The following is a 288,358-nucleotide window of genomic DNA, read 5'->3' as shown; positions in this document are numbered from 1 at the left end:
CAGCCCCTAACGCTGAGAGAACCTGGGGCTCCCTTTCCCCAAAGGGGAATTTTGGAGGTAACACCACCTCCTGCTCCCACCAGCTCCCACCCTGAGCCTCAGAACTAACAACCAGGAAAAGTCCATCAGTATGATGCCAATAAGAGGATATCAATGTGGTTTTGAAGATGTTCAAGTCCTACCTCATGAGGATGCTAATAGAACACTGCAGGTTGGAATGGAAGTCAGTAGAAAGTGTGGTAGACAGAGCGTGGACTTGGACTCTGGAGCAGTGGCTCTAAGTACCCCTCTTGCCCCTGGGCTCTTGGATCTAACTTTGCCTCTTTCCTTTCTGTTATATATAGAGGCTAGACTGGGTGATCTCTGAGGCTACTCCCACCAGCACCAGAAGTAGGATGTTAGCTCCCCAGTCCCTCCTTTCCATCAGTCGTAATCCATCCTTCCCCTCTCCAAACCACCTCATGTAGTGATGAATCTAGCACGTACTAAGCGTCTGCTATGCCACTACTCAAAGCGCTTTATAGATACAAACTCACTTCATCCTCCTACAATCCTGTGTGGGTAAATACTATTGTTTTTGTCTTACTGATGAAGAAACCGAGAGAAATTAACTAGCTCTGGGTCATGCAGCTAAGAAGTGCCCAAGCCAGGACGGAAGCATCATACTGCCTCAAAAGTGTAGGGTCATTCAAAAGTGGGTGAAAGACTTGAATAGACATTTATCTAAAGAAAATACAAATGGCCAATAAACACAAAAAAAGATGTCCAATAATAACTAATCATTAGGGAAATGCAAATCAAAACCATAATGACATACCACTTTATCCATTAGGATGGCTATTATTAAAAAAAAAGCTCCAAAAAACCTGGAAAATTACAAGTGTTGGGTGAGGATGTAGAAAAATTGATATCTTTGCTTCGCTTGTGGAAATGTAAACTGGTGCAGCTGCTGTGGGAAATAATTTGTTCTTCAAGAACTTAAATATAGAATTACCACATTGATCCAGTAACTCCACTCCTAGATATATACCCAAGAGAACTGAAAGTAAGAACCTAAAAAGATATTTGTACACCAATGTTCATAGAGCTTTATTCACAATAGCCAGAAAGTGGAGACAACCCAAAAGTCTACAGGATGAATGAGTAAGCAAAATGTCAGATAGCCACACAATGGAATATTATTCAGCCTTAGAAAGGAATGAAGTTCTGACTCATGCAACGACATGGATGAACCCTGAGGACATTATGCTCCATAAAATAAACCAGTCACAAAAGGACACCTACTGCATGATTTCATTTACATGGGGGTACATAAAAGAGGCAAATTCATAGCAACAGAAAATAAAACAAAGGTTACTAGGGGCTGGAAGGAGAGGGGAATGGGCCATTGCTTAATGGGTGCAGAGTTTCTTTTTGAGATGAGGAAGAGGTTCTGGAGATGGAGAGTGGGGACAGTTGCCCGAGAATGTGGATCTACTCAATGCCACCAAATTGCATACTTAAAAAGGACTACAGTGTACTTAAAAAAGTACTTAAAAAGGACTACAGCTATGATGTTATGTATATTTTACCACCACAGTGAAAGTGCGCAGATTCGCCCCGCAGCATACCCGTCATGTTCCCCTGTTCCCACACTGTGGGTGGTTGGTGCCTCCCATCTTCCCCTCCAACTCAGAAGCCGCACCTGGCTGCAGGTGGGCGGTCCCCTCACCAAAGCCAGGCTCCTGTCTGCTTCCCTACCCCAGATGCTCCCAGCCCCAGTTCAGCACTCCCCATCCCCAAGAGGAGAGGCTAAGCCCTGGTCTTCACCAAGAAGCCCTTGCTTGTCTACACTGGTGCTCTGGGCTCTTTTAGGAATTTCCCTAAGACTTGGAGTCTGTGCCGTGATCTTAATGCTGCCTTATACATTGTCTTGTACGAGCGTCTGCATGGGTAATGACTCTGCGTCACCATCTAGAATCTACTTTGGATCCAGAGTAAAGGACACAGGCGGAAATGCAGCAAATGATAAGTAGGGGCTTCCTGACTTGCCTTCCAACGAAAGTACTGCTGACTTTTATGGCAAGTCTGGCCTCTGTCTTGCCTTTGTGTTGGCCTGGGTGGAAAGAATCGCAATTTCCAAAGTTAGGACTAAAGAAGGAACAGGTGAATGTCGTTAGGAGACGCAGGAAGGAATTGTGGGAGTCGGCCAGGCCAAGCTCCTGTTCATTCATAACGGTCTTCTATGTGGACCCTGCTCTTTTCAGTCCTCGCTTTAGAAATCTCCGCAGCGGGCCAGGCTGTCATGGCTTACAGTGTTATCGGCTCTGTTGTCTCGTAGTTTTATTTCTGAGCTGTTTTATATTCTGGGCACAGAACCAGCCTGGAGGGATAGGAACCTAGCCGTGTCCATGGTAGTAGCTCGCTGCAGGTATGGCCTGTATCGAAACCCTGGCTTTTATTCAAGTCGTTCTTATCATCCCTTCTTCAACTTGCTTGTGGGGTCACCGGGTGTTGAGGAGGGGAAGGCAGAGGAACAGGGGGAAGTGTTTACAAGGTCTCCAATCAGGCAGCACTTGTGAAAAATTCTAATTAATTGGAAGCACCTTTGGCGATAGCTCTCCCCTCCCCCTTTTATACTTCTGTCTGTGTAATGAAGGGCAAACGTCCCTGCAGTCGGATGCGTCCTGACATACCTGGCCCGGGCGTGAGCGAGCGGATTTTCCTGCTGCCCAGAGCCCGCAGGTTGCTCCCTCTGCGGTGAAGCCGGGAGGCGGGCGGGCGGGCGGACCCCACCGGAGACTAGGTTGGATTGTGATGAACAGCGACCTCTAGCGCGTGGCTTGGGATTTGCATGTGGCTAAAAGCCAGAATGAAAATCGCCGCAGAGATGGGAATTCTTACGAAATTCCCCACAAACAAAGGCGAGGTAAGACGTTTCCTCTTTGTTTTCCTGGTGGAGACGCTTGGGACCGACCGGCTGAAGATTTCGTTCGTTTCTGCCGTGCATTGCCAGCAAGGCCTGCGATGCTACTCAAAAGTTGCTGGGTTTGGTTTTGGTTTTTTTGTTGTTTTGTTTTGTTTTTCCCTCCAGCAGATTTTCTCCACAGAGATCACCAGGATTTGTTTTTTAAAGGCTTCTCAGGTGCTCTTAGGGCTGCACCCAGAGAGTTCACCCAGGAAAGGGTGTGCGCTGGGGAGAGGACTGAGGCCAAGGGCAGCGGAAGGGGCCCTCAGGAGGCGCCCTAGGCCATGTCCTCCAGGAGCTGTGGGGAAGGTCAGGCTTCTGCTCACCCTCCCTCAACGACAGTAGGTCTCAGAGGCCCTGCGCTCTCCATTCCTACTTAAGACGGCAGGCTGTTGGAAACCCCCACCCTGGTGCTTCCAAAGGCAGTAAGCAGCCGAGAAGGTTCTTACCCTCTGTTCTTCCCTTGTATTCTGCCCCTCCCACTCTTCTGAAGCCAGGTTCTGAGTCTCAAGGGCCAAGTTTAGGCCAAGCTAGCTCAGAGGCTGATGGTATTCATTCCCCCTGAATAATGGGGCCAGAGGGAGACCTCCCAGCTCTGTTAGCAGCCAGGAGGAGATTCTTCGGAGAAAGGCTAAAATCACAGTTCCTGGCCCGTGACTTTGTTGTTTTGTCAGGGGAATAGCGACTTGGGGGTTGGGGAGGGAATACATTTTCCTGTAACTAAAGCCTATCAAAGGTTGATAGATTCAAGAACATATTTGCCGAATAATGCGGTTTACCCTGCTGCTGCCTATTAACAAAGCTTCAGAGTCGAAATGCTGCATGTATGTATCTATGTATTTTTTTAAAAGTTTTATTTATTTATTTGACAGACAGAGATCACAAGCAGGCAGAGAGAGAGGAAGGGAAGCTGAGCAGAGAACCCGATGCGGGGCTCGATCCCAGGACCCTGAGATCATGACCGAGCTGAAGGCAGAGGCTTTAACGCACTGAGCCACCCAGGTGCCCCTCTATGTATGTATTGTGTGGTGGTTTTTAAGCTGCGAGCACATCACTGTGCTTGGGCTGTCCCAGTTTCATGAGTGCTCCCTCCTCCCTGCATTTTTAGATCAAGGATCTAAGCATTTGCTTAAAGCAGGAGCCATCCTCTGAGTTGACAAACTGAAGCCAGAGATTTACACTGTCCTTGGCCACATGTTCCCCTAATGTCACATTTATGTGCCAGGAGCGGGGAGTGACTGGTGAGGATGGGCACAGAGTCACAGGGATGAGATGAAGGGGCTGTGGTCATTATGTGACCAGCTAGAGCCAGGGAAGCCTGTGGCCGGTCGGTACTAGATCAGCCAGCAAGTTTGCCCAGATGGCCTGGCCAAGCCTGTGGTCCAGCTTGGGAACAGATTTGGGACAAGGGGAGGGACAAGTTCAGGCCAAGGGGAGGACCACTGTGAAGAGGCTAAGATAGGCAGAGCTCCCTGGTTCCTGATACAAGGGTTCAACAGCCTGGCTTCAATCTTCAGTGATGTTAGAATCCGAGACCAAGAAGGAAGAAAAGTAAAATAAAATTGATGGTTGGAAAAGGAAAAATGAACTTTAGGGACTTCATCAAGATAAAAAGCTTCTGCACAGCAAAGGAAACAGTCAACAAAACAAAGAGGCACCCCGCGGAATGGGAAAAGATATTTGCAAATGACACTATAGACAAAGGGCTGACATCCCAAGATCAATAAAGAACTCCTTAAACTCAACACATGCAAAACAGATAATAATGTCAAAAAATGGGCAGAAGACATGAACAGACACTTCTCCAAAGAAGACATACAAATGGCTAACAGACCCATGAAAAAATGTTTATCATCATTTGCCATCAGGGAGACTCAAATCAAAACCACACTGAGATACCACCTTACACCAGTTAGAATGGCCAAAATGAACAAGACAGTAAACAACAAATGTTGGAGAGGATGTGGAGAAAGGGCAACCCTCTTACACTGTTGGTGGGAATGCGAGTCGGTGCAGCCACTTTGGAAAATTGTGTGGAGATTCCTTAAGAAATTAAAAACAGAGCTACCATATGACCCTGCAATTGCACTACTGGGTATTTACCCCAAAGATACAGATGTAGTGAAAAGAAGGGCCATCTGTACTTCAATGTTCATAGCAGCAATGGCCACGGTTGCCAAACTGTGGAAAGAGCCAAGATGCTCTTCAACAGATGAATGGATAAAGAAGATGTAGTCCATATGCATAATGGAATATTATGCCTCCATCAGAAGGGATGAATACCCAGCTTTTGCATCAACAAGGATAGGACTGGAAGAGATTATTCTGAGTGGAATAAGTCAAGCAGAGAAAGTCAGTTATTATATGGTTTCACTTATTTGTGGAACATAAGGAATAGTACAGAGGATATTAGGAGAAGGAAGGGAAAAATAAAGGGGTGGGAATTGGAGTGGGGGACGAACCATGAGAGACTATGGACTCTGGGAAACAAACAGAGGGTTTTAGAATGGAAGGGCATGGGGGGATGTGTGAGCCTGATGATGCATATTAAGGAGGGCATGGATTGCATGGAGCACTGGGTGTTAAACACAAACAATGAATCTTGGAACACTGAATCAAAAACTAATGATGGGGGCGCCTGGGTGGCTCAGTGGGTTAAGCCTCTGCCTTCAGCTCAGGTCATGGTCTCAGGGTCCTGGGATCGAGCCCCACATCGGGCTCTCTGCTCAGCAGGAAGCTGCTTCCTCCTCCCTCTCTGCCTGCTACTCTGCTCACTTGTGATCTCGCTCTCTCTCTCTGTCAAAAACAACAACAACAAAACAACAACAAAACAAACAAAAAACTAATGATGACTAACATATGACATACATATGATGACATACATACATACCGTATGGTGACTAACATAACACAATAAAAAAATCAGTAAGATAAAAAAAATGATGGTTGGATAAAAGCAATACCAATAGAAGAAGGTGATTATGGCTGAAGTGGTGAGGCTCAGTGGGGAACGGTAGGCAGATTCAGAGCGAAGAGATCTGAGGAGGAAGACAGTTTCCCTGGGAAAGGATCAGTATCTGTTTTCAGGCTGTGACAATGCAAACAGAAAGACAGGTAGGAATGCTGAGCATCTAGAGAGGAAAGGACAGCAGGATTTGTTAACAAACTGGGTTAAAAACTGGTTAGGAAGGATTTAGAAAGACTCAAAGGGAAATGAAGATCTCTCAGAAGTTCTCTGTCAGGGAGTTGGCAAAGTGGTGGCATTGACCAATTGGGCGCTCCGGAAGGGCGGGCTTTTTCCAGAGGTAGAGGGTGAACCAGGTGAGTATGTCCTGGAAACAGAGTCCCTACTGGAGGAAGCCCGAGCTCATTCTTCATTCTCGCTGTCCCACTTCTACGGTACCTCTGCCTCTGCTTGGCACCATTTCCCTCATTTCCATTCATCGGGCACTCACAGCACCCCCCCAACCCCCACCCCACAGGACACGCCAGTGTCAGCCTCTTCCTCATCTCATGCTCTTCTTACCGGCCAGAGCGGGCTGAGACACCCAGAAGGAAGCTAGCACGCCCCCTGCTGTCTGGTTGTTTCCAGACACTTGCCCAGATATTTACATGGCTTGGTCCTTGGCTTCATTCAGCTTTCTGTTCAAATGTCACCTCCACGGTGAGAGGTTTCCTAGACCCTTTCTATCTAACATAACACCCCTGCCTTTCTCTTTCTCCTTACCCCGCTTTATCTTTTCTTTATGGCACTTCATTGCCACCTGCTGTATATTTATCTGTGCTTTTTCTTCTTCATTGGGCTGTAACTCTTCAGGGGCTCTATTATATTTAACACTGAATCTCTAGCACATCCAGCAGTCCAGGCATATAGAAGATGTTCAATAAACATTCATTCAGCGAGTGACTTATAGATATCTCTATATGTAACATTGTTGGCATCTCTTTCCTTCTGGACATGTTGTCCTCTTCATGATGTTAGTTCTTGTCCCTTATTCTTTGACTGCAACTTCTTTGTTTTCTATTCTCCTATTTTTCAAGGCTCCGTTTCTTCACCTATTTATTTCTCTTCTTCTACATTATTCACTGGCAACTGCATGTACTCTCAGGACTTTCTCTCTCAAGTCTATGCTCCTAAGTTGGCATCATCTGAGTTCCAGGCCTCTATTTCCAGCTTCCTGGTGGCCATTTCCATTTAGAAATCTTATTGTCACTTAAAGCCCCCAAATCCCTTTCCACTGTCAGAATTACTGTCCCCTCCCAATGTCACTACTTTCCTTCCATGCAGCTAAACCTGAGACTTTTCCATTTCATTTTATTCCTATCTTTAAACACTTTTTCTGATCCACACCAAGTCCCATAGTGTCTTCTTTCAGAATTTATTAAGGAAATACTTATTTATTGCCTAGTATATGCAAAACACTGTGTAGATGCTTTGGGTTTGGTGCTATAAAGATTCATTTTCTAGCGTCAGAGAATTTGTAGCCAAAGCTTAGAGGTAAAACATGTTCAGGAAGAGTAATTTAAGGAGGAAAATAATGAGTTACAGATTCAAGTTATGAGGATGCAGAAAAGGGGAAAATTACTTCCACTTGAGTTTAGAAAGGCTTGGAGAAAGAGGGACATTTGAGATGGGCTGTGAAAATTAGGTCATGTTTGGACATGACAACGCTGGGGTTGGCCTTTCAGCCAGAGGGAACAGCATGAACAGAACCGCAGAAGCAAGACAGCTGTGAGTGAGGAGGGAAGATGATCACTGAGCTGGGCAGGAGCCTAGAGTGGGGGAGGGGAAGAGTGGGAAGGAAGGTGAAGACCGGCAGGGAGCTGATTTCTGTTTGAAGCCTTGGCAAAAGATTTAAAAATAATGCACAGGTAAATAATACACTGGAGCTGTGTTTCAGGAAAATTCATCTAGGCACAGCCTCAAAAATGGGTTGGAGATGAGAATTGCAAGAGGGGGCATAATCATCTAGGCTGGAGGTTACGGCAGCTCCAACGTGGCTGGTAGAAGTAGGAGCAGAGTTGGAAATTCAGGCAGAGGAGGATGGTGGAGATGCTGGTGAGGTAGAATGAACAGAACTTTGCATCCAGTAGAGAACAACCAAGAGGGAACAGTAGCAAAAGCGATGCTGAGATGTTGAGCCCAAGTGTCTGATCCCCAAGTCGGAAACAGGGAGGACTAGAGGATCAAGTGTGAGGAGGCAAGCGGTGAGTTTAGTTGCAGTCACAGTGAGTGGGAGGTGCTGGGGGACATCCAAGTGGAGCTTTCTAGTAGGTAATTAACCCTGTGAGCCTGAAACACATGACAATGGACAGACCTAGAAATGGCAGTATGGAGGTCATTACCAAGGTGAGAGCTTAGGTCCCGAGATTGATCACAATTGTCAAGGTCTTGTTAAAAAGAGAGGACAAGATGGCCACCTACACTGATGAGCTAGGAGGAGGAAGGATCCAGAGTAGGAGTGTAGAGAGAGAAAGTGTCAAAGAAGATGAGGTGGCAGTTTCAGGAAGGAGCCCCAGACATAAAATGCTACTAAGTGGGAAGGGTGAAGGTTGAGAAGGCGCTGTTGGGTTTAGATGACCACATGACCTTCCATCATCCTCCTCCCACCCGTGCTCCCCTGCTGGAGACCCTCGGCTGCCACACTTGGGAGCCTCCCTTCTAAGGTCTCATCCACCAACTAGACGGTTTCTCTCTAAACTATTTCCATGATATCATTTCTCTATTCTATATGGAGGCAAAGAGGTGTGGTGGGAAAAAGGTTAGACAAAGTGTCAAGAAACCTGGTTCTCTGGTGCTGCCACTAACTAGCCGTGGGTGCTTGGGCATGGTCCTTGAATTTGTCAACCTATAACTTTTCTTTCTGTTGAAACTCTGGGATCTCTTTCTATAATATCAAGGCCTAAACAAGACCTTAATGAGGTCTCCCCCAATTCTGTCCCAGTTGTCCTCTACAACCTTGCTTTCCAGGTTCTCTAAACGCATCCTGCTCTGCTCAGACTGGTCTCCTCCTTATTCTGTAATCAGACTGCACAGATGCCTGCCTCTGGGCCTTCTACTTGGCTTTTCTTGCCTGAGTTCCTTCTGCTCTCTCCCATGCCTGTACCATTCCCTCAGTCCTCCCTGGGCCAGCCCAATGCTCCCTTCTTCCATGAAATGTTCCCTGATTCCCCGAGTTCCAACTGATGCTTCTTTCCGCTGAACTCCTGGGCATCTACACAGAACATTTAAATCCCATTATTATTATTATTATTATTATTATTATTTAAAAATTTGTCAATGTTTTAGGCACTGTTAGTCCTGGTTCTCCCATGAGCTATAAGCTCTTGGGAGAAATGGACCACGCCTTTTGGGTCCTTTGTATTTCTTACAGTATATTTCTCAGCATGTCACTAAACACATTCTTTATGTACATTTGTCAGTCAGGGTTCTTACAAGAAGTGTTAACACACACACACACACACACACACACACACACACACACAGACTTATTTTAAGGATTGGTGACTGTGAGGTTATGGAAAGTTCTGAATCTATAGGGCAGGCCTCAGCCTAGAAACTCAGACAGAAGTTCATGTTACAAAAAAAAAAAAAAAGAAGGTCATGTTACAATCTTGAGGCAATATTTCTTTAAATAACCTGTTTTAGCTTCGACTTATTAGCTTTAAGGCCTTCAACTGATTGGATGAGGCCCATCCACAATATTGAAAGTCATCTCCTTTACTTAAAGTCATCCATTGCAGATGTTAAACACATCTATTAATGCCTTCAGAGAAATGCCTAGATTAGTGTTTGATTGTTTGATTAAATAACTGGGTACTATAGTCTCTCCAACCTGACATAAAACTAACCATCACAGAACACTTGCTGATGGAATCATATTGAGGAGTCATTCGTTGTACAGGATTCAGCAAGGTGGAATCTTCAGAATAAGAATGGAGAAGGATCACTGGGACACATTATTGGGAAGCAGTGAGTCTCCAGGGTATTCAGAGAATGGAAGCCCTGTGGTGTTCCTGGGTGAGCTGGTTGGCAAGAAGTTTGTGAATTAGCAGGAAGCTGCAGATTCTGGGTATGTGAGTGTTAAAAGAGGGCGAGAGGGACACTGTTCTTAGAAGGTACTGGAAATATGCCTATGCAGAAAAAGGCGTAGTGTGGGGTTGGGTGAGCTATGAAGAGAGGGAAGGAGGAGGGCGAGAAAGGAAGAGAAATTAGGGAAGCGGGGGGGAGGGGGAAAGGAAAGTGATCACGTGAGAGAGAGATCCAGAGTTTTAAAATCCCAAGTCTTTGTTTGTTTGTTGTATATGGTTAAATGAAACTGAGGTAAATTTAAGTAGCTTCAAAATTAGGAAGAAATTTTGCTTTTGTCTCAGGTAATAGGCAGAAACTAATGGAAGATTGGAAATATGAGAATGAAGCCAATGGGAACCTATGGAAGGCAAAGCAGATGCCTCTAGTGAGGAGAGTTCTTGACAGATTTTCAGATGACATAAAGCCAATTTTTATCTGGAAAGGTTTATTTCAAATGAATTTCTGTAGATAAAATCTTGAGGGAGTAAAAAATAAAAAGAAAACACACACACACACACACACACACACACACACACACACACACAAGCAACCCAAACAAGTAGAAAAGCCAAACAAAACTGCTTACAGCAGAAATCCAGATATTTGTTGTAAAACAATTAGTAATAGCATTGCTGAAGCATTCCCAAAATAGATGAGCTTCACCATTAGCCTTCTGTGAATTCAAGGAAAGAGCATCATTGTACAAATGATACGCCTGGAGAAGGGGCTTCTGCACTGGGATGAACTTATAAAAAGAACATTTAAACCAAAGGCAATTTTGCCTATCTGTAATTTGCTGTATTCCCTTTGCTATCATCGAAGATATTTATGCTTGGGCAAATTTCTCACTCTCAATCTGATTTCTCCCTTTTCTTAATCCAGCCATGAAGTCATAAAATCCCCTGTTTGGGACAATATGATTTGCTGCCATGGAAACAATTACGATATCATAAATTCATCTTGCCCCATGAGATGAAAGAGGAAATGCAATAATATATGATTTTGCAGTTCAGTAGTGCCATCCACCCAGCAGTCACCGACTAGTCAATGTCATCGATGTGCAGATGGGGGAAGCTGGAGTCCCGAGCTCTCGTGCCTGGTCTCCGGCACTGGAATTTGAGACCGTGGCAAGAATGTCCAGATATTTGTAATTCCCATCCAGACATAGCAGCTAAGGAGCCAAACTCTTGGTCTTCATGACTCTTTCTGGATGAGGATGGAGTGTCGGCTCCCCTCCAAGCCCCTGTACTTCTCTAGCTGTTCCTAATTATGAGAGTGTTTGATGGAACCTAGTTTGATAAACAAACTAAAAGCCCTTGGTAATAGTCACAGTGGTAAAAATATTTACTGACACAGGAATAGAGAAGAAGTTTTGGAAAAGTGCACCAGAACTTCAGCACCCGCATCCAGCTCCACCTTGGCCTGATTGAAGGGGAACAGAACTTGTTGCTCATTGTTTTGGTTCCTAACCATTGTTGAATTTACCTGGAAGCTAATGGCATGTCAACTTCTGGGCCCTTCACTTGTACAGACCCCTGCCAAGGCTCTCGGAGGTGCCCTAGCAATCACCTGGACAGACTTTTGAAAACATCTACACTCTAACTTCCTCTTGGGTTGGGTGGTGTTGGAATAGCCTTTTGGGATTCTGGTAAGGGGAAGTGAGTTAGAAATGCCTTTGGATTAAGTGGTGTGTAGTCACTTCTGCTTAGATTTGAATTATTGCTAGCCATTTCTAAGTAGCAGTGGTTTCCAAGAAATGCTCTTATTGCCTAAATGCCCTGACCCCCATGCCTGGTGGGAGGTAGTCCTGTGTCTCAAGATCCTGTTACTGGAACCAGCCATCATTGGCCTTCATTCTTCATGGAGAGATGTGCAAGATGCAATAATTTATCCTTTATTTTGGAATGGGGGGCTGGCATTGCTCAGATCACTGGAGACCTAATTTTTTTTTACTGATGCAGTGTGTTTCTCAACCTGCATACTGTTTACTTCCTAGCCTCCTGAGTGCACATGGCTTAGTTAGGCTTACAATGTCCTAGCCATTTCCTGCTCACCCAATCCAATTAGCATAATGTCATTAGCATAATGGACCAGTGTGATATTCTGTGGGATGTTTAACCAGTCCGGGTTTTTATTTTGGACTGTTTTATGACAGAAGGAAAGAGAGTTAATATTGCCCTCAAACCAGACTGTAAATATACTGTGTTATAGCTTCTGATTCTCTCTTTTGATAGGGATGGAAAATAATACATTTGCCAGATCAGTGGCTTCATTCCACATACCCAAGGCTATGTTCATCTGCTCTAGCAAAAATGTCACATCTGGTAGAGCAGCTGCATTGGGGCTTGATGGAATGGCAGCCATCTAAACTGCCATTCTTCAGGATCTGTCTGCTTTTTGCAGGGGTCAGACTGATGACTTAAATGGAGGTAAGATGGGGTTTACCAACCCTATGCCCTTTAAGTGTTTTTTTTTTTTCTGCCATTCCTCCAGAAAGCTATCTTGCTTTTGATTTACTGTTTTGAACTGGGTTTTAGAGGAGTGTAGTTCCCACTTGACTTTCTGCCAGACCGATGTGGGTTTGTGTGCATCCAATTTTTCATTTGGGGGCTATGGAAATGACAGTTGATGGGTCCTTGGATTCAGTGAGCCCAGTGTAAGCTGGACCCGAGCCAGGCTACCTTCATTTATTCCTGGGACCCACGTGTCCTCATTCTCAAAGAAAGCCCGGATTGATGCTTGAGTCTCCAGTTAGCAATGTCAAGTCAGCTCTTATAGTCAGTAGACCTCAAAATGTTTGGTGTCTCCCTTTCCTTCGTGTACCCATGGCAAATGGCCACATAATCTCTTTGGGGAAGGACAGGAGGAATTGTTACTGGATACACTTGCCGTGATGTTTTGGGGTCCCTCCTCCCAGGATCCAGCCTCTGCTTAATAGGTTCCATGTTCACAAAACTTGTTCATTGTCTGGAAACTAGGGCAAGGGATTGTAGCTTTTGATTGGGATGACAGCCCTCAGCATCCTGACCATTCATCCTTGATTACTTTTAATTTCAGATTGAGTAGCATCCTTGCCGGGTGCCCATTAATTTTGTCCTAGGGATGTAAATCCTTAATAGAGAGCAACGGGTGCTTCTGAAGTCTGAGGATTCAGAACAATCTGTAAATGAAAGATGGTTGAGGACATTAGCCCAAATATCCCCCCTCCCATGTATCACTTGGACTAGATGGACTCTAAGGTCCATTTTGATCTTGAAATATCTTTCAAGAGTGACCTTTCTACCCATACCTTCCCTTCCATTAAGAGGCAGCTATGCACAGGCCGTCAGGGCAGACCATGAAGATTTGTGACAGACCATGAAGCTCTGCCACTTCCCAGCTGTGGACCTTGAACAGCTTAATTACTCTCTGAGCCTCAGTTTCTTTATCTGTGAAATGGTAACAACAGAATACCTCCCCCCAAAGGATGACATGAGTTAATATGTGTAAAGCATTTATAATGATGCATGGCACGTGTTAGGTACTTTTCGCTAAGTATTTGTCATCCTGGTTCCTTCATTCAACAAGCTCACACTCATTTTCAGAGATGGGTATTGACTTCATCTGCCTCTGTGCCCCTACGGTGTGCTGCATTTACCTTCATCACCACACTTAGCACATTCTTTGTGGGGATTTTGCCTGTGTGCATTTCCTGCTTTATTCTGAGCTCTTCAAGGGCACAGGCTTTGTAACCTGTCTCCTCCCGACACAGCGCAGTGGTTCCCTAGCCATCCTTGAGAATGAAGAAATGAGCTTGCAGGCCAGGTTCCTGGCCTGCCCTTGGCAGGCCCCAGAAGTGGTTTGGCCTTTTCTTCACCAGCTGTGGCTGGGTTCTCCATCTGATGCGCACACCTTGATCCCTTGGTGACCCTCCGCTGCCCAGTTCTTCTGGCAAACCAGTCATCCTCCGGCTGCTCCTGTATCAGGATCTTCGCTGCTCTTGTCCATTTCTCTTCCATGCCTGTGGGGTGCCCCCTGCTTCTTGCTTTTGTGCACTACTCATTCTTAGCACTTTTCTGGCTTTCAGACTATTAGTAAGCTTTTAAAAATCAACACCTCAGATGTACATCTCTGCTTTGACCTCCATGGTTCTGAAGTTTCTAGCTTGCTCTCCAGGTGGTACAAGCAAATCCCTTGTTTCTGTTCTGACTTCTTGTCCTGAGACTTTCACCTAGCTTCTGGCCTCTTGTAGCTGAAACACCGTTGACAGGTTCCCAACCCCGAGCTTGGGTGTTTGATTGGTACTGCCTGATCACCCCTCCTGGAGCAGGATGGCACAGTCACAACCATTCTGTGCCCAGAACAGACAGGGCTAATCAATCACAGAACTCTTCCCTTCAGTGTCCTGATGAGGTTGCAGAGTTTATACAAACTGATCCTCCCCACAGCCACTACCCATCAGAGTTGACCCAGGAGTGTCATCCTGCTTGACCACACTGAATTCAATGATGGCCCTTGTCCACGTAAATTCACTTTCCCCTTTCCCCTCTGCTTCTCTGCACTTGACTTTCCTCCTGCCCATTGGACAGAGGAAACCTGCCTACCATTCTTCCTTAGCTCCTGGACCCAGCTGCACAGCACTAGGGCCTGTCGGACTTTACCTACCAGGTCTTTATAGAATCTACCACAGTTATGCCTATTTTGGGTCAGTTATGACTCTTGACCTACAATTCCTTTACCACCACCATTACTGTACTGTACCTAGAAGCAGCTTCTCTGCCTGAGGTTTGAAGGAAGCCCATAGAAGTCACAGATCTTTTCTGAAATGTACCAGTTTCCTTTCTGTGCCTGTTTATAGGGTTATCTTTGGGGCAGAGCTAGGTCAGATTGATTCAGAGTGTTTTCCTGGGAATCACTCTTGTAGATAGGGGTCTATAAGAGGTAATCAAATTAAATGAGGTCATAGGATGGATACTGATCCAATATGACTGAGATACTTATAGAAAGAGGAGAAGATCATACAGACAGACACAGAAGAAAGTTGATGGGAGGATAGTGAAAAGGTGGCCATCCACATGGCAAAGAGGGAAGCATCAGAAGAAACCAAACAGGCCAACCTCTTGACCTTGTACTTCTAGAGTCCAGAACTGTGAGAAGATACATTTCTGTTGTTTAAGCCCCCTGAATCCATGGTACTTTGTTATGGCAGCCCTAAGACAGATGGGGATGTTCTCCCGTGGGCCACACTTTCCACCACTCCCCTGCTTGGACCACTTTAACCATTCCTATCACTTCTCTGACCTCTGAAGGTATGTTATTTTTGATCCAGGCCTCACGGGAACAGAGAGAATATTTTTTTCCTGGTTGAGGGGAAGGGACCTCCCTCTGCTTCCTTCACAATCTTATAGAGTGGCTGTATGAGAGATTCTGAATCTTGGCCAAGTGTCTATACATTTCATCCCAAATACTTAGGATTCATTTATATTCAGAGCAGCCTTGGGTAGCATGGTCAAGTTTATGCTTCTTGGACTGGCAGTTCTGGGACTTCTTTGACCAGGTGTGGGATTTAGGAGCCTGAGCTGGTGTGGGGAGTGGTGGGGCTGGCTCTCAGGAGGCAGAGCATGAAATCAAGAGAGAGCCAAAGGAAAGTTCTGAGGCCGTGTCTGAAATGAGGGCCATGCAGAGGCTACACATGGAGTTTATCTGAGGAGGAAGGAAGAGTCTTGGGGAATGACACCATAGCACATGAATGGAGATACAGGTTAGAATGGATATGCTCAGGGTCGGGGAGGAGGGCAGGAGAGCTGGTCTGAGCTGGAAAAAAGCCATCAGGTCATTTGTGGAGTACCTATGGCTTTGTCCCTGGGATGGATGGGAGCTGTTAAAGGTTCAGGAGAGAGCCATATCACCCTGCATTCAGGAAGGAAGAGCAAAGATTCTCCTCTTTGCTTCTCAGTATAACTTACATAGGTGGTAGGTCTATATTTGGGAGTCACAAACCAAATAAAAGTGTACAAAGGGGGTGCCTGGGTGACTTAGTGAGTTAAAGCCTTTGCCTTCAGCTCAGGTCATGGTCCCAGGGTCCTAGGATTGAGCCCCACATCAGGTTCTCTGCTCATCGGGGAGCCTGCTTCCTCCTCTCTCTCTCTCTGCCTGTCTCTCTACCTACTTGTGATCTCTGTCTGTCAAATAAATTTTTTAAAAAGTCTAAAAAAGTATTTAAACAATTGTACAAATTTCCTAGAAGACAGATATCTCCACTTACCCCAGCACACGGAGAACTCACCAATTCATACATGCGGGATTAACAGGGAACAGGTGTTGGTGGTAACAGCATATGGCCTCTCCCTCTACCACCCCATCATACTGTTTTTGTCCTAGAACACAATATTCTTATTTTGGTACCTTCTATGTGAGAGGATAGGGAATTCTTTCCTCCTTCTGAGGTTTCTGTGAGGAGAGTTTTGTTTGTGCTCGTGGAGGAAAAGCAGAGTTTTTGAGTAATGGGTTGAATAAAGGCCAGCCTTTGCCCAAGGTGGAACAGACCATGCCAATAATTGTCCTCATCGCCTGTTTTCTAGATTTATCAGTGCTCATGGAACAATGCTGGCACCATGCCTTTATTATTTCAACTATCCCCTGTGTGTGGAGAGAATAAATCATTTTTGTCCTCTCTGTACCCTAACTTTATACCCTTAAAGATTCGTGCCTTTCCTAAATCTCTTTCCTTACATACCAAACATAGTCCTTCTTATTTGTGTTTTCTTGCAAGGCTTATTTAAAACAAAATATTTCTTGTTCTCATTTTCCTCCGAAACTTCTTTGGTCTACGTTGATTTTGAAATTTGGAACTTGAAGAAGATTATAGTTCGTATCCCCACTGGGTTTGTTCTTACGGAGGCCAAATCAAGAGTTATAAACACACGCCTGCTTGACCTTGGAGTGAATCCCTGCATCCAGCCCGACACGCCATGGTCTCTTGTTGCAGTGGGACCCTCTGTGGACCTGCAAACTATTTATTACTCAGGCTCAGCCAGACCAACAGTCCCAATTCTCAACTTGCTCCATATTTTTTCATATGGGAATCACTTTGCTGTTTTAAAAAATTGAGTCTCATTTCGCTGATCTGAGCCCAATCTCTAATTTTGACAATGTACATGTTTTATTATCCTCTCTCACACAATAGGCCATTATTTTCAGTGCCTTGATTCTTTATCGTAAATGTTTTGGCCTGACAAGAGTCACATCTTTTGAAAATTCATATAATAGAATTCCAAACTACAAAATAAATGTACCAATGGTGTTTTAATCCCCTAGCCATATCTAGTTTATGAAAGGAAGCATTTGTTTCATTAAATAAATATTAGCTTGTATTTTAATGCCCCCTCCCAAATCACATCTTTTAGAGTATGTACTCAGTTGGGTGAGGGGAAATTTTCACTAATTTATTCATACTTTTGGTAATTATTGAGATTCCATTATGAACAAGGACGTGGGGGACATTGGGGAGATGAGACATGACTACTTCAGCCTTAAGGAGCAGCCTCCTGTTTTCAACCGGCTGTGAATGGTAACAGGGACTGACTCTATATTCTCTTTCCTCCTTAGACATAATTCAGATTCATAGTATTCAATAAAGGGTTATTCTGTAACTGAGAATAGTGGAGAAATACTTCCAATAAACTACACCCTTTCATCTTCTTCCCCAAACACACATTACCAGCATGTTTGCCTCGAGTCTAATGCATGGGAAAAGAAGGTAAGATAGACAGAGGACACTCTGTCCCCACCCAACCTAAGGAGCCAGTGAGTTCTCTGGTTGGGTTGGGAGGACACATGTCAGGAGCTGGTGGAATCATTCCGACTCTGAACAGAAGCACAGGTTACAAAGGATGGTCCCAAGTGGCCCCAGGGAGGGCTGCTCTCTTGGCCACATCAGGAATCTCATGTTGTCCTGGAGCTCTGAAGACTGGACTTGGGACCATTAGGAGATAATGCCCTTGACATGGGGCTTGAGGTTAAGTATGGCCGTTTGTAGTGTATGGGACAGGTTAATTATTGATCACTTTGTTCCCCTCCTGAGAATTCCTAACACGTGTAGGAAATGGGGGTGCGGCAGCTAGCTTAGAGACTTACTGGGTTGTGTTTTGGACAAGACAGGGAGGAGTGGGGAGTAGGAAAAAGGAAAAACCAATATTATCTTCAGTTTACATTACGTACCAGCATATTGGGTACTTAACATATTTTGTCTTACCTTATTCACACAATAGATTTCGTCATCCTTATTTTCAGATAAGTAAAGGGAAACAAAGAGAGGTTAAAAACCAGGATTTGATTATAAGTGTGCTTGACTCAACGCTTACAGGTTTCCATGATATCATTCGATTGTTGTTATGAACGGCATTCCCTCGTACACTCTTCTGTTGTCATGTCATATGACCTAAGCATGTAAATGTGGTCGACTTTGGGAGGGAGACCTCATGCTCATGACTGTAGAATGATAATATGACTCATCATCACTCTCCCCTTACAGAATACTTCCAAGGAAATGGTGAGAGAGTACACAGTGTGTCAACGTACTTCTCTTCTATAATAGAAAATGTGTCCCAAATCTGATCTGGGGCAAAACTTTTTTATGTGATAAAAATCTATAGCTTCCTTCTGGGGGGGGGAAGTGCTTATGCAATTTTCTGCTGAAATTTAATGGAATGAAGATTTGGTCTAGGAAATCAGTTACCTACCCACACAGTTGACTCTCAGCCGATTGTCAGAAAGGAGTTCAAGGAATTTAATCAGGCATTCTTTTTACTTTGTGTCTAACAGTGATATTTTCATTATTCTCTTTTCCTGTAAAACATTTCTGAAATGGTCTACTATAGGCCTTTCCTCCTCGCAAACATGATGTTAGCAGTATTTTCACATCTCTTCATAACTAAATTATCTGAAAATTTTCTTTAACATAAGTAATAATAAACATTAATAATGAACATTTATTGGAGTCCTACAACATGTTAGGCAAGGTTCTAAGGACATTACATGTGTTACTTTGTTTTGATAACAACCTGATAAAGTAGATACTGTTAGCATCCCCATTTCACAGATGAGAAGATCGAGACCCAGGAAAGTGAAATAATTTGCCCAGCATCTCACAGCTTGTTATATGGTGGAGCTGGGTTGTGAATGCAGACAGTTTGAGTCTTACTTTTTCCCCATAATGCTTGGTTGGAGTCTACTTACTTTTATCTTTTATTTTATTTTATTTTTTAAAGATTTTATTCATTTGTTTGACAGACAGAGATCACAAGTAGGCAGAGAGGCAGACAGAGAGAGAGAGGTAAAAGCAGGCTCCCTGCTGAGCAGAGAGCCCGATGTGGGGTTCTATCCCAGGACCCTGTGATCATGACCAGAGCCAAAGGCAGAGGATCAACCCACTGAGCCACCCAGGCGCCCCTACTCACTTTTGTTTTTAAAGTGAGTGGATTACTTTTGCCTTCATGGAACTTTGAATATTGATGTACTTATATTCTCTGCTGGCTTTTGCACTTGCTTTTTAGTAAGAAAGAAAAGAGGCAAAATGTTACTCTTTGCCTTCATTTCCTTATCTGGTTGAAATGTGTCATAGTCATTTCATCTTCTTTATTCTGACCAAATTCAAATTTTGGCTCTTGTTAGGGGAGATAGAGAGGTTTTGAACTGAGGAATGACATGGGTTGAGCTGTATTTTAAAAGGCTTCCTCTGTGGTCTACAGAAGAGATTATAGGAGGACACAGATGAAAGCAGGGAGACACTCACAGTACATGAGGGCTGATGGTGTCTAGGACCACAGTGAGAATGAACTAGAGAATCAAACTGAAGATGAACTTCAAATATGTATATTGAAGATAAAATAAAAGGGATTAGGTGTGTTGGCTATTGGAGAAGGAGTCAAAGAAAGCTTGATTAGAGGTTCTCTCTGTGGACAGGAAAGGGAAGGCAGCTCATTCTCTGAGCATGGTTTCTGGACCATCCACATGAGAAGAAGACCAGTCTGCGCCAGCTCCTCTCCACAGACTGGAACATCGGAAACCTTCACCTCTACTCTGCTGGAATATTCCTACAGCAAGTTTTTAATGGTTCAAGCTAGTCATGGTGTTTTCTTCTTGGCTTTCTTGTTCACCTGTTTCCAGCATTGCATATTCTCATAATGTTTTGATGTCTTTTGTTTTAATTTCCCTGTTTTAAGTTGTATTTTCCATATTGTATTAAACGTCTTTTGAGGTAGCCTCCTAGGCCATGATCCCCTTCTTCTGAAGTTGTTTCCCCTAATCTCAAGTGAGAGCCTTGTTTGCCCTGTAATTCTTTATAGATGTCCCATGTAATCCTTAACAAAAAAAGTACTCCTTAATTTTTAAAAATTTTTATTATTTAGTGTGGAGAGAGAGAGAGAGAGAGAAAACATATGGGTTGGCGGAGGGATAGAGCGACAAGCAGACTCCCTGCTGATCATCGTGGAGCCTGGAGTGGGATTTGATCCCAGGACCCTAAGATTAGGACCTGAACCCAAGTCTGCTGCATACCGACTGAGCCTCCCACATTCCCCTCTACTCCCTAATTTATCAATTGATAAACCCGGATTTTCTTATGGAGGTTTAACCTATTAGTAGGATAAAGCTTCTTACTAATACTCACAAGAGGATTGCCTTCATGTTGGTAATTAGATAGGCAGATATACATATATACTCATGTATCTGTGTAAATTCGTGTATATTACACATATTTGAATGGGACCCACCAGTCCATCTCACTGCTTGGCAGAGTGAGGGGAAACCCAGCTGAAACTGACATAAGCACAAACATGAATTCCTGGGCTTCTGTAACTGAAACATTAAGGGCAGCCTTAGCTTCAGGAATGGCTGAATCCAGGCACTCACAATACTTAACTAGGAATCTGTAGCTCAGCTGTTTTCCTCTGTGCTCTCAGGCAGGCTTTCCTGACCTAGCAAGTCCCAGCAGCCCCAGGCTTACATCCCACTGGCTGGAAACTTTGGTGAAAACAGAGCCAAAATGGATGGTAGGGTCTCACTGAGATGACTTGGTTCATTTTCCTAACTCTGCTCCCAACTACAATCCCCTTTGGCCCTATAGAATGGGAGTGGAAAGGGGATAGTTTTCTGCTAGAAAATTACCAGAAGAAGGGAGATGGATGCCAAGTTGCCCTCAGCAGGTGTCCACTCTAAGATTTCACTTCCCTTTCTGCTCCCTTGGGATCTCTCAGTAGTGGACAAGCATCTCCCGCTGGGGCCTGGGTTACCAAGTGCCCACTGAATTCCCAACTCAAGACTGAAAGTGCCTTTTGAAAGTGAAACAATGAGGTTGTTTCTTAAGGAGCTTTAAAAAAATACTTCCTCCTCCACTCCCCGCTTGAATTTAATCTTTTATATTTCCATCAGAAATAATTTCTAGTGTTCTTTCATCTGCAAATAAGAGCTGATGTTGTCTTTGTCTGCATGTATTATTTATCATTCAATTCATGGTGTGTCTTTGTGGATCAGCCTGTGGGTGTATGTGCCTGAATTTAAATGAAAATTTATCTGTGTGGTCAAAGAAATCGTTTAGGAAATCATCTCCCAGAAGAGGCTGGGAAGGCAGCAGCTTGGCCTTGTGCTGGGTCTGTTGGATCTCCAGGGGGCAGGGAGCACTTCTCAGCTCTAAGATCAGCAGGCAGTGGGGATCTAGAAGCAGTGAAGGCATTTTATGGATCAAACACAGCCTCAGTTCAGCACGATGAAGGGTTTCTCGATTACATGACGGCGATGATGGAGAGTGGATGGTTAGCTTGCATCTCACAACTGATGAGAACTCACTGTCCATTCTCTTGCTTCATGGTTTATAATTTCTCCAAAAGGAACAACTGCAAGGAGAAGGAGCTGAAATATAATTCACTAATTCTTTTCTACTTTTAAGTGGTTGTGGGTTTTTGTAGTTTGTTGGTAGGAATTGGAGGCACTGTTTGCACAAAAAAAAAAAAAAAAAAAAAAAGCTTGACAGCAAGTAGCCAGCTTCTGAAAATAATATTCTCCCAACCCTCATCAAAGGGCTTCTATCCCCATGGCAACAGGCAAACTCATGGATAGAAGCTGGAGTGACAAGCAGCTCAGAGACCTTTCGCTCACTCTGTGGACCCTTGGTTTGGTTTTATTTGTCCCGGCTGGAAACCATCCAGAGGGGCAGCCCTTAACAGCCCATGCCCTTGGCCCTGCAGGCTAAATGCAGAGGCGCCTAGACTTTACCTTGATAAATCCCTGAGTGCAGACCTTCTCTTTGGATGCACCTTTGAAGCAATTTTACTAAAAGGCCAGATGCTTTTTTAAAAGAATCACAAGTTGGACATTTTCCTTTACTCTGGTTGAAATGAAATTTTTAGGCAAAACTCCACAAAGCGGGTTCGGTTACTTTCCCCTCCTTCTTCCCTTCCCCAAATGTAAACGGAGTGAATGAAATACAAGCCGAGCTGCCGCCAAACCGGAGAGACCAGGGTCGGGCATGAATAGCGACAACACGTGAAGGCGTGGCCGGCATGCTCCCCACAGCCTGGTGGCACACACAACAATTCATACCGGGCATCGTGGCCTAATAAACTGGAAGGAATGTCAAACAACAAGAATTCCCTTTGTGACTCTCATTCAAGAACGCATTTCCACATCAAACAAGTCTGTAGAGTATTGTGCCTTGTGTGTGTTATTGGACAGGCTGTCCCTATAAATGCTCCCGGCACCTGTGCTGTATGTGAGTGACGACCCCACAAATAGGACTGCTTTTCCTTAGCCCCTTTGTTTCCTTTCTTCCTCCTGCCCGCCCCCCCGTCTTCCTTTTGCACTTTTTAGAGACTATCTTTTGTCCCTCACTCCATGGTGACTTATGTTCATTCTTGATGAAGAACACCCTCCGCTTAAATTTCACCACAGTTGCAGATTTCAGAACGACTCACTCCCGGCTCAGGGTGTGGAGTATGTTCCTGATGGGAACCCCCTTTCGGCGCTGGGAGTGCTTGTTACCTTTTCTCCTTCGGGGGACAGGGCTCACAGACAGCCTTTTCTTTGTTGCACGAACACACATTTCTTGGATGTCAGATGGGCTGTGCCTTAGAGCCCCCATCAGGTGCCATAGAGTTGGGTGGTTGTGGTCAAGAGTGTAGACAGAGTGTTCGGGCTACCAGGGTTCAAGCTATAGCTCTGCCATGGACACATGGTGGTACTTTGGCAAATCATTCCTCTGTGCCTTCATTTGCTCCTCTTTGGAACAGGGACAACGTACGCCATAGGGTCATTGTGAAAATTCCGCATAGACTTACATCAAGAATCCAGAACAGTGCTTGGCACTGGGTAAACTACACATTGGGGGGAACTATTATTAGAGAGGGTTAGTACGGTGGCTAACATCTTTTAAATGTCTATTAGGAACCAAGGATTGTGCTAAGTAAGGGTTTCATAGGAATTTTCACATCTAATCCACACAAAGCCCCGAGGGGTACATACTCTTACTACTGTGGTCTTGCAGAGGAAGAAACTCATTATCTGATGTCCGTTGGTGAACTAGTAGCAGAAACAAGGTATTCACCTGGTTCTGTGTGGTACTGAGGCACATACACTTAGTGATTGTAAGTGGGTCCTCCCCATGAATGTCGGTGTGTTCACACCTCTCAGGTTCCCAGCCTGGGGAAAGCTTGGCTAATTTCAGAGATGGATCCAAAGCCACATTAACGGAGTTGAGTTGGTAGTGTCTTGAAAGGGTCCTTCTCCTCCCTGAAAATCCAGCCCTCCGTTCTAGTAAAATCATTTGGTGGTCATCTGGGAGGACAACGAAAGTAAATGAGTCCAGAACACAAATTCTGATGAAAGCAAGAAGGGGCAGGAATAGGGGCTCTCCACAGGGGAGAGCCCGGGCAGGTGGGAGTACTTGAAGGTGGCAAACACCTGAGATTGTCTGGGAGCTCGTGCATGAAGAAGATGTCAAGCAACAGAACCATTGAGAGTCACTTTTGTTTTATAGCTTTGCTTAGTTCTGGCATTGGGTACCCCAGGAAAGTTCTGGGAGCCAATGTCTCTTGTCCTCATGCACCAAATCTCAGCCTCGCACGTGCCATCTATTCTTTGGGGGTATTTGGTACTGTTGTTGTGTTAAATTTCACCCTGTTAAAATACCTTCTGTACTAATTTTTAAAAATCCTCCTGGGCAGTTGGGCTGTCTAAAAATTGAAGCTGCCTTTTGTTCTTTCCGTCTTTAGCATGCATATTCTGGCTAACAGATAACCAAACCCCAGCCTCTCAATAAACACAGTAGACCGCTCTGTCTAGAAATGAGTATCTCCGTATTTATAGGGAGCCATCCCCTACCCCTCACCTTTTATGCCATTTGTAGGTCGGTCTCAATTCACAAAGGAAACATTGCATTCTCTTTTTCTAATGGACAATGGCAAAGGATACTGGCTATTGCCAAAGCATTTTCAGATGCCCAGCAATGAGGCAGGTTGGTTTTCTGGACACCAGACTTCTGTTCAAGGTCTTGGCCCCATCTTCCTTGGTGCCCTCCAGTCATGTTACCTCCACAGAAGAGGCTCCAACTGTCATGCTTCTACATTTATCTGCTATTCCCGTGAGCATGGCATGAAGCTGAGTCTCATTTTTCCCAACTGTAAAATGAGTCCAACAGCAGTAAACAGTGCACAGACCTTCCGTGAGGATTAAATAATAAAGCACAGAGCATCTCATCCAGGAGGAATGTCTCATCCCGGAGGAGCATCTATCCCAGAGGAGCATCTCATCCCTTAGGAGCATCTCGTCCGGGAGGAGCATCCATCCCAGAGGAGTATCTCATCCGGGAGGAGCATCTGTCCCAGAGGAGCACTCAGTGAACAACAGCTAGTATTCTCCCTCCAGTCTTGTTGGATCCTGGTCGTGTGTCTCTTAAGTGTCACAGTTATAAAAAGGTAAGTATATTACAGTATCTTCCAGAAACTCACAAGAGAACCTTATGATTTTCTTTAACTAACTAACTTCTTGCAGGCTGGTGCTAATTTACTTAGGCCTCTTTTCATTAACATTACAGCAATGCCTCCCACTTTCTCCAACCTAGAATTAAAATCAGGCTGCAGCTATTGCCCTCAGTTTTAGGAGGCATAAATAAATTTCTCTGAGAGACTTAGAAACTTGCCTAGTTCAAGGTTAATTAGCTCCGTATCTGCACAGTGTGTCGATAGCAGTGCGTTGTTCCTACCAACTTAGAAACCTTGTGATTGATAGATCTTTCCGTGTTCGGGAGGGGGCTGCATAGCCCATCTCTAAGGGTTAAGGCATCCCTGCTTGTGTTGGGGGAGAGTGTGGACCATCTGTCCACGGTGATCCGGGGTTTCAAATTCAGGGCCATGCCTTCTATGGGGCGCTTTCTGAATGCAGTCAGCCTTAGCAATAACAAGTACAGGACTCTCTTGGACAAAACAGTCAGGTAGAATCTTTCACATCCATCCTCTTTGGATTCTAGAATCCCAGGTAGGACACTTCCGGCGGCCAATCTCTCTGCTGTTCTTAAAGTCGGGGCATGTAAAGAGATTTTGGGGGGATAGGGGTAGGAGGGAGGATTCTTTCCAGGACTGCCTTTTAGGACAAAGCACCCTATAAAGTTGTCAGTGCAGGCTATCTCCAATTCCTTCTTCCCATTCTTCTGTAGGACCTCTCACATCCGATTTGGCCCCAGTCTCTACATCAGACTGTTCTTATTGAGACCAATGGTGATGTCCAGGCTGCCAAGCCTAGTGCTCTAAGATCTCTTTTTACTGGACCCATCGGTGCATTTGACATGGTTAGCCATTCTCTGCTGTTTCAGAAATGTTCTTTGCCTGCTTCTCAGAAGCCTCCCAATTGTCCTCTGGCCTCTCCAGCTGCTCCTCAGTTTCCTTTGCTGATTTCTCCCAATATCCCAGACTTTTGAGCACAGGCCCAGGTTTTTGACATCAATGTTATGTGACATCACCCTCTCTGGGTGGTCCAGTCTCATGACAATAATAACCCCAGGATGCTGATGACTCATTGACGCCTACCTTCAGAGTGTGCTTCTTCCCTGAGGTCGAGATTGTATCAGGAATTGCTTGTACAGTATCTCCCCAAGATATCTGTGATAGGCTGGATGATGGCCCTCCAGAATGTATCCATGTCCTCATTATTCCCTGCTGCCTGTTCTGTTATCTTCAGTGGTAAAGAGGACTTTGTAGATGTGATTATGTTAAGGATGGGGAGATGATATTGAGATAGGAAGATGATCCTGGTGAACTGGGTGGGCCCTACATGCAATCACATGTAACCTTACAAGACGGATGCACAGGGAGATTTGACACGCAGAAGAGGACATGGCAATGTGACCACGGAGGCAGAGATGAAAGTGATGCAGCCACAAACGGAGGAATGCCAGCAGCCTCCAGGAGCTGGGAGAGGAAGGGAACGGGTTCTCACCTAAAGGCCCTGGAGATGACATAGCTCTACTGACACCTTGATCTTGTCCAAGTAAAACTAACTCTGGCCTCTTGAACTATGAGAAAGTACGTTTTAATTCTTTTAAGTCGCTTAATTTCTGGCAGTTTGTTACGGCTGCCATAGAAACTAACACTGTATCTAGGGGACGTCTGGAAACCTGTACCTCAGGATCACACTCCTGGGATTCCCCACAAAGCTGCTCTCCTCATAGCTCTCCTTGTCTGAGAAGTGTACTTCTAGTTTCTCAGGCCAGAAACCCTGGAATCATCCATAATTTCTCTCTTCATTTCATAGTCCACATCCCACCTACGAGTCCTGCTTGCTTGATCTTCCAAATCTATCCAGAGTCACCATCACTGTCACTGGCATCCTGAGTCATCATCTCCTATTAGAATCATTGCAAAAGCCACTACCTTGTCTCCCTGTGCCCTCCCCTTGCCCCTGACACAGTCAAGAAAACCGAGCAGCAGCCAGAGATCCTTCCAGTGGCTCCCTTTCTGCACTGAAAGCAGAAGTCAATGTTCCTATGACTTCCAGGTCCCTGTCACCTTCTTCTTCATCCCATTTTCCTCTGCTCCTCTCATATCATTCCACCCATTCTGATTTCTTTCTGATCTGTAATATTCCTGCCTTGGGCCTTTGCACGTGCTGTTCCTTCTGCCTGGCATGTTCTTCTCCCAGCTAGATAGCTCACTCCTTCACCTCTGTCAGCTCTTTCAGATGTCACATTCTCAGTGAGGCCTCCCTGCTCATCCTGTGTAAAGTTGTTCCCCCAGTGTAAATCCTCTACCCCCCACGCCCCTGTTTTCATTTCCTCTTTAACATTTATAACTCTCTGACGTACTCTTGTCTATTTGGTCAATTGTCTTTTTCCCTCACCAGAATAGGAGTTCTACAAAGAAATGGATTTTTTTTTTTTTTCAGTTTTATCCTTTGCATTATCCCCATGCCTAAAACTGCATCTGACCCATAGTAAGTGCTCAATAAATACCTGTGGAATGACTGATTGAATGAATTACCTGGTGGTCATTTTGGCCAGGACAATAGAGAAATTCACAGTCCTTTCTCGAAGAACCTGTGGAATGCACACAGGCTTTAATGGATGTCCTCCAATGACCTACAGCTCAGAAGACTTGGTAAGCAAAGGGTCCTTTGTTTAAAGTGAAGAGAGTGATAATTCCTGAATTTTCTTTGGCCCCAGTCTCTCTTACATTTGCTGTTTCTGTCTTCATTCACAGATGCTTTATTTCTCTTAAAGTTCTCCTACTCTTCTGAACTTCTAGGGTTTCATCACTCATGAGAAAGCTAGAAACATCCAGCAGAAACTGATGAAAATCTAGGATCATTTTGCTTTAATGGCTCAGTATTAGAAACAACAAAATGCTATAAAACATTCTTCCCTGCAAGGTCACATGTGGCCATGTGAGATCCTTAGCTCTGTGCCTTGCATGGGGGAAGGGGCTCAGTTAAGTCTCTAGTGGATACAAGAGCACCCCAGCACCCATCCCTCTCTTAGTGAACTCTTGAATCCTTTTATGTATCCATGCTATACGCAGAAGTGAAAGTATGAAATGTCACAACCCAGCAATGAGTTGCAAATTAGGACTTGCTATGCCAGAATTTTTGACAGTGACTCCTGTCACTGCTGCGTGGAAAAGGCGAGAGTTTTGACCATTAGAAGAACCTCGTTGGTCTTCTGTGCCAGGTATCACCTCCAAGCACCCCTCCAAATATCAACTAATTTAATCCTCATCACAACTCCACGAGATAGGGACCATGACTAACCTCATTAAAAGAAAAAAATGGAACCGAGGCACAATAATTGATTTGTGAAGGTCACTGTATTAAGTTTTCCAGGGCTACTATGACAAAGTACTAGAAACTGGCGGCTCACCTAACAGAAACATATTGTCTCCTAGTTCCAGAGACCAGAAGTCTGAGTGCAAGATATCATCAGGGCCATGCTCACTCTCAATGCACTGTGGAAGGGTCCGTTCCAGAACTGTCTCCCAGCTTCTGGCAGTGTCTTGGCTTACAGCAGTGGAACACCGTTCTTCACAAGGAAGTCTCCCTGTGTGTGCACGTCTGTGTCCAAATTTCCCCTTTTTATAAGGACACCAGTCATACTAGGTAATGAGCCCACCCTACACTAGTGGGACCTTATTGTAACTTAACTAATTGCATCTGCCAACAGCCTTTTTTCCGAATAAGGTCCCATTCTGAAGTATAAGGGAATTAGGACTCCAACACAGAAATCTTGGAAGGACATCATAACGATCATCCACCAGTTAGTAAGTGGCAGAGCTGGGGCTTGAACCCTGTTCTGTGCTGTTGGCACCACAATGGGCTATGCCCTATGCATGGACGGAGTAGAATGAACATGGTGGGCCACCAGATACTTGACTCCGGTACTTGCATTTATTGCCATCACATGGTGCTTGGGGTATCTGCTCTCATTTTCTGCCTTCGTGGGAAAAAACATAGGACTGGACCAGACGTTTCATAATTTTAATGGATTTTATGTGCTATCGACTGTTCTATTGAACTTTTGACCATTTTGGTGGTTCCCCTCTGGGATTTTAGAATGTGAGAATGGGATGATATTGAGTAAAGGTTGGGGGTGAGTGGGCTGATTCCCCTTACCCTGGGACTAGCATGAAAGCTAATGATTTATTTTTGCATTAATTAATCAGTAAATAATTACTGAGCTCTCTGAATTTGTGGGGCCGTGTGCTGGGCACAGGAATAACCTGTGACTGTGTCAGACATAAGGCCCATCCTCTCAGAGCCCACAGTCTTGTAGCAGGTGGGCAGTTACGATGGGCGCTGTGAAGACGGGCGCTGCAGGCCATGGAGGTCCGAGATCAAAAACCATGCGAGGAAGGCAGTGGTGAAGAGGCAACTTTTATATTGATGAACACCAAATACAAGTATGGACAGTTCTTTATATATTTTCATATGTAAGACAAAAAACAATAGTGTGGAGACACATGTATAGGATTTAGATTGTTTTCCTATTAACCAGTGATGAGGAGAACTGAGAGGGGCTGGAGCAAGGAGAAACCCTACCTGACCGACATGATAGCTGGTGTTAAGATCAAGGTGGAAAACAAGCCACTGGACAGTTAATAGTAACAAGGGTAGTGTCAGGAGTCTCATTTCTGCTCAAGGTAGGACCCATTTTTATCTCAGTCCCCGAACACCAGAAATGGCTCTTTCCAACATTTTACTAAAATGTTGTAAAGAAATGGCTCTTCCTCCATTTTACTAAAGGGCGCAATGGTGCAGAGCACTGGTGGCCCTAGAGGACACACCCAGGACAGCTCTCAGGGCAGTGTGTGTGTGTGTGTGTGTGTGTGTGTGTGTGTGTGTGAGTGAAGCCAGTCCCCAAGGCACAGGGGAAGACCCAGCTGGCAGCCAGCCTGGTGCAGAGTGTGTGGGACAGAAGCAGCAGCAACTTGGCCTGGCAAGAAGCCAAATCAGGCACCAGCCCTCAGAGGAGCCGTAGTCTGGACAGGGTGACACTAGAAGGAGAGAAATCTGATCATGTCAGAACACAAATCAAGGGGCGCCTGGGTGGCCCAGTGGGTTAAGCCTCTGCTTTCGGCTCAGGTCATGATCTCAGGGTCCTGGGATCGAGCCCCACATCAGGCTCTCTGCTCAGCAGGGAGCCTGCTTTCTCCTCTCTCTCTGCCTGCCTCTCTGCCTACTTGTGATCTCTCTCTGTCAAATAAATAAATAAAATCTTTAAAAAAAAAAAAGAACACAAATCAACACACTGGTTTTCACTAGTTCTTGCATGAGAAAGAGGTGGAATGGTGTCTCAGGTCCCAAGGCATGTCATCATCTGGAGTTGCGTATTTAGTGATTTCTAAGTGAACTGTGTGGCCGTGTGCATCTAGTTCCCATTCCAGTGTATTGGTCAGTCTTTTCTCAGCAAACACTTTTGGTATGTTCCTAAAATCCTTGATTCAAGGGCCCTCTTGGGGGTCACTTTTGAGGGTTGTCTGGAGGGAGTAGACCCCACTTAATAAATCAAATCTATTCTATGGCCAGAGCAGGAAAACTCAAAAAGCTACATTCCCTCCAGAATGGAGCTTAAACAAGGCTCATTTCAGTCTGAGTCTGTTAAACCTTACACCCTGATTACACAGCAGGGACTGTGTCTTGATTTTTACTTCCCACAGTGCCAAATATTGTGCATAGTAGACATTAAATAAATACAAATATACAAAAGATATATGTTGAAATCTACTACACATTCTGATATTATCAGTAAATCCTGAACATTTTAGGCAGGGGTTTTCAGACACCCTGTTCCATCTAGCTTTCACTGGGTCACCAAGACCTATGAAGCTTTGAACCTCTAATCCTGTTGTGCATATGTACTTGGCCATTAATGTGCCAGCAGTTGACTCTACCAAAGTCTCCAGTGATGAATGATTACCCCCGATGATGTTGGATGATTGCCTCCAGAATAGCAGGAGCACTGCTGTTACTGTTGGTTTGTCGGGACTGAGCTGAGATAGTTCCTGCTGAATGTGGAAGAGGGCAGATTCCAAAAGAGCCTCTCATGGAAAAATCTCTACCTTCCAACAGGTTTTTGACCTCACCAAGGTGAGGTTCTCTCAGGTTCTCTATCTTGAGAGGCAAGATATTTGATATCAAGTGTACATAACCCCAGTTAAAGGACATAGCCATTGGGCAAGGTGTGGATTTTAATTCTTCCTGTAGAGGTCAGAGGACCACCTCCCTCCTCTTGGGAGTTTTTGGCGTCGTGAGTCTGGTTTGTGAATTGCCGGGAGGTAGGGTGATTATTGTCCTCCAAAAGGCAAAGTCAGAAGAGCCTGGCTTCAGTCTGCCTTTGCTGCTCCTCCCTCCTCCATTCCACTCAGCTCTCAGAACTCACATTAACAAAGTGTGGGCTTGTGAGGTCGATGACTCTGGGATGTCCACCTAGGTACTCAAGTCAATAAAACTTGGACAGAGTAATGGGTTTGGAGTTTAAACTCAGTAAATAGATCTAAGAGTTCTTACTGGAAACTCCTTCCTTTATATTGGCCAAAGGAATTAGAACCCAACTGATACAGCTAAGTGTGCGCTCCACAGAAGCCGCAGGCTTAGCCAGAGTTAAATGATGGTTCGATCAGGTAGCATGAAGAATACACAAAAGTGTAGGGTTTTCGTGGAAAGGCCCAGCTTGAATATCTCACTGTGAGAGGACTCCTGAAGGTATGCCTTGCTGTTTGTCTGCTCTGACTCCCCACGTCCCTCAGGGACGAATCCCCGAAGTACTCATGGCAGATTTCTTGTTCATGAAGATGATGACCTTGGCCCAATAGGTTTTCTTTTGTTATATGTTCCAAATATGAAAGATTGGGTCAGTACACAAAGTGGCAGTTGCCTTAGGATTGGTATGAGGGTGGGATGCGTGTGGGCCCATGGTTTGTGTACAGAGAGCGCAGGAGAAGGGATAGGGGAGGACTAGAAGATGCCCACAGTTGTTCCATCCCTGAAGCATTCCAACGGGATCTCTGCTGAAGGCTGTTTGGAAGCATCCTCTGTGAACTGGCACACTCTTCCTCTGGAAGACTTCCCAGCTCAAGATTCAGAAACCATCCAATTTACTCCTCACTGTGCAGATTGCTACACATTCTATGTCTCTGACACTGTCAAGATACACAAGATACCCTTGGGCGCCCAGGTGGCTCAGTCTGTTAAGCATCTGCCTTTGGTTTAGGTCATGATCTCAGAGTCCTGGGGTCGAGCCCCACATGGGGCTCCCTGCTCAGTGGGGAGCCTGGTTCTCCCTCTGCCTCTGCCCCTGCTGTACTCTCTCTCTCTCTGTCAAATAAATAAATAAATAAAATCTTAAAAAAGGGACACAAAATAGGGTTTTAGGGTTAGGAAGCCACAGGGAGCAGAGCACGTAAGACTCCGTGATCAGTACTGATTACCTTCTGTGGAGTGCCAGTGCAGGGTGCAGCATGTGTGACTGAACCTGCTCCCCCAGGCTTTCCGTTGTCTGTCCTTGCTCTTCCTGGGGCCCTGCTTGGGTGGCAGGAGAGTCTGGCCATAGACTTCTTTCCTCTCTCACTCATCATTTTTCGGCTATTCTGCTATTGTAGGGTGCGCCCATCCCGCACCAAGCACTGCTATCTTTCAGCTTCTCCTCTTCTATTTCCAAGTCATCAGATCCGTTCAGGGAGTCAAAAGTCACTGTCTTCAGGAAAAGAGTAGACTCCTACCCTTCTCTAATTTCAGAATAATTCTGCGAGGATATCAGTATGCTCATTTAAGATAATTTCTGCATGCATGCATTCCATGGATTTGGACACCTACCGTTCCACCAGACTGTAATGATATCTTCTGACTTAAACTCCTCCATCTTTAGGCTTCTTGTGATCTGACCCTGCCCTACCAATCTGATCTTACTTCCCACTCAGGTATAAACTCTGTCACCGTGGACACACAAGGAGATTATCACAAGCATGCTGCTGGAAACCAGCCTTGGCCACATCTGCTGTCTGTGATGTTGTTGGTGCTTACCACACCATACCTCTCTTCAGTGAGCACGCCGCACAGGCTCAGTCATCCACAGATGAATCAGTCTGTGCAGCCACAGTCTCTGAGCACCCACGAGATCGTCAGGAGGGAGTATCTGCAGCTGCCTCGTGCAACAGAAAAGGGAAATGTTGAGAAACAGGAATCTGGGGCAGTTTCTGCTTTGAATTTGGGCCTGAAGCTAATTTAAAAGGCTGCCAGAAATCTGGAACCACTTTGCTGGCTGGAAATTGTTGGTGAAAGTGCAGAAAAGAGTGTTTCCTTTTTCTCGAGGCCAGTTTGTAACATCCTGGAAACGGCCCTTGGATCCCAAAGTCTCTGCTCTCTGTGCGCTGATGTCTTCATTGGGGCCATGTCCTCTTTGTCGGGCTGTCTTCTCCCCCAGACTGAAGTTAACCTCAACCTCATTACCTTCCTTCAAGTCTTGCCTGTTATCCCACCACGCCATCCCCCAGTAACTGGAACAGTGTTGTCAATCTTCTCCTTCATTCTGGCTCCTGGAATTCATTACCAGCCTTTCCCCCTTCCCCAGAGATGACCTGAAGACTCACCAGCATCAAAATGATCTTCCTCCAAAGTGCTTATTAAATGACTCTTTACATGCAGTGCTGAGCTGGGCAAAGCACCAAGTCAGTTCAGGGAGCAAGGTCCATGCTCCTCGGGGTGTTGCCCTTCTGTAAACAACAACATGGATAGAATGCTCAAGACTTTTGGTTTAGGGGAGCTGGCTGGCTCAGTGGAGCGTGCAACTCTTGATCTCAGACTTTTGAATTCGAGTCCCATGTTGGATATGGAGATTATTTAAAAATAAAATTTAAAAAAGACTCTTGTTTAGTTAATACTTTCTTTTCCCTTTACTCTTTCTTGTGCATTATTTTCCCCTCCCCCCTTTTTTTGTCTGTAAAACGGGAATAGGATCACTTGTCTGTTAGAGCTATTTAGAAGAACAAATGAAATAATTTACCTGAAAGTGCTTTGACAACTATAAAGTCCCATGTGCATGTTTGTCATTATTTCCAGCATCCTGCATAATGCCTGGCATCTTGGTGTTTGGTCATTTTTTTGTTGAAAGAATCAGTGGATGCATGAGTGGAATTAAAAACATAGTCTCTGCACTCTGTTCAGAATCAGGAGGGGAAGAGGTTGTACACACATGAAATACCATGAGAACACTACATAGTGTTCTGAGATGCCTCTGCTGGGGTAGCAGCAATTATCTGGAACGTAGTTGAAGCCAACATCCCAGGTCAGCCAGAATCAATGTCTTTAAACAGATACACCAAAGTGTATGCACTTTATTCATTGAGGAGGTCTTCCAACACAATCTATTTACTTTTATGATTTTGTTCCTTCTTCTAACAAACATGTTTCTCTAGGCTCCTAAACTCCTGGCAACATTTTGGAGCAACCGGAATGTGGAAACCTCCTGCTAAAGGGACTTTATTGTGGGTCCCAGAGCTATCACTGTAATACAGCCTTGTGTCATAATTGATGTTTTAGGGTTGACCATTTGTGATTAAGTAAAATCTACAGTAGATTTAGTATCTTCTGCAATCCTTTAAGTTAAATAGTACATTTTGGAAATGTTAAAAAAGAAAGGAAGTTTACATACTTACATCATTAACTGCAGTGGTCGGAAAGAGGCAGGGTGAGTATGGCATGACCAAGTCAGGGCTGTGGAAGGACACTGTCTAGGTTGGGTGCCTAAGTGCTGAGAAGCAGAGGCTTCAAGCAGAGGCCAGTCACAGTGGCTATCTCTTCTCAGAGGAGAGGTTGGATCACTAACGGTTGTTTCAACAGGTGACTTACTCTGTGCTCTGCCATGTTCTGACTTTGTCTGTATAATACATGAAATTCTTGCAACAGCTCTCTGAGTCAGCCTTGCTATTGTCACCCTTTTACAGATGGTGGCACTGAGACCCAGAGAAGTTAACCTATACAAGGTCACACAGCGGTGGAGGTGAGTCGGGTTCCAGACTCCAGGCCACTCATTACTGTGCTAATTGCTTCCCCATGTTTTAAGAGAGGAGGGTACAGCTCATAGGTAAGGGAAAACAATAGCAGCAAGGCATTGAGCGGGAATAATGAAAGAAAAGGAAATACTGAAATGGTACGTTAACAATCAATGAGATCACGAAAGAGTTGCTGTGAAAAAAAAAATCCATGAAAAAAGTTGTGGCTTGGGGAATTATCTGAATGATGTACTAGGAGAGACCATCATTTGAAAATAGGGTACATCTTATATATCAGGGAAGACTATGATTTCATAAATCTTATTTTGCATGTGGTTGTGTGTGTGTTGGGATCCATCTCCCACCCCCGCCCCCCACACTGCCCTGTAGACTCTGTGATCTAACAACTCGATCCTCATTGCCTGCTCCTACTTCCAAAAGGAGGAACCCTATCAGACCAGCTGGCTTTGGTTCACGGGGGCTCCTCAGGCAGGCTGTTTCCTTAGGCCCACGGTGAAGTGCATGAAAGACCACTCAGGCAATAAACAGACATGGCCCGAGCACCTCTTGTGTGAAAGTCTTTGCGCTAGGCTTCTTGGGCTCTGGTCTTTTTGATTTAACAGAAACACGTCTGATGTAAATTTCAAAATGGCAGAGAGAAAATTTTGTTTTGAAATGGGAGAAAGAAAACAAAGTCCTTTCCCTGTGTGTCTCTGTAGCCTGACAAGCTTCAGTTTAAGGGTTGGCTTTAACTCTGTTTTCATTTCCAGTGGGTATGCTTTGAGTTGGCACACAAACTCAATGTGTGAATGGTGTGGGAGTTGAGAAAGTTGCACTGCTATTTCTCTTCTTAAAATTAACAGTGGAATCCTTCCGAGAGCAGTGTAGGCTCCGGAAGGCGCCGCACACGGCTCTCTAACGGCATCATGAGGGAGTTCTCCCTAATAATAATAAAATAATAAAGAGTAATAAAGTAGTCCTCATTCTTGACAAAATCGATACCCCGCCTCTGCGCCCTCCCTCGAGAGGCAACTGACTGACAGTTGCTCTTCAGATTTCTCCAAGGTCTAGAATTTCACACTGTCAGCGTCACAGCCACACCCTGGTCATTAGAGCTTCTCAGGTGAGCTTTACGGATGTGTCCGCCTGCTGCCATTAGCTTCCGGGCTGTAGCGAACTCGCTGTGGTCTCCTCACCGATCTACAGTACGCGCATGCGCCACGCACGCGCACTCCCAGGCAAGGTCAGCCTGCAGCGGCTCATGGCTACCTTCAGAGGGAAAAGCTCCCTGCACGAACGTGGTCGTCATGGAAGCTTGCTAAAAATGGACCCTCTCAGGCCCCACCCGTACCTCACTGGATCAGAGTCTGCACTTTAACGAGATCCCCCTCGTGATTCACAGGCACAGTAACTAAGAGAAGCCTCACGGTACACTCTTGAGAGCAGCTCAGAGGGCAGTGCTGATTTCTCTACTAAGTCTCAACCCACCAACCAACTAACCAACTAGTAACACCTCCATTTCTATGGCACACCCGTCATATTTACCATGATAACCAAGGTACGTGATTAGCAGGGCAGAAAGCAGAGTAATAACAAAGTGCTGTCCTTGGGTTTCCCAAGGAAGTCTCCCTCATCATGGTTATAGGGTTAAGGACAACAACTTAGCCCTGGAAAGTAGTAACATGGGAGGTATCCAGCAATTCTGCGGTCCCCATGAATGCAGAAGTTGGAACACAGCTTAGGTTCCTGCAGTTACTGTTGTGATGACTTGATTCTGGGCAGTCCGTGCTGACAGTAGGGAAAGTATCTGCTTTTGGTGTTTGACAAAGAAGCAATTGTCAGGGCAGCTGAGCAGGCGCAAAGGTAGGCACTGTGTCCTGTTGCAGCTTAGAACTTCTTCAAGAAATCCATCAACTAGAAGTTTGTAGTTCTATAATGGTTGGATGTAAGGGTGATCTGGCTGCAGCATAGGTCACTCCACTGATAGCCAGACCTGAGCCAGCTCATCTGGCTGCTTAGGTGTTTCTCCCTCTCACTGCTCCAGGTACATGTGTCCCTCCTGAAGCTGCAAGCTCTCTTGATTGAAGGGGATGAAGTTCCCTCAGAGAAGAGCACCGTTTCTTTAGTCAGGGGTATAGCAAGGAGCTGCGCTCCCCTTCTAGAACCCTCAAACAAGCTCCCAAGGTCCATCTGTTGAAGAATGGAGGGTAGTCAAACTTCCAAGACTCCAGAAACAACTCATTGTTAGATGGTGCCTATGACATTCTACTTTACTTTTAAAAAGACTTTTTAAAAAAATCGTTATCATGTTCATTTCTCAGGGATATTTCCACTACATATTTAAAGCCTTCTTTTCAAGCTCTTGAAGCCATGTTTGACCCTTCACTTCCTGCAATATCCAGCTTGCCTGCAAGGTTATTCATTCTTCATTATTTTTTAATGCTTTTCAGTTCACTTCGTCCCCCATCTCACACCCCACCCCTTCCTGTGCTATCACTGTAGTCCAAGCTATTCTAGCTTCTGTTTGTAACAGTTATTAGATGATTTTCTTGCTTCCAAAATATTTCCCCAAGTACATCCTGAAAATTTCTTTAGCTTTGCAGAGTTTCCTAAGATGATGTTTATTAGGTCACTTCCCTGCTCCATAGCCACATTGATATTCCATCCAAATTTTCCTCCCCCTAAATTCTCACAAAGCTTCTGTGACTTGACCTCATGTCACCTGGGCAAACTTACCATTTATGGTCAAAATATGAATTAAAATTCCCTTCCCAGTAGCATTCTCCCAGAAAAGAGAAAAGTCACTTTATATCGAAGTCTTCATGAAGTTTGTAAAGAGCATCTCTAATGTGGGTGTTTTCTCAACTACTTTATTTGCAACTAAAATCACTCACTGGAGGACACGTATTAGACTAATGTCTGTGCTAGTTTGAGAGGCTTATTGAGGTTACCTGTTAGAATCATTTAAAAAATGCAAGCAAAAAAATTTAGCATGGTTTAGTAACCACATCTGAGTATGACCTCACTCTTAAGATTTTTAAAGTGATAATTTTTTAAAGATTATTTAGAAAAATACAGCAGACAGGAAGAAGTTACTCTGTGGTGATCACAAGTGTGCAACTACAGAAAGAAAGTTAAAAACAACAACTGGCCTAAAGAGATGGAACTGGTAAATCACAGCTTGGCTAAGACATTCGGTAACAACTTGGCACATGGGTTTATGTCAAACCTTTATGTCCAGCACTTTCCATGACAGTAAAGATTATGTGCTCTGTAAATTGCAATGCACAACTTGAAATAGAATTGTTAAGTGGTGACAACGGCATATACAAAGATACATAAGAAGTGTTTCAAAACCTGGGTTATAAAAAGTGAAAATGGAGACAAGCATTTGTACACTGTGTGAGACAAGATTCTAGAACAGCACACACATCAGACACAGATGTGTTGCCCGGGTTTCCTTTAGGGAGTGAGTTGTATCCAAGCTGTCAGGGCTATTGGGCCTCTCCGTGAAGACAGCTTCCCACCCAAGGTCTCACTGTCAGGGAAGCCCACAGCCTGAGACTGATCAACATGGAAAGACAATGACCCGGCCACTTGGCTTTACCTGGGGTAACTGATAGGCAACATCCTCCTACCTGCCCCCCCAACTCCTTGAAGGTCGGCAGTATCTTTGTCAAGCCTGTCTCACAACTTAACATCTTCCTGCCCAATTCTGCTCCCCCCACCTTCCTTCCATGGGTGTTAATAAACATTTTGCACCCCAAGCTCCCTCTCAGCATCTGCTTCCAGAGAACTTGCCCTGTGACATTAATAAATATTGCACTAAGATGTTGATTACTTTGTCTCTATGCTTACAAATTTATACATTCAGGATGTTGATCATAATTTTTTAAAAAATCATGTCATTGGGAAGATGGAGTATCACCTTATGAGCAAGCTATTTGATTTGCATATACTCCGTATTTCCATCACTACCATATTCAGGCCACGCCACTCCCTGTGCTCACATCCCATGCCCTGCCCCTTGTATCCACCCCACTGCACTCATCCCTGCTCTGAGGTTCTGCCTCACGCTGTTCTCTCCACTGCAAATGCTCTTTCTTCCACTCTCTTGCACATCCAAATCCTACTCATTCTTTAAGGTCTTAAAGAAAGGGATTATATCGTCCGTGAAGATCTCCTTGCCTTAGTAGCCCTCTCTTACTATTCCTTTATTTTTTAATTAAGTTAGATTCTATTGTGTGTTAATAATATGACTCAGTTAAGTTCAGCTATTCTCTAATTGTTCCTGTGAATTAGATATTCAATTTATACTTCCCAGTACCTGATCTTGCACAGCACATATGGTGGTTACCTTTTTAAATGGCATCTGTTAGCATCCCTGTAGGATTCGTATTGTGTAGAAACATATTCTGGGAGCCACGCCCTGAGAGATAGTAGAGTTGGTGTCAGATCTGAGAGCGCAGCTATGCCTTGATGTCACAGTGATGGACTCTCCTGGGAGATGAGCTGATGACAGCTATTCCCACATCCAAGGTGGGGAACGTGGCCTCCCAGGCAGGTGGAGTAGAGCGTCATCGCAAGCACAGGATGCCAGGAGAAGGAGCAGGGAGAGGGAGAGCCGGCAGTTAATCGCAATGACTCATGGGTAAAGGTTTGCTTTGGGCAGCCAGTCTCAACTCTGGTTACATGTTAGAATCACCTGGGGAAGCTTTAAAATCTTGGCACCTGGATCTCACCTTGTAGATGCTAATGTCATTGGTCTGAGGTGGTCCTATGATATTCAAAAGTTCTCCCAGTAATTTCTTTTGGCCTTTTAAAAAAAAGTTTATTCTAAAAAATTTTTCTTTTTTTAAAAATTACCAAATGTAGTAGATATACCCATATCAAAAAGATATATCCACATCCTTTTTTTTTTTTTTTAAATTAACATATAATGTGTTATTTGCTTCAGGGGTACAGGTCTGTGATTCATCAGTCTTAACACAATTTACAGCACTCCCCACAGCACATGCCCTCCCAATGTTCATCCCTACCCCCCTCCACTCCTCCAGCAACCCTCACTTTGTTTCCCGAGATTAAGAGTCTCTTATGGTTTGTCTCCCTCTTTGGTTTCATCTTGTTTCATTGTTCCCTCCCTTCCCCTATAATCCTCTGTCTTGTTTCTCAAATTCCTTATATCAGTGAGATCACATAATAATTGTCTTTCTCTGATTAACTCACAGTGATTCTAATTGCAGCCCAAGTTGAGATTTCTCCAAAACCACAGCTTTAGGGAAATGGGAATGAGAACGTTTAAAATGCTTTTTTCTTCTATGCTCCGGGTTTCCTTTATTGAGTATATCTGCTGTACCTGAAATTGCTCTGGGAAACTGTCAGCCACTGCTCTGTAAACTTCTGTCTGTGTAGCTTGCTTTGGAGCCCAAGCCTCCTACTCCCACTGGGGTCTGAGGACCACCAGCACTGACGCCACCCCAGAGCTGGTAAGAAAAGGAATATTTCAGGCTCCATCCCGATTCTGAGTCATGATCCCCACACTACTTGTATTTGTTTGAGAAGCACTAGACTAGATAGAGTTATCCCGCGAAAAGCAGCTTCTCACCTGTGATCCAAACCAACCAGCCAAGCAAGCGAACAAACTGTATGACCCAGACTGTCAGACTGTGGCTATGTCTAGATTAATCTTCAGGTCAAAGCACATCTCTCCTGGTCAGCAGTCACCATGGCCTCCTATACCTCACTTCTGGGATCCTGGTGGATGGCTGCTATCTCTTGAGGGAAAGCCTTGGGTCCCTAGACTGAATCTTTCAAAGACCATTTGGTCCAAGTTTTAAGTTAGGCAACCTGGAATTCATGAAAACCTGTCTAGCTGTGTTCCCCTGTTGTGGTCAAAGCAGATAGAAAACAGAAATGTAATTTTATTTATATAGATAACAAATTATGTCAGGAACAGTTCTTTTCTTCCTCTGTTTTGGATGAAATAAAGAATGGGGGAAAAATCAGAAATGTAGTCCCCAAGAGATTAGCCAAATCATCCAAATGGATGTGAGCGGGCTACAGAACAGACTTACTCTGGGTGTTCCTGGAGAACTAAACTGGTTGAAGGAAGAGAGAGGAGTGAACTAGAACCCTCGAACGCCAGTGAGGAACTCTTCTTCCTGCACAGGCATGTTAGCACAGCCACCGCCATGTACGACCGCGACTTGGCCCAGCACTGAGTGCCTTACAGCTTGAGTCAAAGCCTCCCATTGCGTGTGCTCGTGACCTTAACAGAAGGACTTGATTGTAAATTTTCCTCACAAACAAACAGACCAAAAGAGCCTCATATTTTTGCAATGAGTAGATGTTCTGGATTATCAGCCCTGTTCTCTCTCTCTCCATTACCAAGCTCATGGAAGGTCTATCGTGCCAGGGCAAACGCAAGTAGCTGACTATTCACTTTCCTCTGGTAGACTGCTTGTGTGCGAGTTCATTAGCTCCCTTATTCATCTGTTCAACAAACATTTATTGGCTGCTTTTCTCTAGGAATCGTGCCGGGGAGTGGGGATACACGCCCCTGTCTACCTAAAGGTTGGAGAAGAACACATTGTGGATAAATTGTCAAACCAGACTTTTTCTGAAAGAACATTACATGGAAGGTGAAACTATCCTGCATCACCGATAGAGAATACTAATTTATTAATATAAATGATAAGATTGCTGTTAGAGATGTGCTGGCACATCTGCTTGAAATAGAAGATGAAAATTAGATATTTGTATAAATTCAGTCCTTCTGAAGACAGCTTATTTTCTTCTCTTCAGAATAAGACACCAGCCCCAAATCTGATACTGGTAACTTTGAAAGCAGTGTGGCATGCCTGGTACCTGCATGGTTCTTCTGCTTTCTTCCATCATGGTCTGAGCTACGGCATAATGATCGGGCCAGATGTGGCCAAGTGGCAGTCCGAGCACCACAGGATTGCACGAGAATCACTAGAAATGTGACCGCCTTGGGGATTGGAATAATAGTAATGTCAGTGGTGACGCAGCAAGGCCGAACGAGCAGGCTGTGTTCATTTTTGCTCAACTAATTATTCAAGGGGTTAAAAGGGAAAGACAGGGTTCCTGATTACACATCAAAGCCACTGGTCCCCCCACCTCGCCGGGCTAGTTTATGCAGAGAAAGAATTCAGTGGCAACATATTGAGTAGCTCACGGAATCCCCAGGAAGGCTGCAGAACTAGTTACGGAAAATGGGAGTCTGGGCAGGGGGAGCCTGTCTATGAGGGTCACATGGCAGGAGCGACCTGGTCAGCCCATTGCCATTGGTGCTGCCCTCTCCACAGAAGGGCTTTGGGCATCATTACAGCCATCACCATGGCAACCAGCAGTCGTACCTGCGCTCTTTCCAAAGTCCCAATCGGGAGCCTTCAGTCAGCCCAGCCCAGGTCACACATCCACGTGGTAGCTGCCAATGGATGAAGAAAAACATTGTTTGGCAACTTCTGGGCACCTGTAGTAAGAAGTGGGGCCCCTGTCTCCCACTGAGAGGCATATTCTGGAAGGTCTATTCCCAAATAAGAAAGGTGTGTGTGGGGTGCCTGGGTGGCTCAGTGGTTAGGCCGCTGCCTTCGGCTCAGGTCATGATCTCAGGGTCCTGGGATCGAGTCCCGCATCGGGCTCTCTGCTCAGCAGGGAGCCTGCTTCCTCCTCTCTCTCTCTCTCTGCCTGCCTCTCTGCCTACTTGTGATTTCTCTCTGTCGAATAAATAAATAAAATCTTTGAAAAAAAAAAAAAAAGAAAGGTGTGTGGGTTTTGGGCCACCAAAAGTATGGCGTATGTCGATTAAAGGTTGTGAGGTTGCGTCCATCTGAGCTCTCCTCTTCCATGTCCCTCCCCTGTGGTCAGAGTCTTTGAGAGGTTAGGTGCCCCTGGCTTGCTTCCGAGGGAAGAAAACAAGCTGGAATTCCAAGCAAATGACAGACGAGTCGCATCTGTGCTGGATACAGTTACCAGAAACCCAACCCAAATTAGCTGAAACCAAACAGAAACACTCTTTTAAGAATATGAGGGAGGAGTGTGTCTCATGGAGCGCAGGGGTGACAATTGCTAAGATTTTGGCAAATGCCACAGATCTGGCAATTTGAATGCTGGCAGTAATATTATTATAATTAATAGTAATATTAATCACTATTAATAATAGTAATTATTATTACTGCCACCAATATTATTATAATTAATAGTAATATTTGTGAAGCACTTATCATGGGGTCGCAGTTATTTTTTATAACAACTCTATGATATCTGAATGAAAATGACTCACATTTTACAGAGAAGGAGGCCTGGAGAAGTTAGGGCATGTGACCAATGCCACGTAGTTGTCACTGTGAGAACAGGTGCAGACCTGTGTCTGCGGTCCTCACCATGCTGTGTTCTCTGGCCTCTGAACCAACAGGAGTCTTCTGCCCTGCGCTCTGCAGACCCCAGGTTTCACACCTGCTGTCCATCAGCCCCAGAGAGATCACACCTTCCTATGTCCTACGGCCAGTCTCCCAAGAAAACAACTGTGATTGGCCAGCTTGATTAGTGTCGCCATAAGAGGCTTTGCCATAACTAAGTAAGTGGGGTGTGCAACGTGAGGGTGTGGGGCTCTAGGGGGAAGCCAAATGCCCCCCAGAAAATAGGGGTTGTTGGCAGCCAAATAATTGTTAATTACAAATTTCAATGTTGCCTTTTGTGGGACTTTTCATTTTGCCATAGTCTCTAGACATAAATTTCATTTTCAAAAGCAATGACTAACTCCTTCCATGTATCTGGGAACATCTATGTCTCTGCTTGCTTGTACAGAACTACTTTCCTCTTTTATTGTTTTCATTAGAAAACCCAAGTTTTCTTATTTCATGCTGTGCTTGATTTTTTGGTAAGTTACCTTAGAACCCTTATGGAAGTGGGTGAGGCATAAATCATACATTAAAAGAGAAACCAGACTATCTGGTTGTGCTGTCCAACAGGGTAGCCTTTAGCCACATCTGACAATTCAAATTTAAGTTAAACTAATTAAAATTAAATAAAATATTAAATTCTGTTTCTCTGTCGCATGAGCCATATTTTAAATCCTCATAGAAAGCACAATATAGCTCTATGGTATAGAATATTCCCTTATTGCAGAACGTTCTAGTGGACAGTGTTGCTGCAGAGGTTTCCAACAATGGCATGGATGGTCTTTTGAAAAAATGAGCTCCCTAATGAAAGGCGCTTGCTAACCTGGGGTGAGCCCCCCCTCCCCAGTTCCCAGGAGCTGTGAGTTCCAGTTCTCTTTCCCACTGCTATGCTTCCTCTTGATTAATTCCTGATTTGCTTCCATATTCATTTTCTCAGAGCTGACATCTGCGTCACATAAACTTGAGTTATTTCTTTTCTTTAGCAGAAAAGGTGTGCAACTGTAATAGAAAGTTCTTGGGCTGGAGGGATATTTGTTGCTGATACTGAAAATTTAATACACTTGCTTAATTACAGTTGGGACTGAAGGAATGTACGAGCTGGAAATGCTGGTTAACAAAATGAAATGTTTAGATGTGGAAATTCTTCAAGAGCCCAATAACAGAGTCCCCATGTTCTGCGTGGTGAGGAAGTTTCCATCCTCTTTTTAGAACTGTCCAGAAAAGATAAATTATTCTTGGTTGAAACGGCTCTCAATCTTTAACATTACTTTGTCCCCATTAGAACAAAATTTATGTCCATACAGTGCCCATCCACAAACTCTATTTCTACCACCTATTGGTTCCTTTAAATCCTGTCTGAAAAGGTTTACAGCTGGTACTCTTTATAGTAAATTCTGCCCTAGAGTGGGAAAGAGGCATGGCTTTGGAGGCAACTGGACTTTGAGGTAGAGACACCCCTCCAAGATGAGTCAGAGGTCTTGTGAGAGTGGGGGCTCTTCTCCACTCCTTGAATGTGTGCTGCAGAGGTGGTAGGAAGGACATCCCTAGGGATGACCCGAGCCAGAGAGAGTGGACCCCAGATGCAGGACCTTCCAGGTCACTGATGATTCTCATACCTTGAGAGTGGGACAGTAACAGAGGACTCCAGATCCAAAGGAACACAGAGGCTGGAACAGCGTGGTCTGTGGGTTGCAAGAAGTACTCTTACAAAAATCAGGACAGAGCGGGCACCGGATAATGATTATGATTCAGTTGTCCATTATCTCTGTGGAAAGAGGACTTGGAGTCATATTCGACTTGAGTTACAGGAGGCTGAAAATATATGCTATTGATCGTGCACCTGAATTTCAGAACTAAAACTCTTGCTTGCTGCAGTTGAATCTACTGAGTTTGGACATAAAATCTGAGGGTCCGGTACGGGCAGTGCCCGTGCAACTGACACAGGACCCAGATGGCTTTCCAGCAACCAGCAGCCAGGACTGGAGAGTTGCTTTCCCTACTCTGAAATACTGACATGAGACTCAGTGTTTTGTGGTTGAGTTTCATCTGCTGACAACCTCGCCGGGGCTAAGAGTGAGCTCAGTTTTGTTCTGCCAGATCTTAAGTTAGGATAGCATGTGATTTAGCAATTGATGCAATCATATTACATGTGGATCTGGCTAAGTGATAGGTTGGTATGTATATTTATTGGTCTTTGGAAAAATGATTATTATTTTTCTGAGCTCAAGTGGAAGCTCTCATAACTGACCTCCAGGTAACCGATTGGCCAGATTAACTAACTCCCCGTTTCCTTTGTGAAACAAACTGATGGTAATGGAACCAATGTTTGTATCCCCTCAAAATTCATATGTTGAAATCCTAACCCCCAGTACGAGGGTATAGGAAATGGGTCTTTGGGAAGTTACTAGGTCATGAGCCCTCATGAATAGTATGACTTCCTTGAAAAAAAGAGACCCCAGAGAGTGCTCCCCTCTATCGTGCGAGTACACAGTGAGAAGGCAGCTGTCTGTAAACCAGGAAAGTGTCCTCACCAAACACAACCATGCTGCCACCCCAAACTGGCGGTTCCCAGCCTCCACAACTGTGACAAAGAAATTTCTGTGGCTTAGTAGCCATTCAGCTTGGTATTCCGTGATAGCAGCCTAAGCTAAGACACTACTACTACCTGTAGCCCATGGAGGGCTAGAGGCTGCTGTGATAGGAGGATGCTCTTTCGTAGGTTCGCTGTGTGTGTTTGTTTCTTTCCTAACCATCTGACTGTGTTCCAATAATTACACACTTTGACTATGTATTATTAAAGCCTGTAATACAAGAGTACCTCAAGAGAGGGATGTGTTACCAACGAAAATTAAGCTACTGCTCTAGAAAGATTCAACGAAGGGAAGCTGTTTAAAAAGTGTTGTTGAATTATATTTGATGGCTCTCAGTACAGTATCTAGAAGGATTACTGATTCAAGATGCTTTGAACTGTCTTTGAACTCTCATTTCGCTAAGGTAACCCAAATGATAGAACATAGAGGATCCATTATGTGTGTGGTTCACAAAGAAAGGGGACAAGGCAGCCCTCTTACCAGCAAATCCATATTCAAAGGCAGGCGTTGGCCAAACAAAAGGATTGGTGAGTGAATACACATTTTAAGATTCCTATTGGAACACAGTGTTTGCTGTATATATGTGTCATTTGGGTGTGTGATCCCCTTTTCTGTGCGAATGCACTACCGCCCTCTACTGGTCAGAAGGGAGAGATGCCGCCCATGGCTTGCGTGGAAGCCCCACCCACTGTCTAGTTTCGGAGCATCTATTTTCATATAGAAGTGCAGGTTTCCGGTTAAAATGCCGGCTGACAATGTAGTCGTGGTTACATCAGTATAATGCTATTGTTTTACGTCGAAAGTATTTTCACCTATTTATATAAGAACGTTTTGTAACTGGGTGATGAACCCCTTCACCCCACCCCCACGCAATTTTATTGCCTTTTAATTACACTCGGTAATATTTTAAAATAGATATTGATTTCAGAAGCAGTGGCTTTCAGCAAGGTACAGCTGTGTTCTTTGGTGCCGCTAGGCACAATGACATTGCGAAATAGAAATGATTTTGACCAAAGAAAGGTCCGATCTTCCTATGCATGGAAACAATAACGTGTGCACTCGAGAACTCCCTCCTCACACAACATAGGACTTTCTGCAGGAAGGAAGAGCTTCTCGAAGGGAAGTTGGCGATGCCGCAGCCCTGGCGCGATGGCGGCGGGCTCCTCCCACCTCTGCCGCAGCGTCACCATCAATAATGCAGGGCTCTGCGGCAGAGCCGCGCCTTCTTTATCCCCGGCGCCCGCAGCGCCCGCGGGAGGCTGCTACGTTAGCCCGCTGCGCCATCTAGAGGCCATCCGTGCTCATCGCAGGCTGGCCCGGGAGAAGCAGAAACTGCCCTCTCTAGACCGTGCATGGAGCCGCACTTGGCCTCCAAGAGCGCACCTAATTTTATTATAAAGATGATTTATTTATTTGACAGAGAGAGACACAGTGAGAAAGGGTACACAAGTAGGGGGAGCAGGGCACAAGCGGGAGGGAGCAGGAGTGGGAAAAGCAGGCTCTCCGCTGAGCGGGCAGCCCGGTGTGGGGCTCGATCCTAAGACCTTGGGTTGATGACCTGAGCCAAAGGCAGCCGCCTCCCGACTGAGCCATCCAGGCACCCCAGTGGATCTAATTGTAAAAGGCATAGGAAAAGTAAATGTGGTGCTTATTCATTTGCTTGTAAGAAGAACCATTTTAAGGCTAAAAATGCCAAGTGCCAATCACGTAAACTAAATAAGGATTACCAAGCATCTGCCGGTCAGTTTGTGAGTACCAGGGCTATGCCGCCGAGTCCCATCAGTCTCCAGTGTCATCTGACATAGCCTAGGAGGGGAAATCCATATGAATCTGGAAGGACAAGCGAAGGCAGGAGGCTGGGGGGGGGGACCCCACAGCGCAGTAGTTCTATGCTGCTGGAGCACAGGGGTTGGGAGGGGAGAGCCCCTTTGGGAGCTTGCCGGTCACAGAGGGCCTCTACCGTGTTACCCAGGAGCTGGATTTCAACCTGTATGCATGGGGAGTGAAAGAAAGGGGTTGTTGTTGTTGTTGTTGCTTTTAAATATTTTATTCTTCAGTAACCTCCATGCCCATTGCAGGGCCTAAACCCTGAGATCAGGAGACCCATGCCCCACCGACTGAGCCAGCCAGGCACCCCAAAGAAAGGTTTTGAGTAGAAGTGTAACGTGGTCACGTTTGTGTTTAAGGAGGTAAATCTGGCAGCAACATGCGGGGGTGGGGGGGCAATGGGAGGGGCTAAGAAGGCCAAAGATGGGGCTGGGGGAACACTGTCAGAGGTCAGGGAGCTCCTAAGTAGCAGAGCTTGGATATGAACTGGGATCTTCCCGCTCCAAGTCTAGCCCGTCCATCAACCTGCTAAGGGGCGACCTTCTAACTGGATTACAGTGCACACACAGAGGCATTTTTCAGCTGAGGAATGACACACCACATTATGCATTTTGCTCCTTGTCTGAAAGATGAGCTCCACTCACATTCGGAAGTGCAGAAAGTGACCCGCGTCCCCGCCCTCTTTCCCTTCGTACTTCTCTGGTGGCTGGCGTGCTCAGTGCGTGCCTCTTGATGAACTCCGCTCTCTTTCCCACACAGCACCCCCCCCTTCCCGCCCCGCAAACAAGACTAAGGGGACCAAGAGATAAAGTGCATTACATCCCTCTGGGGTATTTGGCCTTGTGTTACCTGGGTCACAGCCTGACTTTTTGATGCTCTGGAAAAGAGGCGAGGGCACCTGCTGCTTTTCAAAAAGACGCTGCTGCGAGGCCCACGCAGAGGGCAGGGCCTGGGGCTTTTGTGGTTGTCAGGGGGCTGCTGGGTCTTGCATCTGGTTCACGAAAAGCAGATGGGAGGAGTCATCGGCCGCGCCTTAGCACGGGGTTAGCCCCTCGGAGAACACGCAGGTGTTGGTAGACCGGGCTCACGAGGGTGAGCAGAGGTAGCAGAGAGAATGCACCTGCTCGCTCAGGCCCTAGCACAAAAATCAAGGTGGGACCTTGAGGCAAGAGCTTTGCAAAAAGATTGAGTGGCGGTTAAGGTGAGGACATACAGGAAAAAGGTGAGAAGTGCAATAATTAGCAATAGAAAAAAAAACATTAAAAACGCAGTGGATAAATGCATGCGAAAGGGTAGTCGTGCTTAGCTATGGCAGAGTGTGATTTTTAAAAGAAGTCCTTTATATAACCAAAAAGTATTTATTGAACACCTGTCACATGTGTGTCCTTCGGCGTTATTATGCCTGCATTGTCAACCTGGCTGGAAAACTTGAATTACTAGAGATCTAGCTGCTGGCCCTGTCGGGAGAGAGCACAGAGCCAGAGGAGGTCCTACAGAAGTCCTGGCTTTGGTTTTGGTTCTGGAGCCTGTGAATCTTCAATGAAGAGAACACATCTAAGGAGAAAAGCAATTCTGTGAGACTTCGAGTATTTGTAGCAAGTATGAGTGACTCTGCAAATCAAGCAGTGGAGTGTAGGAACTGGCCGCTTTCTTCATTTTCTTCAAATTCAAATTAAAAATTTATTGAATTTAATTAGCTGTTTTAACTTTAATTAAAATTACAATTAAACCTGGCTCTGAAACCCTCTCCCATCTCCATATGGAGAGAAATTTGTTCTAAGCTCTCACCAGTGCGTTCCTCCCTGCCTCTGACAACAACCCGGACACAACCACCACCACCACCAGGAGGCTGGGCTGGGGCTCAGAAAAGAGGCCAGGCTTTCGGTCTTCACTTTCTGAGTTTCCTGCCCACACTCTGACGCTCTTTGCCGGTGAGGGTAATAGAGGCTTTGCATGTGCCCAGAAGTCTGCAGGGAGCTTGCCCATGCAGAGCCCTGACATAGGTAGGGTCAGTCTCCAGAAAGGACCGTGGAACACCAAGTCCCTCTGGGCTGTCATTAGATGGTCCGAGGATCCAGACCTCAATCACTCCATGGGCTTCACTTGCTTCCGTTTCTTCTCAGCAGCCTCATGTTCTCTCCCTTCTCTCCTCTCTCAGCCTCCTCTCTTCAGTGAGATCGAGCCTCCCCAAAAGACAAGAGAAAGGTGTGCCTGGGTGACTCAGTCAGTTAAGCACCTGCCTTCAGCTAAGGTCATGATCCCAGGGTCCTAGGATCCAGCTGCATCCAGCCCTGCATTGAGTGCCACCCTCTCACTGTGCCTCCAGTTGGGCTAGGGAGTCTGCTTTTCCCCCTCCTTCTGCCACTCCCCCTGCTTGTGCTCTTTCAACTTGTTAAATAAATAAAATCTTAAAAAAAAAAAAAAGATGAGATAAAGCATTCCAGTGGCTTCTATTTTCTGCTTGGAAGATGGATCAGAGAGAAATATAAAAGTCCTCACTAACTTCTTGAGGTTAAAAAATGTTGAGAAGTCAATGCAAAGTACTATCTCAATAAACCATCCTGCTACAGATGATCACGGAACGTATAGGCCAGGCAGAGAGGTCGCCGAGCGGAGGGAGTAAATGTCTGGAATCTCTGTTTTGCTTTGTGCTTCCTCGGTGGCCCTGTCTTGTGGTTTCCTCATAAGTGAAGATCCACCCAGTCTGCAGGGGGGCCTTGGGGATCCACCCGGTCAATATTTACACAGCACTGGGTACACTGGAAAGCCCCCTGGGCATGCCTAGTTAGCGGTTGGTAGTACATCTCTAGCTCCACCGATGCAAGCACAGGCCCTCCCTCAAAGCACACTTTCAGTGTGTTCTCCACCAGCAAGGTCTCCCTCCCACAGCCAGTAAAGAGGAGAAAAGAAGGTGTGGGTTTGGATCTTTGCCTGTCTAGGTGGCTGGTCCTCCCGGGAGAAGGGAATGTTCTAGCCGTGAAGATGTCCCCTATGACAGGATTCCAGGCACCTTACGGGAAGGGCAGTGGGCTGTGCTCCTGGCAGATGGAGCTTATTGCCATCAAAGGTGTGCATTTCGCCAGTGGAAAGAGCACGAGGGCAGCAGTCTTGCCCCCACTCTCCAGCTGGCTTCTGCTCTCAACTGGTTAAGTGCCATTTCCTCAGAGGTGTCCTGTCTGCCCCCCGAGCTCCATTAGCTTCTCCCTGTCATTCTGTCTTAGACTTTCTTGCTCTTCATTATTAGCCTTTTTTCAGTTTTTAGTGATGGATACTTTGTGTGTTTGGTTAGTGACTTCTCCCCCAGTAGATTATATGAAGCTCTAGAGGGCAGGGATTAAATGTGTTATATTGACCAAGTACAATCACTTAATTTCAAATTTTTAATGTGTTAAATGAGGATAGTTAATACTGCTTTTACCTACCTCACTGAGCTGTGAAATTAATAAAGATAATAATGTGAAACTTCCTTGTAAATCATAAAACATGATGCATATATTAACTATGTTCAATGCCATGTGTATTTGAATGCACATCAGGAGCTGAGCATTGGTGCAATGGGCTCCTAGCTAGAGGAGTGTTTTGTTAGTTTTTGGCTTAAAATCTAATTGATCTGATATAAGGATTGCCACTCCTGCTTTCTTCTGATGTCCATTAGCATGGTAAATTCTTTTCCACCCCCTCACTTTAAATCTGGAGGTGTCTTCGGGTTTAAAATGAGTTTCTTGGAGGCAACATATAGATGGGTTTTGTTTTTTTATCCATTCTGATACCCTGTGTCTTTTGACAGGGGCATTTAGCCCATTAACATTCAGGGTAACTATTGAGAGATATGAATTTAGTGCCATTGCATTGCCTGTAAGGTGACTGTTACTGTATATGGTCTCTGTTCCTTTCTGATCTACCACTTGTAGGCTCTCTCTTTGCTTAGAGGACCCCTTTCAAGATTTCCTGTAGAGCTGGTTTGGTGTTTGCAAATTCTTTCAGTTTTTGTTTGTCCTGGAAGCTTTTAATCTCTCCTTCTATTTTCAATGATAGCCTAGCTGGATATAGTATTCTTGGCTGCATGTTTTTCTCGTTTAGTGCTCTGAAAATATCATGCCAGCTCTTTCTGGCCTGCCAGGTCTCTGTGGATAAGTCAGCTGCCAATCTAATATTATTACCATTGTATGTTACAGACTTATTTTCCCGGGCTGCTTTCAGGATTTTCTCTTTGTCACTGAGACTTGTAAATTTTACTATTAGGTGATGGGCTGTGGGCCTATTCTTATTGATTTTGAGGGGCGTTCTCTGAACCTCCTGAATTTTGATGCTCGTTCCCTTTGCCATATTGGGGAAATTCTTCCCAATAATTCTCTCCAGTATACCTTCTGCTCCCCTCTCTCTTTCTTCTTCTGGAATCCCAATTATTCTAATGTTGTTTCGTATTATGGTGTCACTTATCTCTCAAATTCTCCCCTCGTGGTCCAGTAGCTGTTTGTCCCTCTTTTGCTCAGCTTCTTTATTCTCTGTCATTTGGTCTTCTATATCACTAATTCTTTCTTCTGCCTCATTTATCCTAGCAGTGAGAGCCTCCATTTTTGATTGCACCTCATTAATAGCTTTTTTGATTTCAACTTGGTTAGATTTTAGTTCTTTTATTTCTCCAGAAAGGGCTTTTATATCTCCCGAGAGGGTTTCTCTAATATCTTCCATGCCTTTTTCAAGCCCGGCTAGAACCTTGAGAATTGTCATTCTGAACTCTAGATCTGACATATTACCAATGTCTGTATTGATTAGGTCCCTAGCCTTCGGTACTGCCTCTTGTTCTTTTTTTTGTGGTGAATTTTTCCGTCTTGTCATTTTGTCCAGATAAGAGTATATGAAGGAGCAAGTAAAATACTAAAAGGGTGGCAACAACCCCAGGAAAATATGCTTTAACCAAATTAGAAGAGATCCCAAATCGTGAGGGGGGAGAAAGGGGATAAAAAGAGGTTCAAAAAGGAAGAAAGAGAAAAAAAAAAAGAAAAAGAAAAAAAGAAAAGAATTAAAAAAAAAGAAAATGAATAAAGAAAAATATAAAAAAGAAAAAATATATATATTAGATAAACTTTCAGAAAGTGGTTGTTTTTCTGTTTCTGGAATTGCTGTTCTTCTTCTCTTCGATCTGCCTATGGATTTGCAGATGTTTGCAATCTTTAGATAAGTTATCTAGCTGATCTCCTGCTAGCTGAAGTAGTCTCAGCCTGCTACTTCTCCGCCATCTTGACTCCTCCCCCCGAGGAGCGTTTTGTTAAATGAGACACTAAAGCACTAAAGTGCTTGGGACAGGATGTACCCCGTGACACATCTCGTGGTCGGAAGTCAAAGATGGCAGCCCCAGCCTCTAAAAATATCATATTCATATAGTCCATCCAATAGTGGGTGTGAAATAGTTTAGGGGTGTTCCTGGGGCTGGAGACGTGTAAACATGTGTGACAGTGAGTAACCTAGAGCCAATCAATTCTGTATACTTCGGTGGGGGAGGGGGTTCATGAGTTAGTGCTCAACCAAGATGTTCCTTTCCTCCCAAGAAACAAGGATGCTGAGTATGACACCTTCCCCTCCCCGGTACAGAGACATTACAGACAGAGCGAAGAACTTCTGGAAAAATGGCAGCTGCCACCAGCATTTCACGGAGTGAATGGGAGAAGCCTGAATCTCCTAAGTTCAAAGGCTCCACAGATGTAGGCAGCATCACATTCAGAATGAGGAGGCGCAGGAGGGATGGAGTTGACCAGTACTCTAGTCCTCAGCTGGGGTTCCTCTGCTTCGGATGGACGAGCCAGGAGATGAGAAACAATCCATCCTGATGGCCAGTGCACAACATGAGTCCCTGAGGTTGGGAACCCAAAGATCAAACAGTGTTACGCCAGAAAGGTTAAAGAAATAGATCAGAGTGGACCAGGACAAATACATTTTTCTTCACTGGGTGGTTCTGAGGTTTTGTCCTATTTCTTAGGAAGGAAGGGGTAAAAATTGGCCTACAACCGCACTGGATATTCCTTGGTGTTTTGGTGTGATTATAATTATGGTTTAATTGACTACTTAATAATCGGCATAGAGTTTGTTTGCACCTTATGGAATCCCTGGCTCTCCAAGAGCTTGGATTCCCCGTTGTTGGCAGAGAGCCTAGATTTTCCCCAGACTCTTGGCAGTAGGCTTTACTTACCATGTCTTCATATAGCTGGGACTGCTCCAACAAAACCCAGGAGAGGTGAGGTAACAGGAAGAGATGGGATGCATAAAGGGACAAAGAGAATAGAAATAGGCTCTAAGATGGGGGCAGGAAGGTAGACCAGACACAGGATCCACCAGGAGACAAAGCCCTAGTGCAGATGCATGTCAAGATGCATAAGCAAAGACCAAGGCTGAGAAAGTAGGAAGAAGGAAGGTCACACACATACACACGAATCCCGGAGGAGATGGTCTTATGGTCACACACACCAAAGAGGTGAGATTTAGGAGGAAAGGTACAGACCTATAATAAATGGTCTTCTTCCCCCAATCTTAATTTGTTAAATGACCTCCACTAGCACTCGTTTTGTCTTAGCTCAGAGAGACTGGGGTGAACTTTACTTCAGCTGTGCTGGGACTGTGGCCGCAGAGAGAACTTCTCTCAGGCCAGATACTCTAGGCATCCACCCCATTCTGCCTCCACTTCTTCCAGTCATGAGCCAGCTGGTGTGAGAGATGTGACTTGAGGGAGGTAAGTGCAGGGCACTGTGGGGGCCTCTGAAGGAGAATCCGGAGATGGGGCAAGTCAGGGGAGGCCTTTGGAACCCCATTATTGCTGTGGAGGGAGAACCCCAGACTTTGGGGCTGGGGACAGAGAGCAGGCCGGCATTCTGTGCTGTGGGGCTGGGAGGGCCTGGGGCAGGGCAAGCCTTGAATGAGTGGGGAGGCTGAGTCAGGTGAAGAAGGCTAATGGGGCCCGCGGCACCATTTTTTTACCGAAGGGCAGACTCTGATCTCTGGGAACTGGCAGAACAGTTGCTCAAAGACAAGTCGCCACGTGACCTATCCTCCTTAGTCGTGGAGGAGAGTGTTCACAGCCTCATGACACAGTCCACGCCCCTGTGAAGGTAAATATGAGGCGAGTCGCCGGAGAGAAAACAGGGTATTAAAGCAGATCCCTGAGAGCCAAAGCAGAGGCTGAGAGTGTGAGCCCAAAGTCAGTGGCCTGGGAGGTGGAGGCGTGTGTGTGTCCTGCTGAGGAGACACAGGGGCCCTTTGTGTGGGGCCTGAGCTGCCTCCTGTGTCCCGGTGCTGCCGGCTCCTGGGGAACATGCCGGGGCTCCTCCTTTCCATGCTGCTGGCCGCTGCTCTGGGGCAGGTAAGCTCCCTCTCCTTCTGCTTCCCCTTGGGAGGCTGCAGAGGTTCCTATTTCTTCAGGTCAGAAATGAAAAAAGAAGAATATGGAGGAATTGAGGGAGGGGGAGGTGGTGCAGGATAAATTCCTTGTGGAAAGACTTCCTGCCAAAAGGGGAGCCATTTTCCTCTCCAAGGAAAGTTGGGTTTTAGTTTATTAGCTTCAGGAAAGAAGTAGAAAACATTTCTCCCTCTCAGGTAATGGCACTAAATCCCACTTTCGATACACTTGAACAGCTCCCAAACTTGAATAAATGTGTATTTTAAGTGGAGTAGGACACACACCACGGATCTGGGAGAAGGCGGCCCCGCCTGGGGACAGTGGGGTGAATGGTGCCTCTTCATTTGGACCCCAGGCTGCGGCTCAGCTTTCCAGGGCTGTGTGCAGAAGGTGCAGAGAGCCACTGGAAAAAATGATCCTGACAACTTTCTTCAATTAAGTCTGTCCTTGTTGGAGAGGAGCACTTTGGAAACACGCTTATATTTTTCAAACATTCTGTTACTTCGTCTTTTTTCAACTCATGTGTTTCTCACTTTTCGTGAAAGGGAATCAGTCCATGAAGACTTTGAAATAGTTTAAGCCACAGACCAAAGGGAAGGTTAATTTAATAGGAGCAATTCATTGCCTTAGTATTTTTTACCAAGAAGATGAAAACAGGGTGATTTATTTATGGATTTATGTACACGGCAGAGGTTATTGCTTGCATAGAGGATAGAGCCTTTGAAACCTCCTGGTGATTTAGAAACCATGGGACATGTCTTTGAGTTAATGGTTGATTAGGGCAGTAAATTGTATTTTGGGAAATAAGAGGTTGAAATTTGTTATATTTTACACGGAGAGATCTAAGATTATAAAAGAATCCTAACAAGAATGCAGGTGGTACAATTTATTTCCAGTGTTAGGTGGAGCGTGCCTTTCCCCAGTGGGGCAGCCTATCTCCCACTCCACCCTTCTTGAGAAAAATCCTATCACTGTTGTGAATGGAGAGCCTATAAGGTATTCCTAAACAGTAAATATTCTATTATAGAGAGATGTGTCCAAAATTAAAAAACAAAACAAAACAAAACATAAAAAGGTGTTAAAATGCAGAAACGAGAAAGTATTATTTTGCTTACTTTTGCCATTATGAATTTTTAAGGAAGAATACCTACCATTTGTTGAACATCTGCCACGTGCCAAACACTGTGTTAGGTACTTTAGTTATTATCTTAATCCTCAAAATAACCTTATAAGGTGGATGTTATTAATCCCATTTTACAGAGGAGGATTGAGGCTCAAAGAAGATCACTCTCTATATAGAGAGAACTATACCAAAGTTCAGCTTTGGTGTCAAAACCCTTTCTTTCTGTTATGCCAAAAGAGCCTTTTTGGGTGTACCAAAAGAATTCTGTTCCATTTCTTTTCCATTCCACCAAAGGAGTCTACTGACTCTTGTTGTTTTGAGATTTTGATTTTGAAAACAGTCAAAATGTCTGAAAAAAATATGTAACTTTTAATTTTCCCACTATTAGCCATTTCTGGGACTCTTCATTTTTGTATTTTTGAATTATTATCTATTACAGTTTTCCTTGAGACAGATCTTCCTTTCACCTCTCTTGTGAAGCAGGTATGCTAGCAACAATTTTCTCAGTTTTTGTTTGACTGGAAATGCCTTTAATTTCACTTTCATTTTTGAAAGATAGTTTCACTGGAGATAGAATTCCAGGTTGACAGCCCCACACCCCCAACCCCCTTTTAGTACTGAGTCTTGTTCTCTTCCTCCTCCTTTTTAAAAAGACTTAATTTTTTTTTTTTTTAAGTAGCTTTAAGATCATGGCAAATTTGAGGGGCGCCTGGGTGGTGCAGTTGGTTAAGATTCCAACTCTTGGTTTCAAGATCTCAGGGTCTTTTCTCACTCTGTTTTCAAAACTTTCTCTTTACCTTTGGTTTTCCACAATGTTACCTTGTGGCCTCAGAGATTATATAGAAATACTTCAAGACTGGAAAGGAAAACATGTGTCCCCAGGTGGGCAGTTTTGAGAGTAGCCTTCTCCTTAAGAGGAAGCAATATGAGGAAAAGCATGGGGGGAGGAAACGACCTGGTGGGTCTAGCGAGTAGCAAGATGCAAAGGAGAGTGAATTGAGAGTGAAGGTTGAGAGGAAGAATAAACCAGCACAGGCTTTAGTCAGCATGCTTCTAATTTTGGACCACACAGTGTACCCAGTAGGGGACCACTCATGGGCTTTAAGGAGAGGAGCAGTAGAATCAGATATGTTTTTAAAAGAGATATCACCAGAAGCAATGTGATAGATTCATTTGGGAAGTCATTCTTGAGGAAGCAAAACCAGTTAAGAATGTACTGAGCTGTCATCCTCAGTAGCAGTCTCAATGGCGAAAGAGTGACTAGTTCTCAGGATATGAGGACACCAAGCATCAGTTACTGAATGTCTATGGTAAGTGAGGAAGAGGAAAATGACCTGGATGACTCCTGGCTTCTGAATGCCAAACTTTGGAGAAGCTGTCTAAAAGGCAGAGGTTTGTGAGAGATGATGAGTTTGGGGGAAATGAGTTTTTCCCATGGGACATTCTAGTGACAACATCAGTTGGTAGCCAGCCATATGGCTCTAGAGCTCAGGGAAAAATCCTGGATGGAAATTTAGTTTGAAGCTTCACGAGATGGAAATTGAAGGCAAGGGGGTGGACAAGATTGCTAAGAGACAGTGGGCAGAGTGAGAAAAGCAATACATTGAGGTCACAAAACACCAATTAGTCTAAATGTAAGAAATATTTGGGGAAGAGGAATCTGCAAAAGAGATTGAGAGCGTATGTTGAGAATAAGGGCAGAATTGGGATGGTCTGGTATCATGAAAGCCAGGGGAGCAGAAGAGATTAAGAGTCAAATGCCTCAGAGAAGGGGACAAGGGGCAGCCTAGAGACTCCATGAACACAAGCCTAGCTGAGCGGCCACTCAACTTTGCAGGGAGGCCTTGCTAACCATGGCTGAATCTTGGAAAAACTGAGAAGTAGACACTACTTCTACTCCCTTCTCCACTCTTGTATTTCCGTCCCCTTCTTCATTCTCCAGACTCTCAGCACTGTTTCCTCAAACTCCAACCTCATACTGTAGCTCCCACTTGAATTGTAGCTGAAAGTGTTTCTCTGTTTCATCTGGGATGGCAGGATTGCAAACTGATGTTTTTAAAGGTAGGATTTTTGAGTTGGAAGGAGGTTTAGACCTCTGGATCGGTGCAACGGCCTCCAGTCTATCAAATAAAAATTGCAAGTTAATTATATAACTTACTTGCCAGGCACTGTGCTAGGTGCCAACAGTATACCCACAAAAGAGCCCCAAGTTCTGGCTGGGTAACTGTCAGCCCGTGGAGAAGACAGGCTCTTACACAGATAATTTCAGTACGAGGGCATGTAAAAGGGAGGCAGGAGAGGTTGTAAAAAGTTTCCTGGAAAAGATGATGCCTAAACAGAGCCAGGTGAAGAGTGGGAGTAGGGGAGGTATGTTCAAGGCGAAAGGAACAGCATCAGATATGCAGGGAACTGCAAACCCTTGAACTTGCTAGAACCTGAGGCAGGCAAGCGATGAGGAGGGCCCTCAATGCTATGCTTAGGAGTTTGGACTTTCCTGTAAGTCAGTGACTTTCAGGTGTCAGGGATGAAGAAGAGGAGAAGGTGAAGTTGGTTTTCAGCTTCCTGGCTTGGGGAACTCAGTGATTGGCATCACCATTCACTAAAGTGGGGACTACTAGTTGAGGAGCGTTCTGTTGGGGGGAGGGAGAAAATGAGATGCTCACCAGCATCGAAGTGGATATACCCAGTGGAAACTCACAAGTTTAGGGAGAGAGGTCTAGGCTAGAAAGGGGAGACAGATGAAGAGATTAAGTGGCTTGTTCAGGATCAAAGCTGGTTTGTGGCAGGACCTGGACTAGGGAAGGAAGGAAGGTAAGGGTTGAGAGCTCAGGCTCTGAAATCTGTCTGCCTTGTTTAAATCCTTTCCCTACCGCTTGATGTGTATGATCTAGGACAGGTTACATAATCTGAGTTTCAGTGGCCTTATAGAATGGGGTGTGTAGTTTCTTATGGCTACTGTAACCAACCACCACAAACTCAGGGGTGGAAAACAACACATATTTATTATCTTATAGTTCTGGACGTCAGTAGTCTGAAAACGGATCTTAGGGGGCTCAATCAAGTATTGGGCAGGTCTGTGTTCCTTCTGGAGGGTCTAGGGGAGAATCTGTTCTTTGCCTTTTACAGCTTTTAAAGGTGCCTTCACTTCCGGCTCATGACTGCTTTTCAGCTGTGATGTCACTCCTGTCTCTGCTTCTATCATCCTATCTTCTCTAGCATTCCTGCCGCTCTCCTTTTTTTTTTTTTCTTTTTTGAGAGAATGAGAGAGAGAGAGAGAGAAAGCACGCAAGAGTAGGATGGAGTGGAGGGAGGATCCTGACCCGAGCAGAAATCAAGAGCTGGGTGCTTGAAAAAAGGCTCAATATCACTCAGCATCAGGGAAATACAAATCAAAACCACAGTGAGATACCGCATCACGCCGGTCAGAATGGCTAAAATTAATAAGTCAGGAAACGACAGAGATTGGCGAGGATGCGGAGAAAGGGGAACCCTCTTACACTGTTGGTGGGAATGCAATCTGGTGCGGCCACTCTGGAAAATAGCATGGAGGCTTCTCAAGAAGTTTAAAAAAGAGCTACCCTATGACCCAGCAAGCGCACTACTAGGTATTTATCCCGAAGACACAAATATAGTGATCTGAAGGAGCACGTGCACCCCAATATTTATAGCAGCAATGTCCACAATCGCCAAACTGTGGAAAGAGCCCAGATGTCCTTCGACAGATGAGTGGATAAAGATGTGGTCCATATATACAATGGAATATTACTCAGCCATCAAAAAAAAAAAAAAAGAAATCTTGCCATTTGCAATGACGTGGATGGAGCTAGAGGGTATTACGCTAAGTGAAATAAGTCAATCAGAGAATGACAATTAAATGACTTCACTCACATGTGGGATTTAAGAAACCAAACAAAGGAGGATGGGGAAGGGAGAAAAAAAATAAAATATGACGAAATCAGAGAGGGAGAAAAACCATAAGAGACTCTAAATCATAGAAACAAACTGAGGGTTGTGGGAGAGGAGGGGGTAACTGGGTGGTGGGCATGAAGGGCACGTGATGTAATGAACTGAGTGTTATATACAACTGATGAATCAGTGAACTCTACCTCTGAAACGAAATACTATATGTTAATTTCTTGAATTAAAAAAAAAGTCAGATGCTCAAATGACTAGGCCGCCCAGGTGCCCCCTGCCTGTTTCCCTTTTAAGGATGCTTGTGGTTACATAGGGCCTACCTGGTTAATCTAGGATAATCTCATCTGAAGATTCTTAACTACTTCTGTGAAATCCCCTTTGCTATGTAAGGTAACAGATGATACCACAGACCGCAGCAAAGTGCTTACCCCTCAAAAAGCCCACATTCTTGATGCATGCTTCAGAAAATAAACATACAGAACATGCAGGAATAAGATAGGTGGTAAGAAGGTCTATGGCAAAAAGGCCATGCAGGGTGGAGTTTTATAAAGGGTGGTTACTGATAAATGTGAGCCAAGACCCAAGCAGGTGGAAGAGTGAGAGATGAAGGTACCTGGGGGAGGAGCAGGCTTGGAGTGGTCAAAGAATGACGTGGGTGTGGAGTGGAATGGAGCAAGCCAGTGGGTGAGTGACAGCGGGCAAAAGAAGGTAACAGGTGGGGACCCAATGTTGCAGGGCTTTAGAGGGTAGTTTGACTTTTTTTTTTTAAGATTTTATTTATTTTTTTGAGAGAGAGAGAAAGCATGAGCAGGCAGTGGGGCAGAGGGAGAGGAAACACAATGCAGGACTCGATCCCAGGACCCTGGGATCATAACAAGAGTTGAAGCAGACGCTTAACTGACTGAGCCTGGTAGTTTGGCTTTTACATTGAAATGGGAAGCCATGAGGAAGTCACCTTTTCTGAGCGAGGAGTGGCATGAACTAAAGTATGATTGTAAAAGGATACACGTATTTATTGTATACCATTTGATAAGCTCTGGGATAAGTACATATTCATAAAACTATCACCACTCTCAAAGCCATAAACATCCATTGCCCCCCAAAGTTTCCTCTTTATTGTTCCCCTTTATTGTTCTTTGTGTGTGCTAAGAACATTTAACATAAGATCTAGTCTCTTAGCAAAATTTAAGTATATAACATGGTACTGTTAGCTATAGGTGCTGTAGCTTATTTTATTTTAACCACTCTGCCAAGTGGAGGACATCCAGGACAAAGAGGGAAGCGAAGAGAACATTTAGGAGACGATTATAATCCTCTAAAGTGAGAAATAACTGTGGCTTGGATCACCAGGACAGCAGTGGGGGTGTTCAGAAATGATTAGAGTGGGTACATTTTAAAGATGTCACCAACAGGATTTACTGAAGGGATGGGAAGTGGAATGTGAGAGGGGCAGTCAAGAGGGACCTGACCCCAAAGTATTCTGAAAAAATGAAATTGGCGCGTGCTCAAGCGAGGGTGTGCAGGAGAAGATCGGGAGGGAAACTCGGGAGTTTGCTTTGGTCGGGTTGAGCTTGCTAGGCCCATCCCATCTCCACGGGGAGGTCTGGCAGCCTGTGGCTGAGGCCGGAAGGGAGGTGTGGTGGGAGATAGGAGACAGAGCGAGGGAAGCCTTGAGAGGCCTCCACCACAGAGGGCTCCAATTAGGGATGAAGAAGGTGCGAAGAACCCAGCAAAGCACCCGGAGAAGGAGGCATCGGTGAGGAGGGAGGAGGAAGTGATGCGCTGGGAGCTCAGCGGAGAAAGGTTCAAGGAACGAGGGTCGGATCAGATAGATATTCTCACAGCTCACCACCCCGTATCCTACCCGTTTAGAGGAAGGCTTCTATTTCCAGAGCTCTCTGAACGCAGAGTGAGGAATCTAACGGCTCCTGTGTTACCCCCTGCAGTTCTGCTGCCAGGCGCAGGGGGGCGCGCCATTGGCCGCGGCGGCGCCGGAAGCCAGGCCCGGAGGAGAACTAGGAGAACCGGAAGTGCAGCCCCGCAGGCAGTTCTGTCACTGGCCCTGTAAATGCCCCCGTGCGCAGCCCAGCTGCCCTCGGGGAGTGAGCCTGCTGAGGGACGGCTGCGGGTGCTGTAAGATCTGTGCCAAGCAACCGGGGGACATCGGCAATGAAGCCGACCTCTGTGACCCCCACAAGGGGCTCTACTGTGACTACTCAGCCGACAGGCCTCGCTTCGAGACCGGAGTGTGCGCGCGTAAGTGTCTCCCGCTGGGACCTCGGGCGACGCTCGCGTCTGTTTGGGCGCCAGGTCTCCCCCCCCCCCCCCCCCCCCGTAATGGTTCCTGTGGGATAATCCGCGGAGTTCGGCCACGGGTGGGGCCGGTTTTGTCGTCGTGGGCCACACGTGACACCGGCGATGTTTACACGTGGTCCGAACCCCCTGCGGTTTTAGTGGCACCGTAGTGAACTAGTTATTCTCAGGTGATTGCTTTCAGGGAGAAAAAGAGCTAAGATGATGTAAGGAGGAGCAGACTTCTTCAGGCGCCACACAGTGACAGCTTTTGTCCCTGCGGTCGAACGCTGTCAATTTAGCCTTCTCTGGAGCTAAAAAGGAATCTCGCTTCAAGTGTAAGGACGGGTATGGAGTGTGCAGACGTACTGAATTCACCTCCAGATAACCAGCAAGTCACTGTTCTTTTCAGATGAAGCAGATGTGTAAAAAGGAAGGTAGGGGTACCCCAAATCACAGCCTGACCCTCGGCTTGAGGGGTTTTAGCTCTGGAGACGGATTGTGACCCTCTAAATTGACACCTCGAGGATAATTCAGGATCCTGATTTGCCTGGGATTAAAAATGAAGATTTCCAAGGGAAGAGAAATACCCGTGTCAGCTGGACATTTGAGTCAGTCCAGAGGAAAGATTGCCCACTGTGTGGGCAGGCAGATTACTCCTGAAGTCGGGGTGTGAGCATGGACTGAATGTGTAGAGCTGTTCAGGTCTGATAGCCTGATACCCCTGTTTCGTGCTGACTGAACTGTATTGATTAAGAATGTAGGCGCTGGGTTCCAGTTCTGGGCTTCATGTGCTGAGTGATCTTGAGGTCAAGTTGCTTAACCTCTCTGTGCCTCAGCTACGTCATATATATTTCCTACCTTACAGAAATTCCCGGAGGAGCAAATGAAATAGATACAAAACCCCAAACACCTAGCAGAATATCTGGTCGGCAGTAGACTCCTAAAAATGTAGGCTATTATTTATGGAAATTTAACAGGGGAAACATGTCCTATCAGACTCTGGCATCATGATACCCCTTTCTCCCAAACGGTGCTGGGCAAGTTATTTCATTAACCCAACAAGCACGTAGTGAGCAGCCACTACCATGCTAAGCATTGGGACCAGCAGCTGGGGACACAAGAAAGAAAGAAAGAAAGAAAAAAATATATATGTCCTGCCCTCACAGAGTCAAAGTTTATTGTGTCAGACAGATCTGTCCACACGTGATGTCACATACAATGTGGTAAGTATTTTAACAGAGTGTAGCCATGAGGATGGGGATGAGGATGACCTCTAACTGGAGTCACAAACCATGGCCCAGGGGCCAAATCAGGTCCAGAGCCTGTTTTTGGAAGTAACATTTTATTGGAGGAGATCCACACCATCCAATTACATGGGCTATGGCAGCTTAATGGTACAGAGCCCAGTAGCTGTGACAAAACCCCAATGGTCTATAAATGCTAAGATATTTACTGTTTGGCTCTTTATGGAACATTTGCTGATCCATGATATAGAACGATGATTTTTAAACTTTGGTCTGAGGACCCCTTTAGTCTTAGAAATTAATAAAGACCCCAAGAGCTTTTGTTAATGTGAGTTTTCTGTATTGGTACTTAAATGGATTAGGGATTTAAAAATACTTACTAATTCATTTAAAAATAAGAAACCCATTGCAACCTGATGGGAATAATGTATTTGTTAAAAATATTTTATTTTCTAAAACAAAAAATTAGAAGAATGCAACGGGTTTACAGTTTTGTACCTCTCTCTAATGTCTAGCTTAATGGAAGATAGCTCGATTTCCCCATCCACTGCTGCTTTCAATCTATTCCTGTGTGTTATTTTGGTTGACTTCTATGAAGGGAATCCAGCCTGACACAGGTCATTGGAAAAGGCAGGGGTATTTTAGCAGAATTTTCAGATAATTGTGAATATTTTCTTTGATATTCTTTTGAATATTGTCTTTGATAAACTTGAGGAGTGGTAGTTTCTTGGAAATTAGCTGCATCATTAGAATCTGAAACCATAACAATGAATTTGTCGAACTCTGTGACAATAAAATGTATTGGTCTATCCAAGATCTACTTGGATGTTTTACTTATATATAATTTTGTAATATCATGCATCGTTTATTTGGAAAATGCTACTTTGGAACAGTGGTTATATAGATATTCCAAAGATTGATATACTTAATTATACAATATTTTAAAATATCACATTAATGAATACTAATCTTATCAGAAAAGTCTGCATATTGGGTAGATATAAAGATCTCAGTGGTGGATACAGGTTTTCCAAAATTCTAATTTTTGCTTGAAAGCCTGAATTCTGTCATCGGCCAGAAAGTTGTTTTCCTTGAAGTGACAGGCTCACTGTTGATTTTGAAGGAAATGTCTGCCAAATACCTGAGTAATCCTGGTTTCTCTGTCAGTCATTTCTTTAGGTGAAATTCCTAATGAAAAAGTGGTTGTTTCAGCCCCAAACTCAGACAATAGATTAGTTGCTTCTCCTCAAGAAGAATATCTACAGAAATGCTCTGTGGATACTTCCTGTTTTGTCACACAGGATATTTAAAAGACATATATTTGATGGTTAAAATTTAATAAAGTTTGTAATTTTTACTGTGCTGTCAGGACATTATTAAGTAAAACTAGCTTTTTTTTCCCCCCCAAAAGTACATTTATGGATAAGTGCATCGACAAGGCAAATACAGTGACTACCCTGTATAATCGACTTCATGCTTAGGTTCCAGCTTTTGTACCTTAGTGCAAATATCCACACAGTGAAAACAGCCAGGCACCTCTTGGTATTCTGGAAAAGAGTTTTGGCCTCACGGATTCTCATGAAAGGACTTCAGTATTGCCAAGAGGTCCGAGGGGTCATACTTTTGAGAACTGTTGATCCAGGTCAAGAACGCCTCTCAGAGCAGTGAAAGTTTCCTCCAATTCTCTTAATGAAAAAAGAGTTACTGTGTGGCACTGTACTTAAACAAATTATGCTTGTACTTAAATTATGTATGTACTTAAACAAATTCTCTTCAACCATTCATGTAGCCTCATTTCCTACAAATATATCCCTGCCTATTGTGGGACATTTAGCAAAACCTCTCTTTTACCTTCCACCAATCCATCTCTCAGAGTCATCAACTCACTGCCATCCTCACAGTGATAGAACAGGGCCCGTGCTTGGTCGTAATTCTGAAAGTGACCAATTGGGGCTGATAGTCTACAATAAAATGAAAATGTCTAATTTTCACCTTTTACAGGTGTTTTGGAAAGGAGGTTCTAGATGGGGCCTAAGAAATTGAGAACGTGACCTCATGAAGGAGATGGCTGTTACCTCTGAGGTTTCTCATGGGAGGTCTGGCCTATCAGTTATGGCTTCTTTGGTGATTTTGCTTTTCTCTCTTTCAGACCTTATAGCTGTGGGGTGCGAGTTCAACAGGGTGCATTATCGTAATGGCCAAGTCTTTCAGCCCAGCCCCCTGTTTAGCTGCCTCTGTGTGAGTGGGGCCATTGGATGCACACCTCTGTTCATTCCAAAGCTGGATGACAGTCGCTGCTCTGGTGCTAAAGGTAGAAAGAAGTCTGATCAGTCCAACTGTGGCCTGGGACCCTTCCAAAAGCAGCTTTCAGCAAGCTACAAAGCAATGCCAGGTGCTTAGAGGCATATTTATTTTTCATGTATTGGCTTCTCGTGGTTTTCTTTCATGTTTCTTTGATGTACCATAGGTACTCAGTAAGCATCTAATGATCAGCGGTCAGTGTGAGATTTAGTTTGACTGCACCATTACTCAGTCTGCCTCAGAGAGGTATAGTCTAAGAATCTCAAAAGGAAACTTCATAATGTTTTAGATTTTTCCAGTCAAACATTCCAGCTTTTAAAAGCCTTGCTGGGTCAGAAAAACTCTTCTATGCCTCTGTTCATTCCCACTCAACCTCTTCTCAGAAGAGCTGACCAACTATTGTTCACGTGCACCCTGAGAAAAATTTTTGCTTGTATTGTTTATATTATGGGCAAGAAGTGCAAACTAACTCATCCCCCAAATTTTCAAAGGCAACTTTGCTATATGATGAAAGCAGAAATGGAAGCCTACTGATTAAAAATATTTAAGAATATGTTTAGAATTTGTAATTGTTTCTAAAAACAGAAAACAGCCCACATAAGATTATCTTTTCATTCGTTCTGGAAATGACGCTCTCCAGTCACTGACACACGTACAGGGGTTTTAAAGTAGGTTCCCTAGGCATGTGAGTAGTCAGAAACCTATAATGAGGTTCCGTATCACTCCTCTAGAGCACCTGTTCATTTGCAGTGAGTGTCCATATGTTCACAAAGGCTCTATTCTGGTCAGCTCTAAGTTACTACCTTACTTAAGTGCCGGGGCATTTTGGGGACAGGAGTTTCAAAAACATCAACCAATGAAGCACAGATGAGGAAGGACTCAAAAAGGTCAGCATTCATGCCTAGTTATTATTCACATCTCTGTGTTTTCACCCAGAAATCAAGAATGCCTCTTTTATCTAAAGTTAGAGCTTAGGAAATGATAGATGCGATGGAGATACAGAGGGGATATTCAACTACACTAAAAACTCCTTAAGTTCACTTCTAATATGTGGGTATTTAATAAAAGCCACAATCATCAGAGAAATGATATTTTAGATATTTAAAAACTAACTCTATGAAAAGAACTTTCTCAGAAACTTCCATTATCCCAACTGGTTTGAAAATAATTTAACAGGTTGTAGTGAATTTGCATTTACCATACCTAGTTTTTCAGCTAATAGCAAGACACTACGAATGCTCTAAAACTTCTAAAATTATAAGCCAAACTGTTCTTTCTTCAAAATGTACAGGAACGATTGATTTTCTGCATTGGATCTGAGGGACTCAGTGTGAGTTCTTGGGACCCATGCATGAACCTCGCTGGTGAGAAAATAACCTTAGCCCAGCAGTTTCCACAAGTAAAGCCCTTTGGATCAAGTTCAGTTGGTCTCCTTTGTGGAGGTAGAGCAGTTCCAGATGATTCACTTGGAACCTGGTTGGAGGGGATGTTAGACCATCATACTTGGTGGTTAGTGCTTTGCTACAAAAAACCAAAATCTGCCACTGTGCTCTAGGGAGCTGAGATCACAGGCCTAGACAGGTTTCAAAGGAAGTGTACGTTCAGTCTGAAGTCTCTCCTCTGCTTAACTTTGAAACTGTATTTATGGGCCTGAACAGAAGTTTGGTTTTTTAAATTAAGCACAATGACAAACATTCACTCTAAGGTGTATTTGTGGTAGTAATTTATATACTGACTTAATGCAGACAGCTCATGGTTGGAATCTAGCTTTTGTTTGCTCCATATGAAGCATGCAGTGAACGCCCCCATGCTTTCCTCACTGCTCACTGAGTACTAAATAAACTCTCTAAAAGCTCTTCTAGTTTTCTTGCTTTTTAATGAATGTTAAATTTCTGAACTGCAGCTCTTGGCTTAACTTTAGGGGGGTTATTGGTAATACGATAATCTAACCTACCTTTATTTATTGCAGATGCCTGCCGGGGCTTTTAATCTGCTTCCTGCATAGAGGTCTTTAAACTGCTGTCTACTTCCAGGTATCTTCATGTTTCTGCTTCCTCTCCCTCAGTTCCTTGTGCAATCGCGAGATCTTACTGTAGTAACACTGAAAGCAGTAAAGGATCATTTTATTTTTTTCAAAGATTTTATTTATTTATTTGACAGAGAGCACAGGGGGAGTGGCAGGCAGAGAGGGAGAAGCAAGCTCCCCTCTGAGCAGGGAGCCCGATGTGGGACTTGATCCCAGGACCCTGGGATCATGACCTGAGCCGAAGGCAGACATTTAACCAACTGAGCCATCCATGCACCCTAAAGGGTCATTTCATTTAAAGACAGCAGAAACTTCAAAGTGCCTACTACTTCCTATCAGGAAGGCAGTTTGCTGGGGGCAGGTGGGGCGTGAATTTTCAGAGTTTTAAATTGGCATTTTAAAGTAATGTAGCCAGAATTTTGCTATGCTCAGTTGCAGATTGAAATCAAAACCTTATTCCAAGCATCACTTTTAGGATGCATGATAACCTTAAGGAAATGCTTTGAGAAAATAAACCAGTTTGTAGTTTGTTTAAAATGAAGCAATGGCTTGATTCATTCACGAGCAGAACACGAAGCTCCCAGCGGGTTCATAAGAGAAGACTTCTTATGTACTCACTGTATTCTTATTATTTATCCCCTTGCCCTCCCTTTTGCTCCAGTGTCAGTAGAGTCAGTGGAGGGGGCTCCCTCTATCCACCAACTTATCCACCCACCCATAGCTCTGTCCATCTTTTCCTTTGCCATGTCTTTCTCTAGAAGTGATTTGAAATGACTAGCCAATGGAATGAATACTATGGGCCCAATTCCATAGGGAATGTAGCAGTTAAGCTGAGTGGATAAAATAGATTACATATTTGCCATGACTTAGTAGTATAGGATTTTGACTAGTTCAATGTCATGTAGAGAGTTTTCTAAAAGACTAGATTAAAACAGTGGAGGAAAGATAACTGGCTCAATAGATTATCCTCAAATATGACTTTTGTATTTTAGATTTTAACATAATAGGAAATTTAACATTAAGACACTGTTCTGATTAATAATATCTTGGCACTCTTAAATGTCTATTTCATTGTTGAAAATAATGTCCAGCAAGAGGCAAGAACCAGAGAAAGCACAGTAGTTTACTACTTAGATGAGCTGAGAAGAAGCAAATGGATACATCTTACTTAGATTTTCAAAAATGAAGTATTTCTATTCTTCCTAAGAAATTGGGACTGTCACATTTGGTTGAAAGGAAATTTGCAAAGTGGGGAAAAAGAAAATGATGAATTAGACCATAAGCTTATTTTATGCTGAGTTTCACTACATAAAAGTTTCTGATCTATTAATAATTAGCTGAAAAATAATGATTAAAAGTGGTCTGTTGACATGAGCACATATGTCTGTTGACATATGTGCATGAGTACATATATGTATACGTATGTACTTTCCCCTCTTTATTTTAGCTTATAGGAATCTCCCACTTGTTTGGAAGAGAAAATGTCTTGTGCAAGCAACAAAGTGGACCCCTTGCTCCAGAACATGTGGGATGGGAGTGTCCGATCGGGTCACCAATGAAAATAGCAACTGTGAAATGAGAAAAGAGAGAAGACTGTGTTATATTCAACCTTGTGACAGTAATATAGCAAAGAGCGTAAAGGTAACATTTAATTAGATTTAGCTTCGTTATAATTCAGTATTAAGAGACCAAAAAGTATTCTTGCATTTTAGAGGGATAGATGCTGTGTAATTCTTATAAAAATAAGATCACCTCATTGTAACTCTTAAACTAATCAGAGGAAAACAAAGATCAATCTATCTGCACTTCATGGGGGAGAATCTTAACTAGAGGAGAGGTAATGTTACCCTGCTGATTCTTGATATTTTAACAGCTTAACAGTGTGGGTCTTGATCAGCCTGATTTCTTCTGGTAGACCCAACATGTATTATGTTTTTTAAAAATAGATCCTTTTCAGAGTCTTTTAAAAAATATATTAATTTTATGCAGTGGAGTCAAGGCAATGGATAAAAGATTTTGGTTGCTACATCATAGTTATAAAAACAGACATTATGGACATCAGAGAAGTTCTAATCTTGGTTATGTATCACCAGGTTGGAGGGGGAAACCATGTCCAAAATACTCTGTGCTTAGACAGTAGACTTGCCAAAGGACTGTGACAAAATAGTTACTCTAGATTTGTTTGGTATAACTAGAGCTGGTCCTGCTTCTAGAACAAAGCAAGATAACCGTCTCAAGAGTAAGTATTAGGAACACTAAAAGTCTTTTCATCTCCAAGTTATTCCCTATCATGTTAAAAGGTGACAACTCAATTTTAAAGGGATTTAGATATGTCTTATTCATCCACTCAAAATTGTCTGACCGGTTAGGGAATTTGCTAAGTTTTAGGTAAATAAACATTTAGTAAGACATGGCCCTTGACATTAAATAAGACAGAGAAATTTTCATTCTGGAAACTGGAACTAAGTGGAGTGGATAGTCAAAAAGTCTGGGGAGCGGGTCCTATACTCTGACGGAACAAGAACAGGGAGGACAGACTTCCGGTGAGGGAATTTTGAAGGTAGAGAAGAGAGTGCTTTAAGCCACTAAATGGGAAATATTAATGCCCTGGAAATAATTTCTTTCTTTGTGTTTCTATATAGAGTATCACTTTTCTAAACTGTTTTAACTAAATTAAAGAATGACTTCTTAATGTCATGTACCTTTTCAGATCCCCAAAGGAAAAACGTGCCAACCTACTTTCCAACTGCTCAAAGCTGAAAAATTCGTCTTTTCTGGATGCTCAAGCACTCAGAGTTATAAACCCACTTTCTGTGGAGTATGCTTGGATAAGAGATGCTGTATCCCTAATAAGTCTAAAATGATAACCATTCAATTTGACTGCCCAAACGAAGGGTCATTTAAGTGGAAGATGCTGTGGATTACATCTTGCGTATGTCAAAGGAACTGCAGAGAGCCAGGAGATATATTTTCTGAGCTCAAGATCCTATAAAACCTAGTATATATGGGAAAAGTTAAGTTTAGGTAATCATGTCATTACATAAGGAAATTAGAGTGGTTTTAAAAGGGTGGCACATCTACTTTACTGATTTAAAAAAGGGAAGAATACTTACCCATTCTCAGATGACTCTATGTAAGGCATTAGAGGCTATTTAAAATGTTCTCTTAAAAATATATGTAAAACTTGGTTAGCTCTTTCTGCTCATAGGTCTTGTCCCTCTGCTTTAATAAAAGCTTTTTTGCACCAAAAATATCTATATATGTATATATATAGCTTAAAATTCTTGAAAGTGAACTCTTGTTTAAAATGTGTAATTATGAAATACACATAGTTGCTTCCATCTCCCTATTCCATACATACTGGAAAAATTATACAATTTACAAGAAAGCATTTTATTCTATAAAATAATCTAAAATACTTTGTTGAAGATGTGTAAAACGTTTAGAACTTTTTTAACTTTATTTTTTAAAACTTTATCTGTACTTTGACGGTGTAGCCTAGGATTCCATCAGATGATAATCATTACACAGTGAGCAAGATTCTGGGTTTACTTCTTAAATAGGAATAAGATTAAACTGCAAATATAATTTCCACTACCCTATCCTGAGTATTAGGATTTCTTTTAAAAGAAGAAAATAGAACTTCTTTGGCCATTATTGACAACTGTAAACTAAAAGTTTATATAAGAAATACTGTAAAAAATGAAATTTCCAAGATTAAGAACAGTACCCGTACTTTGAAAAGGAAAGAAACTTAAAGACCTGACACTAAAGAAAGCACAGATTATTATGGCTTGAAAATAAATTGTTCCCCAAAATTACTTTCTTAAATGATAAATCCACCTATGGATTTAAAATATAAATTGTATTTAAAGTTAATTTAATGTTAAAACTATAACTGGAGATTACAAATGGAACACGTTCCCTAGACTATTATAGCCATTTTCCTGTAAACTTTAGAAGATGTCAAGCTAAGTAATGTTTTATTTGCTTATATAAATGGTAATAAGCAAATCCAATAACAAGCAATACTGTTTAAAAATATAGACATTTATTATTATGAAATCAACTGTTTTAATAAAAAAGCATTATAGTTAAAGATAATTTAATACATATACATGTTAAAATAAATGTAAATTTGGATTCTTTAATATAAATTAAAATACTGAATAATTCTGTTTTCTCATATTAGAAAAGGGGAATTTTCTGAAGACAAATGTTTGAAGTTGAGGTAGTAGGACTTCACTAATTTCACAGACTGGTATCATCCACAAATTGTGATGAAATGAAAATCACTTTTTTTTTTTTAACGACAAAAGTGCTTTCTAATAGGAAAAGTGCAAATTGGATTTTCTGAATCACAAAAAATTCTGAAACAGAAAGAAAAGGTGACAAAATCAAAGTTGTATCTTGGGGTTTCTTTTTCACATAGCTACGCTTAGTCTGGGAAAATCTTCCACAGGCATGCTTTTCGTGGCATCCAGTTGGTTATATTCCTCTATGAGCCCCGATAAAGATGATAGAGCTTCCATGAAACAGCTTTCTTCCATCCCTTCAATTTGTAGATAGTGATGAAGATGAGCCTATAAATAAAAAACTGGATAATGCTGACCATTTTCAGAAAATTTAATACATATGTAATTATCCCAAAACATAAATAATTCTTTATTAAAATGATAGTTCACTCAGCTTTACAAGAGAAAGGGCAACTCAAATTCTGTAAACTCACAATATTTCTCCTTTACACAGTCTGAGAGTTCACTCAGCTTTACAAGAGAAAGGGCAACTCAAAGCCTGTAAACTCACAATATTTCTCCTTTACATAGTCTGAGCAAACTCTCCTCTTCAGTTATAATCTGTACAGTGAATAGAGCCATCAGGATTGCCCCTGATTTGATAGTGTAATTCGTGAGAAGACATCTCAAATAGCCAAAATAAACATGTAGTTATGAAGGTGTACTGATAATTACCTTTTTCTTGTACAGCCTCATGAATCTCTCTCTCAGTTCCATGAAGGTAGGCTTCACACATGTGTTATTTGCTAGAGCTAATAATGAATGGGAATGACCCACAGGAGGTACTGAACACAGGCTGGTCTTCCAGCCTTCTTGATTCCAGGAGACAAACTGTAGAGAAGGTTTTAATCTGAGATACAAAAACCGAAAGGTGAGAATGAAGGTACTGAAAGTATCTGCCATATATGGCAGCGGACATTACTGATGGTACCATTCTAATTGCTCAGTATATAATGTAAGTTACCTATTTTTCACTATTAGCGGTCTCGTGGTATAGTCTGACAGTGAGCTAAAGGGATATTTAGTTAGGGAGACATTAAATCTGAGATGAAAAAGAGATGAAAATATTGCAATATCCTTACTTTGTAATTCAAAAGAGTAGTTTTCCTAAAAATAGTCAAACAATAGTAAAACATACACTTAGAAGCAGTGTAGTGGTAGTAATAGAACAGCACTAGTTAAATTTTCTGAATACTTTCAGAAAATAAAATATCTCCCATATCATTCACTATTCATAAATAACAACTTTGAAGATTTTATTTATTTATTTGACAGAGAGAGAGATCACAAGCAGGCAGAGAGAGAGGGGGAAGCAGGCTCTCTGCTGAGCAGAGAGCCCGATGTGGGGATCTCAGGACCTTGAGATCATGACCTGAGTCGAAGGCAGAGGCTTAACCCACTGAGCCACCCAGGTGCCATCCATAAATAACAACTTTGTACCATTATTATTCTTATTTTACATTTGAGAAAAATAAGGCTAAGAGAGGCTAAGTAATTTGCTTAGGGTCACCCTTTAGTTAAATGGCAGCAGTAGAATTTTGAAGAGCGGCCATTTGAACTACTATGCTGCTACACTGTCACAGGTGGTACACACAAATTATCATGAAAATATAAAATCAAACCTTTCAATATTTCTGCGAAGATCTGAAACCTGTACATTTCCTCTAACCATAAGGGCACAGGCGAGGTACAGACTATGTTTGGGGTCAGCCCGAATTAGCTGGTGATCTTTACTAAAGGCATCTGAAAACATCTGATCCAACCTAGAACAATGAAAATCACTGTTTATACAAAATATTATTTCTTCTGTGTAGAACTACAAAGTGCAAAGATAGTTGCTTATATGTAAATAAACGTCACATACAAACACCTTCTCCATTTCAGTGATCATTTTCTCAAAACAATCTTGATAAGAAACAGAGGAGGACATCTTTTATCCTTTATTTAAAGAGAAGAAGAACAAGGTGCTAACATACTATATGTAATAATAGACAGGATCCTAGAGCCCCACCCAGCCTGGTTCTTCTATCCCACTTAACTCAATACAAATATCAGGTTCCCTAGATAACTCTAGATTCTGTGTGCTGAATCTGCAAACTGTCTGGGAAGAGCTGCAGAAATCACACTGTGTTACCTACTCATTCAACACATATTTACTGAATGCCTACTATGTGCCAGGCACTATTCTAAGTGCAAGAGACCCAGAAGTGAGCAACAAAAATTTTTACTCTACTGGGGATTACATTCGATCTTGGTTATGTGATAGCAAGAACAGAAGACTCCATTAGGGAATGAAGAGCTGTGGGAGGTTGGTAAATCCTCTGCTACTGTGTTCAAAATTTTGGTGTGTATGTGCTTTTGGGCATTTTTATGGAGTTAAGGAAACCCAAAAAAGGATACGAACCACTATCCAACAAGTGGGCAAACTCATTCTTGATTTATCCTCTGCCACAAAATGTAAAAACTAGTAAGGAGCTATTTGTAATTTTGGGATACTTATCTTCATTTACATTAGAAATATGGAATTTCAAGAAATCTAAAACACTCCTCATATGTGCTTATTTTATTTTTGTGTGACTAAAAATGAGAATAAGGTACAGGACTAACACTAATAAAAGGCACAACAAAAACCATTCTCACTACGAGAAACTGAAGAGCTTTAAAACTGACTTCTAATAGTACAATTTTAGAACAATTTATTATTTTACTCAAGGATAAATGTGCTCATATGCTGACATCCTCTGAAATATCTATACTACATCAGAAAGGGGTAAAAAGACACAAAGATAGAAAGAATATTGTGACAAGTTCTCTAAGAGTATAAAAATCTTTAAAGTCCCTTATATAGTATCACAAACACATTTTAAAAATAAACCTTTGTAACAAACTATGATTATATGAATACAAACAGAATAATTTTTATTAAAATATGTCAAAAAGCAGGGTTAAAAGAAGTTTAATTGGCTTTGAAATATTCAGGTTGAAAGACCAAGTCAAGCATTTTTTTCTTTATGCTGGACTTAATTAGAAGTTTCCCATCTTTATTTTTTAAGAATTAACTTTAAATGTCTGGACTATCATTATTGTACAGTAAATAGTTTAGCACCAATTTACATTCTATGTGTCCATACTGAAGATGCACCTTTAAATACACTAATTTTTAATATGTGGGGCTGATAATAATGTGATCATTTAGTGAATGATTCCCATGTTCCATATACAATGCAAGTCACTTAAGGTCATCGGCGTGCCATGCAGAAAGAGTCCTATCTACTAGTTGGCATAACTGGGTTATTTGTTAACAGCCTAAATAAAAGTTATTCAATAGCACTGTGATATCTATAGTATAGAATTATTACTTTGTCAAAATTTAAACTACAAAAAAGACCTTTCATCTGGTTTTTATCATTTACATACTTTCCTCTTAGAGTTTGACAGGACCTTTTCCTTCAGTCAACTGTGGATGCCAGTGGGACCTTTTCAAGCTTATCATCACTGTATGTGCTCAGAATATTTTTCAACTACATTTTTTGGTTAAGTAGACTGATTAAGTTTTATGCTTATAAATGACACGCAGTTACAAAACAAGGTGTTCTGGAAATTATATAGCAGCTACCATAAACAGTAACACTGGAAAGCCTTCTGTGGTGCTGGACTGTGGTAAGAGCTTTAAAGATTCTTATATTCTTATTTAAGATACCCAATAAGCATATGAGGTACGTGCACCTGCCCAAGGTCCTATAGCTAGTAACGAACTGGCATTCAGACTTATGTATGTCAGATTGCAAAGCCCTGAAATCTTTTTCAATAAAACCAAATCTTTAGGAATTTCATTAGCTCAAAAATTAAGATTTAATGTCAAATAGTTTAATACTGATTTTTTAAACAATGACTTGTAAATAAAGCATTCAAATAATGAAAATGACACAAAGAAAATGACATGAAAAGAATACCCAGAGTTAAAAGTTTTAAAAAAACTTTTGAAAAAAGGTAATTCAAATAATCAAGTCATTGGAATAAAGTTACTGTATCTTACCTTCGGGTAGGAATGTTAACATCTGCCAGTGTATAGAGAGGTGTTAGGCTTGACACAAGATAATGCAGTTGTGGAAAAGGAACTAAATTCATGCTGATTTCATTAAGGTCCATATTAAGGGACCCTTCAAATCTTGCAGAGCTAAAAAATTAACATTAAAGCAAGAGAAAAAAATTTAATGTTAAAATTTTTTATTTTGAATGTAGCTTTACTATTCAGCAGGCTTTCTTAAATCCTTTTGCACACCATTCTTCAGTAGAGAATATATGCTCCTTTTTTTGTATTAGTGAAACTCTGTATAATGAATAACATGTATAATTAAAGTATAACACACAACATCTATTATCAATTCTTATTTGTGGATTTTATGACGTGTAACCAAGACACTATTATGTTGCACATTACTCATACAAAAATATCTTACTTAAAACAGACTTTGAATTAAACACATACAGGTCAATAATTATTTAATTATTCTATAAACTTCATTAAATTCTTCAAGAGTTTGCCTGATGTGCTCTACAATTTGGAATATAATAATGCCAAAGCAGCCTTCCAGATCAAAGTCAAGGAAATGTTTTGGACCAACTAACAATAAGGAGATAAACATTAGCTGCTTTAGAAGATGAGACAATCTATAGCCAAAAAAAATATGCTTACTGTTATCTAACCAAGGTCTCATGTGTTAATCTGTGGCAAACTTTTTTCACTTAATACCTATTAATATTCTCCGGAATATACCTGGGAAAATAATGCTTTGGAGTGACAGAAATTAAAGTTCTAGTCTATCACTCCAAGATCTGAAAACACTAGACAGAATTAAATAAAATAAAAAAAACCCTCCTGTGACTTAGAAAACCTGAAAGATGCTATTACAAAAATGCTACTACAAGCACCATCATAGGACAAGTGAAGTTTTCAAACTATGTTAAGTTTTGCCATTAATAGGATTACCTTGTTAGGTTCAGCAGCAAATTGGCCACAATGTTGTTCATTGCATCAAAGGGCTTCTGGTGCCGTTTCTTAACAGCCCCAGCACTTGAAGTAACCAGACTCTTTGGCTTTATAGTTGTGCCCAACTTTCCAGAATTCACCATCAGGTCAATTTTGCTAATGATGTCAAATAAAGACTTTTAAAGGGAAAATATTGGGAGAGAAGCTATTAACGAGAGTGGACATAGATGACATTTTACCAGGAAGGAAAGAAGAGTAGGAAAAACAATTTAAACTTATTTTTCCTCTTAGATGGGAAGGCTGAAAAATGATGAAGAATGTTTACTATGCACATATAAGTGTAACACAAGACTGAACGTATATATATCCATAAATTACAGTGTCATTTCTTACTTGGTTGTCAATGGGCAACACACAGTCTGCATGCTCGTTGAGTTCCTTCATTGCCAAGATGCTATTGTAAGGCGAGGTTATGACATCATCCTCACCAGAAGGATAAACTGAAGTCACGAATCTGTATACATCTGGGAATTCATCCTTAAGCATCTTTAAAAGAAATGTGCCAAGTCCAGATCCTGTACCTGAGAATTAAAATTGCAAAACAAAAACAAAAACAAAACCCAGCATAAACTATTCAAAATAAAATTGTGAGGAACTTGGAATTTTATGGCTTCTTTTGATAGGAACATATTTTAAAAACCAGAGCATTATATAGAAGAGAGTTTTGATTCCATTAAAAATTAAAAAAAAAATATACATACATATATAAAACCTATAAACAAAATGAAAAAGGCAAACTAAGGAAAAAATCTCCAACACATATGAAGGGCTAAATTTCTTCAATAAAGAGGTTTCACAAATCAACAACGAAAAAAACATGAATAGTACAACAGAAAAATGGGTCAAGTATGTAAATATATAATTCATAATAAATCAAGTGGTGACTAGATGTGAGGATGGTCAACCCTTCTTCTAATCAAAGAAATTCAAGTCAAATTCAAGAAAACAATCTAATTTTGAGTATATTAATGTTTTATACTACTCAGTGTTAGTGACAATGTGGGGAAATAAATCCATATAGATTGTTTCTAATACGGATTGGTGAAATAAAGTAGGAAAGTACTTATTAATATCAATCAAAATTTAAAATGTATTCTTTGCTCCCACTTTCCTTTTGGGAATATTACCTACAGCTGTGGGGGCATAAATGGGCAGAAATGTATGTACCAGATAGTCCAGTTGGGCTTGTCTGTAATAACTAAATACCATGAACAACTGAACATCCACTAGTGGGAAATGGACTTCAAAAAGTATGTATTAACACAACTGAATTCTCCGAGACAGAGAAGATAATGAAAGACAATCAAGAAGGACATAAAGTGAAAAAATGTTGGAATAATATGCACCGCATGATCTTATGTTAAAACACACACACACACTTTTAAAGGCACAGAAAATATCTGCAAGGACAGACACAGGCAGACTTGATGACCTGTGAGGACAATCCAGGACTTAGATGTCGGAAAGGAGACCATTTCAACCTTCACTATTCTTTATTTTTGTCAGTGAATTATGAATAAAGTATAGTCTTCTGAGATTTTGAACAATAGAGGGATTAAAAAAGCACTATAATTAACTATAAATCAAATTGGCTTTTTGAAAACTTACTGAAACTTGCAGGTTATTTATACTAGTAGATAAAGAATTTGTTTCTTAATGATTGTGATGGTCCTCTAAAGGCATGGTTACATAGAAGTTATCACTTTAATTTTAAAATGTTATCATACTGAATAATATGTATAAAAATCAATTTATAGGGGAGCCTGGGTGGTTCAGTGGGTTGGGCCTCTGCCTTCGGCTGGCGTTATGGTCTCAGGGTCCTGGGATCCAGCCCTGCATCAGGCTCCTTGCTTGGCAGGGAGCCTACTTTCCCCTCTCTCTCTGCTTGCCTCTCTCTCTTTCAAATAAATAAATAAAATCTTTTAACAAAAATCAATTTATATAATCTGCTGAATATAAAATCTTAATCTGAGCTTGGAGAAAAATAGTATGGCAAACTTTTCTTTTAAAACTCACTAATCCTTTTGGAAATTGGCAAAATACAGTATGTGTCTAGTTCATAAAACAGGAGCAAAATACTTCATTTGCAAGGTACAGGCTTCCCTGGGGAAAGAAAGCAATGCAGATCATTTAATCTAGGTCAAGGCAATTACTATGTGAGGAATGGTTTAAAGGAGCTGACTAAAAGGATTTATCTATGTCTCTTATTGGACACAAGAAAGGTTGGGAAGCAGTTAAAGAGTATTGATATTTCTTAGCAAGGATACCTATGAACAAGCCAGAAATGCTTAGTTTCGAGGCGGTAGAGTCTACGCAAGCAAACTCCTAGGACAAAGGAGGATTCCCAGAAAGCTCACATACACTGAAATGTAGCTGGAAATTTTATGAAAGAACTAAAAGTAGAAGAAGAAAAAACTTCAGATTCAGTTGTCCTGACTTTTAAAAGGGCTTCAATTTATAAACAATGGTAATAGCAACAAAATTTGACAAAAATTTAATAAGAAGCAGTTATGTATGTACTCAAACACATACAGTGTTAAAAGTTGTACCTTTATTAAGCATAGGTCTGAAAACATGCTACTGTTCGCAAAATGAATTCCCACTTACGCTTTCACATTGCTATAGGGAAATGAGTGAGTAACTTTACCTCCTCCCATGGAATGTATTATAAAAAAACACTGCAAACAATCACAGTGCTCTGCTGACTTTCTGAGTTTCTCTAAAATCTGTTCTTGATAAAGACTGCCAAAAACTTTGTGCCCCACAGCCCTGAAAAAAAAAGGATATAAATTACAAAAATATCCTGACATTTATTGTTTCAAGATTTGATTACTTCTGAACTAAATGAAAAGATTACAGAAAAACTTAAAGAAGCATTTTTACTATACTAATTCTTGTTTCATATGAATAAATCATATTGTGACATTTCAAAGATACTAGATAGAAAATGTAACAAATATAAAGGTCTATAATCCTCAAATATCCTGATAAAATAGCTCATTATCAATAGATATTAAACTATGGTTTTCTAAATTTATCTTCTCTTTCTCCTTTTTTTTAAGGTATAAATATGACTTTAATTACATAATTTTTTCTCATTTCCATTTAACATAAACTCTGATTGCAGTAAGTTTTACACATTGAAGAGCAGAATTTCGTCAACTAGAAAGACATTAAAAAGAAAAAAATTTGAACTAACATATTGGTTTAATATAGGAGAAAACATTGGTCACATCCTGTTATCAGTAGTTGAAATGATACACAATAGAAAACTGAAATTCATAAGGCTCTGAAAGCCTTACTGATAATCAAATTTGCAAGGAGCACTTTGATGTATTAAGAAATGATTAAAAAAACAAATGAATGACTACCCGTGACACAGGTTGTGTAACTCAAAAATTATAGAAAAAGTTACACAATTAGTGAAAAGCCAGTTAAGTGGGCAGGTGAATTCATTTAGTGGCTGGTTCTCCCCATATGAAGTTTCTAAGAAGGCAAAATGTAAACTCATGTTTTAAAGTTTTATTTATTAGAGTCATCTCTTCCCCCGACATGGGGCTCAAACTAATGACCCCAAGATCAAGAGCTGCACGCTCTTCTGAGTCAGCCAGGCACCCAGCAAATTCATGCTTTAGTGAAATGATATCACTACACATTAGGAACCTGAGAGACACACTGCAAATAGAGAAAATAGTAAACATTAGATTTCCAAATAATAAGGAGTTACTTAATTTTTAAACAACAGCAAAAAGTCTCAATGTAAATTTTCAATGATCATTGTTGAAGCTTTTTACCCCATTAAAAAGAACAGACAGTTATATATTTATGAGAAACACAGCCTTTGGCTGAGCTTTAATGCTGGGACACAGGTCTAGCTTGCACTTCCTAGCAGTCCTGTCAAGTCTGACCAACTGGAGAACTTAACAAAATCAAATAGTGTAGGTAAGAGAACAGTTTATAAAAATAGTTAAAACTTTTGTCACTAGTATTATGTAAGAATCAATTACAAGGAATTTAGTAAATCTACTTTTCATGATTTTTCCTAAAAAATGGTAAGAAAAAACCGTAATAGGGTGACTTTTCAGCACTGAGAAACCCCATCATTTATCCAGGGAATGATGAAGGGCCAAAAAGCCGAGAGGCAGGTCTGGCAGGTAGATCTTGCTTTCCTGTCAGCAGGACCTATTAGAAAGAAGGAAAGATCATTTTTTTTGAGATGACATTCATTTTTTTACATACAGCATGTTCTCACCAGTTATTCCCCGAGCCAGAAATATCAGTGATGAGCTGCTTGCTATCAAACACATCTCTCAATGGTCCCTGCAGAATTTCATTTACTACCCCCTCCTCCATGTCAATCAAGACAGCCTGAGAAAGAGAAATAAAATCGAATTAGCTTATTTGTCTTTAGAGCTAGTAACTCTGTAAATGAATTTATGAACTAAAAGTTGCATTGTTCTTTTTATAGTTTAAGCTTAGTCAAATCTTTATTTGAATGTTTATTTGAATCTGTTGTAAGAATGAAAAAGTGATTTCACTCTGCTCAGGAGGTGGAATACAATTAAAAGGTTGGTTCTAAACTCTCAGTCTACTCCAAAATACCACCTGGGGTAGGGGAAGAACTGACTAATCCCCTCAACTGTTTTTCTAACAATTCTTTTACTCCTGTGCCTATGTGATTGTAAATGTTTTGAGAACAAGGTCTCAGAAACTTAGAAGGCACCCTAACCAGAAAAAAATTCTCAATAAATATACAGTATGTTAATGCACTTGCTCAGCAGGAACAACCACGCTGCTCTTCATGAATCACAGCCCAAAATGGTTCAATTCAGATCAGTAAACTTACTATTAGATGCAAACCAAGGCCCTGGATAGAAGTCAAAGGTGTTAACAAGGTCCCTACTCCCAAGAAAACCTAATTCATTACCACAAACACTATTGACATGGGCAATAACCTTTACTACTTAGAAGAAAATGAGAATATAAAACATAAAATTAAGTATGGAAAGAAAAATAGAAAAAGATTGGAGGGAAACACAGCAAAATGCAGGCAGGGTTAGCTTGGCAATAGGATTATATACCCTTTACCCTCACTGTTTTGTACTTCCATGTTTTCTACACCGAGGAAGATGAGTGAAAACGTAAAATAAATAGTTAAATAAATAAGCTGAAAAAATTCTGAAATAACTTTAGAATACACTACAAAGCTATTAACTCTTTGATTCAGTGTCAGAGAAAGTGCTTGGTTTACCGGCTTTTTTTAGTTCTTGTGACCCCGTGACTGTAAGCACTTACAGTGTCTCTATGTGCTTTGTACATAGTACCCCATTTGATCCTCAGAACCCTATGCATAGGTATATAATTACCCCTGCCTTACCCTTGAGAAAACTGAGGCCTAGGAAAGCTGTATCACTTAGCTGTGATCACCTGGCTCCATGAAGGAGTAGAAATTCACACTCAGTTAGCCTGGCTACAGAACCTTCAGTCTTCACCATCAAACGCCATGCTCGCCTATCAATTGAGATAGTCAAGTGTGACATTTATATGGAGTACTGACTACCATGGGGTTGCAACTTATGCCCATTTAAATTCTGTGAATTAAAGTGTTTGTGGAATTAACTATGCTACGGTAAGCAAGCAACTGAGATAGTCTTACCCAGTAGGTCAGAAATATATTTCTAATTGTACAATAGTATATCACAGTAGTATACTAGAAAGACTATAAAATTATGTATTATAAATGTGCTCTTTTATATACAGCAAGCAATATACATATACTTTATGTATACTGGACTACATAGGGTTATTTACTGGCAAGGTTTTTCTAAGATATTTTGATAATATGCAAGTTTTACCTAGATGTTGACTTTTAACACCTAATCAACCATAAGAGAGACTTCACTGTATGGGCAAACAGTAGTATACTACACGTTGTATAAGATTACAAAAAGAAAAAAAAAATTAGCTTATAACGGCCTTGTTCCAAAACAGATTTATTTAAGATAATTTGTGGAAGACTACCCTCAATTACCTTGCAATCTGGCAAAGGAAGCAAGAGGAAGAATACAAACTGACATTCAAGCCCCTCTTGAAGTCAGGTTTGATAGAATCATACTGTCAACATCACTGAACATGAAAACGCTGACATGGTATAGAACTTTTTCAATTCTAGTCATATCAAGACTTCGATTTGCTTTTCCCTTGGAAATTAATTAAATGAGGAATTATTCTGGGTTCCTCACACAACCATCCAAGGTCTAGAATCATAGCTGTTTCAGGATTTGATGTTTTTTGTTTTCTACCACAAGAACAACCAGGTGACAGCTTTCTGCGCTTGGAGCTTTCCCTTAATTGTAATATAGGATTTACAAAACTCTGAGTATTTACCCATTAGCCTAGGATACTGGATACAGAGGAGGGACCTGACCACCAAGTTACCTTGTGAAGACTTCAGTGATCACAGTCACTTAATACCAAGACTCCTAAGGAGAAATGGAAGAGTACCTTCTAGGACAAGTCAAAGGTGACAGAGACACACTGATTTATTCTCTCCCAATAGTGTTTTCTCCACCTCCTACTTGCTCACTGATAGGGTACTGGGAAAGAGCTCAAACTGGGAGTGCTCTAGGAAATGTCAATGTTACTTTTTCTGTAAGATTTGGATTGGGATGTTAGTGCTCTCCATAGCATGTAGGATACCAAGTTTTAATCATCTGAACAGCCTATAAGCACAGGGTCTCTGCCACTAAATTTTGTTTTCCAAGGACATCTGAGAATGCAGATACAAGGAGACAGTTCCCAGGTACCACAAGACAATTGCTATTTGCTCTTCCAGCCACGACTCCAGGTCTGGTCCTTACTGTCTCAATCCCTTCCATCCAAACTGCTTTTCTTTTTTGTTTCAAAGATTATTGATCAATAACTGGAAAAAGCAGGTTGTTGTAGAGAAACAATTGCAGAAGTGTTGTTGCTGGAATGAGATTAAGACTAAATATGGGCGACTGACTCAAATAATTTTTGTTCAAGAGGTCTTAACAGAGTTATGGTATTCACTATAACGAGGCTGGATCTGATCTGTGCTTTGGACTGGAAATAGTAACTGATGCAAAGAAATGTTCCATTATCTTCAAATGAAAAATTAACCTGCATTAGCATGTGTCTGAGGCTAGAATTAAGAGAGCTCCTTTTGTTATCATTTACCCAGATGTATATTTCCCCTGAAACATTTATTAAAAAAATGCTAAGATAGTGTTTTTCCTTTAAGCACAAAATTTCCCCCTAAAGTTCCAGGCAGATATAAATGTCTGCTTAACTATATTTATATTAAAATGTGGCTTAGTAAATACTTTTTTTTTATATATGAGAAGTTAAATTAAAATTTAATTCTGATCGTTAAAGAAATACAGTTATTTTTAAAAGACACACAATATATGAATCCAAGTATACAGATCTTACTCGTGCTTTCAAAGTACAAATTTTCCCCTCGGAAATACTGCCACCATCACCAACCACTCTGAAAGATAAAAAATGAGTAAAGGTCATAAGATCTCCCAAAGGCTAATACTGCTGTTAGGTAATTAACTCCCGTTTATATAAAGCTACTTACAGGCGTGGTGAGGCACACTCAAAAGGCCTTTCCTATTTTTCTCCCCTGTTTACCCTCCCCTTAGGCTGAAAAGTGAATACTTTTTTCCCTGGCTTTCTTTGTAGTTAAAGCTGGCCATGTAATCTAGTCCTTACTAATGAGATAAAAGGGAGATATTCTGGGAAGCTTTTCTGATAAAGAGGACCAGAAGTAGTCAGTGCCAACTCTTCCCTTTTCCTACCTTGAACATGAATAAAGATGTGATGCATGGAATGGAGGCTGCCACTTTATAGTTATGAAAAAACAAACAGGAGGACAAGAAGCCAACACAATAGAAGTAATGAAATGAAAGTACCTTGGTCTTTTAAGGAACTTCTCCAAGCCTAGATCACCTATTTCCAGATTTCTTTATATGGGATAACTGGATACTTTTATTGGAGAAGCCATCATTACTGAGGTTTCCTACTGTAGCTGAACACACATCAACTGATACAATGGTTATGTATCACCGAATATCTAAGCCTGTTCCTAGAATGCCATGTTGAATTAAAGTAACTACACCTATGACTAAACACAGAGTATAAGTCAATACAGTTCACAAGAAGACAATATAAGAAAGGAGATTGAATTGAACAGAGATGATGCTATAGGTTGGGTTAGTAAACTATGGTCCTTGGGCTGACTCCCACCAGCTGCTTATTTTCCTAAAGTTTTATTCAAACACAGCCATGCCCACTTGCTTAGGTACTAGTAAGCTATACCTGCATTCCCATTACAACAGCAGAATCAAACAGATGTGACACAGACCTTATGGTTTTCAAAACCTAAAATAGTTACCACCTGGTCCTTTGTAGGAAAGTTTTGTTAACCCCTAGTATAGGTAAATTCTTAGTATACTATTAAAAAGGTATGGTCATTTCCTCAAATAGACATAGAAGTGTACAAAAAATGTGCTCGTGTTTTTGAAAGTTTTTTTTTTCTTTTTTCTTTTGTACTAACATGGAACAGATGTTCCAGGTGTTGCTAGTACATAGAAAGAAGAGTAAAATGCCAAGACTCATCTCCCCTTTTTGGATAAACTTGGGATTGGGGAAATAAGAATGCCCTCACGTTAAATTATAAAACAGAGTCCAGGAGAGTATAGTTACGTAGTCACCTTATTAAGAAAGAATAGCTCCCTGGCTGAGTCTCAACTAAGTAATACTTAATGAAAGGACCGGCCATCAAGGGTAGAGGGGATGAGAGTGGGAATTCAGTTAGAAGGGAAGCACAGAAAAGGAAGTATGACAAAGGCAAATTTGCATCTCTTTAACAGTATTTAGGGGAGAGGATGTTCTAGTTCACAAGGGAGAGGGAATCCTACATAACAGGTATCTCCATATAATAAAGATAAATGACACCAATCATTAAGGTAATACATCTACCTCCTCTTGGTCTGATTCCATGATCACCAAGCAACCCTCTGTTATTACTTTTCAGGTAGATTCCCTAGAGAAGAGAAAGTGTTTTTGAAGGGAAAGGAAGATCTGATGCTCCTGAGTTATGGGACCTACTGTCAATTACTACATTGACTTTCTGCTTTTTAATTTCCCATTCTCTTTGAGTTTGGTTTATCTGCCTGTACTGGAAAGCAATGGACTCCTTAACAAGATGTTAACAAGTTTTTAGAGTTTGCAAATCTGAGGGTCCAATTCTGGGATTTATCAAGGAAGTAGAGCCTCTAATTAGCCTTCCCTAGGAGATAACTTAACTTAAATACCCAACCAACTAATTCAAACTAGAACTAGAATTTTTTTTCTTAAAAGAATTATTTATTTGACAGAGAAATCACAAGTAGGCAGAGAGAGAGACAGGGAAGCAGGCTCCCTGCTGGGCAAAGAGCCCCATGCAGGGCTAGATCCCAGGACCCTGAGATCATGACCTGAGCTGAAGGCAGAGGCTTAACCCACTAAACCACCCAGGTGCCCTTAGAACTAGAATTTTAATTATACGAAGGTGGATCTTCATGATATATTTTTTAGTTCATGTTCACTACAGTTTAGTTTTATTAATTATTTTGAAAATACACAAACTTAACAATTAAATATTAAAAGCTTACGGACGTATCTTGAATGTTAAAATTACTTTCAGATAAAAGATACATATGCTCTTTATTATATAAACAAAAGTAATCTTACAATTAGCACATTCTATTCCTACAACAAATATTCCTGACTACAAATAGTGTCACAGAAGTGTAAAGAATGTATTTTTCCTTCAAAGGTTAGTCATTCTTGAACGCATTAACAACATACCCTGAAGGAAACTTTCATCAGTCTTTCAGTAAAACTTTATTTCAAGGTCATGTTAAAAGAAGGCACAGGAGGGGCGCCTGGGTGGCTCAGCTGGTTAAGTGTCTGCTTTCTGCTCGGGTCATGATGCTGGGGTCCTGGGATGGAGCCCCACATGAGGTTCCCTGCTCATCAGGGAGTCTGCTTCTTCTTTCCCTCTGCCCCAGTTGTGCTAGTGTGCACTCTCTCTCCAATAAATAAAATCTTTAAAAAATAAAGAGAAGGCACATGGAAGTTTCTTTTCTTTCCTTCAAATGGCCTTAAAAGGAAACTTGCTGTCCTACTCTGCAGAATAATATGAGTAATATGAATGATATGGGAATGAGAAAAAAAATGCTTTTTTTAATGAGAAAAACAAAAAAGCCAGACAACTTCTTTATAGCTATCAACTGTTTCATTGTCCCTTGAAGAACTCTCAGCCAACCTGATGGCATGAAAAGAATCATTATGATATGTGATAGACTTTAAAGCCATCTTACCTGGTATCCACATTTCTAAAGAAGCTGCTTAATGCCTCATCATAAATTCCTTTCTAAAAAGAAAAAAGTATATTTATAACATTTGATTAGTTTGACCTCTTTCCCAAATGAAATCCTTTCGATTTAATAATCTCACAATACTGTAATGGTTGGTATTTGGCTATGAGAACAACAGCAAAAATGCAAGTTATCATAAAGTGCTTAGACTGATTCTTCCTATCTAAAGAATAAATGCCATAAAATCTGTGGATTAAGTTTAGCTGAGGATGCTGAAGAAAGGAGTCCCCACAGGGACTGTAGAACAGGCGCGTCAAACGAAAGCTTCGTCTGGATTCCCGGTGATCATTTTCAAGCTGATTAAATTCAGGAATATAACATATATAATATAACACGACACACGTTACCTAGTTTACGAGTACTTCCCCAATATTCTCTCATCGCTCTTCACAAGAATCCTGTTAACAGCGAGACCCTGACAATCAGGGAGCCTTAAGACTAAGATCTTTGGGGCGCCTGGGTGGCTCAGTGGGTTAAGCCGCTGCCTTCGGCTCAGGTCATGATCTCAGGGTCCTGGGATCGAGTCCCGCATGGGGCTCTCTGTTCAGCAGGGAGCCTGCTTCCCTTTCTCTCTCTCTGCCTGCCTCTCCGTCTACTTGTGATTTCTCTCCGTCAAATAAATAAATAAAATCTTAAAAAAAAAAAAAACACTAAGATCTTTGGCCATCGTTTGTTCTGTGTCTAACGCCCAAAAAACGTTTAAAAAACCAGGTTGTTCTTTCCTAAGGAGATCCCATTCGCCTTATTCTGGTCAAAGAAAAGATCAAATGGACTGATTCCTGCTTATTTGTTGGACGAGCCTCGATAAAAGGCGAGGGATGGTCTCCGGGCGGCGGGGCCGGTACCTGGTTGACCGCGGCATGCTCCCTCAGCGCCAGATCCCAGAAGCAGCAGCCGATCTGGTTTCCGCACTGGCCCACTGCGATGAGCGAGAAGAGCGAAAGAGAATAGCCATTAGGTGGCAAACAAGGCCACCCGTTTGTGCGGTGACCGACTGCCCCAGCCCGCCTCCCCCGGCCCCCGGCCCCCCCGCGCAGCTTACCCTGTACGACCACCGACTGGGTCATACTACGGCGCGTCCAGACGAAGGTACCAGGGAGCCCGCGCCCACTTTCGAACTCCCTTGCGAGCTCCGCCTCCCAGCGGCACGCCTACAGGCGCCCGACAGCCGTAAGTCACGCTGCCGCCGCAAGTCACTGCCGTCGCAACGCTCTCCTCTAGAATCAAGCGAAGTTTTTCCGTCAGAAGGCCGCGCAGGGGTACTTGCGTCCCGCCGTTACCATAGCGAATGGGCCTCCGGGCGGTAGATCCTGCTGCTTGCCAACATCTTTGAGCATCGGCAGCTCCGGAAGCTGGGGTAACTGGCGGGTAATTAGGCCGTGGAGTGGGATTTTAAAATGTGTGTCTTTAAAAGTGTTTATGGCCTACGAGAGCCCTAGTTTTTGTTCAGTCTCGACACCCTGGGAGTTGGGTCAAATTCCGTTTAGTCCGAGTCCTCGGGACGCTCAGCTTTCTGGCGTCTTTCCAACAAGCCCTTTCTTCTAAGAGAGAACAATGTCGACGAGCACAAAGAAATCCCAGACAAATAGGCGTGTCAAGCTACAACCGAAACTAGGCAGTTGATACACTTTGACAGAAAAGCGCTTCAGAGAGACAGTCAGTGTTCGTTGAAGCTGTATACTAGGCAGTTGATACACTTTGACAGAAAAGCGCTTCAGAGAGACAGTCAGTGTTCGTTGAAGCTGTATACTCCGACATGAACTTCTAGGCCTTCCAGAGTATTCAAAAGTAGTCAAGACATGCATCCAGCCCCGAGAAGCCTATAATCTTAGATACACAGGAAATACTAAAACAATTTTTGTCTTAACTCTGTTGTGTGGTGCTGATTGTAAGTTCTGTAGGGTTTAGTGGATGAGGATGTAGATCAGTAAACAGAAGTCTAGTGAAAGAGATGACGATAAAACTAGGCATTTGATTTATGTCAATTAGATGGAAGGAAGAAGACTAAGACTAAGACATTCCCGGAAATTACCAAGTACCAAAAGTTGTCAAGCATTGAAAAACACTCTAAACTGTTACTGATTAATTTAGACCAGACTTCAATTAAGAACTCCAGAACTTCTTTACTGAAATTAATAATTTCCACAAAATTGTGAGGAACTACAGAATCTTAGGATTTTGTAGGAAGCCAACTCCATTAAAAAAAAAAATAATAAAGTGTATGTGCAATTAGTGTGTGGTGATAGTAATCGTAATATTTGCTTGACTAGAACACTTTCTTTCCTCCACCAAGACAAATAATTTCTACATTCTCTGATAGCTGGTGAGTTTGAAGTTGCGATGGGTGGTTTATAGTGCTTAGGCTTTCCCACATTTCCATTTGGATGTTTTTAATTTTAGTATTTATATCCCTTGTGATTAATAGGTAACTTTTAATCCAGAGTGTTTTGCAATTGCTAGATTTTACTCTTAACTGCTTATTAGCGAGTGTAGAGTCAGTGGTGGAGGTATAGTTTGGAACCACCAATACCTCACTTCATGTCGTGATATTGAAGTCCCAAAGCCTAGGGCTTCCCAAATTTGCAAAGTTTGGTCTAGTTTGTAGGCAATGGTGTTAGTAGGTCTGTGCCAGTGAGTTATGGTGTCAGCTCATCTGGTGGTCTGGCTTCTGCAAGCTCCGTCTTTCATACAGTGGTGAGATCCAAGTCATTAGTCCATGAAGGTCATACATGGGAACAGGTTAAATTAAGAAAGTCCTAACAAGCCTCGTTAATAACTTCAGTTTGGGGAGCATCAGAATGAGAGGCAATTCTGCTTCAGAATCAAGGCAGAGCCTTGTATACTGGCCATTGCAGGACCTCAGTAGAAGCAGAAAAACTTTTTAGAGTTTATATTTTACAAGAACTCACATTGAAGTCATATATTTGAGCATAGCCTTGTGTTGAATACACTCCTCATTAGATGGGTTGATACCCCATTTAAGATATTCAGCAAACTCAGCAGGAAGAACCCAGGCCATCCTGGAGGTTTAAACACAGCTCTAGTGGAGTTATAATATACCTCCTCTGATACAAACAGTGAAAAAAAATATAACTTACCTTTCAAACTATAGCTATATGTAGGAGAATTGGATTTAGAAATACAGAATTAGAGAGGTAGATACAAATACAAAGAGGTAGATTAGAGAGCTGAAAATCAAATAACTGATGTTGATGAGAGGCTTGAGATAATCAGAGAATATTGAGGCAAAGAACAAAGGTATTAAAACTCTTAGAATGTATGTGAAAGAAACAAAGATGGTTTGACATGAGATTAATAAGTGCCCCTAAAATAGAGAACACAGCAAATGGAAGAAGAAATGTCCTTACTGATAAAGAAAATCTATAGATTAAAAGGATACAGGAGTAAGAATTATAGGAAGAGTATTAAGAGTATGCTTATCATGATGAATACTGAGTAATGTATAGAAATGTTGAATGTATTATGCATCTGAAGCTAATATAACACTGTATGTTAATTATACTTCAATTAAAAAGGGATATATCATGTTCCATAGAAAAATTTCTATAGAACAGTCAACACTAAGATATATCCTGGTTAAGTTACTCAGTTTTCAGAATTAAAGAATTCTCTGGGTACCCAAGCAAGAAACAAATGCAGCAGCCTGGGGTGGGGGGAATGTTGGAGAAAAAACAATGAGGGTTTCTTAGACTCATCTAGAGCACATTCAGTACTGGAAGACATTGAAAATATATTACAAAGCTCTGAGGGGAAATATAATGTGTTCCAGGAAAATTATACTCCTTTGACTTTCCAGGTTGTCACTTGAATATAATTAGAATTTGTGGGGGCTCTATCCATTTTTATTCCTGTTGGCACACTGCATTTCTGAGCCCATCTCTGTTTCATATAACTTGACAAACACAACCATAGCAACCAATGTTTTACCATCATTGTCTTCTAACTTCTTCCCCTTGAATTCAAGTTCATTAGTAAGTAATCCATCTTCTAGGTTATCACGAGAGTTTTGCAAAGGTTTTTTTCCAATACATTTGCCATTAATAACATAAATACTATCCTTTCAGCTTCCAGTAACAGTTTCCTTGTTACCTGCTGCCTGACCACTATGCTAGTGACTTATATTTTAGATTTTTGTTATGGCAGTTATTAAATCTGGACCTAAGTCTTTATAAGTCATGATAAACTTTGCTAAGTTGTGGTAACAACTAACCCCTAAGTGTCAGTGGTGTAAAACAATAAAGGTTTATATTTTTGCACAAAATCCATGTCTTTTGGGAGATCACTATGGTTGTGCTTTATGTTTACCTCACTCTGGCACCCAGATTGCTAAACTACCACTATTTGGTACATTCTTGTCTTTGTGGCAAAGGGAAAGACAACTCAAGAAGATCTTGCACTGCAGTTAATGGCTGTTGTTAACGCAGTGGCCAAAACTAGTCATATGAGCTCTGAGTAATCATAAGGGGGACAGGAATTGTAATTTCCAGAAAGCAGAAAGCAAGAAATATTTGATGAACAACATTTATAACATTACAAGCACTCTCAGGCGTGATATCAGAATACAGTATTCCCTCTCCTTGCGCATGGACTAGACCTATTAACTTCTTTCTGATGAATAGAGCTCAAACACAACACAACAGCCATTCTGAGTTGGGGAGACAGAACTGAAAATTCTGTGGGACCAAGGCAGGTAGAATTTTCAGAGCAGAGTGCCAGAGAGTAAGTGTATAGAGAAAGCTCTTGAGATCTTCAGGGAATTTCTCTCAGCCTTAAACTGACTACCGATCAGTATATGCATGTGGGGAAATTACCCAGGACTAAGGAATGAACCACTGGGAAGAAGCAGGCAGAACAAGTTAGGGGGTTCACACAAGGCTGGGACTAGTTTACATTCCCAGTATTTTTAGTGGAAGAACCCTGTAATATCTGGGGGTGTTGAGTACAGTAAGGACATTGCCTCAGTAGTGGAGAGACATTAGCTATAGATGAATGGCTGTTCTGATCTAGACTAGAAAAGCACAAAATCAAGCCTCCAAAGGGTCACGCTATATCCAAGTAACTGTGTCCCAGATCAAAACTTGAAAGTGCTTAGAGGACTAAAATAAAATCCAGCACTAAACATCGTAAAATTTACAATGTCTGCCATCAGATGAAAAATTGCAGGATAGGCGAAGATGTAGAAAACACTCCAAATGAGGTAAAAAAGAAATCGGTAAAAGCAAACCAAGAGATGGCACAAATGAAAGAATTAGTAGATGAGGACATTAAAATAGCATAATTATACTTAATGTGTTCAAGAAGGCAGAAGGAAGCATAGCATGGAAAGATTAAGAAGAGACAAATATAAAAGACCCAAGTCAGACATCTAGAGATAAAAAAGAATTCAGTGTCTAAAATGAAAAGTACACTGGGTGGAATTAAGAACAGATTAGACATTGCAAATGAAGAGAGTAGTGAACTTAAAGATTTAACAGTAGGAACTACCCAAAATAGAACCAAATGAGAACAAGAAAGGATCAGTGAACTATGGGACAACTTCAGACAGCTTTATATATCGTAATTGGAGTTCCAGAAGGAGGAAACAAAAACATACATGAAGAGATGATGTCTGAAAAGTTTTCACATTTGATAAAAACTATGACCCCACAGACTTAAGAAGCTCAATGAAACTTTAGACACAGGAAACAGGAATAAAGCCACACCAAGCACCTTCTAATCAAATTAATACCAGTGACTAAAAAAAATCTTAAAAGCACTCAGAGGAAAATAAAAAGAAGACACACTACATGTAAAGGAACAAAGTTAAGAATAAAAGAAGACTTAGAAACAATGCAAGTCAGAAAACTGGAGCAAAACCTTTAAGTACTTAAAAAAAGGCCCACAAAACAAAACTGTTGACAGGATTATATACTCAGCAAAAATATTGTTCAAAAATGGAGATGAAAGAAGTGGAGATGAAGTAAAAACATACAAAAATGGAATAAATTAATTGCTAGTAGACTAGAACTGTTAAATGAAAATCTTCATTCAGATAAAAGGAAAATGATGTTGGAGGGAAATCTGGACCTACTGTAGGGGTTCAAGAACACTGAAAATGATAAATATGTGGGTAAATAAAAGACCAGTCATTTTAAAAATTTTCTTTAAAATCTGTTGCTTAAAGAGAAGCTTATAATGTGTTGTGGGGTTTGCAATACATGTAGAAGTAAAATTTATGATAATACAAGATGGGATGGGAAATGGCTCTTTTAGTATGGGTTTGAGTGTAAGGTTCTTTTAGTGTGTGTGAGGTGGCATAATGTTATTTAGGGCAAACAGAAAAGTTAAACATGTAGTATAAACCCTAAAGTAATCAAAAAGAAAACAAAAAGTTGTAAAACAATAAGCCAGTAATGAAGATAGAATAGATTCATAAAATATACTCAGTTGTTTCAAAAGAACAGAGTAAGAAAAAAGGGAAAAGAGAACCGCACAAATAGAATACAAATAGCAAGAGGGCATACAAATTTAGTTATATCTATCGCATTAAGTATAGATAATTGAAACATGCTAATTAAAAGTTAGAGATCATCAGAGTAGATCAGAAAAAGCAAGACCCGACTATATATGGTTCATAAGAAAAGCACATTGAATATAAAGACCAAATAGGTTAAAAATGAAAAGTAGGCAAAGATAAATTACACTAACATTAATGAATAGAAAGTATCTATATAAATTTCAGACAAAGTAGATTTCAGGGCACCTAATATTACTATAGATAAAGAAGGATAGTTTTTAATAATAAAGTTGTCAGTTCGTCAGGAGGACATAGCACTACTAACTACTTATATACCTATTATCAGAGCTTCAAAATAATATCTTCAGTCTAACACTCTCCCAACTGAGCTATTTTGGCGCCTTTTAGAGCTTCAAAATAATATGAAGCAAAAACGGCAGTATAGAAAGGAGAGACCAATGCATTCATAATTATATTTGGAGATTTCAACATCCTTATTTCAGTAATTGATGAGGAAGTATACAGGAAATCAGTAAGAATGCAGAAGACTTGAACAACACTGTCAAACAGGTAATTATAATGGTAGAACAAACACTTCACTCAGTGACAGCAGAACACATTTTTTTTTTCAAAGGTAGGTGGAACACTTACCAGGATAGTCCATATTCTGACCATAAGCAAGTCTCAATAAATGTAAAATAATTATAATCATACAAAGAATGTTCTCTGCCAACAATGGATTCTAAGAAATCAGGAAAAGAGAACTAGCTACAATATTTCCATGTATTTGAAAACAAAATAACACAGTTCTAAATAACTCATAGGTCAAAGAAGAAGCCAAGAGGGAAATTTTTAACTGAAGGTAATGAAAATACATCATTTCAAAATTTGTGGAATAAATCTCAACTAGTGCTTTGATGGAAATTTATAGAATTAAATGCTTATATCAAGAAAGTAGTCTCAAAGATCTAGGCTTCCATTTTAAAATACTAGAAAAAGAGAAACAGATTAAGCCCAAAGTAAAGAAAAAAAAGGGAAATACTAAAGATTGGAGAAGAAATCAAGTAGAAAACAAAATTAACAGAGAAAAAATCAAGGAAAACCGAATACATTTCCTGAAAGATTAAAATCTTTTTGTGAGCTCCCTTGCTCGTGAAGTCTTTGACTTGGGTTCCTGTTCCTGCTTGGTTTAGCCTCTACTTATTTCTCTGACCTTATTTCTTTTTTATTTTCTCTATTATGTTTATGCTGGCCTTTCATATTTTCTGTTGTCTTCTGTACTGGCACATGATCTTTGCACATGCTGCTTCCTCTGTTTGCCCCATCCTCAACTGTCTCAGTGTTTCTAATTCCCACCCATTTTCATCTAGTTTATGTCTACTCATTCTTTAGACTTAGGTTTGATATCCTAGTCTAGGGCATACACTACCCTAACCTGTAAACTCTACTAGGATAGATGCTGTGTCTTGCTCAATATTTTATCTTCAGCACTTAACGTATGCCTGGCTCATGGTGGATTCTCAGAAAATATTTGCTATACACATGAATTCCTCGTGGTAGACCTGCTGTCTTAGGATATGACAAATTCAAACATTACTCCTTTCCTGCATTTCATGAATCAATATTCTGAGGGTTGAAAGATTATTATTACTGTCAGGCTTATGAGGATTAAGAGAGTATTTAGAGATTTCACCATCTTCAACACCACTCCCGCCTAAATATCTATACTTCACATAGTCACCCATTTCTTTGTGAAGATCTGCTGGAGAGTTAGGTACTTTTTGGTGATGTATTATTACTGTAGTGTTAGAAAGTTTCATCATTAAGGCTACTGTTTGGTTTATTTCATTGTGTCACCCATACCAAAAAAAGAAACTTGGTACAACTTGTGCCAAATAAATAGTTAAAAATCATAGTAAATTAGAGAGGAATTTATGAGTATTTCACATGCAGATACTTCACTTCATAGTTTAAAAATATATCAATGACTAGAAAGTGAAATCAATGCTTCAACACTCTGATTTCAAGAATTGTGCACGAAGAAAAGAATGTGTGCTGGTGAAATTTTTGTATCTCAGACATTGGCTTTATTCCATGCTAGATTTTTTTTTTACTCCTCAAAACAACTCTATGATGTAGAAATTCACACCACTTTTTCAGGCAAACTTTTATTTTTTTATTTTTATTTTTATTTTTTTAAAATATTTTATTTATTTATTTGACAGACAGAGATCACAAGTAGGCAGAGAGGCAGGCAGAGAGAGAGAGAGAGAGAGAGGGAAGCAGGCTTCCTGCGGAGCAGGGAGCCCGATGCGGGGCTCGATCCCAGGACCCTGAGATCATGACCCGAGCCGAAGGCAGCAGCCCAAACCACTGAGCCACCCAGGCGCCCCTCAGGCAAACTTTTAGTGATTTGCTCGAAGTCTCAGACTTAACATTGTGTTAAAATGCAAACCTAATTTTCCTGTCAAAACCTACCATTTTCCCACAGCCACCTCCACCAGAAAATGTAAACTATTAAAAATTTTTGCCGCCCTAAGGATCAAATGTTTAGGTCCTAATGATACATTAGCTAACAATGGCTAGCAATTATTTCAGTTTGTCTAACTATGACACAGTCAGTTAAATGGTTTCTCCAAGCTAAAATTGCAATCAACTATTCACACATGGCACCCTAGTAAGAAAAAGAAGGTAGAGGTAAGATTTTGTCTAACATCAACTTAAATATGTAAAATTCCAGCTTCCCATAGTGTAAATCATATGAAAACAGAACAGTGGGAAATTAGAAAATGTGGGTAGTAAAAAAAAAATGCTTAATATCATTTAAAAGTTTGTCATCTACTATGAAAACTGAAAAAAGAAAAAGAGTAGCTGAAGAGAAGTGTTCTGACTTAAGGGTTATACTTTAGTATTATATTCAGTGAGGTACACTATTGCTACAGAAGTTGGGAGAGGGAGGGCAGTCCAGAAGATAAGTTTCACCTTGTTGCTGGGGCTATGAGTTGAGACATTTTATTCTTTAGCAGATAGGAACCTATGTGAAAGAATTCTGATGTCATAATTTTTGGGTGTCACTGGGACATTTGATCATCATTCCTTTGGAAAAGTTGGTACAAACAGAGGAGAGCCTCAGGGTCCAGGGAACAGAACAGAGGACAGTACAAGGTGTATTCTTATTTTTCAATTGTCCTTATTTCTGTCACTGGGGAATTTCAAGGTTCTTGAGGAAATAGAAAAGAAGAGTTAGTCCAGACTTTAGGGAGAAGATGCAAAGAATCCCTTATAGAAAGAGCCATAGAGAAATTTGTAAGGTACAGTTTGAGGCCTTTGGTATGGGATGAGGATATAGTTACATTAGATTAGTTTGTATTAATTGTTGAGGGAAAAACTGGAAGCTAATGATAGTGAGGAATTTGGGATATAAAGTGAGAGGAGTCTCATGATTTTGTACAGACTGTAGGTTTAGAATAAAAATAAATTCATTCATAGATTAAAATATTTCATATTGTTGGAGAATAAGGCAGTGACAAGAATAAAACTGTCAAACTGCAGAGACAAATTTTTTGTTGAGTTTCAGCTTGGTGCTGGAGCTATGAAATGTGATATTTTATTCTTTACCAGGTAGGAAACTATGTGAAAGAATCTTCTGATGTAATAATTTCTGGGTGTCACTGGAACATTTGATCATCATTCCTTTGGCAATTCCAGCCTTCTATGGAAAGTCAGTAGAAGCAGTTGATTTATTCACCTCTACGGGAATCAGACTCAGCCTATTTTGGTAAGTCTATGTATCCTTGATTGAATTAGCTAACACTTAATACCTACATAAATAAGATAGTTACACTAAACCATAGATTTTACTGTAGTTTTACTAACTTATCAATGAGCCTTTCACTTTTTTTCCTTGATAAAGGAAACCCATAGTCTATAAAAATCAATATATATTATATTCAAATTCCTAAATTTAGTTTTATTATTACCACAACAAACACTTACTTATTAGGCATAGAATACTGTTCTAGGTATAAAAAACAGTTATAAGACATATTTCATTTTTCCCGTCTTTTGTTGAACACATACACGTTTATATAAAATAGTTATTAATGACTGTGTGCCACTGTTCTAGATATTAAGGATTCAGTCAGTGGTGACAAAGATAGGCATGAAATGGGGAGAGGATGCAATGATAAGAAAAACATTTACCCAAAATTAGTTCTCAACAGGGGATGATTTCTTCCCCTCTCCACCGGGGAACATATGGGAATGTCTGGAGACATTTTTGTTTGTCACAACTTTGGGGGAGGGGTGCTATTGGTGTGTAGTGGGTGGAGGACTTCATGGTATAGAACATCCTACAGAGCACAGGCCAGCTTCCTCTCTCCCCAACAAAAAGCTATGTGGCCCCAACTGTGCATCGTGTCACAGTAGAGAAATCCTGATTAGAGTGGTATCTGTTCCAAAGCCAAAACAGAGGGTGCTAGGAAAGCTTCTATAGTGGAGTGGTTATAGAAGGATTCTCTGACCAAGTGAAATGTAAATTCAGACTTAATGAATGAGTTGGTCCTAACAAGTAAGGAGTGGGGAGCAGTGGGGTGAGGGAAGAGTTCTAAGAAGAGGCTATAGTAGGCAGTAAAGAGCTTATTTTATATAGTTGTGTGTGTATGTGTATTATACTTATATCTCATATGTATGTTACATTGTGTGTGTATGTGTACATAGATTTAATAATGCCCAGCAGCATCTCCTGGGTACTAATAGTTAACATTTATTGAGCACGAACTATGTGTTAGGCACTGCATTTTACTTGTATTACCTTTTTTAATCCTCACTATTATCCTGGAAAGAGATACTATTATTCCCGCTTTATCCTTGGGAAACATACTTGGTTAAGTACCTTGCTTAGGATTTCATAGTCGAACTCTCCCACTTTCTTAACTAATATGCTGTAATTATGGGGGGGGGGCGCTGATGAATGATCATCAAGTACAGGGTTAAGGGAAGCTATCGTGGAGGATGTGGGGCTTGGCTCTACTAGAAAGGAAGAGAAGGGCTTGGCAGAGAGTTGGGGATTGGAAGTAGAGGCTCAGGCTTGTTGATTGTAACACCCACTTCAAACAAGCTAGTTTTTTTCCCAATAGAGCAGAAAGAGATTTCAGTAATGTTAGCCACAGAACACACTTTACTTCTTTTTTTTAAATTTATTTTTTATTTATTTTCAGGATAACAGTATTCATTATTTTTATACCACATCCAGTGCTCCATGCAATCCGTGCCCTCTCTAATACCTACCACCTGGTTCCCCCAACTTCCCCCCGCCCTGCCACTTCAAACCCCTCAGATTGTTTTTCAGAGTACCATAGTCTCTCATGGTTCACCTCCCCTTCCAATTTCCCCCAACTACCTTCTCCTCTCTAATTCCCCATGTCCTCCATGATATTTGTTATGCTCCACAAATAAGTGAAACCATATGATAATTGACTCTTTCTGCTTGACTTATTTCACTCAGCATAATCTCTTCCAGTCCCGTCCATGTTGCTACAAAAGTTGGGTATTCATCCTTTCTGATGGAGACATAATACTCCAAAGTGTATATGGACCACATCTTCCTTATCCATTCAGCATTCAAATTGTATGTGAGGGGGAGTTATATAATATAACATTCATATACTTTTATAGATAGTTTAAAATGTCAGTTTCAGAATGTTTTTATATACCTGTGACAAAATAATAACATTAAAGACGCCAAAGAACTTTTTGAAGACAACTCAGCCCCATGCCATTATTTTAACTTTCTGATCTAGGTTTTCAGTGAATTATGCCTTTTCGGTTTGGGACCCAGCCAAGGAGGTTTCCAGTAGAAGGTGGAGATTCTTCAATTGGGCTGGAATCTGGGCTGAGCTCCAGTGCTGCCTATAATGGGAAAGAGATGTCACCAACTAGGTAAGGTCTGCTTGTCCTGATGACTGAGGAAATGTGTAGTGACTATTATCAATGTAAGCTTGAGTTGATGATGTTCAATATTGGCAAGAACAAAGTCCAGGGCCATTAAGTTAACATTAACAAACATTGCTATTATGAAATTAGTATTAACAGATTCCAGGTTTTCTAAGCACTAGTCTGTTTTCGGTACCTCTGTAAGTCTCAGTGATAGACCAGTTCTCTTTTTGGGAAGGGGGGTACATTTTTAGTTAGATTGTTGTTATTGTTGTTTTTGATATTTACAAGAAAGATGACATTCATTTGAACAAGCAAATCTTTAAGACTACTATATGCCAGGCATAAGGCTACAAATATTAAGAAGTCCCCAACCTCAGATTTAGTGTCACTTTGGCTTTGATTTGACTTTCAGCAGAAAGACAGTAATACAGAGTATGAATGTTTTATAAAGCAAAATCATTTTCTACAAACTGGAGAAAAGTATAACAAAGCGGATTTGTTCCACTTTGCTGCTGCTTACCAGAGCAAACCGTCAAATACTACCCTGTTAGACTCCATTCTCACGGCTTGGAAATTTTTAGAACACAGATTTGAGCTTAATAAGTCAGGTACTTTAAAAATCAGAGTTATTCAAGGATGCAGTACTATTTTGGGAAGTACTAAACACTTGTCTTTAGAAACGTCTTAGGTTAGGTATTATCTGGTGGGAATGTTAGAACAGAAATTCAAGCACTAGATGTATTTTGGGACTAGAAGTCGTTTAAAGATTCTTTTAAACCTGAGATTCAATCAGCATTTGAATAGTATATGGAATAGTATGTTCAGTTGTATATTTTTCCACAAATATTCCAGTTTTTAGGTCACTCAGTTGAATGATTTTAAGGTGCATGTATGCATAAAGTGCCGTAGAATCATCACTATGTTTACAACTATGCACTCCCCCCACTCCTCTTTTTTGCCATTGAGCAATCACTGCATATCATTCAAGATGATCATCCAGAGGGTTATTTTATATTTATGAATTTCTGCGTCTAAATGTATGGCAACAACCAGAACTTCTTTGCAGCATAAGTCTAAAATGTCTGGCTCATCAGGTCCACTCTGTTTTAATTATATTGTGACATTCAAAGTTTTCAAAATGATTTAAAACAGTTGATGCGCAAGCTTTGCTGCTCTGAAAAAATTTCCTTTTTAGTATCTAACCACGTGTCATTTGCTCTTTTCTCCAGGCAACTCCGAAGATGCCCTGGAAGTCATTGCCTGACCATAACTGATGTTCCTATCACTGTCTACGCAACAATGCGAAAGCCACCTGCACAAAGCAGCAAGGAAATGCATCCTAAATAGCATCATTAAGCCTTTTGTAGAGGTTTGACTAGGTCAAGGGTAATGGGCCAGTATCATCTTATGATCTGATAAACAAATAAAAGTGGTGGCACCTTTGGATGATGACGGTGGTGGAAATATTTTCTTTCAGTAGGAAAACACACAAGGTCGTCTGTAAAATATGTAGTGATAAGCCATCAGTTATGTTTGATAGATAAGACAGAATAATATTTCACAATTAGAAAGTACTTTAGAGATCATTTTGCTCACAGTGGATCATTAATATCAGTAATTTAAGATGAAGGTTAATCCACCTTGGTTATCCATCACGAAGGGCCTGTTCTAAATACTTAATGTGTTTTAGGCTGGTTTCCTTTGTTTATATTTGGGTTGTCACTGAGCTGAATCCTTTCATTTGGATACCCTAAGCCAATTTCTGGCTTGATATTTTTTTTTTGAAGATTTTATTTATTTATTTGACAGAGAGAAAGAGAGAGAGAGAGAGAGAGGGAACACACATGTGAGAGAGCACAAGCAGGGAGAGGTAGAGGGAGAGGGAGAAGGAGAATCTGGCTTCTCAAAGAGCAAGGAGCCTAATGTGGGGCTCAATCCCAGGACACTGGGATCATGGCCTGAGCCAAAGGCAGATGCTTAACTGAACTGAATCCCAAATAAATTGCAAACTTTAGAGTTATGTCTAAAAACAAACGATAACAGAGAGCTAATACTAAATAGTGGAGATAAAATGGAATAAATATCACTCAATCCTGAAGAAGGCAGGAAAAGGGGAAAAGGGAACAAAGATAATGAATTTAAGCTAAGTTATATTGATATTTACATTAATTACAAAAGGTCTAAATATTTGAATGAATAGGCAGAGAGGTTCTCAGATTGGCTAGAAAAGAAGATACTATCTACTTGGACTTACTTTAAATACTAAGACACAGGGGCGCCTGGGTGGCTCAGTGGGTTAAAGCCTTTGCCTTTGGCTTGGGTCATGATCCCAGGGTCCTGGGATCGAGCCCCACATCAGGCTCTTTTCTCTGCAGGGACCCTGCTTCCTTCTCTCTCTCTGCCTATCTCTCTGCCTACTTGTGATCTCTGTCTGTCAAATAAATAAATAAAATCTTAAGAAAAAAAAAAAGAAACATTTAAAGAAAAATACTAAGACACAAATTTAAAATATGAAAGGTAAAAATAGTTATACCATGTAAACATTAATCAAAAGAAAGTTGGAATAGCCTATATTAATAATAGGCAAGACAATTTTAGAACGAAGACTACTACCAGGGATAAAGAGGCATTTCATAATGTTAACATTGTTTGTAACAATTTTAAGTGTTTATGCAGAGCTTCAAAGTATATGAATCAAAACTGATGAAATTGAAAAGAAACAACTCCATATTTTATAGTTGGAGATTTCAACATCTTTCAGCAACCGGTAGAAGAATGATAGTATGACGGAAATGGTACATCTTTTCAAGTACACATGGAAAACTCCATCAAGAATAGACCACATTGCAGCCAGCAAGTCTCAATAAACTGAAAAATAGGCCAAATATAACAGAGTATGCAAGCATATTCCACAGGAGAATTAAGAAAAGGATCCAGAGAATCTCAAATACTGGGATACTAAATGACACGTTTTCAAATAACCCATGAATAAAGAGGAAATGACAGGAGAAATTTGAAGAGTATTTTGAGCTGAATGAAAATGGAAACATCAAAATGGATGGCATACAGATGAATAGTGCTTAGAAAACATTAAATTTTTACATTAGAAGAAAAGAAACATCTCAAGCGAATGATCTAAATTTTCACCCTAAGAAAGCAGAAAAGATGGGCAAACAAAACCCAAAGCCAGCAGTAAGAAAGAAAGAAGACCAGAGATCAATAAAATAAAAATAAAAGAGAAAAATTAATGAAACCGAAAGCTGGTACTTTGAAAAGATAACAAAATTGATAAGCCTCTAAACAATTAATTTCCTCTAAACAAGAAAAAAAGAAGACACAAACTACTGACATCAGGAATGAAAGTAGAGATATTACTGTAGATCATAAAGACATATTGAAAGGATAAACCAGTAAGTTTTTTACCAGTATGAATTCTTTACTCTTCTAAGGCCTTTGCCTTGAGTAAATCCTTCCTACACTGCTTACAGTGCTATTTCTAGGCTTTCTGTAAGGGGATTTAAGCAGGTTTGGGGACATCATGCTTTCATAATCTTCCTCCAGTTTGACATCAGCTCATCTTTAGACGTGATCATTTTAAAGCATATTTTGTTGAGGTGGCCCATTTGGCTCACTGTAGAGGTACTACGGTCTGGCAAGGTTGGTGAAGCACTCAGTGCTGGGCAGCTGCCATTACTATACTTCAGCACCTCCTTGAGGGATTCAGTTGCTGCTTCTGGCTGGTTACACCATGCTACCTTCCTCTTATGTGTGCTTTTCTGTCTCGTGCTTTGGCAGATGATAACAGGCTTTCATTTCTCAATCTCTTCTAACCACCAGCCCTCCCAACCTGCCACCTGGGCCATTCTGCCCCTGAGTAGTGTCTTCTGGGGTTGATGTCCTCTGGTATTGTGAAGTTTAAAAACTGAGTGGCCTTATCCATGTAGCTAACCTTCTTCTCTACTTTTCAGGACTTGAAAGGTTACCAGAGATCTGAGGGAGTGCTTCTTGTGTCTCTGGTGGGTTGTATCATTTTTTTCCCTCCCTACATCCTCAGCAATCAGAGATCCCTGGGGCTCAGAGAATACCTAGTGGAGGGTCAATACCAGATTTTTTTCCCCCTCAAGACTCTTTGGTACTTTACAAGGGATTGCACTGGGAGATAAGGTGAGGGGTAACTTCTATGAAAATTCTGCTTTCCTGAAATTCACTCAACAAATACGTAGTGAGCATAAACCTAGGTATCAAGTGCTATTCCATTGCTCTTACAACACATCCGTGAATAACCCACACAGTTTCATGGAGTTTACATTCTGGGTGTCTAGTCTCTCTATATAGAGTCTATATACATAGACTGTGTGTGGGGGGAGCATGCTGGGGGTATTGTCATGTTGCATTGTTGATTCTGCTGAAATGGTTTCTCTGAGTCAGTCCTAGAGGAAAAGGGATTGACTCCACACTTCAAATATGATGTATTTACTGTTTTATGGCCCCAACTATGGGGCGTAGTCACAGATTTAAGGAAATAGAAAAGACTCTACTTGACACCCTATCCTACCCTGTTACAGACAAGGATGTAGGGGCCTGGAGAACAAATGGATCCGAGTATCTTCTGAAATACATTCCCCCCCTTACAAACTCTGGGCTGAAAATTGAGGGGGTGTGTACCAGACAACGGGCAGGTAGATGTATTATCCTCTATGTACAGAATGGGAGATGCTGCTAAGTGCTTGATTCTTTTCATGTTTTCCAATTCAGAATTTTAAGAGAAAACAATCTGATTGTTTGAATTCATCTTTACACACCACTAGATAATGGGATGTTGCTTTAGTACAGTCCTCTTGTCCAGTCAGCTGTAGTCATGACAGGAAGAGGTAGGACACGGGCCTAAATAGGGCTCCTCCTTCAAACTAGGGCTATGGGAAGCCTCTTCATTTCGAAAGGCTCCGAACTGGCAGGGAACAAAACAACAATTGGTCAAAATTACTATGAGCACCCAACCCGTATTTCTCTATATGAAATCCTGATACACTGTGTTTAACTAATAGAAAAAAAATATGACTTTTTTCTCCCTAGACTGAAGCTGGAGTCCCATCTGAGAGCCGAGTGAGGCTCTTAAGAATGACAAATTCAAAGTTTCAGGTCATTGTGTGGTGGTTAGTAGGTATATGGGTCAGTGGTTCAGTAGGTTCTCATTTGCCAAGTACAGGAATGTGAAATATGAACTCTGCAAAGTGGCTTTGTAAATTGTGGAGAAGGTAGAAGAATTTTTGTGTTTTCAGTCTATGTATGTGAGCCTCTGTGCATGCCTGCTGGAACCACGGCGTCGGTTCAGACAGGGTCAGCAGCTGGGCTGCTTTTGTTTATTTCGTGCTATTGCTGAGAATGAAGAACTAGGTGGTCCTCTAGGATGCTTCTGGAAAATCTTTTGGAAAAGAAAATGGTAGGGTGTTTCAGAACCACTTCTTCCTGTTTGGGTCTGACGGAGGGAATATTATGGGGTTGCAGTGTGTTTTGAGCACTGGGTCAGTCTACACTTGTTAAGGCTCTAGACTTCTGGGATTCAGAGTTGTTAGTTTCGATGTCACATACGACTCTTAGAAGGTTTTGTTTGGTCAGCCTGGTATTGTGGTTGCTGTTGCTTTAATTTAATTAGTTACCAATGGAAAACTCAGGCTATTCCAAACTCCCCAAATTTCACATTTCCAGCTTCTGTTGGAATTCTGGTCCTTTAAGACTCGTGTTCTTTCATGGTTGAGAGTCAGTTCAGTTGAACAACTGCGGGCTTTTTAGGTAGGTCTGGCAGGTGCCCTCTTAATTTTGTCAGTCAAACCCTACCACTTTACTCCTTTATGGTAACTCACCAGCTCTGTAGGCACTGGGGTTTGTGACTCCAGACTGAACAGCTGGTAGCTGGCAGATAGTTCTCTGGAGGCAGGAAGCAAGGGAATAATCACGCTGCCCTTTGTTTCGAAACCTGGCTCTTCAGCCTAGCTGAATGACAGCTGACAATATATCCTTAACTTTTCTAAGTCTCAGGTTTCTCATCTACAAATGCCACCTCATAGGATTAATGTAATAATCAAATCAACATGAACCTATCATGGAGTTCATTTAACTCCTTTTTTCTCCTCTAGAAACAGTTAAGTTATGCTTCCATTTTTCTAATAATGTGTTAGAAATTTACTTTATTAAACCTTGTAACTGCTATAAACCTAAAATATTCTTGTTACGCTGTTAGATCAAACCAAAGTACTAAAAGCAAAGCTACCATCTAATTCCAGATTTCATGTAAATTAGTAAATGTTTTCAGGATTAAGAAAATATACCTCAGATACTTTGGTGTAATTCAATTCAAAGTATCCCCGAAAGAAAGATGAATCTGAGAATCTAGCCATACTTGCAAAAGTGTGCCAGTGTTTATTTAGAATCCCTTCTATTTTATTAGAAACAGGAACAGTAATTTCACCAGCAGGAAATAATACAATGCAAGTAAGTGTGACACTCCTTTGATTGTTGTTCACGGCAGACACCTTGGATCCAAGGTAACAATCCAAATGAGAAATAATAAACCTCCATTCGCTGGCGATTCATTTATTAAGTCCTGCTCAACCAGATGAAGGCTCCCACTGGGAGGAAGAGTTGCTGTTCCTCGTGGCTGGCTTTGCGTTTCTTTCAGTGCTCTAAAGAACTTTGTACGGGGCAGCTTTGCTCTGCTGTGTCAGGCCGCGGGACAGGAGTTGATGCTCACGGCGCCGCTGACCAGGGCTGCTTTGCTGAAGCTCACGGGGCGCCCGTCAATCACGAAGTGACGGATGCAGCCTGTGAAGGGTCTGCCAGGGGCCAAGCGTGGTGTCAGCAGAGACTCTGGAAAAGGGAAGAAGTGAAAACAAAGATTGCAGGTGAGCCCTTCCAAGCCCAAATGTTACTCTGGCAAAAATATGCGCAACAACGCTCACATCATCAAGATGATTTACATGTCAAAATGGAATGTAGTGATAATTTACTCATTTTCTCAGGAACTTTATCTGCTTCTGAAGTAACGTGACCATGTGATAATTTTAAAGCTTTGCCATGTTTCCCATGATCAAAGTTCTGAGCGGATTTCAGCTATCTTCCAGGGCTAAAATTTCCTACTTACATATAAAATTTCAGTAGTAAATTTTCAGGACCTACCTATGCTGATGCTTTTTAGAGTTAACTTTGCCTGGTTCTCACTTAGTTGGGGTGATTCACTCAGAAAAGGGAAAGGGATTTCAGCTTCTCCACTATTTTTAGACTTGGTTAATGTTTCCGTTTAATTTGTATCATTACCCTTCACCCTTAAGCCGCCACACTTTTGCCAAGCTCATAAGATATAATGAGAAAATAATGAATTCACATAAGCTAAATTTTAATTTTTCTGAGCTCAGGATTTAAGAACTAGATAGGGGGTTCCTGGGTGGCTCAGAGGGTTAAGCTTCTACCTTCAGCTCAGGACATGGTCTCAGGGTCCTGGGATTGAACCCCACTTTGGGCTCTCTGCTCAGCAAGGAGCTTGCTTTCCCCCTCTGCCGCCTACCTCTCTGCCTACTTGTGATCTCTCTCTCTGTGTCAAATAAATAAGTAAAATCTTAAAAAAAAAAAGAACTTAAATAGGATAATGATAACTGGTCTAGTCTTTTCATGAGCAGGGGTGTCCTCTAGTATGCCAGGGGAACTTTCTCCCCCTTATCTTAGAGGTCTAGAAGAAACCTTACACTTATTAATTGTACAGATACAATTAAATGTGTTGGATGATAGAAGCAATATAATTTAAAGCAATTTAGAGAGCTTAGAAATATCATGGAATTAAAATCCACTTAGTCAAAGCTTATTATTATGTACAAACAGCTATGTGAGCAGTAGAAGATAAAAGATGGAAAACACTTAGAAATCACTAACTCAGGAAGGAACATAAAACAGGACAGCAAATTAAATATCATCAAGCAGCTGTAATAAGTTTTCTAAGCAGTGTAGATTAAGACTATGCAGAAGCTTGTACTGAAAATAAATCATGGAAATCGCATTTCATATTTAGAATGATAATTATGAAGTTTTAGATTTGGAAGGGGCTGAGAGATCACTTCCCTTTGTCTCTAGATTAGACTATACATATTCTTCAAGCTGCTCAGTGTACTTCGTCATCAGAATAAAAATGCGTGAACAGGAAAGAGTATAAGGGGCAGAAACATCTATTTCTTCTGCTCATTTTGGAAACTAGTTTTAGAACATGGATTTTGGTTCTGTTCAAGCTTACCACCCTGTGGTTCATGGGGAATATCATCTAGAGGAAATAATTCATATAGAAATTATGGTCTTCATAATTCACCACACAATTTATTGTAGATACTGACAATAAAGTGTCCCGGAACCCTAAGTAACTGATTAATAAAATCAACAGATGATTTTAAGAGCAAACATTCCTCAGGTCGAAAGCTTGACTATATACAGAATAATGCAAGGTTTTCAGTAGAGGAATGATCAGAACTGTGTGAATGTGTGAACTACATTATCTTAAATTATTTTTTGATTTCTAATTTTGATTTTTAAATTACACAGTAACATTGACTTTTGGGTAATATAGTTCATTAAATGCATTCAGTTTTTATTGATAGAAATAGTATCAGGATCGTATCATGAGGGGCCTATGTGATATAAGAGAACTGATTGAGATTCTGAGGGAATTCAGTGAGGCTTATTTATGACTAATTTCCTTTAGTTATTCTTTTTTATGCCTCAGTTTCTGATGTGATTTTAGTGGAATTAATGTTGAACAGCTCAAAATGATGTAATTAATGACATTTGGCTTACATTATAATTGCTTTTGATCTAGGCTCACTGGCATGGTTCCTAGATGGAATTAAAAGCTGTACAGGCGCAGTGGTTAGCTCCCCCAGCCCACTAGCTCCTGTGAGCTGGCTCATTAGCTACAATTTGCTGTTTGTTATATGTCTCAGGCAGGCTAAACTCGGCTTAAGGTACACCTTGCCCACCCAGTCTGTGGCACTTAGCTACTCTTACAGTGGGAGATGATGGCAGTGTGTAATGCTGGGACAAGACTCTGAAAACAAACAAAAATTGGAGACAGGGATGCCTGGGTGGCTCAGTTGGTTGGACGACTGCCTTCAGCCCAGGTCATGATCCCGGAGTCCCGGAATCGAGTCCCGCATCGGGCTCCCAGCTCCATGGGGAGTCTGCTTCTCCCTCTGACCTTCTCGCTCATGCTCTCTCTCACTGTCTCTCTCTCAAATAAATAAATAAAAATCTTTAAAAAAAAATTGGAGACAAACATCTGTTTGAATGACATAGTGCTTTGGTGCAAAGTAAAGAAGAAAGATGTTTAAGTACCATGAAGGAGAGCCATGCTTGGTTTGTCCCTCTCTCAGAGCCTAGCACAGTACGTAATAGACCATAAATGTTTGTTTCGTGTTGAATGAAGTCACGTTACCGGGGAGCAAGGAGTGGACTATTTAACTTCCATGAAATCCTGTGGTAAGTGTCACAAGAGGGCTAGGCAAACGTAGCACATTCTAGGGAGAGAGGGGCATGTGTGGGTCAGCAGAGGTCTGAGCTGTGTCCTAAAGATCAGTCAGGAGTTGGACTGGGAGAAGAGTGGGAGAAGCTATTCCTCAAAAAGGTATACCAGGGGAGGAAACCAAGAACATTTTCCCAGAAATTGAGGCTCCACATGCGATTGAAAGGCTGGGAGCAAGGAGGGCATCGGACATTCAGAGAACTGTAAGTCCCCAAAAGTGTGGGGAGACCCCAGAGGCAGGGGTGAGGAAGGGCCAGAAGATCAAGGACCTTGCTGAATTTGATCTTGTAAGCTCTTGGGAACCCGTGGAATACTTTAAATCGTGTTGTGGTTTCCAGGAAGAAAGCAGTGCACAGAAGTATAAGAACTGAGGTGACTCCTCTCCCCGACTGCCTGCAGAAAGTGCAGCGGTAGCCTTCACCGGAATCCCTTTCAGAACTGAGGCCAGGAGTGGGCGGAGAGGACTGGGCGTGGAGGTGGGTGTGGGCAGCAGAAGTAAAGAAGAGGATGGTCTCAAGTATTTCATCAGGGACTTACTGTTATTGTCAATACTAGTATTTGAAAAATTCATGGTAAGAGGAATGCTCAATCCCTACGATTTTGTGCGTACCCAAGGTCAGGTGCTTAATTTGATCTGTTCTCTCTCTCTCTTTCTTCTTGCTCTCTTAATTAATTTATTGCTTGCGTTTATTATTAAAATAATCTAGTTAGGACACGGAAAATCATGCCAGGTTTTTCCTTAAAATCACCGTCAAATTCCAGCTGTAAAAGCTTGGTTTTCTCCTTCTTATCTCTCTCTCTCTAGCTTTAACATTCCATTTTTCCAAGTTAGTAAAATGTGTGCAACAAACACTTTCAACATAGGTCATGGTTCCTGCTCCAGAGGGTTAAAACTATTGCAGGGGTCCGTAAGAGTCCTTCTGTCACCACCCTGGATTACACACCATTCTTGCCAGAGGACAGCAGGCATGTTACTGATGACGTTTGCAGGATGGCAGCTGGGAACCTCTCTTGGGGATTGTCACTACATCGGAACAAAACAACTTACGGTCTGCAGCTGTTTTCACAATTCAGACTAATCCTGGACAGGGAGAACTGTGGAGTCTCTTCTGTCTTAGTAAGGAAGGGGAGTAATTATCAGCAAACTTAGTCCTCCAAGATTCTCAGATCTGAGAGCAGTATTAGCAACTGAGTTTTCTTTGTGTTAGAGAAAAAAAGAGAGTATGTGTGTTCACTATGTGAACGTGAAGACATACAAAAGGAAGAGAGAGAGAAAAAATAAGCATATTTGGTAAAGGGAGAGTAGTATCTACCAGGCAGGAGACTGAAGTGTATCGATGTGTTACTTTGTTTTGATCCTTGGATAAGGAGTTGTAACCACCAGTATACTTTTTTCCTATGAAAGGACATTGTATATAAAACCCTTTGAGTTATTAGGTGAATTATGAAAACACAGGGCTCCATTCTTAGTACTATAATAACAATTATAAGAAATTACTGTTTTTTGGAATTGGAATCATGTCCCTTTTAAAGAACTCTTACCTGGAACTCCTCCAACGAATACAGGTTCCCTGTGATCTACTGGTTTCGGATTCAGGGGTCCAACCACATGGTTCACTTCAGAGTCTACATCCAACTGAACCACATTGGAATCTCTAATAACTGAAATACCGGGAAAAGACTGGTCATAAATGACACCGGAGTGGTTAATTTTCACATGAAAGAGACAAATTTATAACAGCGATGGCTGTTATTTATTCCAGAATAAACCTCACACTTTCTTCTGTATCATTGAAAATGTCAATGTCTAGTCAAGCAATCCCTGTAAAATTTTCCTTTGGAAGGGAGAATGTTTAGGATACTCTATTTTTTTCTTCATAAATTATACATTATGAAGAAAGCCCCCAAAGACAATTTTCAAATCACATGTGGCTTTGATATATATGGTAATGTTTGATTCTCTTTTCTTGGCCACTTGTAGACTGTCTTCCATCCCCTATTTTATCATGTAAGTTAGAGTCTGAGTTCTTCTGAGCCATCATTCCACACTTGGGATGCAGGCTAACTCTATAAATGGAGCCCAGGACACACTTTTTTCTCACCTGTAATTCTGTGCCATCTGCCATCACAGAGACTCTGCTTGGGTGTCACTGAGGTGGAAAAGTCCCTGATGCCATTGTTGACTTTCACTATGACCTGCAAAAGACAGGATACGTTATATAGTTTCACTTTCCTCGTAGAGCTAAAACTAGATTTCTTAAATTCACCCCAGAGGAACAATGCTTTAATATCTGCAATTGATTAGCTTTGCAGGGTGAACGCAAGGGGTCACTCTTTGGTAGGCTATAGACCGTAAATGGTTCCTAGGCGAGAGGACAGAATAGTAACAGGAGAAAAGCTGGGGGAGAGGAACAACAAGATAATAAAAGGCTTTCCTTTAATTCTTACAGACTGAATGTGTTCTACAAAGCTGGTTAAGGTAGCGGTGGAGGGTGCGGACTGTGCAGCCAGACTGCCTGGGTTCCTGTCCCAGTGCCCCATCACCTCGCTGCCTGTTTTCTCACTTGTGACACCTACCTGGGGTCACATTCGCTGGGGGGCTAACGGAGCTCATCCATAATTAGAATAGTACTTGACACACAGTAAGCAAGATATCGTTATATAGTTTAAGAGTACCAGAACTCAAATAAAAATCAGTTAGGGACAATAATGAAAATATGCTGTTTTCTCCTTAATATTTAGTTGAACACTTTCATGACTATTCCTTGGTCATACTTTTTCAGGATGAAAGTGCTGCTTAATTGTAACAATGTTTTGATTTCTAGCAATTGAAAGTAATATATATGTATATATGCACTTACGTACATATATACATATATACATATATATGCATCCACATATATATACCTGGTATGCAAATATATTATAAATAGAAAGATCAATGCTTTAGTGTTTGTTCATTCTGATAGCTGGATATATTTGCTGTTTTCATTTGTTGTAAAAATGTTTTCTCCCAATCCTTTTATTAAAACCTTTTAATTCCATTCTTATTGATTTTTTTTTTTTTAGCTTTGCCACATTTTCATGGCCCTTTGCTCTAATCAAATCAATTCCTAGCATATGAATCTGAATCTAAGTACTGCCTGCATTTAAATTTCATGTGTAGCTTCCCCATGATTCGCCACCCCCACCCCAGTTAGGAAAGACTGATGGACTAATTCTGTGAAATAAACAAGGTCAGAGAAGACAGACTGTTAAAACAGTTTTTAACCCATTACCTGCCCCTTCTTCATGTGAACATTTAGGTACTCTCCGTTGACACTGTGGCCATGAACAAGGGTTCCGGAACTGCTTCTGGGACGGACTTCAAAGGCAATCTCAAACTTCAGTCCAATATTAAAAGACTCATCTGGGGAGAGAAATATTAGCTCTTAAGAGCAGCAGCCTCAATTTTGTAACCATGGTGTGATTTTGTAATTATACATTTTTATATGTTTTTTGAAAGTTTGACACCTTTTTCAATAGATCAGTAGCAAGTGGCATTTCTCTTGTCAAACACACTGCAGAAAGCTCTGAGGGGGCCTGAGATAACTAGTATGCCACTCCTGTGGTGGGCCGTGGCGTGGGGACAGCATGGGGAAAAGACACCATGGTGTCTTTTCTCAGGGGAGGAGAAACTGATTCCAACCAGCAGGACCGTTTAATCTTTCACAAGCAAGGAGGAGAAAAGAGCAGCCTGGGCACAGGAAATAGTATGAACACGAGTGCAGAGGTCAGGACATTTGGAAAGCACCGTGGAGGCCAGTGTCCCCTGCCAGGGTAAAGCGAGGCCAGGCAAGGGAGGAAGGCCACAGGGGCAGGGCACTCATGCTCAAGTATGGAAGGTGGACTTTATTTTGCAGTCACTGAGCAAGGGAGCTGTATTTTAAGATAAGCCTTATTTTCAAATAAGACCTGTATTTTAAAATAAGTCTTAATAATAAAGATCACTGGTGCCAGTGCTGCAGAGCATTTCAGAGGAAAGAAAACGTGAGGGCAGCAGAAGCAGTTAGGAGCTGCTAGTGCCGTGATGTGAGAAAATGAATTCTTATTAAGGATAGCGGTGCTCACTCCAGGAGACGTGATGGAAACTTGGGCATCTTAATAATATTCACTCGACATGTCTCCTTATAAATCACTTTTTAATTTTTCCTGCTATTAGTTAATGCTAAGGGAGAATATCAATTGTGCAGGGTGCTGTGCATTTAAAGCTGTCTGAGCCTTTGAGTTCTTATCACTGAGATCCAATGAAAGGCTGAGAAATATGAGTGTTGGTGCTTTATTGTGGCTCAAGGAGGAGAAAGAGAAGTGCAATCATGAACAAGACAGAGAGAGGAGAGATGACCTCTGGTATTCTCTTGGACGTGGGGACGGTTTAGGAAGCTACACGTGGCTGCATTGTCACATCTTTATTCAGGGAATGTTCGGGGTACCGATCCCAGTGACCTCCTCATACCTAATAATTGCTCTGTAGAGTATTTGTTGGAACGGCTTGGATGGTGATTGTTTATAGACGGATAGGACTTTATGTACTTATTTTTAGAACTACTATGTTCCATCACTTGGCAAAGGGGCCTCACATGCCAGAGGCATACAATAAACATTTGGTTGACTGGATGAGAGAATAATAGCTATGGAGAATACAAACCCAGAAATAAAATTTCTGAAGGATGGGATTGCAGAGCAAAGGGAGGAAGTGGGACTTGCTTGGGTAGGGACAATGGGTCACGCTAAGAGGGGGCAGAGAAAGACGAGAGCCACCCTGCTCTGATTAGAGCCGCCCTGACACAGATTAGAGCACAGAGCAGCACGGGAAATCCTAAAAGGGTCAAGATGGGCTACATCTACATCAGAGGTGGGGCGGCTGTGGAGAAGCTCTGGACAGGGAAAGCGAACAGGGACAGGGGAACCTGTCTCGCTGGGTGTGGCAGGAGGCAACAAAGGGGATCCTGGAGGAAAGAAGCCATTTCCTAGGGCTGAGTGAGTTTGGTATTCTGAAGTTTTAACCCTGAGCCAAATCTCCCCAGCCACCTCCAGGAAAGAAGAATTTCGTGATCACTGTTACCTAGAACTACGTATCCTCCTTCTGTTGAAAAGTAGGTCCCTGTTTCCATAGGGCCTTCAAAACAAGGGGTCACGCTGAATGTCTGAGAAGCAGAGGCGATGGAGGCCCCATTGAGCTGAAGGTTGCCGAGGCAGCCACTGAAACTGTAGACCGAGTTGATCTGAGGGAAGAAGACATTTCTTAAAAGTCATTTTCTTAACATGCGCAGGTGTGCACCAAAGGGAAACAAAATGAAGGGATTCATGTCTAGAGAGAAAGGAAGTAGCCCCCTGTCTTAATTTATCTTGGCTGCCTGAAGGGTCAGTCATTTTCCAGGTAGTTGCTTCTTTAATGAGTTCTTTGAAGTTGGGATTTTGTATTTGATAATGTCAGCCTGCAGTCATTAGCTATGAACATTTCTACATACACTGTGACAAATAAGTTGCAGCTATAGTTTTGAAATTAAATATTAAAACTATCCTCCTCTGTTTTCCTTCAAGAATGACAGGTGGCCCCAAATCAGCTAATGTTGATGAGGGCTAGCAAAGTTCTTAATTGTTAAATCTACCATGGTTAACTAAACAGCAGAAAGCTTGCATTTCTGGATGCATTACCTGATCTTGCGGTCGAGAATTTATCATACCTCAAGACGTGAAACTTGGGCCTCTTTGGACAACTGATTTCACACTGCTTTGGAAACCTTTCTTTTAAAGGAGTTGTCATGAAATTGGGGCTACTTGCCTAAAATCTCAATATAACATGAGCCCCGCCTTTTTTCCTTTATCTACATATATTAGTGAATCTTAGAAATGCATCTATTTTTTCGTGCTGAAGTCAAATCTATATGTTAAGAAAGATACATTCCCTTTATTGCTAACTATTTTTGTAAAGATGCAATATTATTAACTTTTAAAGTAAAGAAATTGCTTTTTACTATAACCGCCTAACCCCCGCCCAGGGATAACCATACTTCCTTGCCCATTTACACATGTGTGTGTGTGTGTTTGTGTGTGTGTGTGTCTAGGAAACAAATAAGAAATCATAGTCTACAGAATGGCCCTAAAGTTTTTTGTCACTCAATAATACATAATGGAATGACATTTTTTACTTCTTTTTAAAAAAATTTTTTTACACTAATAGCATGTGTACTTGCTGAACAAATAAGCATCTCCTTGAGACATAACTTCTCATGACAGTTTAAACCTCTGAAATTGTTTCATCTCACTTCTCCGTCAGAGTCAAAAGACCACTCTTGACTTTGTAATGCCAGAGGGCAGACAGACATGTCCGGGGACAATACGTACTTTGGTAGCCTATATCCAGTGAAACTACAGTTCTCTTCTTGCCAGTTCGCTGGTGGTAAAATGAGGTCCTGGATTAAATAATCCATCGGCTCTAAAAGTCAGGGCTTTTCCTGGTCATGTCTGGCTTACCTGGACATTTTTCACAGCCCTTCCAGGAGCCACACCTCCCAAATAAATAGGACCCTTGATGTTCCAGGCAGCTCCTGTAGGAGGAAGACTCTCTTCTAGGACTCGAAGGCCATCAATGATCAGTCGGCCACTGCTCTTTTCCCGAATAAATATCACCTGGATGGAAAGAAGGACAATAGCACATGTCAAATGCATCCCAAGCTTTGGCAGAAGGCTCTGTTGCCTTTTCTCCAGACTCGGCTATTGTGGGACTGCGGGAGATCTGCAGAAGTTCTTTAAAAAGCTGACCCTTTCTCTGAAGGTCAAGAGTTTGTTTTTTCCTTTAAAGCTTGATTTAAAGTTACAGGCTTAATTTCTGAATTCAGCTTATATGTATTTAGCAGGGTTCTCAATGAAACTCTTCACAGCTGGTCAGCCCACTTGGTTTGTTCTTCTCCTAAATTTATGGTGATTAATACATCTTACATTTCTTACTCTTTCCATTATGTAACACTGATTTGTTTCAATATTTAAATAGTCTCCCTGTGGTATCCTAGCATCCTAACAGATTTTCTTTTCACTGTGTATCTTCCATGACTTAGCCTATAAAAGACACTCAGCATTTGCTGCTGAAATTTAGCAACTTACAGGCAGTGGGAAAACAAGTGAAAAATCATTAGAAATTAAACTTCAGGTTATGTTTGCTATTGGTCCTTTGGTGAAAATAATTACTCTAAAAATTACATGCAACCTGTGTCTCTTTTTAAATAATATGCTTCAAGATTTTTATAAGGAATTAAATTTTCTCAAAATTGAACTCTGAGCATATGGCAACAGAATTTTAAAATGGGTGTTTCTAGAAAGACCAATAGTGGGCATTAATGTCACCATCTATTTGCTGGTAATAATATTCTCTGCCTTCAACTCACATCATGCCACAATCCATCATTGTATTTCTCTTGGCTTCTAATCTTCAGTTTCTTATGGCCAACATTAAACATGAAAACCAAGCGGCCATGGGCTAAGAATAGAGTCATGAAGTCATTCTCTTCTTGATCTGAGACATAGAAAATCATCCCATGGGAGGAACGAGTCTTCAGACGAATGGAGAACTGAGATCTGGTAAATGAAAAGAAAGAGCTTACTATCTGTAAAATGAGACTGAGGGGGATCTCTAGTTTCCAACAGAAACACAGTGTAAGGAAGAATGAGTAGCCATTCTATCGAATCCCAAGCAGCATTACTTCTAATTATGTCTTAGCATTATTCATGAATATTGGGAAAGCATGACTAACTCAAAAATGTAAATCTTTTCCTACTTATTTATACAGCAGGGCTACATTCCACATTTGGAAGCATTGTTTCATGTAAGGATCATAATGCGTCTTGCTCTGAAAATATGGCCGCATTTGGTTTGTTCATGTGGACAAAATACTAGTCCGTAATTAATGTGCATATAGAAGTTTGCCTAGAAACAATACGATTTGTGTGCTATCTAAAATACAAGATTGATTTGTCTTTCCCGAGAAAAATTAATCAGTAGATATCATGGGCCCAAAACAGCCACCAGAAGGTGTAGGAATTAAACGAAACCTTCTAGACTTTTAGCTCTAGCCCGTATAGATAAGATACATTTATTAGGCTAATTTCTAGTTTGATTTAACTCTAAATTCTTCCCAATGAATACAAAATACTAATATTTGCCTAATAAGGCAAATAGCAAATAAGAAGGCATTAGAGGTTACTCATTGAATGCACTGCCTCTATGGACATTTGAAAGAGATATAAGACCTATGTAAGAATATCTGGGTGCTGACACTATAAAAAGAGATCTTCAAAAGTGCTAAGTAACCTGGAAATTTGCAGAATATTGGGAAGAGGGGCTGGGCTTTACAGATAACTTGAGGGCTAGCCGAGATACAAGTGGTTTTTGTGTCTTTGGTGTCTTTCCTTATTAACCTTCCAGTGGTTCAGAGGCACCCCCATTTTCAATCTGAAAGCAATTCGTATAGGGGAAGGAAGATAATATCAAGGTTAGATGATGAGTCATTGAAAATGTGCCACATGTTCCTTTCTTTGATTGCCTTTCTTTTTTTATAAAAATGCTACAAACTCCTAGGAGAATCCTGATTTATGCATCTTACTTTTGGGAAGAAAGTCTCAGAGAATGTTCATATATTGGAAAGTAAGAATTGTGTACTACTTAGGATTTATTTTGATGACAAAATAATAGGACTAAGTGCCACAGAAAGGAAAGATCATAGGAAAAGGATGGCATGTGGCAAATAAGTATGAAGTCCAGCAATGGCATAAAGTTTCTGGAAGGATAGTGTGTTACTTTACTTTTCACCAAAATCTCCTTTTAAGTGTTCAAACTCTTGGCGGCTGTTGGCTGTCCCTCCATACTGATAGGCGTGCTCTATTGCTCTAGGACTGTTGGAAAGGTGACAGTAAGAATCCCTTGGAACATTCCCCTCTGGGAACTTCAGGCCGGCAGGATCCCCTGAAGGTGCATCTTTACTTTTCTCCCCCTGTAAGAATAGGAAATAAATCATATTAAGGGATGAAACTGATGTGCTAGTAGCAAAAGTTCATTTGTGATTTCTTTATCATTAATAAAAATAAAAATAAAGTAATGATGAAAGTATATATTATTTGTGCATTTTCCATTCATGAAATATTAGGCCCCTCTCTTTCCTTGAGGAGATGACACTAGGTGCTGTAGCATTAAAAACAACAAATGATAACACAGTATGTTAAATCCAACATTCTAGTCTGTGATAATAAAGCAGAGCTAACCCAAAGCCTCAGAGATAACTGCTCTATCATTTAAATTAAATACACATCTCAGCCAATGGTGAAAAATGGAAATATTGACAATAAAATAACCCTGGGGAATCTGTCAATAAAACCCTCATGTCATAGACAACAACAATTCTTTAACACACATATTATTATTTATACAGCCTGTTACCAACATACTTAGTAACACCTTCAAAATATTTAAGAGTATTTTTGGTGATAAGTAATAAACGTTCATGTGACAGGATACAGAACAATGACCTTGTGCTCCTAAATTGCGCTGCTGATTTTAAAATTTAGAGCTGTGAGACGATAGGCTAATATTTCATGGTTATCTAGTCTAAATTTTGGGGGAAAAATTAAAGTTATTGCAAATAAACCTGATCATCCTGTCATTTATTCATGTATCCAAGCAATGTTTATTGAATACCTACGAGGTAGAAATGACGTAGAAGGACATGGGTATTTGTGCGTGCCCTCCGCAGGCACTGTGTGGTGGGGAAGAGAAAGGTGAGTGAGAAAGAGTTTCTTTTTTAAAAGGAACTGAAAACTGGTTTGGAAAAACAGGTAGTTAAATAGCAAACCGGAAGACAGGCTGTTGCCAGATAGAAAGGACCTTCGCTGACTTGCTGGAGGATGGGGTTTTGTTTTCCAGGAGGGCGCAGGTGAGAGATTAGTCAGGAGTTGGGGACTGTCCCCAACCCTGGTGGATCCTCCTCCTTCTCAGTCAGTGCATCCACTTTGCTATGGGAAGAGGGCATGTGTGAATCAACGGCAGGGGTCAGCAAAGTGGGGAGGCTACCAGACTACAAGGTCTCCATGACCAGCCCTGCCTTTCTCTGCTTCCATGTGGGAATCCATAGAGGACTAGTCTCTTCTCTGCTGCGGAAAGGAATAGACGCTGGGATATTTATATGTGGCAACCAAACACTCTAAATTCTCTGTAGATATATGCTCTGAATCATAATAATGATAATAAAAAGGTTATAATTTAATTACTTCCAACCATATAACACAGAGACTCTGTTTACTATCCTAGAATAGCTGTATATGTGGATTTTGAACCCCACTAGACTTTGATTTTATCAGTGTAATTTTTTTCTCTGAGGGTCTTTTTTTTTTTTAAAGATTTTATTTACTTATTTGAGAGAGAGAGATCATTAAAGACACGGCAGGAGAAGGGGTGAGGAGTAGAGGGAGATAGAGAGAGAGAAGCAGACTCCCCACTGAGCAGGGAGCTCAACATCGAACTTGATTGCACAACCGTGGGATCATGACCGGAGCCGAAGGCAGGTGCTTAACTGACTGAGCCACCCAGGTGCTCTCGGAGGTTCTGTTTTAATGCGGTAAGATTCTTTTGTGTCACATAACAGTCAAACTAGTTCAGCTACTTAAGCAAAAGAGAGCAGTGCATTATAAGGATATGGGAGTATCTTACACAATCCAAGGGGAGATAATACAGTATCAGGGGAAAGATAGTACACTACCAGGGTCAAGAATCAGGAATGGCAAAGCTAGAAGATTCAAGGAATTCCTTTTCCAAATGTTTCTGGTATCTTGGCTTTGTTTTTCTCAGCCTACGTTCATTTTTCTTTCTCTTCAGGGCAGCTGCCTTTTAAATTTCTACAAAGCAGCTTCCTTTCTATGTGTATGATTAACATAGAGCTCTTAAGCTTACATGTTTTCCATTCAACGACTAGCATAGGGTAGTGTCTCTTTCTAAGTTTATAAGGAAGGGGATCTGATAGCCCAGCTTAGTTCAGATGACCTACCCTAATCCAAACATCTGTATCCAGTTAGATGAAGTCACGTACTTAAAATACTGGGCTTGCCCTGTGTGTAGGGAATCAATTCTCAGAAAAGGGAATGGTTGGCTGGATACCTTAGAATGATGCCTCTTAAAATATATAAAATTTTCATTATCACATGAAATACCACATGAGAAACTATGTCCCCAATTAAATTTAAAAACAAAAATTATAAGAAATTTTCATGCTGGAACACAGGTGGTAAGATAGGTATTCTTATGTACTCATGGAGGACTAGAAATCAGTGTTCCTTTTTTGGAAAGTAATTTTCCCTGACCCAGTAAGTCCACCTCTAAGAATATTTTGTAAAGATATATTCAGCAATGTAATCAAAGACTAATACACAGTGATCTTCACCCATAAAGGGAGAAAATTAGAAAGCACTGAAAGTCTATTAATGGTTAAATAAAATATACACATAAGGTACAATATTAGGACGTTACTGTGAAAATAATTTATTATAGCCCAAATTGCTATGAATCGGCCTTGATAAAAATTTAAAACAGCAGCCACATGTTTTTCTGGATAGCTACTTAAGAAGCTATTGATACAAGGGTAAATATGAGAGAAGATTAGCAAACATTTGACATTCTGATTACCAAGAACTAGAAGGGAAATCTATAGTCATCCTGTATCTGTTATTATGAAGTTGAGTTTCTAAGGCTTTTTACAAGAAAGGCTAAGAGGTTCCCTATAATACTGAAAAGTGTATGTTAATAGTTCCAAGGTCTGTTGATTGCAAACTTGAGAGTATGAATATTTGTTAGGAAACTGCACTTGATAGACAGCTTCAAATAGAAAACTGTATTCGTTTAATGAGGTAAAGTGCGTGCCGTAGGCTGATCTTCCTCATCAGCCCATGATATTAACGTGTTGTGTCTGATCCACTGACCCGCGCTCAACTCCCAGCTGAAAAATTCCAGGATAAACCTTTTAGCATCAATATAAGAAGGGGACGGTAAGATCTCATCAGAATTTCATAGTCTCCTTTGAAAAATCCTTAAATTATCCTCTAGTGAAAGCCTTCATAAAAGTCATATGAAATTATCTTTCTCTCATGTGAAATTCAGGAGAGGATCCTGAAAAATTACTAATTTTGAGTTGTACAAAAATAAAATTAACCTTTTAACATTGACAAACCGTGTGTGAACAAAGGAGGAATTGCAAGGGGGTTCTCAAATGTGGTCCCCGTAAGCTGAAATACATAGGGAAGCGATCAAGATATAATGGCCGGTGAAAAACTATCAGAAGGCAGAAGCTGGTGGGGATGCTTTCCTCTTGCTGATGGTTCAGAAGCCAGCCGTGGAGGGAAATCAGTTCTTTAAAAGATGCTCAGCCACATTCGCATTCAAGGAAATGCAAATCAAAATCACAAAGAGATGCCCTATCTGTCCATTAGATGGGCAAAATTATAAAAATTTGATCATATCTAGTTCAGCAGTTGGGAGGGACAATAGGTTTTTTCAAATGCTGTTCATAGGAGTATAAATATTATCTCAATGTTGACAATGCATATTCCCTTAAGCCAAGCAATTCTACTTTAAGGAATTGATCCTCCAGAAACATTCACAAGCCTCTATAAAGAGATCTAACAGCTCATATTCATTGAATGTTTTGCTCTATGCCAGGCATTGTGCTAAGGCATTTCATGCATCAACTCACTTAATCTTTCTAACAATCCTGTGATGCAGATAGCTAAGTATGCATTGAACACCTATTATGTGCATTGTTCTAGGTTCTTAGGATACATCATTGAGCAGATTAAAAAAAGGAGATCGAATTCTAGCAGAAGAAACAGAGAGTAAATACCAAACACAATAAAAACAGGCTATAATAAAACGGGAAAAGTGCTATGGAAAAAAGAACAACTAGGAAAGGCAAAGGAGATGGGTAGTACTGGGGAAAGTCAGGAGACAGCTATGGTATTAATTAGCGGGTCTTAAGGGAGGCCTTACTGAATGCTTGAAGGCTGGGCCGGAAGGAAGAGCCGTTCATGCAGATGTTTGCAGGGAGAGTGGTCCAGGCAGAAAGAAAGACCTTAGGGCAGGAATGCACATGGCTCATGCTAGTGTGGGCAGAAGAGTGAGTGAGGGAAAGGAGCCTGGGTAACAGAGAGCGTCTTATGACATTGTAGGAACCGGAGTTTTTATTCTGAGTGTAGTGGGCGTCGGGGGCACTTTGAGCAGGGGAGTAACACGATGTGACATGTGTATAAGCATGTGGTTGTTGTGTGGAGGACAGTGGCAGAGAAGCTGGTGGAAGCCGGGACCCCTGGCAGGAGCCCCTGGCAGGGCTCAGGTGGGAGATAACGGTGGCTTGGACCAGGGTGGGAGGGGCGGCACCCGAGGGACTTGTTAAGGTTGGACCAGGAAGTGGGTGGGGAGACCAGCCTGAAAGAGTGGGAAGGAATTGGAAGCTTCATCTGTAATGAAAGCCACTGATGTATACGCTGGATGTAAATGAATGAGGAAAAAAACTGTCCTCAGGGGATGCAGTTTAAGAACTCAAGATTTTGTTAATGGAGCGTTTCTAGTTGATATCACGGATCAGCCAGCCATGCCTCTGAGTGGTTGATGTGAAGGTCAGGGGAGGAGGGGAGAACAGGAGATCAGAAACTTTAAGAATTTCCATGGCTGTGACAGAAGCCCGAGATCGTGACTCAAAAGCAAATGGTACTGAGAATGACAGTACTAAATAATATACATTATACATATGAATGGTTAAGTATGGGGCAGTTTTAATCATTATAATGAAAAATTCCGTATGGAATAAATTTGATTCAAAGTGTTTCTCTGGGAACAAAGACTGATACACCAAAGCTGGGAAACAACAGTATCAGGTACTAGAAGAATCCCAACTTTCATATGTACATACAGTTGCAAACTGGAGTGAATTTTATACAGCATCAGTGTCTAGAACCGTGTGTGTGGAATGCGAGGACGTTTGAGAATCTGACACAGCATTCTCTTTTACCTTTTTATTCTGGCTTGTTTTAGGCTTTGAGGAATTCTTTCCTTTTTTGTAGAGAAAGTGCAGTGGCGGAGACTCAATAGGGCACTCAGAAAGAGAAGTGTGGACCTTCTCCACGTATCGCTGGAAGTCTTCGACCTCCACGTCTTGATCCAACCTGTGTAGCAGAGCGGGGGAAACCCTTAAAATGTGGTTCAGACTTACAAGATGAAAACTACAGAAGTGAAAGAATTTGGTATTTAAAATGTGTGTGTGTGTGTGTGTGTGTGTGTGTGAGATGGGTCTGCGTCAACCACTGTCTTAATAAGAACCCTTTACACAACCATTTAACAGTTTATGGATAACTTTGCCTGGCACCGGCACATTCTGACAGACGGACATCTTTTCAGTCACCACGTTCTGGATGGTGGGTACCACCTCTGTGTTACTCCGTGTGTATTAATTTTCTCCCTTGCTTGCTCTTGTACTCAGGGAGCACTTCCAGTCTTTGTCAAGGACCTTGATTAATGGCTTTGTTTAAAGTGATGCATTAAGAAGACTTTCTTAAACCTCTAACAAGAATTTGGGTATGTTACTCTGTGCTACACCATTAATAATAAGCACAGATATAATTACATCTAATATTTATAGCTTGCTGTATGCCAGGTGCTTTCTGCACTTTATCACATTTAATTGTTCTAACAAGGAGGCAGACATTATTATTATCTGCATTTTGGCATAAAAGAAGTGAAGGCTGACTTAGCCAAGGGCATGCAGGAATTTAAAGGGAAGAAACCTACACACAAACCTAAGTATGTCAGTTGCTCGAGCCCATGCAAGCTTTTAATTACTCTCCTCTGTTGCTATAAACTATAGAGAGAACTATAAATTTTATATATAACTATAAATTTTATAGTTCTCAGTTTAAATAATGTAAATATTTTCATTATTGACCTGATTTTTTTAATGAATCATGCGGAATTATGAATAATAAAAATATCCTACCTGGTAAAGTAGGCGTTACTGATACAGCCAGTGAAATTAGCGTACTGGGGACTGAAGGGTGAGCCTCCGAAGTAAAACTTCTTGTCACCTGCTTGTGTCTGTTCCACTTTCCCTTTGGTAGGATTCTTACTCCCAAGCCTGCTCTTATCTACTATCAGTTCATATCTGCAAAGGAAAAAGTTTCTTTACGCACCACACTGGTACCCTTTTACCTGGAGTTTCATTCTAGGTTGCAGGTTTTCTCATGGAATTAACATAGAACATTCTGGCTAGTGAAAAGATAACAACTTGCCAGACTCTTCATGAGGTCTGGGATAAAATAGTTGAATATTTTTACATGCATAAAAGACTCTCCAAACCCCTAAAAACAAGAAGCTCAGGTGATTAGTTACCAACATTTTGGGGGGGGGCGGTGGAAAAAGCAGAACGTAACTCATGGTGATTATTTCATCACACTTGGGGAGACTGTTTTCATTGTAAGGCACATTGACTGGTTTTGAGTATAATTGGAAATGGAGCCTATAAAGGCCAGTTAATGTCTTTTTTTTGGTAATGGGAGGGCTCCACAGAAGTGGGCATAGAAGCGCAGCCGTCTACAATGGAAATGTATTTCTTACTCCAGAAAGTTTTCTTCTTAAGAAAAAGAAATTCAGTATTACATATTTGAAAAATAAAGCTAAAGCTTTCAATATGCGGTCATAAATATAGAGTTCTCAATTGCTTAATTAAAAATCTAAATGAAACCAATGTTTGCGGATCTCCTTCTACGTGCAAAACAGTGCCCTCCATTCAGTAAGCGCTATGTGTAGGCACTTCCCTCAAGAAGGGTGGTAGCCTGTGGCTTGACTGGAAAAAACCCTTTATCTTCCTGTTAAGTAATTATATAGTGATTTATTTGGCATCTCTTGGAAATTAATAGCAACTTCTTTTTAAAAGAATGTAAGTTGTTTGCCCTACCATATATATATATTTTTTAAAGCACCAGAAAAGCAATAGGATGGTCTATTATTTATAGTGGTCCTTGAGCAGAATCATGCCCTACAAATAAAGGCATCTTGGGGAAGAACATGAAGTCAGGACCCGTACCTTGCAGGTGAGACGGAGGTAATGACGAAGTGGGACAGCCCATCGTGGTACTGCTTCTCAGCCGACTGCACCTTGATTCCCTTGACATCCATAACCACGGTGCCATTAGCCAACGAAATGGAGAACACATCTGACTGAAATTCAAGCACACGGTTTTAAGTAGGGAGGCCCGGGATCCAAAAGATGGACAAGTGTTCAACATTCACTTAATGATATTGCTTAAGGGAACACCTGATGTCCGGAAGGTTGCTTGTGAAATAATTTCTATGAAAACAACAGTGACAGCATATTGCTTATATTGGTGTCACCGGCAAAATTAGACACATTTCAACCGAGAAAGGAGCCTCCTCTCTCCTGCACTGAAGATTTCTAGTGCTTTTTTCCCACTGAGAGTTGTTTCAAGGTTAGCGCCTTCCCTAACTGGGGCATCACTATTCTGTCTTCGGGCTCCCGGCTGGGAAAGGCAATACTTCTGTCTCCTTGGAGATGTAGCTAGATGACCAGGCAAGGGTTTGGCTTGACCAGTCAAACTTGCCAGTTTGGCTTTTTAAGTGTCTTTTGAAGTGTTTTACTTTTCATCTATAGAGGTGGAAGACAAATAGAAAAAGGGCTGAAGTTAACAGTTCTTTTTACTAATTATTGTATTATTGATTGTTTAAAATATTGGCAAATGGATAATCTTGCTTCTCTTCCCTTGGAGGGGCACTGACCTCTATGGGGGGGGAGGGTACAACCCTCAACATAACTACTTTTTTAAAATTTTTTTTGACAAAAACTGTTATTTAACTAACCATGGTAATCTGAGGCAGGTTTGGTGGTGGAGATCCTACAGAGTGCTTTGGGTAAATTCTCACCATTGCTACTGATTTAAATTAAATTCAGTATAAATGTGACAGATACAAGCTAATAAATATGAAAAGTAAGAGCAGTTTTTACATATTATATCATGACCTGCTCTATCAGTGTATGTGTTGATGATGACCTTTTCAGAGATAAATCAGTTGGGTCTTAGGGTCACCAAACCTCTGGGTATCTTATTTTATTTTTGGAATAATATATCTTTAGAAGGTGAGTTCAAGTGTTCTGTAGCCAGTCCAAGAGCAGAAAAGTATGTTCTTTTTATTATTTTACAAAAAAAATCACATATGTATTTGTATATATACACAGAGGTTCTTAACATTTTTTGTGCTATGCACTCCTTTGGCACTTTGGTGATACACACGGGCCCCTTCAAAAGTAACATTTTAAAATGCATCAAACAAATATCTAGAATAAAAAGGAAACCAATTATATTGAGATACGGTTTCAAAATATTAAAACAATAAATCTGTGATATAGTAATATATGTACTTCTTTATTAAAACGTTAAATTATAAAATCTCTCAGCAGACCTAATAACTACTGAAGTTTAAAAGTAGCAATGAGCAAAAATGATATTTTGAGTTATCTGTGGCAACTATTATGTGAGATGAAAAATAACTATGATTTCTATTAACAATAAAGTAACAGGTTCTGCAAATATTACTGTGGTTTGTTGCTGATATTTGTAGCTGAAGAAAATGCTAAATTTTAGTTTGAGAAAATAAAATTTTTAAAAAACCTTATTTTTTTCTGACTTGGGTCCACAGACACACTGAATTTTCTCCATGAACTCCTGAGAGGTAGGTCTATGCATCTCCTGATATGCGATAGACTTAATTACAAAGTGTCTGAAATGAGGCATTCTGTGTGTGTTCATGTGAGTCCAAATTAATCTGAATTGAAAATCACTTTTAACATGCTCAAACAGTATTTTCAATAGACAAAACAATTATCACAAAAAAACTTCCCATAGGGAAAAAGAAATACTTACTCCTGAAGCATAATAGAATAGTAACCCATTTGGCTGTAACGTTCGAAAATTAAAACCTCCTTCAAAGCCATCGAAGAAAGATATTTTCTGAACTGAAGCAATAAAACTCTGCCCATTGAAATATGCTCTGCGAGATATCTGTGTGGCAAAAAAATAAATAAATAAAATAAAGTGAATATAGTACAGTGTTTATGATAATTATCAAATGCTGAAAATGTCAATTTCTCACACGCCAGAGCCCTTGCCTACTGGTTTCTGTATTAATAGTTTATGTTTTAACTTCCGGTTTATACAGGCATTCAGGCATGTTGACCGTTCTGTGTGTCCCTGGCCGATGGGATTTTAGCTTCTCCAGTTCCTCCACCTGAGTGAATAAAGATGCCCGCACAGCCTCTCTGGGCTTTGGAAACCCCCTCCCACCAATGAAAAGTGAAGCAAACAGACAAGTCCCAGAGGAACCCCCACACGACTTTTTAGCTTAATGTTTCTCCTTTTTGCTGGTGGCAGAAAGGAGCCCAAGGTCCTTAGGCTCACAGAGAAACTCAAAAAACCTTTTCCAGCTTTTGAGAATGATACAGTATACGTCTATTTGTGTGTGTGTGTGTGTGTGTGTGTGTTTATTTATTTAAAAGATTTTGACTGACTGGTACTTACAAGAGTGTCTTCGGGGCATCCATAACCAACTCCCAGGGTTTCCGTTTGCTCTAATAAATTGAAATCTTTCTTTTGGAACTGGAAACCCTTCATGCATCCTCTGAAGTTGACATCTAGAGGAAGGTGTGCTCTGAGGGTCCTGAAAAAAAAAAATTAAGTCTTCACTGATAACATGATGATGATGACAATGGGGATGTTACCCTGCATATGTGGGATATGAAATTTGATTTTATTTATAGTCATTTTTAGTAGCTTTGTAACTATTCATATTCTCATGCTTTCTCTCATAAGCATAGCGTAATGTCTAATCTATGCCTGTAGAACAGCTTTATTCTGCATCAAGCCAATTTGTTTACTTCTTTATAGTTCTGAAGATCCTTTAGATTACATTAGCTCATTTTATGTTTATAAAAATTCTGTGATATAAAAGGAAAGGCTAGGGGCATCTGGGTGGCTCAGTGGTTAAGTGTCTTCCTTTGGCTGGGGTCAAGATCCCGGAGTACTGGCACTGAACCAGTCTTGCACAGAGTTCCCTGCTCAGCGAGGAACCTTCTTCTCCCTCTCCCACTCCCTCTGCTTGTTTTCTCTCTCATGCCATGTCTCTCTCTGTCTAATAAAATCTTCTTCTTCTTCTTCTTCTTTTTTTTTTTTTAAGATTTTGATTTATTTGACAGAGATCACAAGTACGCAGAGGCAGGCAGAAACAGAGGAGGAAGCAGGCTCCCTGCTGAGCAGAGAGCCCGATGTGGGGCTCGATCCCAGGACCCTGGGATCATGACCTGAGCTGAAGGCAGAGGCTGTAACCCACTGAGCCACCCAGGCGCCCCATTTTTTTTTTTTTTTAAAGGAAAGGCTATTATTTCCCTTTTACAGATGATTAATAGGTTGAGCCACACAGAACTGATGTATTTTAGGTCAAAAACAGTCAATAGTTGGCAACTTCAAAATGAAACTAAGAAACATCAAAATCTTTTTGTTTTTGTTTTTGTTTTTTTAATGTCACAAGTGGTAAGTTAAGATTTAAACCCAGGTCTTCAGTCTTCCACTAATCCATTCCCAAGTGGATTGTATTCAAGTCATGAACTCATCTTCTTGGCTATTTTTGCAACACACTTATGATCAACTAAGGCTAGAGAAATCTCCTAGTGGAATGTTGAGCTTTTGGAGTAATAAGAACGTAAGAAATCTTTTATCTTTGAGATCAGGGATGATAATTTGATTGATACTGTTATCTTAGTACCTATCATTATGCCTAGCATATAGGAGGTGCCCAAGAGCATATTATCAAATATTGAATGACTATGAAATTAGTTTTGATCAAATTATAATGTCTTCAGTGTATTTTATTTTATTTTATTTATTTTTTTTAATTTTTAATTTTTAATTTTTTATAAACATATATTTTTATCCCCAGGGGTATAGGTCTGTGAATCACCAGGTTTACACAGTTCACAGCACTCACCAAAGCACATACCCTCCCCAATGTCCATAACCCCACCCCCCTTCTCCCAACCCCCCTCCCCCCAGCAACCCTCAGTTTGTTTTGTGAGATTAAGAGTCACTTATGGTTTGTCTCCCTCCCAATCCCATCTTGTTTCATTGATTCTTCTCCTACCCACTTAAGCCCCCATGTTGCATCACCACTTCCTCATATCAGGGAGATCATATGATAGTTGTCTTTCTCTGCTTGACTTATTTCGCTAAGCATGATACGCTCTAGTTCCATCCATGTTGTCGCAAATGGCAAGATTTCATTTCTTTTGATGGCTGCATAATATTCCATTGTGTATATATACCACATCTTCTTGATCCATTCATCTGTTGATGGACATCTAGGTTCTTTCCATAGTTTGGCTATTGTGGACATTGCTGCTATAAACATTCGGGTGCATGTGCCCCTTTGGATCACTACGTTTGTATCTTTAGGGTAAATACCCAGTAGTGCAATTGCTGGGTCATAGGGCAGTTCTATTTTCAACTCTTCAGTGTATTTTAAATGAGCACTGGCCAAACTAAGGAGTAACAGTCCCACTATATTCTGTTCCATCAAGATCATACCTAGAGGACCATGCTAACTAAAGGTTTGGGAGTAGATAATGACAACCATAATGGTTGAAAGTCCCATGTGGTGGTGTTGAAGAAGCTAAGAGGGTATCTAATTTGGAAAAAAGTTTGAAGTTGGGGGTCTCATCCCAGACCAGTTAGAATTTCTGGAGAGTGGTTATGGGCAATGGTGTTTATAAAATTCCTCCAGGTTATTCTGGTGAGAACCAGGGTTGAGGATGACCAGATTGGACTATGCTCGTTGCCTCTCAATTTCAAGGGTGTCTGAAGCTATGGCTTGATTGTAATAAGAGATAGTTAAATTTTTAAATGCTTGAGAATAAAATTATAATGATACATAATTCACATCCCCTTGGATAAGCTTAAAATTATTTTATACCTTCAGATGCTATTTGAGAGTTCAAAGAAGTTCAAAGTAAGTCTGAAATAAAAGTAAAGGGACACAATGCTTCATGTTCATACAATACACAGGCTCCATCTTTGCTCTTGCCGGTAAGAAATATCGCATGAGACTGTGTTCAGAGATTAATACAATAATTAAAGAAACCTGTAGATCTCATCTAGAAGATGCTAATTTAAGGAGGTCATGTGGGTGCTTGAGTGTATGTTCATGTGTCTGTGCGGGTACCTAGAAGCAGCAAGTTGAAGTGCCTTCAAACCTTTACTAGACCTCTCTTGGATGTTGAATACTCAGCCCAGGACATCATCAGGAACAATAGCTACTTAACAAAAAGAGCTTACCTGGACTGTAAAATTTCTGGGGGAGCCCCTCCAATGTATATGTCTGTAAAAGGTATTTTCATCTTTTCATTGTCCATACTCTTGACATGTCGTCTGTCAACCACCAAAATCATTTTCTTATCGTTGTGGTAAATGATTGAGATCTGGGAGACATAATATATAGCCAAGTCTTGATCATTGTTTAATAATAAACTTTTTTTTTAAATGATTTTATTTATTTATTTGACAGAGAGAGATCACAAGCAGGCAGAGAGGGAGGCAGAGAGATGGAGAGAGGAGGAAGCAGGCTCCCTGCTGAGCAGAGAGCCCGATGCGGGACTCGATCCCAGGACCCTGAGATCATGACCTGAGCCAAAGGCAGAGGCTTAACCCACTGAGCCACCCAGGAGCCCTAATAATAAACTTTTTAAAGATGGTTATATATTTTAATTATGCTGGTTATAACAGCTGGGTCCCCATGTTTCTGTATTTGGTTGTTCACAAAATGGGGAACAGATTTTCCTTTCTTACAGACGAGGACACTCACACTTAACCAGAAGATCATATTTTCTGGAGAAGAATTTCCACATGGACAAGGAGATAGACCAAAAAATATTTTTGTCATGGCATCAATTGTTTTCTTTTGCCCCTTTGAGGAGATTCAGGATAAAAGACTATAAACAGGGACCTTGTGGACCCAGACTGCATGTTACCAGGTTTCATTGTTTTAGTGACACAGTGAAAAGCTTTAATGATTCTGCCAAAATTCTAGTCAGTGATATAGTTAAAATATTCTCCTATTGTATACCATCCTCATGGAGGTCATGGACTTTGAACTGAAAAGAGAAATAGAGCGTCCTACTCTCTGCATTTTGGTTCAGCTTAAAAGATAAACCTTTTATACATTTTACTCAATTGTAGATTCAAAGTAGTTGTTACTGAAGATAGATGAAATATATTATTAGTGAACTACACAACTGTTTCAAAGTTAAAAAGCATTCCCTGGGGGCTCGCTTTATAAGGAAATCTGTGTTAGTATTTTCTAAGTTCTGGATAAATGCTTTACAGGGAGATTCTCTGTTTGCTTACCTACTCTTTTTACATTTAGTAGTGCTCAAAGGATACTTTTAAAAATGGCTCTGTATCCACACTAGCATTTTCAACAGATGTATAAAAGTATTCTATGGAGTGCCATTGTAATCAAGCAATTAAAATGAATCTTTCAGTGACTCTTTTATTAGAAAACATCAATATGACAAAACATTCATTTTTTTAAAGCAAATGTCATTCTGGAGTTGAGTCAATGGGGTCTTGCTGTTGGTTTTTAGAAGTGAAGGTGCTCAGTTTAATTATTTTCCTACCTACGTCATTTGACCATCTGATTCAATCTACAGTTCTAAGTACAAGTGAAACAAAACAAAACACACCACACAAATCGCAATGGTTTATACCTCATGGTATTTAGCATCGTTAATCTGAGCTTTCTTCGATGTGTCCTCAAGATGCACAGGGCCATTGCTAAACCCAAAGTCATAGAACACATGTAGGTAACCATTGCGCATTTCCAAGCTGAAAAACATACTCTGTGGACAGAAAGAAGAAGTTATAAGATGTAAACATCTGCTATTAGGAAAGTGTAGATTTATCTGAATTTGAGAGCTTACACTGTAGTTTTTATTATTGAAACTGAAGACTAAAGAAGTCTCATGAAATTCTTATTATAAAATTAAAATTGCAACTCCATATCAGCAGTTAGGTCTCAGGTTAATATATCAAAATGTTAATATTTATACTCAATTTAAAGCAGCCATCTTCTGTTTCTTATTTACTTGATGAATTAATAAAATTTTAAGTTTACCTTGTTGGCCTTTTAAAAATCTTGAGAACATTTGAAAATTGTAACGGGCTTACAGGCATGAGTGCATTTCACTTTAAGAGGAAAATTGGCAATACTGAAAAATAATTCCAAGGTTGATGAGAAGAATCTGAAAAAATTATTAGCAAGCACGGAGATAAGGAAAAGGACATTTCTGTAATTATTTGGAAACACTGGATTTATGTAAATAAACATGAAATGATTATGCACTTGGGCCATATGGTGTTTGAGAACCAAAGTAATTCTGTAGCACTCAAGTAATTTACTGGTCCGACTTGCTTGTTTTGGAAGATAGTTTGCAATAGAAGAACTGAATGGATTTGAAAAACGAGGCATTATCGTAGTTCCTATTGATCAGAAAGTGATCTCTCAAGCGGAGTCTGTATACTCCAGAGATATGGAAAATAATCCATTAGGGGAAAGAAAGAAAATATTTCCACTTGATTTTTTTTTTAAAGATTTTATTTATTTATTTGACAGAGATCACAAGTAGGCAGACAGGCAGGCAGAGAGAGAGGAGGAAGCAGGCTCCCTGCTGAGCAGAGAGCCCGATATGGGGCTCGATCCCAGAACCCTGGGATCATGACCTGAGCCCAAGGCAGAGGCTTTAACCCACTGAGCCACCCAGGTGCCCATATATTGTATTTTCTAGCTCCATCCATGTCACTGCCAATGGCAAGATTTCATTTTTTTTTAAGGTTGAATAATATTCCATTGTATATATAAACCACATCTTCTATCAATGGATACATGGGCTGCTTCCATAATTTGGCTACTGTAGAAAATGCTGCTACAAACATAGGGATGCGTGTATCCCTTTGAATTAGTGTTTTTTGTGTAATTAGATATTTTTTGTGTAAATATCCAGTAGTGATCATAGGGTAGTTTTATTTTTCATTTTTAAAGGAAACTCTATACTGTTTTCCACAGTGCCTGCACTAGTTTGCATTCCCACCAACATAGCAAGAGGGTCCCTTTTTTTCCCACTTCTTTGCCGACACCTGTTTTTTGTTTTCAACTTTAGCCATTTTAGCAAGTGTGAGGTGATGCCTCACTGCAGTTTTTCTTTCTTCTCATTGTAGTTTTGATCTACATTTACCTGATGATGAATGAGATTGAGTATCTTGTCATGTGTCTGTTGGTCATCTGGATGTCTTCTTGGGAGAAATGTCATTTCATGTCTTCTGTCCATTTTTTATTTGGATTATTTGGTTTTTTGGGTGTTGAGTTGTACCAGTTCTTTATGTATTTGGATACTAACCCTTTATCAGATATTTCATTTGCAACTATTTTCTCCCATTCTGTGGGCTGCCTTTTAGTTTTGTTGCTTGCTTCCGTCATTGTGTGGAAGCTTTTTATTTTGGTGTAGTTCTAATAGTTTATTTTTGTTTTTGTCCCTTGTCTTAGGAGACACATCTAGAAAAATGTTGCTGTGGCCAATGTCAGAGATATTACTGCCGGTGCTCTCTTCTAGCATTTTTATGGTTTCAGATATCATATTTAGGTCTTTAAAACCATTCTGAGTTTATTTTTGTGTTTGGTGTAAGAATGTGGTCCAGTTTCATTCTTTTGCCTGTAGCTGTCCAGTTTTCCCACCACCATTTGTTGAAGAGACTGTTTTTTCCTTATTGTATATTCATTTCCCCTTTGTTGAAGATTAATTGACCATATAGTTGTGAATTTATTTCTGGATTTTCTATTCTGTTCCATTGATCTATGTGTCTATTTTTGTGCCAGCACCATACACTTTTGATTACTACAGCTTTGTAATACTATTGTGCTGGAATTAGGAGACCTCAAAAGTTTTGTTCTACTTTTTCAAGATTGCTTTGGCTATTTGGATCTTTTCTGGTTCCGTACAAATTTTAGGATTGTTTTTTCTAGTTTTGTGAAAAATGCTGTTGGCATATTTTGATAACAATTGCATTAAATTTGTAGACTCCTTTGAGTAGTATAGACATTTTAATAATATTTGTTCTTTTAATCCATGCACATGGAATATCTTCCTATTTCTTTTTGTCTTCAATTTCTTTCATCAGTGTTTTATAATTTTCAGAGTATAGATCTTTTGCCTCTGGTTAAATTTATTTCTAGATATTTTTTATTTTTGGTGCAATTGTAAATGAGATTTTTTCCTTATTTTTCTTTCTGCTGCTTCACTATTGGTTATAGAAATGCAACAGATTTCTAAAGAGAAAGTAACTTTTTTGAAGAAAGTTATACTCTGGAGAGATGGTTTTTAAAAAATATATTTGTAAAATTTTCTAATGTTAAATAAATTTGTTGATGAAAACAATGTGTACTACCTGTAAAAACTCTCATATCTGCACTATTAAAAATAATTTTAGAAAAAAATTTCTAACCAGTTTAAAACTCTGTCAAATAAAGATTTCAATGGTCTTGAGTTCTTTTGTTAAAGTTTACAAAATGATGCAATATATGATTAGCTAGCAAGAACTGACATCATAAAAGATGGAAATGTACCAGCCAAATTCAAAGACCACTTTTGCCAATTAGTGGAGGAGACTGAAAAATGGTATCATAATTTAGTAAGCATAGCCAATGATACACATCTGACACTTTTACTTTTGAGGTACTTTGTTTAGTTTTGACAGCCAATAAAACTTAGTATTGAAAGCAACTGGGCTTAGGATAAGACTTTTGAGTCACTGTATCTCAAAAAGTTAATGAGATGCATATTTTATGCATATGCATATTTAATTACATTGTTCTTAACTAACACCGCTATTAATATTTGTACCATTAACAAATAGGAAACAATTTTATTTCATTTCATCTTTATTTTAAAGTTGTATTTATTTTCATTCAATATTTTATCTTTATATAAATTATCTTTTATACCTGGTTTTGAATATTATCTCTATAATAAAATATGGATTATTACTATTAATAATCATTAATAAAGTACTTTATAATTATATTATGAAGTATACATTATAAGTGTGTTTATATATATGCTTTTACATATATTATTAAGAAATGCATATATTTATGGTAAGCATGCATTTTTTTTTTAACTGATAAAGGCATATGATGTAAAAAAGTCAGTGTTGCATTTCTGCAGACACACTACCCACCTAGATCTTGGTGCTGATTTTCTGCAAAATTCTCTAGCTTATTAAAGGGGGTTATATTTAATATACATCCAAAAATGCATTTCAAAGTTGCAGAAATTACTTATTGCTGGCGCAACTTCCCTAAAGAAAAACATATCCAATTTTTCTTTCTAAACTAAAATTTCGATTTGGTGGCACGACACACTCAACCTGGGAAGGTTCCTAGGAATATGCACAGTGGAAAGTAAAGGGAATAACAGAGAGGAGAAAGGACTTTTATATTTACTCACTCCATTGACCATCAGGAGCACGAGGCCATTGTCAGCTGGTGTTCGAACTTCTATGTCAAAGCGAGTCACCTGACCGAATTTCCCTCTCCTTGTGATATCCCTTACCACAGCATAACTAGAGCCATCGAAGAAATAGCTGGCAGCTCGGCTCTGAGTGAAGGCCAGTTTGTCTCTGGAATAAAAACGCAAGGATATATGAGCATGACAGTTTGCATTATGCTTTCCACGTGAGGAACTTACAACCCATTGTCATGACATCTTCCATGGAACTCACAGCATTAAATATGTGGAACTTAAGAAACAGAACAGCTGAACATGGTTGGGGGTGGGTGAGGCAGAAAGAGAGTCAAACCACAAAACAGACTCTTTTTTTTTTTTTTAAATGATTTTATCTATTTTATTTGACAGACAGAGACTACAAGTAGGCAGAGAGGCAGGTAAAGAGAGAGGAGGAAGCAGGCTCCCCGCTGAGCAGAGAGTCTGATGTGGGGCTCCATCCCAGAATGCCGGGACCATGACCTGAGCTGAAGGCAGAGGCCTTAACCCACTGAGCCACCCAGGCGCGCCCACAAAACAGACTCTTAACTAGAGAGAGCAAACCGAGAGGTGCTGGAGGGGACCTGCGGGGAGAGAAGGGCTGGATGGATGGCCGGCGTTAAGGGCGGCATTGTGATGAGCACTGGGTGTTGTATGTAAGTGACGAAGCGCTAAATTCTACACCTGAAACTAATATTACATTGTATATTAACTAATTGGAATTTAAATAAAAACTTGAAAAAAAAGTAAGTCCTGATGTCTACATGGGAGACAGAAAAGTATTTATAGGTAGGTTAAATGAATGGTTTATTTTTTATTTAAAAAAAATTTTTTTTTAGTTTCAGATTTAGAATTGAGTGATTCATCACTTACATACAACACCCGGTGCTCATCTCAGCAAGTGCCCTCCTAGTGCCCATCCCCCATCTAGACCATCCCTCCATCCACCTCCCCTCCAGCAACTTTCAGTTTGTCTTCCATAGGGAAGAGTCCGTTTTCTGGTTGGCCTCCCTCTGCCCACCCCCCTTGCACATGTTCATCTGTTTTATTTCTTAAATTCCACACGTGAGTGAAACATAGGGTATTTGTCTTCCTTTGACTAATTTTGCTTAGCATTATACTCTCCAGCTCCGTTCATGTCATTGCAAATGGCAAGACTTCACTGTATTCCTGTGTGTGTGTGTGTGTGTGATCTTCCATATTCTGATGAGTGATTTTGAATGGATTTCTTTTCTACCCTCTGTGCTAAGACAACAGAAGTTTCTGGTGAAACCCAAGTCTCTGGAATCCTAAATTAAAGCAGCAAACAAGGGCACTTGGGTGGTTCAGTCGTTAGGTGTCTGCCTTCGGCTCGGGTCATGGTCCCAGGGCGCTGGGATCGAGCCCCACATTGGGCTCCCTGCTCACCGGGAAGCCTGCTTCTCCTTCTCTCACTCCCCCTCTTGTGTTCCCTCTCTCACTTTGTCTCTCCCTGTCAAATAAATAAATAAAATCTTTTTTTTTTAAAAAAAAGCTGCAAACAAGATGTTTAACACTTCATACTTGTATATGCTCGTCTGTGGCAGAAAACTGAAATGATTTTTGCAGACATGACTCTTATGCAGTTCCAAGACTGGGTTCCCCAAAGAAAAAAAAGAGAACCTGAATATTGATCCATGGTTGACTCATCGGGCTGCTTTCACGTGGCTATCAAAGTCTTTAGTACTCTTAACACTTTCTTACCTGGCACAGGGTACTGACTTGGAGGGATCCATGTTATAGATGTGCTTGAAGTTGTACAAGCTGATCACATCATTATTCAAAGTGGCCAATTCCAGGCAGCCCACGAAGCCAGGCAAGTTTAAGCTTGCGGGGAGCTATGTAACAGACAAAGTCAATTACCCCATGACTGTGCTTCACCCAGGTGATACAGAACAGACAATGAAATAGACAACAGGTCAGAGGGAACTGCCCATATAGATAAATATCTTTCTAGACCTATGTCTCCTCTGGGCCAGATAATTTAGATAAACAATGATTTTTCAGCTGTGCCTATCTAGCAGAGAGGATTGGATTTGTTGAATACACATACTATATATCAGTCACACACCAAATATCGAATTCAGGAGCAAAACTAATTCTTTCAGCAGCTCTTTGAGGTAGATATTCCTGTTTTCATATCAACAGAAGGAAAGTAATTCTCGGAGAGTTTCAATAATATGTCTATAACTAGTAAGTAATAGCCTTGGGATTGAAATCCTACCTCAACTTCCCATCTCCTTATCTGGGCCTTTCATTTATTTGCCTTTCACCAGGTCTCATACTCCCCCCTTAGATTCACCCCTTTCTTCATCCCGAGTATTTTATTTCATGTCTATATTAGTTGAAATAACTGAGTTTTTGAAATTGTCATTGTGAACCTAGCAAACCCACAAGGTCCACGCACTCCTGCAGTAGTGGGTGGGGGTAATATCAATTATATATGCATGTACTGGAATGAAATGAATTGATATACAAGTGGTAGCTAGAGCCCGAAAGCATCTGACACCATGAAACTATGGGTGGCAAAGACCAGATTTATATGCCAGATTTATAGATCAGAATTTTAACACCAGGGAGCTAACTTCTTTCTTGAAATACCAAGATTTCGATACACCCCCAAATCATTGTAGGACTTATGGATTTTTAAAAAACAGTCAGTGTAGATTTTCAGTAAGTCCAAATCTGGCTGGATAGCTTACCTTGAAGTTCGAAGGCACGCCACCAACATAAAACACAGTGTCCTCAGGGTCCAGATCCAACAAGGCGTCATCTCCCGTAAATTCTCCCTTTTTAATAAACTTTTCCTCTGCAGTGCTACTCAGACTTGGGACCGTCAAAAACACCTTTCCGTGTTTTCCTACCCTGTTAAGAATTTTCAGTCCTTATTAGCCAGATAATTTGTAGAAAATATGTTTTTTTTAAAGGTCGTCATGTGAAAGCTTTTACAGGATGTCAACAATCAGCAGAAAGAAAAAACAAAAGATATTCCATCTTGGAATGAAGGCATGGATTGGGCAGATAAAAAGATCTAATAATCTGTTTGCTATTTAGAAATGATGAGTATTTTTTTCTAATCTTTTTTTTCCTGACTTAGGTATTTGGGAAGCAACATAGGCATACTGGGGGAAAAAAGGAGCAACAATAAAGGGAAGAAAATGCTATTTAAACATCCACAGGAAAACAGTGTGTGTGTGTGTGTGTGTGTGTGTGTGCACGCGAGCACACACACGCATGCATTCCAACAGATTTTTTTATGAAATGTGCATGGAAGCCCTGTATTGTGAATTCACTTTACCTTTCAATCTTGACAATGCTGAAGTAAGCAGGCCAGGAGCTGACGGGCTTGGAGTTCAGGGGAATCTCTACATCCTTAGCTCCCAGATTATAAATGTACACCAGGTTATCATTTTTGATTGCAAGACCCATGTATTCTTTTTTGGCCTGAAATGTCAAGAAGCCACTTAAAGAAAATCCATATGAATGAACATCATATTTTGTTTTCCTTTCTTTAAGGGACAATCATCAACCCAAGTGCTTGGCTGTCTACAAGACACATCTTGCCTGAATTATTACAAAGTTCTTGTTGGATTGGGCAATGCCTTTTTCTTTCCAGCCTCCCTGTGGCTACATTGGTGTGCTGCTCCCCTGTGTTTGTCCAAGTGCATCTTGGACAGGGAGGCAGGCAACGGCAGGCTTGTGGACATCTCACGGCTTCCAGGAGTGGCCTGATCCCATCTGGTTAACCCACGGACATAAGGCAGCCCGCCAAGACAGACTGCTGTGCCTGTCCAAACAGGGTGAGCAACAACTGTTAGTAGGCCTCTGGGTTCTGGAAGTCCTTGAAATGCTGCATTCAATGAGCCGTGTGAGACTGATCACGAAGCAGCCCCAGAAATATCCCACGTAGAGAAGGAATCACTTACCTTTATGATCACTCGAGTTTCGGGATTAAAGTGGTCTGTACCAGAACGGGAATGTTGTTTGGGTAACCAGAATGGGAATGTTGTTTGTTTGCATAGGTGGTTTTGTTTTAAGGGAAGAGGAATGCCCCGTCTTTCCTTTGACTATTATTCTCTCTTTTCAAATGTCATGTTTTCCTGGGTGTTATATGCAACTGATGAATTATTGAACTCTACACCTGAAACTAATGATGTACTCTCTGTTGGCTAATCGAATTTAAATTTAAAAAAAGGAAAAAAATTAAATAAAAATAAATTTACTAGGAAAAAAAAACCATGTCACAAGCTTACGGTTTTGCTTCCGAGGTACAGGATGAACCGGTCCGTAGCTCCAGCCAGCTCTGGCTGCTTCACGGGGGGAGGTTTCATGTACAGGCTCAGGGATGTGAAGGTCTTTAAGTCATCCATACTGGTTTTGGGGTGCACTTCGACTGCTGACTGGCCATCAAACATCATGGAGACTTGGATCTGGAGTTAGAGAATGTTTCTGTTAAAAGCACCCTGCAGAATTGGGCACAGCTCTCTCCCATGGTTTCCAAAGGGATTCCCTCCATCCTTATGGACTCTCCGAGTCCTACTCCCTTCCTTGTCCTTCTTTCCTGATGTCCTCACCTTGTGGGAGAAAGGGGTTAAGGGCGATCATAATATAGTCATTTACATTTAAAATGGGGTGAAAGGAAGCCAAAAAATGGTGACAAAGCGGATCTATGATGAGGATAACTAAGAATCCCACAATGAATTACAAACTTGGTTGGGGTGAACTAAATAGCTTGATGGGATTCCTGGTCAGTTACACAGTTCATGAGGCCCATAAAATTAACAATGACTAGTTGATCAGGAGAAGTATAACACATCTGGGGAACTAATACGGCTAGAACTTTCTCCTCAGGGTTTTAAAAAGAGAAATAAGAAATAAGGCTGTGAGTAACATCCTTGAGCACACCAGGACTGTTGGGAGGGGTCTAGTCCAGCTTTGGAGTCTTCAACAGGGTCTTGAAACCTGGCTCTGCTTCTTACTAGCTCTGTAACTGTGAGCAAGTCACTTAACCTGCAGTTTCTTCAAATGTAAAGTGTGGACGAAAATCTTGCTGAGTGAAATGAGATAATAACTATAAAGTACTTTCCAGTTCCTGGCTCTATCATTATTATAACTGTAATGAGTTCATTAAGATGTTTCTTATAATAATTCTTAGAAAAACCTCAAAACAAAGCACAATTCAGTAGATGCATGTCTGAGAGGCCCAATATGATAAGCTGATTCTCTGGTCTGGTTCAGAGTGATTTTCTGAGTATTCAGAAGGGGATGGACTTCTATATCCATGTCACACATGCAAATATTTCTGAATAATTAGATGTATTGATATCCATTATATATTATTAATTTGGTTAATATTGATGGTCAGTAAGCTCAAGACTATATTCCCAAGTGCCTAGAATACAGCTGTCTTACATTGCTAGTTGAGTAAAAATTAATCATCTTAATAAACAAACAATTCATGGGATTAAAGTCTTTTTTCATAAAAATTGAGGCTGAGAAGGAAATATATCTGCACAGAAAGTACCTCACTTTGGGGAGCCCAAGGGGCTCCCAAAGGCATTGCCAAGACTCTCTCTAGAAAACAGTTTTAGGTGGTTAAGTTCCCCAAAGTTTTCTCCGTTTGAATCAAACTACCAGAAAGCACTCCCAGAAACCTAGCTTTGGAAAAAACGTTTCTTCACGCTAAGCTTTTCTTGAAATGCTCCCCAAAGTATCTAACAAAGTTAATTTGGGGTGTGAGACCAATTATCACAAATCATTTAAATGCTGAATATATTTACCAAAAGCAATCTCCTCCATTACAAAATAGTTGATTTCCAACTCTTCTTTTGGTCAGTGCTTAGGGCTCATGGTCTGTTCAGGACAATTTGCAATTGAGAAAACAAAACCATATAATGCCGATCTATGCATCAATAAAAAATAAATGAAAAAGAGGGCCAAGGATGAGCCCTATTTGCCAACTGAAAACGTTAATTGAATTTTGGTGTTGCTGTGTGGCCTCTGTGTAAAGATTATTCAGTTTAGGTGATCTGTGATTCCACAGTGACCCCTGTAGAGGGGTCAGTGAAGGCTCCCTCTATCAATGTTACACCAGAGAATTCCCTAAAGAGGTAGATGGGCAGGATTATTCAACATAGTAATTGCACTAAAACACGTGTTCCAATAATTAATAATATTGACAAGTATAAATCATGTCTTCGGTTGGTGTTAGCTTTACTCAATTTCTTTTCCTCTACAAGCTTTATTGACTAGGTTAACCCTATGACTCTTAATCTTGGCTATCCATAAGAATCATGAGGAAGCTTTTAAAAAAATACAGGAACTGAGCCCATCCTTTAGAGAGCCTGATCATGGCTTTGAGGTTGGGACTGGGAACGGGTTTAGTTTTCAAAGCTCTTCATGTAATTCTAATGAACAGATCTAGATGGTGCCTTAGAACTAATGAAGTAGAGAGGGCACCTGGGTGGCTCAGTGGGTTAAGCCTCTACTTTTGGCTCAGGTCACGATCCCAGAGTCGATCCCAGAGTCGTGGGATGGAGTCCTGTAAGGGGTGGAAGTGGAGGTGGGGGTAGGTGTGGGGGTGGGGGGTAAAAATCCCTACTCAGCGGGGAGTCTGCTTCTCTCTCTTTGTCTCTGCCCCTCTCCCCTGCTTATGCACTTGCGCGCACGTTCTCTCTCTCTCTCTCAAATGAATTAAAAAAAAAAAAAAAAAAAAAAGAACTACTGAAGTAGAAAGATTCCGGGCTCTGGCAGCTGCCTTAAGGGCTGTGATTCAGTTTCCTGATCAGTGAGCACTGAGAAGTCTTCTTTCATGCTTACCTTGCTGGCAACACTTCTGGTCTGAGCTATAAGCTCCCGGATCCTCTGGATGCTGGCGGAGACGTTGCTCGCAGGCCGCTTCTGTTCTACGGTGCGGAGCTGATCCAGGAGCTGAGGGACAACCTCTGTCAGATTTCGTACTGCAGTTAACAAAAATTAATCACTTGAGTAAATATCTCAATGATATTAACTAATATTAGCTGTATTTAAGGAATCAGGTGAAGAGACAACAAACACAGGCTACTTTTGTGAGATCTATAATTATTTGTAATCCTGCCAAAGGAAGAGTTAAGCCTGCTATATAAACAATTCCTATTTTGTGGCATTTATAATGTCTATTGGTCTACATGTATGTAGAGTCAGCTGGCTGACAATGTACATTTCTGAAGGGCTGGGCCCACGAAAAATGTACAGATGTTTTTGTCCCCATATAGCATAGGGTCTACTTGCATTTCTAATGGAACTGATAGAACAAGTCTAAAGGAAGGCTGGGCAAAAGGAGGTGGGAATGTTTTTTCCCAGGTTGCCTGGGAACATCACACTGCTGTTGCAATGGTCCATGCAGAGGCAGAGCTACATGGAGAAAACAACCGAGTGCCCAGAAGAGTGGCAGTTGGTGCCAAGGAGAGGGTGGGCGCCATGGTCTATGGGCCCAATAAGGGTGATGATACAAACACATCATACTGACTTTGTAGGTTATGGTTTTTTGTTTTTTGTTTTTTTTTAAGGTATGAGGTACACATAGAAAAGAGAAATAGGGGTGCCTGGGAGGCTCCGTTGGTTAAGCGTCTGACCCTTGATTTTGGCTCAGGTCATGATCTCAGAGACCTGAGATGGAGCCTCACGCCCGCTCTGCGCTCAGTGGGGAGTCTGCTTGTCCCTCTCCTTCTTCTTCTTCTTCTTTTTTTTTTTTTAAAGATTTTATTTATTTGTTTGACAGACGGAGATCACAAGCAGGCAGAGAGAGGAGGAAGCAGGCTCCCTGCTGAGCAGAGAGCCCCATGCGGGGCTCGATCCCAAGACCCTGAGATCATGACCTGAGCTGAAGGCAAAGGCTTAACCCACTGAGCAACCCAGGCACCCCTGTCTCTCTCCTTCTGCTCCTTCTCCTGCTCACATGCTCTCTTTCTAAAATAAATAAATAAAACCTTAAATAAAGAGAGAATAAATCATATTTACACAGCTAGATGAGAGAAGTCCAAAAAAGGGAGAATGGCGTAACTTTCTATAAGGGTTCATGAACGACCAGTGGTTCTCAATGTGTGGTCCACAGACCAGCAGTATTGGCATCATCAGGGAACTTGTCAGAAATGCAAAATCTGGCTCCAACCCAAACCTGCTCAATTAGAAACTCTGGGAGTGAGGCCCAGGTGATTCTAAAGCACATGAAGGTTTACGAACCGGGACCAGAGAATGAATATTTTTTGCATATTCCCCTGGAGAAGGGCAGAGCCATGGTCACTAAGCAGTAGCAGCTGGAAAACAGGAAGCCTTTTACCGGACCCAAACTAAACTCAGACTCAGGAGATAGGTCAGTGAGGACCAAGGATAAAACTCTTCTGTATTTAGGAAGTAGGGTGTTTCTCTATCTTAAGGAATGGAATGAAGAAAAATAATAACAATTATCACTTTATCATGTTAATAAATAGAGGTAAATATTTGTTGTTTGGATAACTGACCACAATAGCCATTTTATAGTATAATAGTGTTTAAAAATTATAGGTAATGAAGTATATTTCATGTGTTACATTAAATTTTGATTATGGAAATGTATATAAAACAGGGTTTCCCTGTTCTCAATTCTCCGAGAAAGGGAACCACCTTTTATTATGGTCTTTATAAAGTCTCTTATGTTGTGGTATGCTCTTTCATTTACTTTGATTTGAACCACAAAATGCTATCTGAGGAAAACACAGAGGCCTAAAACAATTTCAATTAGTGGTAGTTCTGGACGCTTACTGGAATTGTGGATTGGACCAAAAAAGGAAGAAAAAAATTTAACACAGATTTAGTAAACATTCCTGAGGCTCTGTCTTTATAAATGTAAATGTTAGATGTCATGAAGGCAAATCTTTTAGAGATTAAGTTCTAAATGCAATTAGGTGAGCGGTTACATGGTAAAAGTCATGAATATATACTTAAGAGATGAACATAATGGTTATCTTCTTGTTATGGGAATGAATATTTGTGACCTGAGATAAAATTTCTAGTGACAGATCAAATGTAGATTAATAAAGTTCTTCCTTAACTCAGATGGAAGTGAACGTAATATGTTCTGCAAAACCATGCTGGAGAACAGGAAGTTCTAGTCATGACAGTCATTGATATTTAAAAGGTAGAAGAGATCAAATAAACATGGTAATATGTGATTTAAATATCTGTGTATAACTAAATAAATTAGGTAGATAACAGAGTATTTCATTATCATTGCTGTAAATTTGCATTCAAGCTGAGCAATAAACTCTTCTCCAATTATTATTTTTTTTAGGGTTTGTTTATTTATTTATTTGAGAGCAACAGAGAGAGAGAGCACGCCGGAGCAGGGGGGCAGAGGGAGCAGGAGAGAGAAACTCAAGTAGATTCCATGCTGAGTGGGGAGCACTCAGCTGGGAGCATGAGTGGGGCTCAAGATCATGACCCAAGATCATGACCTGAGAGCAGAAACCAAGAGTCGGAAATTTAACTGATTACGCCTCCCAGGTGCTCCCAAACTATTCTTCATGGGAACCTTCAGTTTTGTTAAAGATTTTACTTATTTATTTGACAGAGAGAGAGAGAGAGGGAACACAAGCAGGGGGAATGGGAGAGGGAGAAGCAGGCTTCCTGTCCAGCAGGGAGTCCGATGCAGGGCTCAATCCTAGGACCCTGGGATTATGACCTGAGCCGAACACAGACACATAACGACTGAGCCACCCAGGTGCCCTGGAACCTTCAGTTTTGAATGGACATAGTCAGTACCTGTTGGTAATAGCCTACATTTCTCAGGTAAGGACAAAGCAATTCAGTTTAGTAAATATTTTTCCCCAAAGTAAACCAATATTTTGTGATTGACCTTCTTCCCCAAGGAACAGACTTAACATTGACCAACATCAGTGCTGCCATTATTTCCTATAGAAAAAAATGATGCTTAACCAATCTCTCTAGTATATTTTTGTGAAATATATATATTTTACATGCATACACATGTGTATGTGTATACATATACGTGTGTGTCATAGATGACCTGAGCAAATTTTTTTTTTCTAAGCGGATTTCTACAATATTCTAATCTCACACCCAGATGAAAACCACTGCATCTTAATGAAAGACGTGTTGAGCCGAATGGCCAATTCATCTGGATGCAAACCGTGATACCTGCGTCTCGCGCAGAGTCCACCGCTGTGTTGTAAGCAGAAGAGTCAAAGCTCTGAAGGTTTTGTGACCAGTTGGTTAGGTTGTTAGCCATGGGGGCGGCTGCCCGCTGGACTTCCACTGTGGTCTTGTTGGCCTCCTCCGTGATCAGCTTCGATTGACCCAGGCGCTCCTGGGCATCACCTTCACACAGAGCACAGGGACACTCACTTTGCAGAGAAGCAGGACATTTGTTGGGAGCATCAACGTCCATTTAATCATTGGGATAAGGCAGCCCTCAAGTTTTGGGTTTTTAAGCTGAACAAAGATCTTTAAATAGATGTTAATGATGGCACAAGTTAGAAATGTGAAGGTAGCGTTACAAAGTGAGCTTGAAAGACTCTAGAGTCTCATTAAAACCAGGCAGCCCACTTAAAACATTTTCAAATTAGAGGTGAATTTTTTAAAAAAGTAATTAGTATTTCTTCAGGTTAGAGACCTGGTGAGAAAGCCACCGAAAACATATAGGAGATTTTAAGTCATAAAATGTTCATGTCTGATATCATTGTAAATACCACTTTCTTCTATGTGGGACGCATTTTGCTGTAAAAATGCAAAAGTAAACCAGTATGGAAGCAGGCTTCTTATTAAATCAGTATGGAAAATTATTTTTAAATAGTAAAACCAAGTTGCAAAATAGCATGTATAGTGACATTCTATTTTTATTAAAAAGTTATGTATTTAAAATAAAAAAAGTTTACAACAAAATGTTTTTTCCTGGGTAATAAGATTAAAAAAGATTTTTCTTCTTTTGTTCTTTTTCTTATCTGTATTTTCTACTCTTTCTATAATAATCATGTATTACTTTGGTAATAAAAGTCACAGGTGAGGTTATAGCTTTTCTTTTTCTTGAGTGGAGAAAGATTTAATTCAACCTTACATAATCTGAACTCTGATGGATGCACCTTTGAATCCTGGCTGCTTCTTTTTTGGAGCTGTGCTTTTTGGAGCAAGTTCCTAACCTTGACAAGCCTCAGGGTTCACCACCATCTAAAGGCAATGGTGGTACTTTCCTACATGACAGGAAGTGTATACACCACAGCCCAGTGCTCCAGCATGTGGCAGCTCTGATGGTGCAGATGAAAGGGATTCTCGTTGGATGACATGGTCCTGGCTGGGGCTTTGGCAAACTAGGAGGCAGTAGATGGATTTGCTCCATGTAGGAGAAAACGCACATCCAGTAGTCTGGCTTCCAGCCCCTCTGGTTCCCAGCCCATCTTTTTAAGATACCACTGTAGTACCAGATTAGGCAAAATGAGTGCTCTTGTGTCTCCATTTGGCTTGGTGGTCTCCCTACTTGTCCTATCAGAATGACATGGCAGGGAACAGAGTCTGCTACTCACATGTGGGGCCAGAGAGACCCAGACCCAAATAGGGCATATTTATTAGAGAAGAAGGAATGTTCACAAGGAAGTGGTTACAAAATAGTATAAGCAGCCTGATTGCATAAAGCACCTGCACATGTGGATGCACACAAGTACACACACACACACACACACACACACACACACACACACACACACACATGATTGGAGGAAAATGCTCTCAAATGTAATGGTCACCCCTAGGAGGTATGATTATAGGTTTTACAATTATTTTCCGGTGTGTGTGTGTGTGTGTGTGTGTGTGTGCGTGTGTGTTTGTGTGTGTGTGATGAACATAGTTCCTTTTGTCACCAGAAAACAATATTTATTTATAGAAGTATTGACAAGTAAGGAATCATGTACTCCTTCCTCAAGCGTTTATTTGAATCCCAGCAAAGAAACAGTTGAGGCTTACTATGTTCTTGTCTGTGACCCTTACCTCTCTCTGTGGCTTGTAGTCGCTTAATGGCGTCACTCAATCTGTTTCTGAGAGCACTCTTCCTTGCTAGGGCTCCGTCCACACGCCTGTTGGTGTCAGCTACCGCCTCATCATTGCCTATGAAGAAGAAGCCAAAAAAAGGAGCCAAGATGCTAGGGGGATAAAAAAAATCTCCATTTCAACAAGGACAATTCTGATCTGTGCTGTGGGGTCATCTGTAATATTCTGAATATGGTGTGAACATAGAACACCAGCTCTGGAAAGTGGCATTCCAATTAAGAGGTACAGGACTATAGAAGACTAGTCGCACTGCTTAGAGTGAGTTAGAATGCCATAAAGTGACTCATAAAAGGTGCAAGCATAATGGCTAACTTCTTTGAAAAATATAGCACTGCTGTGACTTACAACTAGCAGCACAGTTGATAAAGAGCTGAAACGAAAGGTCTATCTCTATTTATGGCAATGACTTGTTATATAAGAATAATTATTTTTTCTTAATTTTTAAATAAAATTTTAATGGATATACAACATACATCTAGAAAAGAGTACACATTATAAACAAATTTTCACAAACTGAGCACGGCATATATGCTGTGCTAAATCAAGAAAGTAGAACACTATTGCTATTCAATTTTCTGGGCCCTCTGTAATTCCCCAAGGATGACCACTGTTCTGAATTCTATCTCCATCTGTTAGTTGTATCTATTCTTTTTTTTTTAGTTGTGTTTATTCTTAAACTTTATTAAAAAGAAGTGATACAGTAGTATAATTTTATATAGCTTTCATATCTCTGTTTTTATTTCTGTAGAGTGGTTAAGTCTTGATATCTGGTGTTTAAATCTTCCAGCTTTGATTTTATTCTTCAAGGATTACACTGGCTGCTTAGCTCCTCCCACACCCATTTCCGTGGAAATTCTAGGACCATCTTCTCATCATTTACATATAGTTCTGGTACTTTGGTTGGTGTTATATTTAGTCTATACATAAATTTGGCAGAATTGTCATTTTTACAAATTTGAGCCTTCCAGTTAATTGTTTTTGCTTACTCTTCTTTAGATCTAAATTCTCATTTTGATCTCCATTTATTTAGATCATCTTTAATTTCTTTTTAGTTTTATGTGTAGAGATCTTATCTTTCATCAGCTTTATTTCTAGGTATTTTATGTTATTGCAAATGGTGTTAAAAAGTAAATTTCTAATTATTTTCTACATAGAAATAAACTGGACTTTTACACATTGAATTGGTAATGTGGGATATATTTGTCGTTTCCAGTCTTAGTGGGCAAACTTTAAATATTTCAGTATTAATATGCTTCCTTATTTTTATTTTATTTTTCTTTCTTAGATTACAGAAGTTGCTATGAGTTTTTTTAAACATGAATGGACACTGAGTTTTGTTAAACGATTTTCCTGCATGTGGTGAGATAACCATATGAAATTTCTGATATATTCTTTAAATGTGGTAAACTACTATTGATGTTTGAAATGTTACACTGTCCCTGAAATCCCAGAACAAAGTTAACTTGGTCATGTATTACCATTTCTATGTGTGTTAGATTTGATTTGCTAATGTCTTGTTTAGGTTTTTCACATCTCAATTTGTGAGAGAAATTGGCTTATAATCTTCCTTTTGTTTTTTTACAATGTCCTTATCAGGTTTTGTATCTTAGTTTTGTAGGCCTCATAGAATACATTAGGCAATATTTCATCTTTTTTTATTTTCTGGAAGAATTTATACACAAGTGGTGTCATTTGTTTAGATGGTTGGAAGAATTCACTGGGGAAACCATCCGAGCCTTGAGATTTCTTTGTGGGAAGGGTTTAATTACTGATTAAATTTATATATGTATATACAGGTCTATCAGATTTCCTATTTGTTCTTGTATCAGGTTTGATAGTCTTTTTCTTACAAAACTATTCTTGAAAGTGCACTTGTAACATAGTGCCAAAACGGGTTATTTTGGAGCAAGTCCAAACAAATCATGATGTAATACCTTGTCTGAACTGAAGGGTGAACTTTCCCAAAGATTCTTGGTTTGTGCGTCGTTTACTCCCAAATCATCAGGAAGTTTATGCTTTTTGACAAACAGACAAATCATTTCTTCCCTTCCTATTATACTTTTCTCTTTCTCTCCAAAAGGCTTGTAAATATATACTCTGCCATGGCGTACTTTCTCATTTCCATTATACAGTCTTTGTGTGCTTGCTTTCTTGTTCAGTTGTCTTTCCGCACTTGTGTATGATGGGCATAAAATGAGTGGTGCTGAGTTGATTCTGTCACCAAGTACAATGTAAACAAAGTACAAACACTTCTTTCTTAATTCCTCCGGTGAGTGCTAAAAATTTCCCAGAATTCAAGGAGGGACTTAAACATACTTTGTACTTGTATTGCACCCTCTTCTCCCTCTTTTACTTTCAATTTTTGAATATTTTATAATCTTTTTTGAATAATTTATAATCTTTTCAGCTCTTCTTTTTGGGGTTTGTAGCTGCAAAAGATGCTGACTGATATACTGAGAAAGAATATATTTAACTCTACATTTGGAGCCCTTGATAAAAATAGGTGAAAAAAATTATATTTGGGGCTGCATGTTTCTACGAAAAAAATGTTTCATAAAATTTCTTTCCTATTTGAAACTTATTGTTTTACATAAACAGTTTTCATTTTAGAAATGAATTCAATAGAAGATTCCTTTAAATAGCAGCTTCCTGAGTTTATTATAGATTGCTAACTATTTGATATAGATAATAAAGAAAGGAAATCTGGGTTATAAAGATTACTAATCATTGAATGTCATTTGGAAATGAATTAACAGTAATTTGAAATTGTAATGTAACTCAGTAGATAAATATAGTTTAATCTGAAAATCTGAATTTATATCACAAACGTTATTGTCTAAAGGGAGGGAAGTTCTGACCCACACAGTCCTAATTCCCCAAGGATGTCCCTTTGAAATTAAATATGTGAAGAAATTTAACCAAACAAGATCATGAAAGAGGAAAACAGATTTGCAAAATATTCAGAGACCAATGCAGAGATTTTATCTGTACTTAAGTTATAGAACTTTGAAGAGACATTATTACCAGGAAAGAAAAATTGTTTTCATGAGAAGGACAAGACTGCATTGTAAATTATCAAAGAGAACAAAATATCGAAGTCATTGTGTCCTGAAAATCCACATACTCTGGTCTTCACATCACAAGAAACAAAGAAATACATTGATATGGCAACATTTACTTAAAAAATATTTTACTTTTAAGAGTACACTTATTGTGATGAGCACTGAGTAATGTGTAGAACTGTTGAATCATTATACTGTTCACATGAAACTTTTATAACATTGTGTGTTAATATAATTCAATAAAATATATTTTACTTTCAATATTCTAAATTGTTGCTGTCAATATTCTAATTCTTTTGTAAGAGTATGTTCAAGACTAAAAAAAAAAAGATATGTTCAAGACTAGACTTATATAACGAATGAATTAGAAGAGAACATTTTTATTGCCTTTGTTTATACAGAAAACATAAAATAATAGTTGCTTTATACTACAGCTTGTTAAATATTCTGCATAGGAAAAACAAATACTTTTTTTCCCCTATATATAGTGTTCTTTGTTAAAAAAAGAAAATGCATGATTAGAATCAAGATTAGTTGCTTTGATAAAATTACATGACATTTTCTGTTTCAAACTTGGTTTTTGTTTTTAGGTGGTAGTTGGAAGTTAGCTAGATAATGGATTTCCAACCTCATCAGTCAATGCGCAACCCTCTTTAGGTATGAGTTCATTAACTCAGAGATGAATATCGTTTAGTGAAATTCTTAGCCAATGCAACTGTTTTTAAGAGTAGCTCACAAGATTCAAAATTGGCTAACGTGATTTTGCTTTTACTTTTCCTTCCCTCTCGCACTTGGATGCGTTTGCTGTCACAGATGCAAACACTAACCTTTGGAAATGCTTCTTTCCAATGGTCACTGGCTTGTCCTAGATACAGTAAACTTACAGAACACAAACTACAGGAAAGTGCTGATAACTACATGGCTCTGTGGTTTCCTATCCTCCTGATTCTCCCAGTACTGACTCATTACTTCATGTAAAATTTTAAAGGGCCTTCTGAATTGTTCAAGAAAGACTAAATTATGTACAATACAGTTTTAGTGTTAAGTGTATTTTATGGCATTATTTCCTTGAAAATAGGTAAACATGGTACATTTCTATTAATTAACCAAATTTTTTAAAGATTTTATTTATTTATTTGGGAAAGAGAGAGAGTGAGAGAGAGATCGCAAGCAGGTGGGAAGGGTAGAAGGAAAAGGAGATCCTCACCAAGCAAAGAGCCTGACACGGACTTGATCCCAGGACCCCAGGATCATGACCTGAGCCGAAGGCAGACGTTTAAACAACTGAGCCACCCGGGTGCCACAATTAGTTTATTTGATTAACAAGAATATACACCACATTTTACTACATGGAAGTTCTTTTTTTCTTTAATCACAATTTATTTTATAATATCCAATTTTATTTATAATATCCACTTGGGTGGCTTAGTTGGTTGAGCATCTAACTCTTGGTTTCTGCTTGGTCATGATCTTGGGGTCTTGAGATTAAGCTCTGGGGTCGGCTTTGTGCTCTGCGTGGGGTCTGCTGGTCCCTTACCTTCTTTTCCCGCCTCCCCCACTCTCTCTCTGTCTCTCAAATAGATAAATAATACCTTAAAAAAAATTCAATCTTCACTTTTTTTATACCTTGGGTCTCAACGAGAACTATTCATATACTATTCAGTTAAAAGATCATTTGTTCTTTAATCCTAGACTTTTAAAATCTCTATCCCTTTGCAGAAGTACTGTATGAAAGGAGAGAAGTAGCTGTAAATCAGAAGGAAGGTAAGAAAGGGGAGATGCTTACTAGGGTCTGTCTTGGCTTGCAGTTCTCTGGCTTGATTGAGGAGGTTCTCACTCTCATCCTTATGGTAAATGATTTGAGTATCAATCCCGTTGACAGCCTGCAAAGGAATTGTGTGGAAAGAGTAAGAATGACAGAAGAAACCCACTTTTCATGGACTGAGGATATAAGCGACACCATATATTTACTAAACACCAAGCAAAATTCATACAACTTAATTTCCATAGCTCAAAATCAAGGTCAAATGGGAACACGAGGAAATAAAATCCATTTCATAAAGTCCATTTCAAGACAAATGTTTTTCATGGAAAATTCAGTCAGTCTAGACCAGCAACCGGCCAAGGCCCCGCCAAAGTGCTTGTCAAATAGAAGTCACTCAATAAACAATTTTTGATTTGAAAAAAATGTGAATGTGTGTATAAAACATCTTCTCTATCAGTACGGGCTCATCTTAAATATCTTTTATTCAGGGACCGTGGTTTAAAAAAGCTGTCAAAAGAAATGACATTTGCTGACAAGAGTATGGCACATTTTGAAGAAGTATTACTAAAACCTTCATAACATCAAAAAAATGGTCTTTTCTTAGTTCTCCTGCACTTTCTGCCATTTGCATTACAGTGGAAGCTCAAGCGAGGGCATTAGAAAACAGAAAAGTCCTAAGCTGGAAGACGGCAGCATATAAATGAACTTGAAAATAAGGGAATACTTGGGGTGGGGGAGTGCGCTTGGCTGGCTTAGTCAGTGGAGCATGTGACTCTTGAGCTGGGGTTGTGAGTTCGAGCCCCACATTGGATATAGAGATTATGTAAAAACAAAAACTTAAAAAAAAAAAAAAAAGGGAATACTCACGTCATGAACTCGGTCGGTGATGTTCAGAGCCAATTCTGCCGTTTCATTGGCTTCGCTAACATAATTGGCAATATTTTCGTAGACATTTGAAGCATCCAAAGCTTTCTGTACCAGCCCATTCATATCGGAACTGTGCAAATTCCTGTTAAAGAAAACATGTGTCATTATTTCTCTCTCTCACTTTTGTGGGAAATGGGGCCACTTTTATGGCTTGATTTGAGTACCTCTGGGACCCCAGGGACCTCCCTCCCGTTCTTCAAAGCCACCTGGCTTGGCGAAGTTTTCCCAAGCTGCTTCTCCTGGGAGCACATGTTCTTTGCTCTCTTCTGCCTTTACCCCATTTTGGCTCACAGAAGCCGTTTGCCGGGCAGTGGCTACAGGAAAAGGGACTGATTTAAAAACAGGCCTCTGCACCTCTTCAAGCAAGAGTTTATGTGGTGGGGGTCAGGCCCAGGAAGGAACACAGTCAGTCCTTCCCCACCTACTCACCCAGATCATCATTGTTATTTTATTTCCATCAAAGAAACCAAGGTCTTCAGAGAAGGTGCAAGGCTCAGCATGGTGTTAGGTATGAGTAGGTTTCACTCTATTTATTCACTCTTTTGTTCACTTTATAAAACATTGTATTTTCCCTTAAGAAGGGGAATGATACATATTGGGCATCTATGTGCTGATTCTGAGCTAGTTTTGTGGTGTATGATATGTCTTTAATTCTTACCACACCCATGAAGTAGCCATTTTTATTCCCTTTTCATAGAGGGAAACAGGGCACTTGTTGTTATGGTTTGTCTCACTCGTGGGGCCCAGCGGCTTCCTTAAAGTGCAAAGCCCTACTCATTTCCATCTTTGCCCTATACATCATGTTCTCTGCCTTTACCCCATTCTGGCCTCTGTAAGGTTCATCCACTATTGGGTACCCATCATGCACTGGGCATTCTCACATAATGCCTGATAACGCATATGCCTCAGAGGACTGATGTGAGGTACAATAGAGATAAACTAGGTGACATGTTTGGTCCCACGCCTGTCATCCAATAATCATCAGGATTTATTATTTTGCCTAAACTATTTCCTGAATTGGAACTTCAAATTCTAAGTGTATTCATAAAATACTTCACTTTTTTGACGCATACTTCTTCCTCTCTAACATAAATATCCTGTCACTGTTGCATCTCATCCTGAATCCTTTGCCTCAATTTTACTCAGTTTTAAATACACCAGTTGCATACTATCACTTGATTCGTCAGTAACTTCCAGAAGATTCTCTGTGACACAGTATGTGACATTGAGGATCCCACACTGGCTCATTTCTTCCAATTCCCCTGACCTATTGAACTCTATTGATTCTCAATTTCCTCCATCAAGTTTCAGTTTCAGTGTGCTCTCTTAGGCTCAGAACAACTTCTCTGTATTTCCCTGGCTACTTTCTTCTTTTTGGTTCTAGTTCACAATCATTAGGCTCCTTCGTGGGAGAGCTGACTTATCCCTTAGGCATAAGAGGGGCCCATAAAGAATTTTTTTCATTTTCATTTTTTTTTTTAACTCAGAAGAACAATGAGGATCCTAGTAACGACTACATTAGTCTTTATAACAATGCTATTATGACATGTAATTTTAAATTTTTTTTCTGGAGGAAAAGGCCCACAGAGGCAAAAGTACCTAGGGTCAAGGAAAGCCATAATGCAATTCTGCTCTACTGAGGTAATTCTAATTCACATACTTTCTACTTCTTCCTACCCACAAGCCCTTGTTTTCAGAAATGACACAGAGAGGAAAATCTGAGGAAATTTTAAAAGGGATACAAAGAATAAAATGTTACAAATATTCATTAATATTTTAAAATTTGTTTGCTAATGTTAAGATGCAAGAAATGATTAAGAAAATCTTTAATGCTGTTTTCATTATGAGGCATAAAAGAGGTACTGCATCAATACATAAAATAAAAATGTGTTTTTGAAATGGAAGTTTCTTGACGAATTATGTTTATCTCTGTTTTATGCACAAGAAGCAAATCACTGGGTCACCAGATAGAAGATGAAGAATGTTCAGATTTTGAGGGAAAGACATCTATGAATTTCAATGCTTCCCTGAATATACCCAGTCCGAAATATCCTACATGCAAAAGGGACTTCAGGGTGATTGATATTTCTGAACAATTTTTCATATATAGCATGGGTAACTTTCTTAGAATTATGCTAGAACACTGTGCATTTAGTGAAGGTATGTGTTGGGATCCCAACCAACAGGAAGATTCACTAAGAGGACAAAAAACCAGTGAAGAGAGACACAAGAGGGATCTCAGAAACAATATTATTTCAATACAGTATATTGTCTGAATCATATTTTATCTAAGCTTCATTTTATTGGTTTGATCAAAAACAAATTTCCTGGATTATATCCACTAGATGGATATAATGCCATCTTGGACACCAAGACTTTACATAACATATATTTTTCTCTGTCTGTCTCCTCTCTTCCTTTCAATTCTCAGAAAATTTGCAGTGATATTTGAGAATTTTGACAACCAGGAATAAAAAGGTAGTTTAAGTCTGAACAAGAGTTATTATTGGTTCTTATTTTATTCATGACCTTTACTGATCCTTTTTCCTAATTGCCAGGTTTGTAGTCTTTCTCTATAATTATCTCATCATTTACCTATCATTTCAAGGTCATGAATTCAATTCCAATCTTTCAGTACATTTCAATTAACTTAATTGAGTGCCCAAAGGGTGTGTGACTCTCTTCTAGACGCTGTGAGGTAAATTGTCAATTGATTTTCTCTTAATAAGGTGTTGAAATCAAACATTTCCTGCTGAGCACCATAGAGTGTCTATGAGAATTTACCAGAAGTCAATTGTATTGCCAACTTCCAACCAACTTTACTTAAGATCCTTGGGTGTAAAAAGCTAATGCTGTATGTGAAATAAATATGTGATGGTGGTAGAATTAGACCTTGTAGAGGGATCTCATTTACTTAATCATTTTTAAAAAGATTTACTTATTTATTATTTGAGAAAGAGAAAGAGAGCTGAGGGACAGGAGGAGAGGGTGAGAGAGAATGTCAAGAATCTCAAGCAGACTCTACACTGAGCACAGAGCCAGACACGAGGCTCAGTCTCATGACCCTGAGATCATGACCTGAGCCAAAATCAAGAGTCAGTTGCTTAACCGACAGAGCCACCCAGGTGCCCTTACTTGATAATATTTTGTGCAGCATTAGGCCCCTAACCAAAATGTCTTCTGTCACCCTATTAATAATTATGGAGCAGAACCACCCCCTCCGCATCACAGGTCTCTAATCTGACAGATTTTTTTTTTTTTTAAACCAAAAATCTCTCCCCAAAACAATGGCAATAAACAATGACTGGCTGGCTCTCAGACTGACCAACCAAGCAACTTACAAATGAACAAACAAACCCAACCCAAAACCCAACCTGCTAACCTGTAACTCGGGTACATGGAATTGAATAAAAATGAGTTATTCAGCTTACATAGATATTTGCATTTCTAAAACCAGAATATTACCTGCTCAATTCATCAGCCTCTTGTTGAAGGTTCTGTGCATGGTCAACAGCCTCTTGGACTAAATCATGACTAAGATTACTTAGGTTGGACAGTTTTCCTTGTAGTTCATTTTTGGCTCCATCTATTTCCGCGTAAATCCCTGAAGCATTCTAAAGAAAATATTTTAAAAAGTGAATTGAATATAGAATAACTTAAAATCTTCTCCCCAGGGAGCACCAGAAGATAATCTCTAGTCTTCCTTATTATGAGGTAAATTTTAGGTCAGGTATACAGCAGTCTGAAGTACTTTAAGTAGACTTTTATCTATTTCTCTTGCATCCTCAAAAACTCCTTTCCTACTGATTGCTTCCCTAGCTTTCAGACATGCTCTGCCTTCTCCCACCTGAAAACAAAACAAAACAAGCTCAACAAAAAACCTCCTTTACCCACACATCTCTCCAGTGTTATTACCTTACTTTTCTTTCCCTCCATAGCAATATAGAGCCAAAAAAGTGTTTATGTTAGCTGTCTATTCCCTTGCTTTTTAATTCACTCTTTGACCCACTCCAGTCTATTTTTTATTTTACTACTCTAACAAAGCAGAAATTCAAACTAATGATATCTCAGTTACTGAATCTAATAAGCATCATTCATTTTCCCCACTCAAGTAGTGAGTCTAAACATTGTCACCATTCTTAAGCCAATCATATTTCCTTCCTCCATCACTGTCTGATTCTAAATAGATCACTGTATTTTTTTCCCTTTTCTTTTCTTTCTTTCTTTTCTTTCTTTTTTTTTTTTTTAATTTAGGAGACATCAACTAACTGTAGCAGGAATCATTTTTTTCCATACTCCTGAAGTTTCCTCCATATAAAGGGAGCTCAACTGATGAAACCTCAGACCTCTCCACCTCTTTCTTCACTCTGCTCCTGAGAGAGGAACTGGTTTATTTGATTGGTAAATTTGGGGGGAATAACTATGTAGGCTCTATTCAATTCTACCTTCTGCCTCTTGGTAGCAAGCTACCAGCAGAAAGCCTGAGTTTTCCTGTGTTTGTCTCTAATGAAAGCTGTTCTAGGCAGAAACCCTATAGGAACCTTGCAATGTTGTCTATCTGAGTGGGCAGCTGTGCCTAATTCTGGAATTGAATATTAGCAACCCCACTTGGCTAAGAGATCTAAAACCATGCCCTCATCTTAACTGCATCAGAAATGAAGGTTATAGTCTTGGACTTTATATTTACTATTTTATTTATTTTTCAACTTGTTTAGAACTTGGGAGCTGAAAGGGGGTACTATTCTCCTCACAGACTCCAATACTAACAAAGAAGAGCTGCAAACAACTCTTTGCCACCATCCTCCAGCTCCTTCCCTCCACCAAAAATCCCCTATACACTTATTTATAGCACAACTTTATGTACGTCTTCCTCATACTTTAAGAGGAAAAGCGTTCCTTTTCTGTATAAGGCATGCTGCCCTGTTTTCTATTCTTCTTTCTCCCTAGCTACGGACTCCCATTTCAGATGTAAACATGCCCAGTTAACCTCTCCCATTAAAAACAAACAAATAAAACCTATTCCTTGACTCTAGCTTCCCCTCTAGCTTCTTTTCTTTGTTGATGCAGTGCATTCCACAAAAAATGGTTCTTGCCAAGATCTCCAGTGTCAGACACCATGTTGCCAGATCCATTTGACCCACTTTTCCTGTCTTTAGTTACTGGATTTATCTGGTTTGTGACAGTGTTGGCCATTGCCTTTGTCTTAAAAATCTCTTTCCCTAGCTTCTGTGACATTGCTCTCTCCTGGGTCTCCTGTTTCACTGTCCAGGAAGGAGACTGTAAAAGTTGGTGTTGCTCAGACTTGACTTAGCGCTTCCCTTTCTGAATAATCTAACTCCTCTCTCCCAGCACAGACTTTAAATCTTTCAGCCCACTCTGAACTCTCCTACAGGAGTGGTGATCTTTCTTTTAAACAAATATGATCATGTTATTTTCCCTCTCAAAATCAACCAATTGCTACCCAGGAACAAATCTGATTACTCAGGTGGCTTCACCAACTAAATATAATTTTTTAAAAAATATTGTTCCCCAGATGACCTACCAAATGGCTAGAAACTTAATACTATCTCCATATAAATAAACCCTCTGTGCTAGGAACTATGCTACGTTCTGGGAATACAATTATCATATGGTTTCACTTGCTTGTGGAGCATAAGGAATAACATGGAGGACACTGGGAGATGGAGAGGAGAAGGGAGTTGTGGGAAATCAGACAGGGAGACGAACCATGAGAGATTGTGGACTCTGAGAAACAAAGCAAGGGTTTTGGAGGGGAGGGAAGTGGGGGTTGTGTGAGCCTGGTGGTGGGTATTAAAGAGGGCTTGTATTGCATAGAGCACTGGGTGTGATGCATTCACAATGAATCTTGGAACACTGAAAAAATAAAATTAAGTTAAAAAAATAGACACAGTTCTTGCCTTCTACAATCATGTAGTCTTGGGGGTGGAATAACCAGGTAAAGTGATTATACTGGAAGTATGAAATTTGGAGGTATGAATTGTGGGATCATGCATACGATTGTTCTTTAAAGCCATGAGATTCAATGGGATCAACTATGGAGAAAGTGTAAGTACCAAAGAGGGCCTAGGACTGAGAACTGAGCCAGTCATTATACCAGAGTAAGGATGGACAGAGTTCTGGGCCAAAAATCACTTGAGGCCTATTTTTATATAGCTTCTAGCTAAGAATATTATTTACATTTTAAAAGAGTATTACTTTTTTGTATAAAAACAAACAAACAAAAAACAAAAAAGAAAATGAGAGCGTGGTTATATGTGGGCACAGAACCTAAAATATTTACTACAATATATACTACATAGATGATGTGTAGAGGTGAAAACATGACCAATGAAGTGGGAGGAGGACCAGGTGAGTGGGGTACTGGAGGAGCCAGGATGAAAGCTCTGAGTGTTTATATGAGGAGGAAACTTTAATCAGCAGGGAGAGGAAGAGGCAACCACAGTTTCAGCTATGTTGAGTTCATTGGTGAACTGGATAACGGTCTCAGTGGAGGGGCATGCAATCCCATTTGGAGTGGTTGAGTACAATAGACACCAGGGGGCTGGAGGGTGGGAATGACGATGGTCAATGATTCTTGAGGTGTTTTGCTGTGAAGCTGAGCAGAGTAGAGTAATGGGGCAGAGATTACAGGAGATGTAGGCAAGCTCTTTCCTTTTTTAAAGGACAGGGAATAAGTTACAGAATGTTAAAATTTGGTAGTAATGGATCAATAGAGAATAAGAATTGGATAACACAGAAGAGAGAGGGAATACTTTGGGGAGTATTGAGCCGAGAAAGGATTGGATTCAGAGCATAGGCGGGGAGATGGGACTTTGACAGGAAAAGGGACACTTCATTAATTATATGAGGAAGGGAGGTACAAGGGTAAATACAGATGTAGGTGGACTGGTAGAACTGGGGAGGAAAGATTAGGGAAGTTTCTTCTCTTTGCTTTTATATTTCAGTGCAGCATGAAGCAAATTCACCAAACAGACCGACAAAAGAGGAGGTAGGCTGTTCATTATGTTGACTTCTCTGGTATGGCCGTGATGCTGGGGATACTTGGATTTACTAAGATATGGGAATAGAATTCTCATGTGAGTACAGTAGGGGGCAGAGGTGGGTATACAAGTTAAGGGTGTTTGAAAATAATGATTATATAATAGTCCCTCTTATCTATGGGGGAGACATTATAAAACCTTTAATGGGTATCTGAAACTGTGGATGGTACCAAACTATATATACTAGGGTTTTCCTATGCATGCAAACCTATGATAAAGTTTAATTTATGAATTAGGCTCAGTAAGAGCTTAACCACAATAACTAATAATGAAATAGAACAGTTATAATAATATACTGTAATAAAAGTTATGAGAATGAGGTCTCTCTTTCAAAATATCTTCTTTTAATTAATGTATAATGTATTATTTGCTTCAGGGGTACTGGTCTGTGTATCATTAGTCTTACACAATTCACAGCACTCACTGTAGCACATACCCTCCCCAATGTCCATAACCCAGCCATCCTATCCCTATCCTCCACCTGCCAGTGGCCTTCAGTTTGTTTCCTGAGATTAAGAATCTCTTATGGTTTGTTTCCCTCCTCAATCCCATCTTGTTTCATTTTTTCCCCTCCCTTCTCTCCATGACCTCCTCGCTTCTCGAATTCCTCATATCAGAGAAATCATATGATAATTGTCTTTCTCTGATTGACTTATTTCGCTTAGCATAATACCCTCTAGTTCCAACCATTTCATTGCAAATGGCAAGATTTTGTGGGGGTTTTTTATGGCTGAATAGTAAATGTGTGTATATTTATATTTATGTTTATATTTATATTTATATTTCCCTGATGCCCAGTGATGTTGAGCACGTTTTGGTGTCTGTTGGCCACTGTATGTCTCCTTTGGAGAAATGTCTGTTCATGTGTTCTGCTCATTTCTTGATTGGTTTATTTGTTCTTTGGGTGTTAAGTTTGATAAGTTCTTTATAGATTTTGGATACTAGCCCTTTATCTGACATGTCATTTGCAAATATCTTCTCCCATTCTGTTGGCGGTCTTTTGGTTTTGTTGACTGTTTCCTTTGCTGTGCAAAAGCTTTTGATCTTGATGAAGTCCCAACAGTTCATTTTTGCCCTTGCTTCCCTTGCTTTTGGTGATGTTTCTAGGAAGAACTTGCTGTGGCTGAGGTCTAAGAGGATGCTGCTTGTGTTCTCCTTAAGGATTTTGATGGATTCCTGTGTCACATTGAGGTGTTTCATCCATTTTGTGTGTGGTATAAGAAAATGGTCCAGTTTCATTCTTCTGCATGTGGCTGTCCAATTTTCCTAACACCATTTGTTGAAAAGGCTGTCTTTTTTCCATTGGGCATCCTTTCCTGCTTTGTTGAAGATTAGTTGACCATAGAGTTGAGGGTCCATTTCTGGGCTCTTTATTCTGTCCTAACAGTTTTGGAGTGGAGTCTTTGGGTTTTCCACATAAAGTATCATATCATCTGCAAAGAGTGAGAGTTTGACTTCTTTGCTGATTCAGATGTCTTTTATTTCTTTTTGTTGCCTGATTGCTGAGGCTAGGACTTCTAGTACTATGTTGAATAGCAGTGGTGATAGTGGACAGCCCTGCCGTGTTCCTGACCTTAGGGGAAAAGCTCTCAGTTTTTCCCTATTCAGAATGATATTCACTATGGGTTTTTCACAGATGGATTTTATGATATTGAGGTATGTCCCCTCTATCCCTACACTGTGAAGAGTTTTGATCAAGAAAGGATGCTGTAGTTTGTCAAATGCTTTTCCAGCATCTATTGAGAGTATCATATGGTTCTTGTTCTTTGTTTTGTTAATGTATTGCATTACATTGATTGGCTTGCAGATGTTGAACCAAACTTGCAGCTCAGGAGTAAATCCCACTTGGTCCTGGTGAATAATCCTTTTAATGTACTGTAGGATCCTATTGGCTAGTATTTTCGTGAGAATTTTTACATCCATGTTCATCAAGGATATTGGACTGTAATTCTCCTTTTTGATGGGGTGCTTGTCTGGTTTTGGAATCAAGGTAATTTGGCCTCATAAAATGAGTTTGGAAGCTTTCCTTCCATTTCCATTTTTTTTGGAACAGTTTCAGGAGAATAGGTATTTATTCTTCTTTAAATGTTTGGTAGAATTCCCCTGGGAAATCATCTGACCCTGTACTCTTATTTGTTGGGATTTTTGATGACTGTTTCAATCTCCTTACTGGTTATGGGTCTGTTCAGAATTTCTATTTCTTCCTGGTTCAGTTTTGGTAGTTTATATGCACCCATTTCTTACAGATTGTCAAATTTGCTGGTGTATAGTTGCTTATAATATGTTCTTATAATTGTTTGTACTTCTTTGGTGTTGGTTGTGATGTCCCCTCTTTCATTCAAGATTTTATTAATTTGGATCCTTTCTTTTTTCTTTTTGATAAGTCTGGCCAGGAGTTTATTAATCTTATTAATTCTTTCAAAGAATCAGCTCCAAGTTTTGTTGATTTGTTCTATTGTTCTTTTGATTTCTATTTCACTGGTTTCTGCTCTGATATTTATTATTTCTCTTCTCCTGCTGGGTTTAGGCTTTATTTGTTGTTCTTTCTCCAGTTCCTTTAGGATTAGGGTTAGGTTGTGTACTTGAGACCTTTCTTGTTTCCTGAAAAAGGCTTGCATTGCTATGTACTTTCCTCTCAGGACCACCTTTGCTGTGTCCCAAAGATTTTGAACAATTGTATTTTCATTTTCATTTGTTTCCATGAATTTTTAAATTTCTCCTTTAACTTCCTGGTTGGCCCATTCATTCTTTAGTAGGATGCTCTTTAGCAGCCATGTATTTGAGTTCTTTCCAACTTTCCTCTTGTGGCTGAGTTCTAGTTTCAAAGCACCATGGTCTGAAAATATGCAAAGAATGATTCCAGTCTTTTGGTACTGGTTGAGACCTGATTTGTGACCCAGGATGTGATCTCTTCATGTGCACTAGAGAAGAATGTGTACTCTGTTGCTTTGGGATGGAATGTTCCCAATATATCTGTGATATTCATCTGGTCCAGCATGTGATTTAAAGTCTTTATTTCCTTGTTGATCTTTTGTTTAGATGATCTGTCCATTTCAGTGAAGGGGGGTGTTGAAGTCCCCTACTATTATGGTATTATTTTCAATGTGTTTTTTTGATTTTGTGTTTAATTGGTTTGTATAATTGGCTGTTCCCATGTTAGGACATAGATATTTAAAACTGTTAGATCTTCTTGTTGGACAGACCCTTTGAGTATGATATACTGTCCTTTCTCATCTCTTATTATAGTTTTTGGCTTAAAATCTCACTTACCTCATATAAGGATTGTCACTCCAGCTTTCTTTTGATGTTCATTAGTATGGTAAATTGTTTTCCACTCCCTCACTTTAAATCTGGAGGTGTCTTTGGGTCTGAAATGAGTTTCTTGCAGACAGCATATCAATGGGTCTTGTTTTTTCTATCCATTCTGATACCCTGTGTCTTTAAATTGGGGGGCATTTAGTCCATTTAGATTCAGGGTAACTATTGAGAAATATGAATTTAGTGCTGTTGTGTTGCCTGTAAGGTGAGTGTTCCTGTATATTGTCTCTGTACCTTTCTGGTCTGTTACTTTTGGGCTCTCTCTTTGCTTAGAAGACTCTTTCAATATTTCCTGCAGGGTTGATTTGATATTTACAAATTCTTTTAGTTTTTATTTTTCCTGGAAGCTTTTTTAATCTCTCCTTCTATTTTTAATGACAGTATAGCTGGATATAGTATTCTTGGCTGCATATTTTTCTCATTTAGTGCTCTGAATATATCATGCCAGTCTTTTTGGGCCTTCCAGGTCTCGGTGGATAAGTCTGCTGCCAATCTAATATTTCTACCATTGTATGTTAAAGACCTCTTGTCCCGAGCTGCTTTCAGGATTTTCTCTTTCTCACTAAGACTTGTAAGTTTTACTATTAGATAGATGATGGGGTATTGAAGGGTTTTGGGAGAGTTTTCTGTGCCTCCTGGATTTTGATGCTTGTTCCCTTTGCCAAATTAGGGAAATTCTCTGCTATAATTTGCTCCAATATACCTTCTGCCCCCCTCTCTCTTTCTTCTTCTTCTGGGATCCCAATTATTCTAATACTGTTTCATATTATGGTATCACTTATCTCTCACATTCTCCCCTCGTGGTCCAATAGCTGTTTATCTCTCTTTTTCTCAGCTTCTTTATTCTCATTTGGTCTTCTATATACTAATTCTCTCTTCTGCCTCATTTATCCTAGCAGCAAGAGCCTCCATTTTTGATTGCACTTCATTAATACCCTTTTTTAATTTCAACTTGGTTAGATTTTAGTTCTTTTATTTCTCCAGAAAGGGATTTTATTTCTCCAGAAAGCAATTCTCTAGCATCTTCCATGCTTTTTTCGAGCCTAGCTAGCACCTTGATAATTGGCATTCTGAACTTTAGTTCAGACAGCTTACTACTGTCCATAATGATTAGGTTCCTAGCCATCAGTACTGCCTCTTTTTTTTTTTTTTTTTGAGGTGAGTTTTTTTTTTTTTTGCTTTGCCATTTTATGTAGATAAGAATAGATTAATGAGAGAACAAAATAATAAAAGGGTAGCAATGACCCCAGAAAAATATACACAAACCAAATTGGAAGAGACCCAAAACCAGGGGGAGAAGAAAGAAGAAAGAAAAAAAGAATTATACATATACTAGATATATTAGACTGGTGAATAGAATAGGATAGAACCACACACTTGATTTTGGGTGTATTTTGGTCTGTTAGAAGAAACTGTCTCCCAAAATTTTAAAGGAATAAAAACCATATATATATATATATATATACACACACACACACACACACACACACACACACAAAATGAGGGTAAACACGATGAAGAGATGGAATATGACTGCAAAGATGAATATTTAAAAGAAGTTTAAAAAAGGAATTGATAAGACAAGAAGTTGGTTGAAGAAAGAAAAACAAAAGAAAAAAAAAGAGGAAAGAACGTGATCAGGCTGGAGACTAGAACAAAGCCATGTGTTAGATTTAGGGAATATTTTGATCTGTTAGAAGAAACTGTATCCCAAAATTTTAAAGAAGGAGAAACCTATATGTATATAAAAAATAAGGTTAAATACAATGAAGGGATAGAATATGATTATAACAATGAAAATTAAAAAAGATTTTTAAAAAAAGGGATTGTTAAAATAGTTAAAAGAAAGGTTAAAATAGGAAAGAGAAAAAATTAAAAAAATAGAATAAGAAAAAAATTTTTTCAAGTTAAAAAAAATTAACTTGAAAGACTAAAGAATTGTGGGGAAAACACCATGAATTCTATGTGTTGCATTCCCCTAGCTCTGGAGTTCTGCAGTTCTCACTGATTGGTCAATTCGTTCTTGGCTGGATGTTCTTGCTAATATTTTGGGGGAGGGGCCTGTTGCAGTGATTCCCAATTGTCTTTGCCCAAGGTGGAATTGCACTGCCCTTGCCAGCAGCCAGGCTAAGTAATCTTCTCAGTTTTGCTTTTGGTAGCTTTTGTTCCTTGAACATTTTCTGTACAGCTTTGGAGGATGGGAGGACGGTGGCCCCCCAATCTCTGGCCCTGTAGGAGCTGAGGCTCAGGGCCCCTCCTCCTCAGTATGCCCTCAGAGAAAAGCAGTCCGTCACTCTTGTCTCCCTGGTCTCTGGCCATGCTCTGTGTTCATCCAGCCTGTGACCAAGAGTCTTTATCTCTGGTGCAGAGAAATAGAAACAGTGCCCAGCCCCGTTTGGAGTCTCCAAACCCAGCAGATTACTGCAGCATGCTCCTGTGCCACTCCTCCCAGAGGAGGAAGGAAGGGGTCTCTCTGGATCTACAGCTTATGGGGTCCCTGCTTGAAGAGGAGTAACCCAACTGTGCCTCAGTCACAGTTTAAGGTAACCCTGAGCTGAAAGCCCGCTCTTCGGCTCCATCTCTGCAGATGGTTTCCCTACTCTGATACTTGTGAGCTCTGCCACACTTAGGGACCCCTCAGGATCTCATGGGTTCTGAGACCACACTGTCCCTGTGAGGGCTCCACCCCTGTGTAGCCTCTGGAGTGATGTCCCTCAGTGGAGCGGACTTTCTAAAAGTTCTGATTTTGTGCTCCACTTCTCTACTGCTTGCCAGGAGCTGGACCCTCCCCCCGCGGTCTATCTTCTAGTGTATTGCCTCAGATTCACTTCTCCACACATCCTACCTTCCAGAAAGTGGTCGCTTTTCTGTTCCTAGAATTGCTGCTCTTCTTCTCTTCTCTCTCCTGTTGAGTGTGTGGGTGTTCAGAATGATTTGATAACTAGCTGAACTCCTGGGACCCAAGGATATTTAGGTCTCCTCCTCTTCTACCATCTTCTTCCTCCCCCCGCCCCACTCAAAATATCTTATTAACCATACTCACCCCTCTTGTGATGGTGCAAGATGATCAAATGCCTGTGTGAGGAGATGAAGTGAGGTGACTGATGTAGGTCTTATTCTGTAGCATTAGACTACAAGTGGCCTTGTGAGGATATGTGAGAAGCAGGATCATCTGCTCCTAGACAGAGGTTGACTGTGGGTAACTGAAACCATGGAAAGCAAAACCATGGATAAGAGGGACTACTGTACTGGTCATTTTAGTTACTTAAGGAGGGAGAAGAGGATATGAGAGGAGCAGGGTAATGAGCTGGAGGAGGTCTCCATGTGGTCAAAGAATTGCTAAAGTGGGTATTCCAGAGTAAGTGAGATAAGAGAGGGTGGGGCTTAACACTGGGATTTGGAAGGAGGTACTGTTATTGATGACAAGACCTCAGTATGGCCATAGCAGGGATAACAGGGTGGGCTGGAGGAAAATCTTATTGGACAGAAGTTATAGGAGCCAGAAGTCAGAAAGCTAGTGGGCTCATCCATCTGGATTTTGATGTCTCCAAGATAGTGATGGGATTAGGGATGGAAAGGAAGACAGAGAGCTTGCTGCTGAAATTGTCAAAGAAGGGGATGGTGATCAGATGACTTTAAAATGGTATCCTTTCAAAGGTAATACAAATGAGTTAAGAGTAATTTGGGGACTGTCTGGTTCACTGGAAATTTTCTACTTTAAAAATATGTCTCTTATTGATTTGAATGCTAGCTTTATTACATACACAACTTACAAGTAAAGAGTGAGTAGGATGGCTCTAAGTTGCACTTTCTGCCAGGAGATCTATGCTGTCCAATTTAGTAGCCATTAGCCACACGTGATGTTATGGAGCCCTTGAAATATGGTTAATTCAACTGAGGAATTCAACTTTAATTTATTTCATTTTAAGTCATTAAATTTAAATCTAAATTTAAATAGCCATATGTGAGTTGTGCCACCATACCACAAAGGAAGCTGAAAAGCTCAGTCACCCAGTCTTGCTTCTGTAGTGCCGGTTAACGTGACAGATTTGAATTGGATTCCATTATTGTTCTGTGACACTGAGCCGCTGTTCCAATCTGCTATAAATACAAACCTACAAGTCACATGCATCCCTACCTTTATTGTCTCATCAAGTTCTGAAAGGGTCAGACGAGGTGTTGTCAGAGACTCCAAAGACGTGTTCAGAGAAGCATTCACCCCTTCCATTTGTTCCTTCACTCTCTCGTGTTGTTTCTATGGGAACGAAGAGTAAGCAAGAGTGGAAGAGAAGGTCACTTAGGAGAATGCATCAGGGAGCGTGGTCAATGTCACCTCTTGTCTTTGTGCTCAGATAAATCTGGGTTCCTCTCCCAGCCCCACCACATAATTGCTGTGTGACTTTGGGGAATTCTACCCATGCCACATGCAGTTTTCTCATTTATACTGTGGAGATAACAAAAATGAGCACTTTGGGAGCTTTGAAGCACTTAGTTATGATTTTTACTTATAACACCATCATCTCAAAGAGACTGACCACTTCAGACAGAGGTGTTGACTTTTTCTCCATAAAGGTAAAGTGGGACACTGGACACAGGATTTCACAGAGGCTCTATTTTTGAGTAAATGGAAAATAAAGTAAGTCAAAAAACCATTTGTCACGTGGTGACTTTGGGCCAGGCACAAATATATCATTTGGGTAGGAATAGAGCATATACAAAAAAATCTTAATGCTCTTTAAAAAATGTAAATGGCCCTACTATTAAATCATGAAATTATAATCTCCCATCCTAGCACTTGGAGCTCTTTATGTTAGATGCTCAGACTTTTTGAGGAGGGAAGTGGCCCAGGGGATTTTTTTTGATGAATGGTTTAATTTCTACCTTCACTGTTAGGTTCTAGAAGCAGGCACGTTGTGATTCTGAAGAAATATTAGAAAACTTCAAATGAGTTTGGAGTTTGAAAGCAGCCAGAATGACACTTCAAGAGGGAAAAGTGAGACTCATTTCACAGTCTGGGTAAAAAACGAGTTGAAGTTACTTTAGAAACGGTCATTTGAATGGGAGTTGAAATACATGACTTATGGTATAATCTAAGATATCACGGGAATAATTACAGAAGCCCAGATATAGAGGGACATACTTTAAAACTTCTGAAGTTCATCTTAGTGTCTTTCATGCTGCCTGTGGTCTTTTCTAATTTAGTGGGAAGGAAGACGGAAGCCATCTTCTCCAAACGCATTGCTAGAGGGAAAGATATAAGTCCAGGGGCAGGAAAGAATCCCATTCGAACATCTTCTTAATGCAAGAACATTACAAAATCAATTTCCCTTCAAAATCCATCAGGCTTAATACAGTGTGACTATCTCAGGTTAATTATTCTTGTCTCTTCAAGGAGAGGTGGTTACACAGTGCTACACAAAAGCAGTATTTTAAAGCGTGGGTATTGAACTATATGTAAGGGAAGGAGGTGAAAAAAGGTTGGTATTATTGAGCTCCATCAGAGCAGTTTCCCTTTTACAGAATCTGAGATATGACCCCTGCTGGAAGGCTCTTGTATCTGGTCACCTTAAGGGAATATAGCTAAAACCCAAAAGCTAGAGCCAAATGTCAAAGCCCTGTGCTAACAGCACTGAGTGAGAAGTTCATTTGCAGGAGCTGGGAAGTGATATGCTTCAAGCTCAGGGGCTTATCCTTTATCGTATGCCGGACTCATCACAGGTAACATTAGATAGAAATGAATAAAATTAGCTTTGAAACAAATATACTCCCACAGAACGAAGGTCAATATGAACACAATAATTATGAAAATGACACACAATTAACACTATCAGGCCTGTTCAGTTTCCATCTCCCAGTTGCAAAGAATAATAAATTTCCCGAGCCTTACAAAAAATGAGAGAATCAGTTCTGGGAAGGCAGAGCTTTGCTTTAACAGACTCTCTAAAGAGTCCTTTCCAAAACACAGAATCTTTCATTCATCTGACAAAGATTTTTATCCTTCTATTACCCTTTGAAGTGAGAGCGGGTGGTGAAATAAATCATGTAATTATTAGTTGTGTGGCTACCGTCTGCACATATCAAAATGATTAAACTGTGTGGTTATTTTTGGTTTTGTAAAAAGATTGGAAATTTGCTGTTATTCTTTTGCTGTAGGTCTAACAGTGAAGTGTGAAATACAACACTCAGGCGGGGTAGGGAAGGCAGGTCTGTTAAGGGATGATCGCGATACTGAAACGGAACGGCACAAGGCGCATTACGGGGTTGCTGAGGAGAGCACCTGTTAACCTGGGCCTGGGGAGGGGGAGGGGAGGGGAGGCCTCCCAGACGAGGTGATGCCTGGAGCTATCCCTGCGAAGGAGAAAGGAAAAGGAAGTCTGTGTTCCAGGCCCATGGGTTACTGGAAGCATGATCTTGCCTGAACTGAACATGGGAGGCAGGGACTTGGCAACAGGCAAGGCCAGGGAGGCTGGCGAAGGAAGGATCAGAAAGCGTCCCTCATGGCATGTGCAGGGGCATAAGCTGTCCTACTGGACAGGGTCTCGAATGTTCTTAACTGGGAGCCACAGTAAAAAATGCGATTTATGTTGCAAGGCTGAAGCAGAGATGCGAAGAAACCATACCTTCTTATAGATGATGTGCTTTGATACTTTCTATTCTATTCTTTCTTTTCTTTTTAGAAAATGCTGGTTATTCAACTAAACTTCAATTAAAAAAAAAAAAAAAAGGCTGGTTACGACCCTTCCAGACTTATTTTATGATCACTCAGTGGTTCACAAGCTGCAGAGTCACAGGCACCGCTATAGGGTCAGAAGGAAAAGACGAAGGGTTTTACCAGAGTGACTGGTGCAGTCAGAACTGTGATGGGGGCAGCTGCTCAGGCTGGGTGGGGCGGGCAAGTGGCAAGAGAGCGGAATGCAGGGTAGGAAAAGGGGGGCTATTTTGGTGGCTCTCTTGGCCATTGCTATTCTTAAAAAATGCTGGCTGAGGGACTGCTCCTATTAGAAAATGGTGGTGCTAAGGGTAATTCACTTTTGTTTCGGAAAATTTCCAGTGACTTACTGAGAGATGGTGATGACTGATAATCAGGGTGGAGAGTCTCACTTAAGTTGGTTTTGGCAGACAATAAAAGCAAACATAACTGAACTAATGAACTTGCTCATAGTTGCTTCCTAGTTTTTGACATTTCACTATTTCACTCTGATCTTTATAAGTACGTCCAAGATGCACGTGTCTTCCTCTCAGAAGATCGCTCCTCTGCATGGTGGCGGTTGTGGGTTCATGCATTGCTTGGAACAGACATGAGCACCACCAGATCTAAGCCCCCTAAGGTGGGCATGCATGGATCCTGCCCCCATCAGTATGCCCGGCTTTGCAAGCTGTGGCTATGTCTGGGAATTTCTCTCATCTCTTTGTATTTTCATGACCTTTGGCTTGAATTAGACTCCCTATCCCTGCGGCTGCCAACCAGTCCGGCTGTGAGATTTGCTTATCATACCTTTCCAAAAATTACACATACCCTTCTAAAACATGGTTCTGGGTTGCTTTGGTGGTCTAGTGCTCTCGGTAAACATAGGAATAGCACATTGCTAATTCACTCGCAAGAACATCCTATCCATACGCACAGACACAAGCCCCAAGAACAACTGCATTCTTATCCATGCAGAAGCTCAACAATTATGCTTTCTACTCAATTTTAGGTGCACATAGTGACATTAGCAAATTATGGTGGCAAAAATGCATAAATATTTTAAATATATGGATACTTGAATATGTCAGCATTTTAAGAAATTGTATGCCAACCATCCCTTCTTGTTACAACTTTGTGTTGTATATGTCTGAAATGCATTTACAGGGAACGTGTCCACTGTACCTTGTGATCCCGCTGCTTGGCTGCCGTGCCTCTGTTCATGTCTTCGGCATCCCTGACGTGGTCAAGAGCCTGGTCCAGGGATTCCTGGAGGTCTGACAACTTAGCACTGTAGTCGTCCAGTTGCTCCAGGACGACAGGGAACAGGGAGCGAGTGTCGTTGTATAGCCGCTGCCAACTCTCAGCCTGGTTCAACACTGGGAAGAAGTGGACACAGAACCTCAGCCTGGGCTTCTCCTGCCTTCTCTCCCTCCATCCAGCAGTTAGCAAAACCACACATTTGTCAGGCCATGCCTTCCCTAGCAATAGAGACTGAAGCTGTTGTTGATAAAAATAGTCCCGCGTTTTATATTTGGAGAAAGAAATACTAGGTTGTAGAGTCTTAGAGTCCCAGGATGATGTCAGCCCCTCCCCCCCAAAAAAAGTCTGATTAGGTTTTCCAACAAGATTATGTTTTTTGAGAAAACCATGTCATTATGCTGTGTTTATTATTACCCAGATTAGTCATAATTTTATCAAACAAAGGGGTTTGGATATACTGTAGTTTTACTATTAAAAAATAGGAGTGCCTGGGTGGCTCAGTGGGTTAAAGCCTCAGCCTTCAGCTCAGGTCATGATCCCAGGGTCCTTGGATCGAGCCCCACATCGGGCTCCTTGCTCAGCAGGGAACCTATTTCCTTCTCTTTCTCTCTCTCCCTGCCTCTCTGCCTACTTGTGATCTCTGTCAAATAAATAAATAAAATCTTTAAAAAAAATAACCAAAGTTATCTTATCTGCTACTGACATTTTCTCTATTCTCTTCAGGCAATTGTCTATAGGTAGCTTCTTCAGGTCAAACCTAAACCTTTGTTTACCTTTAAGAAGCTATAGGTAGCTTCTTCAGGTCAGAAGAGTCAATGACAACGATACATTCTTAAATTCTGTGTATGTCTTAATCCTCTGATAAAAGTAACATGCATTGATTGCATGTCTTAATTCTCTTTTTCCTCCAGGGAGTATCTGTCTGACTTTTCAAGGTTTTGTATTTTTCCTTCATTAGTGTGAGCAGAAGACACACGCTCAGGACTGGTAAAGAAAGTGGTTAAAAATGCATTGACCAGGCGGGAGGTGGCTCTGTGGGAGATGTGATTGGTTTCGCTTCCCCAGGGCAGACTCGTTCTATTCTAAAACAGGCAAAAAGTGTGGAAGCATTTGTCTGACATCAGAGCTCTCTCCTTCATCCTGACCCAGAAATGGGGCCCGAGACTCTTCTTGAACTCTTACTGTTTCTAAGACTTTATACATTTGTCATGATAACATGCCTTTAGGTGAAGAATGTTCCTCTTCTAGAATAGTCACAATAATTTTTTAGCAGAAGTTGATAGTAATGATCCTTGGGAAATAATGTAGTACAGGTGTTCTTAACCCTTTTTGTACCATGGGACCATTTGCAATCTAGTGAAGCCTTCAGGCCCCTTCTTTTTTTTTTTTTTTTTTAAGATTTTATTTATTTATTTGACAGAGAGAGATTACAGGTAGGTAGAGAGGCTGGCAGAGAGAGAGAGAGAGAGAGAGAGAGAGAAGCAGGCTCCCCGCCGAGCAGAGAGCCCGATGTGGGACTCGATCCCAGGACCCTGAGATCATGACCTGAGCCACCCAGGTGCCCCTTTCAGGCCCCTTCTTATCATGTACTTTAAAATATGTAAAGGGGCGCCTGGGTGGCTTAGTTGTTAAGCGGCTGCCTTCAACTCAGGTCATCATCCCAGGGTCCTGGAATAGAGCCCCGCTTTGGGCTCCCTGTTCCGTGGGAAGCCTGTTTCTCCCTCTCCCACTCCCCCTGCTTGTGTTCACTCTCTGTCTCTCCCTCTGTCAAATAAATAAGTAAAATCTTAAAAAAAAAAAGTAAAATAAAATACATAGACTGAAAGCAAAGACCAAGATATCAAAAAACAAATTGGTGATATAACAACACATGTGCTTATTTATTAAGTCGGAAAAAACAAGATCTAGAGGTGGGACTAATAACTACACAATTTTGAATTACTGATGAACTGAATGTTGTGAGATCAGACTACAGCTAAAATCCAATACCCAGATCCATGGCTTCTCTTGTTGATTGTGTGGATTAAAATGGATACAAATTCTTTGCAACTCTTCCTATCAAGAGGAGAGTTAATCTGGGCGGGTCTGGGCAAGTAGGATAGATAAGACACAATTGAGTTCCATTCTTGTCTTCCTGGAAAGCTGCTGCCCTGTGAATGAGCCTGGGCGAGACTCCTTGAGGGTAAGACTCCAGGGAGTCTTATAATCCTGGGTAAGGCCCAGCAATCCTGCGTAAGGCCCCAGACATCCGTAAGGCCCCAGACATCCGAGGGAGCCCAGCCCCTCCTACACCGAGCAGAGATAAGCTGTCCAGGTGGAGTGGAGCCCAAATTGCCAGTGAAATCATAAACAAATAAATGTTAATTTTAAATGAATATGTTTGGGGTGCCTGGGTGGCTCAGTCTTTAAGTGTCTGCCTTCAGCTCAGGTCATACTCCGAGGGTCCTGGGACAGAGTCCCATATTGGGCTCCCTGCTTAGTGGGAGTCTGCTTCTCCCTCTGCTGCTCCCCCTGTTTGTTTGCACTCTCTCTGTCAAATACATAAAATCTTTAAAAAAATGAATATATTTGGGGTGAGTTGCTAGACAGTCATTGAAAACTGATAGAGTGGCCAAGTCATAGGTTTGCTGATACTACTGTGTTGTCTTGCCTACATTCATCATTGAAGGAAATGTTAAATTTGCACTGGAGGTTAAAAGTCATTAAAAGTCCTTTCGGGGACCTCAGAACAGGAATGTTGCTGGGCTTGTAGCTTTACTGCCTTTGCCATAGATTTCTTTTAGTGGAGTTCTGAAAAGTGGTTCCCTTTAGTTTTTCTTCTCTTGTTTTATACGTTTTCACCAACTATGAAGTCCCTATTTCTTCTCCTCAGGAGTTTAAGGTCTACAGATTTTATGTGGAATCTCAGTTCTTTTTCAAAAGGTCAAGGTTGGGCCTGGATCTAAATATCTTGACCATACAGGCTGTTCTGATTCCCTGAGGCCACGTATAAGTTCTAAATAGCTGCATCTAGGGGCACCTGGGTGGTTCAGTCAGTTAAGTGTCTGCGTTCGGCTCAGGTCATGATCCCAGGGTTCTGGGATCTAGTCCTGTGTTGGGCTCCCTGCTCAGCGGGGAGTCTGCTTCTCCTTCTCCCTTTGCCCCTCCCCCAATTCATGTGGGCCTGCGTATTCATGTCCGCCCTCAAATAAATAAATAAAATCTTTTTTTTTTTAAAGATTTTATTTATTTATTTGACAGGGAGAGAGATCGCAAGTAGGCAGAGAGGCAGGCAGAGAGAAGGGAAGCAGGCTCCCTGCTGAGCAGAGAGCCCAATGTGGGACTCGATCCCAGGACTCTGGGATCACGACCCGAGCCGAAGGCAGAGGCTTAACCCACTGAGCCACCCAGGCGCCCCATAAATAAAATCTTTATAAAAAAATAACTGCAAATATTGGAGATTGCTTGCTTTGACCAAACGTTCCCCTGTAGCTCAGCATCCTCTCTTGGACCCACAAAGGAAGCGGACACATGCTGTGCCTTAGGAGTTAAAAACACCTACGTTCCTGGGCTTCATCTGCCTCTTCATCCACCAGCTCCCTTTGCGTGAGAAATGGTTGACGGCGTCTTATCTCCTCAAGCATCTTCTGAGCCAACACCAGCTTCTCAGAGATTTCTTCAGAGGTAAGTTCCTGCTCCTTCCCATAATAGAGCATCTTGTTGTTGATCTCTGAAAGGAAGGGCACAGTGAGAGAAGAAAGCAGGGTGGGGTGTCTGGGCATTTTATGGGGGATGCCACTGAGAATATGGACAGTGAGGGCAAAGGGCAGGGCTGATCCTGAAATGGAAAGAGGGTTTCATTCAAGGACAGTGTACTAAGGTTCATCTGTAAATACTGCTGTCAGCACTGGAATTCATCATATATTCCAAGGAGAAGTAAAACATGAGGAAACAACTCTGCTTCCCATTTGGTGTCTTCAGAATGGGAATGGGATTAATAGAAAACCTGTCCTGACTTCAGTTGTGTCTGGTTTCCATAGTAATTCCTGAACATTAACATTGAAGGCACACAAATCTGGGGTCCTTGATCAACATTTTATATAAAATATATAACTTGGAAAAAGTCCTCTGAGGCATCTCCTGTCCTTTTTTAGGATGTGTTAGAGATAATAATTATATTTTAGTCAAGGTTCTGACCAAAGCTCTAAATCAAAATGAGAGTATATTGATAGTTGTTTAAGTGGATCTTTCAGATTATTCTATAGACCAGATATAAAAATAGAGGTTTGTTACATTGTGATGTGAGTTTTTGTTCATTTATATATGTATATTATATAAGAATATATTATATATATGTTATATATATCAATATATATTATATATATAGTGTATACACACACGCATACTTTGCAGTTGTTATTTGCCTTCTGTAGTATGGCTGTTAAGACTGGGCCATTTTGATTCTGGGTCATTTTCACTCCCCTTCTGGAGAATTTTAGAACCAAAGGGACTACTGATGGTCAGAGGGATTAAATGCATTTTCTAAATACCAGCAGAGCTGAGTCATTCTCTGACTTTATCTTCCTACTAAATATGATCAGATGAAAGTTATGTAATTGCCACCTTGTCCTCTGACAGCTCTGGGAGGAAGTATTTTATCTTCCTGGCATAAATGAAATTGTGTGTCTGTGGTTTACTATGATCTATGCGGTTGGCCAGACGAGATGGGTAAACAATCACTGGTGTCACATCAATCATACCAGATAAGGGCTTGTATTTTATGTGGATAATGGCTTGAAGGTCACCAGGAGTTATTTTACAGATGGTTGGGAAAAAGGAATGACACACTGTTGGTCCTGCAAAGCATCCCTGACTTCTGAAGGAAAGGAGATAAACTGGGAAGGAGGTTTTTGACACTGTAAATATTACTGAGAAAGTGACGGGGAAACCACGATAGGCTAGAAACAAAACTATGAAGGGATTCAAGTGAAATCTGTAATCTTAGCTCTGGAAATAAATGAAATATAGATTTCCCGCGTCCCCTCTTAGATATATCACTCCCATCACTGACTTCTTTGGCATTTTGATCCAAATAGTACGTTTTCAATTCTGGCCTGTTTTAGTTTAGCCATGTCCGGTGTAGATTAGAAAAAGGAAATGTAGACAATAACATATTTGCCTTAGTCTTGGAGACTATTCATGCATTATTTTTAAAAGGTAAACTGATTGAAATTATTGTTTCTCATTTACATTTCTTTTGTATTTCTTTCATCTTTCCTATGCTGAAGGGGGTCAAATAGAGGGCTTAGATCCCTCCCCAGTGAAACACGGTAGAATAAAAAATTTACAACAGCAAAGGTGAATTACTTTCTCTGAATGGTTTACTAGGACCCTGGCTTTATTTGCTGCCTAGAGGGGCATTTATTTCTTAATCAGATGAGGTCAGCTCATCTAGGTTCAATCTTACTTTTTGAAAAAAAAAAATCAATAATAACTCTAAAATGAAAAAAAAATTATTGGTAGATGTAAAAGCATGAAACAGTGAAGATGGGATTGGGGGGTGATTAAAATGCATGCTGTTTATTTTTATCATGTATTATAGCCACCAAAGGAAATACAGCAAATGTCTAATTTTGGTTCCATTCATTCTTCTGCCTGAAATATGTTTCCTATACCTCAGGATAAAGATGTGACTTTCTCACTGTGGGTTCATTTACTGCCACTGTGCCCTGAGATGCACTTGATGTTATCACCCAGCTCTTAATATATAGGATAAAAGCTATGGAAACATACAAATACTGTATCTTTGCAGACTGTGAGTCAAAGAAATTCTCTTTATTTTAGAACAAGTGAAAAGTGCCTGTTTTCTGTTGGTAAATTGGAGGCTGGCTTTCAGTGGGCTATTAAGATAGTCTTTAAATACAGCCAACACTTATCAGAAGTTAGAGCACAAATAAGTACTCCTCTAAGAAGGAAGAAGGTAAAATCTGCCACAACGCTTTAGGGCAAAGAAATCAACACGCGGCCTCCAGGCTTTCCTTCTGGCTTGGGGACTGGAGCATGTTGTCTGTCTGGTCTTCGGGAAATGGCATCACAGAGTGAGCTTAGGACAGTCTGGATTAGTGGACAGTTTCCTGCCACTTTAAAGGTGGGGTTTTTGCTGCAAATAGTCCAGAAAAACATGACCCCTACTCAACTCTTGCATTTTAGAGACACCATAGCATTCCATTTCCTTGCTGGAAGGATATTCTGGCATTCCACTTCCTTGAAATGCCTGGAAACGGAATGATTCCATACATTTATTCTTGACAACCAACAGAGAGTAAGTAGGGATGAGTGCTCAGAAATCCTAGATGGCCAAACTGGAAGACCTTATATGTAATACATATAAACTATCATAAATGCATATGTCTATTACCTTATATGTAACACTGTAACAGTAGTTCCCAGCACATAGGGAACACTAACAGTAGCCATATTTTTGTTGTTAAAGCACAAATGATTCCTGACATTAGGCATCATGAGAAGAGAATATATTTACCTTGAATTTTATCCCTCATATTATGAGCTTGCTCCACAAGGTATGTTGCGTGGTTAATGGTATCCATGCTTTCCTTCTGAGCCAGCTTGCCCCTTCTTGAGACTCGACTTTCCTGCAAATAATTCATATAAACAGCAGCTTAAATTTACGAGGAGGGAATGTTCTACCTGTGCATGCGATGGTGGGTGGGCATAATGTATTCCGTAAACATAAATTTCCTTGGCATGTGAAAGTTATATAACATGTAAAATGGCCCCAGAAATCACACGTGAAGGCTGATGGGATGACCGGCTTTAGAATCGCAGGATGCTATAAAATCAGCTGTGTTCCTCTGCCATCAGTCACAGTTCAGTCCAAACCAACCGCCTTTCATATGCAATTTACTCTTGGAATTTTTACTGTAGCTCACAGTTCCAGACTAGGAAATGACCCAGGTCTGCTGACCAGCCTGACTTTGTGCTGGCAGAAGAGCTTAGAATTTCACAGGGGCAATTGTTGAGAAAGCAGGCAGACCTTGAAATGCTCTCTGCACCCAGTGGCTCCTGGGTGGTCCAGCGCTGACACTGAATGACTACAGAGATTTAAAGGATTATGCTGACTGGGCTCAATGCTGTGCTCCAAATTCCCATCAACACTGATGGCACTCGGGTACAAATAACCACTCAGGCAGATTTGGCTTGGAGTGAATGAGACTCTTCTCTGAGAAGTGGGCTCCGCTCTCTTCACTGGGGAGTTTCTGTTTCTGAGCTCCCACATAGTATTTGTCAAGATGAAATCCTGACTCAAATGCAGCTTCTGGAAGCACGGGTGGGTGTGTATGTGGACGTGCAAATTTCTGCGTGTGTAAGGACAGAAGCTCATCTAAGAAATGGCTCAAGGCCAGGACACCGGCCTGTATGCATGGCGTTGGGGACGGGTACTGTGTACTTCCTTTCAGCATTAGAAAGGTTGGCTCATGGGCTATATGTAAGTGGAGAAGGAGTTCTTTTGTCTGAACTTGGTAGATGTCTGTTCGCCTCATCTGGTGCTTTTTAGGCTCGGTTCTCTACCAAAGTGCTGTGGCGTCTAAGAGGACTGCAGGGTGGCCTGCCCCCCAGCGTACTTGTAGACCGGCTGCACAGTTTCACCGGGAGAGGGGAGTGGCTATGTCCTCCCGTGTTCCAGCCAGAGGATTATGCCATGACTTTACCTGGAAAAGCTCTTAGGCTTCCCAGGCATAAGCCACAGAAGGGGCCCTTAGTCAAGGAAGACAAAGCAGAAATGGTATCAGAGCAAACACATGCCCCAGAGGATTTTTATCAAGCCAGTTCCAGACGCCTTCCATATAAAGCTCGCTGGGCAGCAGTAATGTGACCATCAGACACTTCCCGAAAGATTGGGTTCTCTGAACTAACGGACACCTGCATTCTGTGTCATTGGAGTTCCTTCCTCCAATGCTCGTCTTCCTCTTGCCTTGTTCTCATGCTTTCCAGAGATACAAAGTCTGTGCTCATTTTAAAATCATATGATGCAGAAACTAAGATGAATCTTATTCTGACGTCACCCCTCCCTGCTTCTAAAAATTATGGACACAAATATTTAAAACATCTAGAAATTTTCAACAAGTTGATTTTGATCTGTTTAAATTATATTTGCAAAGCACAACATATATATATCGAGATATATATATGTTGTGCTTTGCAAATATAATTTATATATATATGTTGTGCTTTGTAAATATAATTTAAATATTTATATTATATATTATATTATATATTTATATTTATATATATTATATATTTATATATTTAACTTTGGTTTTATCCTTCAAGAAAAAGGCCTTTTGTGATTACTGTAGTCGTTTAACTTATTTCTTTTAAGGAAACTTTGAATTGAAGCAATGAAGGGCTGGGGAGGCTGGACGGCGTCTAAGAACACTTCTTCCCGATAAACACCAGAGGGCGCTGAGACATACACTATATATTTGACCAAGGACTCAGAGGTAAAGAGGACTGCCTATCACTTTAAATTGCAAACTTACTGGCCTTCATAGATAGTGATGCCTTATTTGAAAGTTTTATTTTTTTCTGTAGCTTTGCTTATGGAAGAAAAATAACAGTATAGCCTCCTGGTCAAGCAGAGGCACCTTACTTTATGAAGAGCTGAAATTAAAAAATTAACTGACAGCTATAAACTGATGAATGCTGCCGCAAAGTCTCCTTGTACATGTTTGACATAAAAGTGACAAGAACTTTTTAGTAATACAATGCATGGAGGGGAGTGTATCTAGATTGCTGATTAAACAACAACAACAACAACAGCAACAACAACAAAACAACCAGGGCGCCTGGGTGGCTCAATCGTTAAGTGTCTGCCTTCGGCTCAGGTCATGATCCCAGGGTCCTGGAATTGAACCCTGCGTCGGGTTCTCTGTTCAGCAGGGAGCCTGCTTCTCCCGCTCTCACTTCCCCTACTTGTGTTGCCTCTCTTGCGGTGTCTCTCTCTGTCAAATAAATAAAATCTTTAAAAAATTAAAAAAATCAACCAGATTAAGTGAGGATGATAATCAACATGTAGGATGATCACATATGTTTTTGCTTATGCTATGACACTTTTCAAAGTGAAAGGGGAAACTTCTAGGAATCATTCTGGGAGACAAGCATAAGGCACAGGACGAAACAGTAGTGGGAATACTGGTGTGCCATTTCAGAATGTGTATAGGGATACCTACTCTGGGTTTCCCTACCTCCTGAACCCAGATGGCTTCTAACAACTTTTCTAGACTGGATCTCTCCTCTGAGCTACAGACTCAAATCTTTCTCTAACTACCCTCTGGTTAGTTAGTAGAAACATCCAGATTATTCTATTCTGTAATATTATTTTTTGATATTTATTTATTTGTTTATTTATTTATTTAAATGTAATCTCTACCTCCAATGTGGGCTTGAACTCATGACGTTGAGATCAAGAGTTGCCTGCTCTACCGACGAAGCGAGCCAGGGCCCCCATTCCGTAATCTTAGAATAGTCATTTCTCCAAGCTCTGGCTTGTCCATTGGTCACCCAGTTGTTCTTACTGCGCCTGCCATTCTTGTCTCTCTTCCTGTTCCATATGATCATAGTCTTGACCGATACCTGATCACTGTAAATTCTTCTCAAATGAAGGCAAGGTAGCCATCAGCCATGCTTGTCTAGACTCCAGAGGCAGTTTTCCAGACTAGTGCTATCTGTATCTTCAGAGTTCTTCACTCGCTAATCCATCATTCCCTACCGAAGAGGAATGTTTTCGAAATTTTAAATCTGATCAGTTCACGGTTCTATGTAAATACTTCAGTGTTCTCCAAAGTCCACAGGATGAAGTCCACATGTTCCTGAGTGTGGTGGTCGTGGTTCCTCATGATCTGGCCTCTGAGAGCTTCTTCAGCAGTATCTCCTGCTCCTTGCCTTGCAGCTAATCTTTTTTTTTTTTTTTTTTTTAAAGATTTTATTTATTGATTTGACAGAGAGAGAGAGAGATCACAAGTAGGCTGAGAGGCAGGCAGAGAGAGAGGGGGAAGCAGACTTCCCCCTGAGCAGAGAGCCCAATGTGGGGCTCTATCCCAGAACCCTTGGTCCTGCTGAGCAGAGAGCCGGATGTGGGGCTCCATCCCAGGACTCTGGGATCATGACCTGAGCCAAAGGCAGAGGCTTAACCCACTGAGCCACCCAGGCGCCCCGCAGCTAATCTTTACTAGGCTATAGCTAAAGCTTTTCTAGTTCTAAGAACACACTGTGAATATCTATCTCTTTGCTCTTATGGAATTTTCACTTGCTTGGAAGTACTTGATAAACTCCTGGTCATGTTTAAATACGTAGGTCAACACTCAGCTACTCTGAGAATCATTCCCTCCTGTACCCCTAGTGAGCAAGTTCATTATTTTTTCCTTAGAGTACGCTCTTTAGCCCATACCATGCCTCTCTTATTGAATGCTAGGTGGTAATTCTTTTGTTTTATGTATCTCTTTTCCCTGCCAGATTGTGAGCTGCTTGAGAAAAGGGTTTATGCTCTATTACTATGTTCGTTTCAGTATCCCTAGCAGCTAGCACGATCACTTAGACACCAGGTATTAAGTCAGGCTTTGGGGATTGAAACATATTCTTATTTTTTGTCTTACATTTTTGTCAGGATCAGAGATGAGGCTCAGGTGCTTTTGATGTACACAGCGGACCTACTTTCCTTCCAGTCCTAAACATCTCTTGGATGCATTGATGAGCAGGGAGTTTTTGTTGTGGCTAAAGGGGTGGGGTGGAGGTGGAGGAGGCAGAGGAGTGGAGGTGATGGGGCGGCACCTCCTGAGCCGCCCTTGGAGACTGGGCTCTGGGACTTGGGGCTCTGCATTTTAACATCAAGGTCCAGTTGGCAAGAGACAGCAGCGCTGAGATTGAGAGAGGGCCAGCGCCTCCACTTTTGCTTACAGCCTAGTACCACTCTGACTTTGAGCGTGGTGGCTTGGGAACGTGGGAAAGTGGAATCTTGACATTGTGTTTGGCGCTTTCTTACAGACATGATCAGTAGTGGTGGAAGTGACGTCCTTTCGAGCAGGGGCTATTTGTGAATACAAATGCACGGACACCCTTTAGGAGGTTCCCAGAAGTAAGAGGGTAGGAAGGGGCTGTAGAATTTTCCAAAAGGGGGTTAGAGGACTTAGTTATGAAGGTTGGGACAAAACCAGTCACTTTAGATTAATGTGAATTGTGAGATTTGGGTCTCATGAGATTTATGTGACAATTTGCACGAAGGTATTTTCAAGTTTCAAGAGGAAACATTACTGTCATTTGAAAAAAAAAAAAAAATCATTGTGGGAACCTGCAGTGAAATCCTGCAGTCTGTTTAAAGGCAAATATCAGTCACTTATGTGGTAGAAGACTTCGTAAGGCAACTCTGTTCTTAAATCTTTCTGAGAATCAATCACAGACTTTTCTAGATTAAAGGATTGAAGGATGCTTTGAGAAATCATTAAGACCAGCTCTGGGCATTTGTTTCAAAATGTTTTAGCAGGTTCTTACACCATCTGGACTGTTGTTAGAAAGACCTTATTTTCAATAAGAGTCAGTGGAAACAGCTGGAAGTTTCAAATGCTTTATTATCAACCTCCTGCTTTGGTGGTCTGCTCTTGGAGCCCAGGAGCCTTTTCTGTTGTGATGTCACTTTTAAGCTCATGCCATTTTCTCCCTGTGAACGTCTGCATTTAAGTTACACCAGAAGTGGAAAAATTGTACAATAAAAGGATCGGTAACTCTGTGTCTGAGCGGTAAAAGGAACTAACCTTGGTGAAAATATTTTCTCAAGAATTGAGACACTTTGGGCAAATTCCAACCATGATACCGAAATGAAAAAACAATGAGTTTTCCACAGAGATTTCTCTCCTGGTATTTCCTTTGAAACTTAAGAGATCTCACCACTTTCTACATATGCTTATGGTTGGATTAAAATGCACCACTGCGTAGGAACAAAGGACACAATTTTCATACACATTTCGAAGTAGTTGAATCTTGCAAAGATCCAATTAGAATAATCCATGTTTTTAGAACATAATCTTTTAAAAGTTTAAGATGTACAAGTTCAAAAGAGATTATCAGAGTTATTTTAACCATTATTTTTGCAGAAAATAAGAACTGTTTTTGAAAAGAACTTCAGTGTTTTATAATATCAAACACCAGTGTCTGAAAGTAGAAATTCCAGAGTACTTTGGGCAGTACTGGTAGAGCATAATTAGGGGGAAAAATGTGTCAAACATTTTAATATGTAAAATATGGCACCTTGTGGCTTAGTTATATTTTTCTTTATTACTACAGATGATGGATATTTTTCCATTAGGCTCCCGGGGAGTGTATTTAATAGTCTTTCATGTTCACTCTGCTCCTGTTTTAGTGTTTTTCTTGTTAATTTGTGAGAGCTTTTACAAGCCATATTTCCCTCAATATTTTTCTTGGTCTAGGTGACTTTTTCATTTATTTAGTTGTTTTACTGGGTATTTTAAATTTTATTTTATCAAATCTATTACCTCTTTATCTTATCAAATCTATTACTATCTTATCAAATCTATTACCTCTTTTTATTATAACTTTTTATGTTATATTTAAGCACACTGTTATTTCCTTTCAAAGTTTAACAATTATTTAGTTCTGCTTTCTTATGGATTTGAGATTTAAACTCAAGTCTTAATCTGTCTGGAATTTATTTCAGTATATGGTATAAAGTTAAACTTGAAAGTGATTTTTTTTTTTTTCCCTGTCAACCTGCAAAACTGTTTTCTCAGCATGGTTCTTCTTTCCTTTTATTACTTAAGGCATCCTTTAGCAAATATTTAAATTTTATCTTCTGTATAATAAAGTTTATTTCTGGGCTCTCTACAGCTCTTAGCTATAAAATGTTATGGCAAACAGCTGATCAACTATCCTAATTGAAATATATATCAACCATATTAAGCAGCAGCAGATACAATGAAAGTTCCCCATAAACACAGTTTTCCAAGGAAAGCAATCAAAACGGGAAGAGACTGTAAAGACCAAGTACATTAACTTTTTCCACAGATCTTGCCTTGATTTATTTTAAGACATGTGGGTCACTGCATTTTTCCTGCACTGTGTTAAGCCTTGATCGTTTGCGACTAGCCAGGCTCACCCCAGCTAAATCCCTTCTCTGAAGGCAGTCCCAGAAACTCAATTACGTACCCTTTCCGCTAATTCTTCCACGTCAGACAGAAAGCTTTTCATTGTGTTCTCAGCATTGTTGATTTGTATCCTTCTTAGGACATACTGGTTTTCTCTTTCTAACAATTTCATCTGTGAAAAAAAAAAAGAAGTTTTGAAAATAGTCAGTAGATGTGCACGCCAAGTTTTGAAAAGTATCCATAAAAGGGGGCTTGGGTGACCAGTTGGTTAAGTGTCAACTCTTGGTTTGTGGCTCAGGTAGTGATCTCAAGATCCTGAGATAGAGCCCTGTGTTGGGCTCTGCATTCAGTGCAGAGTCTCCTTAAGACTCCCCCTCTCCCCTCCCCCTGCTTTCTCTCTCTCTCTCTCTCTCTCTCTCTACTCGCAAATAAACAAATCTTAAACACACACACATACACACACCCCACTTTCAGTACAAGAGGACCTAGAGTAAAATGTGAGCTTTTGTTACCAGTCTGAAGGCTGCTGTAAGCTGGTATGAAAGTTGGGGTCTGCACAAGGGTTCCAACGGCCTTCAGGGCTGAATTTCTGCAAGCTCTGCTCCCTAGGCCAGAGACCCTGACCCAGTTTGTGCTCACCATGGAGGAAGGGCTCATTTTTCTAATTTCACAAAGGCACCCTCTAGACTGGTGGAGGCCCAGGGTGTCTGACCTTTACAATTTCTATTATGGCAGGCCCTGGAGGAAATGATCAACCCACAGGGATCCGTGTAATGGGAAATGGAGTTTGGACATTTACTTTTTTTTATTTTTTTTTTGGAGAAGAACAGCAATGCTCTTTATTTCAGATCATTTGCCCTTTCTTTTCCATTTTTGAGGAGTTTGGTCTAATGTAGCTTTACCTGGATTACTTTGGACTAAGCCTTTCAATCCTGGCACTGACTTCCTGTCGGCTCTAATTACACTTATCTTGAAGTTATGTTGTTGAGGAAAGAGAGTTCAAGTGGTATCAAGAGGCCTGAGTCTGGGCAACTCCTCTGAGAACTAGTGCCTCCATGTGTCCAAACAGACGAGTGTGCATAAGAATGATTCCTAAGTTTAGAATAGAATGCTCATAGAAGTCCATCCAGCTCTATGATTTCATGATTTCTGCTTTACTTTACATTTTGCATATTTGGCCAATTGCTGTCATTTATTTGCCCCTCTAAAAAGTAGAGTAATGAGCACCTTCTAAGGTAGGTACTTTTGCAACTTCTCTACACATATTGCTTGGTGAATTCTCACTACAGCCCAGGAGATTGATACAATAATGACCCTCAGTGCCGACAGAGAAAACTGAAGAATGAACAGGTTAAATAACTGACCCAAGGTCACATAACTGGTAAGTATCAGAGCTGGGATCTGAATGCAATCCATCTGGTTTCAAAGTTAATGCTCTTAACCATTATGTGAAATTGACAGAGTAAAAATCTGTGCCAGTATTAATTCCATTATGCTTTCAGTTAATTATTACTGTTTTAAAAAATAACTGTTGATTGTGACAGAGCCCATAATTTAGAGGGGGAAAAACACCACTTAAAGTTTAGGTATAGAAGCACTGTTACAGTCTACTGTTTTTGACTGTTTTCTGACTGTGTATAAGGTATTAACCACTAGACCTGTGAGGAGACACTGAGCAAGGATGTTGGTGTGCTTCAGTGTGTGTGTGGATGGGCAAATGGGAGAGACTGTGTGTCAGTAAGAAGGCAAGGTAAGGGTGGGGGAGAGAGGGGGAGAGAGCAGGAGAGAGGTTTCTAGAGAGACCCCTCAAAGCCCTGGAAATTGAGGTAAAGGTAATGGTAAGTTTGTGGTAAGGACCTGAAATGTACATTTCTACCCAGGAAGTAAGAGTGTTTTCCTTCTCTCAGTAGATTGGTACATAGAAATTGCTTGTTTTAGTTGTTGCCTTCTCCACATTGACTTCTTTTATACATGGCAGCTCTTGCTTTAGATTGAAGCTCATGGCTACAATAAACTTTTTCTCATTTCCTAGTCCAACAACCTCTCTATAATACAGCCATGGGACTCAGATGACAGAAGGGGCAGGAGTTATAGGAGCAATCCTGTAAGACCAGCAGGAGATACAGCTGAAGGTACAATGGGGTTGCCTACCTTGAGGAGGCAGAGGGTAGAGTTGAGTTCATTCACGTGCCTATGAGCAGCTGCACCGGAGGAGACACTCAACACACCGGATTTGCTTTCTTCAATGGAGAGTGCCGCTAATCGAAGGTCATCTATCAGATCCCAGATGCACTTATCACAGCCTGGAGGTAAAACGGATGTGTTATTTCTTTAAAAAACTGAAAGTCATCCGGGAAGTATGTGCTCTAGTAGATCATTACATCTACTTCTTGGCTTAATATTATTTTTATGTTTGTTTTCTGAGAAGCTCTTCTGGGTCACAGAACCAATCCTTACCCTCAAAGCACACTGGAGTCCAAGATGACTCAAACTGTACATCGGGCACTATCCTCACTGAAAATCTAACAGAACGAACAGCGCGTGCACCTGGGCAAGTAGGCTGTCGAGGACACCAGTCGCTGAATTGAGAAAGACAGGAAGCAGAAAAGGGCAAGCCACTTGCAAGGTGGGTGGGGGAGGAGAAGCACACTCTCCACTTTTCCTTAGTGGTGGGACAGGCCTCTGGGATGGCTCTCTTCATGCCAGGCTTTTGCTTGGTGCCTGCTGGTGAAGTTGGCTGTTCGGTAGGCAACCCCTCTTTCCTATTCCTATCCCAGGGGTGGCTCAGCGCCTCTGCATGGCCTGACCTCATGTCTGGACAAAGACTTCAGCGAGAAGGGGGTCTGTAGAATGTCACTGTTTGTGAATATCTGCTCAGCCTGGGCATGTGGTGACGTAGGGCGTAGTTTCTCCCCACCGCTCGCATTTCACATTTGAGTTCCGCTTGCCGCTGTCATCACCTTCGTCCCTCACCCCCTGCTGCTCCTGGGGGGCCCAGTGCCCACTTGTGCGCACTGAGGAGGACACAGACTGTGCTTTGAAACCTGTTTGACCCAGTCTCTGAAATTTTTCTGTTCCCAATCTCTATTTCTCAGACTATGCTCTTTTCTAGAGAACCAATAAATGAAGACGGAGTGTTAATAGTTGTTAATATGTTAATTTGTTATTTGAAGTTTAACATGATCTTACGTATATGCTATAAGAATCAACCATAGCCTTTTCTAGACTAAGGGTTTGAAGGATGCCCGAGAAGTCATTAAGACCAGCTCTGGGCTTTTGTTTGGAAATGTTACAACAGGTTCCTGCACCATCAGGACGGCTCATGGTTTGATTGATTGGAATGACAGAGAAATCCAGGAAAGTAAGACTTCAGCTCCATCCCATAAGGCCTGAACATTTTTTTTCTGCTGTCATTTCCATTTTGGAGTGATGTGGGAAAAGTCACTTAAGTCGCTTATTGTCTTGGTTTCCCTAGTGTTATAAAGCATTGTCTGTATATCACATTATCTGAGGACTTGAAGAGATGACAAAGAAAAAGTAGCTAAAATGAACTCGGTCACTAGGAATTGTACCTCTGACTCTGAATTTGCCCACGAGGTAAGATGCTGAATTTAAAGGCTTCATAAAATAAGTTTTCTAAAATAGAGTTGCTTCAATGTAAATCACCCATTTTGCCAATTGAAATCAAGTAGCTTCCGCTTAGGGTCCACTTGGTGGAGGCAAAGACAGGGTTAAAGCCAGGAGGGGGACTTAAGCAGTTTGCAGAGAGGGAATTGCATAGCTCTTCTTAATCCTACACCTGCAGCACATTAGAGAAAGTGGGGTTAGTCAATCATGTACTGTTATTTTTACTTATGGTTGGGCAGTCCATGCCTGTAGGGGGTTCAAAACCTTCTTCCAAGCATTCTCCGGTTACGCTGTCACAGGGGCCTCCCCCACAATTGCACACTGTGGGAAACAAAAACAAGAGGTTAGGGATTTGTTTCTTCATACTTTAGATATGGCAGAGTTTTCCTGGTTTCTAGAAATACTGGCTATCAGTATATAGTTCTTCCAACGGGGATTAATTATACTCTTCCTTATGATCGTGTAGAGTGAGTGATGTAGAGATTATGCCCCTCCCCCAATTTAGCCCAGCCCAGGAAGATATTCAAGGCAGTCCTGGGGCAAAAGTAAATCTACATTTTCTAGGACTCCTCTCCCAACTTTTTGGGATTCTGGCATGACTGTGCAATTGCTTCAGTCCGAAAAGATCCTGGGAAGTTTCACAAAGTACAAAATGATCCCGGAACCCATCATTCAACCGGAATTTGAGAGCTCTCCCTTTCATCACGGACTGATCCTCCAGTTTAATCCAACTCCAGGGTTGATCATTGCCAGGTGTGAGGGAGGAGCAGTACTGGGGGAGGGAGGGACGAGGCGCAAGAAGGATTTTTGGCTCCCACAGTGCTTGACCCTTGGCAAAGCTGACTCCAAACCTCCAAACGATAGCTATCAGTGGGATGACTAGGAATAATATCGTGGAAAGAATTGGGAACATATTTATGTGAATTTAGAAGACCTGAGAGCTCGTTATGAATCTACTGATGATTTCCAAGAATGTCTTTTGGAAAAAAAAAAAAAAAAAACCAAAAACCCAAAAACAAAACCCCGATCTCATCAGACTGCTCATTTTCCACTGAATTTCTCAGTAGCAATTCATTTGTAATATTTAAAGTTTCCTAAGCTATCTATGCTAGCCATCAGCTGGGATAGTATTGTGAATACTAAGAGGGGAGCCGACCTCTTAACTGTCTTTACAGAACAATCATTAAAAAATCAGCTTCAAGAGGAATGTACGTTTATTACATTTCAGTGTGTGATGTTCCACAAAATGTAGATTTATTAAACAATTCAGCAAGGTTATACTTAATTGCTTCTAACATTAGCATCATTTCTAATGGTGACCTGCATTTATGTGGTATAACATAAGTTTAGCAAATGTTTTGTGAACTGGAGTATCAATGTCTAAGGCTTTGATTTTGCCAATACCCTTTCAGACACCTGCCTGACCGAACCCAGAACTCCTTTCTTGCCTCTGGCTTTATGCCTCAGGGCACCTGGCTTTCTTATAGACAAGTATACTTTTATTGTGACTTCTGCAGATCATATGTGCTTTCTCCTCAACTTTAAACTCTTCACTTCTTAAAATCTTTTCAGGTGGGAATCAGCTTCTGGGAGGGGAATTCCAGTAGAAGCATCCCCCAAGGGCACAGCGCCTCCTCACCCTGCTTCCTCTTAGTCACAAAAGAGTAAGAAATATTCAGTCTCAACCTTCTTTTGCTCCTAGAAAAAGGCAATTTAACTTTATTTCTGAAGATGTTCGCTCTATGCAGCAAATGGATTAGAGAAATCATGAATAAAATTTGTACATTTTGGTCCAACTGAAGTTTAACCAGGAAGATTTCTTATACTGACCCTGCACTATTTACATGGACAATTTGAGGACATTGGGGGATGATTAAACTGTACCATTGGCTTGCTAATCTATTTCACTAAGAAGTCAGTTTTAGTAGACACAACTGGTAAAAGGGACATAGCTTCGAGAATAAGAAAACAGAGGTAAATCTTTCAAGTTTTCATTCGGAATTCTGGTCAATGATAGGTAATCCATGGAAGGCTGATTCACTTCTTTGATCAAAATTGGAAGACTAGGGGCACCTGGGTGGCTCAGTGGGTTAAACCTCTGCCTTTGGCTCAGGTCATGATCCCAGGGTCCTGGGATCGAGCCCCACATCGGGCTCTCTGCTCAGCAGGGAGCCTGCTTCCTCCTCTCTCTCTCTCTGCCTGCCTCTCTGCCTACTTGTAATCTCTGTCTGTCAAATAAATAAATAAATAATAAAAAAATTAAAAAAAATTGGAAAACTAGATGATAAGGTGAAAGTTCATTTGTGTGATGGTCTCATGGTTTATTCTACCCATGAGCTAAGTTGTACTAGTAGTTTTGATAATAATATCTAACCCTAGTGAGTATAGGGTGCACATTCCTAAGTATAGAGTGCACATTCCTAAGAACGTGCATTGCCCTGGAAAAGTAACAAGGGGGTGCTTGCAGTATTTCCCCAACATCGATCCATCTAAATTCAGTGTACATGCTGGCCACTATCTGTAGTACCGTACCTGCACAGTTCTTGGCTATCCTGGCATCCCCATAGTAGCCAGGGGCACAGTGTTCACACTTGAAACCCGTGGTGTTGCGTAGGCAATTCCTACACTGGCCGGTGACCTCATCACAATCTTCAAAGATCAGGTTGGGATCTGAATTTCCACTGCAGTCACATTTCTTACAAGTGCTTCCAATCAGCAAGGGGTTTCCATAGTAACCTGGGGCACATCTGAGGCAAAAATCACAGGTAAAAATTTAGCAACCATAGTTTTTCTTCTCTTTTATCTTCTTTCCTACCTAAAAGAATATATAGTGAATATATGTGGATTGCCCTCCCAGAATTCATTTCTACTTTTCCATCTTCCTAATAGGGACAGACTTTGTTTTTAAAGAACCACTCACTCTTCCCTATTGTATTGTGTCCATCCAGTTTTGTCAGACCTCCAGATGCATGAATGTCTAGACATAAGTAGCGTGTGAACATTTTTGGTCACCTCAGCCACTATGGTATATGGCTGGCATATGATCGAGAGGTGTCAGATATGCTAACTGTACTGTAGGGTCGCAGTACTAGGGCACAGCTAAGAATTATCCTGGTCAAAATGTTATTATCTATATTGAGAAACACTGGTATAAATCAACAACTGCCTTGCTCTAGTGAATTGTTTGGAGAACCTAAACTGAGCTACTTAGTGCCTGGCATTGTCTTGGCTACTATGTTTGGCTGAGGAGTGACTCATTCAGAGTGTAGCTCAGAGCTCTTGCTTGAGGGGTGTGGGAAGGCATTCTCTCCATCCGCAGGGGAATGAAGAGGCAGGTAGCACTCAGCTCTGGCAGCCATCTTGTGATGGAGGGAAGGCAGTGTGGAGACAAAGCAGATGGCATGGCTGAAAGTACCACAGATAAATTAAATTGGAGCCTGGATGGCCATTATGGTAGACATTTTAATATGTGAGCCTACAGAGACCAGGCACCAAACTGCCTTTGTTTTGGGGGCAGAGATAGTGCCTATGGTCATGCCAGATGGGTCGTTGATGATTGGTTGGAGAGTAGAGGCCAGAATCCATCCAGGCTTTGCTGGACTTGCTAAGCTTTGCCTTTGTTGTGGGGGCGGGTGCTCCTGCTCAGAGGAAGAAATGATTTTCTCTACTTTTCCCAAAGGAGTCTTGTAGGCCAGGGGAGGCCCTATTGGGAGTGGTGAGACCACAGGCCCCGTCCAAGGTGGTAGCTGCTACTCAGCTCCTGTCAACTGTTTCCACACTGTGGCCTTGAAGGAATGAAGGATCTGTGTTGCCAGACCTTCCTATTTTTAAAACAAGAAACTTGAAGTTTGGATTTTTATGTGAAACCACAGTTTTTAAAGGTTGGCTCAAACTTTATAAGAATACTGTATGAGCCAAGCTATAGATGTTTTCTGGCGGGCTACCTCCTCCTCTTTGCTGTGACCCTAAACTAGTGTCAAGACTGGCTAACTGGAGTGGAAGAGGCTTTGGGAGTGGCTGGAAAGAATGTGTAGTCACCCCTTCATGGAGCGGAAGGTCAGGCACAGGAGTAGGTTCTCATGTGAAAGAGAAAAAGAAAGGGAGCCCACAGGGGTTTTTGTGATGATAGCAGAGGTGGGGGAAGCCGGTGATGGCTTCAGATGCTGGGTGGACTGTGGGCTGGAAGGGGAGACCAGGCTGGGGTGTGGAGGCCCTGGGCTGGGGCGTTGGCCTTGGACAAGAAAAGCAGGAGAGGACTTTCCAAGGAAATCAGGAAGACCTGACCAATAATAACAAGACATTACTTTTTCCTTCTTTTTTTTTTTTTTTTTAAAGGATTTCATGACTCAGAATATTTGAAAAAATAGAGAAATGAAAAAAAAAATCACCTTTAATCCCAAGATCCTAACAAAATCACAGTCCGACATTCTGCATATGTTCTTCCAGGCTTTACTCCTATGTCTCAGTTTTTTTAGTGTAGTTGTAATAATGATATACGTTCAATTTTTACACCCTTGACTTGCATGATATCCCTTAGCTTTGCCGAGGTGGGTTTATTTCGTTACACCTGGGAGGTAGGCCACGCAGGCCTGGCGTGCCGAGGCTGAGAAGCTACTTTGGTTTTCCAGGCTCATATGGCAAGGAATTCACAGTGCAAGACCCAGACCTTCTGACCCTGATGTTCTTTCCTTCATTCCACCCTGGACCACACTGCTGCTGCTATAAATGAATGAATGCATTCATCCAACAGAGGGACAATTCATGTCTATTTTACGTAAGGCGTGGAGAGGCAGGAAGAGGAAAAATACACAGCACATGCCCTGAAAGAAGAGGAAGCGAATCCTTCACACTTATATGTAAAATCATGAACTCTAGAAATTGAAGTCCATGAAAAAGATAAGAATGAATGTAAGTGCCACACAACCCATGGAGAGACACCCCCCTGGAGGAGATGTTCAGTGAGTTTGTTATTCATACTCAAGTCTTTGCACCTCTGATTTACAGGTTCTCTGGTTCCCAAGCCAGCACAGATCATTACTCTATGGAACGCATGGCTCTGGATTGAATTTCTGTCCTTTGCCATGGTTCACCAGAGAACAGGAGACTCTTGGTCCTGCTGAAATGGGACTGCTCAAAGTAGAGTTGGGAATCCTGAGGTCTGGGAGTGAAGGACCTTGTCCAAGCTCACAGAAGTCAGATGACACTTACTTTCTTCACTCTGTTGAATCCCACTGAATCTGATCTCCATAGGTTGTCTCTTGGTCTTCCACAAGAGAAAAATCAAATTCTCTATTCTGCAAATCAGAATCTTCCCCCCCCACAAATATTTTGTTTATTTATTTGACAGGCAAAGATCACAAGAAGGTAGAGAGGCAGACAGAAAGAGAGGGGGAAGCAGGCTCCCTGCTGAGTAGAGGATCCGATGTGGGGCTCGATCCCAGGATTCTGGGATCAAGACCTGAGCCGAAGGCAGAGGTTTAACCCACTGAGCCACCCAGGTGCTGCTGCAAATCAGATTCTTAATCACAGGGGCAACCTACTTTGAGTTTCAAGAACATCTTTTGGTGGTAGGTTCAGAGGCAATTCTGAAGTCATAGCCTAAACTTCAACCCTACAAATTTTATTGAATAAGCATGCAAAGGTTTCTTCCCATAACACCCTATAATCTCTTACTTCTATAGACAAGAAAACTAGAGTGTGGAGAAGCTAAATAATTTATTCATTACTGCAGGGCTCAACCCCATCATGGGACTCCAAGTTTAATGCTCTCGGTGTCCCACAAGTCTGGCATTAAATGAATTAGCTAATTAATCAATTAATTAATTTGAATTAATTAATTAATTAATTAATTAATTTTAATTAATTTTAATTAATTTGAATAATCAAATGCTATCAATGCACCTAATTCATACCCTCAAATAACAAATAACAAAGATTCAAAAGGACCAGCAGTTGGAATGAGAGTCAGAACTGGAGCCTTGGTACCCGGTAGTCTGGTCCTATCTATTTTCCTCCCCCATAATCTCATTTCTAGCTTTACTAATGACTTGATTCACTCATGGAAAATAGAGCTGATAAATTTGCAGTGTAAACAAAAAAACTGTGGTATATGAACATTGTCATTTCAGTTAGTGATCATATTATTTGGGCAAAGCAGAAAACAAAGAAATATGTTTTGGGGGGAAAAAAGATGTTGACCCAAAACTACTGTTCTGGGAATTTTTGCAGCTCTTTTCCCCTCTTCTGCTCTTTCTCCTTTGCTTTACCTCCCAGGGTCACACAGCTGTCACTGAACACTTTTACTAAGGGTGCCAAAACTCCCAGGTGGCACAGAAATCTTTCAGGGAAGGATGCCATTCTATAGCCATCATCGGGGTTAAATTAAACTCTGGAAAAAAAAAAAAAGCACCTGTTACATAGTAGGTGCCATATAAATGCTTTCTACTTCTCTATGAACGACTGATAAATAAGGCTAGGAAAATGTACCCATTCAAAGTCAGGGGAAGAATCCACGAGGGGGATATGGTAGAGAGTAGGGAGTCCTAGAAGAATTTTTTACAGATAACAGAGTTGATAGCATAAGTTTAAAAAAACGTGGTACCTTCAGAAAGAATCAGACTAAACCCTGGAATCACAAAACTCCATAAATGTTAACTTTCTCTTCCTACTCCTCCTCTTCTTTATTATTCTTTTCTGTCATCAAGGTCATCATCAACACCATTATCACCATCACCATCATTGTCTCTGATGATACTATATTCAGCCTTTCCTGTTAGGGTTTTAAGGGTTTTACTTTAATTTGTCCCGTTCTTCCCTCTTGATCTTTAAGCAAAAAGACCCACATGATAAATTTTCTTACTGTCTTAGCATGTCTCTCATTCCATGGCAAAACTGAATGGATGGGGCTGCCATGGGAGCGAATGTGGAGTAGTGAGGTAGTGAGAACATATACATGTATGAACTAAAAACTCTGGATTGGACGTTGAGGCCCCTGGGTTTGGTTTTGGGTTTACCACTAACCAACTGTGACTCAGATTAAGTCTAATGGCTCCGTGTCTCAGGCTTCTCATCTTTAAAAGGTACGACTTAGGAGTTCCTGGATGGCTCAGTCAGTTGAGCTTCTGACTCTTGATTTCCACCCAGGTCATCACCTCAGGGTCATGAGATTGAGCCTGGCATCAAGCTCTGTGCTGAGCATGGAGCCTGCTTAAGATTCTTTCTTCCTCTCCCTTTACCCCTCCCCCTGCCCCAGCTCATGCACATGCTCTTTCTTTCTTACAAAAAATAAGGTTAAAAAAAAGGATATATTTTATATATTATATATATAATATAATATTATATTTATATTTTTATAATATTATATTTATATTTATAATATATTTTATATACTATATAGTTATAAATACGCATTTATAACTATATATGTAGTATATATATATTTATATATTTATAACTTAGAGCAGAGGGAAAGTCACACTGGGATGAGAATGAGAATTGCAAAATTCCTTTCTATAAAGTTTGTACATTTTATAATTATTTGCATCAGATGATAACTTCCATTTGCAACCTCTATTCAGTCAGAGGACACTTTTGACGCACTCAATTCTGTGTCACCCTCTTCCATTTTCTTGGCATGAGGAGAAGTGGAATGGGGGATCAAATAGGGCAAACAATGGCTGACTCTCATCACTACAGGTATCTTTTTAAAGGAACATTAACAGTACTGTTATTATATTTTATTTAAAAAAAAAAGTATTACTTAAACAAAGTAATGTTGTTTCGTTGTTACTTTAACTGTGTGTCTACCATGTTCCAGATACTGTGATGGGGAAGAGCAGTAGAGAAATGAATGAGATGCTACTTCTCCTGAAGAGCTCCTACTTTAATAGTAGAGACTGGGGGGTAAAAAAAAAAAAAAAAAAAAAAAAAAACCAAATGTGTGATTTTGAGCATGTGGTTGAATCTCTCTGTCTCTCACTTTCCTCCTCTATAAATAAGGATGAGAACGGTATCTCATAGGATTTTTTTTTTTTTAGGTTTAAATGTGTCATTGTATGTAAAGTGCTTACAACAGCTATCTGGCACACAGTAAGCACTCCACAGATGTTACTATTTCTGTCATCATCGCCATGGTCATCATCTAAATGCAACACGATGTGGTGAGCTCTAGAGTTGATCTTGTGGATTTGGGGAGCCGCAGCTCCCACATGCTGAAGTTAAAGTGTGAGGTGGGGAAAAGGACTTTGGGAAAGAGCCAGCCAGGGGCCAGGACAGGCTAAAACACAAAAATCTCACTGTAAAAACAAGGGTGTTTGAGCTGTTTTACATGGTACAGTAAGAGGTTCATATTTTATGCTTTAGACCGATGTTTCTCGAACTTGTGTGTAAAACGAAAAACATTTTCAGAGAATACCTCTCCTAGTGTTCATTTAAATTATCTTTAAATCTTTGAAGAGTTTGAACATTAAACTAGGTAGAAACTCTTTATACCTATGGCTTTTATACATCTTGAAAACCAAAATAAATTTTACAAATAAAACACAAACGAAACTGCGAAAGTAATGAATTCATATTAATAGCATCAGTTCAAGACAGTGGATGATGTTGTCTCGTTCAACTGAAGGGCTACTTGCAACATGACATGGGAGAGGATTGTGTGAGTTCAGCATCTATGTCCGGCCATGTGCTGGGTGATGACTCAGTTTGCTTTGATGTCATGCCAGTTGACCTCCAATTGTCTGTAATGTGCCACTGACATACCCCCGGCTGTTACTTTCTCCTCTGCTCTGAGGCAGATTTCCCTTTATTATTAAGTGGTTCTACAGAAAGTCCACAACATGTTTCAAGTACCTTTTTCCTCAAGATTATCACTGAAATTAAACACAAAATTAAGAAACTATTCACTGGGAACTCATGACCCTCTATGACCATTTCTGAGGACACCAGCGGCTCTTGAGCTACTGTTTGGAGACAGTGTTTTATATCATGCAGCTGTGGCATTAAAGGTGGAGCAGTAGTTCCCAGGCAGTGAGAGGAATGGCGTGAGAACCCAACAGGGAGTCCAAACACAGGTCCCGAGGCCTCACTCCTAGAGGTTCTTTTTCAGTGGGGCACGGAGGGGATTTGGGGAAGGCTCAGGAATCCGAAGGTTTCCAGGAGATACATACAGTCAGATTTGAAAACCATCGCTTGACTATATGATCTCTAAGTACAGAAACACCTAGTGTGTTCTCAGTTTGGATCAATTGTAGTTTTGTTTGAAACAGATGGACGTCTATACAAGTCGGCAACATATTTTGAAAATACCTGTGGAGAGGTCCAAGGTCACAGATACACTGAAAATATAGATTAGATGAAGCTTAACTGCGACAATTTAACCACCTGGCTGTTAAACTCAAAACAAAACTAACTCCCTCCCCCATCAATCCCAAGGTCAAACATGAAGTAAAAGCAGTGAAGGCTACCCCCTTCCCAGTGACCCAGCCCTCTCTGTGGGAAAGTGATCATTCCTTCCACTACACACCTGAAAGGGCTTTGCTTATCTTTGTATTTGGCTTTCCTTTTCTCCCTTGTGATGAATGGTGTTTGGGTTTGTCTCCTGCTCTAGCCTTGACTTTCACTGAGAGCAAAGACCATGTCTTATCGTATCACATCCCTATCCCCTCCACCAATCTGCTGTGTGGTCATTTCCATTTTAAGGAAGAGTCCTCTGGATGGTAAAGTCCATTTTTGGAGCAAAAGGCCTCAGGCCATTCTCTCAAAGACAGGACGGTGTGAGGAAGAGTGGACAGGAGACAGGAGACAAAGTGGAGGGACTTGCTCAGAGCGATCCCCCCCAGTGCTGATGGCAGGCTTTGAAGGGCACTCATTTCCCGCACATTTCTTGATGCAGCCTCCAGTCAAGGGGAATCTAGGAGCAGGGTCACTGTGCTTCTGAATATCAGAGACAAAATTTAAAATCGAAGTCCTTTGGGAAGACACTTGGGAAGGACAGTATGGGCACAGGGAAAGAATCCAGATTTTTAAGCCAAACCGTGAGAATCCTGGTCCCCCACTCAGCAGTGCTGTGACTGTGGACCCGCCCCATCTCCTCCCTTTGCCTGTTTCCTTATCTGCAATATGACAAAAACCACCTCCTCTCAGGGCGGTGGCAAGGCTGAGATGAGGAATGCAAAGCAGGGAGGACACGGGAGACAAGCAACAAGGGGCACTATCTAGTTCAAAGCTATCATTTCTGGCTGAGGAAACTGCGTTTCAGGGAAACGAGCCAACCTCTCCCAGGCACACTTATGCCAGGGGTTGGGAACTGGACAATGGCCACCAGGGACTCCTGCTGCCACCAGGCCATTTTTATCGAGCATTTCTGAAGTGCCGTGTGCCATACTAAAAACCCCACCGTATCCCCTCATGACAGCGCTAGGAGGTGAGCATTCTCATTTTCTCCAAGCTGGAGATGTGGAAATTGGCACGTAGAGCTCACATAACTCGCTCAGGAGGACCCGCAAGGATTGGAGCTGAGATACAAACTTGGCCAGGCTGAAATGAAACTTCCTCCATATTTGACAACTAGTGCTCCTCCCTTGACCTTACCCGTCCACCAGATCTGACCAAGCCTTACAGGGTAACGGCAGGGCCAAGGGCTTCCAAGGTGCACCGGGAGGCTGATCACCTACAATCCCACATGTGAGGCAGGCAAGCTATCCTGTGCTGGGCCCCCTGCTCTCACTGACAGGACCCGGGTCTGCATCTCTGTGCAACTCTACAGGCCTGAACCCTGAGGGACAGAGACGACTTCTCTTCCGGGAGGCCTTGCTTGTGGCCAGTGGGCCATCCCCGGGGCCATTGAACACCCATTAAATGATGAACTGCTCAATCTCTGTCAGACTAAACGGACTTCAACCTCAGACACTGAGGAGAAAAAGCTCCATCCCTGATTGACCAACAGCCCTCCCTGACTCACAGGGAGCCAGAAAGCGAGCAAGTCAGGGATCTCACATTCCTGAGTCCCGCAGTAAGGAAATACGGAATGAGTGTGTCACAAACATTAATTAACAAAATCTGTTTGTCTCTCTCAAAGGATGAAATTCATATGTGCCATGGGCTTTCGCTTTCCCTCTTCCCTCATAGCAAAAAAGAGAGAAAAACCCCTTAAAAAAATCTTCAGTGAAGGAATTACCTATGATTTGTACATTTAGTCATCATAGCAGCTATGCCCTCCGGGTACAGAGATTTTCTCCACACCATAAACACCGTGGCTTTTTAAAAAGGGTTCAGGAGCTACTCTCTGAGAGGTAGAAGGTGTTTTCTGAGGAAGTGAGATAGCTTATCATTTGAGGTTGACATTGGGAGTCCCAGGCCTTTGTGCGGCACATCTGGGGCAGCGGGAGTATGCCGTGGGGAGGTGGGCATGGGCAGATGCTGGACCAGAGGCTTGGGAAGTACCCCCGGTCCTCCCCACTGCCCCCCCGCATTACAGCACCCACATCATCTTGCTACCCAACCACATGGAGAGGCTGATGTCAACGGCATTTCTGTTAAAAATAAGAAGACTCTTCTGTGAGACTCTTAGCAAAAGCCATTTGATTGGAGAAAACTGAGTAACTGACAGGTAGGGAGGATGGGAAATGTCTCGCCAGGAAATCATGCAGTGGAAAGCATGATTTAAAGCTCACATCTTTAGTCGCCAAAGTCTTTCTTACTTGAGCAAAGCCCAAGGCAACTTTAAAAAATTAAAAAAAAAAAAAAGGTGTTAAATACTGACAGGGATTCAGAAAATCCAAACTCCTGTGAAATTGTTTACTTTTTAGGGGAGGAGATGGTATAAAGAATGGATTAATAATAGGTTCGTGCCTTTGTCAGTGTGTTGCTTTACTGACGGATAGAGGATTCCTCCCCTCCCCCACCTCTTTTCTCTACTAAGGAAGCCTCTCTATCAATTACGCTGCTGGTTCTCAGGGATGGGGAGAGAGATAGTAGTGTTACCAAAACCATCTAGAGAATCTTTTCAAAATATATTCATTTTCCTCTTCACCTGACCATTTAACCTGACCTGGACCCATGGGAGCATATTTTTACAGCTCTCTCTGGGGCATGGGATTTAGGAAAACGTCCCCCGAGTGTTCTGCTCTCCTCTTCAGGCTCACTGAATGGGAGTATAACAGAGCTGATGAGTGCAAGAAACAGAAAGTTTCTTCCCACACAGAAAATAGTGAATTTTATTAGCCTACCTTTCACAGTTAGGTCCAGCATAGTTTTCTTTACAAATACACCGAACGGCTCCATTTTTTCTATAGCAGGATTCTGCAAAACTAGAATTATAAGAGAATATTAGAAGTCAATTCCACACATCACAGAAAAGATTGTCTTAACTTTTGATTCCATCATCTCTACCTTGGTCCCAGTCAAGTTCGAATGAGTCTCATCATTTGCTTTACTTAAATCAAATCTTCTTCCTTTCAGGAAACTTTAGACTAGCAGACTCAGATAGAAAATGCCCAAATGTTCATCCACTGGTGAGACCATTTTCCAGGTCCATTTACTTATTTTGCCATAGAGGCACTTAATTATTTTTACTTGAAGCAGTGGGAATTTCTAGAATATTTAACGCAAGTCTAAGTCACATTCTCTGAAGCCAGAAATAAAATAATCAAGTTCTTTTATATGTTACCTGTGATTTTTTTTTTTTTTTGGTTACCTGTGATTTTTGATGAAATGAGAATTTCTGTATTCTCACCATTTTCTGTATATACATTGGAAAGTTTATCCCCCCCCTTTTTTTTTTGCACTAGATCTCTTCCACTCTTCAAGGTCATGGACCACTTCTAAACTGTATACTATAATCCCCACTGAACCCTAATTTCTTTGTTGTATACCCTAAAGGTTGGGAATAGGGGGTTCAAGGACTGGCTCTTTTGACCAAAGTCACAAAACAAGTACACAAGCAATAAATAGGACCCACAGGAAAAGGATTCTCATCCATAGAAACCCTTCTCTTGATTACTGTGTGTTTTTTTGCTTGTTTGTTTGTTTGTTTTTGTTGGTTTTTTTTTTTAGGTAATAAAAATTTGGACATAGGACAGGAAAGCAATAAAAATATCGTTCAACTATTAAGGAAGGGGAAACGGAATATAACTCTTCACATGTTTGGAAAGTTCTACATTGACACATAAATCCAACCATATCAGGGGGGTGTGAAAAATTTTAAAGACTTACAAATTAATTGGCTTAGGTATTGTGCCATCAATGGAGTGTGACCTGCTGCTCTCACATTCCTGCTTGTATTAGCAATTTTACCCTAATGGTCTTTGGAAGGAAGCAAATGATGTGTTTGCTTTGTTTAAAGAGATTTATACAATTAGTCAGAAGATAATATATACTTTGCCATGAAAGGCAATGTCCACAATTTATTTTTTCTGTGTTTGGCTAAAAACATTTCAGCAAAATTATATCTCTTTGGCCTCTATTCTCCATTTTGCTTGTTCTTATTTTTTTTTAGCTTACTTCAAAAAACAGTTAAGAATCCAGAATGTGGACAAACCCTCATGCATGTTTCTTTGAAGATGTTTCTCCCAGCAGCCTGCCCACAGCTTGAAGGACTGAAGCATCTGCCTGTGTCTGGAGTCGTCTGCCTTTAGCTAATGTCCTGCTGCTTCAAACAGATGACATTTTCCTTAATTGGAATGATTGCTGTAGCTTCTAGTAGACGGGGAGGATGTCTGGCCAACTCCAAAATAAATAAGTGAACTCTGTGCAAATGGTCCCTGGGAATAGCTGTGTGACCACTGGTCTCAGTGGAGTGAGACTCACAAGCAGTGCCAACCATTGAGATTCCTTTTTTTTTTTTTTTTAATTTAACCAGCATTAATTGTTTATATTTTGCTTAAGGTAAAGTCTGTTTTTGGCTAAGGAAATGAAAACACTGAGACTTTCTCAGCCCACATTAACAACCATGGCGCCCTCTCCAAGTGGATGGGAGCCTTTTGTTCTTGGAAACCTTTATGGAACTTAAGGAAAAATAGACTTAACACTGTTTGCTTGCTTACCTCCCTCAAGCATAATTTTGTTGCTTTCTGATGTGGCTATCGGAACTGGAAATCCAAATCCTGGTCTGGAGGCTCTACTGAAGGATATCTCGAAGTGTAATGCGGATTTCATATTAGGTGACTTTCTGAGCTCAAATAAAAGTCCTGGCACTTTAATTTTTATAGGAAGTAACAATATGAATTTCTAAAAAACTGAAAGGGGCAATGGGTATTTGATTTTGATAAGATATTTGAAAATAGTCAACTAAGTCAATAATAAGGTCTTATCAAAGGCTAGAACCTTATAGGATTCCGGCAAATTTGTCCTGTTCAGTGACCACAGATTACACCTGTCCACATCCCCCCATCCCACCCGCCCTATTTGTAGCCGGTTTCTTTACCCAAGTAGGACTGTTGCCACCTCAAAGAAAGAAGGTCTCTCCCAATTCCTCCACACTCCCACATAATGTTTTTTACTTATACATGGGGGTATCTTTGCTTTTCTGTCCATTGCAGCAGACTTTTCAACTTGAAATGTACGCTGTTAGAGGCCTCAGTTTCCATATCTGTGAATATGTGCCTAACTGCAGAGTACATTCCTGGAGACCTTCAACTGCCCTTTGAACCCAGATTTGCTCACACACCCAAAGAGCCTGAGTAGGAATGGTGATCCAACAGAAACTATTTCCTCCTCCAAGACAGGAAGCTCATTACCTAACTGGCAATTTCTCCCTTATTTATTTTTTTGAAAGGGTCTTCAGAAGAGCTTCTTGATCAACTGAAATACTGGATAACTTAGCTGAAAAGTTGAAACAGTAATTTGTTCTAGGAACTTCAAAATGCTGCTTTATTTTGACCTATTTCAATGAAGTCAGGGCATTTTGATAGTTTTGTTTACTACTGTGAATTCTTAACTACAGTTAAGAATCCAGAATGTGGACAAACTCTCATGCATGTTTCTTTGAAGATGTTTCTCCCAGCAGCCTGCCCACTATAGAACGACTAGTACTATATGACTGTCACATAATAATAAGTGCTTGATAAATATTTGTTGATTGCATGTAGAAAAACTTCTTAGTCCACAGGAATTCGATTCCAAAAGTTTCTTATCTTAAGACATTAAGGTCATAATTTAGGTAAGAAAGTCCTGTCATATTGTTGTGGAAATATTGGTGTTTGGAGCAAACGGTCAAGGAAGAATTCTTGAGACATCTTCGGTGCAAATTGGTTTCTTTATTAAAGCATAGGGGCAGACCGGTGGGCAGAAAGGAGCTCCACTGGGGTTGTGATGGTTGACTAATTATATACTTTCAAGCGGGGAGGGGGTTAGGGACAGCACAAGCCTCCAAGGAATTTTGGAAACAAGCTGAGGGGGCTAGCTATTGTTAGGAAAAGGTCATTTATTATTGTTTAGTAAACGCTCAGTCATGAGACCCTTCAGATGTTTATCAGTGGGCCATATGTTTGGAGAATGATTGCCAACATGTATCTTGGGGGTAGAGATAAAGGACATTTCAAAAGGAACTTCTATATATTTAAGGTAGACTCACAGGATCCTGGTGGGGGAGGTGTTGGGGGGTAGGTCAGGATAATGTTAAGCTAAGATTGACTTTTGTTTGCCTTTAGAAAAGTGTCAACATCAGGCAGCTGAGCCCCCAGAGGAAGGTTACTCTGGTTTCAAGGACTTGTCAATGGGCTGTAAGTAGTAGGAAATTTAATTTTTTCCTTTGTCTTTGTTTCCCACATCGACATGCATGGGGCAAAAAGTGCAGAAGTCAGACAATACAATTTAAAGGACTGCCTTTGTAATTCACCTTTAGTTTCCAAAGAAACTGCAGCTCAGAGCTTATAAACCTATTTTGAGCAAATGATGCTACATAGAATCTTCATTTGTATGGGAGATTATATGGAGAACCTGTTATTGGAAAGTTGGAGGTAGGTATATTTAACAAGATAATGATAGCATAGCAAGAAAGCAGAATGCTGAACATCTCATCAGATATGGTTAAGACTAATGTTTGAGATCAGAATATTAATGAACGATTAAAGAATCTATCTAGATGAGACAAAGGGAGCTCATAAATCAGGACACACTTGGATGACTATAACAGAACATTTAATGTTTGAGGTTTCTATTCTCCCTCTCAATACCATCCATTTTGAACATATTGTTGATACCTTGGGACATGAAAAATCACAAAGCAAGAACTGAAGCAGTTTAGTGGTTTCTAAAGAAAAATGGGGGCTATAAAATATTTGACTTCTTCATTGACAGACTCATCAGAGGATTTGAACAATCACAAGATTTTAGGTGAAATGTTAGTTGAGTTGGTGTTCAACTAAGAAAAAAAAATAGGGGCAGAATTTATTGTCATCTTTGTTCTCTTTATAAAAAAGTGTATGTGTGGGAGTAGGGGATGATCTTCAGGCCTTTTAAAAGTTATTTTATAAGTATTAGTTAACTTAATCTTTATAACAGCTATCAACTAAATATTACACCCAAACACTTAGAACATTGCCTGACACAGAGCAAGCAAAATACTAGTGTTAGAAAAAATACAAGTATGTATTTAAAAAAGTCAGTAACTAGCATACAGCTTTCTGTCTGTGAGAAACCAACTCAGATGCTCCACACATATTGTCCTAGCCCAACTCTATGAGGCCGATCCTTACACCAACTCAGAAACAAACAAATGAACAAAAAAACAACAACAGCAACAAAAAAACAACCCAAGACCCAGAGCAGATAAATGAATCAATGAATGGAGCCGAGATCTGAATCTAGTCTCCTTGACCCCAAATCCCATGGAAAGTGAAACAGGGAAAGAAAGTTATCTTGCTTGAGATCATACAGCTATTTTGTGCCAAACCACAGGTATGAACCCAGGTTCATTACTCTTCCTACGTGTGGTATAAGAAAAAGTACATATTTGATTTTTGTCCTGGTTTCTGGCACAGAGCTCCTAAAGCTCCTGGAATTCCCTGAGTGATAAGACTGTCTTTTGTGATTCAGAACGAGCCCCTGTCAAGCCTACTTGAGCTTGTGTTAATGAGGTGACTCTTGATGGCCCCTAAGTAGTTTCAGGTTAGGGGCTGGTTGTCAGAGGTGAAAGCTACTTGGTTCCAGGGTTGGAACTTTGAACCCCATCCCCTTCAACACCAACCTCAGAGTAGGGGAGAGGGGATGGAGATTGAGTTCCAATCACCAATGGTTTCATCAATCACGGCTATGTAACAAAACATACATAAAGTTCTTAAACAACAAAGAAGATTTTGTGGAGCTTTGGGGTTGGTGAACAACCCTGAAATGCATAGAAATTCTACTCCCTCCCATCTCCCCCTCTACACCCTGCCCTATATATCTTCTTCAATTTAACTTGAATTATATCCTTTAGAATGAAACTGTAATTGTAAGTACAACACTTTCCTGAGTTCTGTGAGTCATTGTACAGAACTATTGAACTTAAGGCAACCCCTGAATCTGTAGTTAGCTGAGCAGATATGTGAGTAGCCTAGGGATCCCATTTGTGGCTGGTTTCTAAAGTGGGACTTAATGTATGGGCTAACTAACTCTGGATAGTTAGTTAATGTCAGAAATGAACTGATTGTAGGACACTCACTTGGCTTCAGAGAATCAGAGAAATGGTTGATATTTGGAAAACCAACCAGCACTATACCAATTTAATTCTGTTTTCTATCATTTTTAAGATAATAAAGCAGCCAGTCATGACTTGACTGTTGGATTTATACATATTATGGACCTGAAAAGAATTCTACTATTTCCATTAAGATGTATGCCTATTTTCTTTAACTTCTCACTCAGGTCAAAACATAGCCAGAAGTGAACATTAGTTTTCTGCAAAATCTTTTATGAGCTGATTGGCCTAAATCTTGCATTCTTTTTATCTGTGTTCTAATTCTGATTGAACAGTTTGCCACCACATGTAGGAATCCTCTTCTCTGTGAAAGTAAGAGGAAACACAACTACTGGAAGTACTGGATTGTGAGTTTGTTTGCATTACCAGTTGTGATCTCCCTAGGTCAAGGGATAGCTGAGAAATTAACCTTGCTGATAAAATCTAGGAGACTCATTTGCCCTTATGATGCTACCCAATATTTGGGGAACAGAGTCATCACCCATACCACAAGTTTCCCTGAAAGTGCGTTTAGGCTAAAGAACTTTTCTGTATCTTTTCTAGTCTCATCTCAATATGAGGTACTCAGTCTTTCCACTAAGGTGGGAAAACCTGAGAACTCTGGATAGAACAAAAATAAAAAGTACACAATTAAGGGGATAAGCAGCAGAAGAGAACATCTTCTCTCAGAACTTACTTAGCCACATGGGGTAGGGGACAGGGGCATGGCTGGCAATACCGGGGTGGTCCTCTGATGGAATCTCCAATATAACCATCTAGACATTTCTCACAGTGCTCTCCTGTCGTGTTCCGCTGGCAGTTCTGTGAGGCAAAAGATAGGAAAATTTGACAAAACCACAAAAGAAATGCTATACGCAATATATCTGGGAACCAAATACTACTCCAAGTAAAGAGGTTGTGAGGCTCATGGAATTTATTGTGTGGTCAGAACTGGTCAACACAAAGGGGCCTTGTTGGCCAGTCAATACTAGAAAGGGTGGACAATGGTGGCTGACTTCATCCTGAGCTTCCGTGTGTTCATGAGCAGACTGAGGAGTTTAGAGTTTTCATGCAGAGGGCATAATTCCTCAACAAGCTGATTTTTGTGCTTAGAATGCCTGGTCATCTTTTAAGATCTGTACTAGACCTTGAAACCTCCAGGAATTCCTTCTGATGCCCCTTCCCTGATCCTTCTCCCATTCCACTACCCATATAGTACTATCTGCTCCCAACCTCAGCAGCCCTTCTGCCACATTGTGCCTCTCGTACTGTACTGCCACCAACTCAAATGGAGCAGGTACTCAGTAGAATAGAGTCAACTCAGCAGTGACAAGTTCATGGATTAATTTCTGCCCAGTACTCTAAAGAGGCAGTGATGCTAATCTGATAGTTTTCTCCAACAGGACTGAACTGGATCGCACAAGCCAAAGCCATTAGCACCGTGGTATTTTCATCTCTGTGTTCAATAGAGTATATAATAGTTGAATAGGGTTTTCAGTGAAAAATTACACCATTAGAATTAGAACATCATCAAAGTCAGCCTCCTGTTTGATCCACTCCCTCAGTAACATCTGTGCACAAGATCTTCAACAGACACAACTGTTTTCAAACAGCTCTCTGTGGAAGAACCTGAGGAAAGGCAAGATGGAGCAGTAGTAAGGTGAAATCTGTGCTCTTGATTTTTGTCTTTGTGTTCTATGGTGAAGTTCAAAATAGACTAACAAAACAGAATAAAACCTCCAAACATTTGACATGGGTTAACTAGTTTAATTCTTATAATTCTAAGGCAGGTGACTATTTTTTAACGCCATTTTACATGTGAAGAGATGGAAGCACAGTGAGGTTAAACACATTGCCCAATAAATTGTCACACAGATAGAAGGAGGTAAAAGTGAGATTCAGACTCAGGCAATCTTGCTCCAGCAGCCAGGCTGTTAATGCTCATATTATACCACTTCTACAATGTGTTAGACAAAAGGCTCCTTTCCCAAAAGAGTCATAAAATGACTACATTAGAATGTGCCATACTATTTTACTAACAGTTTGGACTTCAGATCAAAAGGGCAGAGCTTCTCCACATGAGAAATGCCATCTCAATAACTTGGCCACAGAATCAGTTTAATGTAGTAAGAAAGCCAAAGAGGATCACGTTGGCCTTCCTGTGGTTTGTCACATGATTATGCAAGACTAGAGTCTACCTAGATCTATGGTTCTCAAACTATGTCTAGGGAGGTCAAAACCATTCTCCTAATAATACTAAGATTTTATTTATCTTTTGGACTCTCATTTTCTCATGTGTGTAAGGTAGACGCTGGGGCTCCTGGGGCTCCATGACATGGAGATACCACTATAGATATGAGATCCAGCTGCCTTCTCTTAAGCCAAGCATGAACTATATTTTTAATTTGTAAAATATGTTTATATTTTATAAAAGCATATTACTTATGCTAATATGCAATGGGTTTATTGCTATTTTCAAATAAATTAACAAGAAAATACTAGAATAAATTTCAGTTTTAAATTCTTTTTTCTTTCCTTTTCTTTTTTTTAAGATTTTTATTTTATTTATTTATTTGACACAGAGAGAGACAGGAAGAGAGGGAGCACAAGCAGGAATAGTGGGAGAGGGAGAAGCAGGCTTCCCAGCCCCACATGAGACTTGATCCTGGATCAGGACCTGAGCTGAAGGCAGACACTTAACAACTGAGCCACTGGGTGCCCCTAAATTATTTTTTTAAAGATTTATTTATTTTAGAGAGTGTGAGAGTGAGGGGGGTTGTGGAGTGGGGAGAGGCACAGGGAGAGGAAGAGAGATACTCAAGCAGACTCTGTGCTGAACACAGAGCCCTATGTGGGGGCTCAGTCTCATGACCCTGAGATCATAACCTGAGCTGAAACCAAGATTAGGTTGCTCCACTAACTGTACTATCCAGATCCCATCCCCACCAGCTTTTTAAAAGATCTATTTACAGTTTTATTTCAAATGCAATAAACATGGATAACCCCCACAAACAAGACTCTTTGGCTACCTGAATAACTCTCATGAGTGCAAAGGGCTTAGAAGACCAAAAGTTTGAGAACTTCTGCTCTGTCTAGACCAGTGCTTCTTAAACTTTACTGTGCACACCAATGCCCTGGAGATGTTGTGAAGATGCAGATTCTGATCCAGGATGTCTGGGGTGGGGCCTGGGTATCTGCCATTCTAATAAGCTCCCAAGTATCACCAGGGCTGCTGGTCTAGACTGTACTTTGAGAAGTAGGGGGTCTAGAAACACCTAGACTAAGTAACGTTGTTTGTTAACTGCTCAGCATTGGGCTTTAGCCTGAGTATCTAGCATAAAAACACAATACATTTCACTGCAATGAAGAGTGACTGGAGTGTCTCATAAATTGTAAAATTAAAGGTTTTTGCATATATCAGTTTGTTACTTTACTAATTCATTCATTCATTTAATAAGCTTGGATTCAGCTGATATCATGACAGACAATGAGCTGTGACTTATTCAGATGAAAAAGACCACATTCATTTATGTGTCATTTTATGAAAAAGACCTGGTTCCTGCCTTTGAGTAACTCACAGCCTTTTGAAAGAAGAAGAGAGGCCAACAAACAATTGTGTGCTAGGTGCTGTGACTGAGGTATGTATAAAGGATATACCTTTGATGGGGCAAAGAGGAAGAAGAGGTTCTGGCTTTTCCTAAGAAAGTTGGAGAAGACCTAATGGAGCTGATGACATTTGAATGAGGCCTTGAAGGAGAAGCAAGAAATCCCAGGTAGAGAGCAAGGGAGCACAAATTCAGACACAGACTCTGCCCATACAGAATCAGTTTTGGTGGCAGTGAGCAACTCAGTGGGGCGGGAGTAGAAAGCCTTGAAAGATTTTAGAAAGGAGAATGTCTGATTAGGTTGAAAGATGTCTCCGTTGCTGGTAAGGAAGATAGAGTAGGGGAAGGAAAGTGGATCAAGGCATGATGAGTCATTGGGAAGTCATAGCTGTGGTCTGGGATAGATGCTGTGGGTTGGAATCAAGGCAGTGGGATGGCAGAGAAGAGAAGAGGCTCTCTCTGGGGTTAAATGTTGGGGAAGATAAAAAGGAAGTTCATGAAGCATCTGGGACATCTTAGTATGAGGGTTTGGCAGAATGATTAATTAACCGAGATGAAGAACATAAGAAGAAGAACATATTCAGGGTTGGAAGAAGAAACATGACCTACGTATAGAGAACTTACTTGCATTCAGTTCCTATTATATTCTCATGTGACCAGGCACAAAGCAACAGAGGACTCTAAGATGTTTGGACATACAATTTTCTGACGTTATTTCAAAACCTCAGTTAGCATGGAACCAAATCCATCCCTAATTGCAAAATTTTGGGGTTTTCCAAGTTGCACCATATTGGAAAATTGTCAAAATTTTGATGTAAGAATTATGCATATGATCTAGATACCAACTGTATAGTTGCAAGTAAAACAGGAAAAAGAAGTGTCTACAACTCATTTTTTTCTTGCTCTGGGATGTCTAATGAATGTGCTGGTTTATTAATCACACATATTTAGTCTTACAGGAACTTATATTGGTTGATTTCTGTCTTACACACATAATAAAGGAGAGCTGGAAAAGCATGAGAAAAATGTTAATGTCTGCAGAATTTAGAGATGTAGTATCTTTGCTTTCCTGAATGAAGTTTTAATTAGGCTTTGAAGTAATAAAAATTCATTAGCTTTCAATATACTGGATTACTTCCCTTTCTCTATTACGTTTAGGGTGGGGTAGAAGTCCATTTGAATATCAATATCTTTTTAACTACAAAATTACTACAGGCAGTTGTACAGAATTTAGGGAGGCACACTGTGAAGTAAAAAGAAAATAAAAATCCATCCATGTTTCCACCAGCCAGATAACAGCTTGATGGGCATCTCTTTAGATTTCAAGGATATTTTTGCTATTCTTTTAATAGTTTTAAATCTGAATATCCTCATTCAGATTTAGAAAAAAAAAATTTCCTGCAATGCTGGGACAGACGCTGAAATTTTTTCATTTTTTTAATTTTTCATTTGATTTTTACTGAGCAGATAGGGATATCTACATGTGTTTCTCAGGCTCCCATTGTCCTCATACCTTGACCTTTACTATGTTGGTCATGTCCAGAAGCACTTTCAAGTAGGTGTTTCTGTTCCTACAGCTCTTCAACCCAATACAGTGGAAAAACCACTTAACCCAGATCCTAGGATAATGTCTGGCACATAGGTGGATAAGATTGTGGGTGATTTTCACTCTGAATTTCATGTACAGTACATAGCTGTATTATTGTTTTGTTTGTTTGTTACATTGAGCATATGTTACTTCAATCAGGAAAAAAAGCTATTTCCATCTAAGTAGAGTTGGGGTGGGGAGCTCACTATTAGGATGAGAAGGATGGCTGTTCTTTCTTTTTAAAATATTCTGTCTTGGAACAAAGTAACTGGAGGAAGGTGGCCAGTTCCCTTGAGTGGGCATAAGAGTTTACACCCCAGTCCATCCCCAAACTTTTATTAGAACTTTGTATGCCCAGGAGCTGTGAAGGAATCCTGTGAGGACCTTCTCCCTCAGAATTCCTGTCTAAGTCAGAGAGAAAACCACGACAATTCCGATTCTGACAAAGTCACCTTAAGAAGAGTGGTTTTCTCACAGGCCCTGGCAGGAAGGACTTTTTAAAAATTTAATTTCATTTAATTTTTTTATTAGGTTCAATTAACCAACACATAGTACATCATTAGTTTTTGATGCAGTGTTTAAAGATTCATTAGTTGTGTTTAACACCCAGCGCTCGTCGCCGCATGTGCCCCAGGAGGGACTTTTGCCCTTCTAGTTCAGTCTTCCATCTTACTGGCGTCCTGATGGCCTCTGATGGACCTACCAGTCCCTATTGTCTTCTAGCTAAAAAAAAAAACAAAAAAACAAAAAAACAAAAAAACCCAGATAACAAAGAGCCTTTAATTGGTCAAATTATTGGAGATGTACATTATTAGTTCAAGTGCATCCATGGGATTTTCTTTTCAAATGTCACTGGGATTAAAATAACAGGAAACCGGAGAGGGAAGCATTAGAAAGGGGCAGGCTTTGGCAGCTGCGTGTGCCTACACGACTACAGAGGACATCCTGGATGTAAGGGTTATTTAAGAAGATGGGGGAGGGGGAAGACAGAAACACCAGGACTAAACAAACACTACAAAGAGATGGCCTTGTCCAGTGTTTGCCACTACATTCTCTCTGTCTCTAGAAAAGTGGCAACTGCTGGGTTCAAAGTAGATGAAATGTTCTAATTTGCATCTTAATATAATGCATTTACAATGTATAAAAGAGCACTTCCGTGTGTACACCTCAGAGACCACTTATAATCAAAATGATGGGCTAAATGGAGATAATTATACTAATTTTGAGGTAAATAGGGTGTACTTAATTAAGAATTCTTGTAGTTTATGCAAAAATACTTTTGCAGTTTTTGGAAAGCCTCTTCTGCCTCAGAGGATCTTGAAGAATCTAATTTTCCCGCCGTGTGGTACAGCTCCTGAAGGAAAACATGATCATAGGGCCTAAGTCTTTAAAAATGCCTCCTAGGACTTCTACTAAAGCCATTTCTGGTAAATATTTCAATAGCCGTTTTCATGAAGCTGTCAGTCCACTCAGTGAATGCAGAAAAGTTGTGGCAAGCCTTTTTTGCTAGAAAGCTCCCCAGTGTCCTCCACAAGTCTCTACAATACTTCAACAGAAGAAGAATTCATTCCAGTTAAGGGAGGGAAAAAAAGGGTCTTGGGGGGGGTGGGTGCTGAAACACAGACTTATAAAGACCACAAGGCCAAAATTTTCATTTTTATTAGCTATTTGGTTAATACCTTTTTTTTTTTTTCTAAACAAATTTTCATCTATAGACCTATATGAAGTTGTAAAATAGGCAATGAAACAACTGTTTTATTCTCCTGGTTTATGTGGAATGAAGCCAAACATATGGCAAACTATACTATTACAGAGGAATTTGGATGGGTGATCTCTTCTTCTGTGTACCTTTTCAATCCCTTCACCCTTGGCCCTATGGTAGACACCGGCTGCCGGGGACGCTAGGTCAGTTCCCTCCAGGAGCACATGCCATGTCGTACCTATGCCTGGAGGGCCAGGTAAAATCACCAGCAGTTTCTAGAAGGCGTCTTACAGGAAAAGGTAAAGGGTAAAAAGGGAAACTGATTAGCTCTTTCCTAGAGAGTGCTAACGTGCAGGAAGAATATTTGATCCCTGCTGAAGACACAGAAGCCCAAGGAAGTACATGAACAGTGACAGATGCCCCAACCTACCATACAGAATCCAGAGCCATCCAAGCACTCGTCAGAGTTATCGTTGCAGCCACAGGGCAGACACTCTCCTGACTGGGCGAGAAAGAATCTAGCACCACATTTCTGAAACAGACACAACAAAAATATTTTCTTTATTGAAAAGACCTCTTTGGATCAATATTTTCCGAGAAGCATAAGAGGAGATGCTTACTAAACGATCTAAATAATTCTTTACAGAAGTACTAGAATGAACTATTTATATTGTGATGCAGTGGTGTATGTCTAATTCTTTTTGTTATATTCTCCCCCTTTTTATATTTTTTTAACTTTTCAGGGGAATAGGAATATCTTTAACGCTGTCCTAATATTGTAAGGAAGACTTAGAAGATTTTGGGTAACAGTAAAGAAGAAAGAAGTTTTCTGATATTTTCTTAAGAAAACCAAACCAAACCAGGACAACTGGTGAGGGTGAGGAATTGCCTCCTGCTCCCTAAAAATAAAGACTTATGGTTTCAGAAATTACTGGCTATCGCATAACAACTCAGAGATGTGTCTTTCATGCTTAAAATTTTTTTTTCTCTTCGCATCCTAACATTTTAAACAGAGGGGATAAGAAGTTAATGAGTTCTTATACTTGCCAGGTCTTATGTGGGTGTTATTCATATATTTCATTTTTTCTTGTAGTTCTGTGAAGAACACATTATTTTCCCGATTCTAGTGATGAAATCATTAGACACAGAGGTGCTAAGTGGGCTGTGGAGATGTTAAACCATCTTTCAATACACCAGTCAACCTATACAACGATGAATTGCCCCTCGCCCTTGCCAATGTCACTCATGCCCTACTTGAGAAACTTTGCGACATTGTTCCTAATTTACGTGATGGGAGTTGTGAACATGTATTTTATTTTTCTTCAGAATGTCTTAGTGATGCAAGGCAACAAGGGCATTATAGACCTGGAAGTCCACTCCCCTCATCAGACGGATTCACTTCTAAAGAATTCCAGACAGATAAGAATCTGGGCTGTTTCCACAAACTTACAGAGTTGGAGATTTCACATCACCTCCCTCCCCCGATTTCATTGACTCATTGTACTTTGTACTCTCTTAGCCACCAGGAAATTTTTCATTATATCTGGCTGAAGTCCCTTTGACTGCTATGCAAAGCCATTTCCTCTTGCTTTTTTCTCTGTAAAGAAAGAACCACTGGACACTATTCACAGTATAAAAACACCACCACAACAAAACAAAACACCACCAGTTTGGACCTGAGAACTAAAATCTGATATATTCAATTGGGAGGAAGTTTAACAAAGAATAATGACATTTGTCCATAAACACAAGGCAAAGAAATTCCGTCTAAGTGAGAGAAAGAAATTAAGGGTGCGAGGGCACTGATTTATAATTTATAATGGAGAGTTTGTGGTTGATAGGAAACATTTTCCTCAATTTCCACTAGGGAACAATAGAGAGGGAAAGCGCTAGAACTGCAGCAGGAAGCATTTAATTTAGACCATCTAAGTTCAAGTATTTTTGAATTTTGTATCAAAATATAAAAAATACATGTTTGGGGCACACCTGGCTGGCTCAGTCAGTTGACCCTACTACTCTTGATCTTGGGGTTATAAATTCGAGCCCCACATTGGGTGTAGAGATTACTTAAAAATAATATCTTAAAAAAATACATGTTTTAACTGTGATGCAGTACACAGACATACATATATGTATGTAAATATATAAGGATATACATATATATCAGAAAAAGATTCGCAAAACACTAGTTAACCCATGTGCCATGTACCTTAAACTTCTTTACTTTATTTAAAAATACATCCTTGTTATAAGACATATGATTGATGACCCATGAATGTGTTACATCCTGCAGTTTGACATGAAGAGGGTTTTGATTATCAGAGGAATGGATAAGAATAGTGAGGGGCCTAGTATTAGTTATCTCAGTAGCTTCCAAAACAGCAGTTTCTGAGCTCTCTAACAGACCAATGCATGGACATGTGGGGAGTCTCTCATTTGGGAGTTCTGACAAAGAAATAAAAAAACTGTTTTTTTTTATAAAATAAATACTGTATTTAAAAAAATTACTTACTTAAATTAATTAATCCTTTCCCCCCTGGCTTTATTGAAATAATAATTGACATTTAACATTGCATAAGTTTACAGTGTACAGTGTGTTGATTTGATGTGTGTATACATTGCAAAATGATTACCAGCATAATAGCTTTAGCTAACACTTCTGTCATGTCACATAATTACCATTTCTTTCTTGTGGTGAAGACATTTAAGATGTACTCTCTCAGCAACTTTCAAGTATATAACACAATATTATTAACAATGACCATTGATCTATACATTAGATGTTCAGAACGTGTTAATCTCGGAACTGGAAGTTTGTACCCTATGATCAACGTCTTCCCATTTTCCCAGCTCCCCAGCCCCTGAGACCACCATTCTGGTCTTTGTTTCTATGGGTCCCAATGAATGGCACAGAGACTGGAGGTGTGTTAGGAGGGGAAAAACATGCTGGTGTCAACAGGGAGTCTGGTAGTGATGCCTGGAAACAGAACAAGTGAAGATCTACTTGTATCATCAATTATGGTAAGGACCTTCCTCTGGCCCAAGGTATCACGTTCCAGTAAAAGCACTCTAAACTGATATTAGTTCAAGTCTTTTTGGCATTTTTGCTCCTCTTTTATCTAAAGAAGACAAAGAATATTAAGATTTGCCCTGAATAAATGCATCATTTTGAATATGACAGTAGGTAATCCTTAAGTCCTTGAGGACTTACCTAAATCAAGAGATTCATACTCAAAGAACAAAAATAAAATTGCACAACACAGAAAACAATCCCAAATAATAATAACAAATTTTTTTTTTTTTTGGTAAATTCTGTATTTTAGAAAAGCTTCCGATTTACAGAAATATTAGAAGGACCTGTTTTTGTTTTTTATCTATCTATCTATCTTTCTATTTATTTATTTATTTTTAAAGATTTTATTTATTTATTTGACAGAGAGAGATCACAAGTAGGCAGAGAGGCAGGCAGAGTGAGAGGGGGGAAGCAGGCTCACTGCAGAGCAGAGAGCCCGATGTGGGGCTCGATCCCAGGACCCTGGGATTATGACCCGAGCCGAAGGCATAGGCTTTAATCCACTGAGCCACCCAGACGCCCCTATTTATTTATTTTTAAAGTCCCCCAGAGATTCCAATGTGTGATTAAGGACTGCTCTAAAGCATCTCACAGTGCATTATTCATGTTAATTGCTCCACGAATGCTTGTGATTTAAACAGTTTGGACCAGGACAGCAAATCTGAAGCATATGTGCTGTTGGAAACCAATGGTTTATGCTGCTAGTACATTCACTGCTCCCTACTGGGCTGGATTTGGTCTCCAGTCTTTTTCAACACAGTCTAGGCAGTAGCTGCCCAACAGCTACTGCCTAGACTGGACTGTACTCAATGAAATCTTTATGTTATGCCTAGTTCAGGAGCGGACTTCACCCAGAGCGTCTGTCATTATCTACTGACACATTCCCCAGGCTAAGGCTCTGACCTTGTGTGAAATGGACTTGGCTCCAGTCTCATAAACTGTAGGAGATGGGAAGAAAAAGGGAAGCAGGGACAGGGTCACATGGAGCCCCCTGTGGAGAGAGTGCAGTAAGGTGGAGATCCAACCAACTTCTTTTCTGCTGGGCTTTGTACACGTGAAGGATTATATTTTCTAATTCATCTGTCTAGAGGGGAGGTGCCATTTTAAAATTTGTATAAAAGCACCATTTAGGCTAATGAAAGCCCTGGACATGGGAGCTTCTGATGCCACTACTACATGCACTGAATATCTTGGATCCTTTGTGTTGTAGAACCTTAGAGAATTTTTCAGAATGGCAAATAATTAAGTGGTTCAAGAAAAGTTTGAATATCCTCAAGGAAGAGCTGTATAATGTTGGTCCTTTTATGTAGAAATGTTTGGTCAAGGCTCCAGAAAGTTCTGTTTGTACTAAATATCTTCTTGAAATTCTATAGGAACTAGCAAAACTGACCTTTGTTATAATATTAAAAGGCAGATAATTTTAAGAATGAAAGCAGAGTTAATTTTAGTTTTGTTACTGATTCCAAGACCTGTGTTATTTAGAGATTTTGAAAGCTGAGTGGTCTTCCCACAGAGAAAATGAATGTCTGCCTGATTTCTTTTGGAACATCTTCCATAATTTCTTAAATGAAGATGGTGTTTATGTTTATATATGTGTGCATTAGCAAGAGAAGTGTTACAATCAATTTTTAGATGCCACACTGAATACTCTGGCCCGTATGAGAAGACCTGTATAGCATACAACTGTAGAAACACATGTGGCTAAACTGAGAATATTCAGAGGGCTTGTACTGTCTGGGATGGTTCCTAGGCTTTAAATTAATAGTAATAACAAGGATAATGATGATAATAATGAAGATAATAATAACACAGTTATTATTTATGGAGGGCCTATGTACCAAGCATTGTAAGTGCTTCATCCACATTATCATATCTGCTCTTTGTAACAACTCTGTGCATTAGGTATGAGTATCTGCATTTTGGAAATGAACAAGGTGCTGGTCAGAGAAGATGAAAAATGTATACACAGCTGTATAAGGAGTTCAGACAAACCTAAATTTTGTTCTTTCTCCACTATAACATGCTACTTCTCATAAAAACAAAAAAGAAAAAGGGAAGGAAGGAAGGAGGGAAGGAAGAATGGATGGATTTAGATCCTTTGTTTGACTCCTGGGTTTGAGCTCTTAACCATCTGGTGTATGGTTAATATATATTAATCCAACAACTTTTTTTGGACATTTAGTTTATTTCTAAATTTTTGCTACTACAAACAGTCCAAAGCAGGCTGAAATGGATAAAAATGTAAAATCTTTCCTTTAAACTCCAGAAAAAAATATTATTAAGATATGGATACATGCTTAAAATATATGAAGTTATTAAAGTATGAAAAACATTGACTGGGACTATCTATTCTTTAAACAATTTATTTCAGCCCAATTGTCATTTTGACTAATTACTTTCCATTAAATCATTTGTAGACTTTTTACAGCTCTCTGTCATCAGCTACTATATTATGACAGCTTGTCTCTTGCTTGAACACTGATTGGATGAATCAATAACATTTAGTTCTGCCTTCAAAGAATAGAATAGATTGTCATTTGCTTACTTTGTTATCATCAGTGTGGTATGTGGCTTTGAGTAAAAATCAATGTGTCTGTGCTTGATCAATTTTACATTCATAGAAATCAGAATTAGATGGAACTTTAGGAAGATATTGGTATGGTATACCCATGTGCCACTTACATTTAAAGGACCTGGGAGTGACAGTATATGTTGATATCATTGCAGAAGGCATTATTTCCAGAGGTCCATCATATAATCACAATATTAATTATTTCATAAGATAATATAACATACTGAGACTGTTTCTTAACAAAGAGGATAACATTTATCCAGCCGATTGATAGTTTTGTCTTCGTATGAAGAAGTCCCTTGAGAACAGTAACTGAAACTAATAATATTGTCATCGTACAGAACATTTTTTGAATTTTCTTAAGATTCTGAAGTCATGGTTTTTTGAGGTCTAGTCCAGTCTGCATCCCTTGAGTGTAGTAAACTCAAGCTAAGTAATACCATTTTAGGTTAAAAATGTTCACAAAAATCTCCCTGGGTTTTCCAAATATTGTCACAGAGGAGCTAATAAATTGGCCCAAAGTCACTACTTTTGCATAGATACTATATCTCTAGAACCTTCAGAATTTCTGTTGAAAAGCCTGATAGACTAAACAATTTAAATGCTCAAATAGCATTCTCTAGGAGTCTGAGCTCCCCAACTACCCACTGAAAGAAGCAACGGCAAAGATGGATCAAATTTACAAGGAGTCTGAAGTTGTTGTGTGAGACCCATCTTGAGGTCTCTCTTGGAGAGATTCAGACCTTAATCTTCAGCTCCAACAAATGACCGTGAATCAATCATAATAAAATTCCATTACAAACAGCATACTCTATAGCCCTGTGCCTAGTCTAATAATATCTGACCTATAATACAGTAGTTCTCCCCCCTTATCTGTGGATGATACATTCCAAGACCCCCAGTGGATGCCTGAAATTGCAGATAGTAATAACTCTATACATACTATGTTTTTCCCTATACATACATACCCATGATAGTTTAATTTATAAACTAAGCATGGCAAGAGATTAACCACAATAACTAATAATAAAATAGAATAATTATACCAACATACTGTAATAAAAGTTCTGTGAATGTGATCTCTCTCTCTCTCAAAATATTGTACTGTATTCACCTGTTTTCTTTTGGATGAAGTGAGATGGAAAAATGCCTGCTTGATGAGATGCAGTGAGGTTAATGACGTAGACATTGGGACCCAGCGTTAGGCTACTATTGACCTTATCATCTGCTTCTGAATGGAGGTTGACTTCAAGTAGCTGAAACCACAGAAAACAAAACACTGCACAGGGCAAGGGAGAGGCAATCACTGTAGAAATTTGCTTTGTGTCTTCAACCAAGGATTTGCCAACATTTTACAAATATTCAGTAATCTTGCTTTCTGAATTAGACTTCTAGAATTTTGATTCATCAGCTTTTGCTTTAATTTACTAAGGACCGATGTGGAAAGCATTAGAAAAACAAAAACCAAAAAAAAAACAAAACCCAAACCAAAATCTCTCTGAATTCATTTGCTTGTGTCCAGAGTCATTGCTACATCCGAAAGTAGTATTCTTCAAATTTAACTACACACATCCAATTCTCTTTTTGCCTAGGTTTTTGAATGTATATAATGAATCCACTTTTCTCCTTGTTTCCAGGCAACAATGATTTTAGCTGTAGTTTAGGTTTTAGAGAATTCCACTTTTTAAAAATCGAATAATAAAAGTCACCTTAAGATTGAATATTATCCTCACGTAAAAACTAAAACTTTGTGCCTCTACTCTGATTCTGTGGTCTTGTGCAATCCTGACTTCCATCTGCTTAAAACTTGGGCAGACCTAAGAATCAGTATTCAGAGGCCTTTTATTTGGAGGGACCAATGGTTTAATTTAATGTATTCAGAAATATCAAGTTAGCCTTTGTGGGAAGGAATGACTTCTGAGAATGTATGAGTTTATGACATGGGTAAGCATCTCACAGGTCATTTTTCTGTGTCTATAGAAATAAAAGACAGACTATCCGGGATGGAAAGCAGTCCTGAATTAAGCTGTTGGTAACATTTGACTCTATACTTTTTCAGGGAGGGCTTAACACATCCTGTCTGTTTGTATACAAATCTGTGTCAGGGTGCCCAAATAAATTAAAGGCAGTCTGTAATGTGCAACAGTTAGCAAGAAGTTGACTTCTTGATTGATTTTACTTGAATGTGGACAAAATTACCCCCGTATCCTCCCTTGGGTCTCTTTAAGCTCTTGTTTGCGTCACTGAAATTCCCTACATTTCAATAGGTGAAGTTAAGTTTTAGATTTTGACAGTGATTTCACCATAGCTTGATTAGGAAAGTGGTTTCAACATTCTTCAGAAGTTTATCCGGTTGAAAGGTATTTCTTCTTATAACTAGCACCATCAAGCTAGGGCATCATTAAACACAGACTGTGGAGCTAGTGTCTCCTCGTTGGCTCTTGGAGCTTCATTTGTGCTTACGGCTTAGGACCTGAGTCTACCATGGCTTGGCCTGCATGTCAAACACTCCAGCTCTCAAAGTAATTCCCTGTGATATAGAGACAAGGATTTAGGTCCTGAGGAATTCTGAGAAGCACAGAGCTGTACTGATCAGAGTTAAGCCAGGTTCTTTAATTCTGTAAGGTGGAGAGGTATGTATCGCAGCAATGACGTCGTGTTAATATGGCTATTCCTCAACACCTTTTATGAGCTTTTTGAGTCGTCACTTGGGCAGGGAAATCCATGCTCCACCCAAAGATTTCAAATAACTCTTGAAAGCTGGTAGTCAATCAAATGTTACTCGGAATGGAGGTACCAGCAGACTCGGGCTCTGATGATGTACTTACCACCCCCTTGGCTCTCTTTAGTTGTGTAACTGAAAGGATCAAAAATGAGAAAGTTTAGAGCCCTACGGCCATAAAGATTTTCTTTTTGAAATGTAGGATTTGGGGATGATTATGTTCATTAATACTGATGAAAATTTCTTTGTCTCCTTGAAAAGTTCCTTTAAATACTTTGTAAGTTGCTCATTTGTAGTAGTGATCGCACTTGTATAACATAATCGGGCATGAGCGCTGCCTTTTTTCTTTTGATTTTCTTGAAAAAAATCTGCTAACACCTGACTTTCTGCCCTGGTTCCTCGTCACATCATCTCATGTAACTTGTTCTTTTCATTCCCCGCCCTCCAAGCTACAGTTACACAACACAGCCTTGGCCAGATTTCCTTTTTCTTTCTTTCTTCTTTCTTTTTTCTTTTCTTTCTTTTTTTTTTTTTTTAATATATCTCAAAGCTGACTCAGTTTTATTTAATTTACTGGGGCAAATGCCTTGGACACATTTCCAAGAAAGGAAGAGATACGGTGTAGAAGGGCTAGATGAACAAGCAGAGAGAAATGACTTCAGAGTTACAGGCATTTGGGGGATTTTTACATGACTCCTTCACCACTTGGCAGGAATCAGTGTTGTGAGATGGCAGACATTTCTGTCATCTTCCACTGGGTTTTAATGAATAATAACAGCTAATATTTATTGATGGACAGACACCAGGCATGGAGTTAAGTGCTTTTTATAGACATTCCAATTTGGTCATCACCACTTTAATGGTTCCACAGTCTTGCAATTGTCTGACTAAATTGCCTTTTCTTTTCACAAGGAATGGGGAGGCTTAATTGTCTAGAAACTTATAGTGGCTTCCTTTCCTCTCTAGGGAAGGCAGTGGTGCTTCCTTGGGCAGGTTGACTGGTTGGGATGTCCCATCAGTTTCCTTTGCTAATCAATGTGCGCTTCTGTCGTGCAATCCTCCCAGTCCTTCAGTACTACCCTTACCCTGGATTGCTCAAGACGGCAGTCCTGTTTTTCTTTCCTTATGCTCTTCCTCACGGGTTTATGCTTCACTGAAGAAATGCTATTGTGAATTAGTAGGAAAGGAGAAATACATCCCAAACCTCAACTGTACCCATTTATTCTCAGGAGATAATCTTGCCTCCTCTTTCAATGAGAAAATAGAGGTCATTCAGTGGAAAATCTCATACTGTCTATTTTTCTTCTCCTCAAAATTCATCTTAATATTTTTTTATGATTTTATTTATTTATTTGAGAGAGAGAGAAAGAGAGAGCACACGCACATGGCGGGAGGGGCAGAGGGAGAAGCAGAAGCTCTGCTGAGCAGGGAGCTTGACGCAGAGCTCAATCTCAGACCCTGAGGTCATGACTTGAGCTAAAGGCAGACCCTTAACCAACTGAGCCACCCAGGTGCCCCAGCATCTTAATTTTAACTCATTCTGATTTCCTCTGCTCATCTCAGATGAGGTAGCATTCCTCATATTAGAAGAGATTAGCCCTCTCTCTGTGCTCTGGAACCCATACATCTGACCCTACCATCACCTGGCTTGCTTCTCTCACACACCATCCAGCAATTTCTACCCACAGGGGTGAGGAAAGCCAGAGCATAATTAGGTCTCAGGTCCTGTGTTGGATGAGCTGTGACTTCCTCCCTGGGGCTCAGATTCTAAGAACACCTTCTCTCAGATCTACCTCCCTTTCATTCTCCTCTTCTTTTGCTCAGCCAAACTTCATGAGTGAGAGAGAATTCAATCACTCTGGCTCTGCTTTCTTCATGCCAACCCATGCCTCTATCTGTCGCCTGGCTTCTGTCTCCACTGTGCCACTGGAGAGCTGTCAGAGGACCCAGGGCAGAACTGATAAAGCTGTCGGATGAAGTCTTTGTGGCTTTTGCTTTTCCAGACTTACTTGTTCTCGTTCTAGTACTTAACATGGTTCAAATTCCCTCCTTGAAATTCTCTCTTCTCTTGGTTTCCAGGACAACCCGTCTTCAGGTTTTTCTCTTGCTTATCTTTCTTAGTATTTTGGGGGTGGGGGGTAGGGTGGAGTAAGTGGCAGGAAGGGAGGGCTGTTCCTCTTCCTCTGCTGCCTCCACACTATTGATGTTCTCTAGGATCACCTCCTTCTAACTCTATCAACGCACTCTGTGATGTCAACCTCACCCACAGTTTCATCCTCTGTCTATATTCTCCTGGCTCCTAAGTCCCTCTACACATCCCTGATCTCCCTCTTTTATACCATGCTCTTGTTTTCAAGTGTCTGTGGGAGAGGTCCATCTCCAGTTTGGTAAGCACATGGAGTTGACTGTGTCCCACAGTAAACTTATTATATACTCTCCTAATCTATTTTTCTTCTTATACCATATTTCAGATAGAGATGATAGAACATAAAAGGAAAAAAAGTAATGGAGTGAGACTTTTCAATTTTATTAATACATTTGGCAGTAATATAATTTTTGGAAATGCTTCCAAAAGAATGAACTCTGCAAAGATCAGAAAATGGTTTGCACACAGAATAACATTTAAGTACCCAAGTTCTGTCTCTTCCTTTTCACAACCACTGTGCTATCATTGTTTATCTCAAATCTGTGGCTTAAATGGAGACAGATGGAGTGTCCCAGAGCTCAGAGTCTCAAGTCAGAAAGGGCCTTGCACAATCCTGAACTGTTATAAATTTACTCTCTAAATTAATACCTCCATCTGTACTAGGGGACTGTAGGACTGGAAGTTCTCCGAATTAATTTCTGTGTAGAATGCAATGTTTATTAAAGGTTAAGTAACTGGAATGTGCTAATTTGAAGCTGACATATTTGCTATATTATTTAAACTCAACAGTAACCACAGCAACTGCGTAGAACTTAGACAACAAAGGATTTTTTTAAGGGAGGAGAATTTTCTCATTGACATTGTTTGGAAATGCTGGCACATGAGGATAATAAAAAGCAGACTGTGGTTCAGCAAGTTTTATTATTGTTTTAAAATTCTCTCTACACAAAGTGCCTCTCATTGCCTCCACCTGGACTAGACTGTTCCCACGTCCAGCCACCCTTTGAACAATATACCTCATAGAGTTTATATTGTACCTCTGAGATGTTTATCGAGATGGGTCTTCCCCTTGTTCCCACTACCACTATTTAGCTCAGGATCAGGATAATGATTACAATTATCTCCACCCTACTCTCTTGGTCACCAGACTTTCTCCTTTCCAGTTCATTCTTTATTACCAGAATTAATTTTAAGAAAACTTATACTACTTGTCTGCTTTAAAACTCCCAGTGACTCTTCATTCACTGCTTACATGAGTACATAAAATTATTTAGCATGATGCACGATGTTCCTTTTTCATAATCCAACCCCAACCTGTCCTTTAGAGTGAACTTAAACTCTGCTCCCTCTGCTCTATTTAAACTATGGATTTCCTTCTTCTCCCAAATATACCATTCTTTTGACCACGTTGACTTGGCACAAGAGGCTTGGAGTCTTTCTCCTTTCCATCACTTATGAATCCTTTCCTTAGTCTTAGACTCAGTCGTTTTTCCTCTGTGTTCCCATGCCACTCAATACATATCTCATTAGAGCACACGAAACATGCTATTATAGTTTTTAATTTGCACTCCTGCCTCTCTGAAATCACTGTGAGATCTTTGAGAAGAGGAATAGTGGCGTGTTCATCTTTGGATCTTCATCACCTATCATCATCATTAGCAAATAGCAGGTAGATTTTGAAAATATGTTACTTGAAAAAAGTAGATCCAAAACTGTAAAGAATGAACTAAATGAGGGTAAATAGTGTAGAAAGTTTAGAGAGCATTTGGACAAATCTCACAAGTGAAGATCTTCAATCATGAATGAATCTTGTAAATATAATATTGAGGGAAAAAAGCCAGCTGCAGAACAAAAACACTACCTTTATATTGCTTTTAGAAACATACAAAATAATATTATACTGTATGTTATATAGGGACACTCACATATAAAGAAATGTATAGATATGAATGGGAATCTAAGAAATCAGGTTGTTTAAGGGCAAAAGAGGGGAATGGGATTGAGGAAAGATATATATATATATGTATATATATATATCTTTCATATATATGTATCTGCAATATATATGCAATATTTTATTTCTTAAATTCTATGTAGGACACACAAATGCTCATGAAAGAATAAAAGGAAGAAAAAAAAAGAAAGAAAAACAAAAGATCTCACTCAGGTTGACTGGATATTGGATTTCCATGTCTAGACCTGGTGAGGTCTCTAAAACATCATCTGTGGGAAGTGACTAATGTCTTGACAATAGATTCAGATGCTTGTGTATAATTTCCCTAACTTCCTTGTTATTCACTATGTACCGTGGTCATTATACAAGGTTAAAAAAAATAAGCATAAGAACATTCCTTTCCTAATTTGTTCTTCCTTTGTTTTTCATCTTACAGCTAGCAGCTACATCATCTCATGGGAAAGCCCTTCCCATGTCTATATGTCTGTCCCAGTTAAAGCATGTTTCAGCCTTTAGGTTTTTCTAAAATGTTTAAGAAGCTACTTAATTTGATTTCCACTAACTAATTTATTTCAGCAGTAAAGTTACATGTCCTATGCTGCTACCTGTGCAATCTGGAGTACTTTTTGAGGGCTTATTTATTCTAGTTGGGATGGACTAATTTAAGGCAGAGGTAAATTCTCAGAACACTGCACAATACTCCCATTTTCCAACACTGAGAAACAAAATTTTAAAATTCAAGTAAGAGAATTTATAGACTAGTTTTCTGTTCTAAAAGGGGGAACTGGTCCAAATTCAGAGAACCATTTTCTCAGAGACCAAGACAGCAAATATGTGGGTGTCCCACCACCTCTGAATTTAAATTGGCAGAACATGGCAGAATGACCCATAAGCTGAGGTTGTGGTTGGTCTCTCCAGCTGGCTTGGAATTGAAAAGGGGACTAGGGAAAGATGGAGCAATGACTCAAACCAAATGAACCGGACTTGTGAAATTTAAGATCACGTTCTCAGAGTTTGCTAAATTTTTTTCATATAATCTCTTCTTTATCAATCCCTTGCATGAAAGTCAAATAGTTTGTGAATTAAAACAGCTAATTGCAACCGATGCTTTTGGAAAGTGAAATAGAAAGGAAATAGAAAAAGCCATAAATTTCAAAAGAGAGCCTGTCCATTGATATAGTCAGTCAGTCAGGGGCCCAACAGGGAACAGAATTCACTTTAGGGGTTCAAATGAAGTGCGGGGAAGTTAAGGCACAAGGAATGGAGAAGCAATGGGAACACAAATCTACCCCCTCTAGGGCCAAGGAGTCAAAAATAGTAGTTACACTAACCTAGGGGGAGGCCAGAGCTGTGGCCACCATGAAAACCAATGTCTTGTCTTGTGGGGGCCACAGCTTTTGCCTGGGAAGCAGTGCCTAAGGCAGAGAGGGAACAGGGCAAAACTACCCCACCTGCCCCTTCTCCTGTGTTCTGGTTCAGCAAGGGAACACGAGTACTGCTGTCTGGAAGGCTCTGCAAGCCTCACCCTCTGCATGAGGCAGGCAGGCCGGGGCCAGGCGAGGATCTGCGGGGAGTGGAGAAGAGCAGGTGCAGAGTAGTCAGCCCACCATCACCCCCAGGAGTATGGCAGGAGAAGGTACTCAAGCAGCAGTAGGAAAGAATTGACCTGCCAGCTCTTTATCTGGGGACCATTTAACGGTCCAGCAGATGTGTGAAATGACATCTGGTTGACTTTCTTTTTCAGCCCATTCTAGGCCAAGGCCTCTTTCAAATATCCAAGTTGTTTTTACCGAATCTTTGAAGGCTCGTTAAAAAAAATGTTAACTGACCAATTATGGTGGTTTTAAAACCCTGAAACAGACGGAAACTCAGCTTTTGATAGAAAATTATTAAATGTGATACCAGAAATTACTGTAGCTATGTGAACTGAGCTAAAATTAGGCCATAAATTTAGGATTATTTATATCCAGTTGCTTTTAATCACACCTGGCTCATGGCCCCCTCCTCACTGTCTTTGTTGGTGGAGAGCCGTGTGTCTCCTTCCTAGATAGCCCTGTTCCTCAGCCTTCCTTAGCCATCACCTCTGAAAACAGGCAAAACTATAACAACACCGATTATCTCCTCCAACATCCTGAGCTCAACTTTCCATTTCATAAAAATTTAATCAGCTCTTAGGAGAGAACTATTCTTTGTTGAAGGGGAAAGGTCTTTTTAGCTATAATTATTCTAAACATTAATGTGGCAGTGACAACAGATTTTTAAGTAGTCCCACTAGGGGCTATGTCAGGAAAAAGCATGGATACAAAGGCCTTTTACAAGATATATTTTTGGAATAGCTAGTAACAGACTGGAAAGAGCTAACAAATTGAATTCTATCCATCTGGGGATTGAAAGTGCACAATCTAAAGATAGATGGCACTTCACATATTCGGACCCCTTCTATCGTAATTTATAACAATCTGGAAAGTGACATTTCCCCCCCTAGTTCAGTCGATGGAGCACATTTCCAGGAAATCCAAATAGATAAGAGTTTATATTCTAAAGTAGGATATTTTTCAAGTGGTCAATTTTGATAGGTTTCTCAATACAATTGCAGGGAATCAATCGTTCAATGAGGAAATGAAGAACATTTCATAAGTAGGGGGAACGTTCCCTCAAATGTGTTCTCTTTTCTTTCTTATTTTTCTAATAGCTTACACATTCTCTTTCTCTCTCTACATACAAATATGTACCTTTAGGTAATTTTTCTTTAGATTTTGCCCCCCCCCCCCCCCGTTGTCAGAACATGATGAAAATCTACTCTTTGGCATTTTTAGAAGTACACACGTGTATTCATTTGTTAACTCTGCCTCTGGCAGCCACTCAGGAAGTACTTGTTGAGCGAGTGCATCAATTTCTCCTCCAAAGATGCTTGCAGGTAGGATACCCCCCGCTTCTAGACCTTGCTGATCGATCTTCCATGTGCAGTGATGTGATATGCTACCATTTCTTCCTTATAGCAGCTGTAATTCCCTATAGCCATGGCCTTCTGAGACAACTTGGAGGAGCAGAAAGGCATGAGAACATCTGGATTCCAGTTCTGGTTCTACCACCCAGGCTATTTAATGTGAGGTCTCAGTTTCCCTTTCTGAAAAAGGCACAGTATTATCTCCTAGAGTAGCTGTGAGGAGCAACTACTATTGTGCATTTAAAGTCCAGTGGAGGGGCATGCAAGGGGCTCCACAGCGAGTAGTTTCCTCCTTTCCTTTAAGAAATGTCTGTACCAATGGTCTGTTTTAACTGGGGACCCCGCTGGGGGCTGTCACTCTTTCTCTATGGCACACAGCTCAGCAATGACACCTGAAGTTACCGGTTCACTGCCTTTCCTCCTCAGAAGACTGAACCCTCCAAGAACAGAAACTGGATTCGTCTGATTTGTCACTGTATGCTTAGCCCCTTGCACAGCAGGTGCTTGACATAGATGCACTGAACGTAGGCTGGTGTACAGAATCACAGGACTTAAGGGCTGGTGAGGATCTTACTGATTCCCTTGTCTCGCCCCTCCTTCTAAATGTGGGAGAACTGAGACCTAGAGAACTAAGGGACTTATCAGAAGTTGTGTGCCTAGAGTGTGTCAGTGCAATCCTCAGTGCTCCTTCCACTAAAGCACACTTCTTGATGATGATGAAGAAAATGATGTTGAGAATTGCAGGGGTATCGTGGAAGCTTGCATCTCCTCTGGGGCTACCGACAGACCCACACTGTCCTCCTCTGCCTTTCACAGGTCGATCTTGGGATAAAAAATAGACTCTGCTCATGGTTATCCGACGTGTCAAGAATCTCACTGAAGTTATCCCACTAGGACCAGCTTCTTGTTTTGCAGGTGACTGGTGACATCATCAAAATGTCTGAATACCACTCCCCAGGCAGGGGAAGTGAAGTGGGTGAAGGGGTAGGTGTGGGGTGGGATGGAGAAGTGGGAGTAGGTGATGGGAGAGGATGCTTTTAAGCCTTTTTCAGGTTTGCTTTGCTGGCGGCGCGCAATCGGGATAGGAAACGTTGTCCGTCAGCCCTTTGTAATGACCTGATTTGGCATATGGCAATTATTATTAATTTAAATATAGTAATTTGTAGCTGGTGTTTCAATTTTTAACAGTTCTATGTAGTGCAGATGGAAATGGACTGTGAAGCAAATAGGGTAGATGACAACCCTTGTTAGAAGCGGATTGTGTGACATCCAGCTGTGTCCTTGACACTCCCTCGTTCCATTTGAGGTATCTGACAATGGGCCTTGGGAAAGGATGCCCCTTTGTGTAATATACATCAGTAATGTGTGCAGGTGTTTCCCCTTATGAATCAGAAGCAGATGTCTGGTTGGGAAGAATGTATGGCAGCTTGACACGTCTGGCCCCAACCAACAGGAAGACTATGACCCATAAATTGTTCTAATAAAATACCATCTCTGTAATTTTGATGGGGCCACGCAACCAACACCTTTGTCCTTTAGCACTGAAGGATGCTAAATCCCACAGAGGGCTTGGGACAGGCTCAAAATTTAGCAATGCTTGTTGAAACTACACATTGTCACTGATATATTTTATAAAACAAATTTTATGAGACAAAGGACAATGAAACTCTCCCTCCAAGTGTTCTTATTTGTACATTTGTAGAACTTGAGAGGTAGAATTTGTGAAACAAACCTTTTACATCTCTGCTACGTGTCAAGCACCTAAAAATCTCAGAAGAATGAATCTTCAGGGCCATATCAAATTCTGTTCAGGGACTCTGATGACAGGGCCATTTTCAAACAGTTCATAAATAAACAAATACATCAAACACCAAGTACTTATAGAAAGCATGGGAAAGGAATATTTAGAACATACTGAACATTTAGCTCCATAATGTAGGGAGTTAATTTAAAAGGAAACAAAACAAAACAAAAAACTTTTCCAACAAATGGTAAATCTATACTAACAAAACTTTAATTTTAAGATCATGAACTTTCCATAAACCACTTTAATTCTTTCTAGAACATGAATGATATTCAAAATTGGCATAAAATTTCCACTCTTTTCATGTTATTTGGGATTGTTTCTTGTTATTTGGGGATTTGTTCCCAACTTCCCAGCCCTAAACATTTTATTTTGTAATTTGGTAAAATACTGCCCAATTTAAAACTTTATTTCATTCATTTATATTTATAAATGACACAAATAATCTGCACAGTTTTTTTTTTCAGTAAGTTTTGAGGATAGTTTCAGAATCACTTTACAATCTGATATTTTTTGCAGCATTTAAAATTTGGCCCCAAATAACAACGATAATCCTGATAGCTACTCTGTTCAAGCATAGTTATAAAAGTGAAGGTAAAGTATACGAAGTAACATGAAAAGAAAATGACTGCAAAGGAGCAGACGATGCCTCAAGCGCTACCAATCTATTCTGTGTGCAGCCACGCTCCTAACAACAAAATAATACACACTTAGGAAAGGAAATAGAGGGGGAGGCTGAGCGTGTTTGATTTAAAGTAATTCTGTTATCTATCATTTGAGGGGGAAAAATTGTGCTGATTTTAAAACAATACTTTAGTTACAGATGTTTCCAGACCCCTTCCCTGATCCAAGGAAACAAAATACCATTCAGCAACAAGCCCAGATTTAGAGATGGGGCTGGTTCCAATATAAACATTTCTTCGCTAGACCTTCTCTATGAAACCGCATAGTCAATTTTTCCATATACAGTGGGAAAGACAAAGCTTTTAGCTTAAAAGGCATTCTCACCCGCAGTGCAGAGCGCCTGGAATGAAGAGCCTGGGGACGTCATGGTTCACTATTGATGTCAAGTTGAATGTCGATTTGGCCGTCAGGATTATAGACTGAATTATGTCAGAACGTACACATGCCACAAACGAAAATCTCAGCACTGTTTTGGCTTTCAGCATTTGGTACGGTCATTTATTCATTCTGTCTTGTTTCATGTACCACTGTTCACCTGGGGTCCAGTTTAGGGTGTGGCACAGAGCATGCATTTAAGAGTTAAGTGATGGATGCATAAACTTTTTTTTTTTTTTTTTAAGCCCTTCAGAATGAAGGCACTTGGCTGGGCAATTTGGGGAATCAGAAAATGAATCACAGACACTGCTGGTCTCCACAGGCTTAATGGGGGCATATGTATCTTACCATAAGGTAGGGAAGAATGTACTAAGAATCATAATGTAAGAGGAGAGGCAGAGAGATGCTGAGAGCATGAAGGAGTACTTACTTTTAACATGGGAGTAGGGGAATGTACATCAAGAGTGGTTCTTCAGAGGTGGTGACTATTAGGTAGAAGTGGGTTTTGTTTTGTTTTGAAGGAAGGAAAGCTAAAGCTGAAATCCTGGAAAAGCATTCGGCATTTTTTAGTCATTCCCCATAAGATGCAGAGGCTCAACCTTTTGTGCCTTCCCTTGTTTTACTGCTCAAAGCAGACAGCTTTCATTCCTGGTAATCTACCTCAGTGAAGGCACCAGATGGACCTTCTATTTTTCTACTTTCTGGGACCTTCTTTGGAAAGATTAGTTTCATATCACGATTAAACTCAACTGACATCTTCAGCAACCTTCTTGCTTACACTATACTCCCACAGAGACACTTCTCTCTCTCTCTAAACACTGTAGATAACATTGGAGCCATCCCCTAAACTCTGAAGTAAGTGTTAAGTATGACTAAAAGCCTCAATAATTCTTAGTGCTCACCAGAACTCCAAGGCTGACTCTCATGTGGCTTTAAACTTAGGAAGTTTGGAATTGACAATAATTTCCTAGTTATAATTTATGCATAGGGAGAATGCCATTCAACTATAAAAAGAGTATTTTTATTTTATCCTTTTTCATTCTGTTATCTAGTGAAATTTCCCCACAGTGAGATGAGCAGAAGAATGGTGGTAGGTTTGGGGCTTGCATGGCAAGACAGAGGTAAAGTGAATTCTCAGATCTCTGGGCCTCATTCTCTCTCCACAGAAATTGAACTCTTGACATGGGAGCATATGGCTTAGACACACCCTTCAATCCCTAGAAACTCCCTATACCCACAATGAGGAAAGAAAGAACAGGAACCTAGATGGTGGCCTGACCAAGTGGCCTGAGACTTGGTGGCTTTGCACAGCTGATTTTCTGGCCCTCTGAGTAGCTGTAAGGTAGATTTAATTTACTTAGAACCCATCAAGAATTAAAGCAAGAACCTGGTGAACTTCTTTTTCAATACTCTGTTGTCAATAGCCTGGTCTCTGAGCAGTTGAAATAGAGCAGAAAACTATCCTCATTTAAGGCCTCAACGACTATTTCAGTTTTTTTTTTTTTTTTCCTTTTTGAAGTCTGTGAATTTCTTAGATAACTTGAACTACGCTTGAAGGAAATCTATGCTGACTCATGAACTTGAGGAGAAAGCAAATCTTCTAGTCAAATATGAGCTTATGTTAGCAGATTAAAAGAAAAGGAGAGAGATTGTAATCAAAGGAAAATCAAAACACAGTTTAGATTATCTGAGATGAAGATATAATGCCCTAAAACTAAAAAAAGAGTCCCGGACTTGTTAGCTTTCAGAATAATTAAAATGGAAGAGCAGACAAAAAGATGTTCTACAGGAAAAAAAAAAAAAAAAAAGAAAGAAAGAAAGAAAAAAAAACCCAACCCCAAACCCCTAAATGGTTATTTTCACTGAAATACTACAGATCCAAAAACACAGATCACGGGAAAAATATGCTTCACTTGCCAAAATCATCACAAATACTCTTTGAGAGTAAGAAGAATCCACCCCTTCAATAAAACCAAGAGATTTTTAACACCCTACAAAGAACATTATACTTCCCCCATAAAGATTATTACTCTAACCCTACAAAAATATTTGTATCACCTTAAATACAGTATCACTTTCACCATACTGAGGATCCTCCTCACATCAAAGACCAGAGGAGAAGACGTGGGATGACAGCACCCCTCATTTGGAAAACGGACCACGGAGTGGGCAGCAGTTACAAACTGTCCTGCCTCCCGTACACACTCCTATTTTGTTGACCACAGGTGCTGTCCCAACCCCTGAAACACTCACTATTCGAGTCAGGGCACATCAGAGCAGATGCCACACAAAGGACAGTCCCTGGATTTCACCAACTGCAGTTCCGCTGGACGTTGGCAGATTTTATTTGAAAAAAGGGTATTGATGAAGTGGGGAGGCTGAAACTCTCAACTGTTCCAAAGCGGGCGGGCAGGTCCCGGGGGTGTGACTGCCAGAGGAGAGCACTTCGGTGCTCTCCCACATTTCATTTTCCTTGTTAATTTCTCATGTTACTATTGTTTTATTTCACGACAGGGGAATTTCTTAAAGTCATGTGGAAACCTGAATGATGATCGTGTTGCAGGGGGAATGGCAGACACGATGTGGTCTGGGAATTTTTAAAATTAGCTCTTCAATTGTTTTGAAACAAAAGGGTCATTGTTCATTTTTGAAATAGATCTTTTTTTTTTTTCTTTCTTTCTTTCTTCCTTTTAAGATCCAGGATGTGCTGTTTATTTTTTATGACCATCAGAAAACGTTAGCCAGAAATTCTGAAATCTTGCACTTGAAAGACTTCTTTCTAAGCACAGGTGATAATTTAAGGGGCCAAAACTCAATGGGGCAAAAATCTCTGAAGTGAAAGAAAAGGTATGAATGATATGGTTATAAATTAAATTCAAAATTGGGATAAGTACCATGATCAAAAGCCCAAGAGAACTTCTAATATTATAGTACTTAAATTACTCAGGACTAAGACTTATGTGGTGGCATAAGACATAATAAGGAAGTGAACACGGGTATGCTTTTGTCTGATCCAGCAACTCTCATGTCCCGACTCATGGGTCACCAGGTGTTCCTCATCCCTCGTCTTGGTTCTGGTGTTGGCATACATGCTTTGGTGCAGGATAAGAGGACTGTTCCAAGGGTCAGAAAACTTGGTTCTGGCCCCAGGTCTAGAAACCTGCTGTGGGACCTTGAGGAAGTGACTAAACTTTTGGCTCTGGTTTCCTTCTCTTTCAATGACATTAGCGGTTTAATGATTCCTAGGCTCTTCCATCTCCACAGTCTATAATTGTATAAAATTTCCTTTGGTCTCAGTAAAGTTAATTGCTATGAGGCTTTGGAAAAATCATTGGACATCTCCATGTTTCTGTAAATTAGGTCAGTAATGCCTGGCCTGCCTGGTTTGTAACATGGCTGCAAGGAATAAAGGTGGAAATATGTAGGGATAAGCCTAGTAAACCATGGAAGCTTTGTCAGTATTAACATTATTTTTCATTTGAGTTAGTAGTCATTGGAAATCCCAATACATGGCAGTTGTGAATAACATCTGTCCTCTATCAATAGCCTTTTTTAAAAGCTTATTTATTTTTCTTCGTAATCTCTACATTCAATGTGAGGCATGAACTCATGACCCCAAGATCAAGAGTCTCACATTCCTCTGACTGAGGCAGCCAGATGCCCCTAATATCAATAGGTTTTTATTTTTATTTATTTTTTAAGCTTATTTATTTGACAGAGAGAGAGAGAGAGAGAGAGAGCGAGAGAGAGCGTGAGAGAGAGGGAGAGAGCAAACACAAGCAGGGGAATGGCAGGAAGGGAAGAAGCAGTCTCCCCGCTCAGCAAGGAACCTGATGTGGGGCTTGATCCCAGGACCGCAGGATCATGACCTGAGCTGAAGGCAGTGGCCTAGCCGACTGAGCCACCCAGGTGCCCCTATCAATAGCTTTTTAAAAGCCGAACTCTTGAAGCTATGGGATGAGAGATACAGAGAGCTTTCCTAACTCATTGGAAGATCAATTCTCCCTTCATGTTCTGCATATACGTGTTAAACAAAACAGGCTGAAGTTTGCCTTCATGACACTGTGAAATTCTTAAGATATCACTATTTTTAATCAAGTGAGAAAGTGAAAATAAAGTACATTTTTTTGATATTTATTTTTCTCTCTTTTCATAAACATAATATTTATGTGGAGGCATTTTGACCTTTGGAGACAAAGGACCACAGATGGGTCCAATAGTGTGTGGAGGGAGGGAATAGTAAGACTAAGTAAGAACCATCTTTTTTTTAGCTCAGAGTGTAGGTTAGAAACTGTAGTTTGGAAGAAGATGATGTGTATGGCAATGGAATAATTGGATTAAAAAAAAAAAAAGGCAGCCGAGCAAACATCTGACCATTCCTGTGAGGATCAAAAGATACCAGTTCGCTGGTCTCCTCACTACCACCGTATCCTCTTTCCAAAACTCCTTTGTTTGTTGTCCTCAGCACCCCAGGTAATACCGAGACAACAGAGGAATTTCCTTATTTCCTAAGAAGGGGCCAAAAATATCTTCAGACAAGGAACAGGAAGCATAAAAATAGCCCTCAGAGGAGTATCAATTGTTTGGAGATTTCGAGCTCCTGATCGTTAGGCAGGCTGCTTCGGAGGAGCCAGCAGGTCAGGGGCTCTGCACAAGCAGCAGGCTGGCTGGCCCCAAGGCAGGTGTGTGCACCATTGGGCAGCGGCATAGGAGACATGGATGGGAACAAGATTTGGGGTAACATTTTGGAGAACTGTCATGCTTTGGAATATCAGCGTGGGAGCCCTCAGCCAAGTGATTCTCAAACACTAGTGGTCTCCTTTTTGTTCCCTGTGAAATATCATGTGGAATTCACCTATAAAACAGATAAAAAGAAAAAAAAAAAGATGCTCCGGCTGAAGGAAACAAAGCCCCAACTTCCCTCCCCCCAAATTATACCCAGGCCATTTTGGTAAAGCCTCAGCTTGAAAGTCACTGTTCGAGCAGGTCTTGCGTTAGAATGTCTCCACAGAGATCTTCTTCTCCTGATGTGATGCATCTCTACAAACATGAGCAGCACCTCTGACTTCCCTCTCACTCTTGCTCTCCAAACATACAGCAAACATTCATCTTCATAGAATCTTTGCAATGACCCCAGCATCTATTCTGTCCTTTTTGGACTACAGCCACCATTCAAATCTAGGCCCTTCTCGCTCTCTCCTGGATAACTACCAATGCACAACAAAGGCGATTCTGACTCCAGTCTCTCGGCTGCCTCCTGTCCAATGTATCTAATAGCCTGTTTCCAGATTAATGTCGATCTGGAAGCACAACTCTCATGGATTTTCTCTTCTACTCTTCAATCTTCAATGGCTCCCTGTTGTATAGTCCTACCAACTGAGACTCTACGTCTTTCTAGAAGAAACCCTTGTCTTTTGTCTTTACTCATCCTGTGCCCTCCCCTTGAATTTCCCTCAGTTTTAAGATTTAACTCAAAGGTCAGCTCTCCCCTGATGTCACCTGTAAGCTTCCCACCAGGAATGATTCTTTCTTCTATACCCTCGAAGAGTTTTTGTAACGTATCAGTTTTGCTGTATTACACTACTGGTGTACTTGTTTCATCTCTGTGACTGTGTTTTATTTGTCTTGGTAACATACATGGTACTCACTGAAGTAGCAGGAACTTTTCTAAAAATAAGAGAGTCAAGATATTGAGGCTGATCAGTGAAAGGTCCTTGGACACCTAAGGCTTGCAGGATGGCAATATAGAGCCTGACACTATTTCCTTATTTCAAAATATCTACTTAACATTAATTATGACACACTCATAAGACATGTACAACTAATACGAAATGGGAAATTTTTGTGTGTGTTTATGCTTTTGGCTGAATGTAATACTGATTATCTTATTTTATCAGAAGCTCTCTTTTGAAGTTATTAAGTAATTTGTCCCATTAACAATGAGTTATTGCTTAGTACACTTCACTTAGTAGGTGTTGTGGACTCAGTTATGTCTCCTGCAAAGTCTTATGTTGATGATCTAATGCCCAATGTGACCTGTGTAGAGATAGGGCCCATTGGAAGGTAATAAAGGTTATCTAAGGTCTTAACGGTAAGGCCTGACAGACTGGTGTCTTTATGCAAGAGGAAGACACCCTAGAGAGCCCTCTCCCTCTCTGCACATCCACAGAATAAAGGGCAGGCGAGGCGCCAGAGAGAAGGCGGCCACTTGTGAATTAGGAAGAGAGGATTCACCGTAAACTAACCTTGATGGCCCCTTGATCTTGGACTTCTGGCCTCCAGAACTGTGAGAAAATAAGTTTCTGTTATGTAAGCCTTCCAGTCCATGGTATTTTGTTATGGCAGCTCTAGAAAACTAATAAAACAGGCAACCTATTTCAAAACATGAAGCCAGAGGAATAGGAGAAAGAGTAGACATTCTTGAGTATGAAAATTTGGGGGGACACTAATGTCGTACCTTCCGTTCTCCCAGGGTAACAATGCATTTCCCGTGACAACTAGTATAGCTCTTCTCCTAGTCCAGGAGGGCAGAGACCACCAGGGTCTGTTCCAGATGGACCCGTCCGTAGCTTGATGGTGTTCTCAGCACTTGGTTCTTAAACCTTTCGTGCTGAATGAGTAACTCCCTTTTTTCAGACCTGTTGTTTTCTAGGAAAGGAGTTAATAGCCCATGTTTCTTTTAGGTCTGACTTGAATCCTTTCTGTTACTAAACTCCTTTTTAATATTGCCATTTATAATGAAAACTTTTAAAAGGTAAACTGTTTCTAAACCTTCACTTGGTTTTCTATGACTGACATAGTTCTTCTAATCATTTCTTCCAAGGTCCTGCTTTGACCACATTTCGGTTTCTTGCCTTATCCTTCAACCGAGTTCTTTTCAGTTGTAGATCCGCAAGGTAAACTCAGGATCCCACTGAAATGATCAATGCTTCGCATAGCTGGCAAAACATGAAAACATACAAATTCAGAAATTATGTCAATTTTTATTTCTATTATGTCCAAAGAAGAACCTCTCATTGTTACTGAAGTGATGATGTCAGTTTACTTTTTAACAACAACAACAACAACAACAAAAAAAAAACCCAAAATATACACTTACCAGTAATTTAAGTATTCTTTATAGACCTGACAACTACTAAGACCTCTCTGGCATTCCTGGATGATGCTGGGACCCTTTTTAATTGAGCTGCTGTCGGTACTCTGAGATTTAGAAACACTGATGTCAGAAGGTCGGTGTAGGATAAAGATGATGAACTTGGAGTCAGATTCTAAGCTGTGATCTGGAACAAGTTACTCAACTTCTATGTGACTCAGTTTCCCTGTGTGTCAAATGGTACTAATGGTAGTGTCTTCTTCCTTATGTTATGAGGAATAAATGAATTAATAATACACATAAAATGCCTCAAACAATGCCTAGGACACAGAAAGTGCTAATCAAATGCTTAAGAGTTAAAGCTAAAAGGATCTTTGAAATCAGCCAGCTAGCTGTCCTGAAGGGGTTCATGGCTTTTATAAAACATTCCCCCTCGGGGCTGAGGCTGCATGGAGGAGATCAGGATTCTTCTAGGAGGAGGCAGATGCCCTGTCTGACACAGGAGAGACACAGAGCCCTTCTCAAGAGCCCTTCCCTTCAGATCTCAGTCCCTGTAGGACTGGATCTGCTGGAGCCTTAGTCTTGACAATTTTCATTTTGTGGAACTAACTCTACCGTGTCTCTGAACAGCATCTTTCTAGCCGAGGACAAAGACCACACTTCTCACTCCCTGAAGACACATTATCCTGAATTAGAAAGCTTCCCTTATTGGCAAGGGAAACATTACAATTCCACTATTTTCCTGAAGAGTCTGAGCAACACCCTATTATGAAACAGATGACACAACAAGTAAATTCTTCCCCTGCCTCCCCTCCCTTTCCCTCAAGGATAAAGAGTCTCCAGGGTCCTGTTTCTAGGCTAAGGGTGTTGGGAAGTAGGCAACCTTCCCTATCAGTTCATAAAAACCCTTTCCTGAGCACCTAATGGTGTGTGGGCCACGGTTTCAGCTTCTCTGCATTCCCAGAAACAGCCCTTGGCTTTGAACTTGTTTTTTATTCTATAGGGCAGCGTTTCAGGGCAGGGACTACCTGTGTGGGCCTGTGAGCCCTCTTCCTAGCCTCACGCAGCCCTGATCTGGGTTTCTATTTTAGGCCTCCCCGTAGTTACATGAAAAACCTTCCCTTTTCTGGATTCTCAATTTCCTCTAAGTCCTTTAAAATTCAAGCCCAGCTGCCTTTGAGACGCTCCAAATCTCCTATCTTCATGTGCACTGGAATAACCTGGGGGGTTGGTGAAAATGCGGGTTCTGATTCTGGGGTGCAACTGAGAGTCGGCAGCTCCAAGGCCAGGCTCTGTGACCTGATGCCACCTTCCTTGGGCCGCACTTTGGGTTACAGTGATCTGGATGCCTGTTCCCCCCCAGACCCCTGTTCCCCGAAGCCAGCCACCATGAGGGTGTTTACCCACCACGGTCCCTTACACCCTGGTGATTCTGACTTTCAGAAAGGTCCCTGAAAATATTTGCTTCCAAAGGTCACGTTCTGCCCGGCCTAGAGCAGGTTATCAAGTCAGGCTTCCTCTTTACCTGACGGTGAAGCCTCGGTCGACATCTGTGCTATGCACCAGTGACCCAGTGATTTCAGCTGATGTTTACAACAAATCAAGAATCCATCGCCAACTTTTCTTTCCTTTGGCACTGAGTGAAAATACATTCTCCTCTCTGGACTTAGTCACGTGTCCCTTAACTGTTACGAGATGCGAGGACATAAGCCTTCCCTCCCCCCTTCTCCATGTCCCTCGTTTCTTCCAATGTCATCCTTCCTGTGTCTCTGTGTAGAGTTTCAGTTTAGGGTCATCCTGAAGGGTCTGAATGGGACAGGTGGCAGCACACAGGTGTACTAGGTCCCCTAGGTGTAGGGGACCACTGGCATTCATGGGACCTCGGTATGTCACCTTGGAAAGTCTCATGACTGACTGCGGCTGGGCTGGTGCTCTGTCCTGCGGCCACCCTTAGACCCACACATGGAGTTGTTAGGAAGCAGGGGAAAGACCCACCAAAGCCTCCCTTCCCCCACCCCCAGATCAGGACCCTGTGTTTCCCTCAGGCTCTAGGCTCCTCAGACTTGGTGTTCTAACTAGGACAGCCATTGTGCCTCTGAGTGATTCTGTTGCTTAAGCCAGCTTCCTCTTAACTAGCGTAAGTTCTGATCTATTTATGAGATAATTCTAGAATTTTGTTGTTAGAAATAACCTTGTTTTTTTTTGCTTATTTTGATTTACTTTTTTTAAACTGTAGACATTGAGGGCCCAGGAGGTGAAGGGACTTGTCCAGGGTCCTCTGACTGGTAAAGGTGAGGCGATCTGGTTGTTGTTGGTACAGCCAAGAAGCAGAATAGTTGGTTCCCGACTACATTCCAGGACTTATGCCACTACACTGAATTCCATGAGACTCTCCTACAGAGCATTTCTCTTATAAATAGAAACCATAAAGAGTAAAGTGAATAATAGTATATTAGAAGCAAACAATTTTTCTCTTAAAGATATGCGTATATTTAAGATATATATAGATATATATGGTATACATATATATATCAAGTCTACTGAAACAATTTCAAAGAGTATAAAGCTGGAAGTGAGAGACAGAGCTCCTGCCACTGCTGCTAATGAATGAGCTTTTTATCCTCAACTGCCTCCCACCTGAGACTCCGTTTCCTTATCTACAAAATGAGAAGGCCGAATCTCTAAACTCTCTTTCTAGCTCTAACGTTCTATGATCTCTTTGATATTTACAGTTTGCCCCGCAAGGTATAATAGAGTTATCTATCCATCCAATAATAAACACCCACTGGCTCTGCATTCACACAGGCCTCCTTTATGCTGAATTCTGGGCTGCAGTAGGGGCTTCCGGGCTTGTCTCTTATAGATGGAATTGCAGGGTGTCTCCCCGCATTGATCATGACAGACAACAGTTCCAAGGGAACAATACAGAATAAGGCAATTATTCATGCACCGCAAACACTGGCTCATCTCCAGGCATTCAGACTCGGTTCAGTCTCCAAATAACACGCGTTTGGCTCCTCACCTGTGCCCGGGAATTGACAGAATCACAGATGACAGAATCACTCTGCCACTCCCAGGACTCACGGCATGTCAGCAGGGAGAGAGGTTTCATTTAGGGCACTCTTAGCTTGTCAAAATGTATCACTGTTCCTTAAGGGGGAAACACACCCTGTGTGGCCTGGAAGCTTGAAAGGCATCGCGGAATAGCTACTGTGGAAGAAGAGTCCAGCCACAGTTTTAAGCCCGGGATCCCCAATGTGTGCTCTGGCTCTTGCTGTCATTCTAGAGGGTTTCATAGCCCTAGTGTCCCATGGTCTGAGGCTCATCAGGCATTTCTCTTGCCTTCTGCCGGAGTCTCTAGTACACATTCCTTTGGGCCGGCATTTGGCTTTACAGAGCTGTGTGTAGTGCAGAAGGACACGTTGCAATTCACTATGTAAACAGACAACGTGACTGCATCTACCCGGTCACCTCTGAGGCCAGTTTTACTGAAGACATCTCTGATCTCTAGATCTCTCTAATTTCCTTTAAAGTAATCATGCCACTTCAACTAATGGAGGGCATGATTTCAAAATAAACACACATGCACAAAGCCTACACTGCACGCAGGGGTCCTTTTAGCTGGAGTATATGATGTGGATTACTGGTCTGGTCTGCGAGAGATCTGTGCTCATGCAGCTCTTGGTGGTATGAGATCTCTCCAGCGCATCAGTTCTCATGGAGCCATTAATGTAGGTACTCCACTCCACTTAGGTAAACACTGAATCTTTAGCTTCTTCCAAAACACAAAACACCAACTAAGAAAGTCCTGGAAGTGAAGAGAGGGTCAAATTGCATATTACTCAAAATATGATCACTCCTCTCTCCTCTTTTTGGAAAACAGAATTTGTTTCTTAATGTATTTTTTTTTTCCTTTATGCAGGGGATTTGGGCTTGAATATGGACCTTTTCCCACTACCATTCAACCTTGGAATGCTGTTTTCCCCAAGTTTCTCATGATAAAAAGACTCAGATTCAGAGCTGAGCTGCTGGCAGCTGAATTTCATTAAGACTTTGATGGGAAACTTAAGTTGGAATTACAAACATCTGTGGCTAAGCTTCCCCTTAGTAAACCATTTCCCAGAATTTAACTTTACCACATTAGGAGCAAAAAAGAAAACAGTTGAAAAAAGAATGCTTCTCTTCGGCAAATGCTGGAGTAGATATTTAAATATACTTCTCTGTGGTCACTACATCTCAATGAACCAGCAGATTTACTGGTTCCAGAAAACAAATAAGTCATTGTTTGGCAATGCCAACTTTTGGAACTCAATAATGTACTGGTAGTCTGATTTTAATGGTTTCTAATCAATCAAATGCTTCAAAATTATGTCTGGTCATCATTATATTTATATGGTTACTTGGAGCAAGGAAAAACCCAAAAGGAGAGAAGTGTTTTTAGCATTACATATTTCAAAAAACTATGACAAATCAGATTTGAGAATTTAATGGTGAAAGAAAAAAAGACCTTGTCATATCAATGATGGGTTTTTGTTTAGCTTTGAGGGAGCTTTAGAAAAACTCATTCATTTCTCTTTACTACTCAGATCATTCTATCACTGATGAAAGGCTATGTTAATTTTATTTAAATTATTTATTTAAGTTTTTTTTTCTTAAAAAAATTTTTTTTATTATGCTATGTTAGTCACCATATCAAAGGGTATGTTTACACAATCGTTAGGGATACAAAAATTACAAAAGTTAAAATACGATCTCTTTCTTCTCCAGTGTTGGATAATCAGCACATTTGTAAGGAAAAGCTAGAAGTAATCAAATTTAGATAAAGAAGCACAAATTTAGATAAAAACAAACTGATAAAACAAATCTTAACTTGCAGATAGGTAAAAATAGTGGAAGAAAAGAAGTGAGGACAGAGGTGCCAAAGAGACAGGGAATTGAAGGCAGACTTTGGGAGACAGCTTCCACATTTTACTTTAAACAGTCTTGCAAGGCAAATACATTTCTGTTCATTTGACAATCAAACAAGCTGAGCCTCTGAAGGATGGACTAGTTTGTTCAAAGTCAAACAGCTAGAGGTAGTGGAGTTGAGTTCATAGCACATCCGTCTGGCTAGACGCCCACATTGTACCTTTGATGAAAGGTGAATTTCAAATGTTGTTAAGCAGAGACTGCAAATAAACAGCCCTTGGGCTGAATGGGGCCATCAGATGTACATCCCACAAGGTATTTAAAAAAAAAAAAAAATTGAGTCAGCAATTTTACCTAAGAATCCAGATTCTGTTTTCTCTTGGGAAAAAAAAAATAACAAAAGTAACAGAAGACCTGGCAACATAGAGGTGGCTGTCTTTCTGGATGAGACAACCCTTCTCCTATTCCTTTGGCCTTAGTCGATCTCAGGGTGTTTTCCTTTCACTGCCCAGTAATGTTTTTCTTGGCCTCTATAAGAATCCAAGTTTTAGTTTTTTTCCTGAACCATATGATCAGCGTTTCCACTTCTGGGTATATACCCCAAAAAACAGAAACCCAAAAACAAGTATGTGTACACCAATGGACAGAGCGACACTATACACAGAAGCTGAAAGCTAGAAGCAACCCAAATGTCCCTCAACAGATAAATGGGTGAGCAAAGTGTGATCTGTGCATACGGTAGAGTATTCTCCAGCCTTAAAAAGTAATGAAATTTAGAACACACACTACAACACAGATGAACCTTAAAGACATGATGGTAAGTGAAATAAGCAAGGCACAAAAAACAAATATTGTAGGTTCCACCTACACAAAGTATCTACTATTGTAATATTCATAGAAACAGGAAGTGCCATGATGGTTGCCAGGGTGTGGGGAAGAGGGTATTGGGAGTTATTTTTAATGAAAATTGAGTTTCAGTTTAGGAAGATGAAAAAGTTTTGGAGATGTGTGGTGGTAATGATTGCATAACAGTGTGAAAGTACCTAATGCCGCTTAAAAATGGTTAAAATGAAAATTTTTATGTTATAGATATGTTACCACAATAAAACAAACAAGCAAACAAAACTTATGGTTAAATCCGAGAACTCTGGAACTACAGCAAATGGAATTTATTTTCCAGCTTTTTTATAAAAATTCTGTAAGATAGGCCATATATTCCTGTAGGTGGTGCTGTTCTGAATTCTCTCCCTATTAATCTAAATCAGGAGCTTCTAATGTAGACGAGCATCATGTAGAGGAAACACACTAGAATATACTTATAAAAGGAAAATGGAATACAAGAAAATTCAAGAGTTAAAAAAAAATCTAGAAGGGAGACTCAGGGATATGCTGGAAAAAGAGAATGGGATTTGGAAACCTTGGACAAGGTACTTAACCATCTCCAAACCTTAATTCGGTCATCTGTAAAATGGGTATAAGTTTCACTAATGAGTATTACAAAAGATAATACATGTAGTTTTTTGGGACATTGTAGAAATCAGGAACATTTTTTTCTTTCCTATATGAGTAGTTTAAAAAGTAACTATCAGACTGCTCCAGAAAAGGAAGTTATCTCAGTTCTTTGGTAATCCTAAAATTTTATGCAACATACATTACTCATCTAGCAAGCATTGCACAAATAGTCTTTGAATGACATTTTATATATCTTTGTTTTAAGAAATTCCCAAAATGTTTACTGAAATTATGCCTACAGATAATTCTAGTTATCTAACCACTTTTTTCCTAGATACTCTTGTACAGATGAATTACTTTTATAAACTCCTTACTAGCTGCGGCACTTACCAGGTAGAGTACCTGGGCAAATGCTCTGTGCCTCAGTTTCCATGTTTGCAAAATAAAGCAGTAACTATACAAGTCCCATTGAGTTGTTAGCAGGTTTTAAAACAACATAACTCATGGAGAAAGCTTAGGCTGGTGTATGGCACTTGGGAAATACTCAATGAGCGTGAGCCATAAGCCATGCTATTATTATTACTACTGCCTCTACTATATTTAGTCCTTCTAAAATAATGTTTCCCAGGAACCTTCTTTGGTATTTGGTGAGTAGGCGACTATGTCCTACTGATCTAACTCAAGAGTAATCTTTTTCCCCATTACCCCCATGGCCTTCCGCTTCTAGCCAATCTCACAGATTATTAACTCCTTCTGCTTTATAGAGTGGCTGTGTACATATTTTTCGTTCTATGATTGCTTCCTCCCTGATGGTAGGGAGATTATTCTGCCTTCTTTCTGCTTTTCCTGGTGCCTACTTTTTGCTCTGTATGGGGTAGGCTCCAAACCTGCTTGTTGGATGATACTGAGTGAAGGGATTAATGGCTGCACATGGGGGTTCACGTTGCTTAAATGCACTATTGGACCCCAGTATAGAATGATGACGCAGGCCAGTGATTTAATGTGATTCAATGGGGCCATTTTTCTTTACTTTTCTTTCTTACTTTTTTTTTTTAAAGATTTTTTAAAAATTTATTTGATATAGAGAGAGATCACAAGTGGACAGAGAGGCAGGCAGAGAATGAGGGGGGAGCAGGCTTCCCACCGAGCAGAGAACCCGATGTGGGGCTCCATCCCAGGACCCTGAGATCATAACCTGAGCCGAAGGCAGAGGCTTAACCCACTGAGCCACCCAGGCGCCCAATGGGGCCATTTTTCAATGTAAAAGCCCAAGATAAGGAAAAGGAATGAAGATAGTCAAAGAGATCTAAGCTGCCTTTTAATAAACATACAGCAATCCTTTTGTGGCAAGGCACTCATTATATTGGACCACAGGAAAATGTACCAGCAATAAAAAAAGTCTGGAAGACAAGTTACTCAGAATGAGTCTAGTTCACAGTGCTTTTTAAAAGCCAGCAAGTAAGCGTGTCCAGGGCAGGGTACCTTTGCATATGTGGTGCATGAGGCATTGATTTTCTCCAAGTGCAGCTAACAACAACAGCAAAGCCCAGTCAGGTTACCAGGAGGTAAATTCCCATCTTCCTCTCTGAGAGAAGTTAGCTCAATATTGTCATTTATTTGCCTTAATTTCTTAATTATCTCCCGAAGGCAGTAACAACACTTGATCCCTCCGGCCCCCACTCTGTCCCTCCAGCAGAGCGCCCCCACCTCAACTCTGCTGAGTCTCTGTGTGGGACTTCTTCCCAGCCACACAGTGGCAACCTCTAACCTTGTGTTCTTGACCTTCTATAATGCCTGCTTCTTTTTTGACAGACAAGACTGTCCTTCCTGCCAAGGACTTTCTGACACCCTCTTCTTGGGGACTGTTCCTGCCTCCATCCCTGTAGCCCTCCTGTTCTTTTGCATATCCCTGTTGGTGAAGAGGACTTTTGCCTAGTTTTACTTGCTAGAGTGGGTATGATAAAATCAAAACTTTCTTTTCTTAAATGTAAAATATTGTAATAGTGAATATGCTTTTTTGAAAGTACCCAGTTTCCCCTTTGCCCACCCCCCACCTACTGAGAATCATTGTTTTTGCCATAAACTCAGAAATAATGGACTCAGGAAATTGTTTATAAAAAATCAGAAGGTGGGAAAATTCTACCCATTAGCACAGAGTTACTGGTGGGTGCTACTCTCTTCAAATTCTTTGCATCCTGGGGGATGTTTGGGCTTGAGAAGGAAAGGAGGGACCTTCTTTCTTGGTTGGCCAGTGTTCCTCATTCTTTTACTCGGTGTGCATTTGAAGTCTTTGATTCCCTGACTCACAGTGGGCACCGCAGTGTGCGGGAAACCGGGGTCTGTGTTCAGAGCTGAGTAACCAGGGGTGGGGAGGGCACAAACCTTGCTGTCGAGGAGCTTGGGAGAGCCCGTGGAGGGCCATCAGCCAAGCACCTCCCACTGCCCCATGCTTGCCTTAGTATTTTTCTTCCTTCACTTTGAAGGAAAATTGAAGAATAACCATTCATATAAATCCAAGTCAAATAACATGAATGTATTTTTAGAATGTCCCTCCATCCACATCTCGAACCTTCCACGAATATTGTGTCATATGTGTCCATGGTCCCATTCTCTCTCTGTCTATAGATGTAAATACAGTCTCCTGAACCAATTCGGTGAACTGGCTCTACTAAGTTATTACATTCCAGAACATATGTGGTTTATGGTCTCCTTATTGGCTATAAAGAGCATGGGAAATCTAAATGCTGGGGCACTGGCCTCGCCATGGGACCGCAGGCGAACTGGAGGTATTATGTGAAACTATGCAGTGGGAACATAATTACTCCAATCCCACCCTTTCTACTTCATATACTTTGACCCTTCTGCAATGACTAATAGCTTCTTTCTGTTTTCCTAAACCAAAAGCCTCAACTGGCATTCTGGACCTATTAGACTCTGGCAGTATTACAAATTTAACCCACTCTAGGACATTCTTTCTGGTTGGAAAGATACAGACAAGCAGAGACAAAGTAATATTAAGTAAAATAGTGCCATAAAAATAATGTTCTGAGAAATATTCCCAAATAAGGGTTTCTTTTCATCATCTGCATAGTTTATACTAATAGTAACACTCAGAATGTATAAAGCATTTATGTTATACCAAGTACTGTGTTAAGCATTCTTTCTGTATATATTTTAGCTAATTTCTACAGTAACTGTAGGAAGTGTGAAGTAGGCATGAATACTTTCTCTAAGCTTCAGCTTCTTTCTCTGTTATTTGGGCATCTGTACTTTGCCTCAGCTAAGGAGCAGGCAATTTGGAACTTGAACTTGGGACCATCAGAGTGCAAAGCCTGCCACCCAAAACATTCTGCTGGGCGGCCTTCCTATTGTTTCACTGAGCATATAAGTACATAAGAAATCCCTCAGGGTCTCCACAAGAATTTAAGTTTCCCTGAAAATCAAATAACTATTTTCTTACTTTTTGTGGTTTGAGTGTTGCAAAAAGTTATATGTGTCCATCTCTTTAAAATTAGCAGGTAAAAATACAGAATGCCTAGGTAAGTTTGAATTTCAGATAAATAATAAATAATTTTCTTACTGTAAATATATCCTGTACAGTATTTGAGACATATATAAAAAATCTATTTGTTGCTATCTGAAATTCAAATTTAATTAGGTGTCTTGTATTTTATCTTAATAAAAGGGCAACCCTACTCTCAGGCATTTCATTCTGAGACTCCCCATGCTCAAAGGAACAGGTGGAAATAACGCTTCCCTGGGTGGGGGTGGGGGAGTTAATTCCCAGCCTGTGGAGAAGCACTGCCCTCCGATTGGTGACTCTCCTGGCCTGGCTTCTTCCCACTCCTGGGAGTACAAAACTGAGCAGAAGTCTATCCCCCTCTTTCACATAGAAGTTACTTTTAGCACTGCAGTGAGAGGTTGGTAAGCTCTGGCCCTACCTCCCCTCCCTCTTTTTTGGGGGTATGGGTGTGGCTTACTCCTGGAGAAGGACCATCTTCATGCACCTTATTTTGGTAATAATAATTAAGAATTACCGCTCTACTAACCATTAGTAGGATTAATAGCAATAATCTAGACTTCAGTTCTTGTTAGAAATGGTGTCAATCCACATGACTGCTTTGGTTCTACAGTTGCTAGAACCATAGCTATAGTGTGTGTGTGTGTGTGTGTGTGTGTGTGTGTGTGTGAGATGTTAGGTCCACTGCTCCTTCCTTTCCCATGAACTTAGGTGACTTCATTTTCCTCCTACTTAGCATCTCCCACGCACTGGACATGCTCTTGTCCATTTTGGCTCAGGGGACTCTTAAATCACTTAGCCTGGATTCATTCTCCTTTACCCAATTTCTACATTTTGGTTGTGCTTTCAACATCAAAGCTATTACAAGGTGTTCAAACAGCAGCTCTTTGCATAACCATATCATCAGTAGCATATCCTGATCATTTTAACTTTTGGACTGGGGCTTGATTTTCATCACAACTTCTTGCTTCTGGAATATAATGGCTTCCATCTATTTCAAGTATCAGCTCTGCAGCTTCCCAACAGATTCTGTAGCATCCCAACACCCTCAGTCACTGGCTCACTCTCCCCCATGGCAGAGAACCTTCTGTTTGATTTATGCCAAAAGGATTGGTCCACAGTACTGTTTCTATTGTCCCAACATCACAGAGGAGCAGGAAGCCAGGGACAGAGCACACGCATTAGGAGCTGTGGCTTGACAAAAATGACCCTCCTGGCACATGCGAGTGGCAGAAAGTCACAGAAGTGCCACTGCCGCCTTAGGTGAGAGTCTAAGCAGCCCCACTCCGAGGACACAGGACACATGCCCTTCTGCTAGTTTCAACAGTGACATGTTCCAAAGCCTCAACTCGCAATGCACGACGTCCAAATCCAACTCAACCAAGTAACACTCTTCAAGTTTCGCAAGCGACCTGGTGCAGGTGACGCTCTCAAGGCGGATGGGGGAGGGAAAGAGGAGGGGAGAGTCAGGGACAGGAGAGTGGCGCCCGCACCCCGCGGGGCGCAGGTGCCGCGGCAGGGTGACAAGGGCAGGGACACTGTACCTTGGCAGCAGGCGGCAGGCTTCCGGGAGCCACGCGGGGCTCGCTGCTCTCGGGCGGCTCTTGTCTGCCGACCGCAGAGCTCCCTTCAATGTCAAAAGGAAAAGCGTGGTCGTTCCCGGCCGCGGCGGCGGCGCAGGCGGCGCCCCAGAGGAGCCACAGCGGCAGGACTGAGCACGGGGCTGAGCTCAGAGCCATCTCTCCGCTGACATCCAGCAGGATCTGCCTGGGACTCGGCGGCGGCTTGTCCTCGTCGGTCCCCCCCGCACCGTGGGGCGGCGGTGCCTCGCGTGCCCTTCCTTCCCGGCCTCGGCCGTGTCCAGATGCGGGAAGTCAAGGCGGCCCGGGGAGCAACTTCGTCAAGAAGGGAGCGGGAGCGCGCAGCCCGGGTCCCTCTTCCCCACGTCTCCCTCCTCTTCCCCTTCTCCCCCCTCCGTTTGCCTCTCTCACTTTCTCGCTCGCTTTCTCTCCCCCCAGGGGCTCCGGCTGAAGGGCGTATAGATGGACAAAGCTTAAGGCTGAGCATCAAAAGGCGGACGGGGTTGGGGCGAGCCCCGCCGGCCACCTCCTGTCCCGGGCGGGTGGGGACTGCGGGCCGCGCTGTCCTGCCTTCCTCCCCACATGCATTCGCACCACTCCCTTTTCACCTTCCACTTCTAGGCCCTCCCACTCCAACGGGCATTTCACACACCGAGCTCTGGGCCTTTCCCTGGCCTGCCCTCCCCCTTCTCCCAGTTTGGAGCCTCTCCAAGGGACCCCGGGAATATTCAGCTTTTGTGATTACTTCCTCACATCTCTTATTTCTTTAGTCAGGGTGCCCCATGTCTTATCCGTATTTATCTAGATCTCTTACGTGGCCCCCTAGTTTACAAGGAAGTGAGTGGGAAAGGGATTCCAGGGGCTGGAGCCAGAAGGAGGCAATCTCACGGGGACAGGAGAGGGGGAGGGCCCCCACTTGCTTGGGCAAGGTTTTTCATTTTCTAAAGATGGAATGCTTCGCTCTTTGAGCTGTCTTCATGGAGACTGGCTGGCCACGGTCTTCCTCCTGACGGTCCTCACCCAGGGGGCTTGGGAGAAGAGTATCTTTTACTGCAGCGCTGGAAAATGACTTCATTACGCAAATGCATGAACTTTTATTTACAAAGAACATCTTGTTTTCATCCTAAAGAGGTGCTTTGTGAGGGCTCCGGAACAAGGCTTGCAGTGTACGAGCCTGTCAAATATACTGCCCACAGCCCCGGCCTCTTCCTCTAGGCCTGTAATCTCATGCCTACTACATCTGTGTGAGTCATGCAACCTTTCTTCGACTTTGGGCGAAGTTGGCTACAGTTGTTCTGGGGGTGCCCCTGTGGCTGGGTCAGTGGTCACTGAGGCTGATAGGTACCGTGGCTTACTTTGGTTTCGTAGTGGAGCTTAAAACCTTCCCAGAAGACCCAAACGTGGCTTACAAAGGATTAGATGAAGTAACCATAAAATGATACCCAAGTAAGTCTCTAGATGTTTGAAATTATCCATAATCATGCAATAAAGCATCTTCATAAAACCTAATCATTAGCTCTGTTTTATAGGACAGAAGTTACTTTATCTAAGAAAAAAACTCACTCATTTGTTCTGTACCAAATATATGTCAGATACTTTATATATGTTATTTTGCAGACTCATAGCATTCCTGGAAAAGAGGACTATTATTTCCTTTCAAGAACAACAACAACAACAACAACAAAAAAGGAGGGGGAGGTTCTGAGAGATAAGACATTTGCCCAACCTTACACAGCTGGTAGAAAGCTAAGCTAAGGTTTGTACGGGGACATCACAGATAACAAAACTGTCTTTTATATCTACACCACACTGAACTCATAAAATAAAGGACACAAATTCAGAGTAGGAGAAATATTCCCATCTTTAAGTACTTTCTATCTGCCAAAAGGTTTGCATAAATGATCTCATTTAATGTCATCATTGCTATAATCCCACAAGATAGGTATCATTACATACATTTGGTAAAGGGAAAGTGGTGAAAGTGCTCCTATTTGATGCTAAGGTCACCAATTCTTTTCAAAGATATTTTTCTTTATTTGAGAGAGAGAGAACACAAGCAGGGAAGAGGGGCAGAGGAAGAAGGAGAAGCTGACCCTCCCCTCCCTGCCTCTGAACAGGGAACCTGATGTGGGACCCTGGGATCATGACCTGAGCCAAAGGCAGACACTTAACCTACTGAGCCACCCAGATGTAAAGATAGTATTGAGATAAACCAATAAGCTAAACTATGATCATCGGCCACATACACTGGATTACGTACTAAATTAAGTGAAAGTACCTAAAATATGTTTGGTTGGTCCTTGAAGAGAGCGATGTTGGGAGGCAAGATGGCTAGGGTCTAAGAGGAAAAATGATGTTCAATTATCCTCTCCCATTCTCTCTTGAAAAAACTTTAAGTAATAATAAAATAATTATAATAGCAGTAATAACACATTCTGACTTCAGAGAAAGACCTCATCAGTACACAAAAATTGTTCACTTCACATTTGTTTTCTGAAGGATTATGTCCTGTTCTTCACTAACTGTCAGTCAGTCACACACTTTGTATTTGACTTGGGTCTCTTCTCTTTACGCATAACGCCATGTTCAGGTTCTGGGAAAGGCCTGAATGGTAGGGGTGAGAGTGTATTTGTCCAAGACCCATGAACTTTTGATTACTGATTAAATATGTACTTCTAATTTTTCCTCCTCATCTTCTATTTGTGGATGCTATTATTTTTGAGGCGAAAAGCATAATACGCAAGAGCATGGATTTTGTACAAAATAAAATAATGTTTAAATCATGGGTCTGTTTACAGCTCTGGGAGCATGGCATACACACAGTCTCTCTGGATGTTAGTTTTCTCATCTGTAAGGCAAAAGGGGTCAATGATACGTCTTTCACCGAATTATTATGAATAGTAAATGAAATAATGTTGGTAAAGTATTAACACAGACTGGCCTATAGTCAGTGCTCAATATAGACTATTTATACTGTATTTCAAAGTCTTAAAAAAGAACAGAATAACTATTTTTAAAAAGGAAAAATAACCACGTTTATTTATCCTGCGGCTCGGGTAACCTCGCATTTGCTGAGAATAGCCATTTGCATTTCTGGCTGCTGTGTAGGCCTTCCCCGTATTAAACACATATGTGGCGGTCATGGACGATGGAGTGATAGGACAGGGCAGGCCAGATGAGAGCGTGGCTGACTGTTGCACAGAAAGTTAGGAGGGAGTAGAACAGAGGGAATCCTCTCCTCACTGAAGGGCCACCTACAGACCATCAAAATCCGGAGTGTGGGAGGATTTTACTCCTGCTACAATGACAGACTGACAATAGACTGAGTGTCCTCAGTGTGGCGGCTTTCTTATCATGACCCTTCCTTGCACTCGTCTCCTGAGACTGGAGTTGGCATTGGCCAAATACTTTCAGGTTCATTATCTCCCTTGGGATCCCCACCTGCCCCGTGATCAAAGGAGTGCTGCTCCCTGATGCTCAGAAGAGAGCACATTGGGAGGCGAACAGGTTTAATGGCAAGGACATAAAGCTAGTTCATGAGCAGGATGAGGGCCCCACACCTTCCCACTTCCAGACCAATGCTTTCTCAACTACACCCAACTATTTTTAGTGCTGGCAGCAGCAGATCTGGTGGCTTGGAGGCCTTATCAAAAGAATGTTCTGGAATTCCCTTCTGAGTCCCCCAGTGGGTGCGCTTATCAGCAGATGAGTATCAGGGCTGCCCCCTCCTTTCAGCACTTGTTGGGCCTGTCCACAGCATCCGAGGATCCAGCAAGGGTGTTGTTAATGCATCCCATATGCCCTTCTGTAAATAGAAAGTCACGTCAGATGCTATTTCGGATTTTTAGGCGCTAATCTTGGACATAATTAGACAGGATTGTTGTGGGACTGTGTACTAGTGACAATTTTGTGATGAGGTTCGTCAGAGAAGCAAGGGCAAGCTATCACCTGCCATGAGGTCTCTGACAGTCAAGTGGCAGGAAGGAAAGGTGGAGCGTGGTGTCTCTTTTCTGCTGACACCCCCTCCTCTCAGGCTGTGCTTCTCCTCTGTGGATGACTCTGGTGGGAGTCCGGCCATGTGAGGAGGAGCGAGAACAAGAAAGCCAGGAGCGTGTGGGGTCTTCTAAAAGCCATTCCTCCTCCCATTTGTTTTGTCAGACTTTTGTTTAGGATGTGGACAGCCTGTGCTAGCTATGCTTTTTCTCTGGACTATGACACTTATCACAGCCTCATTTGGCTTTTAGCATGTATTTTCTACATTCTTTCCATCCGTCCATCTATCCATCCATCCACCCATCCATCCTTTATTTAGTTACTCATGAACTCCTGTATTCACTTACTTACTCTGCGTTTGTTGAACACTTCAGAGCGGCAGGTTACATGCTGAAGGAAGGATGATTAAAAAATATATATATATATCCTAACTCTGAAGGAATTAAGAGTCCACTGAGGTGTACTGTAAGTTAACCCTAGAAGGAAGGCAAAGTGGTTAACAGGAATTCAAAGGCCAAGTCCAGATGAGCTGCTAATAAACTAACCAGAGCAAGGCCTTTCTGGGGACTCTACTGACTGGAAGAAGGGGGCAACCTTGTTGAGTCCTCCGTGATGAGAGGAAGGAAAGATGCCATTTGTAGAGGACCAATCGCATCAGAGACTTGCGGCCACAGGACGGGTGAGAGAGTCATGGGATTTCGAAGGCTCCTTGAGTGCCTGTTTAGGGCACATAGTCTTTGCCTTCAGGGCCTGGGACAGCCTGAGGGAGATGAAAGCTTCCCTGCCTGCTCTGGTCTCTCAGCTCTTCCTCTGTCCAAGCCCCAGGCTACACGGGGCTCCTGCCAATCTGGACACTGAAGAGCTTGTCACAGTCCCAAGGAGGTCCTGAACAAAAGCCTGAGGAAACCCATGGGAGGAAGAACAACTTCTTTTAAGTTAACAAAATGTTTGCATTCCATTGTGGTGAGAACTTAACAGGAGGTAGACCCTCTTCACTGGTTTTGAAATGTACAATAACAATATTGTTATGCATAAGTACAATGACCCATGGGGGGAAGAACAACATTTAGAAGTCTCCGTGCTCACCTGGCTCTCTTGCTCTCGCTCCTCCTCACATGGCTGGACTCCTTCCAGAGTCATCCACAGAGGTGAAGCGTAACCTGAGAGGAGGGGGTGTCAGCAGAAAAGAGAAACCACGCTCCACCTTTCCTTCCTGCCACTTGACTGTCAGAGACCTCATGGCAGGTGATAGCTCGCCCTTGCTTCTCTGATCAACCTCAGCACAACACTGTCATCACCTTTTAAATTTTAAGTGAAGAAATTGAATCCCAAGAATGACATAATCATGGCTGCATTTAAAAAATTTAAAATGTATTGGGAGAAGGGGGTGGGATTATGGACCTTGGGGAGGGTATGTGCTTTGGTGAGTGCTGTGAAGTGTGTAAACCTGGTGATTCGCAGACCTGTACCCCTGGGGATAAAAATATATGTTTATAAAAAATAAAAAATTATAAAAAAAAAATTTTAAATGTAGCAATTGTAATTGTAGTTAAATTGAAAACTACAGATAGCAAAAAAAGAGGAAATAGTGGTCACCATGAATCATACCTTTCTAGGGTAAAGATTTAAGACACTGGAAATGTTTGGGAGTAAATACCTTCAGACTTCTATTGCATCCATATCAATTTTTTTTTTTTGCAGCTGTTCTATGTTTTTAAATATTTTATGCATTCTATTTGATATATATTTTGTATGTGCATGAAATATATTTTATATATCCATTTTATATATCCTACTTTTTCATAAAAAACCAAATTAAAATGGGGCACCTCGATGTCTCAGTCAGTTGAGCTTCTGACTCTTGATTTTGGCTCAGGTCATGATCTTAGGGTGGTGAAATCTAGCCTTGCATTGGGCTCCATGCTCAGCAGGGCATTCTTTCTCTCCCTCTCCCTTTACCCCTCCCCTCATTCATGCACTGTCTCTCTCTCTCTCTCTGCAATAAATAAATAAATCTTAGGGAAAAAAAAGAACAAAAACAAAAAAGAATCACAATGTGCATAGTATTTTTAAGCTTTTCCTCTACTGAGGTCACTGTAACCTCAGTATGTTACTCTGAGAAACTCATGGTGTTCAGATTTGCATGTGGGGAGGATTCTCAGGGACAGATGGGACCTTGACTAGAGGGCCTCACTAGGAGACCAATAGGAGGCTGGGAAACCCTTTCTTCTCACACTTTCTCGGTAAGCCCTTAGGACAGGGATCCTACAGTGAAGAGGAGGGCCTGGATTGCACTGGGGAATGATAATAGAGATGAGAACATCCTGATCCTAGTGGTGTAGCCTGATGGAGAAACAGGGGAAACCAGCAGATGGAGAGAGAATGGTCCTAACAAGGATTATCGACCACCTTGACTGTGGCCATCGCTTAGGTCTACAAGGGTAATTACTTTATCAGGCTAAGAAGAAGTGATCAATGTTTGGTGGTAAAGTAATCAACTGAGAACAGGGGTGTCAGCATCCATTATATCAGTGATGAGATCAATATAAAATAGGAGCTCCTGGGACTGGATAATGGAATGATACAATTAAGGAGAATTGGGCAACATTCAATAGAAGAGACCCAAGACACTGGATTCTTATATCCTTGCACCCATTCCAACCCAAACATCATAAAAGGAAGAGAAGTTTCCTTAAGAGAAGGATTGCTGTCACCATGGTGGGTATATAAGCAGGACGGGGAGTTAAAATGTGTTCTAACCTACTTTGTATGAGGTAGAAATGGGTCTTTAAGAGTCTAACTCAAAAGCTCTCTGCAATCTAGCTCTGTATCCCTTTTGTTATCTTCTAGAAAATGCATGCTGGATGTGTTCACCTTGGGAAATCAACTGGTTTTAGAAAAAAAATGTCAGAACTGAGTATAACCATAATAAACATCTCAAATTTGCACTGTGCTTTACAGTTTGGAATTAAAGTACAGTTACTGCTTCTCTAACAAGTGAGAAATTGATCTGGCTCTAAAAGTTTAAATGTACAGATTCAGACCTTTAGGAGAAAGAGTCTCAAGTCATTGTCCACCATATCTGTTAGATGGTCGGTACATCGCTCCTGAATATTTAGGGATTTATTCATCATCCATTCACTCAACAAATATTTTGCAGTGTCTACTTGGTAATTGGCACTTTTCTCAGCCCTGAGGAGAGGGCAGAGTAGAAATCAGACAAAAATTTCTGCCTTCATGAAGTTTACATTCTAACTGAGGCAAGCATAGGAGAGAGAGAGAGAGAATAAACAATCAAGCAAGAGGAATATGTATACATGGAATACAGTGTGTCAACTGGAAAGTGCTGTGGGGAAAAAGGTTGCAGAGGATGGAAATCTTGCTTGCCTTCTTGAGGAAGAAGCAAGAATAAAATGATCAAGGCAGAGTAGTTGGAAATAGGTAAAGGGCTGTGGGGGATGGATTATGTAGGAACATCAAGATAATTATAAAAAAATTTGGCCCTGAGGGAGATGGGAAATATTAGAGGGTTCTGTGCATGGAAGTAACATGACTGGACTTATTTTGTCTTTCACTTGGAAACAGGGTTAGAGGGAAAGAGATGAGAGAGGAGCCAGGGAGACCGCTTAGAAGCTATGGCAGCAATTCAGGTGAGAGACCATAGGGACTTGGTCCACAACATTAACATTAGAGCTGAGAGGTCATCAAATTCTGGATCTATTTTGAATGTGAAGATTTGAAATGAAGACTTTCTGGATATTGGGAATGAAAATAAGAAAGGACTTCATCTTTTTGGCCTGGGCAGACTTGAATGATTGATTTGTCACTACTAGATGGAAAGGAAGAGCCAGTTAGAGGAATGGAAATGATGAAAAGCTTAGTGTGGGAAGATTTTTTTGAGATGCTTTTTAGATCTCATTCTTACACTCTATTCCTTTATTTAAATACTTGTTTTGAAAACATTACATATTCATAACTCATAACACATAAAACACACACTGCCTTTTCACAGGGATCTAATTAGTGCAAGGCACTGTGGATAATGCTATGTAATAACTTTATCTCATACTCTAATAAGGGAGATTTATAGCAGTTAGGTACTATAATTCAAGTCAGTAGGTGTTCCAGATGGGCACAAATCCATTGCTCTTGGGGGTTAAAGCAGGGAGGGATACTTTGAGCTCAATGAGAAGAGAAAGCACTCTAGATTGGAACTGGATCTCCACACAGGCAGAGGAATTAGCTATTGGAAGATGGGTGGGGGAAGGGCATGGAGAAGGGAATTTCAGGCAAATGGAACAGCAGAGACACAGGAATAGAATGGGAAATCACATGCATATTCAGGTAAGAGCAAGGGCAGATTACCTGAGCATTGTGCAAAGTTTGTTTGGGTGGATAATAAGAGATAATATGGAAAAGATAGATATGGATCTGATCACTGGTTTACGACTAGAAGAGAAAGAGATGATCACAGGGGAGTTAAGAAGGGTTAATCAGATAACCAGGAGGAAGGTGCTCTGGAGTGGAAAGACAGGAGCCCAGAGGACAAATGGGAGGTTGTTGCAATAACAATTTAGGCCTCAGGGGACAAACAGAATAAATCTTATGATCTGTCACTGTGTCCCCTAAACACAACCCCTCATTCCTGGGGCAATCCAGACATCTCAACTTGTAAAACCAATATATCTTTGAAGCTGAGATGAATTTTAGCTTGAATGGAGTCAGCTCCTCCTATTGGAGGGAAAGAATGCAGTGTTTTACACTGTTTCCAAGTCAGCACACACCAGGACACAATATGTTGGCTGTTCTGTCAGTGGAAGGTGTTGCCTGATAGTAATTCCTATGAGATAGCTTCTATCCATCACATACCACATCCATTAGTAAAGTTCATTAATTACCTGCCCTGGGTCTACTTTGACTATTTAGATTACTTCCAAATAACCCATTAATGGTTTTCCCCTTTCTTTCTCTCTTAGTCTTGCTTTCTTTTCTTCTTCTTCTTCATTTGTCTTCCCTCATTTATTTTCTCAAAAGGCCCATGCTGATTTTAATTACATTTATCTAAAGCTAAGTGCTTAACTTATTTTTTTTTATTTAATGAAAAGATAATATTTCTAGGGTGCCTGGATGGTTCAGTGGGGAGAGTATGGGACTTTTGATCTCCAGGTCATGAGTTCAAGCCCCACATTGGGTGTAGAGATTATCAGAAAAAATAAACATTAGAAAAAGATAATATTTCTTATTAAATCAATTCCCAAAGACTTTTTTCCTTTTTAACGATTAAAGAGAAATATATGTGTGTGTGTGTGTGTGTGTGTATGTCTATAATAAATAATACATACCTATGTAAAAACAAACAATTATGATATTTGGGATCATAGTCCATGCAGTTTCTTACTAATAAAATAATCCATAAACATAGGTTATCGCCTTTAAATACAGCCAAATTTCTCTATTGGGATTTCTAGACTAGTTCTTACCCTGACATTATTCGGACCCTAGAGATGATGATGGGAACTCTAGCAGACATTAAAAGAGCTTCAGTAACAACTCTTATTTTCCACACAGGACCTGTGCTAGTGCCTCATTTTCTGGGTATGGGGCATTTGTTTCAGATCTAAATGAATCACTGGAATCCCATCCTATAGTGGAACATAATTATAGGATCAGAGATGGTATTATGACCAACAGGTCAATCAGATGGAAGGCGAGGTTTGCTGGAGTTGTCTGGAAAAAGGTTTCTCAGGTTTTTTTGGAGAGAGCTTCTAGAGGTGGGCAGCTTTTCTCTTTTGTATGTAAAAAAGAGACTTTGTTTCTCCTGGAGTCATTAGCAATCCCAAGGGAAACCGTTTTTAAGAGAAAATGACCCCACAGAAGACAGAGTAGAAGTGGGATAAAATGGGTCCTGAAAGATGTTGTTTAGCCGTGAAATCAAATTGACCTCCGAACTTTCATTTTCATGGGCCAAGATATACCTTTTATTGCCAATTTGAGTTAGTTTTTTCTTTACTGACAACCAAAGAGATTCTAATACAAGAATAGTAGGAATTTGAGAAACGTGATTTTTGAAAGAGTCTGTGATGAGTGTATCAGGTAGAAATAGAAGATGCTGGTTTGCAAAGCAGTCATGTTAGTCTTCTGGAGGAAGTCATCATAAAAGCAAAATTTATATATGAAATAAATTGTTTTTCCATAAGTTTTTTAATCTGTAGGTCTTCATTAAAAGAGAAATTAGATGTAGTTTTTAAAAAGCCAGTCTACAGACTTAGATTGTCAGTTTGTATCCCTCGATTTTCCTGCCACATCTATAAAGTGGGAAATGTATTTGTCTCATAGGGTTTTTGTGAGGGTAAAGTAAGATAATGCACATAAATTTCCCGAAATAATGCTTGAAACATAGTGACCACTCAATACACTTTAGCTGCTATTATTATTACTAATAACACTAGTATTATTACTTTTGTTATATGACTAATGTGTTCTAGAGAAAACTAGAAAAAAAGGCTGATAATTATAAAGTTAATAGAATTCTTTTTTATCTATAACATAATTCAATAAGTATTTTTCACTTTTCTTTCAGTAGTTTTAATATCTGGAAACAATAACTTGATTGCAGATGCTTTATTATCAACATAATATTTAATATTTACTAACCTTTCTCATAGAGGCTGCTACTTAGGCTAATACATGGTTCTGGTCTCATTATCAACTAACACAGCATCTAGCCCTTCATTACATGTCCCATCTTAATCCTTAGCCCCATCCAGATAATTCATGGCTCCAACTATGCCATCCTTAATTACTTCATCCTTTTAGTCTAAAGTGATTTCAGTATGAATCATGTTCTTAATTCATTCAGTTCTCTACTTGAATTTTCATTTGTGGACTCAAACTTATTCTCTAGGAATAAGTAACTAGAAATGAACAGGCTTTTCTAAGGAACTAGACCATAATTTAGGGGCCAATTTCCTGTCTGGTATTCTCAGGCATTCAAATTCAGACTCTATATTTACTAAATGTTTTCAGAATGATGGCATTTTTACATTGGTTTTCGTTTTCCATCTTTTAGAGCATGCAGAATGCTGTCACCTATGCTGTCCAAAGCAATTCACCCAACAACTCCGTGGGGTAAGCACCATCATCCAACTTGAAGCTGGGAGAGATGGAAACATCAGTGAGAGCAGACCATACCCAAAGGCTGATCTTCAAGCGTCTCAGCCTGGCATGATTTCTTCCCATCCCCTTTGACTCCCAAAGTCATCAGTCTTTGACATTTGTGACTTGAACAGCTCAAAATAAGTCATAGCTGAGCAGCAAGTATACAAAAAGAGAAGGGTTCAAGATTACTGTCCCTTCTATTTTGAAAAACAATTCACTTGTTATCATTCTTAAATTAACATTTATTTAAAAATGAAAATACCAAGGACAAAATAATTGATTATGAGGTAAGAGGAGAGAAAGAGCCCATATTTAGAAGGAGATACATTTAATCATTAAATGACTGAATTAAAGTTAAGGCTTATTCTCTCTCTTTCTTTATTAAATGGTTTACCTGAGCAAAACTTAAGGATTGGGTTTGCCATAGGTCATGCTTATATTTTTCTTCTGGGTGAATATGATTATGTACTAAAGACCTTGAAAAAGCTATTTCTTCCAGCTAGCTACTGGAGATGGGCCCATAACATTTCTGTGCTTATTTCAACTGGATGGCCTTTGGGAACAGTCCACAGTGGTTTTTAAATTGGTTTTATGATGAATGATGGCCAGCAGCTCCCTGGAGGGCCTAGGAGAAAGCACAGGGAAGAGAAAGGGCTCTATACTGTGGGCTGGAGACCTGGTATTTCCATTCCAGGGCTGCACCTCACTAGTCTCAGCCTCAAGCTAGTCTTCTAAGCTCCCTTGCCTTCACTCCTTTCCTCTGTAAAATGAAAAGTGAGACAAGATGCACCTGAGGTCCCACTCAGCCTCAAGGCTCTTATGTTCTAGGAAGGCACCTATCTCCAGACATTGACTGTTCTGGTCATGGCCAGTTGCAGATCAATGGCTTAGAAAGTAACACTAATAGGACTACTCTATGGCCTTCTCTGCTGAAATAATTAAGTGCAGAGTCTGGTGATTTGTGCCTGAAGCCATATTTTAGGTGCCTCAGGAAAGCCTGTGGACAGTTAATGTAACAAATCAAATGTAACAAAGGGGAGAGAAATATGAGTTATTATTTTAAACTCTGCCAGACTCAGAACTACAGGCCAGAAAAGAAATAATGCTGCTGGAGACCACAAAAGGAAAAGAATTTAGAAATATGCCTTCTGTCCTCAAGTCACCCCTCTGTTATACAGTTCTTCACTGGCCCTATGGTATGTACTTCCTAGAACAATAGGCTATCAAATCAGTAGTGCTAGAGATGGAAAAAGACCAGGCAAACTACACAGGATACTGCAACAGGAAATTGTGACTATACTGGAAGAATAGGGTGGATGCACTCAGCCATTAGGTCACCTGCAGGGCCATTCAAAAAACATTTATTGAGTTATAATGAAGTCGAATTCCATTCCTTTCCTTTAGTCCATGTTTTTTCTTAGCTGTGAATCATTTCATCCTTGCCCTGCATGAATATGTTAAATGTATGATCACAATTAGTAAAAAGTGAAAGGGTAAGCTGTGAACAAAATGTTTATGAAATTCATAAGCCCGAGGTCAAGTGTAGACACAGGCTGGACTGAACTGTATAGAAGAACAAGGAGCATCTGCTTGTGTGTTGGATGATGAAGAACATGGGGAAGTGGTATGATGTAATTTAGTGTGTAGATTCCTTATTTACTCACAGATTTTATGCAATCTACTACTTAGACTAAATAGAACTCAGTCTTTCATGGAAAATGTTCTTATTTAGTCCAATAAATCAGCAGGGAATTTGAGACCATTACATAACTTTCAGTAGTACATATGGCCAAGGTAGGACACAGGCAAACTCAATCCTTCTGGTCTATGCATGACATAGATATAAAGATAAATCATAAAAAGAAATAAGTTTAGAAATAAACAAAAAGCAAAAATCCGGGAACATTAAAACACAAAGCAATCATGGAGAGATCAGAAGAGCATTGTGCCTTTCTTTCTCTTTAAACCCACCCCTCTTAATAACTTACATGGTTGCCCCTGACCCCTCCTTGGAATGGTAGACAGTACCACATGCTGTGGTCTACCCTCCAATCTGGCAATTCCTTTATCGTATCATGGTTGGACATCATGGTAGTATAGCAAGCAATCTAGCAGGAGTCAATTGGGTCTAGGAAGAAGGTACAATATCGATACAGTGTCCAGCAGGCTGGCTAAATGGCTGACCCTCTATTCCAGGAATAACTGCCAGGATGCTGAGCCTTAACCAGCCAATGCCTTAACGAAAGCCTGAGCTGCTAGCTAACCTAAACCTGCTCAAAGTGGTAGGTAAGGATTCACCCCAAGAATTCTGGGAATTGCCAGACATTTTGAATCAGTGATGAGACTTCCTGTTTTATTAACTCAGTGGGTGCTGCCTTTACAATTGGGGCAACACCTTTACCCAACCTACCTAATTGGACACCAGCATAGCTAAGATTCCTTGGACGAAAGTGGAGCAATCCAGTAGACTATTGCTCATTTGAATCAATCAGTTCTAAAGGTCTGTCCCTCAGTCATTGATATAATAATCAGTCTCCTGGGATTCATCTCTACCTCCCACACTCTCATACTCCACCCCCTTCTCGTCTCTGCTCAGCTCACAGGCTGCCTATCATCAACACAGAATGCCATAGTACAGTGAAGGCTTCTCTTCATCCTATCAGGGTCCTCACAAATGCCTCACAACCCATTTATTCATATGCTTTGAAGGCTTTTTGCGTATTTTTAGAAGCCATTGTATTGAACTGGCACCAAACCATGTATTCTTTGGCAAGGCTTTGTGTAAAGTGTAAAGTGGGTGGTCGTATTGAATGGTCTTCAAGGTTTCCCCAGTGCTAATACTGAGTTCATGTTTGAAACTTCTCAACCTCCCTCAGATGCCAGTCTGTCACCACTACCTTCCCTCTCCTGGATGACACTGACTTCTGCTTTACTGAAATGCATGGCTGAGTTCCCTAGTTTTCCCCCCTTTCTATAACTTCACCATCATCCACTACTGTCTTTCAGGAAGATGGGGCTTGACCCTTACCAAGATTAACCCACCCTACTGCACTCTTCTTCATTTTTCTCTAGTGATTTTGTATCTTTTATTGACATATGGAAATTATAAAACAAATTCATGATAGTAAACGTTTAAGAAGATAGAGTTAATTAAAATAAAAGTGTACTTACGTCTCTTCCTCTTCTTCTCATCCAAAGATAACTACTTAAATTTTCTGAATATACTTTCAGAATTTTTTTCTATGCATATACAAATGTAAACACATATATGTATATATAAAATAAATGTGAATCTTTTCATAGTCAATGTGCATGTTATTCTGCAATATGTTTTAAAAACTCAATAATCAAGGGGGTTTGAGTGCCTTAGTCAGTTAAGCATCTGACCCTTGATCTCAGCTCAAGTCTTGATCTGGTGAGTTCAGGGCGCATGCTGGGCATGGAGCCTACTTAAACAAACAAACAAAACTTAACATTCCGTTCAACAAGTATTTATTGAGATACTGAGCACCTACTGTGGGTCAAGCTCTGTTCTAGGACATAGGTATACAGGGTGAGAAAAGAGACATGGTTCTTGGCCCAGTAAAACTTAACAGTTCATTGGAAAGATGTTTTGAGCTTCATTTCATTTCAGCTTATAAATATTTTGTTCGTTATTTCTAATAGCTGTATTGTTTGTAGAAGAGGTCTATCACGATTTATTTAAACATTCCTTCATCAGAAAACATTTAAGTTCTCCAATGTTTTGCTATTACAACTAATATTTTAAAGAATATCCTTGTACACTTGCATTAGCTTTTCTGTGGACAGAATTGTAGTATGAAATTGCTGCCAAATGGTATAAAGATTTTAAAATTTTGATACATTGTCACATTGCTCTCTAAAAAGGCTGTATCAGTTTATCTTCTAGCAATAGCAACCAGAGACTCTACCCCACTCTTTGGAAATTTATCAGCTGCCTCCCTTTTACTTGTAATCACTTCCTTTGCCTACAACAAACTTAGGCCATCCTACATCCTAGAGATGTGAGGATACCCTCTCTTCTGCTACTTCTTAAGTTTACCAAGCTAGCTTTCTCATCTCTTTTGTTGCTGACATACTAAGTCAGTGCTCCTGGCTATCACTTTCTGCATGCCCTCAATTCTTAACACTTTCCATTAAGATTTACATCCTTACCACAATGCCAGCAATGTCCTCTGGAATGTTCTTGTCACCTCAAATCAATATATTTGATGCCCTTATTTCAGGTATTCAGCTTTACAACATGGGTAACATTTCTTCCTTGTTGAGACTCTCTCCTCTTCCGGCTTCAAGAGGAACGTGCATCTCTGGTTCTCATCTCAGCTATCTGATGACTCCTTAAATACAGGGACATGTTCTCTCTTTCACATTTTTCTTCTTTCCTCATCATTTCCTTCCCAACCTAATCTACTGCCCTGGCTTTAATTGTTGCTTCTTTATATGCCTATGAAATCTTGATCTGTGGTAAGGACCATTCTGGTAAGCTCTAGTCCTGAATTTCCAACTGACAGAGAGTGATACCCCAAAAGGATCTTGATATCAAACTCAGTACTCAGAATGGAACTCATCACCTCTCCCAACCCACAACTTTCTGCGTGTTTTCTTTCTTTTAAGAATTGCCATTCTACCAGTCACTGAGGCTCAACTAATGGCATACTTTTTTTTCTTGAATCTCATTTCCCATCCATTGTCAAATCGATAGAATCTACTAAAGCAGGATTTCACAAACCAAAAGGTACAGAATTAAACAAAGGTTAAAAAAAACAATACTCTTCAGAATCTTACATTGTGAATTCCAGCTCCTATGCAATTCTCCGCTTCTGAGACCAAAGAGCATTTCCCTGTTTCTTTTCTGAAGATTTTACTTATTTATTTGCTAAAGAGAGAGAGAAAGTGAGCTAAAGAGTAGGAGCAGGGGGAGGGGAAGGGAGGCAGTAGCAGACTCCCCACTGAGCAGGGAGTCTCATGCCAAGGAAGGGCTTGATCCATGAACTCCAGGATTATGATCTAAGCCGAAGGCAGACTTTTAACTGACTGAGCCACCCCTATGAGCCAACACTTCTTTCCAGAAGAAACCTCTTGAGGTCTCTCTGGAAGTAAAGGAATATATTTTGCTAAAGGCATGTATGGAAAAAATGTCATTCTCTACTAAACATATTTTGATGTGTCATTTCACTGAATTCATTCAGAAGTGAGCAGTATGAGAAGGCCAAGTTTGGTGAGATCCATACAGAATGGGTGGTGGGCTTCTTGTCTGACATTGTCCCTGATTCCTGAAACTAAACATTTGTGTGGTTTACTGCTGGCAGATTCCATAATCAGTTTCCAAATCACAGAAGCACAGGCATTTTTAAAAAAATGGGTAAAAACAATTCCATACTTAGTATTACCTTTGCTCAAAATTCTTTTTTTTTTTAAAATATTTTATTATTTGTGAGATGCCTGGGTGGCTCAGTTAGTTGAGCATCTGCCTTTGTTTGGCTCAGGTCATGATCTCAGGGTCCTGGGATAGAGTCTGGCATCACGGTTCTTGCTCAGCAGGGAGTCTGCTTCTCCCTCTGCTTGCCGCTCCCCCTGCTTGTGCAAGCACTCTCTTTCTCTCTTCAACAAGTAAATAAAATATTTTTTTAAAAAATATTTTGTTTATTTGATTATTTTAGAGAAAGAGGGAGAGAGAGAGAACTCATGTGAGCAGGAAGGAGGAGCAGAAGTAAGGGAGACAGTCCCAGAAAGACCCCCACTGAGCATGGAGCCCTAAGTGGGGCTCCATCTCAGGCACTGAGATCATGAACTGAGCTGAATGAAACCAAGAATCAGTCCCTAACTGACTGAGCCTCCCAGGCGCCCTGGCTCAACATTCTTTTAAGTGATCATCAGACATCTTACTCTGTTTCTCAGCTCATCCTGCTTGGGTTATGAAAGCACTGTCTTTTAAGTGGTATCTATTAATTTCTGCTAAAAGTTATTATTTCTATGCATCACCAAATGATAGCACCACAATGCTCCAAGATTATTCAAATAAACTGATAAACTCAGCCTTTATAATATGCTAATTGATTCAGATGAACAAATACATTACTCTTTCCTTTAGGTCCTGATACTCTAGCCTATGTATAGCTCTGAAATTATGTCCCAGAACCTATATTCACTGCTTTTATCACATTGTTTAATTTTTTTCACAGTAAAGGATATTTCCAGAATCTAGCAAGATCAAAATATGTGGAATTATGGAAAATAAATATTTATTTTTTTCTTTCCTGTGTATGTGTGTCAGCAGCAAGTTTTATTGAGATATAATTGGCATAACCCTATATTAGTTTCAGGTGTAGAGCATAATGATTTGATATTTATATATGTTGTGAAATGATCACCACAGTAAGTCCAGTTAGCATCCATCACCATACCTAGCTACAGAATTTTTTTTTTCCCAATGATTCTTCTCTTACAAGCCTTCATGGGAGAAATCCCCCACACATATGTCAAAGGCCATGTACTTCAGAATGTTCTTAGTGGTGCTGTTAACAACAAAGAAAACAGAAAGCAGTCCAGATGCCTGCCAATGGGAGACTAGGAGGATGAACTGTGGTCTATTTATACAAATGAAGACTATGATATAAATGAATGGGTTGATCCTAACAATATGATGTTAAGTTAAAACCATTAAGTCCCAAAAGATTACCTATAGTATGATACTCTATTTCTAAAGTTAATAACAAGTAAAATTAAAATGTAAATTTTGAATGTGTATAGACACAATAAAACCGCTTAAAAAGGAAAGCAAAGGAATGATCAACACTGGATTCCAGATGATGCTACTTTAAGGGGGATGGCTAAGGGGATGAGGAGGAACCATATGGATATATGCAGATATTTCCAAAGATCTATCTTTTTTGAGGGGGTAGTTTCATAGGAGCTCATTAAATTATTTCAAATATTCAATTAAATCGCTAATTCAGTAAATAAAATTAGGACATACACTTATCAATTACGAAAGTATGTCATGAAACTGGACTACTATGCATCTAATTCTTTGTAATTGAGGGCCAGTGGAAGGTCCAAGATGAAACTGGTACATTAGCAGGTGAGGTCTCTACATTAGCAGGTGAGGTCTCCAGGATTCGATCTGGAAGAGATCTCTTTTTTTAGCTACCACCACCCCTGCATGCTCTTTGCTTCCATGAAGGTGGATTTGCAAGAGGGCCTTGATGGAGACAAAGGCAAGGGAAGGGCATGGAGCCTTTCTCAGACACGGGTCCCTTCCTTCGCTTCACAGACGTGCATCTTGACCTTGGGAAGAATGGTGATTGTAGAACTGAAGATGATTTTCATGAGGAAATTAAAAGTAACAACAGCAACATCAAAAATAAATACCTGAGTATGACTGCTTTGGCATCCATGGCAAGGTACAAAACCGAGTGGGTGATAGTGGCCTTCTTCCTGCTTCTGCTCAGAATACAGCTGTCTGTGGCCTATAGAAGGACCCTTCACTTTGAGAGTGCTGGGCATCAGATCCTTGGCAGGATAATCAGTGCTCTTATGGAGTGTCTGACAGTCAGGGCTGAGATGAAATGCTGTATAATTCAGAAGTCAAGAGCAAGAGCTAGAGGCAGAGTGCATTCTTTTACATGCTGGCCCTCTGCTTACCTTGTGCATGCTACTGACTTTCTGCAAGACTCAATTTTCCCATATATAAAAGGAAAATAATAATAGTATATACCCCATGGCTTACTGTGAAGGTTTAATGATAAAATCTAGTAGGGTAGAATATGTAGCACCCAGCCAGTAGATTTTACATACACCCTCTTAATAGATGCATGGACAAAAGATATCTGAGAGCAAATACAATTGGTCGGGTCCTTATAAGGGCCCATAAGAGGTGGTGTGATGGAGAGCCTGTTAATACACAATGACTCTGCGTGTTAGTAATGGCAGTCCAGGCAATGTCTATGATTGGATGGATCAGTTTAATAAGGCCTTCATTCTTCTTCTTCTTCTTCTTCTTCTTTTTTTTTTTTTTTTAAGATTTTTTGACACAGAGAGAGAGAGTAAAAGAGAGAGCACGAGCAGGGGGAGTAACATTGGGAGAGGGAGAAGCCGGGTCCCCCCAGGACCCAGGGGTCATGACCTGAGGCAAAGGCAGACACTTAACCAACTGAGCCATTCAAGAGAGCTGACAAGGACCTTCATTTCTGAGAAAAAGTTAGAAGGGAAATGAGTTAACATGGGGAAAGAAGTGGGTTAGATGGTGAACTTTTCAATAAAGACCTAGGTCATCAAAAATTAAAATAATTCTGTCTTTTATGAAGACAGATATATGTACATATTCAAAGAGTTCCATCCAAAAAAGATTAACAGGCACACACAAACACGACTGGTATTTAAAGTAGTAAATTTCGCAACTATTCCCACAGTTGGGCTCCTCAGAAGGCTGGCTTGATGAGCCCAGAAGTGGACTCCATTTTCTCTACTGCACATTTGAAGCTCACCAACAACCATTCTGGGTGTGATTGTGACCCTAAAACCCAGTCCATTTCAATTCATTCTCCATATCCTCCTCTTTGAAGCATGCCAGAGATAAAGAGTGACATGATGAGCGAGAGCAAGTTTAATTAGCACATGCCTTGCAATATTTCCCCCTTGGGGATAATCTGTGCTTTTCTGGTTTGGAATAGGCTCTTAAATTCAAGTTTTTAAAAGCATTTTACTTTCTGAATATATTTCTGGATAAGTTTTAAAAGTCAGCCCATAATGCAGGGATCTAAGGAATAGACATTGTGTGCAATCCAAGGTAGAGACATGAGACATGAGTTGTCTTTTTTTTTTTTTTTTTTTTTTTAACCTCTTTCCACAGTTTTTGAGAGTTATGTTTTAAAGTTGTAATAGCCAGAGCAGCCCTCTAGATCTCTGGGGAGAAATGTTCCTGCTAAAATAATAAAGAAAGGATGACAGGATAAAGACAAATCTGACATGTAAGCAAGATGCAACTCTTGGTTATGTCCTTCCTTGTCCCCACCCTGTGCTGCTCTGTCCCTTGGGGAGGCTGCTAGAGCAGGGCCCCGTCACTTAAGGAGACTCAGCCTGTGGCTTGGCAGCTGTTTCTTGTGTATGGTATGTTTGATTCACAGGATTTGGGATGAAAGTTCTATCTTTTCTCTTCTCCACCCAGATGAAATCATTTCCTTTCGCCATCCTGCAGTTTCGTTCTTGTGGAAGAGAAGGGTTCGGGTTATAAAAGAGACAGGGAAGGAAGGGCAAGGAAGGAAGAGGCAGTTTATAAGCCTGCCAGGCTTTCATATGTGTGAGATTGAAAGAGAGCTCACACTTGCAAAAAGACAATGGTGCTGAAATGTCTGAACTTGACACATTGGTGGGAATCACCTTTCCCATCTTTGCTGAGCCACATGCTGGAAATGTACCATGTCATTCCCTGAGAAGAATGCTTGTTAATCAGCTATATATATATATATTTGAGATTATTAGGGTTTTACAACGTCAGAATATTGTTGGGAGTTAACAGTTTTCAAAGCCATATTAAATCATGTGATGGAGAAAATACTCCCTGATCCTCATAAACTTGCAAAAATGGAAAATGGCAAGCTTTGTCTTTTTTCTGCAGGACATGAAATTTGAAAAATAGCATGAAGGCGGAATCCAAACCCTCTCTGCCCTAAAAATGGCACAGCAATCTAAAGAATGAGTACATGCAGTGACATATGTTGTCAGCTGTCTCAATAAAAGGATGTTTCCATAATATGATGTTATTTCTTCAAGCCACATTCAATATTCTTGGCTGCCAGATGACAAGGGGAGAAAAAAACAAGACATTTTTAGGGCAAAGGACAAAGTCTCAAGGACTGGGGGAGCGGGAGTGGAGAAGGGAGGGATAAGGTAATTTGAAATTTGTGGCTCCTCTGTCTGTCCTATTTCATTTTTGAGATGGGTGGGGAAGAGATACATAATATAGGAATTTGGGGGAGACCAGTCCCTCAATGTTGACACGTATCTGGAGAGTATTTGTTATTTTTATACTGAATGCTCCATTAACCAAAAGGCCAAAATTGGGTGAACATGGACTGAAGGCAGGAAGGAAAGACCCTGCTACTCTCTAGTTGTCCTCAGAGAGTTTCCAGGGTTGCTATTATTCTAAGGACTAGCTGCTCCCAGAGTCACCCTCCAAAGAAGGCAGTCATGAGTGGAATGATTATTGACTTAAGATATTTAATAAGGTCATGATAATAATCTCTTTAGTGTTGTAGTCAAGTTCTGTGCACACACATACACCCATAACACACACTCATAACACATCCATCCATACATGTTACACACACGCATGACACATACCATACACACACCATACACATGCCCATAACACATACCATACACACACCATATACACACCCATAACACACATCCATACACATACCCATATGATACATCCATAACACACAACATATACACACCATACACACACCCATAACACATACCATACACACAGCATACACACACCCATAACACACACACATACACACATCATACTCACACCCTACACACAATCCTCTCTAGCCTCAATTCTAGTTTGTGTTTAGTCTCATTATATGAAGTGGCAAACATGAGTAGCTTGCGAAGTGGGCCAATGGGACCTTTGTAATATCTCCTTCCATTACAGACTTCTGAGCCTTCAAAGGATTTGCAAATTGCTGATGGTAAAATAATAATAATAATAATAATTGGTTGAGAATATAAATTCTTAATCATGTTTCTTACATGTTCAAGGATTATTATTCCTTTGGCCTCTTTGTCATCCATGTCAACACAGTTTAGGCTGTAAATCTGTTGAGGGTGGGGCAGTGGACATATATGCCCTAGAATTTTCTAAGATAACACTGATTTCAGATATTCTGCTCTGGGGCCCCTGAAATACCTTCAGATCTATTGGAAAATCTGCCCCATAGCTGCTCTGTCTCCATGGCCTCATGTTCAGAGAAGTGGTTGGTTAAAGCTTTGTGATGAAGGCAATGGAGAGTCCTAATTCAGGCTGGTGAGTGGTGGGTGACATCCAGGCCAGGGGCTCCTGTGGCAGAGCTGCTCCCGAGAGAACACACCAGGGTTGTATAGTTCTCAGAGATCCAGAAGGAAGGGGAAAGTCCCTTTATAGCATCTGGGATAATTTTTATTTAAAATTGTGAGCCTATACCGCTTTGCCCAATAAGTGAAATTTACTCCAGTGTTGGCAATGACTGTATGTATGACTGTCCTATTTTCAGGAAATGATCTGCAGCTCATAAATTCTGCCAAAACATGAATAAAACTAAAATATCCCGAAGTGAACTTAAAATCATTCTGGAACAGAAACGCTCCCCAGTGAGATGAGATTTGCCTTTTTCTTTTTTTCAAAAGTGAATTTTTGAAAATGAAATTTTGCTTCTTTTTTTTCCTCTCCAGTTTTCTCAGTTAACTTTTCCAGCAGTTCAAGTGAAGAATCCATCTCCTTTTGGTTCCGGGGGAGTAGCTGTAGCAAGTTTAGCAAGTCCTTCAATTTGGATCCTATGTTTTAATCCCCACCACCTCCTGTCAGACACACCCAGACACACATACACACTCACACACAGACACACATACACTCTTCTGGGGGAGCAGCTTTTGTGAGCCTCGGACTCCAGTGGGACCATGACATCTGCTGTGGACACTCAGCAGCACAGCTGACATGTCTTTGAGAAGTAAATTGTTAGTGTCTCTTAGGGAACAGAGCAATTTCCTCCGTCCGTCAGAGACGAACACTTGGATTGAGAGGGAGTACTTAGTTCTCATGGAAGTTAGCATCTGAAATAAGTGTCAGAAGCCAATCTCTTGACCCTGAAGTTGAGGTCAACCAGTCCTGGTCAGGGTCAGGAGCTTAAAAGAAAGGTTGTTAATAGAGTTTAATGGGGTGAAGCTATTTTCAACTGAATCTTCAAAAGCCTTTCAGGCTGCAATTAGAATTTACCCTTTGCTTAAGAAAAATGACTCTACCCCTTCCACAGCCATTGATTCTTACTTATTGATACTACTTAATTAGTGGCATTAAAATAATACACTTAAAACGTCGAATGTTCAATGTTTCTCTTTATTCTTTTCTCTTCCTGTTCCAGCCATTCCAAAGGGTTTTAAATTTTCTGAACAAGCCATGTCATTTTGTGGTTGGCCTTAAACATGTTGTTTTCTCTTTTACTCTTCCCGTTTCCTTTGCCTCTCTGCCTGGCTAATTCCTCCTCAGCCTGCGAGTCCTGAGCTGCGTCCCCCAGCATCTTTTGGGGTGCCACTCGTGTGAGCTCCCTGAACCTCTGGGCTTACCACCCCACCCCATGTCTCACTTCAGCTTGTTTGCTAGGACCTTCCACCTCTGCACCAAAAGCTCTTCTCTAGTGCTTGGCACACGCTGGGTACTCAATATTGTTGGATGAATGAATACACGAAGACTAGAGAAATGAACAAATATGTGAAGTGCTTGGCAATTGGTGGAAGTATAGTGTCTTTTAAGTGTTATTGTGCATCAGGATGTCTTGGAAGACTTGATAAAAATGAGAATGCTCAAGTTCTAACTGTAGGGATTTTGCATGAGACATGATGATATGTGTGGTAAGCTACAAATAATTTGTTACTGCTAGAGCATAAAACGTGAGACAGAAGTGGAGGTTGACAAGGCCAGAAGAATAGGCAGGAATAAGATTTGGAGGAAGTGCCAATGGGCTTGGGTTTCATTTGCAGTACAGGTTATGGAGAGTCAGCCAAGGGCTTTAAATATGATTGGATTCATGTCGTCTGTAGAAAGTACATTCAATACTGGTTCTCAATCTTGTCTGCATATTAGAATTATCTGGGTTATTTTAACAAATAAGCAATAAAGCTGGGTCTATCCTGAGTGATTTGAATTTAATTTTTCTGAGGTATGGCTGGACTTTGGATGGTGTCAAAGCTTCCCAGGTGATTCTAATATAAAATAAAAACTGAGAACTACCAAAATAGAAGAGAAAATCTGTCCATACAATTTGGCAATCAACTCTCTTATGACATCTCTTTCATTACAGTTGTGTTTTGAGGAAAAGCAAATTAAAAACCACATTGAAATATCACTGTACACTTAGCAAAATGGCTAAAATAAAAAATAGTAGTAGAACTAAATACTGGGGAGCATGCAGAGAAATCAGATCTCTCATACAAAACTACGATAGTTTCATAAAAGCTAACCATGCAACTACCATACAGCATGGTGTTTGTACTACTGGGCATTTATCCCAGAGAAGTGGAAATGTAGGTTGACAAAAAAAACTTGTACACAAATGTTCATAGCAACTTTAATTACAATAGCCCCACATTGGAAACAATCCAAATGTCCTTTGGTGGGTGAATAGTTAATACAGATTTTAGTATGTCCATATGATGGAATACTATTCAGCAATAAAAAAGAACAAACTATTGACCCATGAAATACAATAATTTCGATGGGTCTCAAGGGCATTATGTTCAGTGAAAAAAGCCAATTTGAAAAGGTTACATGCTATATGATTCTACTTATATAACATTCTTGAAATGATAAAACAATGGAAATAGAGAACAGATGAGTTGTGCCAGAGGACAGAGATGGGAGTGGATGTGATTACAAAGGGGTAAACTTAAGGAGTCCCTCTGTGATGATGGAATAGTTCTGTATCCTGATTAGGGTGGTGGTTACACAAATCTATACAGGGGACTGAGTTGCACAGAACTACATCTACACACAAGCACACAGATGAATGACAGGTAAAAAGTGGTGAAAGCTGAATAAAGTCTGTAGTCCAGGTATAAGTATGGTGCCAATGTCAATTCTTTGGTTTTGATGTTTGTACTAAAGTCATATAAGATGGCACATGGAAGTTGGTTGGAAGGTTCCTGGGACTCTGCGTTCTATGTTTGCCACTTCCTATCATCTACTAGTACTTCAAACTAAAAAAAAAATTGTAGTTATGTATTGTTATTCATTAGTTGTATTAGTTAAAGTTTCACACATTTGTATTTTAATTCTTTAGGTAGACTGGAGATTTAAGTATAGTGACAATGTCTCACGATTGCCCTACTTTAAGTCAATGTTATAATTCAATACAAAGTCCATTTATTTCAATAAACATTTGAGGGCTTACTAGACATAAAATTAATAAGTTTTAGTCTGCTAACCATTAATATTATATTGTCCATCCAGCCCAGCATCGTGACGTGTACAGAGTGAGATCTCAAAACACAGTATCATTTGCTAACCTTATTAATTTTTATGGTGATACGTGATAGACCTCTTATTTATATAAACACTACATTTTCTTTATTTCCTTTCTCCGAAAAGATGGAACATAATGTCAGGAAAATACATTTTCCAAATTAATTTTGTTCTTTAGGTTTCTAAGTCACGAGGACTGAGGAAAATATTTATTTGATCCATACATATATTATATGTTTTAAGTTGCAAGTATATGGTCTTAGATCAAAAGGCATAATATATATTTCTATTCTTACCTTGAAATCAGGACAAAACAGCTTACTCTACCAAATGACATTCTTAGTCTTTTTTTTTCTTTAATAATCACTAAGCTTAAATTTGTGGGGAGGAGTGCAATTTTCTTAATGTTTTCTACTTGGTTCAACATTCCCAGACAGCAATTACAAGCCAAATATCATTTCAGTAAATGAGAAATTCTTGTTTTCATGTACTGATTGGCTTTATTACACATGAAGGTTAATTGGGAGGCTTCTGGAGCTTATCTGGGTAATGATGAACAGCTGCAACAGATTGCCCTCCCCCTACCCCACCTCATTTTGACCGAACTGCACCCGAACAAAACCTCCTGCAAAGGGAACATGATTAAACCACGCTGCAGATCCCGGTTGCAGTTGTATCTGAGTGAACATTGTAGAAAGCCAGAGGGAAACAGAAAGCATGAGGAAATGCTCAGTTTAGCAACAGTGGCGCCCCACAGCACCCCCCCCCCCCCCCGGCGCTTCCCCCCAGACCCCTGCAGCTATCAGATTTGACTCCTGGAGTTCCAAAGCACTGTGCTTAACTAGATCTTCATCCTTCAGGAGTAAGTGGTACCAGCCATGGCAAAAATGGGCTTGGTAATGCAGAGGAGCTCAATGGTTGATTTTTCTAACCTCAGTGTAAGATCAACCCTGCTGATTTCAGTAGCAGAGAGAGAGGATGGCTCTGACTGCTTTGAAGAGCTTCTAGAGTACATTACCTGTCTCATGAGATCTTTAATAGCAACAGCTACTGTGTTTGAGTGACTTGTCATGGGTCAAGCATTGTACTAAGTGTGTGACACGTGTCGCCTCAGCTAATGCTCTCTCTAACTGTAGGTAGAATTATTACGTATATGTTACGTATATGATGATGCCTAGAGGACTTAGGGAGCTTGTCTAGGGTCACAGAACCAGGGGTTGTTTGAGGCTGGGCTTAAGTTCAGGTCCATCCTTTCCTAGAGGTTCACTCTTTTCCTCCTGGGTGCAGGTTAACAGATAATGCCATCCATGGAACTCATTCAGAGAGTGAGTTGCCTGGTAAAGAATTTATTAGAGTGGTAGATATCTCCCCAGTTCAGTTAGTCATTGGCCAAGTCACCAAGGGGATAGCCAATACTCTCTCTGGTTATCTGTGTGTGTATTTAAGACGACCTGCTTTCCATTGTGTGGTATTGTGATACTACAGTGTATGTTAGGGAGTTAAAGTTTTCAGGTAAAAGAAACTTGCTTAGTGATAAAGGAAGAGTTAGTAATGCTTTGGATGGCAGATGGATATGCGCCATTGGTGCCCTCGCTTGCTAGTGGGGTTCTCCTCATCCAAGGTTCCTCTAGTCCACACACTCCTGTTTGACCCTTTATACAAAGCTTGGTCCTGTCATGATCTTCATCTGAAGCATTAAGGGGATTCATAAACAGTCTTTCATCTCACTGTCTGTTTTTAAAATGATTCCTTCTACCTCTTATCTTTTTAGTTTATGACAACAAGGAAGTTCGGTAACAGCTTCAGAGGGCAGGTTTGGAATCAGACAGACCCAGGTTCAAATTCTAGTACAGGCACTTGTTGATACTTAGACACACACTTTGGTCAAGTCACTTAATTTCTCTGAGCTTCAGTTCTCTCATCTGTAAAATGTGAGCAAGGATACAGTATTTTCGGGTTGCTGCGGGAATTACATGAGATGATTCATGTGAAGGCCTATTTCTGGCACAATGAAAGAGTTCAAATGTTAGTCAAAAGTCATTATCAACAACAATCCTTCATACCTGCTCTTCCCATAATTTGGAATTCTTTTTTTTTTCTTCACTAATCTCTAAGCTTCCTTTGGCTCCAATGTACCATTTAGCAAACATGAAGACCATGCATGTGTAGTTCTGTGCAGTTTCAAAACTTACATTGCTCTGTATTCTAGCTGCCAAACACTGTAATAACCCCCACTTTCTTAATTTTTCTTCCTCTGATACATAATTTAGCACCTGTGTAAACTTATGCAGGTGTGCTCAACTATGTATAAATGTTTGCATATATGCTTCTATTACATTTATTTATGTGATTCTGGGTACAAGCAGTTTCTTTATTAAATTATATACTCCCCAGGGACAAGGATCACATTTTCTACTTTTGCAACAGGTCTGGGTGTCCTTCCAAGAAGGCTGAAACTAAAACATATAGTTCCGCTTTAATAAGATGTTAATGGCAAGTTTCCAAACGTTGTGATTGTGTTTTTATCTAGAGCGTTATTTCTTAAAGAAATGTCAGCAAAGCTCAGCATTCTATAGAGATGTTCAACCTGGGGGCCTTGAGTTGGTGACTTTTGACATTTAAAGAATTAAAAGAACAAATCTATTTGAGAAATAAGTCAACATTAACAAAAAGAAAGAAAGGGTTTAGGGGCACCCGGGAGGCTCAGTCTGTTAAGCATCTGACTCTTGGTTTGGGCTCACATGTTGATCTTCGGGTCATAAGATGGAGCCCCAGGACAGCTCTGTGCTCCGCAGGGAGTCTGCTTCGGATTCTCTCTCTCCCCCTACCTCTGCCACTCCCCTCACTTGTGCTCCCTCTCCCTCTCTCTCTAAAATAATAAATACATCTTTTTAAAAGAAAAGGAAGAAGTTTAGTAATTGTGACTTTCAAGAAACCCTCAGACTGTATTTCCTTTGATCCGTGAAGTGATTGATACATTGGATTAAGAAAATGTCAAGTCCTTTTTATGATGGGAAATGTCGACATACAAATAAATAGAATAGCTGCTGGGACTCTCCTATATCTACTACCTAGACTTACAGTATCATTTTGTTAAAATAGTTAATGTAAATTAGGATATTAAGTCATTTATCCCTGAATCCTTGAGTACACATCTCTGTAAACAGTAAGGAATTTCCCCACATAATTACAGTGCCACTATTGACCTAACAAAACTTAGAAATCTTTCATATTATCTAATAAAAATTTGTATCCAGGTTTTCCTGGTTGCCACCTGAAATATCTTTAACAGTTGGCTTGTTTAAAGCAGAGCACATTAAGGACCACACGGAGTACTCAATGGGCACGTCTCTTAAGACTCAGCTGGTCTGGAAGAGTTCTGTGTCCTCTACCAACACCCCACTTTGGTTGTATTCACTTAGTAAAGAGGCGAGGCTGTTTGACCTGTAGAAAGTCCTTTCTTCTGGAAAACTACTGATTGCTTCAGTGAAATGGCATTTCACCAGTTACATGACTAAATTTGTCCTATATTCTCTCGTTAGGCTTATTCATTCGAGATCAGCTGTGTGAGACACAAGACTAGGTAATCAAAGAGCATGGACTTTGTCCTTAGAGAAGTTGGAATCTAATATACATTCTTGTCAAATTCTTTTAAAAATTTTGCTATCAAATTTCATCATATTTCAAACATAAATTAGTTTTTCTCGTTTAGTTAAAACAAAACTGGTACTTACGATTATTTTTCAGATTTTAACACAGTACCCAAAAGCAAACAATGTTATAATAGTTAGATGTCATCCTGTTTACATCTGATAATTCACTTCTATTTGTTTTGTGGATTATTATAATAAACTGTCTAATGGTTAAAAAGAAAAAGAAAATGTCAAGTCATGCATAATGGTCATAATAATAATCGCTGCAGGGTCGCCTGGGTGGCTCAGTGTAAGTTAAAGCCTCTGCCTTCGGCTCAGGTCATGATTCCAGGGTCCTGGGATCGAGCCCCATATTGGGCTCTCTGCTCAGCAGGGAGCCTGCTTCCTCCTCTCTCTGCCTGCCTCTCTGCCTACTTGTGATCTCTGTCTGTCAAATAAATAAATAAATAAAATCTTAAAAAAAATATTAATCGCTGCACTTTTCCAGTACTTAGTAGGTGTTGGTACCTTGTTAGGAGCTGGTTTGTCTTGTCTCAACTAGTCTTCCCAGCATTCCCAGGGGTAGGCATCGTGTTCCTTCCCACGTCAGGTACCGGGAAACTAACGTTTAACCCGTTGTCCAGAATGTAGCCAAAATAGAGGCAGGGTATGTTGACCACTCGGCTATACTGCCTCTTTTACATGAGGGAGTTTTACAGACGACCTATAAAGATAATTCCAACAGTTCCCTTTCCCTTCATCTACACCACCTCTTCCCAGCTCCCTTACAAAGGGGAAGAAAATTCTACTAGTATATTCATGATTACTTAGTGTAAATAAATAATGTCAACTGCCGGAGTTTGGGACAGTTTTCAAGAAAAACTCAAGAAAGAAAAAGAAAAGTCTCTCCCTGGTTGCTTGCCTTCAGACTCTCCTGCTCTCCACTGGGCTGGCTCTCTACTCACTGCCTGCTGCTGGGGTCCTCAAGAGAGCGTTGTCCTGTCAGAACGAAGCCATTAGGGAAAAGCCCTCAGTGCTTTTCAGAGGACAGACAGGAAATATCTTTTGCTCTTATCCTCTCCCTTTTCCTTCCTCAGCTCTGTTCTTTCTGGAATAAGTAACGGCTAACTTCACCCAGCCGTTGGGTAACTTGAGCCCTCCCAGAGCACAGTCTGAGAACGTTGGCTCTGAACATGCACACACCACACACAGCTGCTTGGGGCCCTCCTTTTTGGCAGCCTTACAACTCTCATTTGCTCCTGCCGGATCTCAGGACACAGCAGTTACAGAGCTGGCCTCTGGGCCTGCACGTAAGGCATGCTTTAGTAATAAAAACATCGAGTTGGTCTCTTGCAACTTCAAACATTCTGTGAGTTTCTCAGCCTTGAGTCCTAGGGGAAAAGAACTTCTCAGTGGAGTCAGCATGACAGTGTGGTTAGTTTGTCGAAGATCCTTTCATTGGTTCTCTTTTACAATAGAGGTACCTAGAGAGATTCCAAGTCACAGCAACGCGCTATGTTCTGCCTAATGGCAGAGGGGAGAGGGGCAAGGGGAGCACGGGGCTCCTCAGATGCCTGGGTTCTGACAGGTGCTCTGCTGCAGTCACACTTTGTAATTCTGTGCTGTTTCTTAAAGAGGCCCTTGTACATTGTACAATTTTCGGGCCACTTAAAACCTAGATCTGCCCCTGGTTGGGTGGCTTTTTGAACAATGGCTCAATCTATCATGTTTGACTAACAAATTTAAACCTCTGATGGTTGAATATGAAAAGATTAGTGCAAATAATATGAACAACTAAAATTTCTTGGGTGTCTTTACATGTATCAGGCACCGTGGTAAATATTTTTCTTATATTAACTTCCTCAACTCTCACAAAAAGCCTTAGCCTTTAAGGTCTACTATTAGCCCATTTTTAGGATGGGGATATTAAGTAACTCACCTCAGGATTCCAACTAGTGAGGAACAAAGATTGTACTTGAGTCTATCCAGAGCCCGTGCTGTCCACCATGGTACTCTCTGTTGGTGTGAACTGAGTTTTTATTTCACTTCTGGTTCTTTTGATGCCTTGTTCTTTGTCTTCACTAAGTCAATGCATTTCTTGTTGCCTTAGTCTCCTCCTCAGATTTTATTTCTCTCCTTTCCAGAGATGAGAATGGATTTGCCCACTGGATATTGGAGATTGGAATCCAAGAATAGGCAAAATGTACTCCAACCAAAATCCAGAGAAGGCAGATGCCTTGTCATTTGGCAACAAAAGTGGGATGGGGACTTCAGGCCTCTATCTTTCACTCCTCAATGTAAAGATTCCTCCATGGAACATACTTACATCATAATAAGTATAGAGTATAGTGTAGTGTAGTAGTATTGTACGTACAGAGTATACAATAGAATTTCTCTCTGCAAAGTTTGACTTGAATCAGTGTTCTTATCTTAATTAAGAAAAAAAACCTTTATTTTACATATAAATAGTTGTATCTTTGTTCACATCAAAAGAAATTCCAGGCTGTATTACAGGCTGTATTACAAAAGGGAGCAGTTAACGTCTGTGACTCACATTATCATTACTTTTTCTAAAAAAAGCCAGTCAATAAATAAACAACACATATTTCAGTTCTGTGTTGTTTATGTTTTCACTACATTCTTCTGTGAAATCTAGCATAAATATATAAGTTGAAGTTGTTTGTTTAGAGGAGTCCAAAACATTTACTCCCATGTGAGGAATGAATGCAGATTTTTCTTTTGAAGCTTAGATGTTTCTCACAGTATTACGTGATTAGCTGGAGTTTCATCCATACTCAAGGTCATTGCATATCTGAAACCCTCAGGAAACACATTGTATTATTGTTCTTGAACCTCTTGAGCATTACAGATTGATTGAGTTAAAAAACCATGTAATGGATAAAAAGCACATAGTTGCATTATTATGGTTTTCTTCATTTAACACCAGAATTTTTAACTGTTGCTTTAAATGTATATGATGACAGCTCCCTCAAAATTTAAATAAATGACCATCTCTGTTATTTCTTCTTGCATTCTCTGTGTATAACACACAAAGGCTCATAATATTCTCTGCCCTCACCCAACTAAGAATTTCTACTCTTCACATTTTGCAATAATTCCTCACTAAGCCTTAGGGCTATAAAGGTAACTTAAATGCCAGAAGACACAACTCACCCATTCAGGCTTTTGAAGACTTCTCACCTCCAACTCCTGGGCCTATCAGTCTCCCCAGTCCTAAATAAGGAGAGAAAGAGAGGAAACAATGCCTCTCATCTACTCTAATTTCTCCTCAAGAGACCACAATAGGGGTCTGGTTTTTTTCACGTTCACATTCTTGGAAAGAGAGTTGGCCTGTGTTACCTCAATGTCCTTGCCTCTTTCCTTGGAAGTCTTCTTGTCTTCATGACTGCAGCACTGAATCGGCTGGCCACTCCATTCTCTGAACTCTTCCACTCTACTTTCTAACACTATCCACTTTTTGTTCTCTTCTTAGCTCTCAGACTACTTTCCCCCCTGTTGACCCCTTTTATTGATTCGTCTTCCCCTGCCCAATTCCTAAATGGTATCTAAATTTCTAATTGTATTTGTTGTTCCTGTCTTCAGCCTTACAAATCACCATGAGCGATCTCACCCACTCTCTTGGCATGAAGTCTATCATTTTTTTCTACAACTTCTACAAGTTCAAGCCTCCTGCTTGATCCTCTTATCTGACCGCAACACACAAACCTTCAGCTGACCTTGAACTGCTCCTGATGGAAGAACTGAAGCATCATAAACTCAACATGTGCCAAAAGGAAACTGTCATCTTCTCTGTAAGACCCGTCCTTTGTTTTGTATTCTACATGGACATGGGTAAAAGTCATCACTGTCGATGATCCATTCATCTTAAAATGTCAGAGTTCTTCACCTCTTCTTCTACCTTATTCCACTAGCCAATCATCCACCAAAGTCTTCGCAAGTCCATCTTGAAATGCCTCTCAAATTCATTTACTCTTCTCTTCCCATTGTTACTCTTTTAAATATGTCACATATAATCACAGATAATTCTACTCACCTAGCCGGTATTTGTGATTGCAGTATCTCCCTCTTTCCCTTCACCTCCACCATATTCTCTTTATGCCAACCAGGATGGTCTTTCCAAATATGCATCCTATCAGGAGATGCTTCTGTTTACAAACTTATAGTTCTTTAAGGATCTGTAGCATAGGTGGGAAAAAAAATCATACAACAAAATATAGGAATAATGCCATTGTTAGTAAAAATAACACAAAGGCTCACACACACTACATCAAAATGTGAGTAGTGCTTAACTTGTTATTGCTGAGCCATCGTATTGGGATCAGTTGTATTTTTTTCTTTTGGCTTGTTCTTATTTTCTGTACTGAGCATGTATGACTTAAGTCACAAAGCAAAAATAATATTTAAAAACAAACTGATGGGGTAAAAAGAGCTGACTTAAGTAACTTGAGAAAATAATATTTTTGCTAGATACTGTAAGGATAAAAACAAAAAGAACTCTACATAAACACTGTGCTCTGGCTGGTGAATTCATTTCTCACGGGGTTGTGGGTTAGCAAATCTGTAACTCTATAAGCACACATGAACTAAATGAATATGTAAATAAATTGTAGATAATGAGAAACAGGTTTCCCACTGTTGTGGAGAGAAGTTATAAATACGCAAGCAGGGAAGGCTAGAATAAGCTCTGTAGTAAGGGATTAGCATTGGAAGCTCACGTTTAGCTTAATATTTAGACAGATAGACAGAGACAGAAATAATTATAAATAGATGTGTATATGGTTGGTATATGTGTATATATTACCCTGCTCTGTCCTTAGAGAGGGCATGGAAGCAGTAAAACTCCAGCAGCAACCACCATATCCAGCACATGGATCTTGGTTTCCATATGTCATTTTCCAACAAAAGAACCAATTCTCCTTGGAGAAATGTCTGATTTCAGTCCTGGGTCAGGGAAAATCCAAGGTGAGCCCAAGGCATTTGTGGTGCCAGAATGAAAGGAAATGCATTTTTAAAAAAAGATGAAGCATGTCAAAAGGACATAGGAGCTGACTTGAAAGAGCTTGAATTGGCCAGAGGTGGAAAAATTTGAGAAAAAAAAATTGGAATTGGATTATAACTTGAAAAACAAAACAAAACAAAAACCCGATTCCATTCTAATATAAATAACTGAATGAATAAACAAATAAATAAGGGAGAAGAGGCAAATCTTTCTTAAAGGATTACAGATAATATATGGAGATGCTACTTCCCTCTTGCAGGTGGTGGGGGTGGAGGAGTGGAGCTTAACTCTTTCTGTGCAGGCTAGAATTAACAATTCTGTTCTAATGAATTGTCATGTCTTGACAGCTTCTTGTGACACTGGAACTCTCTAAAGTTATTTCAGGAACATGACAATTCATTAGAAGAGGGGAAAAATTTTCCCTGCATCTTGGAGAATCCTGGCAGACCGCACCTTAACCTGTGAGCAGTCTTGACCTCACTAATGATATGCAATTTTGACATCATGTCCCACACCCTATGTAATGCAATGAGTTGGGCATATCACCTATAAAGAATTCTTCTCCAAATCACGCAAAAACATCAGACAAATTGAAACTGAGGGACGTTCCATAAAATACCTCACTAGTACACCTTTAAAGGGGCAAGGTCATAAAAAACAAGAAAGACTAAGAAACTTTCACAAATGAGAGGAGACTAGGGCACAGGATGATTAAACATTGGGATTAGGTCTTGGGACAGAAAAAGGACATGAATGGAAAAAAAGGTGAACTTGGAATGAAGTCTGTAGTTTCATTAATGGTAATATATCAAGGTTAATTTCCTAGTTTGATCAAATGTTCCTTGGATACATAAACTGTTAAGATTAGGGGAAGCTGGTTGAAAGGTATATGGTAACTCTCTATACTAACTTAGTAACTTTTGTGTAACTCAAATATTAATTCAAAATAAAAACTAAAAAAAAAAAAAAGGAGGCTACACGGCTTCCCATTGTTTGTACAGTGCTTGTCTTGAAAAACTCATCTTGGAAGTTTTTCAAAATGACTTGCCTGGGCTCCACCTGAAAGACTCTGATTCAGTAGGACTGTCAGTGAGCCAGGGAAACTCAGGATTGTGAAGTGCCACAGGAGTTTCTCAGACGCTGCAGGTGTTGCAAAACCACTTGTCTGCAGGACAATCAGAGCAGGCCAGTGACATTGCCCCTGCAGAGCCCTGAGAATTTTATAGTAAACAATTGCTTAGAGACTATAACCAGAACTGGTCTTTACAATCACAGTTAAGAACAGACTAGTTAATAAGACAGACATCATTCTGGGTTGAAGGAATATGATGGGTAAATTGAACAACTTTTCAAAGAATTGCATGGAATCTGTGAATTTTATTTCGAAATACAGTATATTGTAAGTGTGCCATCTGACAACCCTAAGCCCCAAAAGCTTATTAAATATTTATGGACCCAGGAATTATTTCCACACCTTCATTTTGCATTCCATTTACCTTGAAATGAGAATTTACACATGATATATTTCCAGCAGGACTTTCATGAGGCCGTCCTGCATTTGCAAAGCTTTTTGTGAACTGACACTCTCTAAAGTGATTTCAATAAACAGAAACAACAACGACAAAACAAAACTGCACACTAACTTGGTAAGATGTAGGGCAAAGTTAAAAAAAAATAACTGATTAAAAAGAGTTTCAAACAAGATTAAAATCAAAGAGACCAGGTAAGTTCAATCCCAAGTGGATGTACGTGTCTCTGTGAGTGTATGTGTGCATGAAGCCTCTCATTGAGGTTCACGAAAACTCAGACGTTCATGAAGAAGTATCAAGGGTTCCTTGGAATCTTGGGATGGGGGAAACAAACAAACAAACAAACAAACAAAATATATATATATACATTTTTTCTGGAGATCCTTTCTCTTTTATATATATATAATATGTATTTTATATATATATATATCTTTTTAAATATATTATATATATTATATATATATTCTGGGGATTCTCTCTCTCTTTTAAAAAAATTTTTATTTATTATTTATTTGTCAGAGAGAGAGAGAGAGTATGCGGATGTACAAGCAGGGCGAGCAGTAGGCAGAGGGGAAAAAACAGGCTCCTCTTCACTGAGCAAGGAGCTAGAGGTGGGACTTCATCCCAGGACCCTGAGATTACAACCTGAGCCAAAGGCAGATGCTTACCCAACTGAGACATCCAGGAATCCCTTCCTGGGGATTCTCAATAAGGATAGCGAATCAAAAATAATAAAGAAACACTAACCTTGCGGGTAGCCTTTCGAGAAACAATAGCATACTTTTATAGTAACTAAATTACATTTTAAAATGAAATAGCAAAAAGAAAATATAAAAACAGGTGCACTGTGATCCCATCTCATAACAAAAGAGTTATTGCTAATATAGACAATTTATTTTTCTCCAGCAGAGAGTTGAGAAAAGTCTTAGAATGCAGTGCATGTTCCCTGAAAGCATGGCCGAGATGAAAGCCTCAGTCCACGGGATAGGTCGTTCACAGAGGAATAGCAGAGTTTATGTTTTGGATTAATTACTCTGGTTGTTATGCAGCAAAAGACTCTGGAGGGCAACAGGGGATGCCAGGAGACTGTTCAGGAGGCCGTTATAGTAATTCAGATGAGCGAGAACAGGGACTGTGTCATTCTGGAAGCTGTGCAGGTAGAGAGCAGTGGTCAGAGTCTTGATATATGCTGAGGATAAAGGCAGCATGATCTTCTGACTGGTTGTGTAGGGGGTGTCGGGGAAAGAAGAGCCAAGGAAACCAAGAAAGGCCAGGGTTTTTGGCATGGGTAAGTAGAAGGATGGAGTTGCCCTCGAAGAGACGGAGAAGACTGCAGGTAGAGAAGGCTTAGGGAGAAGGTCAAGAGTTCAGTTTGATCCGTTAAATTTGAGATGTTAGACATCCTAGTGAAGATATGGAAGAGGCAGTTAGCCATAGGAGTCTAGTATTTAAGAGAGAGATTTGCACTGAGGTCTATATTTGAGAACCATCAACGTGTGAATGCTAGGGTTAATTCTGGGACTTGGGGAGGTCACTAAGGGAGTGAGGGTAGATGGTGAAGAAAAGATGCCAAGGACTGAGCCAGGGACTCTCCAACACTAAGTCTTCAAGGAAACATAGCAGAACCAATCAAGGAGAGAAGGAAAGAGTGACCAGTGGGGAAGAAGGCAAACTGGGAATGTAGCATCCTAGAAACCAGTATAAAGAAACTGTGCTAAGGAGGAGTGAGTGACCTACCTTGTCACATGCTGAGCTGATAGACTAGTAGGATCATCAGTGAGAACT

General features: G+C 40.6%; 4 protein-coding genes and 2 long non-coding RNA genes across 10 annotated transcripts; 3 read left to right on the top strand and 3 right to left on the bottom strand.

Annotated features, from left to right (window-relative positions):
• The first annotated feature begins 36,150 nt into the window (after nucleotides 1-36,150).
• On the top strand, nucleotides 36,151-41,730 carry LOC116588100. The gene is made up of 3 exons (XR_004284781.1): nucleotides 36,151-36,260; nucleotides 36,420-36,575; nucleotides 41,546-41,730. It is a non-coding gene; the product is annotated as an uncharacterized LOC116588100 (long non-coding RNA).
• Nucleotides 41,731-54,963: 13,233 nt separating this feature from the next.
• Nucleotides 54,964-72,229, top strand: CCN6 (cellular communication network factor 6). The gene is made up of 5 exons (XM_032338792.1): nucleotides 54,964-55,209; nucleotides 62,230-62,539; nucleotides 65,972-66,214; nucleotides 69,597-69,790; nucleotides 70,860-72,229. The coding sequence occupies exons 1-5, from the start codon at nucleotides 55,162-55,164 to the stop codon at nucleotides 71,139-71,141; spliced, it is 1,077 nt and encodes a 358-aa protein (XP_032194683.1). The 5' UTR covers nucleotides 54,964-55,161; the 3' UTR covers nucleotides 71,142-72,229.
• Nucleotides 72,230-72,304: 75 nt separating this feature from the next.
• Nucleotides 72,305-89,107, bottom strand: TUBE1 (tubulin epsilon 1). Of its 2 annotated transcripts, XM_032338786.1 has the most exons (12): nucleotides 88,988-89,107; nucleotides 88,791-88,864; nucleotides 87,889-87,941; nucleotides 84,950-85,007; nucleotides 81,747-81,862; nucleotides 80,142-80,263; nucleotides 77,828-78,015; nucleotides 77,435-77,610; nucleotides 76,481-76,621; nucleotides 74,067-74,207; nucleotides 73,120-73,294; nucleotides 72,305-72,732 (listed from the first exon to the last, which is right to left on the bottom strand). In XM_032338786.1, exons 1-12 carry the CDS (start codon nucleotides 89,010-89,012, stop codon nucleotides 72,574-72,576), a joined length of 1,428 nt encoding a protein of 475 aa, XP_032194677.1. In that variant the 5' UTR covers nucleotides 89,013-89,107; the 3' UTR covers nucleotides 72,305-72,573. The 2 variants fall into 2 exon arrangements, with proteins under 2 accessions (XP_032194677.1, XP_032194678.1); XM_032338787.1 differs by lacking the exons at nucleotides 84,950-85,007; nucleotides 88,988-89,107 and having other exon boundaries at nucleotides 88,791-88,826.
• Nucleotides 89,108-89,156: 49 nt separating this feature from the next.
• FAM229B (family with sequence similarity 229 member B) lies at nucleotides 89,157-101,848 on the top strand. 3 transcript variants are annotated; one of them, XM_032338788.1, is made up of 4 exons: nucleotides 89,157-89,302; nucleotides 98,084-98,240; nucleotides 100,264-100,402; nucleotides 101,629-101,848. In XM_032338788.1, exons 3-4 carry the CDS (start codon nucleotides 100,278-100,280, stop codon nucleotides 101,744-101,746), a joined length of 243 nt encoding a protein of 80 aa, XP_032194679.1. In that variant the 5' UTR covers nucleotides 89,157-89,302; nucleotides 98,084-98,240; nucleotides 100,264-100,277; the 3' UTR covers nucleotides 101,747-101,848. The 3 variants fall into 3 exon arrangements, with proteins under 3 accessions (XP_032194679.1, XP_032194680.1, XP_032194682.1); XM_032338789.1 differs by having other exon boundaries at nucleotides 89,176-89,313; XM_032338791.1 differs by lacking the exon at nucleotides 89,157-89,302 and adding an exon at nucleotides 97,547-97,627.
• Nucleotides 101,849-106,791: 4,943 nt separating this feature from the next.
• LAMA4 (laminin subunit alpha 4) lies at nucleotides 106,792-252,043 on the bottom strand. 2 transcript variants are annotated; one of them, XM_032338784.1, is made up of 38 exons: nucleotides 250,961-252,043; nucleotides 214,597-214,698; nucleotides 207,969-208,093; nucleotides 201,843-201,923; nucleotides 192,148-192,362; nucleotides 189,841-189,936; nucleotides 188,140-188,291; nucleotides 186,050-186,160; nucleotides 179,358-179,469; nucleotides 176,379-176,546; nucleotides 172,760-172,953; nucleotides 169,028-169,144; nucleotides 157,976-158,124; nucleotides 154,451-154,592; nucleotides 153,605-153,701; nucleotides 148,697-148,813; nucleotides 146,858-147,037; nucleotides 143,504-143,643; nucleotides 140,938-141,114; nucleotides 139,983-140,128; nucleotides 139,387-139,549; nucleotides 138,389-138,522; nucleotides 136,631-136,802; nucleotides 132,839-132,970; nucleotides 131,409-131,551; nucleotides 128,604-128,742; nucleotides 127,950-128,087; nucleotides 126,098-126,231; nucleotides 125,012-125,176; nucleotides 124,031-124,184; nucleotides 118,791-118,978; nucleotides 117,377-117,566; nucleotides 116,469-116,624; nucleotides 115,057-115,216; nucleotides 113,231-113,361; nucleotides 112,055-112,148; nucleotides 111,495-111,614; nucleotides 106,792-107,263 (listed from the first exon to the last, which is right to left on the bottom strand). In XM_032338784.1, the coding sequence occupies exons 1-38, from the start codon at nucleotides 251,153-251,155 to the stop codon at nucleotides 107,118-107,120; spliced, it is 5,475 nt and encodes a 1,824-aa protein (XP_032194675.1). In that variant the 5' UTR covers nucleotides 251,156-252,043; the 3' UTR covers nucleotides 106,792-107,117. The 2 variants fall into 2 exon arrangements, with proteins under 2 accessions (XP_032194675.1, XP_032194676.1); XM_032338785.1 differs by having other exon boundaries at nucleotides 189,862-189,936; nucleotides 250,961-251,326.
• A 10,457-nt stretch (nucleotides 252,044-262,500) lies between these two features.
• On the bottom strand, nucleotides 262,501-266,497 carry LOC116587718. Its single transcript, XR_004284605.1, has 3 exons — nucleotides 266,324-266,497; nucleotides 264,136-264,275; nucleotides 262,501-262,772 (listed from the first exon to the last, which is right to left on the bottom strand). It is a non-coding gene; the product is annotated as an uncharacterized LOC116587718 (long non-coding RNA).
• Between the last annotated feature and the right edge of the window lie 21,861 nt (nucleotides 266,498-288,358).

Source organism: Mustela erminea, chromosome 4, assembly GCF_009829155.1.
Source record: "Mustela erminea isolate mMusErm1 chromosome 4, mMusErm1.Pri, whole genome shotgun sequence".
Lineage (NCBI taxonomy): Eukaryota > Metazoa > Chordata > Mammalia > Carnivora > Mustelidae > Mustela > Mustela erminea.
Note: the sequence above shows the minus strand (reverse complement) of the source record. Positions and strands in the feature narration are given on the sequence as shown.

Bases quoted from the DNA above. Each gene is read 5' to 3' on its own strand.
- CCN6 (XM_032338792.1), top strand. From the start codon at position 55,162: ATGCCGGGGCTCCTCCTTTCCATGCTGCTGGCCGCTGCTCTGGGGCAG. The intron at 55,210-62,229 runs GTAAGCTCCCTC...TACCCCCTGCAG, and splicing joins TGGCCGCTGCTCTGGGGCAG to TTCTGCTGCCAGGCGCAGGG. The intron at 66,215-69,596 runs GTGCTTAGAGGC...TCTTTATTTTAG, and splicing joins AAGCTACAAAGCAATGCCAG to CTTATAGGAATCTCCCACTT.
- TUBE1 (XM_032338786.1), bottom strand. From the start codon at position 89,012: ATGACCCAGTCGGTGGTCGTACAGG. The intron at 80,264-81,746 runs GTGAGAACATGC...TTTTTTTTTCAG, and splicing joins TCTGGCTCGGGGAATAACTG to GGCTGTGGGGCACAAAGTTT. The intron at 77,611-77,827 runs GTAAGAAATGAC...TCCCTTTAAAAG, and splicing joins TGTTGCCCATTGACAACCAA to TCTTTATTTGACATCATTAG.
- FAM229B (XM_032338788.1), top strand. From the start codon at position 100,278: ATGCCTTTTCGGTTTGGGACCCAGCCAAGGAGGTTTCCAGTAGAAGGT. The intron at 100,403-101,628 runs GTAAGGTCTGCT...TCTTTTCTCCAG, and splicing joins AAAGAGATGTCACCAACTAG to GCAACTCCGAAGATGCCCTG.
- LAMA4 (XM_032338784.1), bottom strand. From the start codon at position 251,155: ATGGCTCTGAGCTCAGCCCCGTGCTCAGTCCTGCCGCTGTGGCTCCTC. The intron at 201,924-207,968 runs GTAAGTTCTGAG...TTATAATTCTAG, and splicing joins CCCCTACCCCATGTGGCTAA to TTTTGCAGAATCCTGCTATA. The intron at 140,129-140,937 runs GTAAGCTTGTGA...TTGACATTTCAG, and splicing joins TGTACCTCGGAAGCAAAACC to GCCAAAAAAGAATACATGGG.